The sequence below is a fragment of the Pleuronectes platessa genome, chromosome 10 (assembly GCF_947347685.1).
Source record: "Pleuronectes platessa chromosome 10, fPlePla1.1, whole genome shotgun sequence".
Taxonomy (NCBI): Eukaryota; Metazoa; Chordata; class Actinopteri; order Pleuronectiformes; family Pleuronectidae; genus Pleuronectes; species Pleuronectes platessa.
In genome coordinates, this window is record NC_070635.1 from 13,927,305 (window position 1) to 14,156,449 (window position 229,145).

Genomic DNA, 229,145 nt, shown 5'->3' on the forward strand with positions numbered 1-229,145 from the left:
TGCTGCCTGGCAGACATGCTGTTTTATTTCATCTTGACCTCCATATTTCAACGGTCTCTTAACGACAGTTCGGACAGTGTAAACTTCCAGCCGGAAGCACTTTGATCTCTTTTATAGCCCCCTCTGCTTTGAAGGCTTCAATTAGCTTCATTTTCAGTTCCTCAGTCTGTTGCTCAGAGGTCGTTGAGTTTTACCACCAGGTTTGGAGAGTCACAGACTTTATCATCTCTGCAAATGTGATCAGCTGTGAATTACTAAAGACAACACACGGGTTCTAAAGAGAAGGTTACGGCATCAACACTTGAACTAAAGCCTCATTTTAATGTTGGTTTGCTGCAGGGGGGGGGGGTGTATTAACTTATATCACTTGGAAAATCAACAAAATAGGTTATTTTTAAGTGAAATTTTGAAATAACTGCACATCTTTCAAAGACATTATATCAGATATAAACTGATCAAATTAAACAGAAAACTCTTTCATATATAGGTGATAGACCTTTAATGAAAACTGAACTATGTCTGGCCATATTTTATAAAGGGTTTCTATCCAAGCATTTCCAATCTGAGTATTATTTACCTGTCCACACACACACCAATGATATCAAGCTGCCAACTATTGGAAGCAATTTGGGCTTCCGTGTGGGATTTGCTCCGAGCACACGGTGACAGGTGGAGGTGGGTGTTGAACGGCCATCACTGTGATTGGTAGACAACCCACTCCTGAGCCACAGCTGCACTTACCAGGCTGGAAGAAAATGTGTTAAAAAGTCCATGTTGGAGCAAAGTTCAGTGTGTGTGTGAGCGGCCGCTGCAGAACACTATGCATTAGTACTGAGGAGAATGGAAAGTGGAGTGTGGGTGGTGGGATTTAGAGGGAATCTGGTATCAGAGCGGGAGGTAAACAGCCCCGGCTCGGCGCTGTCTCAGAGCAGACCTGTCTGCACGGTGGCGCGCTCCAGTTCGGAGGGAACAACATGCACACTCCACGCTATGTGGGGAGAATGTGAAAGCGCCTGCTGCCATGGCAACAAGGCAGCTCCACAGCTCCAGTCCCCATTAAGAAAGATGGGTGGCAACGTGGCTGTAGCTCAATGGTGGTGTAGCATGACACACTGAAAGAGCCTATTGAAAGCCAGTGAATTCAGCGGCTCGTGAAAAGAGCAGGGGGGACAGCGAATCCAGAAGGCAGGTGATACTGACCTCACCTCTCCGGGTGCACGCGCATCAATAAATATTCTGTGTTTATGTTATCAACTCAATCTGACTGTTTTCATCTGTAAATATAATGCACATGAGCCTTACAATCTTGAAGGGATTGGCAGTGAACTTGAAGCTTAATTCCAACGGAGGGATTGTTGAATGGAGTCAAAAGTTCAAAGTGACCTTGAGCAGAGTCCTTGGATTAAATGTCTAAAGATTGAAACAGCAACTCAGGGGCCTGAATATTTTTCCTACAAGACCTTTAAGAGTGTAATGTGATTCATGGTTGATTCCGTGGCTGCTCGGTGTGGAGGAGCAGACTGAAAATCACTCCATCAACCTGTTCAATTAAAATGATTAATGCACAAGAGAGATTTTTTCTATCCCTGTTGCTATGGAAAACCGATTACTTATGATAGACAGCAACCAGATGAGTCAAGAAACCATGCGTCTCAGCCAAATGGTCGTGGTGTTAACCACAGGACACCATTAAGATGAATTCGGTAACTCTGTCTCATACCGTGCATTCGGTGAAAGCCAAATTTACCAGAACAAAACAGATTTCATCCGAGTCCAAGTGCCAAGACTTTTTTCATTCTGCTGAAAATAGCAGGCCACTGCTTACGCACATCTCCGGAACATACTATCGGCAACTGAAGGATTGGGTGGGAGTGATCTGTGGAGGAGGAATTCAGGCACAGAAGGAACTGGGTAGAACACATGAACCAAATGAATCAAAAAGACACCAAACAGTGGAGAGAAAAAACTACCACGAGCACAGTATGCAGACAGGAAACAAAGTAGGTGTTGGTTTTTAATCATAGTTTCCAAAGACGTTCACTAGGGTTTGACAGGAAAGACAAATGAGGAAAAACTTCCTGTGTAATATGATCGGTTACATTTATTAATAGAACATCAGTCATTATGGGGCAAAAGTTAAAAGTTCTCAACACAGACACATGCTTTTTTATCAGCTGTACATGGAGCAAGAAACCGGAACATTTCTGAAATGACCTCACTGACCTCAGTGAAAGCCACAAACATGTAGGTTCAGTACCAGGTTCACACAACAGAGGGCAGTAGACTGGCCTCTGTCACACTCAAGCTACAGTTCAGAGGTGGATAAAAGAAATATCTCATTTTATTAATTTTGGACACAAAAAAGTCCTTTTCTCTTGTTTTTAATGATATTTGTTGATTAAGAAATTATAGTACAATGATAAAGAGAGAGCAATACATGAGGAATTAAGGCACTCAGTAGAGCGTGTATCTCCAAGAAGGTCCTTAAAGTCAATCAAGCAGAAACTAACTGTGCACGATGTTACATCTCATTCCCCTGAATATGCCTGAATGGGTTTTTTCATCAAGGTCCATTAATTATCATGTGGAAAATTCAAATGAAATTCAATCTTACAATGTTAATAACATTTAAAAAAAAAAAAAAATCGAATCATCCTTACAAGCAATCAAATGGACCAGGTGAAAACATAACGTCCTTGGTGAAGGTAATGAAAACAGTGCGTTATGTTCCCTCCAGCTTGGATATTCGGTGATATTACTATATTCGAACAAAAATGTAATGTGATACTTCAATAAATTAATAATACAGCTGATTCAAGGGAAATATTACATGTCCCAAGTTAAAATCGGTGAAGTTCAACCATTCATTCAGTCTCTTAAGATTATAGTGACTAAGCAGAAAGTTTTTTTTTTCTTGATGAAATCAGGAGACAGACATATGCTGGTCCACGTATTTCCCACTAAACAAACTGAAACTGTTTAACTGTTTGACTGTAGAGCTGTTTGACTGTAGAACTGTTTGACTGTAGAGCTGTTTGACTCTATAACTGTTTGACTGTAGAACTGTTTGACTGTATAACTGTTTGACTGTAGAACTGTTTGACTGTAGAGCTGTTTGACTCTATAACTGTTTGACTGTAGAACTGTTTGACTGTAGAACTGTTTGACTGTTTAACTGTTTCACTGTATAACTGTTTGACTGTAGAACTGTTTGACTGTTTAACTGTTTGACTGTAGAACTGTTTGACTGTAGAACTGTTTGACTGTTTAACTGTTTGACTGTAGAACTGTTTGACTGTAGAGCTGTTTGACTGTAGAACTGTTTGACTGTATAACTGTTTGACTGTAGAGCTGTTTGACTGTTTAACTGTTTGACTGTTTAACTGTTTGACTGTAGAACTGTTTGATTGTTTGACTGTTTGACTGTTTGACTGTTTGACTGTATAACTGTTTGACTGTAGAACTGTTTGACTGTAGAACTGTTTGACTGTATAACTGTACACAGAAAGCAAGAGTCAGGATTTGTCTATAGTAACCAAAGCTACCACCATGGTTGTCTTGACAACTCAAGCTTCTTGCTGCCTTAAGCAAAACAGTATTCAAAAACCCGAGAACACCCAGAGACCTAATGTTATATCATGATAGAATGATATGAATTTTTTTCAGTGAGTTTGTGCCCACCTGATGGTCATGTCTATTTTTAGATCATTGAAATGAAGGGATACAGGTAATTGTTCTATTCTGTCAAAGAGTTGTTTTTACTTATCAGACACACTCATGTGTCCACTCTGTTAGAAATGAGTGTACTCATTATAGAAACATGATAAAAGGCTGTAAATCCATCAAGCTGTTAAAATGCCCACATCCAAGAGCTACTTAAGAGGACAGATACCATCTCGGAGAAAAATTATTCAACTAGTACTCTGACTTTTTAGTTTGGTCCATGTCCTATCTACTAACCCGGAGGAGGCTGGGTTTATGACCTGTACTGCAGCCAGCCACAAGGAGGCGATCACTTTTTGAAGCTGTAATGTTGTCCATCTGTACATTCTATGATTATTACTGTCCATATGGCACGTTGTGTCCTAGAAGTCCTTGAAAAATGACAAAAAAGGAAAGTATGTGTTCAAATTAATGTATATATATATATATATAAATATGTGCTGCCCACATGTGGCATTCCTGGTGTCAGAGAGGGCATTCGTCTGCTCTTCATCAGCAGCCCTTTTCTCCATTCAGCCAGAACCCAGCAGCCTGTAATTACTGACTCCACTTGAGAGGAAAACCAACAGGCACAGACACAGTGGGAGAAACGACAACAACAGTGAGCAGCTTTTCACCCCACGCCACCTTTCCATGACTTCCAAACACCTGGAGCCTGCTGTGTGTGTCTGTGCATGTACGTGTGAGTGTGTCTGTGTGTGTGTGGGTTGCCATCAGCTGTCTTTTTGGAATCTCATTTAACATTTATTGAATTTGAGGCCACACGCTTTGTTGTTAACAGAGAATATTTTTTGTCCAGACTGTGTAGGTCGTTCCTCTGAACTGTACGTAGCTCTTCACACACACACACACACACACACACACACACACACACACACACACACACATACACACACGTCAGAGAGAGCTGTGAGTCCTCCATGCTGCCTGCTGGACTCTTCACCAGCTCCATAGCGTATGGCGCGCCATGTGTCAGCATAGGAACACGATTTATCAAGCTTGCCATCAAACCACGGACAGTGTGAATTGAAGAGTAGACTAATGTCATTGTAAGTCTTGGATAATATTAGATTTTTGTAAAGTCATTACGGCAGGAATCAATTCTAGCCCTGCCATTATCAGAGCCACATTGGGACTCTTATTTATAGCTAAATGAATTTACTTTCTTTAATTGTATTAAATAGTTTGATTAATAACTGACTGGCATTGATTTATTCCCTAAAGGGGCTGAGCATTTGTAGTAAGATAAAGTAGTTTAATACAGTTTTGTCATAAATTCTGGTAAAAGGTTTCTCTTATTTCTTCCTCGTGCACGTTGTCTTTGGAAGCGATCCAGAGTCTATTGATACAAAAACACATTACGAACATGCCTCAACTCTAAATGAGGCTTTGCCAATAGACTGTGTTGTATATGAGCCACACTCATCACTAAACAGTACAGTTATGCTGGCGGGTAGTGTGTGCCTACATTTTTTTCTGGTCCCCGGTAAAGCTCTTCACGTCAATGAGATATATTATTCCATTACCTACAGTAATGGCATGGTGCATGGCAGCAGCATGTGGGGGGAGGTCACTGTAATCTGCTAGCACCATCTGTGGCTGTCAGCTGAAGCTGCCACTTAGTGGGTCTAACACAATCACCGCGTCAACACTCGCCAACAACTGGAGCTTCCACAGTCCCAAAGTACATGGGACCTGACAGAAAACTGGAGAGAGAGAAAAAAAAAAAAAAAAAAAAAAGAGTAGACCTGCTTAAAAACCAGTGGAACAGTTTGAGCTTTTCTTATATTTAGTAAAGAATTATTCATGTCCACGAAGGATTACGTGGTTGATTTTCTGTGATGATAAAGGAGGATATATAACAATGCAGTGGACTTATCCTCCTTGGTACATCATCTGACAATGTGTATTTGATCAACTTGTATACACTAGGTGGAGCCAAACTCAAGCAAGCAAGAAGACAATGATTACTTTTATGTTTTTTTTTTAGAATTTCCTTTTCTCTGAAAAGATCAAATAGATAAATCAGAAGAATGGGTTCATAGAAAGATTCCTCCAGAGTGCAACAACCTGAGACTGTGGCTGATTCACCCTCCGAACAATAACAATCCAAAGCGTAAACCCAAGACAACACTGTACTGGCTCTGGGGACAAGTCTGTGTCTGTCCTTGAGTGGCCCAGATGAAGCCGAAACCTAAACATGAGGACGGCACTTCAGACACTTCTCATCCACTCAGACGGAGCCTGAGAGGATCTGCAGGTAGGAATGAAACTAGCTTTACAAATCTAGACGAGACAAGTTTGTAGAGTTACCCAAGAAGACTTGAGGCTGTAATTGCTGCCAGAGGGACCAAGTATCTTGGAACGGACTTTGACTTCAGTGTTTCACGTTTTCATCATGGATTACTGAGTGTAGAGATATGGAAGGAAAGCCACATACAACTGGATAGACACTGAGTAGAGTTCATAGTCCTGCCAAGGCCCAACGGTGCCCTTATGAAACCACATATAAATTCACTAGATGCTTTGTATATGGATCTGAACCAAATTGTGAACAGTCATAAATATCTGTCCTAGAAATGGCTGCTTTTTACTTTATCGAATTTAATGAATTTTTCTTAGAGAAATGAACGAAGATTATAAAAAACACAATGTTAAAGAAAGGGGAAATCCTGTATCCGCCCTCTGATCCGAATCAAAATTCAATGGGTTTCTCCTGAGGTGATGATCCACCCACCCCCTCGCAAAATAACAAGCAAACAAACAAAAACAAGCATTGATTAAAACCTCCTTGGACTAAAAGTGTGCAAAAGGTGCAGGAGTCTGAATTCTCTTTGATGCCAGTATGCCCTCATACATAAAGCAAACTGTATTGAAACATTAATGAGTCAATGCATTTTGAGTTCAGAAAACACTGTGGCCTCTGAATTAGTATCAAAACCTAAGAATTACCAAACATCCAACAAACAGCTGAAAGACATCTCATCATGCAGGTAATTAGTGGTGGTTTCATTTAATCTTGTTAAATGCAAAACAAAAAAAAAGGTTAATCACATAAAATATATAATACATATTTATTCTTTCAGTCGCACACATGCGTGTGAATGAAAAGTATTTGTGCTCAGGTTTTCCTTTCAATTAATTTAAATGTCCCTTTAAACCAGAGTTTAACAGCAGCTGAGCATGAGGCATCAACTCCAGAAGTCTGAGTACACAACTCTTGTGTCAGTTTTCAAAGCAAAGTTATACTGCAGGAATAATCTCATGTTTGCACTGTTATTAACTCAAATCTTGAGTTATTGAAGAGCGTCTCCTTGTCTTCGGTGGAGACATACTTTGGCACAGGAACAAATTCTGAAAGTGGCATGTAGACATAAATACAGTGTGTGTCAAAGACAGACCTAACCAATGTTGTAGGAAAGTAAAATAGTTCATATTGATGAGCATCAATATCTCTGCCAGCTCCTCGATGCTGCTGCGTGGTCAGACCTGGACAGTGCCGCGTCTGAGGAGTTCTGCTGGCTTTTCTCAAAGACCTTCACACAGTGCCTGCTCAGCATCACAGTACCGCTCTCATGTGGGCTCTTCAGCGTCATCTGGCCCTGGAGCGCTTGACAACTATTGTACCAGCTACCATATCATACACAGTCCGGTTGTGCTGAAAGAACAGAAGTGTGATGAAGGCCGGGAAAAAGAAGGCGATAGAAAAGTTCTTGTTCAAGGCTCTGACGGTTGATCTGTCGAGGGACACAGAGACGGTGGTTACAGTACAAGATGTGAGGCTGGTTTTATTTATTATTAAACTGCTGTAGGACAATATTAAAAATGAACTACTCACGCAGTCAGAGAGACGTTAGTTGCTGGCACTACGTGCACCCTGTTAGGCTGAACCAGAACTGATGAGTCACATGTAACGACCCTGAGTCCAACGAGAAACTTCCCTGGAGTGGCTCCTCCTGCTCCCCAGATACACACGACCTGGAGAGGGAAACATGGAGGAGATTGAATACTATTGAACATTATCTAGAGGAAGATTAAATAGTTGAGGCTGTGACCACTGTATTGTCTCACATTACATGCTTTAGAATAGAGTTTATGAGTGCTCACCTCATAGAAACACACTAATATCCGGTACACAAGGGCCACAAGCATCATTTTCTGTAGCTCCTCCATCGATGTGTCCTCATCTATTTCTTCCACGATGAAATGCATTGCAAACTTGGAAACATCCCTGAAGGGAAAAAGACATATGTTGTGAGGTTGAACAACATGAACCGAGGTTGTATTGTCTGTCCTGGTTATATCGTTTACATATGATCCTGTCAGTTTTGATTCCAAATTGAAAGTTCAGGAGCACACTGAAGAGTTTTGGATAACACACTCCTGTCGTCATCACCTACAAATGGTATATACGTGTCGATCTATACTTTACATTGATTGGTTAGTAATCAAGAGTGCATCTGACGGTGTTAAAAGACAAAAAGCAATGCTGTGAGGCACGTCTGCCCCTTTTTCACACTGCAACCAAGTCAGGATTCAGTTTGATCCAGATCAGGATCACTTCTTTTGACCTGTTATTTCAGTTGGGACTAAACCAGGTAGGTGTGAAAGTGCCCTAAGTGAATGATACTTAATCAAAGAGCATCTCGAGTTGCAATACCGTTTTTTTCAAAATGAATTAAAAAGACAGACGTGACTTGAATTTATTGTACTCACGTGATTCCACTGAGGTGCATAATACTAATGATGATGGTTGCTTTGATGAAAAACAAAATGAAGAAATCCACCATCTCAGCCAGGAGTCTCTGAAGAGGCGAAGGAATGTTATACTCTCGACCTGGGGAGAAGAATCAGACAAAGAGAAAGCTCAAGTCAAATGAGTACAAACCCCAACGTGACGGCTCTATACGATTGTTGACACCGTTATTCAAAACGCTCCACTCTTCTAGGAAAAGCTTTCATGAAGACTTTGAATCCAGGCTGCACAGATTCGCTCTCATTCAGTCACGGGAGGGTTCGGGTGATAAACTGTGTCTCACAGTCAAGTGTTCCACTTCATCCCAAAGGTGTCGTAACTACCTTCAGCTACTGAGGTCATAACGTCCTTTGAGTGTTTCTCAGGATATTTGGCAGGGCTTCACCTGGGGGACATTTACACACACTGCACCGTTTGGAATTGTAAGTCAGGAAACAGTTTGTAGTGTATGTGAGAATTAAGATGTTGATATAATTATATCCCTGGCTATGAGCTGGAGGTATTTGGACTCACTTGATTGGAAATAACATTAAACTTGAACTTAACGATAGTCTTTAGGCCTGTGGTCGAGTTTGGGTTCGAGTTCTTTCACACAGGCTCTCTCTCATTTCTTCATTGTGCATGGATGTCTTTTCATGGTGAAACAGGAAAGGCCTTACTCAAACTGTGGCCACAGAGATGTAGCAACACTACTGTTTACAATGTGATTGTATATACCAGACCATTGGCATTTTCCTGTAAAGTTGTTATATCTAACTCAACCCATGAGGCCAAAGGAACAGACAGGGGTGTCCACAGACTTCTGGTAGAATGCTCTGACAACTGGTAGAGAAGTAGCTGTGGTTGTCTGGTCACGTTTCTTTCTAAAGCGCATATCAAGTGATGAGCACAGACTCAACGTGCTTCAAGTTAACACTATGACATGTTGACACTGAGACATGTTGACACTGAGACATGTTGACACTGAAACATGTTGACACTGAGACATGTTGACACTGAGACATGTTGACACTGAGACAACCAGCAGACATCTGTACCCAGCGGTTTATACCTGGTCTCGGTACGTTTCCGTTCTCCTGCGGCTGCTGCAGCGGCTGACCAGCTGCTGCTGCCCCGCCTGCAGCCTCCCCTGCCCGGCCGCTGCTCGGCGAGGCCCCCGCCGCTGGGTAAGGCGACAACGGGAGAGCAAACGGACTGTTGTACCAGTGCGGGGACATTAAATCGAGGGAGGACGTCGCTGTGCCGCCGGATGACTGTAAATACTGAGGGCAGGACATGGCTGACGCTGCCAGCCAGCTCTGCCAGTTCACGTAGCCGGTGTAGTACTGCCACATCCACGCCTGCAGCTGCTCGCAGTACTCCGCCGTGGCGCGGCTCTCCCCCTCCATCTTGCCCCGGTGCTCTGCTCTCCGAGGAGCTTCTTCTCTGAGCGGGTCGGCTCTGCTCAAACCTGGTTTACTCTCTCCTCTGTCGACTCCCATGTTTGTGTTTTTCTCGTCAGCCATGTTTAATGATGGCGCAGCGTCACGTACAACGTCTTCCGGGATAATCTGGGCGAAGACGTGTTAACTGCGAAGTAAACTTTAAGCTTGTTTAAAAAATTGTTAAAAGAAATATGATTGCCTCGGGAAATAATAAACAAAAATAAACCGTATGGTTTTAGGGACAGACAAAGTCCCAGGACACGTATGTCCATTTCAAGACTAAATGTGACTCCCCTACGTATTAGGATATAGTGGTACTGTCCATTCAGTCCCTGCAATTACTTCAATCAGCCACAGGGGGGGCACTTCTGCTGAATGAATGCTGCAGTGAGAATCTGTCAATGGGGTCATCAAGTTCATCTGATCTAATCATTCAAATGAGGAAGTAATACGTTTCATAATGTTGTATTATTTAATATCTGAACGAGTTCACCTCCGGCAGTGGTTATTGTCAATTAGTGATTAGCCCAGTGATTAGACAATTACTGCAGCCTGGAGTGAAAAACAATTATAGCTGGTTTGAGGCCCTCTGATGGCCAGACTTAAACAGATATGATCTGGGGCAATCTTTTGAGTGTTTGCCGTGTTATTAATTAAATGATAACCAATTGGTGTGTTTAATACTAAAACAATAAAATTATTCATACCGTATTTGTACACTGGCTCTTCTCAGAAAAACAAACTCGAACCATTTCTGTGAATCCATCAGCCCACAGTCATGGTGCGATTGTGTTTGAACCAATTTCAAAGGAGACCAGCTTTCTAAAGCCAAGCCAAATCTTTAATGTGTGTATCATTGTCCCCAGCCTAAAGAAATGTCTATCTGCATGGTCTTATATCAAGTGGCGCTCGAGACAATGATTCAGCTTTTCATTAGTCAGTATTCTTTGTTGCCTGAGCACCACCCAGGGTCTAAGCCATTCACTAAATCCTGGAAATCTTTGGAGGATTTGGGCCTAAACCACCTACCCCAAAGGACCCTAATTAAAACAAATTAGGTGCACTTGCTTGAACTCCACGTCTGTGCATCCAAGACAAGGGGCCTTGTACAAATGAGGTCACTGATCTAACCCCAAGCAGGGATTTGGCCTTCCCACCTCCTGGTCATTAGGAGGGCTGCTCTGATATGGGGGACATGCTGCTGTTTCTTATTTGAACAAAAGGCCTTTGTGCAATCCCCCAGTGTCCACTCAGATTAGAGGCAGGACTTGGAAACGGTCAGGGGGTTTCTTTCAAGATGCTGGACATGCTAGTTTTTGCCTGGAGAAGATTTGAAATTGGTATCTTGCATTAGTATTCAAATACATTTTAAAAGATTAGCATGAGATCAACTGTCAGATTGAAGTCTGCACTGGTCAATTTCTAAAGTTAAATATCTAACGAGCCCTCCTCTAATTTGTTTGACCTTTAGTGGCATCATGTCTTTTGCTTTAAAGTCAAATCAGGAATTCTGAAAACAAATAAACTTCATAATAAATTCTCCGAACATTTATTTCAGACTTTAAAGAGTCAGGAGAAGCACCGGTGTAAATTAAAGACCGCCAAATTCCATTAAGCTGCTTTAATCACAGGGTGATGCTGTTTTCCACCCTGGCGTTCAATTTTACTGGGAAACCTAATCCTAACAAAGCAGTCATTATCAGTAGCTGCTTTTCATTCTATGAGAAGTCAAAGTCTGTAGTGAAAAGACCCGAAAGAGTAAAGTGATCCATTGACTATGCAGAAATAGACATGCCAGGCCCTGACCAATGCTTAACCCACACAACCTCACATGCATCCCAACAAAGAAACTCTTATTCATGCAGAAAGTATCACTGATCAGATTTTTTATTTCATAATCTCAGTGCATTTGGTGTTGTGGAAACAGAGGCTCAAATTAAACCTTCTCATAGGTCCTCAGTGCAACAACATCCTCCATGATGCATTTCTGTGGAGACAAGGTTCAAATGTTAGAAATCTTACACTTCAAGGAGAAGATACAAAATGTAAACCGTCAGAAATCCACACAAGGGTCAGAAAACCCTACAAACTATAGGAGCAATACAATGACTCACAGCTGCCAGCTTTCCATCTTGAATCTCCCGCTCCAGTGTCGTGGTCTTTCCATCCCACGTCTGTTTCTGCACCAGTTTGCCGTTGTCAAAACTGAAGGTGGTCTGAAAAGCACGTTTGATTTAGTATCAGAAACGAGATTCTTCTCCTCAAACGAGGCTGATGGAGAGGGAGCACAGAGGAGCAGGACCTACCTTGGTCTGCCGTCCGTCGGCTGTGGTCTCATCGAACTCCTCGTCGAGCTTGAACTTGATCTCTGTGTTCTTGAAAGTACTCTCAGACTTCATTGAAACAACTCCAGCCTCCACGCTGATCACCAGGTTGGGTTTCACCATGTTGCCCATCTGCCGGGTGGCGAAGCCCACACCTTAGATACAATCAGGCTCGTTAACACTGATGCGATTTTGTCAAATTGCAACTGTTCATTAACTCTTCTAGTTTCTTGCTGCGGACCCACAACCATGCAACACATCATCATAACAACATTAACTACGTGACTCGATCTCACCGATGGCCTTCATGTAATCATCGAAGTTCTCGCTGGTGGACAGAGTCCAGGTTCCAACAAACTGATCAACCATGATGGAGGAGTTCAGGCTCAGGTCTGCGGCACGAACACGTTCCAGCGGTGCAGCTCGAGGGAGGAGGCCGACGCGCGCGGAACACGTCACATTTAAAGGCTGGCCGCGCACGCGCCTGATCCGCCTCCTCCAAATCCGCAGCAAGCGCTGCTGCCGTTGCCACGGCAACTGGCTGATTAGGGAAGGGAGGGGGGGGTGCGTCTTGGAAATCTGATTCTGTGATGGGAGCTGAGATGGCGAGTTTAACTCTGCTGACCTCAGCGTGAACTGCAGGGGCGATGGAGCAGAGAGCTGCACTCACATCAGCTGATGGGAGGTGGTGTGAGGCTGTAGGAGGAGCTGCTGCAGGAGGAGCTGCGACAACCACAGCTCCACGTCCCTGCAGCAGCCACGGGGACGGGGCATTGTTGTACACATGCATAGCATTCCTGTTCCGCTTGGATAAGTCCTGATAAATAATCACATCAAACCTTCTGCACACACATTATTTTGTGTATGGTTAGTCTATAGGGTGCATGGTCAATGAATTACTCAGTTAGCTATTAAAAAGAAAATTTCAGATTATTCGGTCGTGAAGTTAAATTCAGTCCTACTCCACTTTACGGGAATCTAAATATAGGTGAAACTCACTCATTAAGACAACTACAACAATAAAACTTGAGCTAATGTTACCAGTCAATGTTCTTGTTTATTTCGCCACAACAGCATTGGAAAGTTTCGTTGAAAATGAGTGACTTTATATTTCTGGAGTATTTATTAAAATGAAACAATAAACACATACTGTGATACCCTCTGCTGCCACACTTCACTCCTGCTTTGGCTGAGTACTTTACTTTAACCAGTAGATGGCGCCAGCGGTAAGCAGATGAACTATTATTCTGTGGGATAAAATGTTGCAGACTTTCGAAACAAAATGTTTTAATGGAAATTCTTTGAAACTTGATTTTTTTTCGAACATGTGTAAAGCATTTTAATGCTTGATAAAATTAGCAAAAGTATAGCGTTAAAAAATTGTTGTGTTACAATTACTTACTTTATTATAATTTCTTATTTTCTTCTTCTTTTCATTGGCAGTGCTGCCTGTCACAAATGTAACAGGATTTCCAAATACAATATACTGCCCCCCAATGGTAACAGCAACACATTACAATAGGACTTGAAATCATGAGCAACTCATAATCCTAAGTATGCCTTTCAGCAACTGAATTAAAGTTGAATTGGATTCAAAACAAAACCAGAAATACCAAATTTAAAAAGATCAAATTTGTGTTGTTCTTTACTCTAGGTTTTATACCAATCAAGCTCAAGGTTTGTATATAATAAGACAATTCGTTCTGGGGTCAACAAGTACAAACTCAGTACACCACTGTATAATACATGAGTTGTCATTAATAAATCAATTCATTATTCATCTAAATCCTCTCTGTAAAAGCCAGAGCAATGAAAACATGCAGTTAGCTTTACAGGTTTGTTCATTAAACAGTAACATTTATAAAACCAGCCTGCAAATTGTGTAGTGGTTGTTGAAGCAAAAAAGCCAGAACACAAAAAGACGTAGTGAGGCTCAATAGAAAATGGTGGAAATACCTGCACCAGGAGACATGCAAGCTGTATATTATGCATTAGATGAATGATGTCTGTAAAGTGAAAATGAACGTATGGCCTGTGATTCCTTCTCTGGATTAACAGGTGGAATAAATAAAAAGCCTTTTGTTGGAGATGATGACGTTTAGCCCCTTACCTCACCAAAACATTCGTATTCTATCACAGAACAGAAACAGCTCAAACAGAAACAGCCGAGCTCTTCTGGTTATATAATGGAGCTGCTGACAGTGTATATAGCTGCAGTGAAATCTCCCCCGAGGTCCCATTTTTATTCTACGATGAGATCACAAAAGAAAACATTCTGTTTGCTTCACGAGTCTCCACGACACCAGGCTTTGTCCCAATACGTCTAACTTTTAAAACATTTCTATTATTATTCAGTAAACTGTCCGTGATATGATTTACTTGACGGCCCTTTAAAAAGGTGGATTCTCCCTTTTGTCCTAGCCGAACTGTGCTTTATGTGTTATGCAAAATCAGCTGTAATCATGAAAAACCATAAAGTGGAATAAGCATCTGCCTCGGAGGAGGATCTTAATGCGACTGTCACATGGCTGCGATATTTGATTTCACAGTCCACAAGCATTCATTATTCATTAACTCCAATGACAGGCTGCGATGATGTGCTGGTCGAAGAGGTCGGGCCGTGATGTATATCTCGGAATGTTGTTTACCGAACCAATAAGCCGATTACGTCTTGTTCTGTCACCCGGGGTTCCTCTGTGTACATACAGGTGCCGTCCAGCAGGCGTGGAGCCCATCTAATGAACATGAACTCTCGCTGGCAGCCACAGAGAGGTTCTTTCCTCCTGGTTTTCATCAACACTTCAGGCCCCATTGATGGGAGAACAGTGGCCGTGGACAAAAGCCGTATATACTGTACAAACACAGCTCTGACCAGCAGCACACTGACTCATTCTTCGGTGTGTGTGAGAACGGAGGGGGACCCCTTTCAGCGCCTTTGTGTTGGTGTCTGTCAACAGTGTAGTTGGAGGCAGAGCCCATTGTGGCGGCCAGTGTTTCGTATTGACACAGGGCCTCGCTCAGCTTGTTCCCAGGGTCCAACCTGAGGACTCATGAATAATGGAGAGAGGATCCTCGGGGGCCAAGGTAGCTCACAAGTCTGACCGCGCTCATTACCGAACCTGAACTTACAGCTTCATCCGTCAGCAGGTAAAACTGGGGTCACCGCATGCTGACGATGAACTTTGCTGCATCCTTCTGCCGCCTTCGAGATTCAGGCAAAGAGATGGTGCTTATACTTCAAGTATGATAAATACAAAAAAGGCCACAAACCCATAAACTCACACCCGTTTCCAGATCATGGGATTCTATTTTTCCGTTTCTTCATCTTGTTTGAGAACGTTTTTATTGTATTCTTTCCTGAACTGCCTGAACTTCCTTTTCTATTCTGAGTAAGCCTTTGCCCGAGGTAGGGGATAAATCTCCACGTAGAGATCTGTTAAAGCCTTTTAGCAGTGCCTTTCATGTGCTGCAGTCCAGACACATCCATAATCTGTGTGAGTGTGAAGCAACCCCACAGATGACTCAAGCTTTTTTTAGATGGTCTCCTGCTTTCTTTTGAAACTGTTTCTTCGATTGAAATGTTTTTTTATTTGTATCTTTCTCATTGCATCAGCTAATACCAATTTAAAACATTCCTGCATTAAAATAAAGAACATTTATAAAACAGGAAGATGCAAATGGTATGTTAAAGTTTGAGAAAGCAAGAGGGACCCGTCAGAACAGAGTGTGCACCGCCCTTTGGCACCAACAGGAGGCATCGCTTCAGGTCTCAGGTTCCAAGCAGGTCCCTAACATCTGCTGAGAGGCTCACACGACCTGAGCAACGTGCCCTCTCCTCTTTGCCTTTCTACATGGCTGCTGGATGAGAGGGAAATGAAGGCCGGGGTGGGCGACGACCATTCTGCTGTTCAGTGTGTGTGTGTGTGTGTGTGTGTGTGAGGCAGAGGTCAGAGAGGTGCCTCTTGCTTGTGTGCTTTGAGCTTTTTCATGCCTCCTGCTTTGATCTTCTCTCTCATCCCTTCATCCCACACGCTCCCTGCGCCTCAGGCTTCTGGTTTGCAGCACACCGACAGTGGGGCTGGGGTGTGTGTGTGGATGAGGGGGGGGGGGCTGCCTCTCACAGAGACACTGCTTGTTCTTTCAGCACAGGGAGAGGTGCATGGAGAGCTGCCCATGGGGTGCAGGGCGCAGTGGGCGGAGGGTTTACCAGGAGCTAAAGTGATGCACACTGTACAGTTCTCTGCTCCTCTTTCATGCTCTCTTAGATCCCCCATCAGTGGGCTGGAATTCTTGTGTGAAACACAACTGTCACAGTGCTTAGAGGGTGGCCTCCTGACCCCTGACAACATGGGAAAGTGCACCCCTCAGCTGGTAGTTATATAAAGCCTGACAGAGTCATGAGAATCCCTGATAAATCACTCGCCATGAGGCCTCTTATGTCTCTCCGCATCTCACAAGGAACGACTCTTTTTCATAGGTCACTATCATGTGTCCCTCTCTGCTGCAGCTATATGCTGTGTTCTAAATGTTACCATGTAATCGGTGTGGCGAGGGCTGATGGTCGCATGAAAGTCATGTGAATACAGTAAGTGTCAGAAAACAGCCCCTTCATCCCTGCCCTGTGTCCGGTACCTTTAATCCTCATGTAGCCCATAACACACACACACACACACACACACACACACACACACACACACACACACACACACACACACACACACACACACGCTGAGTCCCCCCCACCTGCTGAGTTGAGACTGGGAGACAGATGCGAACGCACGGAGCCCGAGCCCCTAATTGGAGATTAATTGGAGGGGGGGCACTTACCTTTATTTAGACATGTGGTAAGTGTTAAGCTGTGACAAGCAACTCAACCATCTCAGCAGATGACTGTACTTAATATTTCATGACGCACTTTCAGAGAGGGGGCAGTTCCAGGGGGGTCGTTCTGCTGTGCAGCCCCGCAGCCAAATTACCAACAAACCCATCCTGTTCAGAGATGACAAGGACCACTAATGCAGATGGAATCTCACTGGCGAACCAGTAAATCCTCTTTCAATCAAAGGGACATGTGACTGTGGAGGGGACTATAGCTGTGGATGCATGAAATACGTTAAATGTGCCGATTCAATGCTGCTAAGAAAATATCAAGATATGGAATTTAATGATACAGTTTTTGTTAGAAAAAATATATTTTGGCAAAGTAAGATTGCCAGAATAATACAGAACGTGCTTTTATTATTGTTTTCACATTCCAGAGATTCTAATGAAAACCACCCAAAGACAACAGATGACAACGAGTCAAACATAATCATCAGACACGAACAGGGGCAGATAGAAATTAATGACGGAGCTAACAATAGGACGTGGTGGGATTCTGATGCATGTTTGTGCGAGTGAGGGTAAGAGAGAGAAAGAGAGAGAAAGAGAGAAGGGGCTGTGCTAACAGGCTTTCTGCAGATCACTGGCAGTTTGACTGCAGTGGAGAGTAATGGGGCTGGCAGGGCGGAATCAATTACTGGCCACAACAGATTTTCCCACAGGTCGGAGCTTGGGAAAGCAGTACTTTACTGCAGCACAGACAGCTGGCACAGAGCATCCACTGGGAAAGGAGCCGGCTCAAAACAAGACTGCCTCTTTTTTTTAATAAACTTGTGACACACCATAAATTGGCCATTTTCTCTCTCTTATGTCTAAACATATTAGTTTTCATAATCACTGATCAGCTTTTACGGCCAAGTGCATCATGGAAATAAAAATCACAAGCCACAAAAACGCTCCTCCTTACAGCATGGTTGATTTTCAGAGACAGACATGCTTGTGTTGCATGCATGCAGTGCAATGCACAGATTTTCTCCGGCAGTGAATGTAATGTCAGTGTAGACATAGAGACAGACAGAAGCGCACACACGCGCGCACACACACACACACACTCGCACACACACACACACACACACACACACACACACACACACACACACACACACACACACACACACACACACACACACACACACACACAGAAACCAGTTATATCTCCATGACTTATGAGGACATTACATTGATTTCGAGGAGACATCCTCCAGCCTTTACTACAGTTACTACCTGCTTTCCGATAGCCTACTTTTAACCTTAACCTAACATCTACTTAACATTAACCTTATCTTATGTCATCATATGTCTTCACCTTAAGATTTAATGATTGAGACACTTTTCGTCCCCATAAGGAAGATGGGTCCCCATAATGTGTCCCTGTAAACAGATTTAGGTCCCCATAACATGAGTTATACTTTGAGCACACACACACGGCAGAAAGAAGACACACATTTTCTTCAGCTTAACGTGACTTGATAATTCATAAGGCCAGTGCCTGTGAGGTCCCCTGTGCGTGATGCAAACCAGGAGATACATTTCAATTAGCGCCCCAGACCTCCCTCCATTTCACCACACACACACATACACACGGGCACACACTCCATTGATATGCAAACAATGTTTTTCCTGTGGAAATACAATGTGTGGTCTTAAAAGTAGCCCGCTCCCTGGTCCTCCTTTCTTTGTGTCAACATCACATGCTGTCTCCTGTTGCGCTTATTTGGGAACCAGTCTTATGATCTGCCTTCCCTCCATTGTGGACTTGCAAGTTAACTGGTAATGGGCAGCATTCTTGTAAACCCCATGAACAATATGATTGTTAGGGGCCATTGTGCAGGAGTGTGTACCATTACGGAAAAAAGGGGTGAAATATGTTTTATTTATTCAGGTGGGACTCGTGTTTTTTTTCTTGTTTTGTTTTGTTTCAAAGCAGCATAAAATTGTCCATATCAGAGTTCAAAGTATCGTTAGAGTCTTCTTGAAATGCTGTCCGTGCCCTATAATTGACTCTAAGCCCTGTAATTGGCAGCCGGTGCTGAAATCCTGGTGTCAGTATTATGACCTGAGGAGGGATCCTCAGAGGAGAAAAAAGATTTGCACAAAAAAAGCTCTTGCTAAACAAAGAAACAAGGAAGTGAACATATCCTCCTTGGCTTTACCTATCCAGAAAGCACAAGGAGAATGCATGCCAACAAAGGCAGGAAAGTAAAGAATGAGACGCTGGGTGTATTACGGTCAAACAGTGGGAATGAGTCTCAGGCCTGGTCTGGTCCCTGCCCAATATAGCGCCTGGGTGCTGACTGGATCCAGAGGGGACAGACAGGAAGCTGTGGCCCATAGGATAACATTGTTGTATGGAAGCTGTGTGGGAGACATTTCCCTCAGTCAGACAAGCTATTCAGGAGCAGCATGGGTGGCATTTTCTTACATAATATGCCATGGCTCATATGCAGCAAAGTTCATATCTTTTTATATGCACCGCCACTCTCCGTGAATAAAACATGGGCAAGGCATGATCTCACACACACTAATGTCCCCCCCGCATGCCTCCAGCTCACCCTAATTCCCTCCTCAACACACACGCACGCAAATGCAAACAACACTGTAGCAGTTGCTGAATGACAGGTATAAGATGTCAGGATGGTGTGCACACAGGATGCAGGCACGGCTGCGACCGTCGCTCCTGCCGACAGCCCCAACGGTTGACATAGTAAATCAATCCTGATGGGAGGGTGGGCAGGACGGAGGTGAGGGGGGGTGTGGGGGGGAGGGGGGCTGCACAGGGGCCCGATGGGACTGAGGCGGCCTCTGTCAGACACACTCAGCCACTCGGCCAGCCAGTGAGAGACTGTCGACGGGTGGGAGAACACTCGCCGGGAAACGCTCACACGGAGATTGAGTTACCACGGAATTAGATCAGGGCTGTGGGAAACAGCACCTCCTAAACACACTTGTACACTCTCGGCCGCACACACATAAACACATGCAGACACACCAGCACACACTCGGGCCGCACTCTCGCACACAAAGAGTCGCCAAGGGAAACCTGAGGGAAGATTGAGGAAGGCAGCTGGGCACACGCCAGTTTCAAACAAATGCTTGCTTATACCTCTTAGCTTCCTGGCACCGCTTTAAGAGCAGTTCCTTCAAACTGGTGCCAACCTAGGCCCAGGGTCAACAGGCAGTGTGGCATGCTGTTATTAAATGTAAAGGTAATGTAGAGAAATGGGGCTAGCAAAGACAAATAAGCTCAAATCAACCAGGGAGATGTGTAGGATTTATATCCGAATTCATCAACACTCAGCCAAGGTGGAGGCTGAGAAAAAGGTTTGACGCCACAGGCGAGAAGTCAAGGTTTTTAGAGGAAGAACCATAATTACGTTTAATTGTCCAAAGGAATGTGGCAAAGGACCTTGACAGTCAGGTGTGAGGAGGGAGGACTTTGCGTCTGCTTAATGGCGACCACATGAACCTGCCTGTCCTGTGGCACGGCAGAGTCCTATTACCATAATGGTATCGTAAACAGCACCGGAGTGATCCCAAATCAAGCTGCCATTCAGCAGGGAGTCATGGAAAGGCTGTGTATGCTTTAGTCTGCGGATGAAGAGGAAGGGGAGGGCTCGTACTGAACCAGATCTGCCCCACTAGCACTAACATTTCTGGATTTACAGCAAGATATATGTGTACCCGAGAAATCCTGTCCAGAAGGAGATCATGCACGCCGCGGGGGTTTATTCAGCACTGGATCATGCACATGTTCAAGTCTATAAATCGATCAAGTGGGAGTGTAGAAATGTGTGAAATGGATGAAGTTTAGGGATGAATTTTAGTGAAAGTGCGTGCTGACAGGGAGCGGAGGGGAGCTGGGTGTGTGTGTGTGTGTGTGTGTAGTGATAGTGCGATCGTTCATCAACAGATTGAGTGACGCTCGCACATTGTATCTGTCACCACTGAGACCCCTCTGACATTCTGGGAACAGCATGTCGGCCTGCAGTTGCTCCCGCTCATCCCCACTTGTCGAGCTCCCACCACGCTAACCTAACAACTGACCTGACGGACGGAGCAGAGGAACAGCTGCTTCTCTACAAGGTACTGGAATGGAAGTGTACCACGGCGTGGGGGATGGGGAGGTTCACGCTCCCACTGATGGACTTTCCAGACATGACCCAGTGCACGCTGCAGGAATTACCCCAGTCTCACGTGCTTCCCGGACAAATCGTCCCATGCAACCCTGACAGACAGAAAAGTGTTTTGACGTTGGACTGCTCTTTTCATAGTAGTAGTGGGTATGATATTCTATGCATTTACCTGCAGAAGATGACGGCAGTGGGAGACACAACATCCAGTTTATTTGCTTCCCTAAAAGTAGCAATTACTGCCAAAAGAGTAAAATGACGTATGCAGAGGCAAAATGTTATCAAAATATCAACCAGAATATCCGTCAATACAGCACATACCTCCGCCAGGGTCTAAATTCCCCTTAAATTCCATCAAGCTGGAACAAATGTTATTTTCATCAAGAACCATGAATAATTCACTGGGAAATTGGTGAAAATGTTGAGAAACGCTTGCGATGTAGATGATAGTGTCTTTCCTGACCCATATGACATCTGTACAGTAAGTTTTGTGTTGATCTGCTGTGTAGTTTTTACACAACTTGCTTACAAGCTAAAACAAGCCAACGATCAAATGGACGGGGATGAAAACATAACCTTCTTGGCACAGGTAAAAATAAAAGTTGATCATTAACACCTTACATTCATTCTATATGTAAGATTTCAACAATAAGTCCTTAAAATAAATGTAGTGTGGAATGGAAGTAGCCTAAAATGGAAATACCAGTGTACAATACAAATAGCTGATAACCTAAATGTGGAAAAATAAAAAAGTACTTGAATGAATAATCTTAGATACTTTCACTCACTGTGTGATGGTTTCACTGATAAAAAACTGAAACTTATCAAAGGCAATCCAAATCTGCTCACTCAGCTCATTCAAACACAATACAACCAAAAATGAAACATGCTTTTTGAATCATTAACTTACGACGACATTTTCCTTGAATTGCATATACAAATATATATATACAAATACATGTGCACACACACTGTAGGCACAAGTATGTCATGTCTCGTTCTCTCTAATGCAAACTAGAAAAACAGGCAGAGGGGATCAGTTACGCAGTGGAACATAAACATCCAAGCTCCCGTGTTTTATATAGTTTGCCCTTTGACCCAAACGCATTAGCGGGGTCAAAATTATCACACCTCTAGCAGACCACCCTTGCTCCCCATCCAGAATGAGACGTGCGTGTTCTGCTGCTTCACTCTCATATACCTGCATATGCTTTTTTTCCAAACATGGCTCACATGGCTCAAACACTTGTGTACGGTTGCACGCAGCTCGAGCCTCTGAAAACATTTCCTCTTCTTCCCGTTCCCACTGCACAGCACGGCGAGCTTCACCGTGGATGAATGATTCCCTGGGAAGGTCTCGCTGTGCCAGTCAGTTGGCGGGAGAAGAGGGGGTGGTGGGGCCGACAGGGGGGTTTCCTAGGAGAGCCTGGCAACACTGACTGACTAATGTCGGGCCTCCGGGCTGATCAGTGCTGTTGTGGAACCACACAGCTGACGGCAGACAATGAACAACACACTCTGCTAATGGGCCGTGTGTCCTCCACAACACCAGGGAGGAAGAGGGCTCCTGCTACAATGGGGCCCGTTGCTCACGGACCACGGTCCCAGCAGGGGGGGACTGGGGAGTTGAGGCCAGGAGTCCACCGGGCAGCCTGAGCTGTCACCGGGGGGAAAGAAGCAGCATCGGTGCTTTTGTACAACATGTATTCAAATCTAAATTCAAATACATTCTATTAAAATTATGCTCTCAGTACAACTTATATCATTTTCAAACCTAAGTGTCAACATCTTCATTGGGGCCCCCTCTTTGAGAGCTGCGCTTGGTCATAGATTTTAATTATTTATTATCATTTCAAAGCACACGTCACTCAAGCCCCAGCTCCATTTTAACTGGCTGCAGTGGTTTCAGGCACCGCCTTCGCCCCTCCTGAGAGCCCACCCCCCCCTGTGTGTGTGTGTGTGTGTGTGGTGTGAAAATGATCCCAGCAGAAGCAGATCTGAGGTTTAGACTTCAGTCTCTCCGAGCCTCTGCTGTCAGAGCAGCACCGGACCTTTGTGTGCAAGCAGCCTCTGATCAACATGAAGAGAAGCCACAACTACAGCTCATCGGACAGCGACCTGGACGACAGTGTCGATGTGGAGAAGGACAGTGGAGATGAAAATGGGTAGGTTATCATAACTTAAAAAAATTAAAAAGCTATCATATCATTCTTTAATCACATATAGAATTGTTTGTTTTGGGTTGATTAACTTGCTGCAAGAGCTTTAGGTCTGTTTCATGTACCTGTGTGTGTTTCTTATCCCCCAAAATTAATTTATCACTTTCTAATCATCCAGACAAATTGATTCTCACGGCTCCATGTCGCCCTCCACCACCACGCAAGTTCAAGCCAGAAAAAGGCGCAGAGGGGTAAGTAAACTCATTATCTCAGCTTTCAACTTGTGCTGTGATAGATGCCATTGATTCCTTCTATCTGTGACCTTAATGACAGAGTTCATTTCTTCTTTTTTTTATACAGATTATTGAGAAAAGGAGACGTGACCGTATCAACAACAGTCTCTCAGAGCTGAGGAGACTGGTGCCAAGTGCCTTTGAGAAACAGGTAGATTGTTTTTTATTTACATTCATGTAACACGAGTCATCCATACCCTCCTTAGATGCTCATTCGATAAGAATAGCTTTAATTTATTTAATTAAAAATTCAGTTTTTTCTCTTTAATGACAGGGTTCAGCTAAACTGGAAAAAGCTGAAATACTGCAAATGACGGTGGACCATTTGAAAATGCTTCATGCATCTGGAGGCAAAGGTAAAAGACCTTTTGTTATAACTACATTAATTCATAGGTAATTCCTTCTAACAAAATGTAGTTTTAAATCACATCACCCCTCTCTAACCCTCTGCCTCTGCTCTCTGCCCTGACAGGTTACTTTGAGGCTCATGCTCTTGCTAAGGATTACCGCAGCCTGGGCTTCAGGGAGTGCCTGGCAGAGACAGCCCGCTACCTGAGCATCATCGAGGGCCGGGACAGTACCGACCCCCTCCGTGTGCGCGTGGTGTCCCACCTCAGCAACTGTGCCTCTCAGAGGGAGGTGCACTCTGGACTGGAACACCTGGCCTGGGGCTCTGCATATGGACCTGCCCCGGCCCACCTCCCCCACCCTCTCCTCCTACAGCACCCCCAGGGCAGGACACCTGCATCCAGGAGCAACAGTAGCCCACCCTCCTCCTCCCCTTCCTCCTCTACATCCTCCTCTTCCTCCGCTGAGGCATCTGGGACATCCAGACTCAGTGTCATGCCCCCCACAGAGTCCCTCAGGGTGTCGCTGCCCCTCACTTTGCCTGTGCCAACATCAAAGCTCTCGCCGCCGCTCCTGTCATCCCTCTCCTCGCTCTCAGTCTTCCCCCTCTCCTTCGGTACTTTCCCTCTCGTCTCCCCGACCGCCCTCAGCACTGTGAGCCCCTCCTCCACCCTGTCGAAGCCTTACAGGCCTTGGGGCACAGAGATTGGGGCCTTCTGAAGCTTACAACTGGACTGAAGGCAACAGCTGAGCTGTTCCCAACACATCAGACTGGGCAGGACGACCTGCCTCGTCTGTTTTTATAGTAATGAAATACAGGGGAACAAAGAAAACTGATTTTATTTTATTAAGTATAAAGTGGGAGACGTTGCCACATGATGTGATTTCAATACTCTTATCAAGAAAGAAATTCTAAATGATTTTATGTTATTAGTTTATATTGATAACTAATTTAGTCGACATGCACTGTCTCCGGGTTGAAGACTGATATGATGATGTAATGTTCGGGCCATGCATAGATTTACTGTCTGCACAAACTGATAGGAAATATGTTGTAGACCAGATCCTTCTACATTTGTCGATGTCTGGATTTAACATCATGTAGAGTTACTTACGTGTGGTCTGCCTCTTTAGCGTGGTGAGAACTTCTGGAAGTCAATATGCATATTTGTATGTGTCTACTTGGTAAACTAACTACTTGAGACTTGGAAAGTTACATTCTTGTATCTATTTGTAATGTTTTTGGACCAATAAATTGAGTTTAAAAGAAGTAAACAAATCAAGTTTGATCTCTTTCATTATAACTCTTCAATCTTGTGTTTTCATAATGTGTGATAGGAGGCTACCTTTCGGAAATGCAAGCAGACTGTCTGCCCCAAAAGCAATTAAGATCATATCTATAATCTGCAGGTGCATTGTATATTTTTTGCCATCTCATCGAAGTTAATCATAAGCTAATGAGGTCTCGGTTATTAACTGAAAGGCAATTCCTTTAGTGTGTGCCAGGTAGGTAACCGAATCCGAGAGCATTGTTGCCCCCATGAATACCCAGGAAATCATTAAGAGCCAGAGGAAATCCTTTACAATGTTACCCTGACCTCACCAGCTCGGGTTGGTCTGAAACGGAGACAATAGTGTGAACAGGATGGGGACACTAGAGGAAAGCGGTGAAAACGTAACAGCAACAAACACAGACAGCTGGAGCAGTAAATCACTCAGAGCTGCTCTGGTTGTTGTTTCAGGTCATAACGTTGGTGTCACTGAGTTTTTTTAGTGGGGTTCACTCTTTTAATGCCTCCATTTTATCTGTACATGCAGCACCTCAGGCTTCCAGGTGGGGCAATAGCTGTCTGTGATTTCTGGTGAAGCCACAATCTATTAATAATAAACGGAGTATATATTTCCCTATGAAAACAACAGTCGGGTGAAATGATAAGAAACAAAAGTATATGAATTCTATGTTTTTTTCTCTCTCAATGGAGCTGTTACATTTTAAATCCTCATGATTAATCCGAATAAACAAAACTATCATTCAATTCAGTGTTTTGTTATTCCCTGTTTCTCCACTTTTGCATTTGGAATATTGTGAACTTGACTTTACTCTACTTTTCAATATCTTCAGGCTCCTGTTCAGTTTCTGTGCCTAAAATCAATCCAACACTGCCACCTGCTGGAGAAACATGGATTCATCTTATGTTGATTCAATTGCATGTTTGTAATAACAAAAAAAACAAAAAAATTCTAAAAAAATTAACAAGCGACTGGAAGGAAAGAGAGGAATAAATGAGAAATAAACTATAGTGGAAGACTGGGATTCTCGGGATGTGTAGATAACTGGTTCTTTTATTTGGCAGTTTACATTTCCCCCTCCTCTAATAGCTCAGAAATTAATTCGATGGTGCATGCTATGTTCACAGAACCCCAAACCTTTATTCAGCAAAGCTTTCACAGAGAAATATACGAAGGAGAAACACAAGCAGCAGAGGATGCAGGCAGATATCAGTGGTACTGTATATTAAAAAGAGACTAGTTCAGTGTGCTGTGTGTAAAGCATCCCGCGTCCATTCTCTAGCTAATCCCCTAAAGAGAGCAGGCGCTAAAGATGCCTCATGGTAAATTCGCATTCTCAAACACCCACACAGACAAACGCTATGTTCCCACTATCAATATCAAGGTGGGAGCACATTCCACTGTCCAAGACACTATGCATGGTACCAGTATGGTGTCGTAACATTCATGAGATTAATCCTAAAAGTACTATGTGTACGTCACAGAGCTTTTTTGATTTAGCCAAAGATGGAGCGATCGAGGAATGGAGTGGGAATCTGCAAGAGTATAAACGGCTGCTCCCATTGGGCAACGACATTCTCAATAACAATAAAGCACCTCTCACGTCCATCGTCGAGCTCATTCCAGAGGAAGTGGGTACTTTATCAATCTGTGGGTTTTGGCGTATTAAGTTCCAAGCGTGCGTGTTGTAAATGAGAGGGTGTGCGTGAGGAAGACACAGGTGGGATTGCGTCAATCTTATCTTGAGGATTGTGTAAGCCTGCGAACACTGACCGCCATTCTTCACACACAAAGAAAAAAGAGACTAAACACTGAAACATCATCATCATCGTTGTCATGACATCGTCAGGAAAAGAACTGCAACTGTCAGTCAACTCACAACACCGAGGGCTTTCACAAGAAAATGGTTGTAGAGTTTTGAAATTTCAAGAACTGAAACAATAATCAATGACAAACTAAATGTTTGAAATTGTACAGTGCAGTACAGTACATTATTTGTACGTACTTCACCTACCATCAGATAGATAGATAGATAGATAGATAGATAGATAGATAGATGGATGGATGGATGGATAGATAGATAGATAGATCTGGAAAAAAATATTTACAAATCAAAAGCCTTATTCTTGCATTTTTCAACGAATCCATTCAATTCTCAAGGTGGGTGTTACAGATGTTTGTATCCACAGATAATACTGATAATAGTGAGTACTGGTGGTGTGTTGTGTTTTGTTGTGATGTAGTGATGAGGTCCTCGAACCTCTCGGCCTCCTGGTTGGGTATCTGTTCAGTGGAGGGTGAGGGCGGGGCGGGGCGGGGGGGGGGGGGGGGGGGGGGGGTTAGGGAGGGGGCGAGGAAGGGGACAAGGACTGGATGGAGAAGACATAGATGAACCGCAGACGTGGGGACTCGTGTGGGGGCCTTATGCCGTCAGCTCCTCCCTCATCTCTTTGTTCCTGCGCACCACGGCTGCGTGTCTCTCCTGCAAACACCACGACAATGGAATGAGTGGGGTTTAGTCATCTGGACCGCGGCCAGCGGACAATCAACAACAATCCTGGGTTTCTCACCTTCTCCTGTAGACGCTCGATCATGGCCATCATAAGCGCTTCGCGGTTCTCCTTGATCTGGTCCATCTTCATCTGGAGCTTCTCCTCGGCCATCTTGCTGAAGTTGCTGTTCTCCTCCATGGCCTTTAGCAGCACGTCCCTCTCGTGCTCGCGCTTCTCCGCCAAGGCCCTCAGCAACTGGGCCTCCTGGTACTGAAAATGCACAACGACACACAGATTGATTGATACATTTTCAGCGATGCCACGTCCCTCTGATTTATTCATTGTTAACAAACAACACTCACCTTCCTCCGGTCCTCAGCAGCCTCCAGTTTCTTCTCAATGTCCTCCAGAGAGATGTCTCTCTTGGGGGGTGAGGGGAGGTTGTGGGCCACTTCTGACACCGGAGAGGGAGGCTTGAGAATCACCTCAAAGGCCTGGCCCGATGCCCGCTTGTTTATGGGTTTCACCTCCATATCTGTAAATAAGACATTTATGATGATAACACCAGAGAAGTCAATATCCAACTATAAAAGTATATTAGTCCAATAACGTGTCGTTATGTCTTCTGTCTGTGTCCATGGGGGAAACTTTGAGTCCCCCTAAAGAGAAATCCATATTTGAGCTGATCCGTACCTTCAAACTCACTCATGAGCTTGTTGCGTGACTCTGGGTAGAAGCAGGAGCAGATGAGGGAGAGCATGGACAGCTCCTTCATCTTCTCTTTGTACGCTGGAGGGACATAAACACACAGAGGTTCATTAAAAAACAGCTATAATCACATGTACAAATAATTCATGAATATGCATGAGGTGTTTCCAAATGAATTTGTTACAAATTGGGAAAGGAGGTGGCTCAATAAACCAATGAGCATCAGATGACCACTGGGTGAAGGATGCAGGGAGCGTGACACTGAGTCTTATGCACATCTAAAAGTGCTGTGCTGCTAAATAATTCATTGGATGTGTTGTGTAAAAGCCGATCAAACTAAGATCAAACAGGCATTATTACTGTTGCTTTATTGGACGCTGTGCTTTCTCCAATATCCCTTTGCAATCTCAATAAAATGGGTTTAGTCAGACCTGTGTCATTCAATTTCCTGTTGAATTCACAGTTTTGTGACGCGTGTTGTGGTCACATAAATTAGAGGCACTTAAATCCGTCTTATCTCTTCCCCATTGTTGAGTGTGGCCGTCTGTCAGTGACAGCTGATGGATGATCTTTATTTTTTTTGTCCACTATGTGATTTCACCAGTTCCTTACACTGTGGTTTTCTTGAATCTCTCTTCAAATCTGTGACCTTTTTGAATGCTGTTGGTGTTAAAGCTGACAAATAGCCCACCTGGCTCTCCATGTGGAGGACTACAGATTGTCAGGGCTGCATGCTAAGCCTTCTGCTGCAAAGGCCAGTGAGTGAACGGCCTCCTTGCTGCAGGGCTGGCCTGCCTCCCACCCTGCCATGCACCTGTCTACTCCACTGCATCTCTGCCAGCACTCACACCGTAATGAAACCAGCCCGCACCCCACACTGTATGTTAGAACACGTCTGCTCCTGTTAAGATACCATAAATGCTGCAGAAGCTTGAAACAGGCCCACGGAAGCAAATATTGCAAACGCTTGGCCTACAACAATAACGGCCCATCAGGGGGGCGGATGACTAATGCAGGATGCAGGGTGGCTATACCCTATTAAAATTTGCTTATTTGAGCTAATTAGTAAAGCAAATAAGATATTTTACATTTGTCTTCATGACGATAGTGTATTTTAGCAGATCAAATTTCAGCAGATCTGTCACAGCTGGTGATGCCCCCCCCCCCCCCCACCCTCTTCTGGCATCTTCTATAGCAAAAGCTATTTATCCAAAATAAATGAACGAAATCAGCACATTAACATAAAATAAACTAGCAGTTGGGGTTTGTTTGGGTTTCATCTTTGTCAGGGTTGTATAAAAGCCAGGGAGGTGAAGCCTCTCTGTGCCTCGCCGCTCGGCAGCACAGCATCTTGGGTGGGGTCCGTCTGCATTATGCTGCATGTCGGGGCCGCTCTCGCCTGCGAAGCAGGTGCAGCGCTGTAAATAAAGCTGAATCTAAAAAAACGTGCTTTTATCCAACCTGTCACAATATGAGCGCAGAGATAAGATGCTGCTGATGATGAGGATGATGATGAGACAGATGATGAAGAAGATAAAGGAGGCATTTCAATAACATAAAGACGGAGGATGCTGTGGTGTGGCAGGATCCCCACAACTCATGTGATCAGACAATAGGCCTACAATCGATGCACGATCATCAGAGAAGCGATATCAATGATCATTATCCATCAAATGATAATATTTCAGATTGGACCCGTTACAGATGGATCGACCACCAGCCCGCCGGTAGACCACACCGGGGCCGACACATGCAGGTGCCGCAGCACCGGGGGCGCATCCATCAGCATTTTTCATCCATCCATGCACCGGTTCGAACGGGACTACTCACCGGTCGCTGTCTTGGCCATGGCTGATGTGGTGATGTCCGCAGGGGGAAGCTGTGGCTCTGCTCAGGTGGACGGAGAAGCTGCTGTAAGGCACTGAGTCAGCGAATAGACCGAGAGCAGCAGCGGACGGATAGACAGGGGGTGGGCACGCACGGGAGCGCGCAGGCAGACCCTCCTCTGTGCCGTGACGCGCGCGGAGCGGTGTTCAGTGTCCACTCGGTAACCTTGTAAAGCTGAGCATCATAGGACAGACAGACACACACACAGCTGATGATATCTATACCTGCATGCGTTTGACTGGATCCACTTTAATGAAATGGAAAAACAATTGATGTACAGTAATCCAGTAAAGCAATGCAGCCAATATTGGTCAATAAATCATCCATATAGGTAATTTCAGGGTCAGGAATCAATGACACATGCAGTTTCTGGTCAAACGAGCTAATCAAAGTTGCTAATCTGCAGTGAGCCGTGACTACTAATGCTTACTTAAAGGTTCAGGGTGTAGAATTTAGTGACATCTAGTGGTGAAGTGTCATGTTGCAGCTGAATCCAACCTGACAATATGAGCGCAGAGATAAGATGCTGCTGATGATGAGGATTATGATGAGACAGATGATGAAGAAGATAAAGGAGGCATTTCAATAACATAAAGACGGAGGATGCTGTGGTGTGGCAGGATCCCCACAACTCATGTGATCAGACAATAGGCCTACCTCTCACCTCACCCTCCAAACATGAAATATAACCTGCTGTAGCCTTCAGTTGTCATAAAATCTAAAAAGGTGTTCAGTTTGTCTGGTCTGGGCTATTGTAAAAAAAAAAACATGGCGGCCTCCGTAGAGAGGACCCACTCCTGATGTAATTATAAAGTATTTAAATATAAAAGTGTGTTCTAGTGCAGAAAAACAATTACATTACATAACATTACATTACATTTAGCTGACGCTTTTATCCAAAGCGACTTACAATAAGTGCATTCAAACCCGAGGGTACATACCAAGGACGACAAGAATCAAGAAAGTACAATTTCTTCAAAATAAAGCAAAACTACAAAGTGCTATAAGTAAGTGCCATTTAAGTGCTACTAAAGTGTTCGTTTCAAAAGTTGTTAGTTTTTTTTTTCTTTTTTTTTTTTTATTCAAGGTAAAGTCGGAAGAGGTGTGTTTTTAGTTTTCGGCGGAAGATGTGTAAACTTTCTGATGTCCGGATGTCAATGGGGAGCTCATTCCAGCATTTAGGAGCCAGGACCGCAAACAGTCGTGTTTTTGATGAGTGTTTAGCTCGCAGTGAGGGAGCAACGAGCCGATTAGCCGAAGCAGAGCGGAGTGAACGAGCTGGGGTGTAACGTTTGACCAGGTCCTGGATGTAGACTGGACCGGATCCGTTCACAGCATGGTACGTAAGTGCTAGTGTTTTGAACCGGATGCGAGCAGCCACTGGTAACCAGTGAAGGGAGCGGAGGAGAGGAGTAGTGTGAGTGAATTTAGGTTGGTTAAAAACCAGTCGAGCTGCTGCATTCTGGATGAGCTGCAAAGGTCGGATGGCAGTAGCAGGTAGACCTGCCAGGAGGGAGTTACAGTAATCTAGACGTGAGATGACCAGAGCCTGGACAAGAACCTGCACCGCCTTCTGAGTGGGAAGGGGGCGTATTCTCCTGATGTTGTACAGCATGAATCTATAGGACCGTGTTGTTGCAGTAATGTTGGCAGAGAGGGAGAGTTGGCTGTCGAGTGTTACGCCCAGGTTCCTAGCCGTCTGAGTGGGAGTTAACACAGAGTTGTCAAAGTTAATAGTCAGGTCGTGGATGGGAGAGTCTTTCCCTGGAAGGAAAAGTAGTTCAGTCTTGTCAAGGTTAATCTTGGTGTTGAGACATCCACTGAGAGATGTCGGTCAGACAGGCAGTGATTCGTGCTGCTACCTGTGTTTCTGATCGGGGAAAAGACAGGATTAGTTGGTAGTCATCGGCATAGCTATGGTAGGAAAAGCCGTGTGAGTGAATGACAGAGCCGAGGGAGTTGGTGTACAAAGAGAAGAGGAGAGGACCAAGGACAGAACCCTGAGGGACCCCAGTAGTGAGAGGACAAGGTTCAGACACAGATCCTCGCCAAGTTACCCTATAAGTGCGCTCATTGAGGTAGGAAGAGAGCAGGGAGACAATGACTCATACAATTTAGATGAAACACGAGTGAACACATCACTAGGTTGATTTTATATTAAATTTCTGCCAATAGATCCTCTACCTGAGTACCCCCCCCCCCCTTTCTTTGGGGGGCTAATCCAACCAAGTAAAGAAATGTAGACAACCCAAGAATTAAAATGAATAGAGTGTCAGTGTTTTTTATGCTGCAAGACATAACAGCAGCATGATGTGAATTTGTGCTACTTTTAAAAACCAAAACACAACAAACAGTTTAGAGGGTATGAGGCTTTATTATAAATAAGACATCCAATGGAATTTCCTCTCTCTCACAATGAATGACAATTTGTTTAAAGGTTCCGATTGATACCTGGACAAACATTACAGAAGAGGAAACTGAAACACTACAACGATTTTTAGAGTTTTAAAACCAATAACAAGCCAAGGACAGAAACTTAGCGACGTCATAGTCAGGTCATTATCGTTCATGAAACAAAGATGATTTCAATAAGTTAAGTGATTCTGGTTCAAGTGTTACAGATAAGGAACTTCATGTGTTCTACTACACACAGGCATGGATGAGCACAGGATTCCATTTTCCATTCAAAGTTCAGTTAAATGTTTCAAAAGAAAAGACAAGTTAAAAAAGTCAGTCAGCGACTGTTTATCGTGAAGGTGAAATCGATAAAAATATAGGAAAGTGTTTTAAAGCTCAGTTATTGCATTGCAAAGTTTTCAGTGTCAAGAGAAGATATACGCAGAGTGGGATGTATGCTGACAAACCAGTGATGGTTATCCTTAGCTACTTCCTGCTTGGGCCATCAGCTGCTGTTTAATGTAGTAACCAACCAGCTTCTGAGGACGCTGCTGGTAGCTGTCGAGAACTTCATGAGAGCAGTTCACCTGATCCCCCTTCAGACGATCCAGTAACGTCACACACACCACGGCCGCTTCACACAGGAACAAAACGTTAGAGACTGAGCCTGACGAAATGATGTGTTTTGAACATGTAGCCAGTTGTGCTGGTTTTTCTTACCACGCAGACCACTCAGCTTGCACATGGCAGCAAAAACGGACGACTCCATTTCTATATTGCAGACTCCTGCTTGGCTGGCTCTCATGAGGTAGTCCTGTTTATCCTCCTCAGTGTAGGAGCAGAAGGCCCCGTCCAAACGAGCTTGGCCTGCACAGATAGTGAAGATGGACGTTACACCTGAACCATGTACACGTCCGTGAACAATGTGATAAACATGTCAGTGCAGAAGAACTCGTACCTTCATAGAAATCCATGGTGCACATGGTGTTGCCCATCACAGTCTCAAACTGGTTCAGCTCTTTGCTGCACCGCAACAGCTCCTCGGCCAGACCTTGGTCCAGATCGATATTACGCACAACAATCTTCCCCAGGATCATCTGCTCAAACCTGGGCAGGAAGGTGCCGTCCACTGATTGGTTGGTGACAACGACGGTGCCAGGCTCAATTCCTGGAAATCAAAAGTGGTAAATGAGAAATTACAGGTACAATAAGCAAAAAATGAAAGGTCTATAGTGTAGGGCTATATTACGTTCACTAAGCATCCCGTTCATTTTGCAGATAACCTATGTTCATAACTTAAAGCATACAATGTTTAGCCATGCTGGGAAAATACATATGATCTAACAATTCAAACCTATAATAGAGGACACCAAATACTGGTTTATAGAATAATCTGAAAAAAGTAATGTTTGGTCTATAACAAAATAGAAATTACTAACTTGATTCAATAAAACAAAGAAATGGAAATTCAGAAAACCAGAGAAATAATAATCAGTGAAAAGCAACAAAAAGTCAAACTGGATTTCACTGCCATAAAAGTCAAAAGGGAACTTGGTCTCCCTCCTGTGATAAAAGTAGGAAAACGTGATCGATGCCCACACTACCCAACACATCTCCTGGCAAGTAAACATGTGACCACATGGGGAGTCGAAGGCCTCTTGCCACAGGGAACCAACAGTATTTATGGTTTAATAATGTAACAATATCAGGTTCTTGGTTAACACAAAATATTTCAAAAATAATTAGCTTACCTATTCCACCTGATGTCCCAATGCGCATAATTGTAACATCTGTGCAATGTGCATGATGGAGGAGCTTTATTAGCTCATGCAGCATTATGGCTATAGAAGGAATGCCCATCCCATGCTGAAAAATACAGCACACACACAGATGTTGAGTTAAAAGGACGCAGAATACTTCCTGTATTTGTTGAGAATCAGTGGAGTAGTATGTTTACAAAAGAAGAACACAAATATCTTGAGGCTTTTACATACGCTGACAGAGAGCACAGGGCCCACTTTGTACATGGCGTAGCGGTCGGTCCCAGCACAGATGTTCGGGTACTCGGATTTGGGGTCTTCCATACCGAGCTCAGTGGCGATGTACTTGGTGAAGGCTTTCATCCTCCAGGGACTGCCACCAACACACACAAACTAAAAACAAGGATTTACAAATGAACACTGTCATGCATGAGACCGTTTTGTCCACACAAATTAACGTAGTATGATAAGTTTACTTTGACGTCACCAAACATAGCTGGTAGGTCGTGAGTTCCTGTTCCCAGACCGAAGTGGTAGAGGACGTCATCTTTCAGTGCATCCAGGTGGGGGTTGTGCACATAAACCGGACTTCAGTTGAAATAAAAACAGATATCACAGGATTACTTTGAGCCTGAAAACCAAACTTCATTCCCCTGGGCAGTGGGTTAAGGGTCTGAAAAGGTCACTTCAACCACATCAAAAAACCAAACTCTCATATTCCTGTGTCAAGTTGTACATTTACTTCCAGGACTATCTTTTCAGTTGTTGAGCCAATTGTCTATTAAGAGTTCTGTAGCCACCAAAGTACAGGTGGAGGAGATGGGAATCTATTTTGTAACAACAGAAAACATTTGAAATCCCATAAAGCTTAAAAGTTTTTATCTTGGCTACTTTCTTTCAGATGCCGCTAAGTAAAAAGGGAGTTCTTCCGAGGGTAAAACAAACACAATCTCAATGTGTGTTTTGGAAGTTTTCTTTCCATTAGACTGAATGAAGACATCATTGAGGCAAAATAGACCGTATTCTCAAAATTGACCAGTACACGTAGGCTCCTCATTTAATATCTTTTCATTTTATTACTGTTGAGTATTTAACAATTGAGTGTGATCGTATTGAAATAAACTGTTAAGCTAGTCAGAGATGTGATTCTATATTAAACTTTTGGGTTAAGAACATTTTTTATATATAAATAATTAATCTGCCCCTCAAAATGTCTTTGCAGGTCCCTGCACCCCTTCATATACAAAGTGCTGAGTAGATAACGAGGGAATTTTCATTTTTAGGTGAACTATCCCCTGAATTATTTTTTAGTCTGGTCTTAAATTGCTTTTACAATTTGTCCTGATGCCTTAAAACACAGTAGAGCACTTTGAATTGCCTTGCTGTTGAAATGTGCTGTAACTTGCCCAACATGTATTCATCTTCTACTTATTACTTATTATCATTATGGACTTTGCTTTAAAGTGAATCACTCACACACATCCAGCCCGTTCTTGTCGATGACCTCTTATCCAGACACACCCGCTAGTTTCCTCATGAACCAGAGGACGTAACTTTATTTGAATATATGGACAGACACTCACCTGCAGTCCAACCCGTGTCCCTGCTCGTCTTTTGAATCCATCTCCTGGAACAGACACAGCTGGTTAATGGCACATTCAACTCTCTGACCAGGAAGAGGAGGACCACACAGAGGACACCTGAACACATGGTCAGTTTACAACTAAACTCAACACGATGAATAAAGACACTTTCCCCCCCCCCCCACCACCGCAGGATGGATCGAGCCCATCGCCGCACACAGGTCATGAAGCTCCCGCAGCAGGGGGTCGACACACCGGTCAGGATCTTCCAACACGAGCCGTTACAGTTAAAAGGCTGCCACCCAGTCCACAGACCCGTGCTTACCTTTGGTTCGATGCCGGTGATCTGTCGTCGACTCCGCTTCCCACTAGTTAATTTCGCTTTCTGCGCATCTGACGTCACCGCCGTAACGTGGGGATCTGACGTCGCTTACGTCACAGCCTCACTGACAGGATGTGGGACTCTTCCTCTGTCACGTACTGATGTGACTAATCCAACATGTCCACATTCTGGAGAGTCCACAGGGGAAATCACACAATACTACCCACACCCTCTGGATTCTTGTATTTTTTTAGACGGCCTTACACATAACTAGTGTATATTACTTATTATTCCTTGCTGATGCCTAATGTTGACTCTTGCTGATGTAATATTGCAAAGTGTTTGAATGTCGCTGAGTTCAGTTAAAACAGACAACACAGACAGGCAGGTCTTTCCTAAAGAGACACAAATGAGCCCAGGGACATGAAAACTGCTGAAAAAACAATCATCTAGAGTTACAAAAACAAAGTTGCAAAATGACCAGAAAGAGGCTGAAAGGGACAACAAAAGAGTCCAAATGACCACAAAGGGACACAAAACAAGCACAGACATGGTTGAAATGGACTACAAACTACTTAGTCTGCGGATCCCATAAGAGGGGCGAGGAGGCTTTTACTTATCTGTGATCTCATAATCTGTATGTGCTTGGATCCAAATAAGCAGCAAAAAACAATTGATTGATTTACCAATTAAAAACCATTTGGAAAAAAAGATATCACTCATATCTGTCGAGAGCTGAAATGCTTCCCCGGTTCTACAACTGCCTTTGACAAGGGAAGAAAAAAAACATACAAGACCTTTATGGAATGCCACCCTATCTAATACCTTATAAAGAATTACAAGTGAATATATTGTGTGTGTATATAGTATGCATATGTAAACTGTATTTTGATGACAGCTGGAACATCCTCATTATACAAACTTCTCAACCCCATAAGAGCAACAGATTAGTGTTTCTATATAAATATATATATATAAATGGGGTAAAATGTCTTGATTGGCCAAGACAGTCACCAAATGTACAGGGGAGGAAGTGACTATGCGTCGGCCATATTATTATCTGCTGTTGGTGTTCTACTTTGTGTGTGTGTGAATTGAAACAGGGAGCTGGGATGTGTGGTACAAAGTGTTGACTGTTCTACAGAGTGTAATAAAGAGGTCAAAGGAATGTATGTGGTGTATGTCAATAAATGTATGTGTAATGTATGTGGTATATGTCAATAACAGTCTATGGTTTTAAGTGCCAGAAGGAAAATGTCCACGCAGCAAACTGTTGAGTCAAACCATCTTTTATGAGAGAAGAAGAAATTAACATGTTTAGTTAGACATGTTAAATCACAATGCTGATGAAAAACATCATTTTGATCACTTCACTTTTTTTTTATGACTCCATTGTAGTGGCAGACTAATCCCATCGTTTCTTGAAAAGCATCCATTTATATATTTTAAACAGTTTTACACATTGTTAATACTTTGTCAAAAACATGCGCAGCAGAAAATGTAAGCAAAAATGCTATTCTCATACTTATAGCAAATAAAGTGGGGTTTAGTATTAACACTTCATCTCAAATAGTTAAATAATAAACATGCAATGCAAAATTTCACAAGTTAAATAAAGAGTTAAATAAGGTTCAACAAGAAAATACAGAAACACTCTTTGGGGGAAACACCTGCGCAAAGTCTTTAAGGTGAGAGAAGCCTTTCTGCAGCCCTGAAAACAAAAAACATATATCGGTGAATTATTTTTATACTTATCATGTCTTTAAAGTAAAAGATAAAAAACCTAAATGTATACTGCAAGACAATAGAAATGTATCTAATGTGGGTAAAAATGAAACTGCTTTAATATTAGTGTGAAATATGTGTTCAAACATAGTCTGCATCGAATTCAAGTTATAACTTATTTTCTACTTCTACAAAACTCACATTTCCTCTTTTCCACGGGCCCATCTCAGTTCATGAAGCCTCAGGTTGCCGAGCTCTCTCTGTTGAGATGTTATAAAAACATGTTTCAATCCAAACAGCACACTTCTAATGCGATGTTGAGCATTTAGAGAGGATACTTCATTAAAAACGGATTATAAACAGCCAACTTACTGCCTCAGTTAAGACTATGGGGTGCTCTGGCAAGAACTCTGGTTTCTCCCTGGAATGAGGAGAACTCGCCAGCGCAATTAAAAAGTCTCTTGTGTAAGATATTCTGCCTGTAAATGTTTATACAGACATAAAGGAGAACCGACATTATGAACAACAAGAGTTCAGAGTTCAAAGTTCAGGCCAAGCAGAATAAAAAGAACAAGGAAAAACAAGGTTTCTACAAAGACAGTACCATACCACTACTGTGGAAAAGACCCACCTCCCAACCATAACAATAGTTGTCATTACATTTTGCCTTACCTTGTTTCGGTTTTTGGAGGTTGACTATCTGGAGGAACTGCTCTATGCCTATGTTTTTCTTTAAGCACAAAATCAGAAAAATTTTAGAAAATCAGAAAAATACTTAATCTTGTGTAAATCAAAAGGCACATTTCTTATTAAATATCATTTTGGTGAAAAGAAAAACCTTCAAAAAGAATTAACGAGACAGAAAAATGACTCATCAACCTTTGTGATAATTAAGTTATCTGACAAGACAAAAATGGCAAAACATTGTCTCGTTTTAAGTTCTCATTGTCATGATTGGATATTCTAGACTGCATCCTTGTAAACTGATTATATTTTGGTTTTGGACAGTTAAAGGCAACAAATAATCAATTTGAATACCTCAAATTGAGTTGACTTCATATCTATGATCGATTGAAGAATTAAATGTTTGCTGCAACCCTTTGGTATTCTTACCGGTGGATCCACTTCCTCCATCAGCGCCTGAGCACATGTAGCAGCATTTCTGTTGGGCTCTGTATGAAATGATAAGAATTCTCACAAGAGTTAAAAAGAAGAGAAAAATTATAATAAGTGAAACCACTGATCCTGCAGGTGAGAACAACTGGTGCAGACTTGGAGCCTACCGATGTCGATGGTGTAGCAGCGACGCAGGGGTCTCGCAGGTTCCAGATGCTTTTGGAAAACTCTTCTCCTTGATACCTCCATCCTGGTCCCCCGAAGGTTCAAACTGGTTTTAAACCTACCACACTCAACAAGGCATCACATCTATACTGGAGCAATACATGCTGACAGTACTTAAGTAGTTCAACATTTTTATTCTGTGCTTCCTAGAGGTTACAGATCATAAGGAGACACAGGTTGTATATCAGGAGTATTACAATTTTTAAAAACTGTTTGATAAAAGTAAAATGCTAATATTTACATGTCAAGCTCCACTAAGCTTTTACCACTTCATAAACTGGTTCACTAAAAACCTTCAGTCTACTTTATAATTTGAGCGTAACGTCCAGTTACTCAGTTAGAGTTCAATCAAAATACATATTCCTACAATGGATAAAGCTAATAATGATAATTATGATGATATTTAATAATAATGAGGATACAGATGTGGCTGATTTGGGATGTGCTGAGCTGAATGTAGCATGACAGCTAACCTGAGCAGGGATGTTCATGGTACAGAACCCACTCAGCATTAGCTCATCTTTAGCTTAACTGTCTGCTAACTTCACTTCAATAAATAAAATTGGTTGATTAGGAAACTCTTTACTTCTAACGTAACTTATTAACTGTGTCTCATCTCTGCGTGAACTTCACGGGAGCCGTTGGCTAATATTAGCTGCTTTGTTAAATGTTTGTGCCCGATCCCTGCCGGCGGCCACATTCAACCTCATCATCACCGACACGATGATGAAGCAGCTAACGATCACAAGTGCAGCGCCATCACGATGCAAAAGTTTGAACAACGTGAAATCACCGGTGTAGCTCGGCACATTAGTCTCATTGCTCACACGACTTCTCATCAGTTTGAGTTCTGCTTTATAAAAAGTTCCATCGTGTTTAATTATTCACCTGCAGATCAATAAAACTCCTGCTGCGTGGTTGTCCGGCTGCTCCCCTCACCGGCGTCAAGTTGCACACAGCGATCCCACTTCTGGTGCAGGCATTTCAAAATAAGATGTATGCTTGTAAAATCGTGTCCGTAAAATCATTTAAATATTCGCCATATGACTTGTTGTGACTGATATCAACTACTTTAAATAATAAATACCAGTCTTCAAATTGCATCACTTTGTATGTGAAAAGAACATTACAAAATATTCACAATTCACTTTTTTTGTGAATTACATTCACCACTAAGATAATAATAATGAATACATCTCTTGATTGGGACACTGACCTCCTCGTCTCAACCATACTTGAATGACACTTTAGTAAATTTAGTTTTTAATCCAATTGAAGGATGAGGAACAACTGTAGGATCTGAGGTTACGCCTATTTCCTGTGTCATTAATAACCCAAGAGACTCCTACACCTGTTATTGGTGTATAACAGTTTTCATATCTGAGGATTAAGTCATATTTAGGACAAACACATTGAAAATACACAGTATGGTTCCTCAAAGTGGACAGTCATCCTCTTTTTGATTTGATTTTAAGATTTTTGCTCTAAGAATGATTTTTTTTATAAAATGCAAACCCTGAAGTCCAAACTTAATCATAACAGAAACACTTTATTTACAGGTTGAAGTCAGCAAGCAATATTACATATCTGACAATATCTCAAAGATTTTTTTATACATAAAAAAACACTACAAAAGATAACCACTAAAGTAGAATTAAATTCTCACATTTAACAAAGTGTTGAAAATAATATTGAAACAAAAAATGTTCCATATAAAATAACTAAAGATAAATCAATATTTAGTCAACAGTCGACTACATTGCCCAAACACAAGAAAACTAAATGCTGTTGGAAAATAAAGCCACGTTATATTTGGTTCTATTAACCCATGCTATCGATCAAAAAGAGAAAACAATGGCAACAGCTTATTTTACTTCTACTATGTTGAAATCCACTTTGGGCCTGTGTCCAAACGACACTTCCAGGGCCCGTCCGTGTCCTAACAAGCAATATCACTTTCAAACAAACAGAAGCTTTATTTTTCTTGGACCTATTGGTCTTCCAGTCAGTTCCTCCACTGCTGTTACGGCCTCCGGACGAGATTGGAATACTACAGTCGCGGTGCCTGTAGGTCTTCCACTCTGCTCATACTGCAGTGACACAGATCCAGGTATGATGCTGTATCCATAACAGAAGTCATAGATTTCTTCAGTTCTTATTTGGAATGGTAAGTTGACTAACTTTACACAGGTTGGACCATCAATTGGCTGCATTGAGGGGCCAAAGTCACCACGAAAGCCATTACCCCTGTCCTGTGGACCACAAGAGCCCCCGGAAAAGGGTTCATAATTACGGCCTCCCTGGACCTGTACATTATTCATTGATATATTGCTGTCATTAGACATCCTTAGGTCAGGGAACTTGTCAACGGAGTAGTAGGGGGCCTCGTTGCTCCTGCCCACGGGCCGCTCCGGTCTTGGCCCCTGCCCCATTGCTGGGTCAACACCTAACTGCTTCATCTGGGAGCGTGAAATGCATTTCAGTATAACTTCTGACCCAAGGAAGCGCTGTCCATTGAGAGAAAGTGCCCTTGTGGTCTCTGCCTCAGAACGGAAAAGAACCAAAGCCTTCCCGACCCCAGCACCTTCATGGTCAAGCAGCAAGAACACCTTATCCTCCGTGATATTAAACCCAAAAAAGAAGTCGATTATCTCAACTTTCCTTACATCTAGTGGCATGTTCCGAACAAACAGACATTGTTTCTCAGACCCATAATGATCACTGGGGGAAGAGGGAGGCCTTTCCTGTACCCGCTCAGAATTTCCAGGGGGGCGGACATCCGTGCTGTGAGATTCCAGAAGGTTGATCATGCTCTCTCTAGAGATTGGGCGGGTATAAACCCATCGATTGAAAAATAGTCTCTTTTCTTGAGATAAGGCCTCGCAGTAGTCGCGCTGATTCTTGAACAGCACAAACGATGATCTAGTTCTTCTTTCTTCATTGTCCATCAAGTGCAGGATCTGGTCATCCTCAAGCTTTGTATGATGAAAGAGCCTTTTTATGTCTTCTTTTTCCACAGTAAATGACAGATTGTCCAACAACACACAGTACTCGTCGTCTGGAGCGATGAGCATCTGGGCCATGGGCGATTGTGCCCGGGCATGGATTTGTGGATTCCTCTGATTACGAATGGGTGATCTCTCCCTTTCAAAGTTGTTCCTATTGACAACCATTGGAGCTCGGCCAGTAGTGCGATGCCAATCATCTGCTGTTGTCATGGTAATCTCAATATACCTCGACCCAATGTAATTCCTGTCCCTCTTCAGGCCTTCATTGGCATCCTCGCTTGATGCAAATTTGACGAGCCCTCTCCCATTGTTTGAGCCATTATCATTTTTTAACAAGACTATGTCATCAACAAGTAAATCGCTGAAAAATTCGCGTACTTCATTTTCAGTCACAGTGTAAGGCAATCCTTTAAGAAAGACACACGAGAAGTCATCATTACTGTTTGAAGGCCTCTGATTCTTTGGAGAAGGGGAATGACCTGATTGGCTACCTGATCTCCTGCCCGCCTCAGGGCCAAAAGGTCTTTTAGCAGGTCTTGCATTCTCCTCAAATCGCCTCCTCTGATCCAGCTCCGCATTTTCTGCACTTCTTTCAAGCATGCTCTGCATCTCTGCTTTACTACTTAGTAGTAGTGCAACAGGGGCATCCTTAATGCAGTTCCCCGACCGTATCATGGCTCTTCTTGCATCTTCGTCCGAAGCAAAGATAATGAAAGCTTCCCCTCGCTCCCCACCAATTATATGCACCCCTCCATCCGGAATTTTGAGGCCAGTGAAGAACTTGCGAATATCCTCAGTACCTGCTGTGACTCTCAGGCCTCGTAAACGGATGACGACTGCCATGCTGATGCACAAATAACAGCACCTGCAGACAAAAGGGTATAAAATAGCATTATTGCCAACTACTGGGCATCTTTAGCTCAGCCTTTTTTTCCTGGGATTCCAACAGAGGACCAAAGAATCTTGAAAGCAATGTGAGGTAAAAGTCATCAGAGACATGGTGACAAAATTCATACCCATGTCCACAATAGCCACCGCAAAACATAAAACTGCTTAATTAAGATAGGTAAAGTTAACTATTACAGTTGAATGTACCGCAACTCACACTCAAGAGTAAATGTTATGCTCAACATCTACTATCTGCCCTTAGCTCGAAATAATTAGGTGAAATATGATTAACACATCCAATTCCAAACAAATTATATTTACTCTACGTAGAAATCAAGTCCCCCACAACATCATTGCTGAGCCATTAAAAAAAAAAGCAGCTCAGCTTCAACACTATTTAAACATGCAGTCCAACTCTGACCGTGACCTCTGAACATAAACCATTAAAAGTCTTTAAGTTATCTTTATGCCAAAAACCATTTTAATCAATCAACCACTGGAAAACAAAACGTCATCTAAAATAAGCAAAAACTCATGAAATCCATCCTACAAAATCCAACTTAATATATAAAGGAAACATTTCAACGGCCATTTCTTTAATAAAACACAGCTGATAGTTTTTCTTCAGAAGACTAAATGACAAAACACGCCACCTTCCAGAACACAACAATCTGAAGATCACCCAACATAATCATCATTTTAAGTTTGTGACCCATCTCTCCCTGGCCAGTATTAATCCTTCATCCAGGTAAGGCACATCACAATGACAGTTCAAAAAGAACCACCAAGTACTTCCACTCATTCAGCCAATTAGAGACTGGCGAAACCAGGGTGGAACGGGTAGTTCTCCATTGCATCCACTTCAGAATGGGACAGCCTTGTTGATCCGATATGAATTAGGTCTTGAAATGCAGGCTCGGTAGACGATGGTCCTTCCATCTGGTGCAAAGCTACCTACATCAAGGACAATACCACTGTTCTCCTCACATAATACAAGCTGTTGCATCAGCAACATTAGCACCTGCTTTAATTCAGCCAATACACCACCATATTCACTAGCCAGAAATACAAGTCAAAAAGAACCAAATTTCACCATTTAAAATATGTTTCATATAAAATTTCTATCCATTTTCAACAAAGCCTGGATAGTTTTGAATTCACAGCAGTACCACAATCTGGTCATTCAAGAAACTGTGAATCCAATAGCAGCAGTTTTCCCTTTTCTAGCTTTTTCCCTGTCTGTCTTTTTGCGTCAGCACCAATTTCTGGCACACTGGACCAAACTGATACACTTTATAAGTCTATGTAGTCAGACTTTTCCTTTAAATACAACAACCAGTGCGTTTCAGCTATGATGTGATTAGATTTCAGTTTGAGTTGATTCCATATTGAAACCATAAATCCGTATAAGACAGGAAAAAGTAGATTTCCTTGATTGAGTGTGTATATCTCATCAATCCCCTTATGAAACCATTTTTAGATTCACTCGATCCAAATATTGATTTGGATCTGCACGAAACGTCACACACTCAAATATCCGTCCCCTAAAGATCCATGAATTATTCTTCAAGAAATCAATCTTGCAACACTGAAGAACGTGGGGGAAAAACAGGATGTTCCCCATGATCCGAATCTGCACCAAAATGAAATGGGTTCTTCCTTGAACCACACCACATCCTCCCACCAAGTTATGGCAATCCGTCCAGTAGTTTTTGAGGAATCGTGCTCGCTAAAATAAACAAATAGATGGAAACTCCCATGTCAGACATTATAGATATAGTGAAAACAAATAGCGATGTAACTTGATATTTCAATATATATAGCATGGCTAGACATTTCCGTCCGATGCAACACCAGTGGTGTGTCTATTGTTCTGTGCCACAAATCCTGGCCTCAGGTGAAGCTAAATAACACCACCTCCTGCTGGCTTGTTGTAACTGCAACGTGAACCTTAACTGAGCACTGGCATGGAATCCTAAGGTGATAGCTAACGGCTGGCAGCTTGTGTACATAAGCTAGTTATAACGCTGTCACTGTGAAAAACAATGAATAGCCAATGAGCATATCAGAAGCACAACACCTAGGCTTCCGGGTTGTCAATCCACGTAGTTAGGACCTCCCAGATTGTCCCCACTTTCCCAGCATGTTCTCACTCCGAAGATATAAATCCCAAACTGGTTATCACCAGTATATGCCCACACCCACGCGTCTCCATTACTCCAGAGGACACCATGACATTCATTTCCCCACGAGGAAAACATGCCCTCACCTTGTGGTCGTAAAAAAAGATTTAGGAACCCAGGACTCTAGTAAAACATAGATAAACAACACAGATGTACCATGTCGACATTATTATCGCAGTTATTCAATCCCCGAAACACGAAGCTAATGGGCAGTAAACAAAAACACACACACCCTCCGAGTTAACCATGAGCGCTACTTCTCCTATCAAATGCAACCGTTTCACTAAAGAGGCCACACACACACTGTAACCCGCTTATTCATACGAATCTCCGCAAAATGTCGAGCTCGGCTAACGTTAGCTTCGTAGCCCGCAAGGCCCCTCGCTCGTCCGAGGCGACACTGGAATGCGTCAGCGGGATTATATCTCTGCATGAATACAACCACAACTTATCCACCTGACCAACGACTTCACTTACACAATTGACACCCGCGGATTCTCGTGCAAAAAAAAAAAATCGAGAATATTAAAAACAACCAGGACAAGAAAAGTTCAGCTTCGGGTCGACCTCGTCTGTGCAGCACTAGAGCAAGAAGCGTGCAGCTACAGAGTGACGCGAGACATGAGTACCGCCACCTATCGGGCCGGAGTATATGTGTGGCTAATAGCTTAGTACAAGAACAAGTCTGAACTAGCAAATAAAACACTTCATGACCCACATTCACAGGATTTCTGAGTCTGACGGAATAATGGATTATGTCATAATATCCACTCACAGTCCAAGTCCTACACACCGAACACAAGAGCTGGTTACACTGGGCTCGGGCTGCTAACAACAATGCTACTAAGTCTAATAACCATAGATATCTATGCTAATAACTGTGCTGATGTTTGTGTTTTATCCGCATGCTTTTTAACGTAGTAGTCCGGGGGTTCGCGCCAGCTGTGCTCCCTTATCATGTGATGTTGTTGAACCCAGCAGCCACAGCCAGAGACACACCGACAGGATGCATGTGGAATAAAAGGTTTCCCAAAACGACATGTCCACGCTCCCTGCAGCGGATCGCATTACCGGGCTTATTTTAATTTATAGGTCGGTCAAGCTGGGATACTTTCCGGGGCTTGGTTGTCGTGATCCATCTCTCATCCAACTCTTAGCTAGCTATGTGAGCTCATGCTAGCGCTGTAGCACCAACACTGACCCAGGCGGAGGAGGCTGAGGCTGCAGCAGCGACCGTGGAGCTACTGAGCGGACGATCATTTCCGACAGCCCCGTATGGATTTGACGTCGGCACACATCGTCGCTTGATGTTTTTCCGGAGGGTCGGTTACCTGCGGTTTCGGAGATGGGGGAACCGTGCGACCTCAAGCACTTCGTAAAGTGAGTATCCCTGGAATCGATTGTATTTTACCCGGGTTCACGCTGATTCAGTTGGGAGCATTTTACTACACACAAGACAAAACATCACCAGCTAGCATGCTAGTAATGCCGGGTGAACACAGACTCGAGTGTACGGGTCCATTCTTTCCCCCAAAACGGAAACGCAAAACAAACTGCTCCTGTTTATTCGCAAATCAGAAAAGTGACCAACCGACGGCTCAAAACACTGACACACATCCAATGTGGATCGATAAGCAACACATAAGTTACAAGTACCACAGTTAGCCCTGTCGCTGGTAGTTCCTACACTTAGCTAGCCTAATTAGCGTTAGCTTCAGATGCTAGTGGAGCTCTCGGCTAGCCATCTTTGTTTTAGTGTTTGCAGCTGAATAACTCGTTTACTCACTGTTACTGTAATACCCTTGACATTTAAAATTGTGAAATAGTTTCCTAGTCAACACAAACAACAATTATATAAAGCTCAACAACAGCTGTGGCTATATGTAAAGATGGCCCACGGAAGCTCGCTGATAGTGCTAGCTTGCCCAAGTTAGCGTAGCTGGTTAATCTGATATATGTCTGTTAATAGGTCAACGGGACAGTCGCGTGGCTGCTTGTCCTCTTACTCCCTACACGTGTTATGTAGTGGGAAGAGTTAGCATGTCCTGGTGACATATGTAAGCACGTCCTTGGGTTTCCTTTACATCCTCTGCTCGTTTTCCCAGTGGGTAGTAACATTCATTTAAAGGCCATGTTTTGGCTGCATCCACTCCTCCCGCACGGGCCATGCTTTAGTCACTTTCCCAATTTGCTTCAAAATACTCGCATCTTGTTTTCACACGAGTGTCGACTTGTTCTGTCACTCAAGTCCTCATTCTGCAGACACCCCTGTTGTGTCCTCTTGACCGTTTGCTTTCGATTTACATTCATCACAATGGGATGCATGTCTCCTTTTCTCGCTGGGCAACTTCTGTTTGCATCTATCTTGGCCCCCGTTCGAACAATATGTAAACCGTGGATGCATGCAGCATTTCTTATTCGATGTTGCAGCCAACGTCACTGCAGTCGAGATAAACAGCCCGCCAAGACGAGGATAGTGGAAATCTTTGTGTCATAGCAGACCCGGTGCAAAAGCCTCTCTGCCACATTGCAACGATAGATAACAGGAGTCTCAGGAAGAGACGCCTGCACAAGTTCAAATACCCAACGACTGAGAGCATGTGATCCCACATACTCACTGACATTCATTCATTCATTTTTCTCAAGTCCAGTGTGTGCCGTGTTAAATACATTTAGTCTATTCAACAAACACATTTCTGCATTTGTTGGACATCCCTAAGATGCTGGTGATGTAAAAAACAAAGGCTCCCTGAGAGACTAGGTGTAAGCTGTCATTGCAACCCTATCTTTCTCTTTGTCAGGTGTGCCGTCACTTTGGAGGGCTCACTTCTCTGAATCGGATTATTCTTGGCCAGCTGCCTCTTCAGGCCTACTAATCCTAGACGAGTTTCTCAATGGACACTCTGCTCAGGTCAGAGATCAGGTATTAGACTGCACAAAATGCACCTCACCGTGTATTCACCTTGTTAAGTGTAGTTTGACATGCATTTGGAGATCATTTTAACATGGTTACCACATAGTGTCTTGTTTTTGGATGCAGTATGTTCACATCTTTCTGGTTGCAATCTCACAGTAAATGGCTGCAAGGTCATCCCAAGCCTCGGGCGCTCTTATTATTTAATAATTTTGTATACACAGTCGTTATTTGACGATCAGGAGTACTAGTGTCATCTGCAAAAAGAAGGGGTTCTTTTTTTCAATTAGCCATAATTCAACATGTCTTCTCAAGCCTTTATCTGTTTATCTACTCTTGTCTGCCCAGCGCAGAGAAAGGTTGTGTTACATGTTGTGTAGCAACAGATACAGTTTTGCATATGGGAGAAATGCACTGTGGGTTCTTTATGTAGCAGGTTCAGTCCATCCGTAGCTTGATTGTAGGCTGCTTGTTATAGCCGTTACTATATAAGTGAGTTTCCCTGCAGTAGTGTCCCGTTTTGAAGGTCACACGGAAGGAGGAAGAAAAAATTGAATCCTTAAGGATCAGATGACCCAGTTGTTGCCTAGCACCCAAATTGAGTCAACCCTAAGGACTTCATGTCAACTATAATAAGACAAAAAGAGGAGAAAAATATATCAGGCTCTTGCATATTTAAATCTGCGTATCTTTGTTTTATTTTCATGATTGGTTACTTTCCACGTTTATTTAGAACAATATAGACACTGTTTTTTGTTTCTTAGTTTGTGTGCACTTATTTTTGTTTGTTTACTTTGTGTTTTAAATTCTGCTTGCTCAAGTTAAGTAATCAATAGTTTTGATAATAATAATGGATTTTTCATAGAATTACCAAACTATTTTTTTGTCACAAACTTGTTCTTATCAATAGAAATAATCCAGTCTGTAAACATATCATTTGATCTTACGCAGCAGAAAAATAGAATAGGTAAACAACACATATATTCAGGATCAGTTTTAAAGGTGTTGGTACCAGGGTAAAAAAAACACCTAAATTTCTGCTTGTGCAGGTATTACAGCTTTTATTCAGATGACACTGGTGGATTAGATCTACTCTTTGTGGATGTGGCTGTGCCCCAAGTTTCCAGCAGATCAGCGATTTTTAGTGTGTGTGATCATCGGGGGGAAAAAAGGCATCAGAACTAAATTAAATAGTCAGGTATCAATTTTTTAATTCTAAGCCATGTGTATTCTAAATGTGTAAAAAATCCTGGCTACACTAATTCTCAAAGGGGGCAGTGCATGGAAAGATATTTGTTTGTGGTCGAAAGTGCATGTTGGAAAACCATGATAATTGTTCATTCATATTATATGTAAGGCAAACTTGCATGCAAATTTATTTTATGTCTTTACTCTTTTTCATGTTCCCATTGTGTCTTTATTTCCTTACAACAGAGAGGAGGGGAGTGGGGCCTCGGTAAGTTTTGACACAGCAATAATGAGCATTTTAGTAACCTTTGTATTTATACACTTTCTAAATTCATCTTTTTGTATAACTCATTCCAGAGATTTATTTGTTTTTTTCCTATTATTGCAGGTAAAGGTTGAGGGTCTATCCAAGGCAGCTCTAATCAAAAGCCTGTCTCCCAGAGTGATGCTGTCCAACCATTTCTTGCCTAAGGGGACCAAGACAAAGGTCAACCTAGAGGATCAGAGTCGCCAGAAAGTGTCCTTCAGCTTCGCGCAGATCAAGAAGCCACTGAACAGCCTGTTCTTCATTCCTACCAGCCCTGAAAAGTTGGCCGCCGAACTCCCGACTGCTTCAGACAAAGGAGAGCAGAGTACAGACAGCACAACTGAACAAAAGCAGATACCCATGGAGCCAACATCAATAGAAGAGATGCCTCAAACACCAGTCTCTCCAGCCCCTAAACCGGACTTAGCAAAGATGCATTTCAAGAAGCAAATTCTCAGTGTCACTGTGAACGAAGAGAATTCGGAACCGGTTATGCCAGAGGAGCAGCACTTACCAGAAACACAGGTTTTGGAAAAGTTAGCAAGTGAGACTGAATTCCCACCACCCCAGCCTCAGAATATCGTCAATGTGTGCCCGTCTGAGAATCCTCACATTGAAGCTTCTGAGACACGGGCAACCTTGAGCCCCAAGAAGCCTTCTGCTTCCTCAGGAAAAGATGCAGAGACTTCTAGCAGTACTGAGCAGGATAATAAGGTAAACAAAAGGAAAACCAGGTCCCAGTCCGACAATGCTCCCCCTGGCTCAGAATCTGATGGAGATTCAGTTCAGATGTCTTCCAGTCGCATTTCTGTTGACTCCAAAAGTAAAACAAACTGTGACAGCAGAAGCAAAGAGGTAAAAAAGTCTTCCTCTGGTTCATACGTTGAGGAAAAGGAAAGAAGTTCTTTGAAGCGCCCAGAGAATCATGAAAGGTCCTCAAGTTACTCCAAATCAGACCGTGATTCGAGACATACATCATCACGATCAGCTCGATCGGACAAAGATCGCAGGAGGTCTAGGTCACGGTCTCGATCACGAGGATCTCGAACTAGTTCATCTCACTCAAGATCAGAGAGGTCCAGAGGAGACAGAGGATCGCGCCCTGAGAGATCATACTATCACGATTCGGACCGGCGATCACACAGGAGTTCTCCCCGCAGAGACAGAAGAAGCCCTCGTTCTCGCACTGACAGAACTCAAGAAAGCTCTGACTCCGAGGACGACCACAGGAAGATGAGGACAAGGACTAGTGACTCGAGTAGATCGTCTGGTCATTCAAGCTCACAGAAAGATTTAAAATCATCTTCCTACTCAAAATTGGAGAAAGTCTACAAAGCTGTCGATTCTCCTCACTCTTCAGAGATGGATAAAAGAACACAATCCTCAAGGTCTGAAAGGACTTCAAAGCGCTTATCCGACTCTGATTCCCAGCGCAGGTGCTCTCCTGATCCGGACTCCAGTTACCGTAAATCTAGCAGCCATCACAAGGCAGAGACCAACAGCAAGTCTTCATCTAACAGTCTGCATACCAACTCTCAAAATTACGAAAAATGTCAAAAAAGCAGCTCCAGTGACTCTGATGCGGATCATAAGGGAAAATCACAAGCCTCTGACAAAAGCTCCAGTTCTGATGAGAAAAGTAAGAACTCCCTAAAGAAAACTAGTTGGCCAGATTCCAAACAAATAACACCCTCTAGATCGTCCGTGAAAACCCCTGGACATGATAGACAATCAGAAGACATCCTTCAGAGCTCTGGCAAAGCACCGTCATGTGCAGCCACCACAGACATTTGTTCTCAAGTTAAAAAAGAAAATTCTTCCCATATGGAAGGAAGTGAACACACTAGTCAGGACGTCAAGGAGAGGGTTTCATGTACTGAAAAGCATTTACAAGATTCATCACCCAAAAGCGCAAAAGAAACTAAACCAGATCTTGAAGTGGAGAATAATAATATCTCAGCTATAAACTCATGTGAAAGCCTGAAGTATCTAAATGCTGCCCTGGAAAACTTGACCCCCGTGAATGATAGCCTTTCTTCTAACAATGGACCACAGGTGGACTCTGCTGCAGCGTTCTTAGGGTCAAGCTGTGGTAATGGCAGTGTAGTGTGCAGCCAGGACACAGAAGTAATGGACTGTTCATCAGGGCCACAGTCCTTACCCTGTACAGCGGATATACCTATTGCACATGATGTCCAGCCTGAAGCAGAGGCTGTTGAGTTTAATAAGGTCGATGAGCAGTCTGACTCGAGCGTCCTCCTCAAACAGGAGTTGTCATGTCTAGAATCTGAGAACCAGATGACGTGTGGACAGCAAAGTATGGACACTGTTAAAAAGAACAGCGCAACTAAAAAGTCCCGGTGGGATATTGTGGGGCAGGACACCTCAGAGAGTGATAACTTTCAGAGGACCGTCGGTGCAGAGAGTAAACCAACTGTGAAAAAAGTCATCTCTGTCAAAAATATTGAGTTTTCTAAAGACGGTAACCAACAAGACCTTGGGGTTAAAGATAATATTCAACAGGAAGCTGAAACACATTCCACATCGGTAAAGCAGACTAAGATCTCTAAGCAGGAGGTTGGCTCAGGCAACGCATCAGTGACCGGTAAAAACAAAGACCAAAGTGAGCCTTCACAAGCCAGCACCAGCATTGACCACTGTGACTTAAAACTGAGAGACGAGCGTCTGCGGGGAAATGATACATCCCAGGTTGATGCAGCTGCGAAGATAAAGAGCTGGAACGGAAACGATCCTGATGAGCAGTCGAAGGATAGTGATCCAAAATGCAAAATGACTAAGAGAACATCACTTCATCAGGATGCACCGGGAGGACTGAGTGAGGCCAGTGACAGCGACAACTCGGAGTATGACTCCGATTGTGGCGAGGCCATAAAACGATTGCACTCAGTGGTGGTCGTGCCAAAGAACTCTTCCCTAACAATGGATGCACAGGACGCAGGAGCATCTGGCAGTCCTATGAATATTTCAGACCTGCACAATGATCATATAGCACCTGATGTGAATATGCACGAAGTCCCAAACCAAGTCCGCTTACAACAAAGCCAGGGGAGTCTTCCTTCTCTGTTTGGTGAAAACAGCGGTCCATCTGCTGGTGCAAATGATTCAACCAGCAGCCGTGTGTGGTGCCTGTCCCAGAGCAATATGATTGACAGCACCAGTCAGTCTGAGGGGTCCAGCACCGTCAGCGCCCTGCCTTACACTGCTGGTCATATCAGTGCCCATGGAAGTGCCACAGATTCTGCCCACAGCCTTGATACTTCCAGACATTGCGAGCCAGTGCAGATACAGCCTGTTGTAGGCGATCATATGTACGCCCATATAAATGAAAAGAGTGGACTCGTATGTTGGGGTTCTTCGCAATCAGAGCAGCCAAGTAGTACATACCAGCAACCTGATAGCAGTCATGAGCCACAGCTACTGAACACTAAATTGACAGGAAGCTTTCCTATGGAACAGGAACACAGGCAGAGCGCTGTCGCCTGGAACCATCAGTCTCCAAACATGCAAACTTGCAGAAAACTCTACCTCGGTGCACATGAACATTATCACGATCCTGCAGGTGAAATCCATCCCGATTCCCTAACTTATGACCCCGACGAGTACAGCGGGGATAAATCATCCAATCTTAGAATACCAGTTGTTGAATGGAGTGGACCCAACGCCACAGGGTCATCAAGCTTTGTACAGGGTCATGAAATAAGTAGCAATAGCAGAGGCTCTGTTGTGCCCGATCCCCCGAGAGAAGACAACTTCAGGCCCCACAGGAGTCGAGGGCCTCCCAAGAAAAGGCGTCCGGAGATTGAGTCCGATTCGGACAACGAGGCAGAGGCGGGGCCTGCAGGCAAAAGGGAGCGTCATGGAGACGAAGACCCCCCGAAGGAAACTCCCTTGAAAGCTGAGGTGCTCCGTCCATCATTCATGCTGCAGGACTTTCGAGATTCCAATAAATGGAGAGATCAATCCAGGTCTAAAAAGATGCCCCCATACTTTGACTTGATTGAGGAGAACATGTACTTGACTGAGAGGTAAGATGGTGTCCAGCCTGAGAGACACAATATCCAACTTTCTCCAAGAAATGACTAACATTTTTAGAGATTTAAGGTTCAAGATTTAAAATCTGGTAAATGTTATTTGCAGAAAGAAGAGCAAATCTCATCGCGATATCAAGAGGATGCAGTGTGAGTGCCCAATTTTGCCGAGAGAGGAGCGCTCGAGGGGAGCCATGGCATGTGGGGAAGACTGTTTGAACCGGCTGCTGATGATTGAGTGGTAAGTTGATTATTACTGATAAAGCTGTACCACAACATGCAAGAGAGGTTAGAAAACCCTGGAAATTCAAAGAACACTCACTTAGTTCTTAGTACTTAAGGGATTTTCAAATCATTGTGAGACCCTGACAAGTTGTTATTGCTTACGCAAGTGTACAGAATGATTTTATGTATTTGTATGTTTATATATTCGGCTTATTATGCTCTTTTCTCTTGTTTATGTTTGATACTCTTGTTTGTTTTTTTTTACATTCTTTCTTATCTTTAAGGGTTAGACTATTTATTTTCATTCTTATGTTCCCCTTTTGTATTCCTTTGTGCTGCTTTACTTTCTCAACTACTGGATGCCTAAATTGCCCTTGGGGATTAAAACAGTATCTATTTTTATATCTATCTAGCTTAAGCAATCTACATGGTGCTCTTATTAAGACTAGACAGGTCTGTCTAAATCATGTGGTTTACCATCTAAATTCTGTCAACAGCTAAGCCAAATGTGTTAAAAATCGTCAGGCTCCGGACATTTTTTAAAACTTTCTTTTCTTTTCAGCTCATCTCGGTGCCTGAATGGAGGCTACTGCTCTAATCGACGCTTTCAGAAGAGACAACATGCAGACTTTGAGGTTATCCTCACTGAAGACAAAGGCTGGGGACTGCGGGCAGCCAAAGATTTGATTCCGTGAGCCAATTACACTTCAATGCAGAAATTTGTTTATGAATAGTTTTCTACCATTTAATTTAAATAGTGTTCAGAAACAGTTTACATACTTTAGGCCTTATCATTAAGGTGCTGTTTACTGATTTCACTTTTTGTGTTTTAAAGTCATAATTGCATTCCAATACAAAACATGCACCATTTGAGCAAGTTGCTCAAATGGTGCAAAAATTGGTTGAAAAACAGATGATTGATAAAACCTTTTTTTTATTTTTATTGCTATCTCAGAAACACCTTTGTACTGGAATACTGTGGTGAGGTGTTGGACCACAAGGAGTTTAAAACAAGAGTGAAAGAATACGCTCGCATGAAGAACATCCATTACTACTTCATGTCTCTAAAAAATAACGAGGTAAGAGATTATTTGACATATTGCAAATAATGTTACTATTTAAACTGTCGTCTGGTATAAGGATTCCGGTAGAGGGCCTGGCAGAAGTACTCGACATTGTATTTTGTCTCTCCAGATCATTGATGCAACATTGAAGGGTAACTGCTCTCGGTTTATGAACCATAGCTGCGAACCGAACTGTGAGACCCAAAAGGTACAGTGGTCAAATGAAAACTATCTGACTGCACAGGTTCAGGTTACCATGCTGAAAGCTGAATTCCTCTTGATGATATGTTTCTTTTTGCTCCATCTTAGTGGACTGTTAATGGTCAACTTAGAGTCGGGTTCTTCACCACCAAGGCTGTCCCTGCAGGAACTGAGCTGACATTTGATTATCAGTTCCAGAGATACGGGTACTGTTGTTATTCCCCCCCCCCACGCTTGTATTTTGTACACTGCATTTGTTGCATGTGTGGAAAAAAAACTTATTGGATCATGTCATGAAGAGTTGTTATTCAACCCGTTAAACTGGTGATTTTATCTTTTAATTTCATGTAACAATTCTCACATTTTATTTAACCCTTCAGCAAAGAGGCACAGAAATGCTTCTGTGGAGCACCCAGCTGCAGAGGCTTCCTGGGCGGAGAGAACAGAGTTAGCGTTCGAGCAGCTGGCGGGAAGATGAAGAAAGACCGCAGTCGAAAGAGTGCGCTCACCACGGTCAGTTCTCCCTTTCAGTTCTGAGAGTTTCTCTGGTCATTATCTGTTTGAGAGGCCTCTGATAGTAATACTTGTTTTTGATTGGAAAGAAATGCTCCACTCGCTTGTAAACTGACAAGGGTGTTCTTTTATTCTGTTAGTTTGTGTGGGAGTTGGACTAAGCCATGTTATACAAAATAAGTATAGTTAAAAAACAAAATAATTGATATTCAGGATTAAAAATTGTTTACTAATGGACTTTACTAGCTACTAAAGCCTAGTAACATTTTAGATTTTAGATTTTTTTCCTTTAATGACAGACTTTCTTGCAATATGATGACATATTGACTGGTTAATTGTGTAAAATAATGGACATGTAGTTAAACCTGGCTAATAACAATGACAATAACTTGTGAATCGGCTTATAATACCATCCCATTACCATTACTTGTTTGCCCTAATGATATTAGTAGTAAATTGTATTATTACACACCTCAATGTCTCCTCAGGCAAATATGTTAACAATATTCCTAATAATAACCAGATATTCTCCTTCCACAGGTGGATGAGGAGCTGGAGGCGTTACTGGAGAACGGAGAAGGCCTGTATGATGAGAAACAGGTGGTGTCTCTCTGCAGACTAATGGTCCGAGTGGAAACCATGGAGCAGAAACTCATCTGTCTCAAGCTCATCCAAGTAGGACTTCAGTCATTAATGATTAGCTTCCTCAAAACACATTCAATTTATTTATCTTTTTGAGATATTAGTTATTATCATTTGCTGTGGTTAATATGTTTGTGTTGTACAGGATACTCAAAACCCATCATGCCTGAAGCAGTTCTTGGACCATCATGGATTGTCTTTGCTGTGGATCTTCATGGTGGAGCTTTCTGAAGCTAAAGGCAACAGTGCCAATAACATCAAGCTGCAGTTAGAGGTGAGGTGTTTTAATTGATTTAGCATTAAGAGCGATCAAGTTGTATATACAGAGATCCCCCGTTTGATTACTGATAATTCATTTTGTTGACAGATTATGAAGACCCTTGGTGTGCTTCCCATCTCAACTAAAAACATGTTAGAGGAGAGCAGAGTCCTGACCTTCATTCAGCGATGGGCCCAGACAAAAAGTCTCCTTCACCCTGCGGAGATGGATGGCTACTCCAGTGAGAACACCTCCCGTGCTCAAACACCCCTCAACACTCCCGATGGGTCCTCCACCAAAACGGGACCAGAGTTGGACGCTGACGCCACCAAACCTGCTGTGTTCCGCCGCCTTAAAATCATCAGTGAAAACAGTCTGGACAGTGCACTCTCTGACGCCAGCAAAGCTTCTGATGGGAAGGAGGAGGATGACGATGACGACGATGAGGAAGAAGATGAATCCTCGCAAGCAGGACTTCCTGAAAGGAAACAGTTAAAGGCAGACCCAGTGTTTGAAGCTGCAGATCCAACAAAAGATGCAACGGAGGAGACAGAGACGGAGGTCAAAGAGGAGAAAGAGGAAGAGGCAGCAATGAGTTCAAGCAGCCAGGACCAATCTCAAATTGAGGAGGTAAATGAAGATGGAGAAGAGTTGGATTTGGAGAAGCAGGACATTGAGATGAAAGAGGACACAAGTGAGATTCAGAAGGAGGAACTTCAGACAGAGTCAAAGGAGACTAGTGAGGAACAGGAACATGTGGTGGAGCAGACAAGTCTGGCAGTGACAGAAAAGGCTGAACTTGAAAGTGACCAGTCCGCCGTAAAAATTCCTGAGCCAGAAAGTCCTCCCATCACAACAGAAGTTACTGATCTCCCATCTGAGCAGCCTTTAGAGCAGATGGAACCTCAGACAGAGACACAAGAGGCTGACAAACCTCTTAGCAATGACGCTCAACCTGGTGAATCTACCACTGATGCTCTCCCAAGCGCTGAGCTCCCAGAAGCCACGATACCCTCTGAGGTCACAGCAGCCCCCGTGGACCCATCAGTGATAGGAACTCCTTCTCAGGATGAAGAGGAAGGTGTCTCGGATGTAGAGAGTGAGCGAAGTCAAGAACCACCCCTCACTGCTGTGGATATTTGCGGCATGGCTACCAGGCTTCTGGAGAGCTGGAAGGATCTAAAGGTAAGACGATGTTAAACATGCAGTAAAATGTGAGGTATTACACCTTTTCTGTAAGTTTCTGTTTGTATGCTGTTGTAGTTTGATGGTTGATGTCAAAGTTGTGCTTGTTCTTTCAGGAGGTGTACAGAATACCAAAGAAGAGTCAGGTGGAAAAGGAGGCAAATGGTAAGTTAGTCCAATGCTGATTTCTGGTATAGAATTCCCTACATATATTTTTTGGCTAAATCCGATTTCTCACAGATCGTAGCCGGGATCGAGACACAGCGTTGACACCGCGCACCCCCTCTGCTAGCCGAGAACGTGAAAGGGAGCGGGAGAAGGAGAGAGAACGCGACAGAGAGAGAGATTATGACCGAGACAGAGATCGAGACAGAGATCGAGACCGTGACAGAGATCGAGATCGAGATTGGGACAGGGATCGTGATCGTGAGCGTGATCGAGAGCGTGATCGGGACCGTGATCGAGCCTCTGACAAAACTCCCCGAAGCTCTGAGAGACGGAGGAGACGCTCGGCATCTCCACCCCCCCCATCCTACGAAAGAAGCAGCAGGCGCACTGAGGAACGGTACGAATTCTCGTCCCTGAGGGAACACTGAATTTGACCTTTTGTATAACTGCATCCTGTTATAACTTTCGTCATTCAACTGTCTTTGTTCTAATTTCTTAAAGGTTTGATCCATCAAACGTTAACAAGACACCCAGGGGAGTTGGTGGCAAGGAGCGCAACAAGTTGTCCACAGAGGAACGTAGAAAACTGTTTGAGCAGGAGGTTGCTCAGCGGGAAGCCCAGAAACAACAACAACAACAACAACAACAACAACAGCAGCAGCAGCAGTTGCAGCAGCAGCAGCTGCAGCAGCAGCAGCAGTTGCAGCAGCAGCAGTTGCAGCAGCAGCAGCAGCAGCTGCAGGTGCAGCAGCAGCAGCCGCTTCAGACTATGGCTTATGACCCTACTCTGGTTTATGCCTCTAGCCCTGGCTTCATTCACTACCCTCCTGGATATCCCATCCAGACCTTTGTGGATCCCACCAACCCCAACGCAGGCAAGGTACTGCTCCCTACCCCTCCAGTCGAACCCGGCCTGAACTATGAAGAGGACCCTCCTCAGCTTCTTGTCTCAGAGCTGGGTCTTACCTCTCCATCCTCCACCTCCCAAGCCACTCCAGTCTCAAATCTCACTCAGCACATCACCACCGCCAACCTCACCACTGGAACCCCCCAGCAGTATGCCCTGCCAACTGTAGCAACCCAGGATGGAGGTGTAGCTGTCCTCTCTCTACCAGTCCCGGCACCCCCTCAAGTGCAGAGCCAGCAGAGCTACACTACTCTTTGGGACCCCACCACTCAGCAAGCAGTGACCGTGCAGACCCAGCCAGCACAGCAGTATGCCACAGCTCCTGCACAGGCCCAGACACAGACAGCTATCTATTACCAGGGCCAGCCATGCCAAACCATCTACAGCATCCCCAGCGCCTACCCACAGGCTAACACTCCAGTCATACAGGTAGGGCCCCTCATACTAAAAAAAGATATAGTTCCCAAGGTATCTCTCTTTGTGTATCTCTAATTTTGCATCAATGATGCAAAAGTTAAATCTTCGTTCTGTATTTCATTTGGATTAACTCCTACAACCTAGTGCACTTGACTCTTCTTAAAATATTTTTGGAACATCTGCAGGACCTGTGTGATCTGATTGTACTTTGTGTTTGTGAAGGCGTACACTGAACCCACAACCAGCTACCTTCATGGCCAGTCCGTGTATCCTGCCCATCCACAGGGAGTGGTGGTGCAGCAGGGAGGCACCGTCACCACCATCGTTACATCCCAAACTGTGCAGCAGGTAATACATACCTAGTCCTTAAAGGTCCTTAAAAACTGTTTATCCATTATTGCACATGAAAACATTATAATTTTTTCCCCAGTTGAAACATGATAATTGGGTTAAAACACAATAAGAGATATTTCAAAATTGTTTTCTGAAATGGTTATACCTGGGTTTATAGCAGCATGATGTATCGTTAAAAAAAATTATAATTGTTTTAAATCTGAATCAATTTTGTAGGAAGTTTCAATGGGTCTTTGGAAATTCATTACTTTTAACATACACTGCCATGGTAAACTTCTGTCTCAGTGTGGCCACAAGGGGGTAGTACACATCTAGATTATCTCTCAACAAGTCCTGTCTCACACAATGACAAAGCACCTTTTTATGATGGATAGATGAAGGAAAAGCTCAGTGGGCCCTGTTTGTAGATAGAAATCCAAATAATATTCACATTTGTATTTAATCTAAAATGATCAAATATGAAAGTTATAATCTGTGTATTTTTTTTTAACCCCTGCAAAACCTTGCAGGTACAATGGAAACCACTTATAGTGATCACGTTTGTCTTGGGCAAAAATTATCTCTTAAAAGGTTGGACTGGAGGAAAAGAGAACAGTGGATTTTAAGACAAGGACGATGTCAGATCGCGTACCAGCATATCAACACTGATCACCACATAATGATCGATACTTTTCCTCAGTGTCAAATCTTTCTTCCTAGCTGTGCGTGCATTCATTGTGCGACACTCGCACTCTCACACACAAACAGTGTTATCAGACACATGTGTAAACCAGGACTGGGGTAACAGCAACAGCATGAGTAAACGTAAACCATGTTTGGAGAGAAGGAGGAGATGGTGGGGCGCGGAGAGGGCACAGAGAGGAGCAGTAAATTACTGACAGAGCCGGTAATAACTGTAAAACAAACTTTTTATGGTCCAAACATGTATGAAAAAAAAACAAAGGAACACTGTAAGCCAATATCTTGATCACTACAACCAAAGTATTTAAAAAGCATTTGTATAGGAATGATTCTCTCCCAAGCTTCTTGATTCATATAAACAGTTGATCACTGCACTTGTAAGTGAAGCTTTGTGGATTCACTTCTGATGCATCTTTTTTGCACATCTTCCTCTCCATAGGAAATGATTGTACCCAACAATGTGATAGATCTTCCTCCACCCTCTCCCCCCAAACCCAAAACTATCGTCCTACCTCCCACCTGGAAAGTGGCCCGGGACCCTGAAGGAAAGATCTACTACTACCACATTGCCACAAGGTTGGTACGGCATGATGTCAATCAAGTGCGTGTTCGAAAGGCCCTTCATGTATTTCTATCTCTTCCTTGGGCGCATCAGGCAAACACAGTGGGACCCTCCGACCTGGGACGGCAGTAGCGACAACACTAGCGTGGACCATGAATCTGAGATGGACCTGGGAACTCCGACCTACGACGAGAATCCTTCCAAGGTGAGATTTCTTCTTTAAATCAACCACAATGGTGAAAAACTACATTCCTTCATTGGACGATGGTGAAGAATCATCTTTTTCTTGTTTGGTTCTCGGAACGTTTGCACTTGAATGCAAAACATAATTATAGTGTTTGTTCCTGGAGGTAATTGAAGATGCTGCACCAGTGATTACTTTCAGCTGTGTCTCGAGGGATGAAAAAAGAAAACCCAACAGCACAACATGTTCAGAGAGTGTTACATTCTCGCCTGTGACTCCTCCTCGTCCTCCTCGCAAAATGGCTCATCAGAATCTGGGCTTGAGATTTGAAGCGAGAATGCACCCACCCCTCCCCCCGCTTGACTGTCTGTCCCTTTGCCTGTAGGCTGTGCAGGGAGATGGGGGGGGGGGGTCTGCTCATCTCCTCTTCCGCTGCCTCGTTTGTTTTTCCCGCTTCATATTTAGCCCAACTTTGAGTTTAACGAAAGCCATCTGGAGGACCTAGCATTCATTTATATGTGGTTTCTTAACTACGCAAGTGTCCCTTTTCACATGTGCCTTAAAAAGATGTTGGAAAAAAAAACTTCAAAACTGAAATGGAAATATCCATCTATCTAGGCAAAGTTTCTTGCCAGTGACAAGGTCATGGACCATTTGTGTGGGTGTGTGTGTGTGTGTGTGTGTGTGTGTGTGGGTGAAAATTCTTTGTGCTTTTGATCCTGACCACTTTGTTGTGGGTGTAGCCATTCAGCTGTTGCCTGCCTGCCTTTGTTGTTGGAGGCCGGAGAGGGAGCATCCTGGCAGGATATCCCTGCTTTCTGTCAAGTGGCTGGTGAGCAGGTGCCTTCGATACCCCACTGACCTTGATAGCTCCTGTTCTGCAGCCAGCCGCCATGTTTGAGTGAGCTGGTACACGGGTGCAGCCTCACATGCTGGTGTAATGGTTAAAGAAGATGACTGCTGGGTTGCATGTGTGACACATTAAGGCTGTCGTCCACTTTCTCTAAAACGAAATAAACGAAAGTGGAATCTGATGGGATTTTCTTTGCGACAAGTTACAATTTCAAAGCCGAGCCCCAAAAAAAACATATTTCGTAAAACAGGCATTTTAATCAAATGATTTCTCTCTGCTTCTATGTTGCCACAGTTCTCCACAAAGACGGCTGAAGCTGACACTTCGAGTGAACTGGCTAAAAAGAGTAAAGAGACATTTCGCAAAGAGGTGAGCCAGATCCTATGCCAACAGTTTCCCAAGTGATGTTATTAGACTCCAGATGTTTCGACTTTCTAGACCTCTACACCTTTGCCTATCATGCAGTGACTGTCTACTATCCATCAAACAAGTTATAATCTGTTTTGACATCTTGTTCTCTGTCTGTCTGTGTCTCTCTGTGTGTGTGTGTGTTATATTCAGATGTCCATGTTCATCGTGCAGTGTTTAAATCCCTTTCGGAAGCCGGACTGCAAATTGGGACGCATCGTTAACACGGAAGACTTCAAACACCTGGCGAGAAAGGTACGATGAAACGCTGAAGATGTTTATACAAGTGGTTAGCATTTCCATTAATCCCAGAAAAGCTCTCAACCTTCTGTTGGCCTCTACGTGGCCAGAGCACAATGGAAGTATTGGTCAGCTTTTCACTTAAAAGGAAAAGTTTTCAAAGTTTCCCTCAAACCAGAACTAAATAGTTGAGCTCCCACGATTTATTTTCTCCTGCCAAAAGTCTTTGTGCTCTGCCTCCGCAAGAGACTAGAAACATATTGTACATGTTAACTATTATCTGCCTCTCTTTTGTTTTACTCATTCCTTTATAAAAGCTCCTTGCAACAGACTTCATCTCTTCAAAGGGATTTTTTTTTCTATGGTTCCCTGTGGGTCCATGGATTGTGTATATGAGGAGTAGTCTCCGAGGACTCGGGCACAATAAACAGAAAGACGATCTGTGTTAGAGATTATCTTTTATTGTGTCAAATATTAAAGGGCCTAGTCAATAATAGAGAGTTAACAATCCAACCACTTTTACATTTATAGGAGGTTATGCTTTTGTTTTGTTTGTCGTTCTTCAAGTTAGCAGAATTACAAAAAGCTATTGGACAGACTACAACGAAACTTGGTGGAAGGATGCGATATGGGTCAGGAACAAACCTATCAAATGTTTGTGTGGATCCGAATAAATGGACAGATCCAGGAATATTTCTCACTTTCTCTGCAGGGTTTCCTACAGAACTCCTCCAATTCACTGGTCTTTTAATAAGAAACTTGTCTAAGTCTTTCTTTGTTTCCGATCTTCCAGCTAACTCACGGAGTTATGAATAAAGAGCTGAAAGCTTGCACCAACCCTGAGGACCTTGAGTGTAACGAGAATGTGAAGCACAAGACCAAGGAGTACATCAAGAAGTACATGCAGAGGTTCGGCCCTGTGTACAGGCCCAAGGAGGACACAGAGGTGTGCTAGCCTCAGAGGAGCTGCTACACTAATGCTCTGCGTTAACACAGGAGAAGCACAGATTTGCCTTTCCACTCACTCCTTCCTGTAAGACCTGGCCAGCCTGAATGGTGAAGTAGTTTCTTAGCTGTATTTATGACTAAGAATTGCACCTGCTGTCCGTGGAGCTGTCCAGGGCCCCATGGATCAGGGGGCGGGGGCCCCCCCAATAAGGGAGACTGTCAGAGACTCGAGTGCTGCCAAACGGGCCGAGACTCGAGGTGCAGTGTTCTCAAAGGACAACACTGAGGGGTGCTACAGAGACTCATGTTCTCACTGACTGTTTGGTTTTAAGCATTTTTTTTTTTTCTCCATGTGTGGCTCTTAAATGTTCTCGAGATGATCACCTCAATTCCACGTTTTAAACTCTTCCAGCCCTGAATGAGGATGACTCAATGGAATCAGCTTTGTTATCGTGTATATCAAATTTCTTTGTTACTTTCCGCGGTTTCCAAAATGGTTTCGATGACAGAACTGTCCAGTTCTCGCCCACCCACCCCCAGCCTCCTGTTTCATTGTGCACAACACGGCCCCCTTCCCTGCCACTGGCTCTGTATCTGGTGCTGCTTTTAACTGGGCTGTGGAGGTCCAAGCCTCCACTCCTCCAACCTTGCCTTCTTAACCGTAAGATTCTGGAGCCTGTGTTGTTACATGAATGCATGATGTCGGCTGAGGTCATAGCGGTGTCCTTACGGAAATTCCTCCATTTTCCATGTCTCCTGCTTCGAGTACTGTGCCCTTACCAGGATGAGCTTTTACTTTCAAAGATCAGACCGTGACCAGCAGGTTGTTTAAAGAGTTAGAGATTCATATTTCAAAGTCTTTTATCAATTTATGCATAAAAATGGGAGCAGGGTTTGAATGCGATGTGTGGTGTGCTGTTTAACTGTCTGTCATTTTCCCCTCATTTCCTGTCCAACTCCTTTCCCGACTTGTTTCCTCTTCTCATAGGAGTAATGCCGAAGGTTGAGTCATTGCAGTTTTAACATTTTTCTAAACATCTTACGTGTGCCGGTTCTTTTTTATCACTGTTGGTCCGAGTTTGACACTGATTAATTTCCAAGCATTTTACAGTGCTCAAGTCTAGCCTCACTAGCATTAGGTTACCAGTTTGTTGGAGCCTATTCAAATGCATTAAACAAGGTTTCAACATATGTACATTGCTTTATATGTGAATATATTGAATAATAGTTTTGGGAATGTTTAAATAAGCCGACACTTTGTAAAAGGACTATCATTTCATGGTTGAAAGTGTAAATAATGTGTAAAATTACCAAAGCTGTACACAGGAGAGTAGGGTCAGGGAGCGCAATGAGCCCACCCATCCTCACCAGCTCAGCCCTCCTGATGCAGTGACCACATCACTCTGTCAAACTTTGGACCCCACTGACTCACAGCCCTTTATTTTATTTCAGTGGTGGGGGGGGGGGTGATTCCCCGTGTTTTCTTTCTATTATTTTTCTATGTACAAAGTAAGTTTCACCCTACTCTACTGTAAGTACTGTGTAAGCACATTGTCATACTGAGTGTACAAACATTTTAAAAGATAATAAACTCTTTTTGTAAAATTATAGCCCCATTCCCTGTCGGGTTTCTTTCTCTTGGGTGTCAGTTTAACAGACTCCAACAGATCTAAGCAAATGTGACGAACCGTTCTCACGTGATTAACTGCAGAGTGCACACCCAGTCCCATTTTTAGATGGGTTAGCTCCTCTAATGAAGGGTGCACATGGCACGAGGGCCACTGCAGCACATATCTGCAGCGTCGAGCCAGATGTGTGACCCCAGTGAGGGGAAATCAAAGTGATCGACTGCCTTCATTAGAGACGTTATGTGCACTCTAAATATGGAAACGCCATGACAAGTGGAGGGAGGCGCTGCTGAGCTTCCCCCTTTCTCCTCGGTCTCAGCTCCCCCCACCCCCTTCCCAGCGTATGCACATTCCGCAGCCCTGTGCCTGTGTGCTCCAGACCGCAGTTAAGCAGTCCCGTCTGGAGAGTGTGACGGCATGTAACGCTGCCCCAGGCCTTGCGAGATGCCTGCTCCCACTTAAAACTGAAGGCAAAGAGATCATTAACAGATCTGAGTGCAGAGCAAAGTGGGAGCGGGGAATCAGATTGTACCTCAACAGAGAAAGGGGAAACTTCTCCTCCGGAATATTTTGGATCAGGTTTTTATTTTCATTTCACTCCGAAATTATTAAATCCCTCTTAACTGATTTCCCTCAGGGTTCTGAATAGGAAATGTTGTTATGCACCAAATCCCACGATAAGGGTTGGTATATTTCGAATATGTCTAAATTTCCACATTGTGCAGTCCATCAAGTGGATTTTATACTAAACTGTTAGTGTCAGACATGCCCGTAGGCCTCTGGTGAAAGTTCAGCTCAGCAATTATATTCATATTTCTTAGAATGATTAATTAAAACTTGCCACGGCATGAGAATACTTAATGTTCTTGTTGCTACAACTAAAACTGCGTAAAACACAGTATCTGAATGATATAAGCAATGTTAGCTTTTTAATAAATCAAATTAATCTAACTATTGACACACACTGAATTGTTTGTGAGTTGTTCCTTTTCACATGAACTCGGATGCCCCATTTATTTTATTCATTGTTTCGCTTAGATTCCTCCACTTTTACTAATCTTTTATAAACTAGATAAACCGGTAACTGTTTAAAAATATAAATCCTGTTTTCTTGAATTGAGCAACTCCAAAATCACAAACCCCCAAGACACTACACTAACTGTGCGGATCTGGAATCCTGTTAGAACCACAGTGCACTGACTTATCAAAGTTATTTATTACATGAATAAAACTCTTACAAAAACACAGAGGCATAACATCAGGAAATATATACAGAAAACCTTACACGAATATTATTTTAAAGAAATTAAACCATCTGAGGTGAACTACCATGTCCCAGATGTCTATCACTTTCAAAGATTTTTTATTTGGATCTAGACTTGAAATGGTGAAATAAATACAGAAGAGGGATTGACGCAAGCAATGATGGTAAACATTTAGTTTTGGGATTTTTTTCTGTCAAATTTCAAAAATAAAGTTGGCAGAAAAGGAGCTGTGTATTTTCAATGTAGGGAAAATGGATTCATTTTCATTCCTTTTCTCACGTGTTCACAATTCATTCGTGATCTCACACAACAAATCAACACGTGGGACATTTACAATCATAGACAAACATAAGAAAGAGCTAAGAAATGTGTTTTCATATTTATGCTTCATTTTCACTTCTTCTGTCGATATGTGAAACATCACTGGTGCACAATATAACCTCAGTGTAAATAAATACCAAGGCTTCTTAGTGGCTGCAGCAAAAAAAAAAAAGGAGTGAGAAGTTTCTATCTACAAATATTTAAAGTGTTCTTATAAAGAAAATAACAATTGTGTCGAAGTTGGGTTGGTTGGGAAGATTCAACCCTCAATTTCTACTGGAGAAGTCACTCGGCCACATTAAAGCTTTGTTTGTTTTCTCGGAGTTGTCTTCTTTTTTCCCCCGAGCGAACTCGTGCGCAGAAATGAGGCCAGACGGGGAAAATCACATCGTACTGGAAAGCACTGCTGTTGGAAGAAACCATCTTTTTTTTTGGAGAAATATCAACAGCGACACCAAAGTGGTTGCTGAAGTTGTGATTCATAAAACGAGGCTTTCCGGGCTAGAAACATAATGATCTGAGCGTATTTGTTTACAATAGAACATGGAGGGAAGCTTTCTTTTGACGGAGAAGGGGACTAATCTGACTTCTTTCCAAATAACAAATTAACAGTGGTTTTTTAAAATAAAGAAGAACGCATGCAGCACATGTATTGTGTTTCCTGCCACTTGTGGACCATTGTATTGTACTTGGACGTCAACGTGGAGTCTTGACCATGATGCGTGTAAATGGGGATGTAACAGATACATGGAGATCCTTTCATGCAGTGGGATCCTTTGAAAATCAAACGGCGGCATAAGCTGGGGTAAAGTGTCATTAGAATACATTTGGGTTTTATGTAAAAAAAACTAAAACAAAAAAAACTGAATAATAAGTGTCCAACAAGGTGATGAAACTGTCAGTGGCAGTGTGTTGATATCAAAGAGTGCCTCCCTTGTCACTTCAGTCAGAGTTCTTGACTCGAGTCTGTGACTGTCCCGCGTCTGTGGCTGACACGAGGTCAGACCACAGAGACGCCCTGCGCGGGACAGGTGAGGCCTGTCACCACATCGGGCCGCTCGATGCGGACCAGCGCCGAACACAGCAGGCCCAGAGTGGAGCCTTCTTTCTGGGCCCAGTTAGAGAGGAGCGTATGAGCGGGGGCCTCTCCGCGCCCAAACAGGTCCAGCTGTTCTGGCTCATAGCCCAGTGCTGCGCCCAGCTGCCTCCAGCCCCGACCCCCTCCCTCCTGCAGGAGGCGCTCCACTTCTTCCTGTCTGCTGGGAGGCAGATTGTTGTACAAACGAGTGTCCTGCTTGCCGTCAATCTTAGTTCCTGCTGAAACAAAAAGAATGTTAGCTTTATCAAACAAAACTAACCAGATGGAATCATAACACTAATAATAAGATTCATAATCATAATTATTATTTTATTTATTAATAATAAAACATTATTTTAAGAAATACCAAGTTCCACAAGTAATGGGTTTAAAACTGGAAAGTTTCCCTGTCATTTCTCTTGTGGGAAACTTTGGGAACTGAAAGAGGCCCCATGGCGTTTTCTTGTAAACAAACAAATGTATGTTTACATCCACTGTTTCTTGCCAAAACCCACTGAGTCTATCCCACAGGCCTAACGAACATGATGAATCCATTTTCTTATTTATAAATAAACTACAGCGCCAAATTTTTAAGTATTTCGAAACCAGTTTCAGTAACAATCGTATTCGCTGGCTAGTTACTGTCAATCAGTGGAATAGACTGAAACTGGCAGAATTTGCATAAGAAGCAAGACAATCCTTTCATAGTGACACTGCTCAGTAGCACTACTAGTGGTCAAATACATCACAGGGTTCCTTTAAAACAGTAGAGTTCTCTGTGCCATTAAATGAAATTCACCTTTCCTGATATAATCTAATAATCTCCAATAACAATACCCAAAGTCAATAGAAGTAATACGAATAAGGTCTTGATAAAAATCCTGAAAGGTCAGTTCAAATTCTGAATTGCCTTTAATCCTCTTTTCTGTAAAGCGGGAGGGGTTTACGTAACCTTGGTAAAAATACTTTCTGAGGTCTCAGAAACCTTAATTTGATTTAGATTGAAAGAGCCTTTGTGTAACACACCTTTGCTGAGCTGGTTGTCCTGTAGGCTGTGAGAGTCCAGAAACACCCCGCTGTCACTTTGGAGCTTTTCCCCCTCTGGAGATGATCCCAGCTCAGCCGCACGGGCCTTAGAGAGAGCCTTCTTCTGTTTACACGATCTCCAGCTGAGGAGACCACAGGAGAACAGTGTCAGTTACGCTATTTGTCTTCCCAGGGCCAATCTTAACATCATTATTACATCTATTTAAGGGCTAGCACCCAACCCCCGGGGAGTACTCACCATTTATAAGCCACGTAAATGATCAGACCCAGCACCACGGCAGCCAGGACAGACACGTAAGCCACAATGTTGTCCTGTGGAGTAAACTTCGGTGTTCCCGGAGAAGGACTGGCCCCCTGTCCCTCTGTCACCTCCTCTTCTGGAGCTTCCCGGGTCCCGTCAGCCTCAGCGGGTCGGGATAAAATGTGCAGCTTCTTATCTATTAAGAATGAAGAAGAGAGACGTGTCAGCAGGTACAGTATCATTGCATGTGCACGAATACACATCAGAAACACATTTGTGCGGCGTAAATTAGTGCCAGAAATAAATAGACGGAGGCCCGTGTGCTGGAGGTAATGATAGCCTCAGTCAAAACGCTCCCCTGTGGTTTTGAAACCGTTTCCAGCCTCGTCTTCCCTCCCGCGGTCGGCCTTTTTTGGGATCAAACACTACAAGGTACAGTACTGATCTCCCAGGGTTCAAAGGGTCATGACATGTGCACCGAGAGCGTGTGCGTATGACCTTACTCCTGGAGAGTGAATGTAGCCTTTTGGGAACAGGCGGTCGAGTGGTCAGGGTCAGTAGCCTCCCTGGTGCTTCAGGTTCTCGGGGTCAGTAAACCTACAGACCCGTCAAGCTCCTACCAAGTGGACTACGGCACATAAGTGCTTCTTTTTCTCCTGCGCTCATGTTTCCAGGCTTAAAGTGTTCCAGAGTGTCCGGACGAGGTGTGGATGCAGGTGCTAACCACATGTCCTCGTGGGCTCACAGGCACTCCCCCTCCCTGCCCCCCCATCCCCCTCCCCTTGAGCTCATTCTTTTATCTTTTTATCTTTCACTTTTACTGCCTTGTCCTCCTTTAGATCTTTAAACGCTGGCGGCGGCGCTATTCTATATTTTTTCCCGTTGACGGCAAATCCCATTAAAACTCCCAGATCATCATTCTTCCAGGGCTCTCTGATTTACCTGCCCTCTCTGTGGCACTCAACCCCAAATCATTGGAAATATATCACGTTTACGGCTAAAAGTTAAGCAGTTAATGTTTTATTAGTTTCACCAAGGAGGTTATGTTTTTACCCCTGTCCGTTTGTTGGTTGGTTGGTTTTTAAAGTAAGATTACACAAATCTACAGGACAGATTACCACAAAACGTGGTGGAAGGATGTGGAATGGGTCAAGAAAGAAACCGTTAAATTTTGGTGTGGATCTGGATCTGCGGGACATTACAGGATTTTTTCTTTTTCAGTTTCTTTACGATTGTGAGATAGGATGTTTTTCAACAAATCTGGCATGTTTTGGGGAGTTATCTATGACTGTGTGCAATCTGGTGCAGTTCCACATAAAGATCCGGGTCTAGTATATTTAAACGTGGTTTCATAAGAAGACTGAGGAGTCGGTCGGTTTGCACTCAACGAGAATGTTTTTTGAAAAAGCAAAGCACTATTTTAATTTGAACTTTATTTCAAAACGTTTGATTAAATTATGTATTTGTACTGTGTGTAGGACTTTGTGTCGTGCCCTTGTTCATCACAATAAAGGAGCATGTCACCCAGAGCAGTGGTAATACTCGGTAGCATCACTTCATTTTGCTTTTGGTCTGATCCACATTGTCTCACTCTCACCCCCCCTTCGCAACTCACCCATGCAGAGTGTGTCAGAGTTGGGCATACAGGATCGGATCTCCACCTCGCTGTCAGAGCACTGGGTGCAGGCCTGGCAGGGTTTGGTGCTGATGCGCTCCTCAGAAAACGTCCCTGTGCCACACACCTGGCACACATTGTCTCCCTGAAGGCCACACTGCCGGACGGCCCCCTCGCCTCGGGTGCATTTGGAGCAGGGCGCGCACAGGCTGCGCTCTCTCAGAAAGAAGTAGCCACTGTCACATTCACATTGCGCGTCTTGGACGGCAGAGCAAGAGGCCACCGTGGGGACGCTGCGTGGACACTTGCTGCAGGGAAGGCAGCGGCCGAGGCCTTCGGAGGAGGAAAACGTCCCTGGGAAACAAATTACAGAATCAGCCAGTGTCTCTGAGCAGACATAGTGCTGAGTACATTTTTCCAGCCGTTTGGACAGATGACAGTGATAACGAAAGGGCAGGTGAAACACATAGATATTGGTGCTGTAACATTAGATCATAATTGCTCACCTTTCGGGCACGGTGCGCACTTGGTATCCTCTTTCCCACATTGTGTCTCCACCTCGAAGCCGGCGGGACACAGGCTGCAGCACTGCCCCGACTCAGCAAACTGGTTACTGGCACAGGCATCTCCCAGGCCGACCTGCAGTGAAGAAATGACATTGTGAGAAATGTGTTTTATTTCAGAGAACAAAAGACACACGCTATCATGTGTTCTGGATCCCCGCTCTTCCCACAGCAGTTACATGATTGATATTCAACTATTCAGGCAGCAGTTAACAAAAAGAGACGACAAGAGAGGAGGTTTTTCTGGCTCCCACCATGTGTGGGAAGGAGATCGCACACGTCCCACTCCTGTGCAAATAAAGACGCAGGGAACTGGGTGAACTGTTTTTTTAAGAATCCTTCTATCTGCCTCAGTTTTCACCCTTTAAAGTGCTCCGAGTGCTTATCTGCAAGTGGGTAATGGAGAGCCCAGCTTGAGTTGGGACATGAGGGATAGATCAGACATTCCTAACGGCTTGTGCAGCGGGGCTGGTGCCTGACAGGAGGGGCTGGCTTTAATCAGATAGCTTTAGACCAGTGGAAAGAATAAGACAAAACGGGGTGAAGGAAAACACACGGGCAAGGAGGAAGGAAGAAGTAAAAAGAGCATCCGCCCTCCCACTCATTCCGAGTCAGTGTGAATGGGGCAATGTAACTGTGTGTGTGTGTGTGTGTGTGTGTGTGTGTGAATACGGCGTATATGTGTTTACTTCACGACAACTGAAAAGAAAAAAAAGGGGGGGGGGGGGGGTATATAAAGGAGACAGTTCCAGCCCCAGGCGAGGGTGTCAGTTAACCAAGGCTGCCCAGCATGTGAGTGTCTGTTTGGGTGAGAGAGGGGGGGGGGGGGCCTTTGAAGTCGCCAAGCCCTACAGGTGTGTCTATGAAGGTCAGTATTTCATGAAACCTCCCCCCCCCGCCTCCTTCTGCAGGCTCTGAACAACGGCATCTTAAACATGCACACGTTTGAGGGAGATTGGCCCTCTCTGCCCCGGGGGCTGACAAGAGCAAACAGATGTCCTGACAACTAACCTCCTGCAAAGGGGAGAAGTAACAGCTAAACAACCCACTGGTGTCTCGGAATCAGCCAAGGAACACCGTGAACCCCCCAACACACACAGACAGTGGCATGGTCCCAGTCGTGAAACACTGAAATGATCCATGCTGATACGACGGGGGGGGGGGGACAAGCTTCAAAACGTGGCTCGCCTCGTTCCAAAAACACCACCCAGTTCACTGTCGAGCAGCCTGATGATTTCTGAACGCCTGTCACAGAGCCCAGATCAGAGGGTATTAGCGTTTGTCGGGGGTGGCAGGGTCCGGCAGGCAGGAAGTGGCTGGATGTCTGGAGTTGGCAGACTGGGACCCAGCATGGATCATTACAACCTGGGGCAGAGAGGCATTGTGGTAACTCTGATCTGCCAACACCAGCTCAGCTCTCAATCTACACTTGGATAAATATTTGGCGACAGCGGCTCTGCTTTATTTTCACCTCCACCTTGGACTCCAGTGGGTTTACTGGTGCAGCTGTGTGTAAGCCTGCCTGCAGGGCTCGGAGCTCTGCAGCTCAGAGTGGGAGCTCATGGTTTGGCACTTTACCCGCTGCCCAGCGCACGGTGAGATGTTTAGTCAGTGCCCACTGGAGAACGAGAGGAAACAGGGATCTAGTCAGTGGGGGAATGACTGAGGCCTTATCTGCTGTATACATTGAAATAGCACGTTGTATATGGGTGCCACTATGTGTTTATCAGCATGATGGATATTTATTCAAATATTTAGATTCATCTTTAATCAAAGTGATAGTCACAATAAAAGGGTTTATTTCTCACTATGAGAAATAAACCCTTTTTCATTTCATGCAAAGGAAACAGTATCAACGCAACAAATTCCCTCAGGTTGGATTTAACATTGAACTTAACAATACACTCACTTTCTATCTGTGCATGTTACTTGAACATCTTATACGTGTGATCCTGTTTATACTGTACACATTCTGTTTACAGTCTATATAATATAGTGACATTATATAATGATTACTTATGTAATACTATTATTACTATTGCTTCTTACTAATGTTTCTTATTTTTTAAATCCCCCTTATTGCTGTAATATGGCAAATTTCTCAGTGGTAGGACAGATAAAATGTATCTGATCTGATCTTATCTTACGTATGTGTATTTTAAAGAAAGGTAGCTAGCAAGGTGTTTATGTATCTACAAGTTTCCACATGTTTTTTTGCCAGAGCACCACTTAATATTAAATCACTGACATTTCTTTGTTTTTCAGTTTTTTTAACACCAAAAGGTCAAATCTACAAATTTGACTTTATCAATTTAACATCCATGGCCCCTAAAATAGAAATTCATTATTACTTTTAAATTGGTTTAGTATCATCTTGAACACTGTGAGGCCTCTTTTATTACATTTGATGCGGGTGCCTACGATCTGACACTTTTTATTTTCAAGCTAGAATCAATTATCTGCACAAACTCCAGATAGCATTCAGATGCATCAGACCTCTGTCCCCCCCGGGGGCATAAAGTCTGAAGAGCAGGAGGCTGCAGTTGCTTTGAGATCTGAAGAGATTCCCCAGTGAGAACAGACGGACCACCGAGGAGCACTGCTTTCAATGGGGCTCTCAACTCCACGGCTGCCTGAGTCACTCAGTCATCGCGTATCTCACACAGACACACACTCACACACACTCGCAAAACTCACACACATTTCAGCCTTCTCCATGCCTGAGACATTTCCTGTGCCCTTCTGAAGTGAGACCACATTTGAAGCGCCTCGGCCGGAGTTTCCAGAGTTAATCTAATCTGCGTGAAAATAAACGCACAAAAGGAAGCTCTCTCTCCCAGTGTCTCTGTGACGACACCGACCCGTGAGGCTTCACAATGTGACTGGGACAGCAGCAGACAGGGGCCCTTCAGCAGACAAGGCCCGAGATGTGGGGAAAGTTGCGTGGATTGCATCTGCACTGATCACTGTCATTAGGACACAGGAGGGATAAGAGAAAAATCAAAGGGCCTGTGTTTCTCTTTTTTCTTTTCTCTTTCAAGCAGAAAGCTCAACCAGCACTATAATCCTGAATCCTAAATCGTCCCTAAACAGCGACTTCTTTAAATCTACCGATGTTTAACTTTAACTAAAGAGCTGAGATTTCATAAAATGACTTTTAAATCTGCCCTCTAGAGTAAAGAAAGCTGCTTAACTGCTGTATGGAAATCCAAATGACTGTGGTAACAAACTAAACCATTGCCTCGCCACTGTCACCCCCAACCCCCTTCTCACACACACACACACACACACACACCACAAACTGGAAGAAAATGATGATAATTGCTTTGCTCCGGATATCCAGACCCCAGCAACACTGCGAGCTATAAGGCCACTTTTTCACATGAAGCTGCCGTATAAGCAACTAATGTGACAACTCTGGAGGCAATACCACCCTTAGGAGCATATTAACCAGTAAAACCATTAGGTGAGTGCTCAGATACTGTAACACTCAGTCTACATCTGCTCTAAATCCTCTAGAGAGGAATGAGGAGGAACCATTTGACAGCAGAAATGAACTTTTCTGAGGGAAAAAGGAACATTTTCTGCTGAAAATCAGATAAGAACCAGCATGTTAGGTTTTCCCATGCATATCTTTTTGTCTTAGTGGGCCTTCTTTGATCTAACAAAAGTGCTCTGAGAGTGATGAGCGTGTCCGGACAGGTCTACAAGCCCCAATGGGATTTTTGAGGCTGATGAGTGTCAAATTATTGTCTGCAACTGTGAAGTCAAGGGGGCTTTCTTCTCCACTGATCCTGCCCTAATGATACGCTATCAAACACCAGAAGTATCATTTCTCCGTAATAAAACACTTATCACACCGGGCTGGTTGCTTAATGGTAAAAGTGTGCGCTCCTTGGTGTTTTAATTCTTGTCTTGATGTTCCAAGATGTCTGGCTCACTCTGGCTGTGGCGTCTGCTGAATGGAAGTATGTCATGTGAGTAGGGGGGGTGGGGGGTAAAATGAACACTGACTTCACAGTTTGAGTTGTAAACACAAAACAAAGAATCTCCACATATTTTTCCAGGATGTTTTACGGCCACAGAGCCTGACAGGAGCCTGTGTGGAGGAGGTCAGCTAGGCCCCACTCCAGAATGTAAGGTTGAGAGACACAAGTCACAGTGAGGGACTGTCTGGTATCACTTTTGTTTAGTAATCAAAAACAGAACCAGACACACAGAATGAGACTCAAGCAGACCTCTTTCCCCGGATGGATATAAACTGGCCACATATTCGCCAACAGGAACCAGAGGGGGCACGACACTGATCAAATATGGCTCTGTGGTGAGAAAACACACTTCCTGGGATATCTAAACGTTTGGAAAGTTTAAAACAAGTGTTGCGTTAGGTCGATAAAAGGTTATAAAGGCGTTAGAGTGATAAAAGGTGCATGTTTAACTGAATCAGAAAATATCTGTAGCTTACTTTGAACAGCAGCAGCGCGCACACAGCAAAGAGTCTCATGTCCTCGGTCTCCAAAAAACCCTCCTGGACAGATCGGTGCGTCTCAGAACTACTTTTCCCTCTTCAGTCTGCAGTCCTCAGGGGAAAACTGCGTAAAAATCACGATATGATCCAAACTTCTGTCGTTTCTCCAAATCAAAACCGCGAGCAAAAGCTTCTCGCGTTAGTTACGCACGCTGGAGAGTTGGTTCATTTTTACGCACGGGAGAGCGCGTTGTAAAATGCAGGCTTTGTAATCCCTGGATTCCTCCAGTGATCACACTCGTTCGCTTCTTTCAGCCCGGTCCCTGCTGCGGCTGAGGTTTTAACACAAGGTTTCTAGTGTGTGAGCTCTCGAGATGAACGCGCTGCCTCGTCTCCCGCAGCTTCACATCAGATGAGACAGGAAAAGCTCCCGCGAGCTCTCCTGCCCCTTTTCTCCTCCTCCTCCTCCTCCTCCTCGACCTCCTCCTCCCATCTTCTCAGCTTTCATTGCAGCCGGGCGATTGGCTGCATCCCTGCCAGGGGGAAACGACAATGTAATGGAAGGCGAAGGACTCATATGTTTGTGGTTTGTAGTCAAGTGATTGACAAGTCTTCACCAAGCTGATGGAAACTAATGTTGTGTTTTATGAGGAACAGAAGTTTGCAGACAAGGCAGATTTAATGAAAGCATCTAAAAAAGTAGATTTAGTGCACACATGAAGAATGTTACTGAGCCAAATTCTATGGAGACCTTCAGTGTTAAAAATGTAATATATAATATATGTATAATAATATGTTAATGACATAATATAACAACTTGGCTACATTCACTCTAGTACTATTGAGTACAAATCTGAGGAACTTTTTACTGAAGTGAGTCCATCCAACTTTATATTGCACCTTTGCATTTACTCACTACATTTATTTTGAAAACATATAAATACCAGCTACTCAACAAAATAACACAATACTAATGTTTAGTAAATATGTTTCACTTTCATGGTAAATAACAATAAGTTGATATGGCTTCAACAAAACCGACTGCAACAATGAAACTCTATAAGCCCGTGAATGCAACAGTAATAATACTAATGCATTGATATATAAGGATACACTGAGGCCCCTTTCTGCACAAAGTCCTTTAAGTTATCTAAATATCATGGTACTTGTATGTTTTGAATATGGAGTTTATTTATCATGGTGTATTTTTAACTGTTGTAATTATTATTTTATTTATGCCGCATATAAAATAAAATAAATTAAATCGTAATAAAATTAATCCTTTTGATTTATTGTGATATTTCTATTCTTCCTGTTTTTTTTCATTTGTTTTTTTATTTATTTATAGGGTTTACAATTTGTATAGGGTTTTGATTTATATCTATTTAGTTCCCTTTTATATGTTTACTTAATACTTGACATTTGTAGTATGTAGCATGATGGTTACTGGCAGGGCTGTGCTCTGCTTTTATACTACTGTCACACTTTTACACTACTTTACTTCATAGAGGAATAAATAAGGAATCAGTTAATTTTTTTAAGACTGAACTTCACAGCAATATACCAGAAGTTTAAATAAGCCTAAATCTTTACTAACTTTAAATTAATATGTATACAAATATGCTTAAATTGGTAATTGTCATACTTTTGTCACTATCACTAAGTACAACTTGATGCCACCCCACAGATAAATTGAATGCACAATTTCTACACTGTGTTGTTGCTTCTTTAAAGTCAGAAGATGTGATCTGTTGTTCTAACACCACAATTAGTGGGAATTTTGAAATTTCTCGATAATGATACAAATGATTATGGGATGCACCTTCAACTCCAGTTTTATTCTCACAACATGTATTATAAATGAATAGTGGGCAGGAAAAAAAACATGGATCCTGGTATAAAACCTTATTAAGTGTAAGTATGTGAGGTGACACCAGTTTACAACCCTAGTACATAGAGCTGTGATCAGTTGTTATCAGAAACAAAAGAGAGCATGTGATCCCAACAAGACGCTCTGAAGCAGGAGAACAAGAAGCACGTTTGATCTCAGCCATTCAAAAGATTAGAAAACCAACGCAGGCTAAATGACACACCTTGTAAATTCTAGTGAATGCACGGCAGGGGGGCCGGGAGACTTCAGAGGAAAACAAATGGAGAGCTCTCTCCAGACACAATACTACTTACACTTCAAAGCCTGCAGAGAGATGAGAGGAGACGGAGAGAATATTCCTGCTCTGATAAAACTTCAAGGTGTAATTCAGACATAAACACACAAACAAAACGTCTCCTTGATTTGAATATATATGTGTAATCCACATCACACTTGTTTTTTAATTGTTGATGCCCTAAAACCTCGAGCTGTGTGGTGATTTATTTTGTTATTTCATTTAGATTTTAGTGTGCTTTAAGTTTTTATTTTTATATGATGTTACTTACCTTCACTGCCCTGCAAAATCAATATGTTTTTGTTTATTTCTTGTCTCAACCTTTTCCCAGTGCATATACCTTTGCTGGAGACTTTTTAAGGATCAGAATAAATGTAAATCTGCCTCATTCTGATACTCTCATCAGTAAGAAAACATCCTAATAAACATATGATCGTTTTGTAAACCTTTTAAATACTTCAAAACAGTTTAGTAAAGAAATAAATAAACATAAGTTTATCACAAATAACAGCTCCCGTTACTTCTTTATTCTTTCCTTATCTACATCAATCTATCTGCACAAGCCCAGACTTAAAAAAACTAAGGGGCCAAGTTCCTCTGTGGTCATACACGGGTGGGAATGATAAGGCAGCTATGAAAAAGCAAAACAAAACCCTGATCTTGTCGTTCGGCGGCTGAGGAGAAATGGTGCGGAGAGTGGGGGGAGGAGAGGGGGAGGTGGAGGCTGTTGACAGAGGCCTGTTCGAGGGTTGTTGCGGTTCCTGGCAGGAACGACTTCAACGTCAAGATTGCAGCGTTTCACGACAGCCGTCCCCTCAGCCTGCCCTCGGGTCTGCGGAGGTCAGAGCCGGGAGATCCTGCCAATAACTAGGAGTGAGGCGTCAACCCCGCCCACCATTGTCCGAGGGCCCACATCAGAGCCGCGGCATCCCTCTTCGCCCTCCTACTCCACTTCCCTCACTCACTGTTCTGTGGTCTTTCTATTTGACCGGGGGTCTGCAGGTCAGTTTTATCACCCCACTCCCCACCCCTCTGAATTGTACCCCTGGAGGTGTTTATGGGCAGGCCCGACAGGATGTTCGGCCCACCAGGAGATCAAAGTCTCCTCGAGTAAATGTGCCATTGCTGGCTGTGACCTTTTCAACTCTAATAGGGTTAACATCGCAGGCGCATGTAAGGCCGGGATTACAGTAGAGGAGCTGGATGATCGTCGTTGGGGCGGCGGATCAGTTTCCTTCCTGCTGTGGTTCACACACACAAGAGCCAGAGCTCGTTTTTCACTAACGGCCGGTCATAAAAGAGCATTCCTGAATTTAAGTCTGCAGTCATGACATAGCCATATTAGGGCAGTTAAACTAATCATTTTACAAACTGATGAGGCTTAGAGGGAAAACAAAGACAAAGAGATGATCAAACTCCCAGGGCAATGATTCAAGTTACAAGGAACACAGGCAAACTTCTATCTTCAGCTTCGTCCAAGAACAGAGACGATAAATAACAGTGGAGAACTGCATAAAGTCCAAAATTCAAGGCAGTGCTCTTAAGGCTTTTTACACAATCAACATATTTATGGGCACAGTTGAACAACAAATGTCATCAAATACATTATATACAGCACGATTTAAAACCCCTTTCTGAAAGTGATGTGAATCTGATGACTGTAAAGACCCAACCCGACTGCAAAACTGATTCAGTGTTACTGCATAGTTACGCGAGAAAAAACAATTACATTCATAACACTAAGAGAAAACCAGTGCAGTGTTATTATAAACCGTTATCAGTGTGCACAACAGCAAACTGGAGTATTCCACAGCTGCAAATGCAAACAACCCTTTATATTCAGTAGTCATAGTTGTATAATCTGATTAAAATGTGATTTTCTGTACAGTTTCTGTGACAACCTCTCAAATAGAGCTTTTTTTTTTTTTTCTCCTCGCTTGTGGTCATTCTGAGCATCAGTTACAAAGACATGGTAATTTGTGTGTGTGCTCCATGTTGTGGGTGTTGTATTCTCCCAAATAGTTTCCTCTGTCTCACTCCTGTCATGACACGGCATAACAACCACTCTGTTCCGACCGCAGTAAAAGACGCTGGCAGGAAGTGAATTCCTCTGAAGCTGGCTCACAGACGCTCCGCTCACGTGTTTCGCAGTCATCTTGTCTTCAGAAGTTTTTAGGCGCTCGCAGGGACACTGTTCACAACCAGCTGTCCATTAGTTCACTGAGTTCATGGACATCTCATCCACGTCGGAGTCAAGGCCGAGTGCTGGGGTGTGATTTGGGAAAGAAATCGGACATATCTGCGTTTGGATTTCAGTGTTTACACATGGCTCAAGCTTTAGAAAGGCACTTTTCCGATCAAATCAAACAGGGACAGAGTCGTGTGTGTGTACCAGACTTCCACGCTGTTGTGTGTGTGAGGCCACAGTCGGCCAAGCTCAACAATCGAGATCCAAAAAAAAAAAAGAGAGAATATATTCAACATACATAAACCATTAAAGCAGTTATTGCTTTAATTGTAACAGTTGTACATTGCTCAGAGCCACAGGAATGCAGAGTTATACACTGTGAAGCTGTGGCGCACTTCGGGTGTAAAGCCTCAGCTAGTCTTGACGTCAACCGCTAAAAATGATAACACAGCAAAGGCTCACTTGTGATCGCTTGTCTCCCCTCCCCCCCCCCCCCCCACCCTGCCACATGTGTCTCTCTCTTGTGGTGCCCACAGGTATTGCAATGTGGAAATCTCAAGCAACGTCTGCAGTGGATTTTCAAGTTTTCGAGGAGTCTTTTTTACGAAGGCACCATGGCCAAAGGCGTTCAGCAGCCCGGAGATGGCGGCTGTGCCTCTTGACAGGAAAAACGAGCCGAGAACATGAAGTTCACAGCACTTTTCTGTCTGTGTGTCTGAGGCCGAGTGTGCATCAGTGAGTCACTTCCTTGAAACACGACTCAGTGTAAATAGTCTGACAATCCGCAAACACCGAGCTCTTAGCTCTCCATTAAACAAGGCCACTCTTTGGAATGATGCTGATACACAACTGGAAAAAAGAAATACGCAATAAGAAATACGCAATAAAATATCAAATCATTGCAGAATTTTAAAAAAGTGCTCAGTGTATAGTTGCTCTCTCAGAGAGATCAGTGGCTGAGGAGGACAGTCGCCCAGCTTGTAGAGGAAGAAAGGCCTCGTTGAGTCCACAGAGGTCCTCCACCATTGCTCCTCTCATTTCCCAGCATTCTCAGTGGGATTGTATTCAGTTTCACCTGACGACACCTGAGAGATGCGGCGAGTGGAGCCCCACAGGCGACGGGGGAATTGTCCCGAGCGAACCTGAGACGAGGAGGGGAAATATGTTAATCTTCACTTCGGGGCTAAAACAGAGACGTTACACTAAAGACGCTCAATTATCATCTGAAAAAACCTGGTCTTCAACTTGTAGTTAGCATATGATTACCACCAACCCCCCTTCTCTCACACACACACACACACACAACCCCCCCCCCCCCCCCCCCCCACCACACCACCACCCCTCTCCTGCATGTCCTGGTTCTCACCTCCTCGGGCTTCCCTGCCCCCACAACAATCAGCTTTCCATCCTCCAGTCCCACAAGGATGTGGCTGCACTCCTTTGTCACGGACACACTCCTCACAGGAACCTTCAATGCCAGGGGCGTCACCGGAGCGTCCAGACTGTCAATCAAAGAGGAGTCCGAGTTGAGCTTTTTAGTCGTATTTTCAACACAAGATTCCGACGCAGATGTTTTCAACAAATGAGGCGAATTCCTTCAAAACGTCAAACCCAGTTCCCAGTGTCTTTACCTGTATAAGTCCAGTATATGGAGGCTGCCCTGCATGGTGCCCAGGATGACGTATTCAGACACCAGGTGCAGAGCAGTCACCTGCTCCTCCATGTTGAGGGAGGCCAGCAGGCAGCCATTTACTGAGTAAACATGAATGGAGTACTTGCCCTGTGGAAGCAAGTAAATTGCAGATAATGGCATAAGCAGGCTGAGGAGTTTGTTTCTAGTATCACTGTGTTTGTGTATGCGCTGTACTCTGGAGTTTGTGTGTGCATGTACCTTCTTGTGGGAGTTTTCCTCTGGCGTCGTCTGCACCACAATGTGACCTTCACTGCCGACCTGGAGCTCAGAGATCTGGGCGGGCACACAGCTGCTGCTGGGGGGTCGCAGGGTTCGCAGGAACTGGCCTCGTCGGACAGTGTGCACGATCACAGTCCCGTCCTGATTCACAGTAAATAGAGAGCGGGGGGGGGGTCAGTTTCGATTCAGATCAATTGCGAACCCTGATTTGGTTCACCACAACAAATCGGGGTTCTTAAAATCAAATCAGAACCACAGAGAGAGGGATTCAGTATAAATCCAATCAAAGATCCTATAACTACAGTTTAAATGACAAATTGTATGTTTCCTGCATCTTCTCCGATTTGATACCAGTAAGGATGGAAAATAAAAGCTCGACTTTAGCGTCAGCCCGAACTGTGGTTGTGCCTTTGTTCATTTAGTTAATTACACATTCCAGGTATGAACGACTGCTGGCTGTGAGATGCCGACATCTGTCTGCTCATACCCATAAACTCGGTGTTTTGTGGTTGTTTCCTGTGACTGGTTCACATTACATTCTCACTTGTAATGAGCCACATCACATTTTGCTCAGTGTGATTTTCCAGGTTATTCAGGTTGACCACCATTTTTTCATGCCCAAACAAACATTAGTTGTTTTCATACATAAACGTCCAGAAAATTGGATGCAGATATTTTTATGGAGTTTGGACGCAACAACGGGAAAACTTCCAGAACATTTCGGGTGAAGGGTGACATCTGATGTGAGCATGCAGGAGACCCGTCATGATGTATAAATTGCATTGTGGGAATCACATGCTTACAGCACAATAACCCTAATCACCTAAAGCTCTTCAGAAATGTCATCAACCCTTCGCTCGCTGTGAATTATCCTGACTATCCTCACTCTGATATTTTCTAGAGATTTTATTAGGGGTGGTAAGAAAAAAGTTCCCCCCGAAAATATCTTGAGCAACTGACTTGAGACTTGACTTTTCACATAAGTGGGATTATTGTTTCGGAAGCAAGCGTTGAAGTGTCACACTGATACACAAACATCCATCAAACTCAGCAAATGTTGTTTGTGAGTGCTTTTTGAGTGTAGCCTCTCTGACCTTTGACCCTGAGACAGCCATGTCCACTTCAGTGCTGATGGCCACACAGGTGACCTCCTGGTCGTGTCCGCAGAGAACCTGCACCGGCCGAGGAGACAAGCCGCTGGAGAAACCACCCTGAAGGATAAGAGGAGGTGAAGAATCCGTACGTGAATCCCTAACTCTAATATTATTCAGCACATGCGCACACACACAGGGACACACGCCGAGGTTTACCTGCTGCAGGACCTGCCACACGATACAGGAGGTGTCTCTTGAACCTGAGATGAGGTAGATGCCACAGAGGTCGAGAGCCAAGCAAGTCACTACGTCTTTGTGGAAGAAACAAAAAGCACACAGATTTATAGACAAACCTGACATAAAGTTTTGCGCATTTTAATTTAGAGATATACAAAATAAGAGCTCACCGACGTGCCGGCAGATCCTGCCCACCAGCTTGCCCTTGGCCAGTTGGGTGACGCGGAGACTACAGTCCCAGTGTCCTCCGCTGAACAGCAGGCGTCCATCGTTGGACACCACCAGCACCTGAGCACTGATCTCCACCCCGGGAGAGAAAGGTCCACTCAGGAAACGCTGCGTCCTGCACCACAGGGCAGCGGCAGAAAGAAAAAAAATCAAAGCGAGTTAGAAAGTAGAGGCGAGCGGGAGATGTGGCCTTAATGTGGAGGAGATTTATAATCAGCACATTAAACTGTCGCGACATCGGCAAATTACAACCTCTGTGAATCCCCAGTGTTCACATGCTTTGTATCCTGGTTTATTATCTGTTTATGTGAGCCACGTCGGCCTCAGCATAAAACAAGATCCTTTCAAGTTAATTTCAGTTAATTAAAAAGACTTTGAAGCTTCACAGAAAGAAGAACAAGACAGTTCAGACAGATGTTGTGTTTCCAGCCAACTGTCAGGCAGATTTACACAAAATGCTTTAAGAGTTGAGTGGGTTCGTAACTCCAAAGGTCTTTGAAACAAAACCAAAAAAGTACAGTGCAACAAAAAATTCTTAGGGGGCTGCCGCAGACAGGAAATTCATGACTATTTCATTAAGTGATTTTTAACGGTTAATATTTTGCTCTGTCAGGACACTCACTTGGGGTTAGTCATCGTTGGGTCCTTAGTGAAGGTGAAGTAGTTGACAATGTTTTTGTCGTACGGCAGCCAGCTGTGTGTTCCTATCAACCCGTTTGAACTCACAGTCACCTGGAGAGAAATCACGACATTGTATGAAAAACCTTTAACATTTAAAAATATAATTCTTTTAAGCTTTAAATTTGTCCCATCTGAAAGTGACCGTACCAGTATGTCTGAGCCCTGAATGATGAAGGAACGATTCTGGTTCTTTGGCACCACTGCCTGCACCAGAGGAAGCCCGTCACACACCACCTGCAGCACACACAAACACACACATGTTAATACACAGTTACAACATGATGTGATTCATTCTTTCAGGGGATAATAATGAGATCATGACAGAACTCACCTCCACAAAGGGTCTGAGTTTCTTGAGCTCCTCAAAGATATTCGGGGGCACGGTGTCCAGGCGGGCCAGCCGCCTAGCTGCGTTCTCAGCCGACATACGAGTAGGATGAGGCTCCTGGGTAGAAACAGGAACATTGTATCACACTGCTGCAGATTATTTAAACAAAATATCCCATAATGCTGAGAACTGGGTCTCAAGAAATAGCTGTGCATCAGAGTGGGAGTGGTACCTTCAGGAGCTGACAGGGCGTTTGACCAAAGTTGCTGATGATGCCTTCCAGGGCCTTTCGCTCATTCTCGTTGGCTATTGCATCCAAATCCACTGCACCTGCAAGGAGAGGAAGAAACAAGGAAGAGTGAGTTTCTATGGGACACGAGGAGAAGAAGAAGAAACCTCTTTTCCACTAAGAACTCCTGCCTTACCTTCGTAGGTGCAGTAGTAGAAGACATTGAGTGCCTTCACTGCCTCTTCACCTCTCTGCTTGTAACCAAAGATCAGGTCAATCCACTCGTGAAGGTGATTGGACACGTGCTCACATTCCTGGGGTCAAACACACAAGACGCTCTCTTATTAACACATGTTTGGAAGCCACAGTGCGCTTTAAGGCTGTAGCTGGTTGTGTGGACTCACCAGAGCTTTCCTGTGTTGCTTGATGAAGTCCTCTTTCGACGAGGCCCAGCGAGGCAGCAGCACATCCGCCACAGGGTCCTGAGATATCTGCAGATGTCCCAGGTCGAATCCTACAGGGAACAGGAAGCAAACACTCATTAGGCTCTACATATCAGCCATATATCAGATAGTTTGAGTGACCACAGGTATCATGCTCCTCACCGTTGATGTTCTGCAGGAATTCTGGGAAGTAGAAGAACTCAGGGATGAGCTCCTTGACGTCAGCGGGACTCTCCATGCGAGCTTGCCAGGCGGCTGGCACTGCGTGAAACTGTCGGTCAGCACAGTCAAACCTAAACAAAGACAAGATATATTACTTTTATTACCTCTGTATTACTTGTTACTTTGCATATTTAGTCCTGCACAAGCTCAATGGGGAAATATTGCACATATATTCATATAGCTCTTTTACTAACTTTACCTTTCTCCTACCTTTCTTATTATTATGTTCAATGTTGTGCACTAAAACACCAACATGAAAACCTTCTTGGAAACAAACTTGATTCTGAGAATAGCATGCATTACTATGATAAGTCATGCACTAGTGAGTATTCCCACCTGCCACTCTGCAGCTGGATATGCAGGGTGGTGAACGGCTCCATGCGGATCATGTAGTGCATGACCCCTGCTGCATTTGAGTAGTGTGTGCCATAGTGGAATTTATCCGTGGTGCCCGTGGGGTCCTCGAAGCTCTCATACCTAGTGACAGAGAGACAAATGTACAAATGAAGCATTCTTTAAATTGTAGAGAGGACACGTTTGGTGCTTTACACAACTGACAGGTGTGCAACTAAATTCACATTCTTGTAAAACCCACTTACTTCTCTCTGACATTCTGTGCGTGGCGTGCGTTGACCACACCGATGGGTTTTGACAGATCTCTGAAAACGGCCGGGTTCTCCAGATCCAGAATAGGCGAGGTGTAGTCACACAGAATCCAGGGGAACTAAAAGCAACAGAACACAAACTGCCACATGACGCCTCCTCACACTCACAGGGCATCACATAAAGGGATCCTGAATATAACGGAACACTGCCGGGGGAGAGGTGGTGTGTATTTACCACAGGATACTGCGACAGGTCGTTGTAAGTGCGTCCAGCGATGGTGTTCAGCTGCATCAAATACTCAAAGTTGGAGATTTCCCTGCACACCCATTTCTGTTGGACACATCGACATCAGATTGGTCAAAACACAGTTATCGCAACTCAAATCCAATAACATATTTTTGTAGAAAAGTGTTCTTTAAATAAACACCTGTGTGAGCCCAGATGCCTTCAGGAGCTCTTGAGGGGAGCGGGAGCCAAAGTAAAACAGGTTGGGAGGCCGCAGCCCCAGGATCCTGGAATATACTTTGTTTCGTACCTGAAGACACAAACAAAAGTTAAAAACACATATTATTTAATACTAAACAAGGAGCAAAGTATGTAAAGTTGCACTGAGCCTCACCTTCTTTTTGAAGTTGAGGAAGTAGTGAGACTGATCTATGAAGAACAGCTCCAGCGCAGAGCGTCGCAGGTTGTAGCGCCTCAGATGAACTTCTCTGAGCTGAGACAGAGGCCTCTTGAAATCAAACCCGATTCCTAAAGGCAGAGGTAGAATCATTTATCAAAGAACCTTTTGAAGATCGATGGATAAAAAAAAAAAAAAGCAACATATTTCTGTATCACGTACCCTCTTCCGTCTCTTCTTTCTCACTGTTGCCATCATAGAAGTAGAGATGGTGCGTGGTAACCTCCAGACGACCGGGAACGACCGCCACGATGGTGATGAGCTCACAGTCCTCAGACAGAACCAGTTTCTCTTTCTGGCTCTCGTCTTCTCCCTCCACCCTGACAACACAAGACAACAGGGATCCTTTACTTTTTCTGCAGTGCATTTAGCAAATATAAGGACTTTCAGAGGTTTTCAGAATGTCCACTCAAATTTAAAATCTTAATATGTAAAAATGTAACGCCTGTTTGGTTTCAAAACATGTCGAGTGGCTTTTTTGTGTGAAATATAAAAATCTGGCATGAGGCCGAAAGTGCTGACTCACTTATCGTCCAAAAAGACGAGGTCCTCTTCTCCTAACTGATCATCCTCCATGTCGCTCACTTTTGCTTCCTTGGCAACAGCCAATGGGAGAGGTTCAGAGCTGCGAGGGCTGTCAGCTCCTGAAAATCACAAAAAAGCACACAACACATCGTCAGGGCAAAATTTTTGGTGGAAATGACAAAGAACTCAGTAAGTCAGTAAGAATGTCCTCTGTGACGTACCCATGTTGTCCCTCAGGGCACTGGCCTCGATGTGAGGATCATAGTTGTAGTTGGGAACAAGTTTGAGGCGCATCTTCGAATATGTCTCTGCGTTGGACAGTTTCCACTTCACCTCCGGTGGAACTCTATCAGAAACACGTCAAAAGAAAAATACAGTTGAGCACAATCTGGTCAGGAAGGGACCGCCACAAGACGACATAAGCAAATATTCTTATTTAATCTTAACGCAACATCTTCAAGCGGAATAGATTTGATAGCCTATTGTTCCCTCGTAAGTTAATTTGAATGTGAGTGTTCACACGTCATTATACCTGTGGGCCCATGCTCCTCTCTCACTGGTCAACAGCCTGCGGAGAGCTCTCCAGTGCTGCAACACCACCCCCTGCTGGCTGGAGATAAGCTTCTGCGAACTGGAGTACCTGTTTTTCTCAATTCTGACTCGCTTCTCTTGAGGGTCCACGATCACTTCCTGTTTTTCAGCAGAAATTAAAAGTCAAATCAATAATCTGAACTGTTAAGGCTTGGTTTCAGCATGAAGCCTGCAAGCTCTGGTAACCTGAAACTTTGATTTGCTGTCAGATCTGTCTTTGTCCCGTTTGAAGACCGTGCTCATCAGGTCGTCGAAGCACGAGTTCCAGAAGTTAGACATGATGTCGTGGCAACGGCCGAATGTGTCCAGCTCATACTGCTCCATGGTGGGTTGAACCTGGAGCACGGTGATCACAGAGACATAAAGAGAGAGAGAGAGGACATTCAGTGTTACACACAGTTACAACAATGTCAGGAATGACACAATCTAGTAAATAACTAAAGTTAAACCGATTAGGAAAGATTGTACATCAACCAATAAAACACAGCACTGCAAATCGCACATTTAAGACAGAAAACAACATTCAAATTATAATAAATAAAAGCTTTAACTTAAAAAGCTTGTAATTCTTAATGAATAAAAAATATCCCCTGTCGCCACTAAAGGACGAGTAAGTTAGATGCATGAAAACAGGAGACAGGAAGACAACAAACCTATCATTATTACCTCTGCCAAGAAGGTTGTGTTTTCATCTGCATTTGTTTCTGTGCTAGTCAGCAGGATTATGCCATAAACTGGACCCATTACTACTACTACTGTTAATGTGCAAGAAATATTATAACTCCCTTAAACGTAACGGTTGAGTCAGTTAGAAACAGGAGACAGGAAGGGCATTACAACTTCCCCATGAAACTACCAGCTTCCCTTTATTTATTTATGGTTTGACAGGAGTATTATAAGAGTCCTTCAATTTGACACAAGCTGCATTGTTGTTTGTTTTTCCTCTTACTATCGCACATTGTATGCTAAAATCATGAGGCATCATAAAAATAAATAAAATAACAAAATCCAATACATAGACTAAACAAAATACACAGAAAACACATACACAATAATACACACATACATACACACACAGACACAGATACACACACATACACATACACACACGAACATGTGATAAATCAGCCTGGTCCAAAGTTTAAACCACAGGCAGCCAAAGTTATGCCACACTGGATAATGTATTGCAGGATCCGGGTATAGAAGCAATCTAAACACAACAGATTTATGTACATGCAGTGTCACACAGAGGAGAGATAAATCTCCGGCCAGCGAGTCGTGAGTGTGTCTGTTTGGCATCAGTTCACAAAAATATCTCAACTTCAACTTCAGCATAAACTGATCTCTGCCTCAAATACCCTGAGGGTCAGCTCGAAAACATCGGGGGGCCTCTGGCCGCTTCTCTTCCTCTCTAAACTCGTGATATTATTTTGAAAACTTTGCATTAGATTGTTCAGCCACCCACTGGGAGGTAAGGGATCAGGCTCAGAAGGGAGATTGCAGAAATTCTGTTTGTACGCTGAAGCGACAAAGAGCAGTGCCAGCTGTTTCTGTGGATGGTTGATTCTACTTTTACTTTCATAACATAAACAGAGGAGGAGGCTCTCTCGACTCCCTAAACAAAAGATAAAAGAGGTATCATTTCATATCAATAACGTGAGCTGCCACACTGACCTCCTGCTGGTAAAAGCCCTGCCACTCCACCGTGTGACAGTAAACCTTCAGGTCCTGGGCGAACGTGGGGCTGCCGTTGGTGATGGGCAGGTTGGGCAGCAGCTTCTGGAGGGTGACGGGGTCAGCGTGCTGATCGAGCAGGGTTCGCACCACGGGCACCAGCTGGGAGAAGGTCTCCGGGTGTGCGCAGTTGCTGCCGTCCATTACACCTCCTGGCCACAGCGGGGCGCCCAGCTGTCCCAGCAGGAAGCACACCTCCTCCCAGCTCAGGCACAGCACAGTCTGCAGGAGGCTGTGGAGCTTCACACAGGCCATCACACACACCTGAGGAGGCAGGGGGTTGACATATTAGAAAGTGGATAGGCTGTGGATAGGGAATCATTAATTATATGAATATATTTTATTTACTTGTGTTTTTTGTTTGAGATAAAAACACATTTCCAGTGATTTAATCTATGAGATCTCACTTTGAAGTGTAGTAGAATAAAGGTCATGTTTTTATTCTATCTGAATCTGGTATCGGGCTTGTTTTACTTGTAAAGTACGCCTGAGTATCTACAACTCTGATCTACAGCTGTGAGCTCACGGAGCAATTAAGTGAATTTATTTCCGACCTGACATTTGGAAAAACAAATGGCTTTGGGCGGACTTTTACCACTTTGAACACAACCGTCAGCCTGGAGCTGCAGCTGCAGCAGCGCTCATATGTCTGAGAGGAGCTGGCCTTTCAAACTGAACACTCCCTCTCTCTGGGAGGAATGATTGCAATGTCTTTAAAAAGAAAAATCCATAGAAGGATCGTTTTTTTGGTTGCGATGGCTTTATCTGAGTGAACTTATCAAGTTAAATAAATTCCATAACCTATTTAAATTTATTATCAGCAAAGTTCAGTCTTGGGTTGTGAGCGAACTGTGCAGTGAGATTTTCTTTTTTACATATATGGTTGGTGAACAGGACGAGTTGCTGGTGCTGCTGACCTGTGAGTGCTGCTGCTGAATGTATCCGGTGATGATGCGCAGGCCGATTTGGGCCATCTCCTTCAGCTCGGCGTGGCCGGGGCTGCCAGGGGTGCTATGCCAGGCCTGTAACTTGTCCAGCAGGTTCACCACCCCTTCAAATATCTGCAACACAACAACCACGGCTGTCAACAAAGATTGAATGGAAAGGCCGGACCTGTTTCCACACCTTAGTGTCTCTGACAACCTAAAGGCATTCAGTACATTAAATAAAGCTTAACCTGCTTTTAAAAGGTGATTCAGATGCTACTTACAACCGAATGTAACACTCCACCCAACATTAACTCAAGCGAAGAAAAATTTCTTCTCACGTTAGACATAGAACACAACCTCAACTGCACCCGGCTGTTCCTGCTTTCATTTACCGTCTAAGGATGGAGTCACCGCGGCCTTCAACAGCAAAATAACTGTAATATCTTCAATTCAATTACAGCATCACATCCCAATAATGTTATCAGCCCTTTGTTCTGACTTTGAAGATTTGCTGTGTTATAAAAATAATTGGATTAGAAACAGTTTTCTCAAAGATTGAATTTTCAATCATTTAACATGATTAAACCCATAATAGAGACGATCCTACAGTCAGAGGAAAGACATCTGTTCTGTATCATCATTTCACAATGTGGGCCTCCAGTTTATTCAATGCAGAAATCGGCTGCAAAAGATTTGATCAAAGGAAAACTCAAGTGAACTGTTGACCTGAGGATCAAGCATTAGTAATTCATCAGTGGTTCAAATTCCACTGGTGTTGATGATCATTTATAAAGAGTGAGTGTGTAGCTCTGAAACATCTCATTTGTTTAATCCCTATAAAAGCTGAAGTTTAAAGACAACAACCAGTTGCGGTTGTAAAGTGTTTCGTGTGCCAAACTATTTCTCTGCTGGGCGAAGACACATATTTCCATAAATGTTCCATATGAAGCTCAAAGCCCCTCAGAATCACCCGGTCACACACACACACTCAGATTCATAGAATGTTCTTTTCACTTTTTCTATCACACTCAGGTGTCAGGTGCAAGTTGGTACACTTCAACAAGTGGGAATAGAAGAGCCGGTGATTGAACCACCGACTCTCAAGTTAGCAGAGGACCCGCTCTACCACCTGCGCAACAGTCGCCACCGAATAATAATATATATAATATCACTTAGTCTTAAAATATTGCTTTTATTTTGAAATTCATGTGGAACTTATGTGAGTTCATGTGGAACTCATCTCAATCTATATTTATGTGATATCTTCAGATGACTTCTTTAATTTTAGGAGTGATGAAGTCCTGCACATATTTCCATAATCTCCCCTGGTGCTTTAAAGTCAACCGACCTTTATAAATAAAGTTGTGGGATTTTAGCAGCAGAGTAGAATGTGTTGGTGATGTACACACGTGTGTACCAGGTGATCGATGTGTTCTACCTTTTCACTCCACAGTGCACGGTTGTCTGTACCCTCAGCAAACAGGAAGTCCTGCAGCAGCCTGAGTAGTCGGACCAGACTTGGACAGAAAGGCAGGGACACTCCCTGGGCGTCTCTCAGGTCCGACAGAGACGACTCCAGCATCATCTCCAACAAACTGGCACACAAACAAAGTCTGAGCACACACCGCAGTAGTATTTCCGGATATCTTGACAAAAGGGGTGCTGCAGCCGAAGGTGCGGTTTAACTAGTTTTTCCATTGTGACACAGGCTCAGTGTGGTTTGGATAAATGTTGGTTAACTGCGGGGTAATTACAGTTTAAATGATGTCACTAACCTGCGTTTGATGTCATCGGGAGGGCGGACCAGTTGGCAGGATGAGCCCAGTTTGGTGAGAACAGAAAAGACCTGTCCCCTCTCCCTCCACACCACGTCCCCCGCCCCCTCTGCCCCGCTGCCGCTCCACAGGACGTTGAAGACGATGTTGGTGAGGATGTTGCACAGCTCCTCTTCAGGGGTCTGCTGTAATATAAAAACCAGCAACATTTCATACAGGAAACCAGTAAAACAATACAAACATGAGCTACAGCTACATCACTGTGGTTGTATGCTTCTGCCAACCAGTGCATTTTCAATCTACACTTTTTTCAGATTCATATGAGGGCTTGTGACCTTTTAACTTTCACCATTTAAATCAAATCAATTAATAACTGAGTCTAAGGAACAACTGATCCAAATTTGAAGATAGAGGTCAAAAACACACAACAAGGGGTCCCTGTGACCTTTGACCCAAATCAAATCAATTCATCCGTGAGTCTCAGTGACCATTTCTTGGATTAAAGGTAATAATAAATAAAGATTTTTTTTGAGGCGCTAGCAAAAAATAGTTTTGTAATGTAATAGTGACCTTTGACCTCCAAATTCTAATCAGCTAATCTGTGAGTCCAAGTCTCCAACATGGTTACCATATTTGAAAGGATTCCGCCGAGGTGTACCTGAGATAGGAAAAAATATAATTTTAGGTCACAGCAATCTTGGTATTTGACCTTTGACCACCAGAGTCCAATCAGCTCATTTGTTAGTCTAACTGAACGTTTGTACCAAATTTGAAGAAATGCCCTGAAGGTGTTCTTGAGTGATCTGGCTTACAAGAAGTGGATGGACAGACTCCTGTCAGGGTGGAGGGACTGAATGAGAGATCAAAGATAAAAAGGGAGACCTACCTGGGGGTTGGACGTGTTGGAGATTGTGTCTCCAGTGGGAGGGTCCGTCCCATAGCTCGTTTCATCCAGCACATTGGACAGACTGGAGCTCTTCCTGGGTCTGAGTGGAGGAAACGGTTTGCAGTGCTCTAGAGGAGACGGTGTGTTATTCAGACTCCCTGCAGGAGTGTGTGCTCCCATGTCTCCCAGTCCCCCGAGGTCCAAATCCAAAGGTGATGTACCAAAGGGCGAGAGCGGCTGGTACTCCCTCCCCTCTTCATTGGGGCAAGACGAGGTGATATCCACTGCATTGAAGATGGAGGATGACTGGCTGCCCTGGTCGGCTGAATCAAACGACTTGAAGTGGTGGGAGCTTAACTTTTTACGGGGGCCTCCACCTCCACTCGGAGGCGACTGGGATAAATCGGATCCCTCGGAAATGTCCCGCTGGCCACCGTCGTCTTCCTCCTCCTCGTCCTCCATGTCCTGCGAGGGGTAGCTGAGGAACATGTCGCTGCGGGTGTCCTCTATGACCAGAGACTGCTCTCGCTGCAGCTTTGGCCGGTGATTCGGTTCAAAGGAGCCGTCTGTGCCCGGGTCTCCAATGATGTCAGTGTGGACCTCGTAGCACTCTTTCACATAGAGTTTGGTGAGAACGTCCTGCCAGCCGGGCTGCTTCGCGAGCTGCTTCACATAATCCTCGTTGGAGTAGATCAGGTGAAAGAGCTGCAGTGATATCACACAGGAACAGAGAGCCAGAGGTTGTTTTCATTACTGTGATGATCAATATGAAACGATGAGTGGCAGCTTCATCGGACGAGGGGGGGCACACTGACCTTGCGACAGACGTCCAGACGCACGTTGAGCTCGGCTCGGTGGGACAGACAGACCACAGCCAGGAGGTCCCTGAAGTTAGGGCTGGGATCTGTGAGGCAGCAGCACATCTAATGTCATTTGAAATTGCTGGAAATCCTATTTTATAATCAGCTTTCTGTTACATTAAACACAATGGAAACTTTATTTAACCAATCAATTATTTTCTGAAATAAGAATAACACTCTCAAAATATAATTGTATTTGTGATTTTTCCACGGTTTGTCTCTCATCCGTTTGAAAGGGGATAACAGGCACTTTCACCATAAACCGGATCCAAGTTAGGAAAGCTATCCAAACATTTCTTTAAAGTTTTTAAACGTTTTTTTTAATAAATAAAGTTAGTTTTCCTAAGTTTTATAAGCCGATGCAGTGGAATTTCAATGAAGAGCTTCTCCTTTAATTTTTCTGGGATATGATACTTGAGCATTATATGGAAGTAACCTAGTGTCAGTGTTACATTAAAATATAATTTTCTATTTTACAAAAAATTACTGTTATTTTCAGGAAATCTACTTCCAGTTACTGTTATCCTTGAGTTTAAGATGAATAAACAGTAATTCATACCTAAGGATATATTTTTTTCTAACTTACAATTTGATTGTCGCTTTTTTCATATTTAAAGAGAAAAACCTTATATTTAAAACCTACGTTCCAGGTGCTTTAACATCTGTTCAGGTCTTTTTTTTAACATATGTTTTAAAGCTCATTCAACCAGAGGACAGACGTTGTCTCATCGTTACCTGTAGCGAGAACCTGCTCGTACAGACAGCGCACAGTGATCATGCTGACGGGAACATCTTCGAGGACACACACCAGGCCGAGGTAGCCGAAATCCTTCAGCTTGATGCGCTGCTTGTTCCGCTCGGACACCCGCTCGCTCTTGAGGATTTTGTATAGAACCTGAAAACATCATGTGGAAATTATGATTTTCTGTTTTGACAGGGGAGTTTAACATCGGAGGTTGGGCGGGCAGACGTCATTCCTCACCCTGAACACCCTCTCTCTGGCCTCGTCTCCGAAGCTGGGAGTGAGCAGGAGGCAGTACAGCTGCTCCACGCCCCACTCCAGCAGCACGGCCTGCACCTGCTCCCGCGGAGGGCTGCTCCTCAACAGCCCATACAGCAAATCCAGAGCCATCACGACCTGGTGGGGAAGAGAGTCAGTCATCAGGTCAGAGCGGAGAGAGGATGATGGAATACAAAAATAATGTTTTAGGGAGGTTCAAGTTTAAAGTCAAAAATTTCAAAAAAGTGAAGGAACGAAGGAAGTGTTATAAAAATAATTGGATTAGAAACAGTTTTCTCAAAGATTGAATTTTCAATCATTTAACATGAATAAACCCATAATAGAGACGATCCTACAGTCAGAGGAAAGACATCTGTTCTGTATCATCATTTCACAATGTGGGCCTCCAGTTTATTCAATGCAGAAATCGGCTGCAAAAGATTTGATCGTAGGAAAACTCAAGTGAACGTTGACCTGAGGATCAAGCATTAGTAATTCATCAGTGGTTAAAATTCCACTGGTGTTGATGATTATTTATAAAGAGTGAATTTTAATTTCGGGGATTGCAAGTGAAATATGATGCTGAGAAGGTCAAATTATCACAAAATTCGACTCCCTGAACAAACAGAGATAAAGTTTATTAGTTGTACCTGCTTCTCCTCTCCTACAGTCAGAATGTAGGCGAGGACGCTGTGGAGCTCCTCTGGTGTCGGAGACTTGAGGAAGTCCTTCAGCAAGGAGAACAGGGAGGTCTGGATCGTTTGCTTCTCATCGGACAGAGAGCTGCCATCTTTCTCCACACTGGGACCAGAGACACAGTACAGATATAAATGATTCTGCCATGATTCACGAGTAAAACGCTCAGAAACGACTATAAATCGATGAGATACCCAAACTTTGATAAGCAATCTCTAAATCTACACAATGTGCTGTTAGTTTAAAACCATAAAGGGAAGCGAGAGGCTCACCTGTAGAACGTCCGGATGGTATCCAGGATGTACTGCACTCCATACTTCCTCTTCATGCGCTGCTTGCCTTTGTTTATCACAGATGAGAGGTACTGCACATGGGCTTAGAAAAGAAAGAATTATATTTTGTTAATGTACCAGAGAAGAAAAGTGCATTAATTTACAAAGCACGGAGCTGTGGTGCAAGCTCCGGGCACATATTCACTTTGAACCCTTCGCCACGGGTCGAACTCGAAACAATAACGTATTCCATCTCTGCCTCACGCTGCTTTCAGCCGCCTCTTACTCCTTTCAGTCTTTGTGCGATTTTACAAATGAAAGAATGGGACGGGAACAGCTTCGGCAGAAATGAAAAAGGTTCACAGGTGCATTTACTCGACTTGCTCGGGCCTTACCCAGACAAACAGCAAAATGGCTTTTGGTCCAGATGCGGAAATCAAAGAGCAGGTGCTGGTAGAGCTGCTGCAGTAGTGGACTGTTGCCGTCTTTGAAAACCTGCTCCAGCAGCAGCTGACAGGCCATCAACACGTTCATGTCGATCAAACTGCCGGGAACCTGCACAGGAGCACACACACAGGAGGATGTTCACGTGTGTTTCCACATTTTAGGGTTCATCTGTGAAACACGACTGGTGCAGTGATGGATTCAGTTCAGTTTGTAATACACCAAAGGTATTGGTGTATTATACAACTTCACTGATTACAGCTATTATCGATTAATTCATTATTGACAAAAGTAACTATTTTAATCCTTATTTTCACCTCTGAAGATTACGCAACAATTAGAGGACAAATTACCATGAAACTTGGTAGAAGGATGTGTTGTAACGCAGCGGGCGGACAAAGGATTTCTTTACTATTGCGAGATAAGGTGTTTTTCAACATCCTCTTTGATTTCCTCAAGAAAAGTTCATGGATCTTGTGTGTGTGTGTGTGTGTGTGTGTGTGTGTGTGTGTGTGTGTGTTTGTGGGGGAATCCGGTGTGTTGAAGGCACTGATATTTGTTTATTTTATACCTGTGAGCATCCAGATAAAAAAGCCAGATCCAGTGAATATAAATATGGTTTCATAAAGGGGACTGTTGGACCTTGGCGATGTCTGCCCTCCACTGAGTGCCCTTCTAGTTTCATTCATTATTTAAGCAAAAATAAAACTTTTTTCTTAGAGATTATTAAACGAGTTTTGTTTTACAGCATGTTGGACAAAACTTGACTTTTGAAGATGTCACCTTGGACTGTGCAATTGTGGGAGATGGACATTTTTCTGAGTTTCCGACTTGTTAAGAATAATAAGCAGCAGATTAATACTTTCAGGCTTTAGGGTTAATGTATGTGCTTTGTGCATTTTTCTGTCTTTAGCTCCACCAAACCTGGCAACCCTGTGTCTTCATTAGGACTGTTCCCTTACAGGAAGCTCCACCTTAACATCGTATATTTCACCATATCCTGTCAGACAGCCAGCAAGTGCAACCATTAATGTGTTAATAGATTCACATCTTACAGTTTAAACTTCCTAGAAATCGTGTCTTCTACAGATTTTGAAGACGGCACCTTTACAGGGGTCAACACTGATCTTTATTCTAAGATCCTGCAGCTTTAAAAAAAAAGAAAAAGAAAACTGAACTGTTCATCATAAGACAGAATAAGTTTAAAGTTGATGTGACTCAGAATCTCTTGCTGTTAAGATTGCAGCAATTTTGTACAAGACTTAGTGGAGGAATAGGACAAGGGCCAAACATGGTGCAAGAATGGATCCAAGAATTTGATCACTTTCTTTAACATTATGAAATGGAGGGTTCTTTTTTACATGTTTTTACAACTTCCCAGGGGATAATTCATGGATCTTTTATGAACACAATCCGGCACACTTAGAGAACTGATATCAATGAGTGTGTAGTACTGCTGGACCTTGGAGCCGGTTTGCTCCATTTCAATTTGTGTTAATCTCTCCAGTTTTATTTATGGATTTCAACACATTTTAAAGCAGCCGATTTTAACCATGGTATGCTTTGTTCTCATTCAGAGGGAGACAATGCAATACATACCCCCCCCCCACACTACTTGACCATGTGATACCACTGTGAAAGAACCATCTCTGTTTTCATCCACAGTTTACCCATTCATTACGCAACAATTACAGTGCATTAATACAACAGAAAAGGTCAACTATTCCCTTTCAGATGATGCTCGCAATTAGCGCCCACTTGCCGCGGCGCGATGACACACAATGACACTTACTTTGCTGAGCATGGCTCCTATGACGCTCGGCCCGTGGCAGAGCAACAGGCTCTCTTGATTTACAGGGTGATGACGAATCAGGTTCTTCACCATCAGCAGGAAAGCAGCAATGCTGTTTGTCTCTAGTCGGCCCTCTGAGAGAAAGAAATGATGCACAACAGACTTTAAAGATTTCCTGTGCTACCCAAAGCTGTATTTATGCATTACAAAGCCCCACAGTGACGTTATCGTCTCTGTATGGACGTATCTTAGGGTAGCAGGTCTCACTCCTGACTAATTCTATTCATGCCTGTATTCCCACAGACTGATGCTATGAGCCGCTCAACAGCAATTTTGCAGATATGATATGACTCAGTGTTTCCACGCTGACTCTGCAACCTATGGGCAATGATTTCTCAACCGCTACTATATTATGTTGTGAGCCTCCTGCTTGAGCGTCTAGCGTTTCCTGTTTATCCTTGCATCATGCACATTGTGTGCACGCTGACTCTCTGTGATCAAAACATGTTCAGAGTCTGACCTCAAATGAAAATCTTACATACAATTGAAGCAAAACAACATTCCCTAAACTCAGAAAAAAATGGAGTTGAATTTAAAGGATCGTTTACAAAATTTATAAAAGCATTATCTGACCTACATCTAAACATGCAGGTAGTTTTGTTTGATTTGCTCAGGTTTCCTCCAAACAAAAGGGTTTTTGACAAAAGGTATAATATTACATTAAATTTCATTTCATCAAAGCGATTTAAAAATAAGTGTATTGATCCATGAGGGTACAAACCGAGAACAGCAAGAATCGTGTTAAGTAAAATTAATCTTCAAATAAGCCAAACTAAAAGTGCTTCATGTACGTTTTCTTTTATAATCACCAGCATTGATGATGGTTATTAGATATCATCTTCTTCAACAAGGTGAAGTCAGAAGAGATTTTTCTTTAGCCGGCGGCGGAAGATGTGTAAACTTTCTGCTCTCCTGATTTTGTTGAGTGGCAATCTGTCCCTCGCAGTAAGAATACTATTTCCTGCTTACAGCATTCTTCCCTGTTTAGGTGACCCGCCCTCTTTCATTAAGACACTATCACTACCATCAACACAGCCAATATCTGAACTAGACGCGAACTGACCTGCGGACATGTTCAGCGGCAGCAGCATGGCAGCGGGGCCTCTGGAGGAGGTGAGCTCCGGTCCGAGCAGGTCTGAGATCTCCTGACCACTGTTGTAAAACTGCTCGGCCTCGCACACCTGCTCGATCAGCGGCAACAGAACACCTACGCCTCCCATCACATTGACGACATCCTGCAGGAATTCCAGTCCTTTATTACCTGTATTGAACTGCGTGAATTATAAATAATGTTAAAAATGTTATCATGAAACCCTTCTCACCTTGATGTCCCAGTTGACGACCCTGTGTCCCGTCAGCCTGCCATCATACTGGTGATTGGGAGACAGGTCCAGACATATCTGGCTCTTAAAGGCCTGAAAAAACACAACACGCTTATAAACAAGAATCATTTGCTGGTATTATTTATAATTTACACAGCAACAGCAGAGTAAGAGAATGTGCACGTTTCAGTGGGTCACCTGTGGAGTGTAGTAGAGCAGAAGTTTGCTGTTGAGATCAGATAATTCTCCATCTGCTTTGAATAAGGACACGTGATTGGGGCCTGTGACGGAGAAAAGAAAGCAGTGACGGTTTAAACATGCAAACACCAAGTGGATATGTATTTATTCAAATGTTTGGACACTGGGATTTTGCTACACGCTTATCATGCATTCTATCAGAGTGTGACCCACCTGCAGCGTAAAGAGCTCGAGTCTGGGTCAGCTGCAGAGCCTCGTGGCAGATGAAGGCGGTGCCCAGGAGACCGTCCAGAGACGAGGGTGTCCCCCACTCGGTGTCCTGCAGTCCTGCGGGGATGGTGTGCGCAGCGTTGTCGCACGTAGAGCCCCAGTGGCCCCCAGCAAAGGAGGCCGGGAAAGACTGGGAACGGATTAGGGAGGGGCCGTGGACAGGGAAAGCAAACTCGGGTGATGGGGGGGTGGTTGGGTTCGTGGCCAGGTTGGGGGAGGTGGTGGTGGTAGTGGTCCGGTGGCCTGCAGAGCCGATGCAGCAGGAGGTGAAAGGCTGCAGGATCCGGTGCAAGTCGGGGGGGAGACAGAGGACGTTAGACTGATAGAGCGGAACTACGCAACATGTGACATGACAAGTTGAAGCCCAGAATATGTTAGAGACTATTTTTCAGTTACCTCACTGAGAGATGGAAAACGAAGCTGAGAGTTTTTGCATTGCTCTCCATCGATGTAGATGGTCACCAGGTTTTGACCGAATGGACGACGGCCCGGGAGGTGGACTATAGCCACTGAGTGCTGTGGTGAGGACGACATGAAAGGGCACACAAATGTTCATGTTCGAAGCTAGATCCTTACAAAAAAAACATTCTGAATTGAATAACCGTCACAGTTCACAGCTTATCAACAATTTTGATAAACTTGTCTAGCTACAGTATTTCATGAACTTCTCCTTGATTTAATCTATTTTCATTTGGAACTGGCTACATAAGGATAAATGTTGGTCAAACACTCACCCAGCGTGAGTCATTTAGTGGGTGCTCTTGCAGAGCGACAGCCATGTAGTCTTTCTTAGTGCAAACAGCCACAACCAGAACACCCTCCATGGTGAAGAAGGCCTCCAGTCCAGTCCCACTCGCTGTGAAGAAACTTTAGACACAGAAAAAAGGATTCCATCAAAACATGTACAATGCTTCCAATTCAATGAAATGATCATCTGCCCTGCGTTTTTCTACCTGTAGAGCTGCTTCCTGCGAGGCCCTTTAACCACATCCCCACTGCGAGAGTTGGCCCGAGGTCTGTTGTTGTTGGGGAACTCTGATTGAGAGAAGGGGAACTCCTTGTTTAGGCAGAGCCAAGCGTGAAAGGCAAACCCGCTGCCTGGCCAGCGTTGGACTGTGGGCACCATGATGCCTGCCATGGGGGGCGTCAGATCAAAGTACTGCAAGGCACTGTCCTGGCCTTCTCTGGCTGCCATGGCCGAGAGCACTCGGATGACGCGGGTGCAGTAGGGGTGCACCCTCCCCAGTGCTGCGCCACTGTCCTGATCCAACCTGAGCAGTCTGAGGAGACTCTTCAGCTCCTCTGGTTTTAGACACAGGGAGCCCAAGTCCTGCAGGAGACCCAGGAGAGCGTCGGCACACTGCCTGTCCAGACTCTGTGGCTGGGAGAGCACCTGCAGCAGAGCCCCCACCATGCCTGCCTCCACCGCCACGGTGCGGCAGGCAAAGGAGCCGCGGCAGACGGTGGCCAGCCACTGCGCCACCAGCAGCTGAAGGTCCCTCTGACCCGACAGGTCAGGTAGCCACTGCAGGAGCAGCAGCAAGGGCTGGTCGTTACTAATGCCGAGGTGATGAGCGTGCATATGCTCGCCCTCCACTGCCTGGAGACAAGGAAGGCGAAAACAGAGAAGGGAGAGAAATGTAAATAAGATCATCATTAATATGAATAAATTGGCTGTCACTGCACTCAGTGGTTATAATGAGGGAGTGTGTGTCACCATGTTCATCAGCTCCTGCAGCAGCCTTTTGGTGGGTTGACCTTGACTCTTCAGCACATCAAACAGCTGGGAGTAACCAATCCTCTCCTTAAAAACCTCCTGGGGGGAAACGAGACAGAAATAGGCTGGAGAAAGCTGCTCCACATGGGACGACTACTTGGCATACTTCCATACATGGGGAGGGAATACACTATGAATTCCTAAACGAACGGGAAATCAGCTTTTCTCATCAGGCACTAACTTATTGCAGCCATTATAAGGGGTCTGATTGTTGTATTATCATGCTTTATGATGTGCGCACAGAGATATGACCATATACAGTATGATCGTACAGGGCCTTACCTTTGCAGAGGGCGAGTTACTCATGATAGAAGTGAGGACTCCTAAGGCATGAACCGTAATACTGTCCGATCCTTTCTCCCAAACCTGCATTAAGATAAGGTGATTGATTGTAGAAACAGGAGTTGACACATTAGCCTGAAAAAGGTGAAGGTTTAAACTGCACACGGTCAAGAAAAGGAAAAACAAATCAGGATCGTCCTTCGTGTTATCTGTAAATTGGAGAGGATCTTCAGGTCATTTCTCTTTTTCCCCCCCACGCCGCAATTAATAAAGCCGACTGAGCCAAAGTAAGTGAACTGCAGCACCAGCCCCCAAACAATCACCTCTTTGTTAATTAATGATAGGGCCCACCATGCAATAACCAAAGCCAACCACCGAAAAAATTAAAAGATTGAGGCAATCCCTAAATGGAAATAAGGGGAAACATCAAACATCAGGACACGAGCCAGGTCTTTCATCCGAGCTCCAGCAGTCACACAGCAGAGCAGCTAGAGTACAAGGAAAATAAGAGAAGGCATGCACTGAAAAACCACCATTTCATGCAGCATGATAAAAACAGAGCATGCTCCTCTCGCCCAGTGTTGTCAACAGGGAATTCAGCCTCTTATTGTGAATGTGATAAAAATAAACACTCCCACGCAAGCAACGATTAATCCTGATAATCTGATTTTTTTATAATTTTCAATGTGCACAAAGCAAACCGCAGCTTGTCCCTAGGTTTATCTGAAGTTGGATTCACGTGGAACAAACAGCGGAAATAACATTAAGTGACATAGGCTGCTTGTGGACCTGCATTCCAGATGGACGGATACAACAGATAAAACAGGGAACTCCAACTACGATCACATAAAGGCGTGCTACCTGCTTTATTTACAAATGAGTGCAAGCCAGACTTCCTGCCTAACGCTTCCTGTTTAAACAGCTCGGAGCAGTTAACGAGCGGAGAGTAGGCTGAGTTTCCTGCCGACAGACCAATATCGACACCAAGCGCAGCGGGTAGGCGGGGACGGGAGTACCTGGTCCACTTCGACCTCTGTGAGCAACTGTGTGGCGAGGTCGCACACACCGTCAGGCTCCGGCCTGCGGCTGTTGCTCTGAAAGAGCTACAGGACAGACAAGCACCCACACAGAAAGATGATTAGACAACAATCATCTGCGAGCGGTCACGCAGACAGGTTTGATCCTGGTGTCTCTGCAGCTGCGGCATGCACATGAGCAAAACATCGGCTGGAAGTTTGACCAAAAGGACCGAGACCTGTGAGCAGACGCCACACTTTGGGGCAAATGGAGGAGGAAAGGGACATGACAGAAATGACACTGAAAAGGTGACGGACAGACAGGGCAGCTGACAGAGGGGCAGATAGAAAGAGCTGACAGACACAGTTTGGATGGACAGGGGTCGGGGGTCTGACCTTGCTGTTTTGAATTAGCCTGAGGATGTGTTCGAAGCAGTTGTTGTTCAGGAAGACAGCCTGCAGGACTGGTCTGTCAGGGCACTCCAGGATCTCCGGAACAGCAGCTAGAAATGACAACAAGGAGGATGTTGACTCATCCTATTTATCCCACACTGGGGAAATTGGTTCTTTGGCCTCCACGCTGATTGAGACATATGAGGAAAAAGGGAGAATGCTATTGCTCACGCAGCCAGAACTGAGACCTGGTGGACATGGTCTTACTTAGCATTTGGCTCTGGAGCGAGAGCTGACTGTCTTCCCAGCTCTGTCGGTCCTGCTGCTCGCTGCTCAGTGGACGGTTCCAGTTGAGGAGCTGGAAGTAGCCCTCCAGTATCGTCCTGATCTCCACCTGCCGCTCTGCAGGGCTGCTGGAATGCAGGAGGTGGATCATCGCTGTCAGGCACTGCAAGGTCATGCGTGGGAGCCCCGTGTCCTTGGGTTCAGAGGAGGCCCGGCAGCACCATGCACGCAAAACGGAGAGCAGGTCCTCAACTGAGTGAGGGGTGATGGAGAGAAGGCCATTCTTCTGAAAAATAAAAATAAACAAAGTAATCAGTTGTAGTGTTTGCGGCAGAGCAATCCACGGTGAAGAGGATGAACAGACCTTTCCTCCGCTGATGACCGCTCCCTGGAGATGGACCAGTTTGAGCAAGAGAATCTCTGGGATCTGCTCGCTTTCCTGTAGACTTTCTGTGAACATGGTGGTCAAGCCCAGAAACACAGTTACACAACATCAGTCACCACTTAACCACAACATAGAAAAACATTAACACAGTGCAAAGTCAAAATCCCCCCTTTCCTATGCTGGGCCGGAATCCAGCTCCCTGACACTAGGAACAGAATAAACTTGAACAGAAAATTATTAACAAAACAAGGCTCAACAGTCCCTTAAATTCAATCAAGCTGGATCACATTTCACACATTTGAATAGATATAATATTGATAAAGATATCAATCAATCCTTTTTCATTAAGAGCCATTAAGTATTCCCTATGAAACCTTGCTTACAAACAAACCACCAAACAAACAAGCAACAGGGGTGAAAACATAAACTCTTTGGTGGAGGTGGAAAAAAAAAGTGGCTCAACAAAATGTCCTTGAGTGCCACTGACGTCTCTCAGAGTTATATCACATAGAAAACTTAAGCCTTACTAATTAGTAATGTATTGCACAATTAGCTCTTAGCATTTCCAATTACAGCATGCTATCCCAGTATAATCCTCCTACAGTGTGGAGTCTGTGAACCTACTGCAACTTGCCCAAGCAGAGGTTGTACGCCTCATGTTTGAATGTGTCAAACCTGATAATTAGACACTTAATGAATAATTAGGTTTTTAACCACAACCAGGCAGATACCGACTGAGTGGAACTACCGGTTATCTTTCATTATAGGAAACATGTTGATCACATTTTAAGCCGAGCATGACAGATGTTGGCTGTGTCTGGGCAGCGGGAACAGAGTGATTCTTGTGGTATTAGAGGTCTGACAGAGATCAGAGTGGTAGACTGGACGAAAAGGGAGTGTCTCACCATGGAAGAGAGCAGGCAGCTCCTCTGGCAAGGCCAGCGGGGAGAACTTATATTTGTTCCTCTCCAGCAAGCTCACCTCCTCCCTGCAACACACAAAGCCTAAAGTCAGCGAGGAACTCTGTACTTACTTCACCTCACGCCCAGTCACTGTGCGATTGCCACTAATAGTCCTGGCACCGATGAGACGTGACTTAAAGGCTTTGAGGAAACAAGACGAGGTGTTGCACACCACAAGAGGTTGGGCAACATCTTTTGGTCTTTGTGTGAGTAAAATTCCACCTCCCACACACTCACGCAGGTGATCGCCGGGGTAAAGCAACACGTACTCACCCTGCTAGGCGTCTCCTCCACGTCTGATAAGGGTCAAACAGACTCTCACAAAGCACCAGTCCATGCTCCACAACCAGCTGCAGAGAGGACTGCTCGCCTAGTCCATGTTTTAGCTGCAGAGAAAATAAGTTTGGACAGACAATTAGCGGCGTCAGGCAGATACAGGTTTCAAGAATCTTATTGACATTGCAACCCTGTTGAATGAAAAGGTCAACTACACACACCCTCTTGTTTTGATGGTGTGAACTAGTTTTTTTTCTTTCTCTACCAGGATGTCAAATACTATCAACAGGCAGGGGAGCTTTGCAATTGCCAGGGGCCCCGAACTGATTTCATTGGTTCACAGCAACAACATATATGTGAAATCCCCCTTAAATTCCATGATCGGCTATGTACAGGAGACTATAACGACACCATGGGTCAGAAACCCCCTGACGAGGCATCATGCCACTCTCTGTCAAAAGCTGAATTTTAGAGATTTAGTTGAAGCTTTACTACTTGACCATTAGTTATGTGTCCGCCCTTTGTTTGTAATTTTGATGCTAAAAGAATCATTTGAAGATTGCAATGATGTGATATGGTATCATGTGTTTCTTTGGAGGTGGTGCCCAGGGGTCCCTCAAGGTCTCTTAAAACACTCCTGCATCGACAGGATCAATTCTGTGTCGGCCTCTCTGCTATATATCACATTTCTGCATAGTCTGGCTAAAGTGGCACTTTATAATCTTATCATGCATGATATACTGTGGATGCTGTGGAGCCAAGTCGCATCATTAATCACTGAACAGTGCATCCTGTTTGAAATACCGTTCATAATGTTTTTACCTGGTCCAAGCAGAAATTTAAAAGCCTGATAGATTCAAAAACAAAGCCGGGGGTCTTCTCTTGGTCGATGTTCTCCATATTCCTGGAAGTAGAGAGAAGTTCATCCAATAAATCCATCTGATGTTTTCCTAAATTGGCCATTTTAGTTTTTTTTTTAAATACGGTGCATTTACAGAAAGTTAAGGACAAGTTCTGACCCTGAGCTGCAGCTGATTAAAACATCTGTACTCTCCTACTTCCCTATGTCTCCATCACTCATTTTAACTGAATATATAATGTTTTATCACTAAAAACAACATCTGCATATTGTTTGTTTTATTATGATTTCTTCTATGTTACATGTTTACAGGTTCACTGGCCCCTCACCTGCAGACAATGATGAAGAACTTGATGAGGAGCAGTGGGTGCGGGGCGCTGCTGTTTTGCTCGGTGGCGCTGGAGAGGTGCAGGAAGCTGTGCCAAAGCTGGGTGCTGAGGAACACCAGGACCTCCCGGGGGAGCAGGGGCACCTCAGAGCTGCACTCCTCCGGCCTGGGAGCGATGGAGATGTGTGAACGGAGGGGAGGAGAAGGGAGGGGAGGCAGTAGCAAACAGGCTGTGTTTACACATAACATAAACATGTCAAAAACGCTATCTCTAGAGAAGGTCACAGTTCATCCTGCTCTCGGGAGCCCAAACTGATGGAGGCCTTTTGATAGTTAGTTTGCGTACATTAGATCAGTGATACCACTCACCTCCGAGGCTCCAGTGAATGCACATCGATGAGCCTCTCGAAGGACGCCACAAAAGCCTCGAGCCACTGCTGCAGGTGGCCCACGTCTTTCTGCAGGAGGGAGGCAAGGACATGCAACACTGTTAAGTCCCCTGCACACCTCTGCTCAGTAGTAAATAACACAGCAGGTGTAAAATATGCAGTAACAATATAATATGCTCTTTGGTAGGTTTGCTTTGCTACCATCCGAAATAATGCACTTTGACTGAAAACACGGCGTTGACTAAATCTGTTGAGCTGCTTTTGTAACAGGATGTTGAACCTCAAACAGGAACGCATGAGCCAAGTCTTTCCTTTTTCAAAACAGGTTAAAAGAAGCAAAATGAAGTTTCTATCAGTCACAAGTTCCATACATACAGTGAACCCTTTATAGAGCAGTGAGCATTAACAACCTTTCACTGTAACATGTTATTGTCTTAAAGCAAGTGTTCCTTTTTGACGTCATCCTCTGTGGTGCAGCGTATCTTCTCTTTGCTCCTCATATCAGCCTCTCAATCTCACCCCAGTTCAAACAGCCCAAAGACAAACAGCTCACCAGATAAACCAAGTGAACTCTACAATTGACTCTGAATTATTTCTTGTATTTTTTAAACACAGACTGTTTTGCAATCCTTAAATGATCATCACTCCACGCTGATGATCCAGACCAGTGGTGCTACAGGAACCCAGTCATCATCAAACGACACAACACAGGACATTTAGGAATGTAGCCAAACGTACTGGGTGATGGAACAACCAGAACATTCTCATTAGCACGCACGTAAAAAAGCGCTGTTGCACATTAGTGATGAAGCAGCTTCCTCCAGAGCGGAGGGAAGATGTGAGTTGTTTCAGACAGACTGAGTCACTGTACCCAAATAACACATCGTAAAGAGCGCATGGTACAACACATTCATACTTCCCTTTAAGTCAACAAATAAATGATGCGGGTTCCTTCTATATGCTAGAGCTCAGTGCACGTCTCATTTAAGAGTCACACTTCCTCTAATAAATCTAACATGGAATAGAACAACTCTGAAAACACGTGTCTTCTCGAATTACTTTGAAATGTACATTACCAACTGGCAGTGACTTATGAGCCAGTCCATCTCTCATTGTACGCAGTGGAGCAAGGTGCCAGGTTCTTGTGAACCCGGTCTCAGACGAGCCCTCGGCGTGGTCCACAGCTCAGCAGCTGCACATCACTCCCAACGCCACAAGCACCAGCGTCCGACTCGCTCGCTCGCTTCGAGTCTCCCAGAGTCAACCGAGCAACCAGGAAATGACATTAAACTCACTCCTTCCTCTTCTGGTTCTGATGTGAGCAGATATGAAAGCAGCAGCTCCATAAAAAACAACAACAATGTGTAAGTGTCATGCAGGAGGACGATGGGACTGATAGGGGATGAGCTGAAGCAGTGAATGTCATAATATAAGCAATGTATTATTTCTAGATAGACTCAATTAATTCCATAAGCTTTTCCCCTATTATGGTAGATTCATGACTAAATCAAATTAGTAAGTAAGAAAATAATGGTGTTAAAGTAACATTAAGCTCACTCATACTTTATATAAATAATCTCTGTGTGTCCTCGGAGAAAACAGGAAACTGTGAACAACCTCCATCATCTGGACAATCTGGTATTTGAGTTTGGAGTGGGAGAGGCACTGGGAAATATCTGCGACACTCCCTCAGCTTTGTTTAATTGTCTATTAAACATATAGAGGAGCTAAATGCATGACTCCTCCTTAATAACACTTTTTTTTAATAATAACACTTAATGATAGTAGTTGTCTTTGATTACACCCAAGCATATCTCATTAATTAGAACTCTATCACCTAGACTCACAATGTACAAGGACACGTAGTAATAGTTCAGTGTTTGGAATAATTACTGCCTATGACTGACTGGGAATCGATCATCTGTTCTGTGTGGAGCTCAGATGCTTGACGTGTTTCACTAAAGCTGAGTGGTGATGCAGCATGTAGGTTTTTAGGCCACAGTTGGTCAATGAGGTTCAAATAGGTGGCGAAATTGGAACAAAAAAAACCTGTGTAGCACCTGCCTTATGTCTCCATTGACACATCATACAAATAAATAATTCCTCACAAAATTACTGTTGATCAACCCCTCCTGCACAAAGACTCTTATTAAAAACACTATTAGAGCAGATGTCACAAACCAACCACGAGGAGCCGAGCCCTACAAACAGTGTCATTTATCCCTCCTCTCCCTGCACATGGCCGAGCAGCTGTGTCGCTCTCTGCTGCTTGGCATTCTGCTTCGCTCCGGCTTCCCGCACAAGTGAAAGCAAAGAGCACTTTGATTTTTTTTTCCCGGTTGGCACCTCTGTTGGTAAACAGGGGAGGCCGAGGCACACGAGGGGATTCGACCGCCGGGCTCGTTGAGACAGCGACAGTGAGCAGCAAAGGGATGGTTGTTTTTGTTATTATGGGATCTCTACAGTTCATCGATTGTGCATCAGCAAGGGAGATAAATGCACAGAAACGTGACTTAAGTGAGGAGATATTATGACTTGTTGTCTCGGGCAGAGGAGGTGGTTTCACAGCTGGGTTCTTGGGCATTTGTTGGCTTGTCACTGTGGTCTGTCTCCGCCACTGCAGGCTCTAATTACTCTCTTCCACAGTCTCTCGACCTAATGATCACAAAGCTAATCACAGACTGTTTCTCTGCTGGTCTGACATCTAACTGCAGCCACGCTGATCTCGAGCGGCTGGAAAAGATGCTTCTTTGTTCTTCACTTCCATGCAGTGTTAAAAACATACAGGATCATATGTAGATTTATTTGTGTGAGTGAACAAGTGAAGATAAAACTCTGGACTGTGGTAAATCTTTCCCAGCACCCATTACAGTTTGAAAAAAAATTAGCTATTCTTCAATTGAGGAATAAATCCTCAAAGTAATCAGTGGAGAAAATGACCATGAGCTGGAATGTAATTAAACATATAACCAGCTGATTAAAACTAATTAAACTGATGTTAAAGTACAGTGCAACAATACGACTGTGTTAGGGAAGAGGCCCATCCAAAAATAATACCTCTCTGGGTGTAGTCGCACATGATCTGATGAGTTATGTTACTCCCTCAGTGATTAGATCAGACTCTGTTTATGTCCATACCTGTCAGGCACGAGCGTTTTATGTTGGTCTGTAAAGCATTCTAAGGCGTGGGGTGCAGAGCCCTTAAATAGTTCCAGTAAAGCTGGTTTTAAGTCCAGGAGACGAAAGACACAATGTATGATGGTCTGCATGTGAACTGAGCTTGGCCTGACTAACCAATTCAACAATACAGCATATTATAGACTCTCCGGGTTGTTGTTTCTCTCATTGCCTGCCTGTTCTTTGGGTTATTTGTGCTGAAAATGTCTCATTCTTGTACCAGTGTTACTACAAGACAGATACTCCAATACACACACACAAAGGCTTGTCAGTATTTCACATCAGTCCGTGCTGAACCTCAGCTCAACTTAAAAGTATTGCGAGGGGTGTGTGTGTGATTTCTTGCACAATCAGAGGAAGCAGAGTTCCTTTATCACTAGCAAGCCTGAGCACGCTTTGCTATGTTTTCGGCCGAGATGTGCCTCCTCAAAAATGATGGAATCACAGGTTGGTTGGACTCACCGCAGCTTTATTGTAGATTATTATGAATAGAGGCACAGAAGCCTAAAAATAATTTAAGACTTGAATTCAGATCTGTTACAGTGTGTGAAACAGCTGCATGGGTGTGTTTGATGTGACTCATAAAAGAGAGCGTCAGGCCACTGCCACTATAAGTAAAAGATTTGTTGGCAGACAAAAAGCCTATGAAATGTAATTAATGCCTCTTCTCCAGTTGAGCTGATTTGCAACAGTTTCCTGGATGTGTGGTGAAAGAGAAAATAAAGTCCATCAGGTGAGGATGGGATGTGTCCAGTGGAAAAAAAAAAGAGGAAGAGATATTGTCTTTGCTAACATGACTAACATGAGAACAAAAACCTAAGGTGGTGATTGGAAGAGCCAGGTGATTGTTCTCTGAAGTGGTTCTGCAGCCTTTCCGAAGCCTGTTGTTTTACTCTGAGTCACAGAAGGTGGTGGCGGTTAGTACCAAGCTCAGCTGAATCACTTAGCTCTGCCAACCTTCACCTTATTCGCTGCCGGGCAATGAGGGTAGAACATTTGCACACATGCAAACCCTACTTACAGGAAAGCTCGGAAATCTGTGCATCCCTTTCTGCTGAGAAGCGTTTAAACCAAGACAGAGAGAGAGAGTATTTTGTACTCTCAGCCTTGATGGCAACTGAAGGGACGTAGCAGTGAGCCGAGAGGCAGCTTAATAAGGAAGTGGTCTCGCACTTGGAGATGCTAGACAGCTGTCAGAGCACACACTCACCCACACATGCACCGGTGACTCTTTGTAGCTGTAATTTATTTGTGTTGGTACCTACAGCTTGTGTGTTTTCCTTTCAGACGAGTTGTATTTGCAGCAGCAGCCCAGAGGAGAAGTAACAGGGTAGATTAGAAACACTTCTGCCCAAGTAACCACAATGTCCACTTTGACGGTAAAAGCTGCGGCAAGAGGGGATACACTTCTCGTTCACTTGCATCACTGCTGCATTTAGAGCATTTTTTGCAGTTATTGCAGCCCTGATCTCTGCCCTCCCTTTTTTTTTTAAAGCCTCTGGCTCTTTTCCCAGACTCGGGATTAAGCCCAGTACTAAATTAAAACCAAAATTCAATGAGATATATATAGAGTAAAATGTACAAGTCCTTGTCAAGACAGCAACTCTCTAGGATGGGCTGTGATGATGGGAGGAGAGGAGTCTTCATGCCTCACAGGGAAAATACAGTACATGCAAACTTGGAGTGGAGTCTCTTCTTGTTTGACTGTCCTCAGGCATGGAAGCAGATTGCAAACACATTAAATAGTAATACTTCATTTATTCACAGCCTCTCTCTCTCTCTCTCTCTCTCTCTCTCTCTCTCTCTCTCTCTCTCTCTCTCTCTCTCTCTCTCTCTCTCTCTCTCTCATGACATGAAAGCATGTGCCCCAAAAAACTCTTGGTATGAATTTGTTTCATCCTTATTAACAAGACATTGCACTTTGATGAGCAACCAGGGCATTGAGCTGCAGCTCGACCCACAGTTGGCAATGTTTGAGACCACAAACCCAAAAAACAGACAGTTTAGGATGTCAAATTGGGTCGGGTTTGCTCACCGGAGAGAAAAGCTAAATTGTTTATGATTCAGTATTTGCGAGACATAGATTAAGACTACAGACACAATAGTGCGTTTACATTGGAAAACCAAAACATCCCTGTCAACACTGGCGTTTTGGCTCCAAATCTGTTTAAAACCCGTCCATGTTAACACACCTGAAAACATTTGTCCACGTGAGCATTCACCTACACTGGACATGCGCCTGCTGATGTTAACATGAAGCAAAGGCTACGTCATGACCGAAACAACCCAATCAGCAAGCGGGTGTGTCTGTGTCATTGTTTTCAAATATCTCTGTTTCTGCCCGTCTAGACTAAAACACAGTCCTGGAGTTTTCAACCTAAAATGGGGGCGGCAACATTTCCAAACTTCTCTGTTTTGGCAGCTCTAAAACATGGTTGGCCCCCTCTGTAACTTGTGGCCCCCTTTCATGGCCCTATGATGTAGAAAAACCCTTGATCCGCCACTGAAGCAAAACAAAAACCATGTGTTCGAAGTGAGAATGTAGGATCTTCCTGAACAATAACATAGACTCCATGACGTTAGACAAACTGTGACATGCTTCAACTACAAGGAAGACAGACGGGGAAGAAGAACAGGAACAGGAAGTGGTGTAAAATAACGCCCACCTGTATGATCGCAGGTACCTGATCGATCATACGTCATTATTTGTGATCGATCAACTTCAGATACCCTCATACTTTCAGCTTTCAACAGGTGAAATGGCTCAATTACCCATGATCGGACATGATATCCTCCTGTGGTCGGCACAGGGCAGCCTCCACCTCTGGGTAAACACACAGCTGCTGAGTAAACAGGCGACGTCCTCAGAATATCGTCGTGAATAAACGATCAGAGACAGAACACACAACATGACCGTGTCTGCGATCACGTGTGCAGGGGATCGTGTTCGAAACTTCAGACAGAGGAGCTGCTGCGACAACAGGTGTCAGCGGCAGGTCTTCCGCACTCACCTTCGTGTTGTACAACATCCACAGCTCGTGCAGCCTCTCTTTCGAGTCCATCCCGCCGCCCTTGTGGTTGCTCATCGGTCTCCCTTCGGTTCTCTCTCTTCTATTAAAAGCCAGTCAAAGTGTAAAGCACCGAAGGAGCCGCGGCTGTGTGAACTTCTTCCTTCCTGCACGCAGGAGCAGGACGCGGCGCGCTCCTCGAAACCATTCCTGCCCAAATTCAGCCAAGCGCCGATCCGCGCGACAAGAAAAGTGCTCCCCGTGTGTCGACGCAGCGCAAACTTCCCCTCAGAGCGGCGTGAAACGACCGAACATGACCGCGGCTGTCGATCCAAGTCGAGACTGTGAGACCAGGAACAAAAACGCGTGGAAGTCGTGCGTGTTTGGAGGAGGAGGAACACCCATGTCCGCCTTCAGGGAGAGCTGCTGCCACTGCTGCTGCTGTGTGACTCCTATTGGAGAGAGAGTTCCCACGGAAGCGACTGATGCCATCCTACACCTAACATGACCGCACAGTGCACAGTCCGTCAGTATGTGTATGTGCACGGGGCTGTGTGGTGGGGATGATGAGGAGGATCAGTAGCAAATCATCACCAACTGGTGTCTCAGGTATCATAGGTGCACACAGACATATTGACAGGTTTCCTTTGAGTGACAAGAAGACCGTGTGAATATGTAATCAAATATCAAAATCAATAAAATCCAATTTCATCTATTTGTATTCACAAATAGTAATGTTGCTTCATAGAGCTTCAGAACCTATGCAAGGTCCTGCATCCTCTGTCCTAGAACCCTCTACTGTAAGGTGAGGGACAAAACCTTCAACAGGGGGAGAAGTAAAAGTAAAGTCAACCCACTAAAAGAAGAAAACAAAGCATATGAGGCCGTGGAGGAAACCTATATGCAAATCATTACTTTGAAAATGTTCCTTATAGGGATAGTTCACCCCAAAATTGTAATTCATTCATTATCTACTCACACTTATGGCGATGGAGGGGTGGGTGAAGTGTTCGAGTCCACAAATCTTGAAACAAGTACATTTACACCACATTTTTTGCATAAATGTCCGCTGTGATCCATGTACGAACGTGGCTCCGTAGGGGGTTATCAAAGGACATTTAGTCTAAAAACATGGTGTAAACGACGCTGATAAGAGTTGAATTTGAATGTCGTGGCTTTCAGACGATTAGACTACACCACAGGAGCATTATGGAGACGTTTTCTGTAGTTTTATTACGTTTGAAGAAGGAGTCACAGTTTACTTAAATTGTATTGGATATTTGGACCCCTGAGACTCCAAAACTGTTTTTTGGACTCAAACCCTTCCACCCAACCCTTCCTCGGCTGGTTGGTGAATAGATAATGAGTGGATTTTCATTTTTTAGGGGAACTGTGCCTTTAAAACTTGTTTTTTGCAATGTCTGCAGGTTGAAAGTGTTACAGTGCAGAGCAGGCAACTGAACTTCAGACTCTAACACCTGCTTATAATGATTCCATTGTGCCTTTGTAAAGGCTAATTATTGCACACTGTTTTATTATAGGCCTGATGGAGACTGTTGTCAATAAACATGAATTAAGAAACTCATGCTGATAAAATGTGGTGGTACACAGATGGATATTGAACATAAAAACTTGTAAATAACTGATTATGAGATGTATCATTCGTCTAGATGAAATACAATACAATCACATTGAATTAAATACATACAAAGCACAAAAAATAGACAACTATAGGCCTTGATAGCTGGGATTGGTAGTGTATAGTGCTAAACCTAATATTTGAAATTTAACTGGATGATAAACGTGCATTTAAAGTATTACTCCAGGAAAATGTATCACTGCAGATAATGATGTTGAATCCTGTTGGCTCATTCTCTGACACCAATGCAATATATATTTTCATTATACTATTTATTTGTTTACCATGTTTTTGCATGTAAACTATCGGTGGTGTAATTTGTTCAATATTGCAATGCACATCATCTCTGGACAGACAGGTTGTCTGTTGCACGGCATGGACAGTTTACAACCTGTTCCTATCTGCTAAAAAAGGCTGTGTTGTAGAGTTCTAATCTACAGCCACATTCATTTAGTCTCTTCCACTCCCATGTATTAAAATGTGATTTATTGATTTATCGGTGCTATCTTTGTAGTGTTATGATATTTAATCTTTATAGCATGTTTGTGACAAACACTCGTTAGGATGATGGACACAGCAAAGATTGCATTATTACCATGGCGATGGCCTACATTCCTAACCAGGATGTGACATACCCGACAGTGAGCCAGTCTATCCAATATCTGACCTTTTATACATTTTTAATGAAGGACTTGTTCAAAGTCTATAAGTAGGTTTGAATAGGCTTGTACAAATTTGCATATTAGCTGCTAAAAGGTAAATTAAGCATTACTCTAAATGCTAATACATCCACAGTGGCCCGAACATCAATTAATCTGTGTTAGAATTTTGCTAAACCTAATTTACTTAAATAATGATTTATTTATTTTTTCAAATAACAGCTGTTTATTTTTTCTTTAAAAAAATCTATGATTTTGAAGAAATTAGCCAAAAACAATATGTCCTGATCAGGCCACTGGAATCGATGTGCTCTACGCTCAATACTTGTCGAGTCAGGATTACTAATGGACTTCAGAGAGAAGTGTGTGAGAAGGAGTGTGGAGATAAACATGGGAGAGACAGCAAGTTCAAATCGTGGCAGCGGCAGCTCGTAGAGGCACTTCCGGTGGCAACAGAAACTACAACTTACAGGTAAAGTTATCTGCAATAACCCAGTGATAAAACACAGGCAGCTGGTTTGAAATAGTGTCAAAACGCTTGCAGCTGCATTTAAACAGTCTGGCATCAGAGGCAGCTGTATTTACATATCAGTGGCAGGTTCGGTCGACACCGGAAGTGCCTCTACGAGCTCCCGCTGCCACGATCTGAGCTTGCCCGTACTGGAGACTTAAACATGGAGAAGCATGTGGGTTCACTGCAGGAACAGGCCCTTAAGAGGAAAGAGAGACTCAAAGCTCTCAGAAACAAACAGAGTCATGTAAGTCGCGTGTGTGCTGAGTTGTTGGTTTTGTTAAATGCCCAGTTATCCTGTAGAAAACGCGTCTGTGTTACGTTAACGTTAGCCGACTTAGCTTGTAGCTAGCATTAGCATATCGATGTAGCTCATCGATTTTAATTCTGGTTTGTAGATTTGTTGAAGTGCTCTGTGAACACGTGTGATTCAATAACGGTTAAGTTCATTATTTACTCTTTGACGTTTGTTTTGTAGTTGTTTTTCCTTGTTTTCTCACGAGGCTATTAACTTGTATTGCCTGTGTCTCAGACAGCAACAAAGCAGTTCAGTAACAAGTCATGCACCGAAGTATATCTCTGAGTTATAATAATTTAGGATCTGTTTTATTCATGTACACGTTTCTTGTTTCAATATGTTTATTATTACATTTGAAACCGCCATGACAATGAACAACTTCTGTGGTTGGTCCAGCATCACTCATAGTGTCTCCTTATCATTCTCTAAGCCAAGAACTAGCTGTAGATGTGTTTCCCTTTATTGTTAATGTCTGTTTGAATTTCAGCAAACTCACTTATTCACACAATGCTTCAATATCATGCTGAATATCAGAGGTGTAGCGATCCTACAGGGACAAGAGCATATGAAGCATTAAACTGATAGTGTGAGTTCATTCTTCACAGAAAAAATGGTTTCTGATTGGTTGCCCATGTTCTTAAGGTTATTGGATCATTACAGAGCAAAGAGATGTTTTTTCAAATGGGAATATCATCTGATGTTAACAGGGAGTTAAATCCAATCAGATTACTTGGAAGGGTAAAACATTTTACTTGGACTTGGCCCACTAAACGGGGCTGTGTGAGATTTCTTACACAAGCCCATCCACAGCGGGATGTTTGCAAACATCTCAACCAGCTTCAACACTTTCTGAAAATACGAATAGCAGCACTCACACTTGACTAATCATATAAAGGGGGATAAAAGTAGCAGTGAGTGAACCAAGTCGTATTCAAGCAATTGATTTCAGCTCTTTGAAAGGCGATAAGTGTCATTTTTGAGATTAATTGATATTGTTGTATGACATTTTAAGTGTCTCTGCAACCAACAGATCATCCTGTGCCACACGTGTTAACTGATCTGTGAGGCATGTAAGCAAAAACATTAATATTCTTTAGGCAGTTTGTAGGGGGGGTCATCTCTTTTAAACCAAAATGAAAAAAAAGCTTTGTGTGCAGATGGAGAATTTTTGTGAGCAGGTGAAGATTCCTGTATTTAGTAACTGAACATTGTTCGGCAGACAGGCGGGATTCAACCTAACTCAGTAGATGCTGCTCTCGCTGTGCAACAGGTATCCATAAATAAAAGTGAATCATCAAAACAGTCCTCTAGCAACAACAACAACCACACACAGCAACCCACAGAAATAAAGGGCTCCCTGTGGCTACCACCACATACTGGACAGTCAAATTTAAGGAAAGAGAGATTTATCTTATCAGTTGTTTTCATGATGACATTGTATGCAGAGCTACATTTGGCCATGATGATAGTACAATATCAAACTTTCACATCAACGCACACCCTGGGACTTCACCCTCATATTCTGAGAGCAGAGAGTTCCAGTAGTTCTTCAGAGGGGTTGATCCTGTCCTTGTGACTTATTATATACAACACACTGTTATTCCGCTCCAATATTATCCTTCCGTTCTGAATAAGAATCAATCTTGCAACAGGAAGGCCTGCTCAGTGAGTTTCACTAAGCAGATCAGAAGCATACGAACTTGGCAAGCAATGTTTGATAAATGACCGCTGGCATTCCTGAAGCCTGAGCTCCCCCCCCCCCCCCCCCTTTTTGTACTATACTTCAAGAACGAGTCAGTCGCTTGAATTGTTCTTGCAGGTGGAGAGGAAGTCTCTTCAGGAAAGTGTTAGATGGGAGGGGACCAATAGCCTTTGTTACAGCTTTTCACTGAGGGCCAATGGTGTATTTGTCTGGATTTATGGAAGCCCATTTCATCATTTGTTATCTGTTTACATATGTATAGTTTCGTGAAGGCCACAGTATGGAGTGCTGTCATAGCACTGGGAGCATGTTAGCTGCTTTGTTTACTGTGTGTGTCCTGGAATTGTTTGTTGCTAATTCACCTCATCTTAGTGTCTTAAATTCATTCATAATTAAACCACACCTCCTTAAGTCAGACATAATCAAGCTCAAATTATAAATGTGTTTTTTTAATTCTGTATGACAGTTCACCCCCTGTATCTTTAGTGTGCCAAATTTAAAATAGTCTTTTGCAGTCATACATTCACTTTAAAAAGGAAGCTTGTTTTGGTGTCATCTCAGAGACCTATATCAAACTATCACACTTCATTTGTCACATGTGGTGTAAACTCCTTAATATGAACAAAGGCACATTAAACGTAATGCTTTTTTGTTTGTTGAACCATTTATTATTGAATATGCTGTTTATACAGTTAAAATACCATGTCATTATTTTGATGTTTTTATGATGATCTTCAAACAGGGCCAGGAGCCGGAGGACGGGGAGCCAGTGGAGAAAAAACCATTGTTCCTCACTTCTTCATCAGAGGAGGCTGTGGAGGAGAAACACAGGTTGGTTCATCACATTCTTTGTGCTTTTTTCATATGTGACATGTTCTTCAAACATTTCACACTATTTACCTCTTTGGCTGAAGCTTTTTTTAAGCTGCACAAACGGAACTGAAACTGATCATCAGAGCGTTGTCTGCTCTATATCTGATCACCATTTTCTGTGTTAACACCGGGGCCCAGGCACAACCTTCTGCTTTTAGATGCTCAAATATCCTGCAGCTCACTCAACTTTGTGTAATAGGCGACAGGAAGAGCAGCCATCTTTCCTGTCCTACAGGAGCTGTTTTCCATTGTTTATATTTAATGACTCCGCACAAAAGGGAGTGCCACTGTGTTTCCTCCAGTTTAACAGGACAGATCTCCTCCACGAGAATGAAAATGGCTGTGTGCTTTCGGAGCCTAATTTAGAAATTTCTCTTAAAAAAGAAAATATATCTTAGGTGAGCTGAACGTGTTAGTTTTTTATTTAGCCATGCTTTGCTAAGTCAAGACTCACATCTGTTGCCCAGTACAAGTGTAATGTATCTCGGGATTGTTATTAAAATTTCATGGGAGATCAAATTCCCAAACCAAGGCATGAAATAACAAAGTGTAAGATGTGAAAATTGATCTATAGGGCTTATTCAGACTTGTAGGCAATTATTAAAAATTCTTGAAAGTAGCTAAATAGTAATGACATGTCGGTACCTACAGTTTCAGGTACTCGTGTAAATGAAGAGGCTGGAGTTTGGGTTCGGTAGCTTGATATCAGTGAAAACATAGGAACATGCTGCGGCAGTTCACTCTAAATATTTTGAGAGGGCCACACTTGTGTCAGTGCTCTGAATTTATCACTAGCTCTCATTGATGCCACAGCGTGTCGGAAGTGTAAACACACTCCTTAGATTCAGAGATAGTCTGTTTCTTTGAAGCAGCTCTAAAGACGGCCATGTTATTTATTATCTGTGTGCCCGTCTGTGCCTTACTCTATAACAGAGCATCTTGACTGTTACTGAGCGAAACATTGTACATTTTAATTTGAATATCAATGGTCCCAGAAGGTTGACTCCTAATGATGTCTTTGACTTTTAAACAATCCGGTTAGATTTTATTTTTGTCCGAAACAAGTGATCTTTAAAAGCATTTCTTGATGTTTCCATTTGCTGTGATATCCCTGGTCCTCAGGGGATGTATCTTCATGTTTATATAGAACACTCAAGTTTTCACTTGTGTCTCAGCTGCACAAGAAATATCTGAAGAAAATTATCACTTTGTAATAATGTTTGCACTACAGGTTACTCGCCGAAGGACCAAGATTGTCCATTTGGCTTATCTGCTCTTTTCTATCGTAACATCTTTGGGCTAAATTAAGAATGTGCACTAATGATAGTTGATGGCAAGATTGCAGATAAATGCATGACTTCAAATAGATTGACTGTCTGACCCCTGCACAAGCACTGTCCTTACACTAAACTATCCATGCTTTACATTGCAAAATAAAGCCAAGGAATTGAAACAAGTCCATGCTTCCTAGAGGAATAACAAATTGTTTTGGGAGACTTTATTAGAGCATTGACCTTTCTGCTGCTCTCAGACATGCACTAAACTCCAGACATTCTCCTCAAATAGTCCAGAGGGACAGTATGTGATAACATGCTTGTAGAAGACGCCAATGAAGATGTTGACAAGGAAACAGAATGAGATTAGAAAGCCTCTGGTGAAAACCACATTGCGGTGTCGATGTGCTGTAAACAAAAACACTTTTCCTCTAGCATGCTCTACCCAGACACCAGCCCTCACCTGACATTTCCTGTAGTTTTGAGTTTGTTTGACAATCCGTATCGGCGTTCATATCTGAAAGGTAAAGTCCATAGAAGGTCCAGATCCAAATGTACGCACATTTCCTGGAGTTTATGTCTGAACATGGTTCTGGAAGGATGAGAAAATGAGGAGAGACAAAGAAGGAGGATGTCATACAACCGTGGTCCCTGGGTAGACTTATAAGGCTTAGGTTGGCAAACTCATTTAAATCTTCTTACTCAAATTTGACACTTCAATATAATTTAGCTCTTTTCACTACGTTAGTTTCAGTAGCAGCACTGGGACACATTCCGCAGGCTAGGATGGAGATGGCTGAACTAAGAGTGGACCTCAGTCAGCCACGGGCAGAACATGACCAGCATTCCTGCCCATACCCATACAAGGCATTGGTCTGTCCTTAAGCAGCAGGAGTTTAATGAATGTATGGAGGATGTAACCTCTCTATCAAATCTATGTTAAGCTCAGAACAGCTGATAGCCCTCCTGGTTGATGCTGTGTCAGACAACAGTTTGCCTCTGCAGAGATGTCAGCTGAGGGTTGCCAAGAATTCCTCTGTGTAGAGATGTGATGAAAGACTGTGTAATTCAACATCAAGGAAAGCATTCCTCAGCTGTGAGCTGCTCTCATTGAGGTCTGAGCCCAGGAGCAGGTGGAAAATCCAAACGTGTTCATACGAATAAAGAGGCACATTATGCCCAACCCCGTGCAGACATTAGATGTGCAGCTGTGCAGGGTTTTCAGATGGTCTTTTTATGCCCCTTAAATCTCTGGAGGAATATACTTGTCTACACTGCCACCTCCTGGAATGAGGGAGCTGATCATGTTCATGTTAACCACTGAAAGTAGACTCACCTCACTGTATTCCTGTTCTCAGAGAGCTGAAGCTGAGGAATTACACCCCAGAGGACGAAGAGCTGAAGGAGAGACAGGTGCCAAAAGCCAAACCAGCGTCAGGTAGGAACTCCATTGTCACGAAGAAGCTTTAAAAACCATTAACTCAGAGTGCTAGTTAGAGTTGTTAATGTCCTACTTTATGACATGGCCTTAAGGAAGGTCATAGCACACGATCAGCTACAGACTCCTAATGCTGCTCCCACACATGTTTTAAAACTGATGACAACCTCTTTTTGTTTACAGTGGAGGATAAAGTTAAAGACCAGTTGGAGGCAGCTAATCCAGAACCCATCATTGAAGAAGTGGTGAGTAAATCTTTCAGGGAAAATGTGATTTCATTCATTGTTGCATCAGTGGCTCCTGTACTCAGCTGTTTTCTTTCCTCAGGATTTGGCAAACCTCGCCCCGAGAAAACCAGACTGGTAAGACATTTGTGAGAATTATCATTCATGAAATCTTGGCATAATCAAAGATAATTTGGAATAATTTGTGATGATGTCTTGTCATTGATTCTGAATCTAGGGATCTGAAACGTGATGTGGCGAAGAAACTGGGGAGGCTGTCGAGGAGAACACAGAGAACCATCGCTGAGCTCATCCGTTAGTATTTCTTATTTTTCACAGGTTTGATGGCGTGAATTATTAGGACAATTGCTCTGTGGTTTGCGGACTCCACAGAGACTTGCAGCCGTCTGGTGACATCAACAGTGTGATTCCTCCAGTGATGTGTGATCCACATTCTAAAAATAGACTTGCATCACTAAACAGGTTTAACTGTCAGAGGAGGTTTTCCCTGTGGGACATTCTTTATTCGAGGAAGCCATTTTCTGTTCAGGTGTAGTCATAGTAAACCATTTAACTGAAGCAGTTGTTTGTTAAAATGTTGTAATTTATTATGACTATTCAGACATCACAGCTACTTTTTGAACAAATTTAATTAGCATCAGAAGTATCTTTGTACCTTTCATTGGGACATCACCAGAATATTCTGCTGGGACCAGTGATAGTCGGTTTCAAGGTGCTAATGGTGCACATTATCAATTCTTCATAGAATGATGGGCTGAATTAATGAATCAGGTTGACTTACATTGATTGTTTATGTTTGCATTTGATCTTTTGTGTGTCCAGGGGATCGTCTGCGAGGCAGTGAGGATGAGTTGGCTGGAGCAGTTGGAGCAGTGGAGCTGGGACCGATGGAGGAGGGAGACTTGGACTGAATCCAAGATGTTAAAAAACAAAAAGACGACCTGGTGAATGAGTGGAACTCCACAGTGATGGTCTGACTTTACATGGACTGCACCATCACATCTGGGTTGTGCTCAGAAAGATGGCTGCTGTCATAGCTGCAGGAATAAACCGTTGTCAGGTCTTCATTGTGTTACTGCATTTGAATATGTTGTAGCACATTCGGTATATGTTGTACATTGATGTGCATTGTTAATGTAATCATCAATATTTTTGTCAGATTTTTTTAAATGTTAAGTAAAATGATGTGATTTTTCAAATGCCCGATTCTTATTTCTTTGTATTAAATCCTATCATTTATTTTTATGACTGTTACACTGATACTTGCATATTTGGAGTCTAGTCCCACCTATACATAAACTCGATAGAGCATGAGTCTATCTCAGCTGTCGATCTTGAGGTTTCAACCCCATTTTTATACCATCAAATAACTTAAATGAAAACAGACTTCACTTTGAGGGAGCTGTCATGTCGTCCATCCTTATATAGGATCTATGTAACAGTATGAGACGGTGCATTTTGAAACATATTTCCCAACAAACAGACTGTTAAAAAAAAGACACTTTTCTTTTTAAATACATTGTGTTTATTCTGAAAATGTACTCTCTAGTTATGATGTGACCTCTATGATAGTTACAGCAACATGAATGTCTTGCTACACTTGAATCAATTTAGTTTTGATTCAATGGGTGACCGAGGAACAATGATAACAGATAATAGGCTTTTTCTGATATGACATTCACTAGTGAGATCTACTGCAAGCACCTGTTATATACCTGGTCTGAACTGAACCACTCCTTTCACAATAAAGTGCATCTTCTGTCCACATAGGCCCAAACAGCCTCCTAAATGAAGAGGATATTGCACAGGTCATTATATTATCACTCTGGTTCAAGGCCGCCCGTCTCCTTCAGTGGCTTCCCTCTTTTTCTAAAAGGCAAATGATCAAGGCTCTAAAGAGAAACAGAATCCTACCACTGCTTCTCTGAAGTTCACAGAACAACTACACAAATGTGATTAAAGTGTCACTGAAATTATTAATAGCTTGTACCTTTGCTACGCAAACAAATTCTCCTACACAACTACACCCTATCCAAAATATACAACGCTGGATGTAGCTCACAAACTACAGAGATTTATAGCGAGATGATTAAGACAACAAAAAAAAAACGGAGGTGCTGGTATCGTGGCACTGGAAGCCTTCTAAACCTGTTTGGTCATGATGCTGCTCTGAACACTGATGATCGTTGAATATATGCTTATTTCCTGGATTTTGGTATTAAATACAAAGGAACTGAGACACTGTAGTTCAAGGAAGCATCATATCTTGACGAAGCTGGGGAATCTGAGGTTGTTTTGGCACTGCATGCAGATGATCTAAAGATAAAGGGTTATATTGTGTCAGGAGCAGGCAAAGAGGAGGCCAATGTCCTCAATACCTATCCTCAGTGGCAGGTTGGTGTTTGGTGCCACGTAGACCTCCCACAGATTTAGCCCTTGAGCAGCGTTGCTGTTGATCTTGTAGAAACTGTAGCTTTATGAATCATCCGAAGGAAGGGGGATAATCTGATTGATGCGTTCGTGGCTCCCTGGTTTTTCTCGACTGTCAGTCACAGTGACCTCCACTAGACTCAATCTTCCTGGCTGCAGGGCCCAGCTCCACCTTGCAGACCTTCTGGGCAAACTTCAGTGAGCACAGGGTCTCTCCCACATTACTCTCCAGAGCGGACACCTGCAGCAGAGAAACAAAAAGAAGTCTCACAGCAACAAGTGCTGCAAATGTGTCAAACTTCTAAGACAGGAAATCCATAAACACAGAGTCGAGATCTTACCTGCACCACCATGACTGTCTTGCTGCCTTTACCCAGGGAGTCTTGTAATAAATACGTAAGGCGGGAGTTCCTGAAGGGGATGTGAGTCTGCCGAGCCCTCAGAGCCTGAATTACATCCCCCAGCGACAGCAGAGAGCGGTTGATGTTCTGAGCCTCCTTCAGCCTGTCTCCCTCCGCACCAGACTTCCACACCCTCTCCGAGCCAGCCAGGTCCACCAGGTTCAACTTACCTAAGGGGGGAAATGCAAATTTGAAGTGATGGATGAAATGAAAGAGTCATCTCACATGCACATGTGCCTGACTGACTCCTGATCAGGAGCTCTCTTTTTTTTTTTTACTTTAATAAAACAGACATTCGATAAAGAATTATTTTAGGTTTACAGTTAAAAAACAATGCAAGTGTGACTGACCGGTGCTTTTGGACCCCGTGGCGAGGTCAGTGCCCTGAACCGTGATACAGAGCAAAGCATGGGAGCGTGAGCTGTGCTGGTTCATCTGCGTGCCAAAGGTGATCCTGTTCCTCCTGGCTGTGGCTAAAATCTGGTTTAACACAAGAATATTGAGCATCAGAGTTATAATTAGTTGCAAACAGTGATTCATTAAATCAGTGACAGTTTAAAACACAGTTTGCAAACATCTGTCACCTTCTTAATGTGCTGAATGCTCTTCACTTCTTTGACCCTGAGGCCCGGCACATGCAGCTGTCCTGTTCCGTCCGGGTTGATCTTAATGTCCAGTTTCTCTCCATCCTTACTCAGCAGGTCTCTGACAAACAGAATAAAACACAGGCAGTAAAACATCAACTGTCTTCTGCCTCTAAATTAGCCATCCAGCCATCCATCATCTAAGTGGGGGAGCTGGAGCCGATCCTCAATCATTCACGCTCGCAATTTAAAGTCTCCAGTTCACCTCACCCTCGTCTGTCTTTGGACTGTGGGAGGAAAGGCCCCGGCTGGACCAGGATTCAAACCAGGGACCCTCTTGCTGTGAGGCGACAGTGTGTAGCTCACCTTAGCACCTCGTTGTAGATCTCCACAGAGCTGACAGTGACGTCGTAAGACCACATGTCCTTCCGCTCCTCGATCTCACTGAAGAGATGTTTCAGGGCTCGCTGGTTGATGCCTGGGTTCTCCACACTGCCCTGGAAATCAAACGTTACTTAGCTTGCAACCCCGAATATAGACCATCACTCTGAGACATCAACAGTTAACAGGAGGGCATACCTCCATAGTGTGGGTCTTTCCAGAGCCGGTCTGTCCGTACGCAAATATACAAACTTGGTATCCATCGATGCAGGACGTTACCAGAGGTTCGATTTCCTGAAAGACCTGGAGGAGGTAAATGAAGGGTTTGAGTTTGTGTTGTGATTACATTTCCTTCATACCCACAAATGATCCTCTTCTGTACCTCTTCCTGTGTGGCCTGCGGGTTGAAGACCTTGTCCAGTTCAAAGATGCGACCCTTCCCTTTGTTCAGCACGGTGAGGGAGGACTCGTTGTGAGGGTCTGTGGTCACCACCGCGGACTGGCCCTCCTCGTGCTGGTCCTCCTTCAGCACAGGCTTCACTCGGCACAGCACGCGGATGTTGCCTGAAAACAGAGGGGCCCATTCAGTGACCCATTTAACGTTTCCTGCAGAGAATTTCCATTTCCACTTGCATTCATACCTTTAAGCTCCACCAGCTGCTCGTGGTACTTCCTGCGCAGCGCCACTTCCTTTCTGTACTTCTCCAGGAGGTCTTGGTTGGCTTCGGACATCTCATGGAGAGCTGCCGAAATCTGACACAGAAATGAAGCAGAAATAAACTCAACAGTGTTTCCCTGAATTACAGCGGACAAACTCATGACGTGACCTCGCGGTGTGTACCTGTTTTTTTGCATCATTTATGGCTGATCCATAAAAATCTGAGAAGTTACGAACTTGGCTCCTCAGACTGGTGTAGTCTGTCTTCATGGAGCGTAAAGTCGGCGTGAGGGAGGTCAGACGCTTCTGCAAGCCTGGGACAAAAGAATAAACTATGTTAAACATGCTCAAAGAGTTTTTCTTGTGTTTAGAAACCAGGATCTCTTTCTTTAGGGATTTAATCACGTGTTGCTCACTGAAGAATTGGTCCTGCAGGTTCTGAAAGTGTTCTGCTGAGCAGTGGGCCGCAGCCTTCACAGCTTCCTCCTTTTTCTCCTCCAAGTGGCCGATCTCCTTCAGCAGCTCTTCTCTCAGTTTACTGATTTCACGCTCATACGCCGCAATCTGTGAAAAGAGTGTCACATCGCTTTATCAATCTGTCAGCCCGATGGGTCCAATCTGTGCTGGTTCAGCTCTGTAATGAGTTGGTCTATCGATGACATTGATCCAGTTGGTAAATTTACTCTTCCTGTCTCTTTCTTAGGGCCCGAGCACTGACAGGCACTGACAGACAGTGAGGCCCTATTGAAATTGTAAGGATTATTATTATTATTGTTCAGGCAAATGATTTGGCTTTTTGAGGGCTTTAACATGCTCAAATTCTTACCAAAATTTGCAGAAGTTTTGAGAGGGGTGAAAATTTACTTTTCGTTTAATTTCTGTTATTTATTTAGAGGTAGCAGGAGCGCTTTGCGCACCTCCGGCGCATTATAGGCAGCCACACGCCTATAAATTAAGGATTGGATTACCTGCTCATTCCCATGAGAAACTAAGCACAGGAAGAAGATGGACACATTATTTTGTGTGTGTGTGTGTGTGTGTCTGTGTCATTCTATGCTTTCTTTGATTTACATTTCAGAGAAAACCATTGTATTTTCTACTTTACTACATATATTTCACAGCCTTACTTAAAAGCTACTTTTATATTTTTGAATTTTAGATAATGGATGATTTAACATGCTTTAAAAACCTATTGTTAGAGAATAACCCAGCAGTTTACAACCTTGGCTTCTGACGCCTTAAAATAATCACAGTGTGGGACACCTTTAATTTAATATAATTCTGAAAATTCATGCAAAACCTACTAGATTATATTCGGTGATCCAATAAATGACATATTGTTCCCATCAACTAGTTTAATTTAATCCCCGTTGATGGCATCTGTGTTTCACTGGCTCTCAGTGGACAACAGCCAACAGTAATGATTTTGTGCACGGGTCGATATTTGGCATTATTATGGAGCATTATTGTCAAAACCCCTGTAAAGATTTATGTCCATCTCTCTGCTGATGTGTCACTTATAAAAACACAGGTTGTATAACAGATTTATTCATTCTGTCTAGGTGAGCGTGAATGCTGTGATGGTTACCTTGTGCTGAAGATTACAGCTGTATTCGTCAGATTTCCTGATGTGCTCCTCCAGCTGTTTGCACCGCTCATTCTGACTCGACAGCTTCTCCGACAGCAGCTCGTTCCTCTGCCTGGCTTTACTCAGCTGCTTCAGTGTGGCAGGAGATTCCACCTCCACCGTCTGGGTGACATACTGGGAATGAAAAGAAAACATCTGATTAGGTGCAGCTACTGTAAAAAGACTATATCTGATATTCCAACCAATAAAAAAACACTTTGATCTGGAATGGCACAAGAGTGTATACATGAGTCACACTCCGATATCAGTTCCCTAAATATACCAGAGTGTTTTCATGGTGATCTAAATGTCAATTTTTTTGCATCCTTCCACTAAGTTTCGTAGAAATCCATTTCGTGGTTATAGAGTGAAAACGGTAATTACCTTCACCGCTGGCTCCTTGCCTCTCTCTCTGTCCAACTCCAGCTGCAGCTCCCTCACTCTGTCCTCTCGTTTCCTCAGCTCCTCTCCTCTCGTCCACTCGCTCTGCTCGCTCTTTCGCTCCAGGTGGGACAGCTGCTCGGCGCGCTGTTGCAGGGAGATCTCCAGCTGCTGCACTCGGCTGCGGAGGTTCTCGTTCTCCTATAGCAGGGCGTAGGAAACAGAGTCAGGTGTTTGTTTTCGCTGTCACCAATGGCTGCACAGCGGTGAGTGGGCTCTCAGTCGGGCCGTTTGCGTCTCACCTTGACGAGCATGGTGCTGGACTGGGACGGGATGGCCGACAGCTGCTGCAGGAGGCCTTGGGTGACGCTCAGGTTTTGTTTCAGGCTCTCGTTCTCAGCCGACAGACACAGCACTCGCTTCTCTGAGTCTGTGGCCCCCTGAGGAATGTCAACATAGAGTTAAATTCCAGCATAACAAAAATGCTTTGTCATGTGTATTCATCACATATACAGTTTATCCCTTCAGATTAATATTCAAGTGTTGTATAAGACATGTAGACCCATGGTTGGCACCTCCACAGAACTATCTTTTATTAAGTAGGAGCTATTCTGATGATGCGGAAAGTGACAAAGACGTGTTAAGCTAATAAATCAATAGTTCACGACACTTACGGTAGCTGTTCTCAGTCTTGACATCTCCTCCTCACGCTCCTCTATGCAACTCTTCAGCTCATCTATCTGTGAGAGAAATTAGTGAAAAGGTTTCCTTAAAACAGATTGAATTTGAGAATGACGACAAGTTGAACTCTGAATTACATTTTAACATTTGTAGCATAATGTGAAGTTTTATATAAGTCTGCTATTGTTAGGATTTCAATATTTTAGCTATAGTCTGTGTCTAACTCAACTCTAAATGAATAAAGATAGAAGTAGTTTGAGCCAGATAAGGCCTTCACGCAAATGATTAATAATAACCCTTTCCTTCCAAGTGTTTAATCTTGAAAATTAGAATGTGTCTGCGTCACAATGCTGTTTCGTTGTTTTGGTTAAATTGTTTTAAATGTCTGTACAAACAGAACTTTGTTTTGATATAGCAAGAACACAATAATCTTCTCTTCAATTGTCAACACCGTTGGCCCACATGCCATCAGCTGTGTCAAGGCTGGTCAAGAGATGAACATTTTGAGACTTGTCACTTCCTTATTCCAAAGCCAAGAAGGAGGGGCTACGCCTGCGCACTTTCGAGGAGGAAGAACCAAGATCTACTGTTATAAAATAGACAGGCGCCGGCTTTTTGATGCGTTCTGATGGGTCTCGTGTTCTGATGCGACTTGTTGGATGCCCATTGCTTTGCTGATTGTTACCTTTCATTGCTTTCTAAATAAATACTTGATTGAACAAACCGAGTTTGGCTCATCTTCTCATATTTAGGATAAACGAACACGCTTAACACTATCCTTTTCACATCTAAGCAGAAAGTCTCTTAAGATATATATGACTGTCTGCAGGAGAGACCTGGTTAAAATGGCAAGGCACATACAAAATGTACAACATTCACATATGTGCACAGTGTCACAGCACTTGATGGTATGATACATTTCTGAATGTATGCTGGGAGGGTAACTGTGTATGTGTATATGTATAAGCTGAAAATGATGTCAACTTATATTCCTCAATACTAAAAAACATAGATAAAGAATAATCAAATTCTACTAATAGTTTTAAGTCATTTATGGAGATGTTGTAGCAGATAATTCACAACTGATTATTAATGTGAGTTAAAGTAGCGTATTGTCCACACTACTAAGCAGCCGCCTACCTGCTGCTGAAAGGCCTGGACGCGAGAGTGTCGGTCCCGCTCCTTCTGCTCCAGCTGTGAGTGCAGCTGACGGAGTTCACCTCTCAGCTGACTCCTCTCACCCTGCAGGCCGTACAGAGACTCCACCAGCCGGTGAACCCCGGCCTGTGTCCCTGCATCTGTGCTCGACTCACCTGGAGGACACAAATAGCCACTACTGTCAGCATCATCATCATCATCATCCTCATCCTCATCCTCATCCTCATCCTCATCATCATCCTCATCATCATCAGCATAAACACTGGCTGCCTCAATATCAGCAAAATAAATAACTCCTTATTCATCCATTATCCTCTGAGCTCTCTCTGACCTGTTTTCTATATGTCGGCTCCTTCAAACTGATTTCCACAGTCATTTCGAATGCTTGTGTGTGTGTTATATTAATTGACATTAAGTATGCACTGACACACACCCTCTACTCACAGTCCATTGCAGTCAAGTAAGCATTATCACAGGCGTGTTTCCACCTTAAGTCTCCAGGGCAACTTCACAGGCCTTACATGCTTCGTTCGCAGACCAAAGATTAAAATCTATAAACGCTGCAGCGTGCTAACCCTCCTCTGTTGTTCCACAGGTACCTCAGCACCGGCAGCAGCACGCCCCGTAGCATTTTAATCACTCTCCTCCTCCTCAATGATTCATCAGTCTCTGTCACCTTTCATTTTCATGGCAGTGCTTTAGGCTAATTTGAATATCACGGCATGTCAGGTCTGCTGTGTCTCAGTGGTGCAGAGAGAGGTGGTGATGCCAGGATGGGGGGGGGGGGGGGGGGGGGACAAAACATGGAGGCGAGGCTGCAGCTGTGCATCCACAGGGGGTGATTGGAGCACCAGCCAGTCATTCAAAAGATCATATACCTCAACCTGCATGTTACATCACAGTAAACAAACAAGGCCTTGTAACACTGGGACATGGACCCAAGGCTATTTATAGTTTGACACGAGAGCACGTGGAGCCGAGCATGTGCCAGGGCTTGCAAGTGCATTTGCAGGGAATGAAACAGCACTAACCGCCATGTTTTATTTACGACACGGCGCCACAGAGTCCCTGTCCGCGTGCGACGCACTCATGTGTCACACGGGCGTTTATGTTTGTCCTGTAACTAATGAGGGTGCCGGGCCTGAGGTCCTCCACTTAAACACACCCACACACTGAGATGTATATGACCCGCTCTGGCTATCGTACCTGCTATCATGCATACTGACTCTGGGGCTGCACCAGTCAGCCTGAGGACAGGAGTCTGATCTGGAGTCATGCATATGTTCACGTGCTGAGCAGATGGACCTGTTGGGGTTTCTCTTCCGCTATGAGGACAAACAACCACCTGGTCAAGTCTGACATGCAGCAGACACCAACTTTAAAAGCTGTGAGTTCGGCCGCAGCTGAACAGTGTCGGCCCGGTGACATCACTGACGTCAACTTGATTTGATCCCAGACAAATCGAATCAGTCTGCTCCCCTGCTGGTGACTGTATTCTTTGAAAAGGTGTGCAGTGTGTCCCCAGTTGAAAAATCTAATCTTACTGAGAGAAGATTGGAAAAAACACCTCACAGCACACTGAGATACATCTTTTACCCTGATCACCCCCCTGATAATAGAAGAAGAAATCACTCCCTTCTTGAATCCTGTTCACATTTTCAAACAGTAATGGAAAATTACTTGAGTGTGCATACGGCCAATGAGAGCACAGTATATATTCATCCTCCTCTTAATGCATCTTCCTCCATCCATCACATGATCTCATTCAATCTCAGGTCTCACATCATAAATCGACCTCTTAACACTTTTCTATCCCTTTATTTCACACCAACCCATCTTCCCAGTTATTAAACAACCCCACGACCTCCCACATCTCTGTTGCACCTTTATTTCACCCTCCCACCTCCTTTCTTCCCTCTCTCCTCACCCTCGCTCAGTGGGCTGGGGGACTGCTGCTGGCTGATGGCGTCCTCCAGGCTGCTGATGATGCTGCTCTTGTCCCTGAGGCGCTGGCGGTAGGAGGCTCGCAGGGCCTTCATCTGCCGGCGGTGCTGGACGCGGTGTCTCTTCAGCTGAACGCGGTACTGGTCGGCCTGCTGCTGCAGCTGCTGGAAGTGGGAGTACTGCTCCAGAAAAGTCAGCAAGTGGGACATCACCGCCACCAGAGGAGACTCCGCCAACTGCGCAGGGCATGCACACACACACAGGCACACAACGTTTAGTATGACTACAGAAGCTCCTCTCTGGGGAACTGTGGATTGATGTTCCTGCATCAGGTGAGCAGCTCAGTCAGAGTGATGCCACAGTTTCGATACCTTTCCTGTCGTTTCCAGCTGAACCTGTGAGACCCGTCTCTTCTCAGCCTCCTGCTTGAAGGACAAAAAGGCAGCCAGAGGAGTGCATGCTGGGAGGTCAGGGCCAACTTCTTCATCTTCTTCATTTGGGGACAGTTCATCACTGTCACTGCTGCTGCCTGGATGACAACAAACCCCAGTGATGTGAAATTAATCAATTAACAGAAAATATCAATAACCTGTATCAACACACCAGCATTTGTTGAGCTCTATACAAACCGAGCACTCACTTGATTCACTAAAGCGAGCACAAGCTTTTTTCCTTATTTTGGGGGTGTGGCCATCTCTCCTCTTTCTGCCTGTTTCCATGGAAACAGGTCCTGGCTCCTGAGTACAGCATCATGCATGAGGGTCAGACAAGCTCAAAATATTTACATTTTGCATACTTAGAAACGCACACAATTACATGCAATGAGCCTGCCAACATGGAAACCCTTAACCTTTTTTTTCTTCTTTTTTTTTTACTCTCTTATAAGTAACGCATCCAAGTCCCTTCTAAAAAATGCTTTCCTGACAGACAACCCCCGAGAATGGACATGATGTGACTAGACATACGTCTGAGGAAGCTCCACACGCCCCCTCCAAGGAGTCATCGTCCTCCTCCTTCTTAAAGACAGTGTAGAAGATGTAGACTAAGAGGGAGTAGAAGGCGTACATCTCCACGCCACCCAAGTCCCTGTAAATGACAACATTCACATTCAAGGCTTGTCATGCTGCAGAAAAGCTAGAAATACTGTTATCTTCATATTATATTATGAACACTCATGTTTTACAGATAATCAGGTGATGCATTATGGTAATACTGATCTCAATACACCAGGGCATCGTTTTTTCTTAATTAACTGTCATTCAACTCCTATCATGCATTATGCTTCGTCTTTACCTTATTACATATCGTCCCCTCTTAGGTGATCATAATTTAACATTCCCATCGTCTGCATTCCTCTTTCTTCTCCATCCGTGTCGACAATGACAAATCTTCCCGTGCAGCCCTTGTTCTCAGAGCTGCAACAGCATCCTGGTGCTGTGTGCAGCTCCTTTGTGGCTCCCTCTCAACTGTTCTCCCTCCTCCCCTCTCTCCTCCTCCTCCTCTTCCTCTCCACTTTGCTCCATCCACAGGCTGCAGCTGCAGCGAGCATGCCCACTGCAGTTTGCTGATCTGCTGCAGCGGCTGAGTGAAGGTGTTAGTGTGGAGCATTTTTTTAAATACAACGTTCTAGAGACTGATTGAGCTGTTGGTGCTGACACCAGCAGCTTGAGACCATCCATCCATTATCTACAGCCCTTGTCCTTTAAGGGGTCGCGGGGGGGCTGGAGTCAATCCCAGCTGACATTGGGCGAGAAGGAGGGAACAACACATCCCTGACAAATAGAGAATAGCAACTATTCTCACTCGCATTCATCCTGAGACAGAGGGTTGAAATGTGCCAGGTTCTGGGTTCTCGTTTGGGATACTGTACTTGGAAAATACTGGGATTTTGGATGAAGATGAAGGATTATAAATGGCACAATAGGGGGACAGTTGAACTTAAAAAAAGAAATTGCAATGTAACGTTACATACAGTGACTGGGAATAACATTTGGATTATTTATTCATGACATGTCTTCTTAGTTTGCATTGACATTTGCTGTTCACCCAAAGAAAATGAATAAAATAAAAAATATATATATTTGACATTACAACAAAAAAAAGGCTGCACAATTATAATCATTATATTGTCACTCCAAACTCACAAATGTGCACATAAAGGAATGATCACATTGAAAATAGCACTAGTGACCTCAGTGTCTTGAATTCTGACAAAGACTCACACAGCAGCTGTCCCACAGACAAGGCACAGACACGTGCACATATGATGCAGTAAAACTGCTGAGGCAGCGGCTCACAACAAAGCCTGAGAGAGAATCTGCAGTGTCCGTTGCAAAACTCTGTAAAAAAAATATAAATACCCTGCAAGGGCGAGACTGTGGCCAAACTAATTTATACAGAAACAATTTATGTACAGGTGAAATAAACAGATGCTGTCGTTTCAGAAAACATTACAGTAGCTATACACTAAGGAAATGGAGATGATGAGGTAAGATCAGGGCCCAGAGCTCAAAGCACTGCAGGTACTCTAACTGCTGAGGCTGCAGTACAAACAGAACCTGAGGCAGCTGGATGCCGTTAGAAACACTAAAGCTGTTAGAAGAGAGATATGTGCAGCCTGACATTAAGTGCACCTACACTAAAATGATCATAGAGGACAATGTAAATGTCCCCTTCAGGCACTTCCAGTCAGTGTTGTGCAAGTTTTTTTTTTTTTTATATTTTTGTTTATTGGAAGTAGTTTCACGAGATACAACAATATAACAGGGAATACTTCCATCTTACATTTTTTCCCATCTTTTTATCCCTCCCACATTCCCATCCCCAGCACCCATAACAAACCCATAAACACGAAAAAACAACCAAATATAAAAATAAATAAATAAATAAATAAAATAAAATAAATAATTAAAGGGGAAGGGTGAATTGTTATTAAAAATAAAAATAAATGGGGGGGAGGGGGGGCTCAGTCATCACCATAACGCAGAGATGTCAAAGACTCAATATGACTTAAGAGAGGTCTCCAAGTCTTTTCAAATGAATTTAAGGAACCATTCAGGGAAAATCTAAGCTTTTCAAGACTCATGAACAGTAAAACTTCTTCAACCCACCTACTGTGAGATGGGGGTTGAGGGTGTTTCCATTTAAAGAGTATAAGGCGTCTGGCTAACAGGGTGGTAAAGGCAAGGACATTCTGTATAACTCTAGAGGCAAAAGGCTGTAGGGGAGCCCCAAACAAAGCCAAGAGAGGTTGAGGAGAGATGGTAGTGTTATATGCTGTGCTAAGAGTTTTAAAGATTTCAGACCAGAATGTGGCAAGCCCGGGACAAGACCAGAACATATGAGAATGATCTGCTGGGGATTGTTTGCACCTGTTACAGGAGTCAGTTACATTGGGATAAATTCAAGATAGCCTCAAGTTAGTGTAGTGAACTTTGTGCACTACTTTACATTGTAGGAGGCCATGCCTCGCACAGATTGAAGAGGAATGAACCAACCGTAATACTTGTTCCCAATAATCATCAGGTAGTGTGACTCCAAGCTCTTGCTCCCAAGAATACTTGGGGCCTGATGCTGGGCTATCGAGAGAAGAGTTGATAAGGCTGTAAATGCTAGAAATTAGCCGCTTTTGTCCGGGATCAAGAGCCAGTATTGAATCAATCAATGTTTCTGGGGGACGACTGGGGAATTTGGGGTTCTGATTCTGAACAAAATGCCTTGTCTGAAAAAAACGAAATAGATGGGAATTAGGCAGGTCAAATTTTCTTGAGAGCTCTAAAAACGAAATAAAAGTCCCTTGGTTGTAAAGGTCCTTAAATTTTGTTATCCCTTTGTTGAACCACGTCCGAAAGGTCAAGTCAGTGCAAGAGGGCGGAAATAGGTGATTGTTAGTAATAGGAGAGAGGTCTGAGCCCCTATGAAGGCCTAGGTTCTTCCTCATTTGAATCCAGATTCTGTTGTGCAAGTTTACACCTCTCATGAACTAGTTCAAAGTTCAGTTCATACAAGTAAACATGAATAGTTAACGTTCATAGTTCACCATTTAAATTCTGAACTAGTTCATAGTTCAGTTTATTTCATAGTTTTAAGGTGGAAAGTGAGAATAGAAGACTTAACTTGTTAAAGAAAACCGTATCCATCACTACCCCTTGCCTTTCTTTCAATCTTTATCAGAGTGTGTGTAAAAATCCCTCAGATAATAATAAGGTGCACCGGATCTCGGATGTAGTTGCTGAGTCTGCGTCTCTGCTTTCTCTTGCCATCTGTATATGAGACCGAGAGCTGAGGTGTTGCAGGTATGGCCTGCCCCTTTAAGGAAAGTTTTTAGTGTGTGACGTGGTGCAGCTGGGTATTGTGGGTAAAGACGCTCAAAGTGTGTGTATAACGAGAAGAGACGGACCACCTGGAGGTGATGTGAGTGTTGCTCCTGCTGTATATCCGAGAAATAAAGTGGCCGCATTCCAAGTAAAGAAACATCTCCTGTGTCCGGACGACTGGTTACCGGCCAGACAGCGAGCCAAGATAACCAGTGACAGGGCGGCTCCTGGTACAGACGACATAGGAGACGGATTTATCATGAGGTGACACATGCAATGTAAAACAACACATTAAGTCACACCATCAAGCATCAAGCGGTCCGCTTCCTTTCCTCGCCCATGTTAAATACTTGGGCTGTTCGCACCAGCAGCGTAGTGCTGGGAAGAACCAGGAAGCTCCGCAGCCACACACACAAGCGAACCAGCGCGGAGAAATGATGACGATGAAAAATTAAATATAAAAAAGTTTAATATAAAATGTAATATAAAAAAATTAAATTAAAAATTAAATTAACAATTAAATGACAATTAAATAAAAAATGTAATTAAAAATGTAATTAAATTTAAAATAAAATTTAAAAAAAAAGAGGAAACTGCGCGCGCACATTCTGCGCAGAAGCCCATTGCGCACATGCTGCACATCTGCAGAAGCCCATTGCGCACATGCTGCACAGAAGCCTACTGCGCACATCTGCGCAGAATCCCACTGCACACATCTGCGCAGAAGCCCATTGCGCACATCCTGCGCAGAAGCCTACTGCGCACGCAATTTTTTTTTTTATCACGTGTGTGTGTCATTTTATGCTGCTTTTTAACACTTCAGAGAAAATATTTTCTACTTTACTACATATATTTGACAGCCTTACTTAAAAGTTACTTTTATATTTTTGGCTTTTAGATACTGGATGATTTAACATACTTTAAAAACCTATTGTTAGAGAATAACCCAGTACTTTTCAAACCTTGTCTTCGGATGCCTTACAAGAATCACAGTCTGCTGTGATGTCCTGAGGCTGCCCCCTGCTGGCTGCTGGGTTAATCACCATCTGGTTTGTGCAGCTTGTGATTAACTCAAGTTGTCCATAAAAGAAAATCTTTAATATCCTTCAAGGGCAATTTGATGTACAACCATAAATCAGTGCACGACTAAAATGAACCAATAAATACAATGTAAATAAAACATAATATAAAAACCCTATAGACTAAGTAGCAGGGGAAAATTAGCTTTTAATAAATGAATTGATGTCGACCAACAGAAAATTACCCGTCAACTATTTAGATATTCTCGAAACATTCTCCTTTTAATTTCCTGTTGTGTTTCTAATAATTATTAATGCTGGTGACATTTCCTTGATGAATGTGTGGAGGTTTTATTACCTCTGCTAAGGAGGTTATGTTTTCATCTCAGATTTTTCGGTCAACAGTATTAATAAACTACTGGACCAATAACCACACAACTTGGTAGAAGGAAGCTGCACGGATCAGAGATGAACCTAGCTCTGTTGAGCTCTACTGAGTGCCAGTCTAGTGAATGAATCTGGAATCCCCCCCCCATAGAATTTGTAGTGTGAAGGTGTTTTATAAAGATGTGATCGAAAACGTCAGACCAAGTGAATCCACTTTATTTAAGCATGAACAGAAAAAAAAGAAGGGAGATTCATTTCATTCACAACAATTCCTCATAGAAGAGATGTATAAAAACCTACTCATTTTGGCAGCATAGTAGGGACATTTGCTGATGTCACCACCCCGTGGCTCCGTGGACAGGCAAGCCAGCATCTAAAACATCCTCCTGGATGGCTCCCTGTGTGAACAGTAGGCGGCGGCTCGCACAGAATTTGCGCTTCCACCTCAGGTGTGTCCCTGACGTACACGCTGCGGTGATAGACTGCGGTTAGAGTCAAAGATGAATCAAAAAAAGATTAATTTATCAGGTGCACAATTCAGAAAGCAAATGAAGAGACTCATTCTACAGATATTCCCTTCACTCTCTAAGCAGTACCCAAGGTCAGGTTATAGATAAACGGCCAACAAGTAGTACATTGTAATATCTACGCTCATGGACTTTCATATCTGATTCAGATGCCCAGACAGAGAGGCACCAACTCCTATTCTTTTGAGTATTACATCAGTGGCTAGACGTAAAGGTTAGGTATGCATGCTTTCGTGGAGGGACATAAATTGGGATGCTGTGGGAGACATCTTCAGACTTGGGGGTGACAATTGCAATTGTTAGCGTTTGTATATTGTTTCACCTTCTTGATGCATCAAGTCTACATTAAAATCTTCTGCATAAGACATCAGCAGTTGCCAGAGTTCTCCTTTCACCAGCTTCCAGTAAACACACGCAAATTAGGGTTTTCAGTGGTATCTGTCTTCTGTTTATTCAGATCAGTTCATACAGAGTTCAGACAAGGTCTCAGTGCAGCAGCTGCTGTATGAACCAATAAATTGTAAGATACTAAGATGAATTTTTAAATATAATATTTTTCCCTTAGTCCCTGAGATCTGCAGTGTGGTGCTGCAGCCAATCATTATTTGTACTACTTATCAAAGAACCTGTCTCAATTTTCCAAAGCTCTTCAAATTTTTCATTTTATCCCAATAATGGTTTAACCTCTGACTACCTCTGACATACATTATATAAAAAGTCAAATCAAAATGCTTATAAGTTAGACATGTTATAATTTAGTATCTGGTATCTGTCTTTTCAGCACTTGACAATGTAGATGTGTAACCAGATTCTGACTTAACACACAGAACTCTACTCTTTTACTAAATGCTGATGTTACATTGGTCGGTCACATCCAGGAGAAACTTGCAGAGGGCCCTGGTTGAGGCCCAGCAGCCTATCGACAAGGCCCCTTTCAAAACCCACTTCATCAGTCCCTCAGAGGCAGCCGGGGACATGAGCAGAGCCAGCGTGTTTGTCCCAACCTGGGGAGTCACAAGTAAAGGTAGAGTGAGGGCCACACCACCCAGGGCCCCTAACGCATTCCCAGCAAACAGACACACCATGAGGCAGCAGGAGAGGGAGGACAGGCCCAGGCAGCAGGTCATCACAGAGAAGGCGTCTGCCGAGAGCCAGTCGCACAGTCCCAGCAGCAGACAGGAGCCACACAGGAGAATATGTGCCGTGTTGTGGTCTTGACTGAGCCACAGGAAGTCAAAGGAGACTAGCGCCGGAGCCAGAAGCTCACCGGCCCACTCGGCTTCCCTCTGGAGGGCGGTCAGCTGGGAGCTGGAGGGCTGCAGGACGCACGCTGCTGCAGAGAGTCCCAGCAGGAAAAGGCCGACTGATGGAGCTCTGTGGTCCTGCAGAGACAGGAGCAAAAGTAAAGAGTGAGACTGAGGCTGGGCCGAGATAAAACTTTTCAAGTCAGTCAATATCATTAATTATCACATTAAATGTTGCATTATTCATTCTTATAAGTTTAAAGATTGATTTTTGCTTCTGAGTGAAGGTTGTGGTCTTAACATCTATGTATGAGCAGGGAATGGCACACACTTTAAAATGTGTTAGAAATCCGAGGTGAATCAGTTCATTTTATACCTTCTCATTATACCCAGTGCACATTTTATCAATATGCATTGATCCTTTGCTAAATTGGTATCGATGAAAGTCCCACCGCAATAACTATTGATGTTGTTTTATCATCCAACACTAACTGAGACATGCAACACTTGACTGGATCTATTGATGAACCAACCTCTAATCAGTCAGTCCAATTAGCATATGCTATATTAGCAATGACTATTTGAATTTAGCTTCAGAACAGCAAAGTCTAAACGAGCAGTGAGGGTAGCAGAGTAAAAACAAAGTCACAGAGGCTGTAACTAACCCATTATTTTCATTATTGATTAATCTAATGATTGTTTCTGGATTTACCAATAATCATTTGGTCTATAAAATGTCTATGAGAAGGAAAAGCAGCATGTTTTGCTTGAACAATTACAGCTAAATATATAAATAACACATGAATAATGCATATGTTATAAAATAGAGTGAAGGACACGAACCTTAAAGAGTGTATACGAGGAGCGCAGAGCAGTGACAGACAGCACGATGTTAGTACATGAAGTGACCCACTGTGTCACACTGGACGCCATTGGTCAGGATCTTGGAGCTGAACTTGTGCAAACATCCACGAAGTCACCGACGTTTCCGTCACTACTGGTAACGGAGGAGGTCGGTTAGCTTCTGACGAATGTGTCTGACGTCATTTAATATTAATGTGGAGTGTATATGCAGCTCAGGTTGTGACGTACGAGCCAAGTCGAAGCGAAACACCGAGAACCAAACTTCAGGTTTGCTTGTTTGGACATGTGACCGAGAGGAACTGGACACTGCGCATGCGCCAAAGAGATGCGTTCATGTTGTGTTTGGGAACTATGTCACTATTCCAGCAGAATTGTTACAAGTAGTGTTTCTGGCCCAAAAATATGAATGGAAAAGCTGGCTTTAAATGGCTTTTTTAAATTCCTTATAAATAATAACATTTTACTCTTTTTTGCAAAGCACTTTCAACTGAGAATGTGTATAAATTCAAGATTTTTTTATTGTCAATTGAGTCTCAGGCTCTCTTCTAGCAATGCTCAAGTAATTACAACCTATAAAATAAAATAAAATAGAAATAGTATCAAATCGAATAAAATAGAATATCAAAATTTAAAATAGAAAATAAAGTATATATATCTAAATATATATATAAACAGATGAGGAGAAAATAAAACAACAATAGTGCAAATATGCAAATATGTCACAGAGAGGAGTTTAAAAGTCTTATGGCCTGGGGGATGAAACTGTCTCTGAGCCAGGTGGTGCGGGCCCGGATGCTGCGGTACAAAATGTTTATGGCTGGGGTGAAAGGGGTCTTTAATAATCCGGCTGGGTCTAGAGGTCCTCAATGGATGGTAGCGCCGTCCTGGTGATGTGCTGGGCAGACTTCACCACCCTCTGTTAAGCCTTACGGTTCAGGGCGGTGCAGTTGCCATACCAGGCGGTGATGCAGCCAGTCAGGATGCTCTCTATGGTGCACCTGTAGAAGTTGCAGAGAATCCTGGAGTCCATGTGGAGCTTCCGTGGCCTGCGGAGGAAGAAGAGCCGCTGTCTGGCCGTCTTCCTGATGGAGTCTGTGTGATGGGTCCAGGTCAGGTCATCAGTGATGTGGACCCCGAGGAACTTGAAGCTGCTGACTCGCTCCACCGTGGTCCCTTTGATGGAGAGGGGGGGGTGTTCCACTCTTTGTCTCTTCCTGTAGTCCACGATCAGCTCCCTCGTTTTGCTGAGGTTGAGATGGAGGTTGTTGTCCTGGCACCAAGATGTCAGGGCTCTGACCTCCTCTCTGTAGGCCTTCTCATCGTCGCCGGTGATCAGGCCTAAGCCAGTGTCATCAGCAAACTTGACGAGGGTGTTGGAGCTGTGGGTGGCCACGCAGTCATGCGTGAACAGGGAGTACAGAAGAGGACTGAGCACGCAGCCCTGGGGGGCACCGGTGTTGGGAGTCAGGGTGGAGGATGATCCGCACCGCCTGTGGTCTGCCAGTCAGAAAGTCCAGTATAAAAAAAAATGTTCGTCCCTGGGTGGACTTGAACCACCAACCTTTCGATTAACAGTCGAACGCGCTAACCGATTGCGCCACAGAGACGGATACCATTCAAACGAAAGCTCTAAATATTTGTATTTACAATAAATATATATTTGTTAAATTGACAATATTTTGTTGTTGTTTACCGACAATGACAATTTAATATCGAATTTTTAGTCAGATAAACAGATAAAATATATTTGGATCAAATATAGCTAAATCAGAATTTTATTGATTTATTTTAAGACTTTTGGTATGAAACAAAAACCGTGATTTGATATAAATCTGAACTATAAATGTTTAGGCTGAACTCAGGACTCTTGTGATCCATGATTGAACTCTATGAAACAGCAGGATGCGCTAATGTTCGTGGCAAATTGGAAAGTGTGGTTTTCCCGGCAGCACGTGAAGGCAGCGAAAGTTCGAAAAGTATGGCGGCGGAGGGTTTGACAACAGTAACAGAGCAGTGGATACGGGACAAACTACGATTGAAACATCCGTGTCTGAGTAATATTATCTCCTTTCAGTAAAATGTCTATTTATGTGTGAGTTCTAACAACTATTCAAAGTGAAGCCACGATGTTCTATCTCCTGTAACTTAAAATAATTGCAGTTTGTTGTCGGTAGCTAAGCTAACGGCAGCTAACGTAGCAGCAGTTATCTTTCCCATGATGCAGAGCAAACCATTTATACATATATATTGAACATGTGTTTGAACAGGTGATGTCCGCTCGCTGAGCCTCCCGGGGACATATGAGGAGAAGATCAGTCATCTGGGAAATGCTCTGCACAACTTCGTCCTTCTCAAGTCTCTGGATCTGTCCTGCAATGCTCTCGTTTCTGTTGAGGTGGGTTTTAAAAACCGATAATATACTATATACACCTTATTAAAACCTTATTGTTAGAGTTAACCTTTATAAAACTGTGCAACAGTGTTAAACTGTATTTGTTGCACTATAAAGATGAGCATCCCCCTTTTACTTTCCCTAAGGCATCTTTGTTTAGTGGTAATAGGGATGGGCATTAAACCTATTTCAATATTCGTCGTAATATAATTATCATCAAAAGTGATAAAACTAAATTGATATTGAGCATAACACATAACTGATCTACCTCAGATTTGTAAAATGTTTATCAATTGTATGCCATTCTCTGTCCATAAAGAGGAGTTAAAAAACACAGTCTTTAAACTTAAAAGAAATAATAAAATGACATTTAATGTGACATAATTTTTTGTTATAGGAGTAAGTCTCCATCTACTTGTTCTAAAAAAGGCTGGAGATATATAAGTTCCAGATACACAAGTATTCTTTCTCAAATTTGTATTATAAATATTGCATTGTCATTAATGAATTGGATTAAATCGTTTTACCTAACCTCTGTTTAAACATTATCGGCTTCTTTCCAGGGGGTTCAACACTTGAAATCACTGGAGAGGCTGATCCTGTACTATAACTGCATACCCTCCCTTGAAGAGGTGAAAGTGCTGTATGAGCTGACATCTTTGAGAGAGCTGGACCTCCGACTCAACCCTCTGACCAAGCGTTACCCAAACTTCCGCCCTTACGTTGTACATGCCATGCCCAATCTACGCAAGCTCGGTAAGATGTGCCAGTTTAACTCTGACTGTGTTCTTCTCAGACATGTTTTACTAATAAGTGTCCTCCATTGCTTTCCAGATAGCTGTTCAGTCAGTGACACCGAGCGAAAAGCTGCCATAATGCAGTTCTCCTCTGACGTTTTACCTAACCCTAACCCGAAGAGCTCCCGTCAAAGTCAGTGTGAAGACAAAAGGTAATTTTATGTATCATGTGACAACACAAACTATGCAGAGGTTTTAAATGAACAAAGCTATGTAACCCCGACTGATCTTTATTGTGGTTTCCAGAAGCAGCGATGTAAGATTGGCTCAAGTTAACCGCTTGACCAAGAGGCTCTCTCTCCTAACTGAACCTAATGATATTGTATTAAACTTTGTGGAGATGAATCCTGGAGACCAAAGGGAAACCATCTCGGATACTGTTCACAAGAAGGCAGGAAGTAAGATGTCAAAGTCCAACAGTTAATTCTCATTTGAATTTCATGTTTTGTTTTCAAAATGTTATTAATTTCAAACAATCTTCTGTCTCAGAACCTGCAGAGGAAGAACCAACAGATTTTACAGCACAGAGGAGCTCAACTCCTAAACAGGTGACTTCATTTTGCTGTATGTGAAACCATATCATCATATCGTCATATATTTACATTATCGCACTTACTGTATGTTCTCATATTTATCTAAGGAAACGGCTAAATCCATCCTGAGGTATCCCCCCACAAAATATGGTAAGCTTTTTCTTATAGATTGTTGACAATGTGCAAAACCACCACTTGGGGGAGACACAATTCTTCCTTTTAATTTCGAATCATGAATACAGCCCCTCGATTGAAAACCAATTAATATATACCACACTTCTATTGTGATATTTGTAATTTACCAGATAACACCAGGTCGAAAATGCCTCACGTGAAAGATCTGTCTCATAAAAAAAGTTCTACCTCATCAAAAGTGACTGAGAGACCAAAGGTGTCCTTCGGCCCCTATGTAGAGAGACGACCTGCACCCAGAAAACCGGAGGATTTCCCCAAACAAACCAGACACGTGGCCAAAGGACATTTCACCCCCAATCCTGGTAAAGAGCTGAATATCTACATTTAACCTGATCCACGGAGAGAAATCACACACATCCACAAATACCAAATGTTATTTTCTATTTATGTTGATGAATTGTGTATTTTTTTTAATATTCTTTCCAGATCAAAGTCAGCGTCTTTGTTCTTCATTCGTTAACATCCGACCTCCCAGTCCTCATCGTCCTGGTTTGAATCTGTCTGACCCCTCAAACCCCATCTTACATCCTCCAAGACTGACCTACTCCAGCTTCAACAAGACAGAAGGGGGCTCCAGCTCCCTGCAGCAAGAGGAAATGAAGAAAAAGGTTCCTTCTCCCTTCAAGAACAAATCATACTTGATGTTATTTTGCTCCACTTACAGTATCTCTGAATTCATCTCGCAGGGTAGTTACAGGAAACCCCTGGAGATGCTTCTTAATCTCGTGGACAAACACTGGAAAGGAGAGAGGTCCCTGCATCAAAACAACAACTTCCTGTGTGAGTTTGAGTTTGGTTCCTGGAATGTAGCCTCCACGCACTGATAATGAATATCTTCTCATCATTTCTATTTTTGGCTCTAGCTCAGGCAGTCAAGATCCTCTCTATGATGGAAAACGATATTTCCCTCCGGGAGGCTGAGGTCAGGACCTTAAGACGGGAAGCCGGCGCGCTGAGTGTCCAAGCGGCTGCACAAGAGCAGGAGCACAAAACTGAAGTCCGTAACCTCTCTGCTCAGCTGGAGGAAACTCGCTCTGCAGTTGTGAGTGGATTCAGCTCTCGGAAAACAATCTGGAGCTACAGGAATCCTTCCTAGTTTTGAAAAGCACACAGTGTTTATTGTCTTTACTTCATCCTAGGGCAAACAAAACAATCAACTGAGGATTGTCTTGGAGGAAAACGTCGCTCTGCAGAAACAGCTCATCAAGTTAGAGCGACAGTATCTCAAGTCAATGATGAAAAGTTCACCTGTGACTCAGATTAAAGGTGGGTGTAAATCCCAGTGGGAGATACATCTGAACATTTGGCAGTTTTCCTTACACTGAACTAACACCTGCACATCCTTAGAGGCTCAGACAGAAGTGGAGGAGCTGAGGAAAGAGATTGAGGGGCTGAGGGAGAAAGTGCGCGAGGCTGAGACAGTCAAGGAATCGTCAGATATACTGCAAGAAAGCCAGGTGAGAAGATTCCCCCATGTGAACTAAATCATTTCCGCTCTGTTGGTTGTTTATGTGATGTGGATGTGGTTGTGTACGTGCTGCAGGTCCCTGGTAGCTACCAATGAAGGTTTGCTGGCTGAGCTGAAGGGGAAAGGGGAACGTAAAAGAAGCATTTGAATGAGGAGACACACACCGGTATGAAAATATGTGTCATATTAGCATTGCAGTAATTGCATGAGGCCCGGCAGCTAAAGAGTGTTTTTAATTCATTATAATTTATTTACAGTCCTTGCAGTGTACACTTCATTTTTGATCGTTGTAATTTCCCAGCCGATTCTATTAATCTTTATTATTTCCCCCCCAAAAAATTTACAGATTGTGTTTTCTCGATGGAAACAGTGACGAGAGAAAGGCAATTCATTCAAGCATGGTTGTGTATAATTGTGTGACAAGGCCGTTATGCTAACAAATGATTCTAGAGGAAAAAATGTTAGAGAGAAGGTCACAACGTATTTCCTGGATCTGTAGCAAGATTAGGGCTCTCTTGGCTGTTTTTATTTTTTTTTAATGTTTTTAGGTCAGTTGTGTCTCCATCTGCTTTGTACACTGCAGTGGAATGAATGCATCTAGATTCCAGCTGCACTGTGACTTTATTTATACCTCTGCCTTGGGGCTGGAGAGCTTCGCACACATGCACTTTTCTCTAGCAGACGCTAATGCCGGACCTGGCAAACCAGGTTAGACTGTGGACTCTGCATAAACTCAGCTGAATGTAGCTTTGACTCTCACGTGAATGGTACACGTTCCTGGAAAAAGCCATAATAAAAAATAACACCTCATATTTTGACAGATTTTTTTATTTTCAATAAAGCACTACAAATCATGAACACACATTAAGAGGTCTAAAGAACAAGAACAAAACCACGCTGCATGCACCAGGGCACAACAGTACATTAAAAGTTATTTGAAAAATAAGACAGTATCGTTCCTCCACATTAAAGGTGCACAGTATTTGGCATTAAGCACAGAAAACAGATCATACCCAAGCTACTGCAGCAGACAAAAACTAACACACCGACCCATAGCTGCTGGTTTTCCACTTGGTGCCTGATTCTTCATCAGCTGAGGCTACAGGTAGTGTGTGACGAGTGCGGCAGAAACACTGTCACTATGCTGGAAAAATATTATTCTATAAAAGTTTATTACCTGTGCAATTTTCCCTTTTTCTCATAGAGTATGCAGTACGTCAGGAGACATCAGTAAAAAAACAAGCTTTTGTTTTTAGTTGCGATCTGGATGACAGAACCGCACATGAAATGTCTTCTAAATTTGTATCATTAGACAAATCCAATAGCATTAGTGTGTGGCTGACTTTGTACATGTACAAGTTTACACATATTGATTTCAAGCAGTACGATATTTTATCACGATCTAGGACAGAGTGTTAGGGCCGTACTGAAGAAAAAAACACGAGATTTCAAGAATAAAGTTATAATTGGGAAAAAAGTCATAATATTACAAGAATAAAGTCAAATTATTCTAAGTATTCTATTTTATTTTATTACGAAGATAAAGTCGCACTAAGTTCCACTTAATCTGGTTTCAAGATCTTGAACCAATATCATTGTTTCCTGAGAAACTACGCAACCTATTTGAATCTCACACAGATGTAAACAACCTCACATTCGACCACGACCGAACATTTCCTCCTCCACTAAAGAGGCCACTTCCTCCAAGGTTCATCAGAATAGACACGGTTTGTTACACAATCTTTTCAAAGTCCTGATACTTACAACGATGTGGTGCTGATTTGAAAAATGATTTAATATTTTGTTATTTGTGAAATATTCCTCATTTTTGGATATTTCCTGCCTGAGATTATGACTTTTTTCTCTAACAATTACAACTTCTTTCTCATACAATGATGACTTTATATACAATGAATGTATTCTTAAAACTTGTTCCCTTTTATTTCCCTTTTAATTGGCCCTAATACTCCATCATAATGACTCCACAATGTCATCACTTATGAAAATAATAATTAAGTCTGTCCAGTAGTCTGTCTTCACAGCAGGCACAGCAGTTAAGATAAGTTAAGACAAACTCCTAATGTCATCTTTATGCTTCTGAATCATATGCAATATACATAACATGCACAAAGTACAGCAATACAAGAAAAAAAGGTACAAAGCCAGTGTCATAAATTAAGCCTTGTGGCTCTAATGTTTTAGAATATACACAATCTTACCACAAATATATTAGAACTACTGTATATAAATCTAATCGAGGGACTAACAATATAAGAGCAAATACAATCTTGTACAACCGAGCTCATCTACTGTGGTTGGAGCTTCCTTCAGCTGGATTCACCAATTTAATACTTGAAATGCATGTTAGCAAAACAATTTGTCACGAGAATGAACTCAGAATAAAGACAAAGATATAAAACTGGAAATACTTTTTGTTTTAACAGTTGAAAACAGGCCTTCTTAGTTTTTTGTGCTTTTGTGGTATTCACAGTAGAAAACAAATATGCCATAATCTTAATTTACGACTGGTTTGAGAAAGCTTTTATAATAATGTATCTGTCTTGGTCTGAGCTCAATGCAAATTATTCAAATGACAATGCGAGCTTGTGTAATGACATTAAATGAACAGTAGATTTTTGACGGTTGACAAGAGGGGAAGGCAGACGATTAGGAGGGGATGGAATCAACAATTTGAAGTAATAACAAAACGACAAATATGATAATATTTGTCAAAAGCGTGCCAATTATCGAAACTCTGCAAAATGAATGATGCTTCTCTTCAGGTAGATCTGGGAATAGACACATTTCCATTAAAAAGTGCAATGTTGTTGATTCATCAAAACCGTCGCCCGACTTTATTCAGTTTTTCTTGGCATGTTGTTGTTTTTGTGCTCAATAAATATAATAAGGCCCTATCATAACAACAAAGCTTCAAAGTTCATAGAATGGTTTGTTCTCTTCAGTGTTTGGCAGTAACTCGCTCTCTGACAGGAATGTACCAGCTGGTGATGACTTTGTAAAAATAGATGTAAACAATTTTCCAGTTCTCACACTTGACAAAGAGAGGAACTAAAAAAAACATCTCTCTCTTGCACACACACAGACACACACAGACACACTCACGCACGCACTAAATAAATGGGCGGGAAAATGTATGAAATCATTTTTCTTTTGTGCTTTCTTTGAGTACTCTTCTTTATTTTTTTTAATAAAAACATGTTTATATCCTCGTCTTTAATCGGTTGGTTTAGTGATTTTCTTTTCATACGACCCTCGATGTTTGTATCCTGAGACGTACCCGGAAGTGTCGACTATGTCTACCCGTCCCGCCTTACCCTTCCCACGGCCGGTGCCGTCGAAGCGCTCCTTGTGTGACCCTGTGAACTTGGTGGGGTCCGTGAGGCGGCTCACTGTAGGGGAAGCCACGGCTCTCTGTGGGGAAACATTTAGGTTAATACTGTGATCGCTGGTACAAATGGATGAGATGCACCGACATCAGTATTAGTCCCGTTGTGAGACTTACCGTGACTCCTGCAATGACCGGTGCCTTCCCTTCGATCTGCTTGAACACCTCGGCCTCGGCCTCCTCTGCTGTCTTCTCCTTGTATTTCTTCCGGGCCAGCTCTCCGAGTGCAACTTTGAACTCGTCAAAAGTGATGGTGCGGCAGGATTTCTTCCTGTAATGTGGGTGGAAAAGGAGCTTAAGAAGGAGATAACACTTGTCACAATGCAGCGCACAAAACCCCATAAGACGTATGGAGATTTCTCCGTGGACAAAGGAAAGGCTGTGTTTGGGATCGCCTTGTCGGCAGCTCTTCTCTACATCCTCTCAATCTGAAAGTATAAAACGAGAGCAGGCGGTGGTGTGCACGCAGCCATGTGTGAGCACTTCAGCGTGGCAGATGTAAGACAGCATAGAGATGGTATCCTACTGAGATAAACACTGAGAAAACTTTGACTGTTTGGATCTCGTCTCCCAGTGTTTCTCTGTACTTCACTGTCGTCTGAGCAACTCGGCAGACCTACACACACACACAGCTGTAGGCTGTATATGTGAATGTCTCTTCATATTATTTATCATATTGCATTGAAGTGTATAACTCAGGGCCCAGAGCCCTGATGTTTCTCATTCCAGCTGTCTAATAAGGACCTTTGGAGCTGCTGACGGGTGTTGTGAGGCCCTGCCTTTTCATTTAGAAGCTCAATCTGTTGGAGCCACTAACCAATACCAATCCACAGATCATAATCCATCATTCTCCTTCTGAGAGAACTCCACTCGTCTAACTGGCCATTTGCCGGATTCACTTCCATGTTAGAAGTGCATAGTAACACAAACACAAACAGCCATTGCTGTGGTGACAGGTTGCCTAAACAACAGCCAATAAATCCAGCAGTCTCTCCGGGCAACCTGCTGTCATAGCAACAAGCTACAATAAACAGGGTTGTTTGGGTTCATTATTAATTTGACTCATCCAGTGAACGGTTTAGTTTGGGCGATCCATCAGTGCTGAACACATGAGAGCTCCATTCCTCTGCGCCTGTTCCATGCTGTGTATTGTCAGAGGGAGAACTGGACTTCCAGCTGCCGTCTCTGTCCGAGGAAGATGAGTGTGACTCCTCGGCAGACCTCTCCATACTGAGCATTAGATCCTCCAGAGTATACAAATAGTTAAACAGTGTAAGTGTGCTGTAAAAATAGCAAATCCGAGGAGGCTGTGATGGCGGTTAGAAAGGACAAGTGTTCAGTGGGTGAGAGGAGCTTTATTTTAGTTTGGGATACGGATGACCTGCTGTTTATATAAGGAGTTTAACCATCTGCAGCATATGATCCACATGGTAAATGGATTGTATTGATATTATGCTTTTCGAGTCTAGACCACTTGGAAGAGCTACACTATGGTGGCTCTGAAGAGCAAATCACAACAGTTAATGTCAAACTCAACAGCAAATCAAAAAACACAACAATAAATCAGAAAGCAAAGATAAACTGGTTAGTCACTGTTTTTTTTATTTATCTGTTGTTGTGTTTTCCCATTTTGCATTGTGATTGGCACCTCAGGGCCACCGTACTTCACACTAAAAATCACATTCACTCATTCACACAATGCTACGCAGCTATTTCTATTTCATGGCAGTTTGTGTTTTAGTGTCTTGCCCAAGAACACATCGACATGCTGATTGGAAAAGCCGGGATCGAACCGCCGACCATCTTGAAACCCCCTGGACTGCAGCTGCTCCTGTATGGATCTGACATAATAGCTGGTTGAATCTGCACAATGCTGGTGCACAGCCTTCGCTCATGTTCAGCGATGAGGAAAAACAAGCAAAGCCTGGAAAATGAAGCCACCAACAGATCGTGCCAGGAGTTAATTAGTCCATTCCAGATTTCTACCTCATCCATTGTTTATGCTGTGGTGTTCTTTGGCTCCGAGCACGGCAAAGCCTCAATGTGGTGCAGCTGCCCTCCACTATGAATCAGGGTTAGTTCAGCCATGCTGTGATTAGCCAGTGCTCATTAAGATGTTTCATTTTTTCATGTGTAAGCAAAGAGCTTTGACACTGATTAAAAGGAGAGTGGAGATCTGCTCCTCTGACATGGCAGCGCTCCCTGACTCAGTTGTGCCTGGAGTCAAAAACTACATGAAAATGAGCCCCTCCCCCAGTTTGTCCTGCTTTCTATCCTGTGGCTGCCTCTGAAGCCTACACACACAAACACGCACACATAGACACACACATTCAGAAATGACTTTACTATCTCGCTCAACACTCTGCAGAGCTTAGTGAAGCTGGTTAAAATTGCATGCTGGGATATCGAAGGACCCTGATTAGGACCCGTAGGCCTCAACAAACCCAAACACACATCCAAGGACACAATGTTTACAACGCTGCACAGATTCATCACAAAACAAAGTCTGTGTGGAAAGATGTGGAACACATTTTTCTACTTAAATGTCTATTACACCTTATTGCAGTTGCTCACCAACAGAACTGGATGTAAACAAGCTTAAATCCCACAGTCAACGTAAAGGTTCCTCCTCTAGTCCGGCCAAGAAAATGCTCAGAGCAGTAAACATGAGCTGTTACCATGCCAACAGGGAAGGTTTTGATGTGGAGGAGTCGGGAACACAAGGATACTTCCAGAACATGTGTCCAGTTTCCTGTAGAGAACTGTACACAGGTTCTGGAGGTATCAGTGGCGTGTGAAATCATGAAGGGATGTTTATTTAAAACCTGCAGGATCTCTAAGGGCACTTTTTTCTTCCAAGTTGATTATCATCTCTCAGCAGAAACTTCCCATCTAAGGCACAAAAATATAGGCAATCATGAGAGAAACAGGGGTGAATCCAGGGGAGGGGCCAGGGGGGCTCTGGCCCCATCTGAAATCAGACTGGCCCCTGGAGTGCCCCTGTCCTGTCAGTGATCTTTAAAAAAACAATGCAAAGAAGAAGAACTAAATGAGCTTCAACGAGGAACAATTTTCAAAACATTTTCAATGATGTGTGTCTTTGATCAAAACAAACAGGGGTTGGCTTACATGTGCACCTTACTGAATCACTATATGTGCATGGATGTTGGACATATAATGGTGTCAATTGTTGCCCCCTGTCTTGCCCCTGATTTTGAAAAATCTGAGATATGCCGCTAATTTGTATGCTTCAGTCTGCATATTTCATTCTCCATTGTTATATCCTGCAGCCAAATTCTACTTATCTGTCAGCATCTTGTCGTGAAAGAGCATTGTTAGGGTGTCAACCTTTCATGAGCCGGAAGTTCTATGTGTGAAAGAATGAGGTTTAGAAATGTCACAGTATACATTTGATAATGCCTGAGGAAAGATGAAGGTTCTAACCATCTTAGGCCGCATGTGAGGATTAAATCCAGCCACTGCTTATGGAGGCTTCAAAAACTTTTTTAGTTTCATTAAGGGGAATTGACCTTCTTTGCATGTCTTTGCTTGGTGTGCAAATAAATCTGACATGACAATATAAAGCCACTTTAGTTTACACGGCACTGTTTGTTCGATAGTGATAATAGCCAGTTAGCGGTAGGTCCTAGTTTCCTGGAAATGTATTTAAAATGACTAACAGCCTTTTGAAATGGCCTTTTTATCTTCCTTGATCCCAGGGCAGGAACAAACAGTATCAACAAGAAAAATAACACATGAAACCATTTTGGCATCTCTTTTAAATGAGTGTGTACACAAAGTGACTGAGATCGACCTTTGGTTACACACCAGCAGAAGATGGAAAATCTACTAAATCAGTGTGAGATTCCTAAGCAACCTGTCCTCTCCTGTAGGAATATGTGATGATGAGTGGCCTCCAGCCTTTTTCCTCTATTCCGGCGCCGTGGAGCAGAATCATTAATTCACTTCATTCAACCAAGATACAAAAAAAGCTGCTGCTTTGTGTATGAATGAAAATCTCCAGAATAGCCACACACACACCCCGACAAACCCACAATGTAAAAGCCTTGTCCTTTCTTACACCCTCTTTAGTCTGTGGTGCTTAAGGAACGTTACGATCTAATCTGTGGAACATATCTACACTCATCTGTCAATGTGTTATCAGCACATAATGGTTTACAGACGCTCGGTACACTTGGTAAACATAAGCGCAGCTGTACAGATGAAAAGTTCTCTCCTTTGGTGAAATAACATTGAGGTCACAGCTTATTATTAGAGTCGACACAAATCGAGCAGCAAAGGATGAATCAACGCAGCCGGAGGAAATACAAGTTGAGCCGCCCTGGCCTCCTGCTCTGGCTGCGGTTTTCTGACGGTCACTTTCGCCCAAGCCAACCTCATAGAAGAAAGAATAGTAACGCAGCCTGAAAATGTAGTATTCCATAGCTTAAAGATACTAGGTTGTGTTTTGTTTACGTTTGTTTATCTATTTGTTCATTAGCAGGATTACGCAAATACTACTCGCGATTTCCATGGGATTCTCTGGAGGGATGAGACATTACCAAAGAAAGAACTCATTTAATGAAGCTGTGCTTCAGATCCGGGGGGGGATCCAGGACATTTTGTTTTCACTTTAGGCTTTTTTCATTGATATCCCAGAGAATTATTCATGGATCTTGATGAAGACAAACTCTTTAGGGGAAGGATTTTAATGAGTGTATGAAATTTGTTGCAGATTCAAATAAAAATCAGGATCTAGTGAAATGACTGACTTGTGACAGAGGTATGCACTCTACTGAGTTCCATTCTGGTTTGATAATATGCTGGTTTTCTAGGTTGACAGTCATAATTGAATCATAACAGTGAAACTATGTGACCAGTGCACAGTAAGATCAGCGCTTCTTTCTTTTCTTTCTAAAAAAACACATCCTTCGTCATTCATAACCATAGTTCAGTCCTGGGCCAGATTTCATCTCCAATTATTTTCTACAACAATATTCCACATAAGTGACCTTACAGGCATCGAGATGACTCAACCTGTAGTCATGTCGGCCTCCGCAACAGTAAAGCATGTGATAAAAGGGTACAGTCATGTAGTGGCACGTCAGTCACTTCATCCTAACCGGGCCAGATGTTGGCAGATTAAACTCCAAACAGGCTGGAAAAGATTTCGCAATATTCAGTCTTTACGAGAACAGCACATTTGGTTTCTCTCTTACTTGACTTTGCTGAAGACGATGTCCACGTCAGTCAGGGTGATGTTCTTGCCGTCGATCACGGAGCAGTCCTTGCAGAGTTTGGACCAGTTCTTTCCGTGCAGCTCCTTGCCGGTAGCGCGAGTATCGCCGTGGATGGCGAAGCGCCGAAACGACTCCTCCAAAGCGGTGATCTCCACGGGCGTGGAGGAACCCGCACCTCCGTCACTGGTCCCATTGGACTCGATCGAATGCCTTTTGGACGCTCTGTCTTTGGAGTGTTCACTGTGCGGCCGTAAAGGGGCCGAGCTGATGTTGGCATGTTTGGCTGTCTGGACTTTAAAGTCATCTATGTTGTCTCTGAGAGGGATAAGACATGGCAACATCACCTGACTATTCATACAGTGTACGACTTTAAGTTATGTAAAGGAAAAAGTGAATTATTTAAACCACATATCAGAATATTCAGAATCATGAGGTCTGTAAAACAACACCGATTTGACCAGAGCAGCCACTATAGGGCATGTAGCAACATTAAATGATTCATGTCAAATGTTCAGTAAAATACATTTTATCAGATTGGACACTTCTAAGGAGGAGGACGGCCTTCACCAGGAACATATCAGATCTCCAGCTGCCCTGCCAGATTTACAACAGACAAACTCTGCTGCAGAAAGAAAACATTGCAACACGCCTTAAGGTCAAGACAGAGCTTGCTGCTCTGCCTCTAGTTGTCCCTTCTTGTGCAGTACTTGATTCTACGTTACAGGCTAGATTAGACTCTCCAGAGGTGTGTGTTTGTCACTGTGAAAGAGCAGAGGTCTTGTATCCTGGCAGAGAGGGGAAGGATATTAATAGACCTCTGAGGAATTCAAAGGCACACGAATCAAGATCGGCAGATGGGTATTTGAACTAATGTACAAATAAGAGGTGAAGGCTCTTTTTTCATGCTGGTACTTACTTCTGGTCCGCCATGCTTGTGCCGGAATTCACTTCCCTCCGTGCAGTGCTTGGATTAGTCGACTTCTGATTTCTCTTTGTGCTGTGGGAGAAGATGAGAGAGCAGGTGAGCAATGCAAGAGGAAGACAGCCTCCCAACAAAAGGTGCGATGCTCCTCTTGTCCTCTTTACTTTTTAATCAATGTGAACAAAATGAATAGTGACAACGTGTCTTTTCAAGTCCGACACACAAACACACACTGAGACACATTTAAGGAAAGACTTCAGAGAGAATAATAAGCACAACTCAAAAGCAGCAAGGTCCTCTCAATCATCAAATAACTTCCAGACAGCTTCTTCATATTCGTTACAGTTTGAAGTGACACATCTTTAAACGCTTTGCAACGACCTCTCTTGGTTTGCATGATTTCATTCACTCTGAGTACAGAGATTCCTCTCAGAACACATCATCCTCCAGATCTGCATGAAGAGAGCAACAGGAAAGCAGCTTCCCAATTCAGCCTCTCCCTTCGATCATATCTTACTTCAGTCCGGAAGGAAAACGCTATTTACTTTCAGATAATAGCAATACAAGTATTTCTATCAAGACAATTCAATCCTGCCGTGTTTTTATAGCAAGTGATGGTTCTTTGCTCACCTTTCAGCTGTTCCCATACTCAGCTCAGCATCTTTAGTGGATGTGTGTTGCCATGGCACCGCAACAGAGTCTCTAAAACTATTTGCCAATCGTTGTACTCGTTACTAAACAGACACGAACAGGACGCAGACCGGAGAGAGACGCCGTGTCCCGTGGACTTGAACGTCTGCTCCAGCTCGCTAAAGTTTCGCCCGAGTCCCTCAAGTCACCAATAAAGTTCTCTCACTCCCCCTCACTCACCCCAACCACCACAATGGCACCACCATGGGGTTTTGTTTCCATGACCCTCTGACCAACAATCACACAGAGACCTCGCTAAGGACACTCGCCACTTAAATGGGTACAAAGGTTCCTGGATTGACACTGGGTAAAGCCATTATGATCAGGATGGCAATTCTTAGTAGGGGGGGAAAAAAGAGAAGATTATTAATCTGTATGAATAATGGCATTCAGTGCTGCAGACACTGGGAGCCCATTGTCCAAACCCAGTGGCCTCTGTGTCTGACCTCTGCTCGTGTCTTCACACATACATGGTGACATCGCAGAGTGCCTCTATTGAGTTTCTGTGCTCATATGTCATCGAGGACTCGTGCCAAGACACTCGAGATGGAGTAACTGAAGTTTGCTGAAGCTAGAAATCATTACTGCATTATATTTTATACAGTATTTTTTTAGTGTATCATTGATTATTCATGTATTAAGTGTTTGTATTATTTAATAGAAAATGTAAATCTATCCAGCAATGAAATGCTTTCTTAACTAAATGCACATATGACAAATTTTACACATACAAACAAAATAACTCACAAATACTTTTGGTTTACAATTTGACAACAGTCAAATGTAACCAATAACCATACATTTTTAGGAAAACCTTCTTTTCTTTTAATTAATCTGTTAGATCATAGACAATATTCAGCCTTCCTTAAATATTTGCCACCAGTTTGCTTCTTGTAAACCATTTCAATCGTGACCCTCTCTTTAGGACATCACAAACTTACATTCTTTTTTAATAAAGTAGTCCAAACTATAAGTCTAGTGAGGTGTCTCTGGGTGTCTCAGACTCTGCTCTCTCCCTGATCTCATCCTACCTCAATGGCCACACTCAGGTAACTTGTAGAGGATCTGTGTATGAACCTTGTCCTCTCATTACTGGGATCCCTCAAGGTTCCGTCCTAGGTCCCATCCTCTTCTCTCTGTACACCATCACTCTAGGCTCTGTCATTCACTCACATGGCTTTTCCTACCACAGCTATGCTGATGACACCCAACTAATCCTCTCTTTTCCTCAAACTGAAACACAGGTAGCAGCACGAATCTCAGCCGGTCTGACTGACATCTCTAAGTTGATATCCACACACCACCTGAAAATCAACCTTGACAAGACCAAACTACTTTTCCTTCCAGGGAAAGTCTCTCCCACCCATGACCTGACTAATACCTTTGACAACTCCGTGGTAGCCCCAACCCAGACTGGTAGGAACCTGGGTGTGACACTCAACAGCCAACTCTCCTTTACTGCCAACATTACTGCAACAACACGTTCCTGTAGATACATGCTGCACAACTTCAGGACAATACGTCCCCTTCTGACTCAGAAGGCGGTGCAGGTTCTGCTCCCGGCTCTGGTCATCTCACGCCTAGACTATTACAACTGGCTGGTCCACCTGCTAGTGCCATCCGACCTCTGCAGCTCTCATTTACATATAGAGCTTTGTAGTTTGACTTTCTTGAAGCAAATTGTACTAACTTGATTCCTGTCGTTCTGGGTTGGTACCCTCTTGGTTGAATGCACTTATTGTAAGCTGCTTGGATAAAAGCCTCAGCTAAATGAAAATTAATGTAATGTAATGTAATGACATGGTGATAATTTACATATCCATTGTCAACTGAATTATTCTGTCATACAAGTGGAGTAAAATATAGGTTATTACCCTGGCAAATATTAAAATCTGCTTTGTGTGTTTATGTGATGTAGTTTTCTGATGTTGTTGGGTTCACCTTTATAAAGTCACTGATGTTGGTTATTGATATGGTTTTCAGTGGGTTTCTCGACACCCTCTTATTAGTGTAACGACCCACTGTGTGTTTTCCTCTGTGCGGCAATGACAGCAGTAAAATCCATGTGAGACAAAGGAATCTTTTCATCCTCCTCCTCCAATTTATAGTCAGTAGCTTCAAGTGTCTAAGTCCTCAGCTCAACGAGCCTCCTCAAACACATCAAGTTCAATAAGAGAGGTCATTAAAACTTTGCTGAGTTCCATGGTCTTTTTTATTATTATTATCGACTGATTATTTGATTAAATTCATTTCATAATTAAAAATATATATATATAAAACTGCACTGCAGTCAATACATGCATTACAAACCACAGAGAATAAAAGCACAATAAAGCCTCAAGGCTTTTCTCTTTTGTATTCCATTGATACCATCTATTCTATACATGTATATGGAAAGAATACAATTCTGTACAATATTTGCCTGACCGCAGATTTATTGAGTGATTTATTTGTAATTAAAAGCTGTGTATTTTACACTTTCACAATAATTAGCCAGAAACAGCTATAATTTTTGCGCACATTTGTCCAGTGCCTTTTTTCTGCCCCACTTTGCCACACACACAGAAGACACCATTTGGTTAAGGGCAGATCTCCAGAGACAAATCTGTGACTGGATGACAGCATGCTTACATACACTCGCCTTCTGGCAATACACTGCACAGATGAGTGCTTTAACCATAAATTGACCCATTTTCAACTGCATCTATTCATAGCAACAATACGCTGCAATGACTGGAACATACTTTTCATTCTGGAGGGAGGAGATCAGCCGGTAGACAACATGCATGCTCAAACACACACAAAAAAACAAAATGTTTGTGTTTTAACTGTTGTTTGGGCAGATGGTGTTTAACTCACAAAATGATGACACTGTTGACAGAGTGATGTGTGTGTGTGAGAGAGTTTGTCGGAAAGCCTCCTCCTCTATCATGCCATCACGGTGAGTGCGCCTGCAGAGAGCCCATCTGTTTTCAGTATCCTTTCCAGGCAGCTGCTCCGTGACCGTGTCAGTCAATCATACAAGTACAACCAAGAGCGCCGCCCGCCGCTGCCGTGACACACATCGGTCTGCTCAAGACTGATCTAACTCTTATAGAGCACATCGCGTCTGGCAGCTTACTGCCACGACACATGTCCTAATGAATGAGAAACAAAGCACCATCTTTACAGAATATACTGGCAATATTCAAAAATCCTTCAAATACTCACTGGGAAAGCTGTGAAAGTGTTTAAAAATGCCTATGTCACAATGTTAAAGAAAGGGAAAACTTCCTGTATCTGCATCCACAACAATATTTACCGGGTTCTTCCCTGACCCATATTGCATCCTTCCCCCGGGCTTCATGGAAATTACGTCCAGTAGTTTTTGTGTAATATTGCCCACAACCAAACCAACCAACCAACACACTGATGTTACAAACATGACCTCCTTTTCAGAGGTAACTACAATGGCACTCAGAAGAGCACATTCCTCCGCCAAGGCCATCATGATTGTCTAGTTCTTATAGTAGAAATTAAATATAGACAAGAAATGGTCTGATAACCTAAGTTAAAGAATGTAGAAAAATATTTTAAGGGTTCTTCCAAGGCCAAGGCCCATCCTTGAAATCGGGTTTGAAATGATATTTAAAAAGTTACTTCCACCTGATCCTACCCTCATACTGTTCTACGAGGGATTGTGAGGTTTTAAGAGACAGACCTGTCTGGTTGGATTCCAGCCTGGAGGGGGGTTTACAGCACGCCATGCCTCTCTCTCTTTACCCATGTTTCCTATCTGCATCTCCACTGCTAACAATCTAATGAAGGTTAAATGCCAAAAATAAATAGCACTAATACATACTCTCTAATGTGCCTATGTGTGGATTGCTGTGAACCCAAAAACAGCTCCTAACAAATATTCCGTTTACTCATGTTGGAGAAGAGAGAAAACTACAATCCCCAGTTGTTTAGGAATTCTGTGTACACATTGTGCTGCTTTTGATCTTTTGATGAATGGGCCTATACAAGAAATATAGCTTAAGCTTTAACATGCCTCCACGTTGTTTAAGGAGTGAACCACGTGATCAAACACAACCTCTTAACCCTGCCCCAATTCGGCCCCGGTCCCGACTCTGTCCCCAAAGACATAAGGAACGAGAGGATGACATCAGTGCCGCTGCAGCCCAGGTCTGAGGTCACCGGCTCGCTGTCTCCGTCAGTCCGCGCCTCCCCACACCCTTTAACTGCTCTGTGAGTCAAAGATCTTGGCAAGCGTCGTGCTGAAGAAAAACAAGACGTTTGAAACAAGCAACGGCAGTTATTGTTGGCAGTAGCAGCAGGCCAAATAGAGGTATAACGCAGCGTAAAGAAAGCCTTGGAGTCCTTATGCAACCCCACATTTGAGAGGAAAACGTGATGCCAGAGACAGCACAAGCGTCGGGCCAACTGCAAATTAGCTGCGAGTGGAGCCCTTTTAAAAAGATGTTTGGAAGCCAGACTGCGTTGTATAACGTCTCACTTAATTAATTAAAGGTAACTCGTTTAAAAGTCTTTACAGTGTCATGGAAATGTCATGTAATGCCCAAATAAGAAACCTTCCATTATCCGACACAATGAAGCACAGTGAGACACACAAATACTCCCTTGTGCTGAAGTCAACATGGAAAAATATAAATCTTCTTTTGTTTTTTGAGTACAAACAGAGTCGGACAACATCACTTCATCATTATGCCTGTTAACAATCATTTTAATTTCAAGCCTCACCTGAATTTAACTCATCAAAAACAAACTGGGAAGATTTACACTCTGAGGTTAATCGTTTGTGTCAGAACTGAAGGGCTCTCGGACCGGTGCAATGAACCCTAGAACAGGGAAATCTGGGACAAGCTCGGTGACTGTGTCTTCTCCTCATGCGCATCTAATTCAACCTATGGGGAGAACATGGCTGCACACCCTCACTGACAGAAAATAAACACATTACCTTCATTATCGTGGAGATGCTCTGTCTTTTATTAACATAAAAAAAAAATCAAATACCTTTTCTGCCAGTACTGACCAGTGTCAAAACAGAATCTAGTGTCATTTTCAGCAGTATTTATCTGCAAATAAACCCATTCACACATTCAAATGACATCATTTCCATTTCTGTGCAGAAATAGAACATGTTGAACTCTGTCCACGCACTTGCCTCATTAGTCTACTGCTCAGCTGTCAGCTCTTAAATTCAGACTTCAGCTGCAGAGCATTGAGAAGCTAATAAAACAGGGCACCTTTTTTTTCATGCACAATTATGTAACTATTTCCATGCAACCCACAGAGGCTGCAGCCACAGGCCATACGCATTGTCAATCATCCTTTCTGACAAATAATGGAGCTTATTGGAGAGCTCTCGTTTAGAAGATAAACAGCAAAGGGGGAAAAAAACACCCTGATGTTTATGTTAGTGGTCACTGCTGCAGTCGCTGGTTTCAAACCGCAGTGTCTCAGCTCGGATTCTTTAGAGAAGCGTTACATAAACAAGGAGGAAAAATGTCAGATTCACACACAGACTCCACGTGATCCGTCTGTTATTGTCAGCACCTATATGTGCACGTCTGCCAGTGCAGAAGATCAGAGGTATCACAGGCAGATCCCTGAAGATTTGTGATCGAGCATACAGGCTCAGCATGCAGCCACATGTGTTTACAACTGAAAATGCATCGTATCCTGCCAGATCAATATTAGTGAAGCACGCAGAGACATAAGAACTGAGCCAAAAGAAGCTCCAGGAATCAGGAGAACGTGCAAATCTGGCATTTAGGTATCACATCCTTCATTTATGTTACATGTTATAATATCTACGAGACAGAAAATAGCCCCTATGGTGACAAATGCATGAAGTGAAATTCAGCTTTAATCACCTGGTGAAGAAATCCTCCGCCTGCTTGTTATAATTCACACAACCATAACGTGTCGTCCTGCAAGTGTTGCTCAGACTCTGCTTCCTCCCGCGGCTCCTGAGCTCGACTTTGCCCGATGCCTCCGACCCAGAGATGCTGAAGAGAAACCAGCCCGCTGATTGGCTGCCGCCGAGCGCGACGAGCTGCTCTCTCCTCTCCTCGTCGGAGCGATGTGGAGCCGAGATGGTGTCTCCGTGCTCTGTGGAGATCTGGTAAACAAGAGCTGCGAGCATCTGGAGGTGGCAGGATGTAAACAACGGGACGTGGAGGGTTTTCTGTGCTCGGAGGATCGCAGCTTCATTAATAAACAACCAGTGAAAGGGCACGAGAATCAGAGTCAGAGAAAAACCAATAAAAACTAAATATTTTAAAGATTTGAGTTCATTCTGATCCTGGATATCTTGAGGCGGCTGGTGTATTGTACTATAAGTGACCTGAGATCAATAGAGACTTTATTTTATAATGATAGACTCTGTAAAATAACATTTTTTAAATCCTCTCAGAAATGTACACAATTCTGCCCTATGGACGTGGATGGTATTCATGTGCACGGATCATTGCATCCTCCTCCGTGCACTGGTTGTTAATAAACAACCAGTGCACGAGCATCAGAGTCAGTCACACACACACACACACACACACACACACACACACACACACACACACACACACACACACACACACACACACACACACACACACACACACACACACACACACACACACACACACACACACACACACACGCACACGCACGCACACGCACAGAGAGAGAGAGAACCAATAAAAACAGAATATTTCTATGTTTAAGTCTAATCCTGATCACTATCTAGAGACTTCATATAATAATGAGAAACTTTCCAAGGCAAATATACACTCTAAAATATACACAATTCTGTCCAATGGACCTGACTCCTCTGATGTGCATCACACTCATGTGTTACACAACCAGTGGCAGCCTCATGTCTGGATGTGGATGGACATTATGTAACCCCCCCAAATCCACCCTCATGGTTCAAATAAAAAAAGGTGTAGCACACTCTCACACGTGCAACTCAAAGACAGAGGGACAGTGGTAAATACATGATGCTCGTGAGCGAAGAGAAAAAAGGCTCAGATCTGCGACAGAGCTCATCGTGATGACAGCAGACTGGTGTAAACACTCGATGATATAATACTCTTGAGCAAGAATTCAATTGCGCCACACTGTGGTGAGGAGTAGGTTAAAAAAAGTCACTTTACTATCACAGTCAACAGTTGAACAGTCCCTGTGCCACATTTGTGAAATCAGCTTTTGCAATAAAACCTGTACAGAAAAAAACAAAACGGTTCCTCTATGGCTAACAAACGTTTGAAACACATCCCATATAGGTGTAAGGTCATGAGGCAAATCTTTTCTCTGATCCTTTTCCTTCCTCCTGTTTCTCATGATTTATTTACATAGAGAATAAATAGATAGGGGGAATACTTACTATTTAAACACCTCTTTTAGTTGTGTGATTGCAACGTGGCTTAATAGTCCTATTTTGTTATTTCATACTGATAAAGTCCTCTGTTTGTTTCTGATGTTACTCCCACATAATTTGCCTCTTAGACAAATAATTAATAAGGAGACAGATTATATCTTACAAACAGTAGTATGGATAGACCATGACAAAACAATACAATACAATACAATGCAATGCAGTGGTTATAGCAGGTACAGCACCGGTGTAAATAACACAATCAGAGATGGTGTTTTATTTGCTGATTTGGTTTCAGTGAGCCGGGTGCATGAGGACTCGCTGTTTCACTGTCAGGGCTTCCTCAAACCATGCAACCAGAACAGGGAACCGAACTGAGTCATTCTCAATGTGATATAGGAGCAGCTTTATGATGTGCTATGAAATAAAGGCCTATCAGGCCAAGTAATTCAAGCCATGATAAGAAATGACTGAACAATAGATTTCTCCCCTATAAAGTCTATGAAGGAGGAAGAGGCTGGCTCCATTAGATAAGCACATGACAGGTAGTTCTCTCTGAAACAAACCGATGAAACCTAAACCACCCAGACAGACCCTTGTTTAACAATCAACTTAAAAACACAAGTCTTCCAGTGTCTACAGCCCTCTGGTGGTGCAAATATGTAACGGCTTAAAAACACTAAGAGAACTTAACACTAAAACCTACAATTTGTGTCTCAAAGACTCAAATCCAATTGACAGATAAATAAATGTTTAGTTCATGTACTTTTTGATTTGAATATGACTGCTCCTTTTAGGAAACAAACAGCGATGCTAGGAGCACTCGCTGTGAAGGTTTCTTGACACTGGCTCCAATCACATTAAGGCCACAGGTAAGAAAAAACATTTTAAAAGTAGCTGTGAACACAAAAGCCACCAAGAGCTGCAGAGCTTGATGCTGATTCTCTTGAGAACAGAGCAATTGTTCTTACGGACACAACGAGTAGAAATATACTTTGACAGTCTCCTGGATACCTGATATCTGTTTTAGATTTAGGTTTTGCCAACTGAAACACAGTGGACATGTCTTACAAGATAAGTCTTTCTTGTTTATTTTCTTTGGGTAATTATTGTTAGTCCTGGCTGTGTATTCACCCAATCCTGTTGCCCGGTAACACGTCTGAACTATCCCACTAAAATAACTGTGAATCACTCTGCTCTCAAACTGCTTTAGTTAGTGTGTTATATAAAAACAAATGGTTACATTTTTTCCAGAATAGCATTTTACTTTAAAGTGCATTAGGTTATTGTCAGTTAAAAGTAGTTTAGCAACACACAGAGGCTTTTTTTTTAGCTGAGCATGCTCAGCAGCTACAGGCTAACAAATGTTTTGAGGCAAATTCAACCAGTAAATACCTGTTTATCTTAGAATATATACAGAAACTAGGAATACCCACAATCTGGATATGGTTGGTTGTCAATGTGTGGTAAAGAAGCTAAAGAATACAAATAATATAGAAAATATGGTCTGTTTTTATAGTTGACTATCAAATTCAGCCATAAAATACACAAAGCACTGATGGCTTTGTGATATCAACAGTTAACCGGAAGCTGAACTGCTGCCTCATTTTCAAACTGCTGTCAGATTTACTGCAGGAGTTAGAGGGTGGGTTTTGTCATGTCAGGTTCTCTCTTTGGTCTCCAGAAAAAATGACAGGGTGCAAATGCCTTGATGAAACCCATCTGGCTCAGAGCAATAAACTCAAGTATTATGTTTCAGCTTTTCCGGAAGCTAAATTGTTCCTATGCATTGTTGTATCTATGTGACTCTGAATATAAGTGTATGTGAGCTGAACTATCTGACTATCTGTACAAGTCGGTGAAATAAAAACAATAATTCATCTGACATTAAAACACAGTGTAGATAAAAACACAAGAACAATTGTCCTGCACAAAAAATGTCCACTAGATGAAAATTAAAAAACGGTATCAAACTGTGAGGTGTCGTCCACGATGTCCTCTGTCCATGTCAACAATGTGTCCACGATGCTCAGTTTCGCGATGCAAAGATTCATAATACATGGTCCCTGAAAGCAGCATATCATCGGTCCCTGCTGCTCATCACACGTCAGTTCCTATCACGTATCGTCTGGAGTCATCACTGAGCTGCCCAGAGGGTCCTGCACCACAGGAACACTGTCCACAGACTGCACACTGGGGCTCTGAGCCTCTTCATCAGCACTAGGCCTCCAGCAATTGATGTCATTTATTTCCCCTTTTTAGCACAGGAAACAAGACAGGAATAAGGATTACTTACAAGCTGCGTGAGCTAATTTTCTTTATAAATGTATCTAAATCTAAGCTTCACTCAAATTAATACAGTATAACATGTTTTGTAAATCACAGATTTCCTGTGCTGTAGGACATTTCATTTGTCTTGTAAGACATTTATATTCCTTTCCCTTTATATTTGTAACTAAGATTGACAGAAGACATAATTAGGATGGGGATGACTGTACTCCAGTACCTACTTTCTGTCTTCTCTGTTGGGATTTTTGTTCCATAGTGTAAACGATTCTCCTTCTCCGTTGATTTCTTCAGGTTTTCCAGCTGTTTCAAAGACACATTTAAATGCTATATCGCCCATTTAGTGCATGAAAAACCATTTGAAAGGTCACAAGTCCTTACCTCTGTACATATGGACCCGGGAATTCTGCTGCTAAGTAGGACTCCATCATCAAATTTGCAGGTACTACAGAAAAGAAGAAAAAAAAGTCTTGAGCATTTCTCTCCACAAAATAAGCTTCAACAGTAGTTTCAGGTTAAATTCTTCAAAACGTTTTGTTCCCCAAGAAGAGATGTGTCAAATGCATTGACATGAAAGAGATCTACTAAATGTAGGTATGTTAAATGTGTGAAACAACAACTGTAAGGAATCAGTTTCACCTTGAACTCTGTGATAATGCAGGCTCACAGTCGATTGAGTGATCTTGGTTCTGTAAAAGATGTATAAAAAACATGTTTTTACAGACATTAAGAAATAAACAAGTGATCAACAGTGAGAAGCAAAGAGCAGGCCTCACCTCTGGGGCCTTGTTATGAGTTTTGGCATCGTTGGATTGTCCTGCTTCAATGTCTATGATTCTAGCTTCTTTCTGGCGCTGCATCTTGACATAATCATAGGTGCTTATTCCTTTAGCAACTGTACAGAGAAACAGAGGGAGACTATGAGCTCTAATGAATGGGGAGAAAGAGATTTATCAGATGTGCATTTGAATGATTGTGACTCACAGAGGTAAAAGTGAAAACCCAGCAGATGACAGAGCAGCAGCAGGCAGACGATGCACAGCATCACTGTTATAAAGGCCAATATGAGGAGACCAGCTGAACTAGTCTTTATGGGTGCTAATGGTATAAACGCCAGCCAGGTCCCATTCCCCAGCATACCTGTGGAAACACACACACAATGCTTTTAATGATGCAAATAACAGAGAGAAAATATTCAAATATGTTCCTCTGCCTTAAATCTAGTCAGATAAAGAAAGTCCAAAGGTTGAGGTGACTCACTACCAAACTGTGGAGCAGTTCTTAGAGTGTTTGGGTCCAGGTAATGCTGAATAAAGATGAAGAAGATGACAACAACGAGCAGGAAGGACCCCATCGTAGCAGAGCACAGTGCCACAAAGAAGCACCTGATGGCAGTAAACAAAACCTGGTGTTATATGTATATACAGGAACACGCTACATGTCATAGGGGATGTCAAATTAGTCTTACCAGTAGTTTCTCCCACCCACGCAGTTGTTCAGCCATTTGCAATGGTGATCAAAGTCTTCCACACATTTGTTGCAAACACCGCAGTGTTTCACTTTGGGGCCACTACATGAAGACAGATGAAGATTTACACCCTTTAAACACTTTTCTTTACAATTCATATTCTTACTGACTTTAAAAGTTATATTTCATTATTAAGTGTGCAGCTGTGTGAATACATACACCTTGACATCACATAGATAGCAGTGCAGGTCCTGGATGACATGCTGCTGGTTTTTCCGATCAAAAAGTGGCTTTGGGCTGGAGTAGCTCTGCTTGGCCCTGACGCTGGCATCTGCTGGGTCTATAGTGACTGCAGCAATGTGCGCGAAAAGGTGCACGATAAATGCTATGCCCGTCAGCTATACAAAACTAGAGTCAAGGAAAATAATACTAATAACAGAACAGCAGTAGAATGGCAAACAGTGGAACTCATAACTCTGCCAATGCCCAGCAGTTCCCGCAGAAAACCACGTTTAAATGCACCAAATGGCGCACACTCTTAACTATCAGGCACCTAAACATCAAGATCCATGAATCATTCCCTGGGAGCCCTGTGAAAATGTTGAAAAACACCCTATCTCACAATTTCAAAAAGGATTTTAATTCCTGGATCTGGACCCTGATCCAGATCCAGGCCAGAATTTAGTGGGTTCTTCCCTGACTTATAGTTCAAACTTCCACCAAGGCTCATGGTCATCCAGTATTTTGTGTAAACCCACTTACTAACAAAGAAATGCAGATTAAAACATCACTTCCTTGGAGGAGATAAAAAAAAACACTTATATAAATGTGAAATTAAGTCAAAGTAAAATTGAACCGGAAACTACAAACTATCGCCCACAAGTGGATCTTTTGTGACAGAAATAAAGTCAGATCTGAAGAAGTCAACTGTTTTTATGGCTGAGTAAAGCTTGGCTTAAATAAACCAGTGTTTTGATATCACGCAGCATTCAACATGTGACAAAAGCACCAGTGAGTATGTCTACTGGGCATAATAAAGACCACAGAAACAGAGACAGAGTCATGTCTGGTGTGACTGAAGCCCATACACTGAGCCCACACAACAGCATCCTTGTCTTATGAGGCAGCGGCACAAAGAAAACCACAGCAGGGGATAATGTCTGCTCCATATTCAGCTCTGAAAGAGCCTCTGCTACACACTCAGCTACAGTAACAGCCAGGTCTCAGCTGCATGTTAAAGGATACGGAGTAGAGCACTTGGTTCCACGGTAGAGGAAGAAGAGGGATGTAGATGCCGAATCCGACTATGGCGAAGAAGCTGTACACCAACCAGCCGGCCACTTGGAAGGCCTGAGGGGGCCACGACCACCCGTTCATCCTGGGGAGTTTGGAGGGGACCAGTTCGTTTCGGCTGCTGCCCCCCATGGGAGATGTGCGTCTTCTCCTCTCACTGAAGCAGCTCATCTCTACACAGGTGCCAGAAAACAACAAGACATGAGAGAAGAGACACAGCCTGTAGAGTCTGTCCCTCCAGCCATCGTCCACACCCCCAAAGACACGAGTCAGTGTAGCTGCAGCAAAGCGTCTGAACACATTTGCTGGGGAGATGAGTTAGTAAAATGAGCTGAGTGTTAATGATAGTGTCTCTGAGACACACCTACCTTTAACATATAGAGCAGTTTTGATCTACATTCAAAATGATTGACTACTGTGATTACAGAGTAAACACCAATCTGTTTCAACAAAAGAAGTGATCAAACGACCTTAAAGCAGATAGGATGAATGGCTGGCCTTTTGAGTTATTATTCTTAGAGGAGCGCATACTATAACCTGGCAACTGTGTATACAAAGATAAAGTAGGAGGTTCTCTTATTAATCAAGGCACCAGAACTCGTAAATAAATACGATGATGGTGTCACAAACTGAAAGAAAACAGCTGATTCTCAGTCAAAACAGTGAAACATCCTAGTCTCTGTTAAAATGCTTTGTAATCACATGTTTTGCTTTTGACCTGATGTCTTACACAACCCTTGAGCTGCACTCAAACTCACTTTATATGAGATACAAACCAGTCAAATATATTAATATATAACGTGTATAAATGTTAAATCAATGAATAGTCTAATACACTAGGCCTGAGTGTACTCCAAGTAAAAAGAGGAATAAACCCCTCTGATTGTTTGGCTTTGAGTTTTTACTTTTACAGCTAAAGCTACGAGTTAAATGTGAAATTAAATATGGTCTGTTTGAAAGTGGTTCATCGTCAATAATGAACCTATTGTCATAATAAGGAAAACGAGTTCGCATGAAGTTTTTGTTTTGTACGAGGAACACAGAGGATTTACTCACTTTCTCCGGTGAAAGGACGCGATGATTAGATCAAATAAAAAATGTCCCCTCGCCAAATACAAACGCAGATTTCCACCGCTGGATTCTCCTCGATTAGTTCCTCGGCCGAGCAGGTGCTTTAAAAAAGTGGATTTCCCATAATCGACAAACGCAAACCGTAGGAATAAAGAGAACCGGATAAGAAACGGTCGTAAAAACGGCTGCACTCGCTCATCGTCCTGGTTTCTCCTGAGGACGCGAGTCAGAAGTTGAAGAATCAACTCACTCAGCAGGTCTGAGCAGCGCTATGGAAACCGTGCGGCCGCGCACGCGCACTGCAAGGCTCTTCACTGAGTGAACACACAGCTCGTCTGTCAAACTCTCACGTGTGTCTCCTTCAGCCCAGGAGAATAGAAGCTAGGACCCAAATACCCTGTGCTTTGTTGACACCGGCAACAGGCAGGAGGTGCACACAGAGCGAAGCACCTATCACACTTCTGCTTTCTAACAGCCCCTACTTTAATGATTAACTTTTTCTCTCCAAGTTGATCATGTTACATTATGCAGATTTTTTTCTTTCACTTCCCTATCCCCCCAGACATCCTGCAAATATCTGAAACCTCAGGAGTCAGCAGTGCATCTTGAGTTGCAGCTGGACGACCTTACAACACCGTCTCGCCGTGAGTGTATTCGGGGTCATCAGATTCTACATTCGGTGTTGTCCAAAAAACAAACCAGTAAACTGCACATTTATAAATACAGGTGCAATCGTTTATTTTTCAGATGCAAAAGAAACATACAATTACACTACAAACATTCTGTACAATCATATTCAGTCTGTAAAACAGATTAGAGGCTCCTGCTGTCTCCACGGTGTTTAGACAGTCCAACAGAGCAGAGTGCTGTTAACACCCGGGTAAGAAAATGGCAGTGTGTGTGTGTGGTCAGCTGTTGGCAGAGCTCTCTGGCTCCGGAGATTGAAGGAACTCGTAGGGATCGTGAACCATTTCTGACTGGTCCCCAACACCCAGGTGTGATGGGCTCCCTGTAGATAAAAGAAAACATGGTTCTTAGGCGGCTGATGTTACTGCTTTGTGGAAAGCAATGAAAATGTTTCAGGGAAAGTGGAGGCGTAACATTTAGCTGGCATTCACAGAGGAGCTGGACAACATATGAACCTGGAAGTTTACCTAGGTGGTGCTGGTCCCTCTCAGAGGCATTGGAGAGGGAGGAAAGGTTGGACGAGGGTCTGGAGCCCACTCTGTCCACCTGGGCCTCCTGGAACTCCTGCAGGAGTTTGTCTGCATCGTTAAAATCCTGCTGGCTTTCCTCATTCCCCGGCTCCTTTTTCACCGTTTTACCTGATTCAAAAAGATAAAAGGACGATCACTACAGGAAATTAAATGAATGGAGAACTCAAAAATTCAGGTATACAGGTTTTTACATGTATATCTTTTGCTTATAAATATGTGTTTTTCAATATAGGTTGTTATGACTCCTAAGGCACTAATTAGCTGAATTAATCTTTTAAAAATAGTCAGTAGAGAAATTAGCATTTCTGTTTGACCACTAACTGTAAATAGAGATGGTCGATGCTTCTTCACTTCCTCCCACTGTACAAAAATGAATCAAAATTATCTGGATGAGAGCGATGCCCTTTTGCACTGATGAGGCAATTTAGAGTCCCACTTTTTTTAATCAAATAATATATTAAAAACCAAACTTATCATTGAAATGAACACCTGAAAAGTCACCAGTGATAAAAAAAAAAAAAAAAAACTTAAATGACAGAAGCCCTCTTTGGAAATAATTAAATTGGTATGTATTTTAGCTTTTTAGTTTGGCCCATGTCCCATTTGCTCACATGGAGGGGGGCGGGATTTATGTCTTTTATTACAGCCAACCACTCGGGCACTAACAAGATGACATGGCTTCACTTTTGAATGTGTTTTCAAATTTTACGGTCATTAGTCTTAGGCTGTGACTATTATCCTTACTCCATTACTAGCTTAATTGTGTGACTGGATTAATAATGTGTATGTAAATGCAGCCTAAATGTTGACAGAAGATAATCACCCAATGAGTTAAGCATGGAAATATCCAGGGACATATCAGGATAGCTCTTCATTGACATGAAGTCCAGGACTGAGCCGCTCTCTCCCAAGCCAGGGCCATCTGCCATCTGAAGGAAAACACTCTGAGTTAGTCCGACAGTAAATACTACTTAGTGCAATGTTGTGTTTTATAAGCTACAGCATACCTGAATATCACAAATGTTGGATTTGGTTTCATCAGGTTTAAGCATCATGTTTCTTTTCTGAAACATAAAAGAAGTATAATTTACACAAACAGAAACTACATGTTTCGATGAAATCTTACTGAGAGTGGGCGATGGATGTATCAGATTTTGATAATCTGTGTAAATTGCTTAAATCCAAATCTTATATACCAGCCGGATCTGATTGATAGCTGGAGTGTGATCGTCTGCGGTCATCTTGTCCAAAAGACCATCAACCCAATGCTTAGTGGCACTTCCACAGCCCTTGACAAACTCCTGTATACTTCATAGTCATAAAAAAAAAAAAAAGTGAGTATACTTTTGTCTCTAGAGAAGTTAAGAACCAAGTCTAACCTAAAAAAAAAATCCCTTACCTCAAGGCACATTGTACCCCTGTGTCATCTCCATAGGCTGAATAGAGCATGTCCACCTCATCTGGCAGCAGGTCTGGATAGACAGAGTTTTTCTGAAGGCTCTGGGTGTTGTAGGCACTGCTCAGGAAGGTCACTACACAGAGCAACACCAATTATAAGCCATAGCCTTTGTGCCAATATTTATTGTTGTCACTTGAGAGTTTAAGTGACACACGTGTATCAAATAATAGTGCACTTTCACCTTTATGTCTCCTGTCATCTTTGAAACCTAACGTTGTTAATCCGGGCAGAAGTTTATTTGACAGAGAACTCAGGTCCACTTTATGAGTCTCCTCTTCTGCTAAAAACAAGACAAAATGCTTTTTACTGATTATATTAATATTGTGAAGATCGTGGGACAACATTGTATTTCGAAAGATATTTAAAAGACCAGCAAAATGAGAGCAAACCTTCAGCCTCAGGATCAAGCTGATTTACGACGGTATATATTAGAGAGCCATCTGATTCTTTGCGCAGGTGCCCCATCTGGAAAAACAGACGAGAGGCAATATATCATGCACATAATAATGATAATAAAAACATATATTATTACAGACACACATATTGATGTAATCAAAATTTGGAAAAATCATCCTCATCCAATAAGAGTGTGAATGTCTTGCTACTACTTCGCCATTATCTCATAAATACCCCATAACTGGTAGACACATTTTGAAAGAATTAAAGTGTATACACAATAAGTGAGTTTGAAAACCTTGGAGTTTGGCATGTATCGGTTGATGCGATCCCGGGCTTCATCTGCAGAGTGTTCAACCAGAGCCAGGACATGCTCCTCTGCTGTGCTGTCAGTCAAGCTGCAAGCATTTCCCTCTTGTTCATACAGGTAACTATGAAAAACAAACAATGGTACCAGATCATTACACTGACAGGATGCTGTATCACAAAGCCTCGGTAGCAGAGTATAGAAAAACATTCCCACTTAACTGAGATATTACAAATAACTTATACCTGACTTCCTTCATGTCTTTGACTGGCTGCTTCTTGGACTTCTTTGCTGACTCCACTGCGATGGGGATAATCTCCGGGGGAGTTTCGTCAGCGGTTAGGTCTTCATCTCCCAAAATGGCTGCCTGCAGGGTGAAATCCATGTCTTGCATGAAAGACATGCTGCGTTTCAGAGCTAACAGACGCTCCTGTTCACAGAGCAGAGGAGAAGAGAGGGAAAGAACTTAACTTGAACTGCCAGATAGGAAAAGTAAAGGAAAGGAAAAGGGATTCGATAGGACAGTGGGAAATGGTATAGGGAAAATAAGGTTTCTAATACTACAAATACTCTATAGTAGGGGAAACGTGTTTTGGCCTTTCGTCCATAAATCTCATTACCTTGCTCATCATCTTGAATCCTGTATGGAGCAGTTTCTTGGCAGCCTTATAGTACACAGTCTCTGGTCGGTTGTACACCATTGCATTGTCGCACATCAGTTTAAAGTCCCCCTGAAGGTCCAAAGGTTTGCAAACAGGTATCAGTGAAAACAATGTTTACATACACAGCAATCTTAAAGTCGGTGATGCTCTCAAAATAAATTAAGATATAAATATACTTCACCTTGAATTCTGTTACTGTGTTGTACTCGTTGTTTAAAATCTTGTCTTTAATGCTGCTGAAGTCCATAGGATGTTTGATGATCGTTGAGTAACCAGGAGCAATCGCATCTGTTACAGGAAATGAGAAGAATCCATGGGGGTCTTTCCTGGAAAGACAAGTGATGCACCAGTGATATTCAATAGCACATTCTAGATTTATTGAGACTTTTCGTTTTATACGGAAGTTTTCATTATCTCTCAGGTCACTATGACCAATATGTATAGATTTTGCTCATGCTGTTATTTGGCACACTAGAAGAAGTAATGCAACCCCATTCACATTTTCCTTTTTGCAAAGTATAGTCAATACATCAGCAAAACTTCCCACAGCAGAACTCAACTCTAAAAAGAATAGTGTCCAATAAAAGTTACCATCATGTCACGCCTACTCAAACTGACAGACTGAAGGTCTACAGATAACAAATGCAAATTTTGCTGTTGACTGTTATGAAAATAAATCAGGGTTTTTTCCACATTGGACAATGTACGTGCTCAAATGAAATCATGTCAAACCAAATGAACCATTGGACATGTTGCATGTGAATACGAAATAATGACCTGAAAGTTGTGTAAAAAGAAAACTCAATGTCCAAAGTGGGAGGGTTTTGTGTTCTGAGCAGCATTTGATGGTAATATGAACATTGATTCAAGAAATGTATTATGTATAAGTTCCTGATAGTGTTTGATTAATAGGAAAAGGTATACTCCCAAAATACCAGGATTCATTCTCAGTGACTAGTGTTTGATGGTAATATGAACATTGATTAAAGAAATCTATTATGTATAAGTTCCTGATAGTGTTTGATTAATAGGAAAAGGTATACTCCCAAAATACCAGGATTCATGCTCAGTGACTAGTGTTAGCACATCAGCTTTTTAGATGAACCTCTTTATGAATTTTAACTCTTAGAAACGGTGAAACAGGGCCCACATTACACATGTTTAAATAAATTAAAGTAAATTTGCATTTCTCACCTCTGCAGCTGACGTAAGAAGTGCTCCAGCAGTTGTTGACGTGGTGTGCACTCATTCTCTGTGGTGGAAAAAAGCAAATAGGCAAACATTTTGGAATTACGACCGGAAAATTGCTGAAAACTCAATTGATTGTGAAGTGATTGTAACCTCCCATAGGAATCAGTTAATATGCTAGTGGACAGGTTGTCTTACCTTGTTGTGTCCTGCATGCTCTGACCGGTCTGTCTCCCTGCTGCTCGACGTCCACCTTCACATTGGGGTGAAACTCGTCCACTTCAGACTCTATTTCAAACCTCTCTTTCTTTTTCTTCTTCTCTTCAGGCTGACGAGAAACATATAGGAGGTGAGTGATGAGACAAAAATGTCATTGGAAAGTAACGGTCAAATTCTCAGGCTTAAATAAAGTTTACTCACCTCTAAAGAGATATTTATAGTTTTTGACAATGTAAAAGGCTCAACGGCGACACCAGTGTTGACGGATGCCGCAGCTGCTGCCTCGGATTCGTTGTGCTCTCGCTCCCTCTTCTTCCTCTTTTCATCCTGTGTATCGAAAAGGTTGCTTAAAATACAGCACTGATCTATTTCTCAGCTGGATGAATGTTCTTCCGTTAACAAACCTTTCGCCGTCGTCTCTCCTCGTCGTTCACATACTTGTCTTTATCCTTCTCAGACTTCTTTTTCTTCTTCTTCTTCTTCTCTTTGTGGCGCTCTCGCTCATGGTCCGATCTGTCATCGTAGTAGCTGGAGTCGTGGCCCGAACCGGACTGTTCTGTCACCTCGCTCCCTCCGACTTTTAGCACGAGCTTCAGGGGCTTCTCCAGAGCCTTGTCCTCATAGTCTGCAATCGAAACAAACAAGACGGAAGCTGAGACAGGAATCCATGGAAGGATTTGGAACGCTTATGGTGACAACGTAAATATTGTTATGATAGGAGTAATGTTCAGTGTCATGGTACATGAAAAACTAAATAGACGGCATAATATTGCCCAATCATTTAGGTCTGTATTAAACCGTATACTTCATGCTGTGTGACTAGTTTGTGTTCTACTGTGTTGTTTTGTTGACAAACATCTCGTTGGTGCTTTACTGATTATATGATTAATCACAAGCTAAATCAAATCTAAAATATGATATAAGGTAAATAACTAGTTGTCTTACCCCCATCTCAACATCGCACCCAGAAAACAAACAGAGATATACGTTATAACCGGAAATTTAACTGCAGCACAACATTGTATCGACAGGCTAGGCTGAGCAAGCTAACACAAAGCTAGCTCGAACAAAAGCGTTGTGTCAAAGAGCAGATGGTAAAAGGTGCATTCGGGTACCGTCCACTGTTCTCCACTCGGGCTTGTGTTTCTTGTGTTTTTTCCCCATGTCTCCGTGTAGCTCTCTGGTGGTTTAATCCAGTGATGAGCGACGGTTGCCAACGTCGCACTGAAAACAAATCGTTGCAGGAAAGCCCATGGGAAAGCCAGCTGCAGCCGGAAGTGCTTCATCCAGCCCAGCGATGTGTTTCCGGTGTAGAGAAACAGCGCGGTGAATTCAACAAGCTGTCGGCTGTGTGACCCACCTGACAGCTTCCACCCGGGCTCATTCAACACGACCGCGGTTCCCGTCACTAACCAGCCGGATAACGTAAAGCTCGTAAGTTATAGTTTCCATTTCGTTCACGAGGAAAAGGTGTCCGGGAGAGGCGTTGACGTTAGCTTGCTATGTTAGCTAGCTGTAACTTCACCCACTCACTCAGCTACGGAACATAATAAAAGTTCGTTTTGGTTCAGCAGATGTTTTTAAGCTGAAGTTTTAGAGTCTGAACTTTCTGCTGCTGCTACTGCTGCTGTTAAAGCTCTGGATGTTGTGTCTGCAGTTTTACAGGGATGGAGGCGGACAGGATGGAGGTGGGGAACCAGAAACAAGACATCCATGTGGAGGTCCATGTCAGATCTGACAGGTGGGTGAGCTCAGGGGTTCGAAACAAGTCTGTGATCCCATTTTAACCTGGATCCTGAACCAGGAGCCCCTGGACTGTACCATTTGATGGATTCTTAGAAATGTACTATTTTGTTTAACAGTATCTGCTATACCTAAGGTTGGACGCTATAGCTAAAATATTATATCGAGATAAACATTTTCACATCAGTCAATGTCATTTTCACGATAACTGTCACGTTATTATACGAGTGAATCATATTATTAAAGAAGTCTGATTATTGCTCAGATAATGCCAACCACTTTAAAGGTTCAGTGTGTAAGATTTAGGTGAAAGGGACCTATAGGCAGAAATTGAATATAAAATACATACTAGTGATGTTTTCACTAGTATTTATTGTGTTTCAACTAAATTGTACGAATTGTTGTTTTCTTTAACCTAGAATGGCCCCTTTGTATCTCAATACTTTATATTTACATATGGAGCAGGTCCTCTCTACGGAGGCTGCCATGTTCTTTTTACAGTAGTGCAGACTGGACAAACTAAACACATTTTGAGTTTTTACTACAACTTAATACTTAACATCTTAGTTTATGCTTACAGCAGACATTTCCATCTAGGGTACAGCTCGACATAAACTTTATGGTGCACCCACTTTCTAGCATGTGAGCCCATTGTTTATTCATGTCTTGCAGAAGTAAATCCTGAGGTCACCTGCATTCTATAGTGACCTTTGCTCTGTGGTTGGACTGTGTTTGTCCTTTGTTCAAAGACTCAGCTGACTGATACAACACCATCACAATACATGATACTATTTCCTCTCCAAAAAATGTTGGATGCATCCTATACAACACGACTTTACAGACGATGTATTCTAGACACAGAACAATACATTCAAACCCCCCCCCCCCCATGTTTTTTGGTAACACAGAGACACTTAAATATGAGCACAGACACTTCACTTCTCATCTCGCTTGCAACCTCCACCTTGCCAGTGTGATCCTTTCTGCAGAAAGCTTTTACAAATAAACAGCTTCACCACTAAATTCTACACACTGAGCCTTTAAATCCCTTTAAAAACTTGAGGTAGATAAATGTTGTGTTATACCTCTTCACTCTGTTTGCACAAGGCAAAATCATTATAATGATTGTTTGATCTAGTTTAAGATCTCAGTTGTTTTGGTGTCTATCGTGGTCATTGGATTTAAAGTTAGTGATTCACAAATAAACTTCAGACAAGGTTTTAATAATCTGCCACAGGAAAACTGTCTTTTCTTGTTAATAAAAAGGTCTGATTATTATTTATTTTTATAACTCTTTTAATGATTGATTATTCGGCAAATAAAGGTCACAATGTTGTGTCCTGAAAGTTAAACAGTGAAACTTAAATTTAGCTTTATTTTTTATTTATAGTCAAAGGGGTCGTCGTTATATAAATTGTTTCCGTTAAATTTAGTTTCAAACAACTGATCGATTGGTCAACCAATCATGTTGTTCGATGAAACTTTGAACCTGCTATTTAAACTTCAATCAGGATCCCCTCAGGAGGGGAACCCTGTCCTCATCAAACCACAGATCCTACCACTGCAGAAAAGATATACTTGCTGTTAGTCCGGTAGAATGAGATGCACTGATATACTGTATATAATGTAGTAAAAAAATGCCCTGTTCTTACACAGAAGATCTGTGTTGCATGTTGTCATTTGTTTCTGTTGTTGTTCATATTTCAGCACAGCTAAACTCGCTGAGGTGAAGATGCATGTTCTGGCTCTACTGAATCGCCACAGCATGGTTTTTGGAAACTACAGATGGAAAGAGTTTGATGAAGACTTTCTCAGGAAACATGTGGAGTCTGTGTCTATAGTTGATATCGAGGAGATGGCAACACAGGTCTGTTGTTTGGGTTCTCTTGTCAGTATTTTTTTTTAATTTAGAACTTTTTTAATAGAAATAATAAATAACAAAGAAATACTTTGCACTTCTTAATTTATTCTTTTATTCTCAGCCCCTTGATTTGAAAAGCTGCTCTGTCTCTGTTCACGTCTTCATTCTGAATGAGGATGGACCCAGCACGCTCAGTTTGGAAGAAGATGAAGAGCTTTCAGCAGCAAATCACTGGCTGTTGCCTGCAGGTAACGATAAACACTGAAGCATCGTGTATGGAGTGGAACGGCATGCTGGGAAAATCTTGCTTAACAGATTGTTAACAGCAAAATATTTTGAAACCAAATGCTTCTGTCTCAAGCACAACCATGTGAAGCTTGAGCAGGAGCCTGAAGTAAAACCTGACCACAGCCCTGCTACTGTGTCATGGAAACCCGTGATATATATATATATATATTTATATATATAAAAGGGGAGTAACGCACAAGTGTAACAGCAAAGATATGATAATAATGATAAACCAGGCCTATATTCACTTTCATTATTGTAATTTGCATATTATATTCATCTCATTTTGGTGTTGCTTAATAGACCCCATCTACCTTTGGCTGATTTAAATGCAATAGTATCGGACCATTTATCTGGATATTCCCTTGAATAACTGTTTTTGTTACAGCTGAATTCCATGGGATTTGGGAGAGCCTGGTGTATGACAGTGGAGTCAAAACCCAGGTAATTAGATGTATACTCAACTGTGTATTGTACGAGCTGAGAGACAAAGTAAACGATTGCATGATTTTCTAATACATACAAACTGTACCGACACTTTCTCACACACTTCTTTCAGCTCCTGGATTATGTCACAACAACGATTTACTTCTCAGACAAAAATGTCAATAGCAACCTGATTTCATGGAACCGCGTTGTTCTGCTTCACGGTAAACAACTTGTAACAGTTTTTATTGAGGTCTTTTCAAAGATGCGGCGTCTAAATTAATAGATTTTTCCCTTTGTGTTTGGTGATATCCAGGACCCCCGGGCACAGGGAAAACTTCACTTTGCAAAGCTCTTGCCCAGAAGCTGTCAATCAGACTGTCAAGTCGGTAAGGTCGTCATTTTAATAAAAACAGCTTCAGCCGTTAATACACCTGTTCTTTACAGTTTAACATGCACTCCTCTCCCCTGCAGGTATTCTTACGGCCAATTTGTCGAGATAAACAGCCACAGTTTATTCTCAAAGTGGTTCTCAGAGGTACACCTGGCCTTTTATTAGTGTTTAAATATGATATAATAATCAAAAGATCTTCGAGAGTAAACTGATAATATTTTGGTTGTTTATCATGCGTCTTTGTTGCAGAGCGGCAAGCTGGTCACAAAGATGTTTCAAAAGATCCAACAACTGATCGATGACAAAGACGCTCTCGTGTTTGTGCTGATTGATGAGGTAAACATCCAATTGTTTGAACCATCTTAAAACAAACTGGTTTAATCTGAACCTCAGATATTAATGTTTTTATAGCATGACAAAAAAAATGTCCTCCCGTATTCATTAGAAAAGATGATTAGTCTTACAATGTTAGTTATTTCTTGTCCAGGGATGTATTTCCTGTGACTGATGCTGATCCTCTATTGAACCTACTTGACTGAGAATAGGTGGAGAGTTTGACGGCAGCAAGGAACGCCAGCCAGGCTGGAACTGAGCCCTCTGACGCCATTCGAGTGGTCAACTCTGTCCTCACTCAGCTGGACCAGATCAAGCGGTAAGAAAGCAAAGCATATGCATGATATTCAAATCTCTTTCCTATTCATTTTTTTTTTTTTAATTGATTATTTTGTGCTGACCTTTGGGCTCATATTTCAGACATTCCAACGTTGTGATCTTGACGACCTCCAACGTGACAGAAAAGATTGACTTGGCGTTTGTGGACAGAGCTGACATCAAGCAGTACATTGGCCCCCCGTCCGAGAAGGGCATCTACAACATCTACCTCTCCTGCCTCGAAGAGCTGATGAAGGTAATACGTTTACATCATTGGTCTTTTTGTCATGTTGTGCTCCTATCAAGTTACGTACATCTTGATAGGATGAACGTAACTTGAGGTTCAGGTTTCCAAGTTAAAAACAAGACATCAAGATGACTCAGATTTAGAAGACATCAAATACAAAATACATTAAAATGAGTATCACCAAAATACTATCCAGGTATAAAAATAGAAAAAATCCTGAGAAAGTTGTAACAAAGTGCATTCTGCTAACACACTCAACCTCATTCAAAGTTTAAGGTGCCGTGCATGTGTGAAGTGTAATTGCTTCAGGTACAAACATTGAGTTAAATAAACACATCACAACAACTCAGCGCCGTTAAGCTTTATTTTTATCAGGCTGCAGAAAACAGTCACAAACAACAACAATGCAGAAGCAAAACGTTTGATTAAATAGTGTGAGTTTGTGTCTGTGACTCATGATGTGAATATATGCAGTGCCAGATCATCTACCCCCGGCAGCAGCTGTTTACCATGTTTGAGCTGGAGACGATGGGGTTTGCTAAGAGCGAGGTGTCTGAACACAGCCTGAACCTGAGGAACCTGGCTCTGTGAGTACAACTTCACTTAATGCAATAGCACCCAGATCTCGGCCCTTTGCTCAGTACATCAAGTGACAGTGAGAAGTGAACCAGCCAGAGTTTACTGTTTTGTTTTTCTTTTAATTTCCAGAAAAAGCAAAGGTTTGAGCGGAAGAGCTCTCAGGAAGTTACCATTTCTGGCCCATGCACTGTTTGTGAGGGTAAGTATTTGATGTTCTCCCACAGAGTGATCGTATGAAACAGTCGTATCGTTTTTTAATGCAGTTTTATTTGCCCGCAGTCACCGACAGTAACTCTCGAGAGGTTTCTAGAGGCTATGGACCAAGCGGTGGATAAACAGATGGAGGAAAAAGCTAATCTGGTCAATGGTTTCTGAAACTCATTTCATCGCCTAAAGGCTGGCACATGATTGTTCATGAGCTCAGGATCCCATGCCCTGTTTGTCTGTAGTTCAGAAAAACTAGAACCTTTGTATCTGTATATTGAGTTGCATTCATTCATTTGGCATCACTGTGTTAAATATACTAAAGACTAACATTATTTAACAAATGATATACGTAACAAGTCTTTATCCGGGTAATTTTGTTGGTGCTAGTACTTTAGAAGATTGATATGAAGTGTTTCATGTCAGTTTCGGTAAAGGCGGTTTGACAGTTTGGTTCAACATGGAGCACCTGATCCCTGGATTTTCTATGTGACAATAATTGTTAAATGTTTTCTCAATTTCCAAATTGTTTGATGTTTTTATGCTTTAACTGTAACGGTGCCTGTAGCAGTGAGTTTCTCAGTAACGTTGGTGATTTGGCATTGGCTCAGTCTGCAGAGGGTTTGTTGGAGAAATCCCAATGAAAAAGCAGCTTGTCAGACAGAAGTGAATAGTTCCATGGTGGGTCAGAGGCCTCAGTGGACAGTAAAACATCAGAAATACAGAAAGTAAAAGATGAAGTTCCTTTGAGTTTTTTCATGTGGATAAAAGTTTCTGTGCAGGACACCATTGTCTGTTTAATAATGTTAACTCTCTGTTCGCCATGTTTTGTCTTTCCTATACTGTTCATGTCTTTTTAAAAAGATCTGTTTCTCTTTGTCCAAAGTTCAAAGAAAGTGTTGATTGTTTTTTCGTTTCACTTCCATATTTATGTTAACAACAAATCCTCTTGAAACTCCAGCCTCATAGGCATATTAAAACTTTATTTTGTATATAACATTGTAATAAACGACACTGTTTATACTTTGTGTGTGTGTGCCTCTTTTGAAGTGCATGCAAATTTGAGATTTTAACAAAGCCCTTGGGCCACCACCTGGGGGCGCACAGATGCTTTTTTAGTTTCACACATGGAAAGTCAGTTTTTTTTTTAATAAAGTATATTTTATGAGACACATGACGATCACATTATGAGCAGGGCCCTACAATGCTCATGGAAAAAAATTGATTGAAGATGCGCTTGAGCTCGTCTCACGTAATAAGAGGATTATTTGATCTCAATCTTGCCCAGTAAAACCAAAAGTCCTCCACAAATGAAGAATGAAAGTGTACAAATTGAGAACTTTTTTTTTTTTTTTAAACATATATTTATTGGTTTTATACATTTACATCAATTTACATACATACAAGAACCTTCCCCAACCTAAATATATGGCAGTAAATCATACAAATATCACAAAAATTATGACTAAAACATAAATTCAAGGACAAAAACTTACAATGAAAGTCCTAATGAAGTTTAAATTAAAACAAAGTTAAATAAATATATACATAAGTAACAAAAAGTACAGTCACAAACCTGGATCAGAGTACAGCACACCTTCCTCAAAACAGATCAGTCACCTTGCATTTCCAATGCCTCTTCAATGTCACCATTCTTAATAAAGTCCAGAAACATCTCCCATATAAGGTAAAATTGAGAAGCTTTCTTCCTAACTATATAGGTTAACTTTTCAAGAGCCAAACTCGTTAAGTTGTTTAACCAGTTGCCTAGAGAGGGGCAATGTACATTCTTCCACGATAGAGCGATTGAACGCCTGGCCTGTAGAAGACAACAAATTGAGAACTTTTGCATCAAACACCATGTTGTTCCTTTATCAGGCAGATACCTGCATGGAGACTGAAAGAGTTTCAAGTTTATTATGTCTGCAAGTGTGTGTTTGGGGATTATTGCCACCTATTTTCGCCTAAAGACAAATATTGCAGTTGGATGATCCAGTTTTGAAATGTATGGGTCATATGCAGAGTTTACATGAGCAGATCAGTGGCTCCATTGTTCGTATGAACATGTTTTGCATTCTGTGAATGCTCTGCTGCTTTGCATGTCAGCTGTCGGCTCCAGACAATGTGCCCTTTGTTTGTTGTTGGGCAACAGCTTTTCTTTTTGCACTCCACCACTTCAAAGGTGGATTCCGTCGGCTGTTCCCTGAATGTGAAAGAAAAGCAAACATTAAGTTCATCTATATTCTCACACTTTATTTTCCGGCGTAATCACCTCTCTGTCGCTGGTAAAACCACCTCTGCTTGGTGGTTCGTTGAGCACATTTCACATGAAAATCTTTTCGAGAATGGTTTGCCTGGCATCAGGCTATCATTAAGATCAAATAAAAGATTCATACTCATCAATTTTAAAGTGCTGGGTTTTACAGAAACCCCAGAAGGGATATCCCCTTCCACATAAATCCATGATTTAATTGTTGTGTTTGTGAATTATCCCTTTAATGCCACAGTATCTTTTACGTCTAATTGTTTGGCGCCCACAATTACCATTAGGCAATGAAGTTTTCAGTGCGAGATGCGTCACACAAGGAAGTTCTCCTCTAATCTGATCGATGATCACAAAGTGGAGAGAAAGAGAGGAAGAAAAATGGCAGATGGAAAAAAGACAAGTTGTAGAAACGGGGATTGTAAATAAAACCATAATTGCTCTGTCTGGAGGCCTTTTTTTTCTTTTCGACTGTAGTGGCTCCAAAAGCAGGCAGCTGTGAAGAGGCAATCAAGAGGGAGAGAGGAGAGAAGTCAAAAGCCTTATTGTTACAGGGAGTTTTATCATCGTTTCAAGCTGTTTGAAAATGTCAGAAATATCCAAACAAAACAAAAGCCTGATGTTTATCCTCACAACTGTTGTTCAGGTACATGGCTGAAAGCAATGGAATATGACTGCATGTGCCAACGGTGATTCACATGGGGAGGGCGTTCATTTACACACAGACCTACAGGTACTTTAAGAGGAAACTTAACAGAGCTGTCCACAAAGACCATGGAAACTACCACTCGTTTACCTGAGTATAGAAGTTGCTATGATTTCTAAGTGAGATACAGCCATGATTGACACAAGTATTACAAACACCCTGCATTTTTGTTGCAGGTGTGTTGATGCTGTATGCTCTGCAGAAATAAGATTGAAATAATTAACGTTAAGCTGTCGGGGCTTCTCAGTTCTACATCTGCGTGACGGCCTTTGATGATAAACCAGGACTTTTATCCAAGTGCACATCTTCCTTTTTGAAGGCAGCTCTCCGCTCCCCAGTCTAAACTATCCTGTCAGAAACTGCATGAAAAGTCGTTTCTGCTTTGAGTTCAGACGTTTTCTGCGTCCCATATGTTTGTCATCCAGTTTAAAGCTGGATGTTGGAGAGAGCAGGAGAGAGAGAGAGAGAGAGAGTTAGGGCCGTACCTAGTGAAGAGGAGGCAGAATCCTGGGAGCCAGGGCCACATAGAGAACGTGTATTAATTAGGCACGGTGAGAGGGATCAAAAGCAACTGCCATCAGCGAGCAATGCAAATGTGGGGCTCGCTGTCAGCCGTGGAGCGTGATCTGAGACTCCTGTGTCTGCTTGGATTCAAATGGCAGACAAATTGACAGGAAGAGTTATAAACCTGCTCTCCGCATTCATCAGGATACGGTTGTGAAACTGGGACAGTGACACGTACAGTAGGCCCACCACTCTCAAGGAAAATAAGATGTTCTTCCAGGGGCCCGGAGAATACATTTCTCTCATGTTGTTCCAGGCAGAGCTCCACTATTAGAGGTAATAAAGAATAAAGATGGGCTGTAATTTCTAACATGACAGCAGCGAGTGACTGAGCGAGTGAGCGATTGGCACCAGGCGAATAATAACAGTTTGGGCCTCGATAAAATGCAGAGATCAAAGTAGCATCTGTTCTGGTTTCCAGTACAGTCTGCAGGAGCCGTGTGTTTACAAAACAGCAACATCACATTCATATTTTCACACTAAGCTAACGGTTGTGTAAGTAGATGAATATTCATAGGAGTTAGCCTGGGTCCTGCAGCCAGGTTCTGTTGTTAGACGCTGCCAAAGGAAACAAACTATAAAACTGCTGAAGAGCTTGTGATCGCCGGTGGGTTCAAGTACACGCTGTTCTTCCCAGTTCTGTTTTATAAACACATGCTTTATCTCCAGTATCTGTGATTCTGTGTGTAACATTCACACAGTCAGTTACTTAATGTTGTCACCTACTTGCTCCTGGTGTGTTTAGCGGTACACACACACAAGAAATGATGCGGAAACTAATTTCTTTAAATCAACAGCATCCGGCATGAGTGATGTTGCTTTTATTCTGTTTCTATTATTAGTATATGTGGAGATAGATTTATTAGCCATCTAACAATTCAATAACTAATAAGCCTTTACTTGTTGGTTAGTTTTAATGAGAGAAACTTGAGCGAAAAAGGTGTATGACAACTAATGATTCATAAAAATAATAAACGTGTCTTAAGGGTAAATTTGCATCTGCTGGAGTTGACAGTTGCACCGACAGAGGACGCGGTTTTACATTCAACTACACCCGAGCTGCCAAACCAGTATTCATTGTTAAATACAACCTCAATGGAACCGGAACACAAATGGATGTGATTTTCAAAATAATGGTACATTTAAAAAAAAGCATGAAATGAAAACTTCAGCTATACAGGAAGTCGAAAATATACTGGTTCCATTGGACTAGGTTTAAATAAAATACAGACTAAAGGAGGATTAAATAACTATTGACCAACCAAATAAGCATTTAAACATATGAATATTGTTTTATTTGATAAGTTTAATCTTTAATTAGCAATTTGTAACTGTATTACTATTATGTTTGCATTATAAAATTAGAGGACAAATAGTTGCAGGATACAAATCAGTCATGTTAAGCTGTTTTTTCTATTATAACAATTATATATCATTTGCTTAAGTAATTTTTAAATGTTATATTGGTTATTGTCAAATGTAATAGGAATGAATCATATTTTATATTATTAGAAGATCACAGAAATAATTAATTTTTAAAAACAATGGATGTGCCTCGATTAATGAGCAGGAATATATTTCTGTGGTCCTCATAGGGAGAAGACAATAATCCAAAAATGTATCACTATGGTTAAGTAGATTAATGATGAAATGGATCTCATACATTGTAATTATAGTAACATAAATAGTTACGTAGGAACTAACCATAGTCATGAAAGATAATTAGTTTAACCTACAATATGGGCATACATTCCCTGTTTCAAACTGAACCTGTACTGGAGTGCACTTAAATCCAACTATTTCATTTATAATCACTTTATTATTCCACAAATTCTTCCATCTCATCTCTCCCCACATTCTGACAGGTTTTATTGCTCATTAGCTGCTTGCAGAAGTGTCATAAATCAGGTGTTTTATTTTTCTTCATAAGAACTGAACCGGAAGTTCCCTCCATGTTTTGCGCGTCTTTACGCACGACTCCTCCGTGTGCCGCTGATCGGAGCGCGTCAATGTTCAGTTGGACAGAAGTGAAGTCCGGGTTCACACACACACGCACGCACACGCTCACACACAGATCCTGTGTCCTGTGTCCTGTTTCACACACGTATCTCTTCTCTGCACGGAGACAACTGATGCTTCGATGAAGAGGAGATTTAACGACCCGCCTCTGGATGAAGTTGGAGATTTTTTCGTGCCAAACAAACACAATGTGACCATGTTGAGCCAGTGACTGCTTCATCCGCGTCCGATTTCGGAGTTTACCTTCATCGAGCCCGGGAAGAGAGACTTCAACATGGGCAAACTTCAGTCCAAACACGGTAAGAGAGGATGCGGCTGGAATCACTCAACGATGCACATCTAAAATATTTTATTATGATCTCTAACATTCACATTTGTCGTTTCTGCATCTGTTCCCTGACGGTTTGGATCTGAAGCGTGTAAGCGCAGAGAAAACCCTGAAGGTGAGGATCGATCATTCTCTGTGATGAAGGTCAATAGATGATGATAAAGTAACTGATTCGATTTGAGGCTGATGGATGCGGTTTTATTTCTCTTCATATCTCAGGAGACAGTTTTGTCGTGAACGCATTCCTGCGCAAGGGGATGGAGGAGTGTGAGAGGTACAACGCGACGGATCACAAGCTGAAGAACATGCAGGTATCAGGCCATTTCTTCATATTTGTTTTTCTTCTTCATACAGATTAACACAACAAGCAAAAAAGGGAAATGAAATGACACAGTTCCTCTACCGATTTTGGAGACTTTGTGGGAACTAATTATAACACAAAGAAAAACATGTAATCTAGTAAATTATTTTAGATGATTTTGAAAGCCTGTGCTTCTTAAATGATCGAATCTAGACTTGTTAAAGTGCCTGTAAATGATGATGCTCATGCATGTTTGTTTATGAGTAAGAAAACTCATCATGTGTTTGTGTCTGTGTGTGGTTGTGGTGGGACAAAAAGAAAGTCCCCCAAGGTTAAAGTAACGATTAGGCAAGTAGTAACTATGATTAAGATAGAGTAAGTCTCCAGGAAATCAATGTGATGTCCTCTGAAGTCATGAAGACATGGCTGTGTGTGTGCGTGTGTGTGTGTGCACGTGTGTGTTTATTTGCTGATAGGACGAATCTGTCAAGCACTTCAAAGTTGTCTTGCTGAGGCTGTTACGTTCCCTTTACCTTTTTCCTGAAAGCCGAGCCGCAGAGCTTCTGGACTCGAAGGGGAAACAAACTGTATTCACGCTCATGTGTGACGACACGCTGGTGTCTCTGCTCGGTTGTAGGCTGAGGTTCTTTCTGTCATGTCTGGCTCCGGCACAACACTGCAGCGGTTATTCCCCTGCCAGCCTCACTGGATGGGTTATGACAGCCATGAGCCCTGTGTGTGTAGTGGCTTGGCCAACAACACACACACACACACACACACACACACACACACACACACACACACACACACACACACACACACACACACACATACACATACACACACACTCAGAGGCAGGGTGGAAAGGTAGTCATGTCTCAGACTGAGGGGATAAAAAGTTTGCTCTTGTGGCTGCTGGCATCATGGCTCAGGGCTGTGTCTTTTTCCTCAATGCCTCCCATTCTAGTGCGGCTCCCAGTGGGCAGGCCTCTGTGGCATAACATTACATCACTTCAATTAGCGTGTCGTTTTTGAGGGGTACGAGAGTGGCAGGGCTCTCAGACAGAGACGTGCGAGAAGTTCACACCGAGGCACTGACGACCGGTGAGGGTGGGTGGCTGTGATGCTGGAGGAGTTATGGATTATATCAGGATTGTAAACCGCCCACTTGTGGCAAATTAAAAGACTTGAGAGAGAACTCTGCTCCGCTTCAGAGGAGTCTGAGTTCACACTCCCCTGCAGGGAAACCACCAAAGGCACAAGCTTGGCACTTATTAGTAGCTGGGTCCCACCCTCACCGCTATCAAAGTCATGCCCCCTGATTTATACGGTGCCATTAGAGGCTCATTCTATCAGCATCAAACTAAGCAGCTCCTTCCAACCAGCTTTAACTCAAGATTGGTCGAGCAAAAGCTGGAAAGAACAGAATGCGGTCACATGTGTTATTGCACATGTTGGTCTCTATGTGTCTTTTTGGTTAATTGTGACAGAAAATCATATTTTTGTGTAAGAAAGTAACATGGAAACTGGTTTTTTTCTGCATTTCCATGACCTCCATTGGCATTATTTTCACCATCATTCATGCTGCTCTGGTACTGAGTTCAATGTTTGTCATCTATACATTTGATAGATGACTTTTTCCTGCTTGATGTGACAGTAAACTGAATATATCTTGGTTTAAGGCTCTTGTTTGGACAAAATTTGAAATTTGAACATGTCACTTGGGACATGAGGAAAGTTTGAGTTTTTTTATAACTACTTTTGGATTCTGGATTGGAGCCAGACTGATTTATCGCCCGGTTTTATATTTCTTTTTAGTATTTGAAATACAGTTATTCATTAGAGAGGGATATAGTCAAACTGTAAAATATCAACCCTCAGTTACATTTCTTTGTCATAAGGGTTTGATAACAACCTCAATATATATTTTTTTGATATATCAGTATAGGAAATGTTCTTCTCCCAAATATGTTGATAAGTGTTGTCTGCCCAAAATCTGTATCGTCCGGGCTCTAGTCTTAATGGACCACACGATTAATCTTAATAGTACATTCCATGTAGATGAATTGACAATGGAAGTATTGGTTAGCTTTTTAGTGTGAAATTCCACAAACCCCAGTGTTATTACATTGTAGCGTGTAAACTCAGTATGTGTCTGGCTGCTTCTAGACAGTGACAGCTCTATTGCTGCTGTTTGAAATGAATCTATACTTACATTATTATAAGGACGCATTATGTCCCCAGGGATGTTGAGTTTCCCATCTTACAGACGTAATTAATTCGTCTGTTAAACCAGATATACCATTTCCCCTGTTTGATCCCATCTACTGTTAATTCATTCTTCGCTATAGGATTGGATTACATTGACACTTTTCCAGATATAATTATTCTCTGGGGTTTAGACCATGATGAAACAAGTCCGAGTCAAACAGAAAACAGTAGCAATATCCTTTTATTTAGGGGATTTTAAGTTATTAGATCAACATTTACTCTTCCCCCCCCCCCAGAGAATTTCAGCATGTGGCTCTCACCAGACAGCGGTTCCACATCTCAGTCCGGGCTGCAGGGACAGTTGAAATTTCTTATAATTTCATATAGGAGCAGATTGGCCAAACACACTGTTTGGCTCTGACCATCCCCCTCCTCATTGTCAAACGGGGGAGTAGGATTCCTGAGCTGTCTGGCTGCGACTTCAAAGCGCGGAGCTGTGAGTTATAAAAGGGCTCTGATATCAGTGGAGCCTCCGAATCCTCACCCCTCGATCCCCCCCTGCCCTGTCCTGGGGGATGGGCCGAGGGATGGAGCACAACCGGGAAGAAAAAAAAACACAAACAAGCGCTGACAGACCCCATGCCCAACATGGTTCTAAATCTAAATCGTGAGTCTCCTCGACAAAGTAGCTGTTTCCATCCAGCAAGCGTCCAATGCTTCGCTGCATTTTAGCAACAAAAGATCAAAAGATTGCAAAAGGCCTGTTTAATTATTGATATTGCTGCAAACCATGATCCAGGGTTTCAGCTGGCAGGTTGCCCTCAGTGTGTAATCCTATAGCCTCCTTTAAGTGTAGCATGAGTGGACAAAGAGAGCGTGATGTAGCAGGACACGTCTCATCCTGGCTGCAGTCATCAGGGTTTTGACACCTCTGTGCAGGTGTTCAAGACAAGACGTACCCATCCAGACACCTGGTGTAATGTAGGGATATTACAGGTGAGATCAAAGTGCTGGTCCAAGGTGTAGTTGACCATCTCGTGCGAAAAAAACGGATCTGTGTAGTTGTTGAATATGTCAAATGCAGAAACAAAAACCAAACCTTGTACTTATCCAAACCCGTGTTCATTAGTGGAAGAGCTCTGTGAAGGTTCACTGTGTTTCACCTCTGGAAATGTCAACACATCAACAGTCCAGACCCTCTCACACACACACACGCACACGACTACAGTGCTTCGTTTCAGAGCTTCAAACAGACATGCTCGGATGCCCAGATAGTGACAGCCTAATTCAGCCTTTCAGCACCATCTTTTGTCTCAAAACTTCCCACCGACTTGGCCTGAGCGGGGCGAGTGTGCCAAAAAGCTCCAAGACGCAAATTTATTTTGACTTACGAAGAGTTACATAGCACTCACCCCCGCAATAATAAATTAGGTTTAAGAGCAGAGTTCCCGAGCAGCTCACTAAACTAATTGTAAGCTAATGTTTTTTTTTTACTTTCATTTGGAATCTGTGAATAAGAGTTTCCCCTTATATAAAAGTCCTCATTTGGCAAAGCCGGCTCAAAATGGATGTTTTGTTTGGACACTTTCGCCACTGGGCATTCGGGCACATCTTCTCGTCACCGTGTTAATTTTGAATTGGCAGTATTTGATTTGGAGCTGACGACGGGATATCTGTGTAATCTGAAGGCCGTGGCCCTGAATGACATTTTATTTTTCAGTACACAGCCGCAAGTTGAGAACTGAGGTAATTGCTTTTTTGGGTTTTTGAGCTGCGGGTATGGTGGGACGTAATCGTGCAGCGCTTCAAGACATATTCTCGTCAACAGCATCTCATGACTTTTCTCCAGCGCCTCCGCCACAACCACCAGGGACAATAAAGGCCTGTCGCCGCTGCAGCACCACCCCGGCGGCGATACACACGGTGGAGAGGACACAGAAAGGTGTGCTCACGCTGTATACGTCTTGCTTTTTGAAGGGGACTTGAAGGCATTCGGAGAGTTTGTTTTTTTCCACCCCTCCTTCTTTTTTTTGAATTTGGCTTCACAAGAAGGCGAGCTGTGAGCCTTCATCTCTGAATGAAAAGCATGTGGCTGGCATCCAGAACAGCGGGGTCTTTCAGCACGGCCCCGGCAGACATCTGTTCCTGGTTTGTACAGCAAAATCCTGGAGCACGGAGAGGGGCTGTGGTGGGAAGGGGGTGAGAGAGGGTGGCGGGGAGTAGGAAAAGAGGGGGGGAGGACGGGGGAGGAGTGGTGGGTTTAAGTGTGTGTGTGTGTGTGTGTGTTTTTTCTTTTTTCTTGGGAGAGATATTTAAGGGGCTTTAAAGGTAGTGGGGGGAAGGGGAGTAATGGAGGGGGCCTCATCCGCCTCGTCCACTGCATTGTTTGGTCAGGAGCTGACCATTGATCTCACCTTTCCTTCCACGCAAACTTCTAACACGTGTGAAACCAGCGAGTCGCACCACTTTTCCTGAACCCTTTTCCCCTCCATGTTGGTTTTCCAGTTTGTCCACAGCCGTGTAAACATCATCACCTGATCGCCGTCAACACACGTCACTTGTGTGAGGGGCTTGTTTGATCCTTTCTCTCATGTTGGAGTGTCGAAGTGTGTGTCACCACATGGCTTCGCTTGTGAGTCAGAGGCCGAGTCCCTCTCTCTCTCTCTCTCTCTCTCTCCCTGTGTTTGTGAGTGAGTGAGTGAGTGAGTGAGTGAGTGAGAGGTGGTTTGTGTGGCCTCGGCCTAATGGAGAAAGACATTAGAACACTGCAGGCGGATTGGATGTTTATTTTTCTGAGGATATTTATACTGTGTGAAGGGACTTTGAAGCCGTATGCTGTGTTGGTGAAGAGAGCAGAGGGCCCTCTCTGGCCGTCAGGAGGAATCAGAGAGCCATCACACAGGGGTTCACTAGGCTTTGGCACAAATCACGCACTGCATTAACCTTGGGCAACATTAACTAGCCTGCGGGCCTGTGTGAACCCCCCGACATCTTTAATTTCAAAGTCAAAGCTCGAATTTTACTCACGGCCCCCCTTAAAGATAACTTCTATAGGTAAATATTAAAGCCACCTTATGAAATATAATAATTTGGTTTATGTTGTGCAGCTATTGTATATTTTACTAAACAAATTTGCAGTTATAGTCATCAGATACATACACACTGGTCACACAGAGAAACTGAGGCTGTTGCCCATTTCACACTTTGTAACCTAAACATTGTCTTTAAAGAAATAGTTTTCTTGCTGTGAATTAAATTAGAAGACCGATACCTCTGTCATATCTTTACAGTCTATATGACGGCACAGTCAGCAGCTCACCACAGGAAAAGCCTGGAAACATGGAAACAGCCTGATGGTGTCCAAAAATAAGAAACAGTCTATGTGAACCTCTAAGGCCAAATTCAGACAGATGGTGGCAAGAGACAAATCTACTCTCATTGATTTCAGTGGATCCAATGGTGAATGTAATGTATTTTTATGTAGCGCTGTTTCAGTCATATCGACCACACAAAGCACTTGACAATACCCGTCACATAATCCATTCCCTCAGTGTTACTACATGCTGTGCCTTTCCTATCTCACACACTGGCATCACAGCCATCAGGGTGAGAAGCCTGGCCTCGAACCTCCAACCTTCTGGCTAGTGGATGACCCGCTCTACCTCCTGACCCGCTCCAAGCAATGCTGTGCAGGAGAGGTGCCAAAACAGTTGGCTCTGTTAAAAAACATAAACACTGCACAATCTTTTACGCTATGCAACAAAATGCCTTAATAGATATACACAACTAGTGCTTGTTGAGAGGCTCTCAGGTTGTAGAGACAACGTTTTGACAACTGCTGTCTTGCTAGAAAAGCAGATATGCCATGCTGTCGGTTATACTGCCCTTGAGGGCATATATGATCATTTCAATTTCTCCAACAGTTCAAAGTAGAAGAGGAATGACAGTCGCTCCCCTTCCTTCATTAACGGATCTCTCATCTGCAGACACGTGGAAAGAAGCTCTTCCTCCTTCAGAGATATCTCAGCTCCATGATTGCCACTTTGAAGTCGCTCACTCCTTGTCACTGCTTTTTATGATATTTATGAGATATCTGCTCTGGAGCTTCACAGAGATCTGTTTATAGCTTCACTGAACCGGTTGGCAGCGAGTCATCACAAATGCAAATATTTGAAAGTATGTGAACTTCCCTGAACGTAGCCAATGCCAGGTTTTCAGTGACACTGCATGACCCAGACGTGCATGGTCACCGATGACAGCAGGGAGACCTCACTTCCTCTGCTGGTGGCTGTTCGGGGGCAGCCCCGTTGAGGGTTAACCCTGGTCTATGTCTTCTCCCTCGCTCCTTGCCAGGGGAAAGAAAATACCTGAAGCTGGAGCCCAGTGCTTAGCGCTGACATTTTTGGCAAAGGCTGCTGGATCCAAGTCTGTGTTTGATCTTGTGCCTCTTCCAGCCAAGTAAAACACCGGGAGACTCAAAGGTTATTACATTTTAGTGTGTAAGGTATGTTTCCACATAAACCCCTGTTCCCCTTAGAAAGCTTTAGCTCTTTTCCAAGTGGACTTCATTTCGCAAACCTTAGAGCAGCCAAGGGAATATTATATTTTTTCAGTTATGGTTGTTGGTGGTGTTATTATACACTGTCATTCCGGCCGGTGTAAATTGATTACATTGTCTTAATTAGAGCCGAGTTGAGTATTCAAATCCTGAGTCCTTCCTGGAGAGGACAGAGGATGCTTTAGATTCCAAGTGGAACTAAAACATTATCAGACGAGACATTGCAGGTCTATTTTTGTTCAATATTTTGTTTCTTTAAATATTTGCAGATTGAAAGGGAGACTGAGGTTTTGCTTGTTTGCCTAAAGAGGACAGGGGATTCCTCTTTTGGACACAAGTTTGTTATCCCATAAATTCAGCCAGTGGAAACTTGAGATGGACTCCACAGAGGTCAGATGGTGACCCACTGTATATTCCACAATACACATTCGGGGGGGGAGAAACTGAAATCGCTCTCAGCACAATAGCTATAAATCTTAGACATGAGTACCTATACTTTTTGTGTTTGCGTGAGAAAACCCGGGATACCAAAGCACAGAGAAGAGTGAGGACAGCAACAACAGAGCAAAGTGATGTGATGTTTTTGAGATCCTCGTATACGCTGCTCATATTGTGATGCACTTTCATCCACTTTCTCTCGATAAACAGCCTTCAGAGTCACCCGTGAAGGCTTCGAAACTTCATCCTTGCTCTACATTCCTGAACCTGACGCCCGGTTAGGTTTGAGGCTGGGGAGTGGAACACCGCACACACCACAAACCCTGGCTTCCCCCTAAAAAAAAAGTGTAGGGTACCCAGAGCTGCTGGCGATCCTCATTGTTGTGATGCTGCTGTTTTGAGGCAAAAAGCTCTGCTCCTTTTCAAAGGGTTTCAAAAAAGAGCGGGGAAGTGTTTTTTTGCCGAACAAGGATCCGATACCTGAAATTCATTTGATGTTCACGCTCACCTTGGAAGAAAGTTGGGAATTTATTGCAGAGCTGTGTTCAAAGGTGATCAGACTTTACACACTATCCGTCTTCTTGTCGTACAATTTCATACACAGCCTGGCATATAGCACAAGATTTATCAAACACACCCAAACCCAGACCCCAGAGGAAACTAGGCATCTTTTCTCTCCGCTGTGAGCTGAGCCTCCCCCTCTTTGGGACCCCAAGCCTGCACATGTGTAGGTATCGCTATTACTCAGCTCATAAAACGCCACAGTCCCATCTGAAAGTGGTTAGCTGTTGAAACACACTGGCGGCTTCAAAGCTCGGATCCGGGCTCTGCAGACAGCCGAGGCCCGGCCCTCCTTCTGCACATCACATTCCACTCCGCCGGGGAATGGCTGCAAACTCGCTTTTGTTACACAAACCTGTTCCCGTCATCAAAACCCTCAATGGGTCTCCATTAAAAGGAAGTGGTTTATTTTTGTCATGGGTGGTAATTTTTCAGGGGGAATTTAATTTGGGATATAAATGGTTTCAGAAGGGTTCTTCGCGTGTGTTTGGATGAAATAGGAAACTGGCGGTTCTCACAGTCTGCATTGGTTTATATACCCAAACACCTTTTGTGCTCCTTCTATATGTAACAGACAGGGAGGAAGAGGATGAAATAGTGCTGAAAGAGGCCACTGTTCTCATTTCCTCTGAAGGCAGCCTTCTTTTCTTCCCCCCACCCATTTCTTTTCCTGAGCCCGTCCACTTCAAAAGCTGACCTGGCCCTGTGTGCCATGTAACATGTTTACCTAAAGACTCATTCAAATAAACAGCAGTTTCTCTCCGCGACGCCTGCCCCCGCTTCACCGAGAACCTTTCAGAGACACCATCTGCTCACATGGGACTTCACAAAGACAACGCACTCTTATAAAGGATTTATTTAATGGTATCTCTGTGGAGGGACTTCACAGCTTATAGTTTCATTAAAAAAAAAGAAGTCTTGGTTTACAGGGGACCAAATTGTGTTGAAAAGTGAGACAGAAGGATCACAGAAAACCGGCTTTTGAGAGTTGGTGGTAAAACGTTAGTACCTCTGCGATGTCTTCATCTATCACCAGCACCTACTTCTTGGTGTTGATAGGGGCTGACTGATCCTATCACTTCAAGAATGCCAGTGTATCAGAATATCTGAACTCTTACCCCCATGACCATGTGCTCAGCTTTGAGAACCGCTCCATCCTGTTTGCGCCCGATTATCTCGTCGCTTTTAGTGTTAGTGCATCTCAGCACCCTCTGCTTTTTGAAGCATAAATCCGCCTTTCAAGAACTTTTATCAAACATTAAGTGTCACACTTTGTGCTTTCAAGTGGACTACCCCCAGACCTGTGTGTGTGATAGAGAGCAAGGCTCCTTCAGGCTTGCAGCTTTATACCTGAGATAAGATAAGAATATACAAGCAGCCAGGCTAGGCTAACTGCAGCTCGTGTTTAAGTGCAAACTCTTTCATGGCCTCCCAGCACCGGTTTGCAGTAATTATGGCCGTGAAAGCAGCAGCTCTCTTAGCGCTCTGGAGCTGTGGAAGGAGGTGGAGCTGAGCTGAGCTGCCCTCTGTACCATAGCCTTTTGATCTCTGCTTGTGCCATGGATGAATTACGTTCCAGAATTTCACACTGGGGAACTGTGCTTGAGAAACACGCAGGCAGTCTGTCAGGTCACTAAAGTGCACACATGGCAGCCTCAGTCCAAAAGGGAAAAAAGGGGCAGATGTTATGGTTTCGACAACCGTGGCCTCAAAAATCTTCTGCTTGGTATCGTTCTGTGATGTGTCACAAATAAAAATTATAATTCATGGGTTTGCATCATGCGGCCTTTAAAATTCTTGTCTTGTTGCCATGATTTCAAAAGTAATTCATCGTATCCTTTTTATTTTTTCGCCCTGTAATTTTCTTTGAGAATTATTCAACAGCGTTATGAATGAGCTTTGCATGATTTTGATGAATCAGTAATTGGACCTCATCTGTTCATCCTCAGCTTTTAACTTTGTCCTCTTTTTCGATGGGACGTTGTGTCTCATATGCCACAGCATTACAGCCAGTGGCCCTTTGGCCATGGTCCATTTTACGTATCCAGTCTTCTTTCTCTTCGTCTGAAGATCGCAGAGGCTCCTCTGCTTCCTGTGCCCAGCAGGAGGGTATTTTTAGGAATCCTCAGGAAAACACACGGTGTTGACCCTGGGATGACCCCCTGTCCAGTTCCAGGTCTGTGAGGAACTTCACAGCTTGGAATTAAGTCGGTTCTTGCAGTGTCAAGAATTCTTGTGGTCTTTGAGACTGGCAATCCCGACCAGATGGAGGAGACGGGTGCACGGTCAGCCAGAGATAGTTACCCAACAGCATTGAGGAAAGAGACGGCAGATAAAAGAAGTGCAGACACTTTGAAAATACAGCATCTCTTTTTTTTTTTGTTGGATAGATTGAAAATATGTTGGCAGGATGGATTCAAGCCTTAAATATTTCATTGTTAGGGGGAACAGTACCAATTATGCAAACAAGTGGTGTCTCCTAGGACCTGAGGTTTGGCAGGTGTTGAGGAGAATGGTAAGCCTATAGCAGACGAGTTCTTTGAGGCCCTGTCTGTGTGCTCGCCTGTCTACCTTGGTTATTTGTTGCATCCTGCTGCACTGAATTCTGTATTTGGCCGTCTCTAACCAGTGAGCCTGGTTCCCCCTGAGGACTGAAGGCAACAAAGGTACAGTACAACAGCCATTCATCACTGTTTGCTCAATATGCCTCCCAGATGGATGTGCTGAGAGTCCACGCTACATTACTGGCGTATTAGTCACGGCCACATAAGCTCCTCTTATCGTGGTCAGTCATATGGATCTGCACCTCTCCGTTACCCAAAGGAGCAGTAACTAGTGGGCTGTAGAGGCTTTATCCCTGAACCTGCTCTTATCCTGATGTATGACAGGTTCAGGAAGCCGGGGTGCCGCTCATCCACCAACTCACAAGCTTTTTAAGAGCCGCAGCATCTCAGGTTTAAGTGAGCAGCCGAAGAGTCACTGTGGATTAGAGAGACAGACAGAGGCAAGTACTTGTGCACCGCAGGAGGCTTGCTTTTGCCTGAGGGGTATGTGGTTTAACTCAGCTAACTTGAGTAACAAATGGAAGTCACAATTGGATTGAAAAATATATCCATGTGAAAGGGGGCAGGTAAAAAGCCAACTAGCATTAATAATGTGTGTAAGTCTGAGCCAGTCTCCGTGTGTTGCAATTGAAAGCAGGGGACAGGAAGGGACCAGAGAAGTGGAAAAAAGGTTGATGAGGCACAAATGGCTGACACGCTGATATGGATTAACTATTGAAATTGTGAAAATGAATGGAAAAACAGTGGCCATAGTTAGATAAGTGTATGTTGCTGTAGTTAACATTAGCTTGTTTGCTTAAAGAGAACAGGCGGATTTGGTAATAAAGTAATGTATTGAAAGTTAAGAAGTAATGTCAAATGAAGATTATTAAATTTTTAATCGTTAGTTTTTCAAAGTAATCAGATCAGAAACATCCAGATCCCTATCTGGATCCACGTTTATTCTGAATCTACACATCCCTGATATAAAAAAAATAAAGATCTCTGCATTATTTCTTGAAAAATTCCCCAAAAGGTAGAAAATATGTTCCATCCCCTCTAAAGGTGAATGAGCTCTTACTTGGCCCATACCCCATTCTTCCAACAAATTTAAATAAAATCTCTCCTGTATTCTTTGAGTAATCCTGAACACATTCGCCTAGCATGTAGTAAAGTAATGAAGAGATGGAAGAATGAGTTGGTAAACTGAACAGATAATTGCATCTACAAACACAAACTGGCAAAAGCTATGAGACAATTCAATCTGAACAAAGAACAATATCTCTAACAATATCCACTGACTCGGGCGTGTTCAGAACATGACAGGTAGCGGTGACACGCGGTCACATCAGACCAGGATGGCCGGGGACCGCTCGTGTTAAGTCCACGCGTGTGTTGCCGCTCCTCCACACTGGGACACAGCTGTCCCACCCCAGCATGGTTTGTTTACATTTCTCAGTCACCCACAGGAGCCCTGTAATGCCTGCAGCTCCAAAAGCCTCCAACCACAGAGCCGCGCCCCTATGAACTGCCAGGCCGGCTTTTCAAACCTGTGACTCAAATCCCTCGCAGCTTAACAAAACGGGCAGTGAAAACAGCGGTGTCTGTGGTTATCTCACAGGTGAGAGCAATTATAACTGACATGTCCCTAATAGAGCGACGACTGGAAACCCGACTCTGAACTCCGGCGGGCGGCACAAAGGGAGCGCCCTCGCAGATTACAGGGAGACAGTTGTCATCCGACAGGACCGGACAAGGTGGAGTGGTGACTGTAACTGACACACGACCAGTTTGAAGAGAAGGTTTTTATACTGAACCATGTGAGATCACTGCAGGTGATGAGCTGATGATGAACTGCTCCGCCGGATGTTCGGCGTCACCCACAACCTGGCAGTCTAAGGTCCTCCGTGTTGTATCAAGGGCCTGTGGAATGTGGAACAAATCCCCTCAGCTTTATCAGCCTGGACGCGCTCCCCATTGGCCCGGCTTAGGAGTCAGGGGCCTGCGCGGGAGCTTACAGAATTTCACATGGAGGCCAGAAACAGAGGAACATCCTGTTTGAGTCGGACCGCCTGTCCCACACTGGCTTTGATATGCCGTGGCCTTGCGCGCTCGCCTCTTTGTTGTTTGCAGGGTGTGAGTGAGTGTTCAAAATGTGTTCTGTGTGTCTCCTGCCTCCCGATCCGGTTGAAAATTTAAACAGCAAGAATTTTTACAATCTAATATAAGGTCCATGTTTTCCCTGCCCGGCAGCCATTTAATAAAATATACCAATGAACTAAAGTGTGGCACAATTTCCAAATCATGAGGCCATAATTCATATTTTCTCCAAGCCAAGGAACATGCAGGAAGGGCAGATATGAATTAGGCCACTGTCTATATGATGTGCCATTTTTACACAGGTCATAGGTCCCACAGTTTATTTTAATGCATAAACTATTTTTGTTATCGCTCTTGACTTCTTGTGCTCTGGGAGATTGTGCAGTTTTCTATATTTTATGGGCTAACAGGTTTGTCAACTGACTTAAAAGACAATAGACTTGAGTTTATTTGTCTCCTTTATTAAACCCAGTTACTCACCTTGTTGCCTTAGCGTGAGGCTGTGAGACCTGACATACTGGAGGCTTCACCTTTTGAAAACACTGCTCGACTTCAGATTTAAATATGTGTTTAAATACGTGTTTCCAGTTTTAAAACTTTAAAACTGAATAAAAGGAACAGACAGTGTCACTTGTGACTGTTAAAAGAACCAGTTTTATTATACTTTTGAGCGCGTATAACATAGCGTAGTCATATAAAAATCCACAGAGAGACTATTGCATTACACCACCAGGCTCGGTTACGTCTGAATTAAAGCAGCATGCTCTCTGTGGAGCTGTCATAATGTGTGTGGCATCAGGTTTTAAAACCTACTTCAGTTTTTTGGGGTGTTTCAGACGTACTGAACCATGGCAACCACTTTGTTTTTTTTTCTCTTTCCAGTAACCGATCAAATACATGAACTGTGTTATGATCTGCTACGTCTATAATTTAATACATTTGCCTAACCCAGATTCGGGAGTGTGAATCCACCCGCTGGTATGAAACACATGGTTTCCAAGTCCCCACAGTAGCTGCCTGTGTGACAGCTGAGAGGAGGGCGCTCATTACATCAGACTCCTATCAAAGCCTGCTTTAATGAAGGCGAGCTGATTACAGCACCGGTGACAGATGCAGGGTGGTCAGCCAGCGATGCTAATCTTTGTTTATGCCGTCCAGCAGGTCGCGAGCAAAGTGAAAGAGCGGTGATGCTGCGAGGAGGGGTTTGCAGGGGCGTGTGGAGTTTAGCAGCTAGTCTTTCCCTGATTGAAGAGGGAGCGGGTGACTTTCGGTGGTTTACATGCTGCTCTTACACAGACAGGCAGGCACGCTCATCTCTCCTCACAGCTGTTGTTACACTGGTACCAAAGAGGCTTCGCCCCGCTGATTCATGTCCTGCCAAGGGGAGAGGTTCTGCCTCCTGTTTGACCTCAGTGAGAATCCCACCACCCTGTGAGCGCCATATCTGGGCCATCTCGGCCACACGGGGCCAGTCCCGATAACGGGATGGCATTCTGCTCTGATCTCCTTTCCATTCACAGGGAGACATGTTGTGGCCCACTGATACATAGATAAAATACCCTGATTAGTGGACAAAGGAATATTTGAGCCGCCCTCTTATGACAAGCATTCAACATTTTGAGATTTTTGAGGCGGAACTTGAAACAGCTCCAAACCTTTACCGAGGGTCCTTGGCTCAGTCATGTTAGCAACGCATGGCTGTAAAGTGACTAGTAAAAACATGGTCTAAGCTTGTGTTTTTACTGTAATTACAATGAACTTTAATACGCAGAGTAACTCAGATCCAGCAGTATGTGCAGGGCTGTTTGTTTTAATACTGCTGCTCACTGCTAGGTGAGGCCAGTGCGCTCTGTTGACTCCTGAGCACCATAATTACCCCGACCTGGAATGAAAGCCGAGGCCTGACTGGCCCTAAGAAGAGGGGGCTTTCTGTTCCGCCGTCAAGAGACCAACATATTGTTCTTTTACTGTCTTGCAGGAGAAGAGACGAGTTGTGCAACAGGCCTCCTTCTCCCTCTGTAGCTCCCCATATTTTCAGCCCCTTCCCCCAGCCTCCACCCCTCGTCTCCCTCTGCCTCTCCTCAGTATATGACCGCTCACATCTGGTTTTGAGTCAAGGCCAAGTTGGTTTCTCTCGGAATGGAGGGCTTTTATTTCTCAATGGCCCCGCTGCCTCTCCGGTTTCATTCTGCGGCGAGGAGTATGTAGATTGTTTACGTACTGGTGTTCCTTTCTTTAGAGTGATACTTCTCGATCCTCGTTTTCATCAGCGTCGCCCACAACCATTCCCAATTAATGGCCCGTGGGAGGAGGGATGCTGGTTGGCTGCTGGTCATTAAGGCTTTCCTGCATGGGGCGTCCCTTAAGTGTCAGTTCCAGGTGCCTTTTTATTTCTAGAAACTGTACATCCTGGAGAACTTCCACTGTTTGGCCACGATTTGTCTCCCAAGGCCCCCTCTGCATCAAATAAAGGAAATAACTGAAATTGTTGGCCTGGTTTGAACAATGGACTGCACACTACATTTTAAGGAAAACAGATTTTTTGGGGGGGGGACAAAATAAATAATTAAACCACCAGCTTAAGTTATTTTTATTCTAACTACAGCTTTATCCCAAAACAAAAATAAGCTATTTGAAGTTTTTCAGAAACCCACAACGCTTTGATATGACACGAGGAAGCTTCCAGACAGTATCCTGTTTTTGTGTTTTTTCCCCAGCACATATTTGCAATCGGATACGCATCCACACTTCTGATCAAGTTGCCATATTTCATACCCTGAGGCCAGAGGAGCTGTGTACACAATCTTAATGTTAGCCTCCCTTGTTTTTGAAGATGCAGTTTTCCCCAAAAACTGTTGTGCGGCACATGATTTGAAGAATGGACTAAAAAGAAGTCTTTATTAGGGGCCGGAGCTTGAGAGAGAAGGGTGGTGGTGGTGGTGGGGGGGTGTTAAAACAAAGATGTGCAGTGTTTTCCAGTGGGAGGATGGGTGGTAAGCAGGCAGAGAGAGAGAGAGAGAGAGAGAGAGAGAGAGAGAGAGAGAGAGAGAGAGAGAGAGAGAGAGACTGCTGGGGGATGTCTGATGTCACCTGGTAGGGAGCAATGAAAGCTGCTGGTTACCCTATCCCACATAAAAGTCTGGCAGTAGGCTGAGGCTTTAGGGAAGCTTGGCAGAACTGCCGCATTAAACAGGAACAAACATCACACACCGTCTCTGTCTGTCTCTTATGTCAAGACGTCTGGGAGACGGAGCCTGTTTACATGGAACGCTGTCAGCGCTTGTTTCCAATGCACTGCAAAGACAACCGAGATCTAATGCCTTATCACTTCCCCTGTCAGCCTGCTTGAAGTGTTGGTCCCACACATGCAGTGTTTTCGTCTACCTCCCTCCCCCCATAGCCAACATCACACACTGCCGTGGATGTGGATGCACGACAGGTTTCAGGTGTATACGCCACTGGTGGAAAGCAAGGAACGCTTCCCCCCCCAAAGTGCTAACACATTCGGGCGGCCTCCGGAGCCGTTTGTGATCTGATAGTGAAAGAATGAGAGCTGCTAGATGCCAGAGCTAAGTTAATTACACATGTGGTGGGCAGATTTGAGCCCGACACCGTGGGCGATGGGGATGGAGATGCCATGTGTTTCGACATTAAACTTGCAGACTGTGGTCAGACCCAGCTTTGCTCTCTCTCATTAGCTCTCCCAAATGGATGTAATGGAGGTGTGTGTGTGGAGCGGGGGGGGGGGGGGGGGGGGGGGGGGGGGGGGGGAGCCATGTGTTCACCATAAGCGCTGGTTCTCTCTTCGTGCAGTCAGCAAGACGTCTCCTGATATCTGAATTTTAATTAGAGACGGGGCTGTCTTTTGGCAGTCGGTTTATTGGCTTCATTTCATTACAGTGGAGGCTGAATCCCGTCTTTCATTTGGAGGTGCCTCTACCTTGCTCTGCAGCCTCATGGGAACGGGGATGAGAAGAATCAATGGTTGCTTTTGATGTTCCTCGGAGCTGCGTAACAGTGTCTGTGTGAACTCCCTCATCCTTACATACTGCCCTTCATTAGGGGACTGCGCTACAAAGCGGGGGAGATGAAAGCATCCAGCGCAGGAGGGAAACAACAACTTGGCTACACGAACCAAAAAAAGAAGGATGCATGGGGACGCACGAACGCTCCTGTCGTCTCTAGATTTCTGTGATTTAAGGTTGCTGCCTGTTTGGGGCCCGGGGAGTGGTACCAGTTTTCTGCACCTCTCCCAGCAGCCTTCCGGCAAACCCACCTCCATCCCACCAGGAACTGAAGTCAGCAATAGATAGGCCCTATCTCCTTTCAAACACATCGCATCCTCCTCTGCCTCCTCTCTTATCTGCATTTCTCCCCTTCCATCTTTGTTCCTCTTATGTTTCCTTCCCTCCGTTCCCCCTTTGTGCTCCCTTTCCTCCGCTTTATTATTTATTCTTTATTCCTCCCGTTTTACTTCCTGCCCCTCTTCTGTGTCGCTCCCCTCCTCCTCCTCCTCCTCTTCCTCTTCCTCCTCTCCCAGAGGCTCGATTCCCATTCTTTCGCTGTGTTCTCTCTGTGTCTCCGGTGGCCAATTTGCAGTGGGAGGTGTCCGAGCCTTGACCCTGAGACCCAAGCGGCTCCCCCCTTCAGCAGTGAAGGTCAATGCCTAGATTACAGGCTGGAGGTATCATCCTCAGAAGTGAGGAATAATCACGGGGTATAAGATTGTTAAATAGAACCACAGGCCCTGGCGCTGTCATTACTCTGAGAAAGAGGGGAAGAGGGAAGGAAGGGGGGGGGTTCACCTAAACGCATGCAGATGTTCCGACTCTCGCTTGAGCCTCCGCTCTGTTGAAGGTACATGGAGTTCTTTTGTTTTCGAGCATCTATCTGTTTTTTATTTGTCTCGTTTCAGTGGGCCCCCTTGATTCAGTCTGGTGAGATTTTATTTCAAAGTGTGTGTGGAGCAGCTTAGAGGAAAGAGAATGACGTAAACAACTTGAATCATTTGTTGTTTAAATACTTGTGGTTTATACTTTTTTTATACTGTGCTGCACTTAATTTTCATTGTTTCCACAATCCAGTTGTAAGAATGGCTGTGTGTGTGTGTGTGTGTGTGTGTGTGTGTGTGTGTATGTGTGTGTGCATGGAGACCCTCTGTATTAGCACATGTGCTGGATGGTTATGAATGCATTGTGGTTCTGTTTTATGCAGGATATAGATTATTCACATATGACGGTGGAGCCTTTTTCCCCTTCCTCCCCCTCTGCCCCACTTTTGTTTTATGGCATTGGAATTGTGTATTTAATCAGTCCCATCCTATCTGCATGGAAATTTCCATCTGGCAATTATTCTCCATTCAAAATAAATACACACATGTTGCTGAGAGCTCATTGTGAGGTTTGTTTTACATAAACCATAAACTCCGAGTCAAGTTTTCAATGAGAAACACAACAAAACTTTTTTTTCTTTTTTCCTAAACCCTGGACCTCTTCCATCAAACACTTCTCAGTGGGTTCCATGTCAGGCAGGATGAGAATAAACAGCTCGGGAGAGCAAGAGAGAGAAAGAGCTCAGATGATGAAGTGCATTAAGGTTTTTTTTTTTTGATGGATGCGAGAGGTCCATTTGAAGGGCTTGGAGGAATCTTGAAAGCTTGGCTGCGGCTGCGCCCGCTGTATCCCAGACAGTGAAACACAATAAGCGTGCAGATGTTCAAAGTGTTTGGCGGCGCTGGAGCCTCCAGCCCGCTCCCTCTCATCTGAGTAGGAAATGCTTCAGCTGGAACTGTTTGTTTTCTCTGTGTCTGTGGTCTGAACTGTAGATTCACTTACATCTCTGACCCCCCCCCCCTCCCCTCTCCTCCTCCTCCTCTCTTCCCTTGTCCCAGGAGTTCTCAAATGGTGGGCTGAAGCAAGGACGATTCACAGATCAACACTGTCCCCTAGAGGGTAGGTGGAGAACGATGTCTTTTCACTCATTGATAAGCTTTGTGCGGAAAAACAATCCTTGAATATTTTATGGCGCAGGGAAGAGATTCGACGTTGTATGAAAGATTAGTATGTATGAGTAATTGGTATGGATGACTCCATAAATAACACAGCATGAAACATGGTAAATATAGATCTGTATACCATTCACAAAGTGCATGTTATTTCAGGATACTTGAGTAATTTTGCATGATGAAAAAAGCAGTTTTGTCATCTGCCTAAGTTTTCATTACAACTAAAGAAGCTTCATGGACCATAGAAAGTACTGCTCTGTGCACTTATTATTTACATGAGGCTAACCTCAGAAATGCAATCACATGATACCCAATACTAAACAAAAGACTGTAAAGGATTTCCTAGGCAACACAAGCACATTTTAAAAATCCTTCTATAATCTCATCTGTAATCAGAGTTTGAACAGTTAAAAGTACGAAATCAAGATGTTACAGTTACATTTTGTGGTCTAGTATATATAGAGCCAAAAAGAGACACTAATGCACATGTATTATGGAAACAAAAAGAGAAATGGATTTATTTATTTATAGTCTTTCGTATGTACCACATTTATAAGCAAAGGAACAATGGGGATCTAAGTGAAATTTTTGATGTGGTGAGGCCTTTAGTTTTTCTCCGTAAGAGAAGCACACAAACTTTTGCCTAATTTCCTGGTGAGAAAACACTACTTTTGTTCAGAACTTGAATGTTTCCTCTTGCGTCGACAGTGGTTCTTCCTCCGGAGAAAGCTGAGGGTTGCGAGAGCTACCTGCAGTACCTGCACGCGGAGGACAGAGAGAGAGAGGTACTCAGAGATGCCTCCAAAGCCAACGGGAAGAAACGCATCAGTCTGGATGTAAGCAGTGACTGATTGTGATTTGCATGAGCTGTGTGTCGAGTTAAATTAACCTTCCAGGCCTGTTCTGCAAGAGGTTCCATATTGACCTAACGTGGAGATTCCTTTACTTGCTTCTAATTACACCTCAGTTGCATTAGTTGCATTAATAATTATTAAGGGGGAGCGTTTATTCCTATTTATCTAGTCATGAAGACCTGGACATGGTTTTACAGCACCAAATGAGCCACAGGCAATGTGGAACAAGACATAAGCTAGAGACCATTTTTTTAACTCACTCACTCACTCCAGCCGCTTAACCTTAGTAGTTAGAGCTTGCATTCATTTCTTAGAGACCTACCATAACCCTCAGTGTAACCACCACTTGCCTAACCCTACTCCTAGCCTAAAATTGGATTTTCTCCAATTTGAGAACACAGATTTTGTCCCCAGTTGGACGTAGCCATCCCGAATTTATTGACCTCAAGTCTACAACAATACCATTCATGCCGTCTTGGCTGGGGCAGATCAGTTGTTTCAACAGCGAACCGGTCTTGCTTCACATGACAGGACTTTTCAAGTCAGGAAAAGGTCTCTCCTAGGTCATGCGCTCAGAGCTGGGAGTGTTGAAACTGTTGTGTGTTTCGGTGAGTGAAAGTTATTTAAACATGGGTTAGAAAATAAATGCATGGTGGGTAACCTCTATCCAAGCCACCGCTGGGTGCCCCTCACCCGCGCGCACAGAACATCTGTCTGTATGTTGATACTGCTCCACACCATATCCTGATTGAATTTCGGGGGCCAATAAATAGAAAAAATAGATTGTAATGTTTAGACTTGGATGTTTTGGAGAAGTGCTTAGATCTGTCCTTGGTGATCACTGCTGGATATGTGAGCTGGGGAGATGTTATAGAACCGTAAAGCGCTGGTTCTCTCTCTGGGGTCTCCTCCCTTGTAAATGTATACTGGCTTTCGAAACAGTGTCAGCGCTGCACCGTGCCTGCAGCAGGGCCTATATTCCAGATGTTTATTTTTCCAATTATGGCCATGTTACTGGATACATCTGAATCAATGTTACTGCCAAAAAGTTGTAACTGAGAGTGGTTGCGCTCACTTTTCCTGGAAGAAGTCATAGTGGACAGGATTTTATTGATAAATTCAGCACCATCCTGTCAGCTCTCCGTACATCTTTCTTTGGATATATAAGTAAACACAAAAATTTGATTTCTAGGTTGTTGATCTTGCTTATTTTTGCTTTGTAAGGACGTCTTTAAAATCACCTGAAGATAAATCTCAAACATTCAGAATAAGTATGGGAGTGAATCTTGTGTACTTTGCTGCCCCCTGCTGTAGAAAATAGTGCTTAGTTTAGTCTTCAGCTCAATGTTTGCAAAAATGTACATTTATAGTATGTTAGTATATAAAAGATATTCAGCTCATGTGTTTGTGTCTACAGGACTTGGAGTGTGATGTGTCTGTGGAGGACGACAATCGTCAGGAATGGATCTTCACCCTCTATGACTTCGACAACAGTGGGAAAGTCACAAAGGAGGTGAATATGTTGTAGCTGTCTTTACTCCCCTTGTCATTCTCTATCTGAGCTCCTTGGTGTATACTACAGAGTACTTCTCGTCATATTGATGATATTGATCGAATACCAACAGTGTGCTCTTCCTGTCGCTATAGGACATGTCCAGTCTGATGCACACCATCTATGATGTAGTGGACGCCTCAGTGAATCACTCCTGCCACAACAAGAGCAAGACCCTGCGGGTCAAGCTGACCGTCACTCCAGAGCCAAGGTGCCACCGAAGAGAAACAGGAGCAGGTAAAGGAGATTGAAAACGGAAATTTACGACTAAAAGTAATTTTTGTTTCAAATATACAGTGTGACATCTCAGGATGTCGCATAGATTTGTAGATTTAGGGGGGATAGTTTTAATTCTGAAACCCAAATCTTACCACTCAGTACAGTGTAGTGGGGGTTAACGTTGTTTTTGTACTCGCAAACAGTCTCTGTTCTTATGTTCGTGCAGTGCACTAAACAATTAGCAGGAGTGGCCTGTACCGTCACACATTTTTCTGTAAATGTTTAGATTTGTTCTCCCTTGTCAATGGTCTGCATGTATGTTTGGACCTATCAGCTACTCACTGAAATAAGTGAGTGATTATGTGAATTAGCAAATGTAACAAATAATTATGGTCAAAGTGGATTTTATGTAAAAACCCAATCTCTTTGTCAGTAAATTTGGATGTTGCTAAACCCTTTGTGCTGTTCTGATTTTCTGTGTTCTCTTTTTAGATCGCAGTCACCAGGACGAGGGGGGGCGCGCAGCTGACAAACGACTGTCTGCATACATCAGGTCAGTTCCTGCCCAGGATAAATGCTTTTGTGTGTTTAATCAGCTCATACAGATAAGATGGGTAAAAGTGTTGGCCACTTATATATATTTATATATGTATATTTCTTTTCCATTTTCAGCAGCAAAGGGCAGAGCAATGAGGCGCCGGCCACTGAGGGTCAGCATTACTGTGTGGATGAGAACACAGAGAGGAGGAATCACTACCTGGACCTGGCTGGTATAGAGAACTACACCTCCAGATTTGATGGTAAGTGTCTGTCCATCGTGTGTTGTACCCTGCTGGTTGTTGTGAATGTACTTAATGTACAATATTAAGTCTTCATGATTATATTACAATGACAAACTGACCTTCTGTCTCTGCCTGCAGGCATCACCCCTGTCTACCCTCCCCAGGAGCCTCAGGGACGGGGCTCCCAGAGCCAGAGCCAAAGCCAGAGCCAGAGCCGCTCCCGCTCCCAGGAACCAGAGCCACAAGTTGTTCACCAGCGCCGCTCACAAGTCATCAGCGATAGCTACAACCCCACCGAGTCTCGAAGCAGGGGCACGCAGTACCTCAAATCTCCCAAAGGAAACTACAAGGGAAGCGGAGGAAATAACGGGCTCAGCGGAGGCGGCAAATCCACTAAATGTCATGGCTACCACCCCGCTATGCAAACTACAGCAGGCCACGGAGGTCAGGATGTGTACCACTTACCGCACCAAGCCCAACCCTCCAGCCACCATCAGCACCCTTTGCAATACAGCCACAGTAAGCGCCTGAGGGCCAGAACCAGGGAGACCCTGTCCCCGACCAAAAACCCTCAGTCGCAGCCGCAGCAGCAACCTCCTGTGCTGCCCAGCATGGAGAGAGAGCAGGCGTCTGGCCCCCCTGGGAGCCCGGGGTTTGTGGTGCCCATGGTCCAACGCCACGAGCACCACCATCACCACGAACACCACCACCACCACCACTACCACCATTACCACCAGACATGACCGCCCTCAGTGTGCAGTGACTCAAACTGTACAGGACCAACCACAAGCGACCACACCAGTCTAAAGGACTTGACGTCATCCCACGGGAGAGTCTCACTTTCTGTCCAGGATCTTTATATTCTCTTGCAAGCTATACAGATATATCCTGAGATTAGATGTACTGAGGAACGGTGCCTGTGTGATGCCAGATGATAAAGGACCAGAAGGATGTATTCAGAAGTTATTGTGTAATAACAAAATACGTGTGGCACAGCTTTGAAGTTTTTTGTGGATATTCCCGCTGGGACTGCTGCGATCAGTACCTGTTTTCAGTAAGGGCACAAATACCAGGAAGAAACGGATCGAAGGACGCCCTTTTCCCTCTTGTTGCTGTTGGTTGAAGTCCCAGGAAGCTTTACTGTATATCAGAGTAGTTGTGTTGTTCTGTGTGAGACCTTTCCAAAACACGGATCTCAGGTGTAAAAGGTGCTGCTGCTCTCAAGCTTTTCACAGAGGCGTCCTCCTCTGGGGGGCCGGATGTGGACTGAGGGGCTTCCTGTTTGGGGAGGGAGGGAGTATAAAATCACCACTGCCAGTTTTAATGCAAAAATATCTTGCTATATGTATAAAAAAAATCTATATATGTAAACACATTTTTATTGTATAATTATTATACTGTATATGCATATTTCATCATGGATATATTATGCATATATGTATTTTTTGTCTTTTATATATTTTAATAAACATTATATAGTTCATTCATGTTGTTGCAGCTACAGTTTATTTCTGCTAAATTGATTGAGTGTGTGTCTGCCTCCTCTGTGCAGGTAAAAATATATCGACAGCTAAATTTTATATTATTAGTTGAGATTTAAATATGAATTCAATCTAATACTTTGTTGTGGATCCAGAGCAAATAATAGCCTGTTTGAAAAGTGTTTGACATTTTAAATTCATGGGAATAAATTAGGCTTATACTTTGCACACAATAGATTCAATAAGAACAATGTTGTGGTCGTTTGATCACGTTCATATTGTAGCGTCCTCGCGTATAGACGACAGGAAACTCCGACACTCCTATCAGCCACCACTGTATTCTTCACTCCCCTTCCTCATTCACCCTTGCTACGCCAACTCATCAGCCAATGAGAGCCTGCCATCCCACAAAACCCTACAGCCCTTGGCCTAGAACTGTCACGTGGCCCACCCCTACCTGTTCACTGACCCTCAGGACATTTCAATACTTTCTCCTCAGGAGAGACGCTGTCTAAATCGAATGCTTTCACCATGTCGTTGCTCAGTGCCCGTAAAATGTCCGCGATGTAGCCTAACCTAAACCAACTAAATCGACTTCGCACTACGTTACCCATCACTCATGGCACACATATGCAGACCAAACAAGCAACGTATTCCAGGTGTTTTCTTCTCTGGCCAGTGTCTCGGCTCCGAACCGTAGTTGGGAGCTCAGCTCACTGGTCAGGGCCGGCCCTGGCAATGTTGGCGCCCTAGGCAAGATTTCAAATTGGCACCCCCCAACATACACACGCAAACTGTCATTCATCCCCAAGAAGTTTTGGACTGTAAACAGGTGCACACACAGGCAGACAAATTTGTAAGCTATAAAAAACTATAAAAAGATATAATAAAAAATATCAAAAGAGTCCTGTACTGATAGCATATCATGTCATGTCGACACATATAAACATTAATGATGTCCACAATCGGGGTGATTCTTACCTCTATATTGTTCTTTCTTCTCCTCCTCTACTTTGCGGTGCTTTCTGAATTGTGCACCTGTTAATTTAATCTTTTTTTGATTCATCTTTGACTCTAACCGCAGTCTATCAGCGTGTACATCAGGGACACACCTGAGGCGGAAGCGCAACTTCTGTGCGAGCCGCCGCCTGACTGTTCACACAGGGAGCCATCCTGGAGGATGTTTTAGATGCTGGCTTGCCTGTCCACGGAGCCACGGGTGGTGAAATCAGCAAATGTCCCTACTATGCTGCCAAAAGGAGTAGGTTTTCATACTTTGTATGCATCATGCTGCTATGAGGAACATAGGAACATAGGAATTCCAGATTCATTCACTAGACTGGCACTCAGTAGAGCTCAACAGAGCTATGTTCATCTCTGATCCATGCAGCTTCCTTCTACCAAGTTGTGTGGTTATTGGTCCAGTAGTTTATTACATAAACCTGTTGACTGACAAATCAGAGATGAAAACATAACCTCCTTAGCAGAGGTAATAAAACCTCCACACATTCATCAAGGAAATGTGACCAACATTAATAATTATTAGAAACACAACAGGAAATCTGTTGTATATATTTAATATTTTCGAGAATATCTAAATAGTTGACGTTAAAGATTCTTGATATTAAAGATTTTATTTTATGGACAACCTTAGTTAATCACAAGCTGCACAAACCAAGCTAGAGCAGCAGAGGAACCCAGCAGCCAGCAGGGGGCAGGCTCAGGACATCACAACAGACTGTGATTCTTGTAAGGCGTCCGAAGTCAAGGTTAGAAAGTACTGGGTTATTCTCTAACAATAGGTTTTTAAAGTATGTTAAATCATCCAGTATCTAAAAGCCAATAATATAAAAGTAACTTTTAAGTAAGGCTGTCAAATATATGTAGTAAAGTAGAAATAGTTTTCTCTGAAGAAAATGACACGGACACACACACACGATAATTTGTACATCCTCTTAGCATGCTTGGTTCCTTCTAGCAATCATCAGGCGGTGTGGCCTAGTCGGTAGAGCGTCCGTTCTCGAACAAGAAAGACACAGGTTTGAATCCCACTCTTTCCCATCTTCAAGCTGGCAGTATACTGATCTCCCAAATGTGGGAGGATTTCTCCTATTAATTGCTAAATATCTTACACTATGTAAAATTAAATATGAAAACAGGAATAAAAAAATAAAAATTCCTGCGCATTGGTCTTCTGCGCAGGATGTGCGCAATAGGCTTCTGCGCAGGATGTACGCGCGCAGTTTTTCCCCCCCATTTAATTAATTTAATTCTTTTATATTTAATTTTTTCATCTGCATCATTTCTCCTATGGAGGACCATCCATTACTTAAGTAAAAATAAATAAATAAATAAATGTATAAATAAATACAGAAATAAATAAAAAAGGAAATGAATTAATTAATACAGAAATAAGTGAATAAATATGTTAATAACAAAAGAAATGTCAAAAGAAATGTCTTAAATATATTTGCACATTTATTTATTGCCTGATACATTTCCTTTTCATTTGCAGTGTCCTTATGCTAAAGAGAAAGGCGGGCCTAACTAGAGACTGAGGTTAGGCCCTCCTTTCTCATTAGCATAAGGACACTGAAATCGAAAAATAAAAGTTGGAATAAATGTGGAAATAAATAAATAAATGTTGAAATAAATGCAGAATTATATAAATCAATGTCTTAAACTTATTTCCACATTATTTATTTATTTCCACATTTATTCCAACTTTTATTTATTCCGTGATATATTTCCTTTTCATTTTCAGTGTCCTTATGCTAACGAGAAAGGAGGGCCTAACCTCAGTCTCGAGCAGGATTGGTCAACTGAGCTACACACACACAGCCCCTGCGCTGCTCCACACACTCGCTCAGAGACACGGGCAGTGACTGAGACTTGAGCTCTTCACCGTGAAACAGTCGGTTAGTGACTTTGTAGAACAGTGGAAACACAGAGTTTCTCTGGTCACATCTGCTCAGAGATCAGCGGCTTCATGATCAGAGCAGAAGCTGCAGGTGGTTTGTACCGAGCTGGAGTTTCTGTTTCCTCCTCCTCCTCTCGGCTCGCTCCTTGTGCTCAGTACAACACGTGACGCTCACAGTCAGGACTACCGACACCTAAATCATCCCAATAAAAAATAACCTGAACTAACCTGTGAACTTGAACTAGTTCATTTTAAGTGTGAACTGGCTCAACGCTGCAAACAGCTACTGGACACCAGCATTGAGAGGCAGAAGTAGTAGGGCTGGATCATTACACTCCTGTGACCAATCCTGCATGAGACTACGGTTAGGCCCGCCTTTCTCATTAGCATAAGGACACTGCAAATGAAAAGGAAATGTATCAGGCAATAAATAAATGTGCAAATATATTTAAGACATTTCTTTTGACATTTCTTTTGTTATTAACATATTTATTCACTTCTTCTGTATTAATTTATTTATTTCCTTATTTATTTATTTCTGTATTTATTTATACATTTATTTATTTATTTATTTTTACTTAAGTCATGTATGGTCCTCCATAGGTAAGAGAAAGCAGAGAGGCAGACTCAGCAACTACATCCGAGATCCGGTGCACCTTATTATTATCTGAGGGATTTTTACACACACTCTGATAAAGATTCCGACAGTAAAGGCAAGGGGTAGTGATGGATACGGTTTCTTTAACAAGTTAAGTCTTTCATTCTCACTTTCCACCTTAAAACTATGAAATGAACTGAACTATGAACTAGTTCAGAATTTAAATGGCTAGTTCATGAGAGGTGTGAACTTACACAACACTGCAGGGTGGTTCCTCCAACCTGCTATAACTCTGGAGCAAGCAGCGTTTTGCTCCTTGTGTGTTTATTTGTTTCTTATTTTATTACAGACAAATCTATTGAGCTGCATGCACCCAGTTAGCACAATACAAAGTAAACAGACTCCTCGGAGACTGACGAATTCAGACGTTATGTATTTCCTTATTTGGTACCTGTGTCTTCAGTTAAGGGCTGAACGACTGTTTGACACTGATCAGTCTAAATCAGCCACTAGATGTCAGTAAATAGCCACCAATGAGGTGAAAAGTGAATGATACAAATACATCTGTGAGATCAGTGCTGCTGACCAGCTGTTTTACAAACACATGTATATAAACATGTATATCACTATTGTTCATATTGGATTTCCCTCATAGTGTTGAATTTGAAACTGCTTCATAACACATTGAACAAATTATTGAGATACTTTAAGATTCAACAGGATCACTGCCAGGGCCGGGTCTAGGCAGGGGCAAGAGGGGGCCTGGCCCCCTCAAATAAATGTTGTGCCCCCTCAAACTAAATAGGGTTAGGGTTAGGGTTAGGGTTAGGCACAATGCCCCCTCAAGATTTGTGGCTGCCCCCTCATACATGCCTGTCTAGACCCGGCCCTGATCACTGCCCAGTCTCAGAAATGTTGAAAAATGAGTATTCTACACCCATCAAGTCTGTTAACACAAGGAAAATAAAACACAAGATAAAATCCAACATTAAATAAAAAATATATAGTTAAAAATTTAATGTGAAAAAAATAAAATTATAAAATAAAATAAAAAATAAAAAATAAAATAATTCCCAGAGCAAAGCACCACACCAGCCCCACAATACAAGACATGTTCTGCAGGCTGTTGATGGAATTGTGACGCAGGGGGAAACATATATATATATATATCAACCGGTCTTAGGCAAGTATAGCAAGAGCGCACGACTCTAGAGTCCCAAAAGCATAGTAGAAAAACATGAACCAAGCACAAGTTAAAGGGAATGACATTTTCCTTCACCAGAAATATCTTTATCATGCTGGGAATCCTGCACATGCTCAGGATCATGTCGATCACTGCCAGGTTGACCACAGCCAGAAAACTTTGGCGTGTGCAAACAGTGGTTAAAGACAATGACGTAGATCACCAAACTGTTAAATACAACCGTGACCACATAAACAAAAACGCCAGGAAGATGAAGTAAACGCTGATGGAGGGATACATCTGAAATCCAATGATGTAGAAGCCCGGAGGATGAACGATGATAGAGTCGTTTAAAACAGTCCTGGGAAAAGACATAGTTGAGTTCACAGCTTTTTCAGTCTGAGAAAGAGAGAAATTCACAACATAGTACAAACAAGGATCACAAAGGTTTTACATCATATTAAGTCCAGTTCAAAAAACTCAGTCATAGAATCTCACCTGATTTCCAGGTTGACTTCAACCCTGCGTGACTCCGACTCCTGCAGCAGAAGTGGCTGCAGCAGCTGTTGGACTCTTTGACAGCAGAAAATATACCTTCCTCATCAGCCTCCAGAGATTTCTACGTCCGACTGATACAGAGGAAGTCAAAGCCGATTAGTTGAACCATGGAGAGCCGCACCAGAGGTCAGATTTGGATTTAACTGGATACGCACTCAAAACAAACTCCTAATTGTTCTAATCTAAATGATTTGATGAATTCGATCATCTCACCGTTCTTTGATAGAACTGTTTAACTGAGTGTTTTATAAAGGGCTATACAACATGATTGTTGTTAGAACTCTTCTTCTTCTTCTTCTTCTTCTTCTTCTTCTTCTTCTTCTTCTTCTTCTTCTTCTTCTTCTTCAAATACCAATAGTAAAAATAATACTGATAATAAATTAAATCCGCTGCAACCATCATTCGGTTCAAGTATTAAAGACTTGATTTCATATATTTTATTTATATTATGTGAACCACTTTCTTTGGCAACTCTGGTCTTTATCTTTTTATATAATGATTGAGTTGATTGGCTCATTTTCCCTTCATCACCACCTTATAACATTAAGTCATTTAATATCCCTGAAGTGAATAATGGACAAAAACTGCAAATGTGCAGGTTTAATTCACAAGTTTTTGAATGATTTGATAAATTCAGTATTAGGTCTGAGTCTCGCCTGATCAAGCAGCTGAGATCCTGTCCACTTTTACCATGAGCAAATAAAGCTGTCTGACCTGCTGAGGACGACCTCTGACCTTCTGTGAAGAGGGGAAGAAGTCAGAATCTTGTTAATTTATTTATTTATATACATATTCCACTTAACATATGCACATACTCTGCACTTTTACTGCTTTTTTTTGCACCTCTTGCTTTATTTTAAATTTTTTATCCGAGGGTTTTCAAATTGTCGTTAATACTCCTTTAAAGCAGACCAGGTAAAAACAACTTCCGCTGGGATTAGAATATTGTACCTACGACTGCACTGACAAGTTAAACCATCACAGCATGTTCTGGTCTTTCCCTCTGCAGGGGTCAAACCTGGGCCTGTCACCTTACTGGGCATGCCTGCATCACGTGACCATGTGTGCAGACCTACCTGTCATTTTTCAAATAAACTTAGTGCACAACCACAGCCACAGTGTGCGAGCCAATCCTGCTTCTCTGCACATGCTGGATTTACTGTGTTGCACATGGATAGAAGTGTCGGTGTAATAGTTTCTGTGTTGTTAATTGGCTGCTGAGTTGTAAAAGGAGAAGGAGGAGAAAGCAGCAGCAGCAGCATTCCCTGCTCCGGTCGTCAGGGATTTAGGGAAGGACTGAATCCGAGCCCCGACTGAGACAAACAATAGCAGCTATGAAAGGCGAGGGGAGGGGTCGGCCTAATGCAAATATCCACTTTGTGCGCCCCCGGAGAAAACTGCTCTAAACAACTGACAACCACCAACTTCCACACGAAGTGCTAGAGTTAGTGCCGCAGACTCCAGGCCAGGAAGCAGGGTCGGTTTTGCGGGGGATTTACGTCTGTGCGCCTTTTACGCACAAACTTGCTAAGTAAGTTCAGCCATGGAGGCGTCCCTGGAGAACTTCCTCGGTGTCAACAGGCGCAGAGGAAACGTTTTGTGGACACAGGAACCCGCAGCATCACCGAAATGTCCCGAGTGCACCTGCTGCTGAAGGAGCAAACACAGAGGTAAGGAGTCCAAACACAGCTTTGGCTCTCCCTCCTTTTTACGCATCAGCTAAACAATCCATTCCCTTCTTCTTCCCTCGGTACTTTTCAGTTCTGCGTGCGGAACTCTCTGGGGAAACTGCAGCTTTTTCACAACAGTTTGTGCCCCAGCCACCATTTCTTTCTCTCCTTCCCCCTGTGCGGCTTATTTAGTGCAGCTCCAAAGCCTGTCTCGGGAAAACGTGATTATCCTCAGACCATCGATACGCTGGCTTTCATTCAACACATGCATGAGAAAGGCCCTGCAACATAATAGGTCAGTGGGAGCCTGTCTGCTGCTTGTATAGGCGTGGGGCAAACAGAGGGGAATCCCACCGGAATATTGAAACGATTGTTGTGTCCATGTGAGTGAAGCAGACAGAATATTAAATCACCAAAGACGTGACACTGGACCTCTGGTGTTTTGATGTTATTCCCTTTATATATTGAGTTAAAAACAAGAAAACTCAATGTTATTATTATTTTAACATTCCTAACAAAAAACAAAACAAAAAAAGCACTGATAAGTCAAGTTTGAGCCTTGCTTTATTCGATTCTGCACTTTTTTATATCCAGTTGTCTTGTGCAAAAGTACTGGTGTGAAGTGCTACTGTAAAACCCCAGCATATCCCCCCAGAGCACACATCAAAGTGGGCTCAACATGAGGCCTTTATCTGAACAATTGCTCCATTCTACCCTGCACCCCAACCCCGGCCACCCCCACAGCCCCCTATTCCCGATTTCCACTTGATTAAGCCCTAAGCTGAGCAGAGTTGAATCTGGAGGGAAAATGGCTCACTAATTCTGACTCTCTCCAGTCTGACACAAAAGAGGAAAACTGTTCTCTCCGCTCTCATTTGAGTCGTGGTTCAATAAGTTGACAGGAGTCCTCCTCTCTGACGTGTTGGAGCCCGTATTGTTGGACAAATATAGGCAGGACCAAATCGACCGCATGATAAATGAGAGGCGGGAGGAAGGAAAGCAGACAATTGTTATATACTCAATCAATTAATGGTAATTCTTTCTATCTGGAATCTGCTCGGACTGTTGAGCCAATTCTTCCTCTGCGAAGACCTCAGTATGCCCAGATGTTTGGCTGCTGGATGTAATTCCACGCTTCTAAAGCACCTTGCGTCCAAGTCAAATTCATCTATTTTTCCCCCCTCAGTAAATCATTTGGTTTATAAATCTTAAAAGAAATATATGAAGATATTTTTCATAACTAGAATGTAAAGTTTCTTTTTTCAAATAGTTGCAGATTAAGTTCAAAGTAGGTTTTGTCAACATGCAAGAATTGCTTTTTTTTTTGGTGCATAACAAACTTATACATGAGTAAGAACGATGAAGCAAATTAAGATGCAAGTACTTAAGCACAAAACTATACAATGACATTCAATCAAGCCTCATCAAATTACACACTCATAGGTATCAATACTAAACATGCTAGATTTAGTTTAAGTCAAGATCATTATTATTTGAGAATCAATGAAAATTTTCAAAATGGCCCTATCTTGGAACGTTATAGAAAGTGGATTGGTGAGAACATAAGCTCCTTGGATGAGGAAAAAACATCTAGAAAATACCTTCAATATGAAAATATGTGCAATTTGTTACAGATGGTGCAGAAGATGTGCACGTGGTCACTGGTGTGAACATTATGTTCATGTTCATGGGGTCAGTGTCATGTGCAGAGGGAAAGAAAGTAATGATGACAATATCAGTATGTAAACACAATGTGTTTTACACCAAAATCAGAAAGTAATTGACTATGTTAGTGTTTATCATCAATCCTACATTCTCATGCTTGTGTAACCATCAATAAAATGCGAAACAACTATTTGAAAAGATCCTTTCGTTTCAAGGTGGACACTCAGGTAGAGGTGTAAAGGCCGATAATGTGATTTATGAAGACTCTTTAGAAACCGTCCTGTGCTTGTTCGAGCTCCAACGTCCTCCAGATCTAACGAGTGCAGTTGAAAGTGTTGTAATCTACAACGTCCTTTAGGTTTTTACACTGTTTGTAAATCATTATCTGAATTGGTGAGAGTAAGCAGAGGCAGCCTGCAGAATGCACTGTACACATTCTCTGTCTGGTGTCGGGGTTGCCTGGCAATGGGAGAGGTGCCGCTGGATGAAGGCTGCCCCGATCGCTCTTCTTTTCTCCCTCTCTCCCTCTCTCCATCCCTTTCTGTCTCCAACACCCCCCTCTACCACCACACAGCTTGTTCTCCTCTCTGCATACTAATGAATGAAGCAAAGGCTGATTACAAACCAGGCCTGTCAAAGTGATTATTAATATTCCTCTCTGTGGCCTCCGTTTACAGGCACATAAACTTTATGGGAACTTACTCTACTATTGTTGTGTGTAGCATTTAGCTGTTTTCCCTAATGCAGTGTGAAATACAGCAGACAGACAGTCTCCCAGCCTCCTGTTAATGTCTGCTGGGTGGATTAGATCTCTTGTGTTCGGCAGGACAGTTAGGTTTTTATATGTCTGTGCGTCGGCCACTAGAGGAGGGCAGTGTGCAGCCTGTGTCGAGACGCAGTCAACACAGTTTTTTTTCAGACGAGTGGACGTCCCACTTCTAACTGTATTTGTGTTCAGGAAGTGTCTCGGTGAGCTACAAACTTTTTTTTCGCCCCTCGACTCAACGTCTTTCAAAAGCCACATCATTTCAAGGGTCTATCTCCACTGCATCTCTAAACAGGAAGCAATCATGACCCTGACAGTGGCTCACAGACACAGCGAGTGTTTCGTTTATATGAAAGCAGAAGGAAACAGGAGACAAATACAGCAACAGTTGGTGCAATACCACACCAGTGCAATAAACATAGACATGCACTGTTTCTTTAATATAATAAAGCGGCTCAATACATTTATGTAGCAACCAGACTAGCTGTTACTTTGCTGTATGAGAAACTTCACGCAAGGAGATTAGGTTTTTGTTGCCATTTGTCTTTTAGCAGGATTATGATAAAATGAACAGATTTGATTGAAACTTGGAAGGGAGCCGTATGAGCCAAGAAGGAACCCATTAACTTTTCGAGCAGATTCGATTAAGGGAGCAGATCCAGGAATTTTATTTTTCTCTTTCTTCAACATGGCAATGGTTGTTTTTTGAATATTTGCCCCAATGTCCAAGTAGATAATTCAAGGACATTGATTTAAGAACAAACAGACATTGCTCACGGACTGATATCTATGTGTCTGTAATTTGATGCAGCTTGAGTGAATTTTAGGGGACTGATGGCAGAAGTGAGGGCCAGTCTAGTATTATTTAAGTTCATTAGCTTATCTCCTCTGATAAAAGTGAAAAATCTGACAATGCAACGAGAAGAAAGCAAAGTTAAATTTTTCCTTATTTTAATACAGCAACATGTTTCATTTCTTGTTCCTAGTTTTGAGCTGCAGGCTTTTCTTCCTCTGGCATTTTAAAATATATTTAGTTAAAATAAAACTACTTGAATATGGTCTCATCACTGCACTCTGTCCGATTCTAGTTAGTTTAACAGTAGAGTAATTACCATTTGATCTCAACCTCAACCAACTGAAGTCGAAAATACATTAGCAAGTAATGGTGTAGTAGATGTTTAACACTCCTCCATCAAGGCACATTTACTTTTGGTACTTCAAGCATATTTTGCTGATATCACTGTATCATACTTGTGTAAGGTTTTGAATACACATTTTTGTCTTGGAAAGAAGTTTATGTTTAAATCGTTGCATGACCACTTTTACTTTTCTTCCGCCACTCAACAAAAAACAGAAACCTACGTATATAGGAAGTTTCAGAAACTCTGCATTTTGCCATTGAGGAGTTCCTCTTCCCGATAGGCCCTATCCTCCAGAGAGAGGGTATAATTAGAGCTATGGAAACAGGAAACACCTCGCCCTCCCTATCGTTCTCTCCCCCTTTCTCTACCTCCTTCTCTCTCTCTCTCTCTCTCTCTCTCTCTCTCTCTCTCTCTCTCTCTTATACTTAGTTATGCATTTTTTCATCAAATTATGACGTGCAGGGACAGAGAGTAGAGTCTGTAATGAGTTCCGCGATGTTTATCACTGTGTCTCAGGTCCATAGGTTTACTGGAAATTAGGCTGTGGCATGTTCTTTGAATTTTGTTTTCTTTGGAAAGAAATCAGCAACCTATTAGTCGGCCTAGCTGCCTGTTATTAAAGAAGAGTCACGGTTATTTTCACTCTATTTCAAATAGCTTATTTCCTTTATTTCATATATTCTCGAAAGAAAATGACAATTGCTAAACACTAGGTGTCAAAGAATCCAAAGGTGCTCAGTTCCCAGGGATATGAAAAAATAGAGTTTCACCTCAGTTATAGGAGTTTTTACCACTCAGTGTTTGGTTTTATGATCTGAAAAAGAATTGTACCACTAAATAATTGTATCATGTACATGAGTTGTCTTCCTGCGGCAAAAAGAACAAATATCAGAGAGGTAAGCAGACATGTTTACTTCTATTCATCCTCTCGTCCCTCGTGAATCATGATGTCAGACAGTCACTAATGCTGTATGTCATTTCGCGCTGTCTATACCGTAATCCTCCCGAACTCTTCAGCCCGCCTTGTGTCACAATGCTCCAGCTGTGACCGCCTGTGATTCATTTTCTGGTGAATGTTTATACGCCCAGGGTAGTTCAGTGCAAAGTGAGGGACATGGGAGACTGAGGGGCCTCTAATTTCTGCTCCTTCCTCCAAAGATTAAAGACCTGGAGGAGACCAGGTGTACAGTTCAGACCAGAGATTAGCCTCCCGTCGCACTTGCCTTCTCCTTAGACCCCATAAACTGCCACTCGCTGCTCGTGTGCTACACTCCGCCTCTGTGAAGGTGAGCACATTACGCTCTACTTGTTGTTTTCTTTCAGAGCACGCAAGTTCCTCTTGGCTCACTCCAGCAGTGTTTCCCTCTGCTCGGGCACGCTCAGTTCATGAGAGAGAGAGAAAAGTTTTTTTTTTACTCCTTTATTGATTCAGAGGAGTGGCTGCCACCTTTTCCCCTTCCTGGTGTGGAATGCACACCTGGAGGTGTTTGCCGAGTGGCTGGAGTAATCCATATAACAATGCAGGCTGACATCTGGGGCCGTCAGCGCTGCTAGAGACCGTTTGCACTCCAACAGCCCCTGCATTGTCTCTAGATCAATATGTGAGCTGCGCTTGATGTCTTTATTGCCACATTTATCATTAATCCTTTGTTTTTTAGCTCTGACTGAAGAATAGAAGGCTAACGGTGATTAGAGTCGTTTTAATTAGCAAGAAACTTTTGAAGTTCTGAGAATTAATTAAATTCAACCAAAAACCGGGAATCAGAAAGCTCAGGTAAAGTGCAGTTGTCTAGACTGAGTTGACATGACAGGTCAGTTGAGTTGCACTGCTCTTGGTTTCCCCTAACAGTGCTCACACACACACACACACACACACACACACACACACACACACACACACACACACACACACACTCTGGAGGGAGATGGGTGCAGATAAAACGACTGGGTTACGCCCCGCCGAGGAATTGGGATGCCTGGGGGGGCTGGGATACTTTCTGCCTGGCTAGCCTTAATATTGTGATTCTCCCCCAGTCAACAAAGCAGTGTGTTTGATGGAACATGTCAGGTTCCTGCAGGACCTATAGGGGCCGGTCCTCTCCTCTGGTTAGACAGCTGTCAGCACCTCAGACACTAGAGAGCCAGCGACTCCTCCATGTGTTGTTGGAGACTCTAAAGCAGCACAGCAGAGCGAGGTGAGTGCTGATCTTCAAATTTGAACACAGGGTTGGGCCGTTGAGTCAAATTTGCATACGATATATATTAAGTCAGGCTTCTGTTTGAAGTCAATGTACAGTTTAAGATCTTGTTGAAACAGATTTATAGGCGCATGGGTACCCAGGCATGTCTGTGCAGGAATACCAAAATCCAGCATCAGTGCGTTCAGTATTTTTTCATGCCCTATTTCTTCTCCCCTGCAGCACAGCTCAAGTTTGATTACTTTAGACTGTAATGGGAGAAAGCCCCATTACTATACAGGGATTACTTATTAAAATCATTATTTCTAAACCCTTTATCGCAAAGTCTTACAATGTATTGACTGAACGTTAGCTGTTCATTCTGTGGTCTAATATGCGTTCCCGGTCAGACTGAGCGTGTCCTCTCCCTGACTCCTTGATGATCTGAGCTGTGAGAGCCAGCGCGGTAACTCGACCTTGCCTCCTCCAGCCACCTGTGCTCGTGTGCCCAGAGAAAACAGTGGCTTTTGTGTTGGAGTGAGACGTCCACACGGCAGGGGGCTAAGGTGCATTAGGGGGCTATGACAGGTGGCGCCCTCTTCCTGGGCCTTCCCCTGCAGTAAAGAGCATGGACACCGAGGGGCTGTTGGTCGGAACAGCTGCACCCCCCTGCATATGTAGTCCGGGGGTAAAATGTCATTCCTGACATCACAGGAGGAGTGGGACTGTGCTGAACTTTTGATTTAAGATGCGTGGTTCTTTTTGAAACGTGTCGGTGCAGCGTTTGCATATCTCCATACAGAGTCAGTGCTCGGTCTAAGTGCAGCGGCGGTGGGAGACTCGGGGGGGGGGGGGGGGGGGGATCGGGGTGCCTGGTACAGTATGAGTGGTTAGCTGTGTGCGTTTGTGTTGCGAGGTAATCAATCAAAATCCCAGAGTCTGTCTGTGAGAGGAGGAACGCTTCGGTCAGACCATTTTTATCTGCTGGGACTGTTTGGGAAGGGGCAGAGGGGGCAGAGGGGGCAGAGGGGGCCGTGGCTCAGGCTGCCTGTGTGAGTCCGGAATGGTGATGTGATGTGAACTCTCAGGTCCGTGTGAGGTGGACAGACCGAGGGCGATGACTCACTTCACTCTGTCCTCTTCAGGGACTCAGTCTCCCTGTCCATAACATCCAAGACTGAACTGTGAGTATAAAATCTGTAATGCTGATTCATGCTTACCGTCCTTTGGGATTGTCCCCACTAACGCACTGAGAGTTGGTGGAGACTCTTGTTAGTCAAAGACGTGTGTGTCTCAAATGGTGAAGTGGAGTGAGGATCTCTACCCCAACAGCTCATCGATTGAAAGAAAAATGAGTAGCAACTAACAGAACAGCCTTTTTACAAGCAAAACGTTTGATTGTGTCTAGTTTTCACATTTGAAATTTGCCTTTATTGGTCTTACATCACAGTAAATGGAATCTTCTTGGGGTTTCTGGCTTTGGTGAGATAAAATTTGTCGTATGAAAATGTCACTTTGTCCAAAAAAAAAAACTATTCATTTTAATTTGTGATTTAGATGATGGCACCTTGCAGCCCTAGTTAGTATGGGTTTCATGAGTTGCAGTAATGCTCCTGCAACATTAGATTTTTTTTTTATGTACAAGGATCTAGCAAACATTTTTCTGCTGGGAAGATGTGTTTATATTCAAATGACTGGGCAATGCTGTGATTATAGACAGTGTGTTACTGTTGTAAAGGGGTGAAATTTAAAGTTTTCATAACAACTGCTGCTGGGTGGCCTGTGTGGCACTGTGAGGTTGGTACGAAGTGAGGTTGTACCAAGGTGTCACATTCCTCAGTTTGGTGTGTGTGTGTGTGTGTGTGAGTGTGTGTGTTTGTTTCAGTTCCTCACAAATGACCACCCATCTATATAACAACAGCGACTGTGCTTCAAAGTACAGTTGATGCACCTTCCAGTTAATGAGGGAGTTCTTTCTCTCCAGTCGCCAAAGTGCTTGCTCATTGTGGGAACTGTTGGGTTTCTCTATAAACAATAAGGTCTTGACTCTATTATGTTATAATATGGTGTTTAAAATTCAACTGAATTGAATCCCTGTTATTTTAGGTCTTTCATTTTGTTGCCATGTATTTTGTGAAGCACTTTGTAACCTTATTTAGATAAGTGCTATACAAGTATTTGTTTATCATTATTATTAGTTCCTCTGATCATTCCTTCGAGTTCTGAATTAAGTTTGGTTTAACGTGTTTGTGCGTGTGCGAAATACAAATCTAAAAAAATCTGTGTCCTACCTCCCCTCCTAAAGCTGCCTCATATTTTTCATCTGCAGTCAGATGTGACGTTGAAAGATGATGAGAGTGCAGCTCTCCCGTCATCTGACTAATTTGTTCCCTTGATAGATTTATCAGATCGTGTGGCACCCCTGGGACCGGCTATCTGTTTTTTCACATCACATAAATATTGTTTACCAGAAGCCTGCGTAAATGAGGCTATTTTAAACCTCGTGGTTACTCGTGGAAAAACAACAGGAAAGGTTTCATCCTCGCAGTTGTACAAACATATTATTGTAAATGGTGCTGATGTTGTACTGTCCGGAGCTTCACCGCTGTCTTGATCTGAATCGAGACTCGCTGTAGATAACGTGCATGAGGCCCTCTGATGGATTTATTTTGGTCCTCAGCAGAGGGAGGTCAGCAATGTGGGATAAATCACCCTGAATTTAAAACTGTTTGGACCCCAGAACATTTGTTTACTGTGTATCTCAGTGCAGCAGGTTACGCTCCTGATCTAAATCATCAACTCCACAAACACACTGAAGTCACCTCTAGTGGCCACAGAGGAACAGAATGTTTACATTTCTAGATAAGGCCAAATTAGAGAGTGTCTGTGTTTACTATTTGAAAATTTTTCCATTTTTGTTAACATCTTTAAGAGAGTGTAAGTTCTAAAGTATTGTCTTTTGTCAAATAGATTTACAAATAATCCCATCCCTCATTTCCATTATTTAAGATGACATTCTGTATATGGTTTTAACCTTGTTTTCTCTATGTATTACTAGAGCATGGTGGTATACAGTACGTGAGATAATTCTTTAATTTGGTGGATTTACAAAAAAGTTAAAACTGAAATACAAAATAAAAGTCCTATTATAAATACCCACAACTGTATAAAGGCCATTAATGCTGTGGCTACATTGGAAAAACAAGTTTCATACAAGGCAGCTTTTTATTAATTAGACAAGAAGGTACAGTCGTGTTGTTGCACTGCTGAACAAAGTAAAACACTGATACTTTATTCTATATTAAATATAACACAAATTATTTGCAGATTGGTGCAGTACCATAGCTCTGATGTGCCTGGAAAATTTACCAGAACTGCTGCAGCTATTTGCTTTTTGATGATGCATCAATGAAAACATATAATATGTTTTATTATAGTCTTAACAATACTGGATTAGCTGAACGCTCCAATACAATACTGCTTATTGCTTGATAATCTCACACAGATTTGAACAGTTTAAGATTTTAGAGAGTGGTTTAATTTAGTCCACGATCCGGCTGCCCCGGCGGTTAAGGGGTTAAGCCGCCGACCACAATGTTCCCAGTATGAGAGCTTCTCTGCTGCCTGTCTTTCCCCCTCATATCCTGTCATCTCTCTACTATCAACTTGGGAATTAATAAATAAAGTGACCCCACGATTCTTAAAAAAACATCTTCTTAAAGTTTAAAAATATAACTAGTCACCATGTGGCCTTGAGGGTCCTGGCTGCAGTCTCACTTCACTGGTCAAATTTACACAGGAAGGACTAAACAGCCGGCATCCTGCTCTCTCACTTTGGCCGCCGCATCTGCATCTTGGACGTGTGCCGACTGGGATCATTGTTGACCGCGGTGCCCCAACATGACCCGCTCTGATTCTCATGTGCAGCGATCTCGACCCAATTTGATAAGTAAGAATTAAAAGGAAGAAAAAAAGAAGAAAAAAAAAAAGTGGGGGATGGAAGAGCCATAAAAGAGAACAAAAATCTGCCCTCACAAACAGTGAAACCAGCCTAGTGGAAAAGGGCAGCAGAAATTATAGGGTCAATCCCTGCACAAACATCATGAGCTGCAGGGAAAGGAAGAGGAGGATGAGGAGGAGGAGTGTATATTTGCATTGTGCACATGTGTGGTATGTGTGTCTGTTTATATAGCAGATTATACAGTAGATATATACATAAGACTAAATCTAGATCCACTGTATATATAACAACACACGCAGTCAGTGATTTACCTTGTCACTTCTCAGTTTACAGTAATGCCTCGGCTTCTTTGTGCTGCCCAGAAATGTGCGACATCAAAGTGTGTATCTCCCCCAGTGCCTTCTGTCAACATATCGCTAACTACAGTGCGTTTGAGTTGCGTGAGCCACTGTGTGTTGTGTGACTGCAGCCGGTGACAGTGTGTCTTCTTGTCTCCGTTGTATCATTGTGATGTGCGGCTCTAATGGCGTCCTGTCAAGAGTCCAGTGCCTCTCTCTAAATATAAACCAACCTAATTAACCGCCCTCACTACCTCCTCTGTCTACGGGAGCCGGCTTAACGTGATCTTCACATTCTCACACAAAGCCTGCTTTCTCGCAGAAAACACTGCGTTCCAGCAGTGAAATCACGCTCACCCCTCTTCTGGTGTTTTTGTGTCTCAGTGAGTGTTTTCGTGTGACGCTTCACCAGTTGGGGAGGAAGTACTCAAACCACTCCCTTAAGTAAAAGTACATGTAAATAGACAAAAATGTACTTGAGTAAAAGTACCACATTAACTTTTCTACTTGAGTAAAATGTTGCAGAGGCCTTTTCCAAATAATTGTCAGGTGTTTCTTCACCAGTGATGCTACTGCTGCAGGAGGCGGGGTCTAATGTTACCTGCATGCCCTGATTGGATGTGTGAATCAGTTCCTCTCTCGATATTGATTGCTTTTAGAAATATACAATGTGAATATGTCAAATGTAGTGTAGTAGAAAGTACAGATATTTGCTGGTAGATGTCGTGAAGTAAAAGTGAAGAGAATGTGATAATAAATCAGGTTGAGTTAAGATACAATACATTCAAAATGTATATAAGCATAGTAACTAATTAAATGTGCTTGTGTCATCATCA

General features: G+C 43.1%; 19 protein-coding genes, 1 long non-coding RNA gene, 1 other non-coding gene and 1 pseudogene across 40 annotated transcripts; 7 read left to right on the forward strand and 15 right to left on the reverse strand.

The window, feature by feature from the left end:
- Nucleotides 1–6,720: 6,720 nt before the first annotated feature.
- Nucleotides 6,721–10,069, reverse strand: LOC128449992 (protein FAM8A1). The gene is made up of 5 exons (XM_053433381.1): nt 9,531–10,069; nt 8,440–8,560; nt 7,831–7,954; nt 7,562–7,701; nt 6,721–7,460 (listed from the first exon to the last, which is right to left on the reverse strand). Exons 1-5 carry the CDS (start codon nt 9,982–9,984, stop codon nt 7,316–7,318), a joined length of 984 nt encoding a protein of 327 aa, XP_053289356.1. The 5' UTR covers nt 9,985–10,069; the 3' UTR covers nt 6,721–7,315.
- A 1,703-nt stretch (nt 10,070–11,772) lies between these two features.
- fabp4b (fatty acid binding protein 4b) lies at nt 11,773–12,656 on the reverse strand. The gene is made up of 4 exons (XM_053433384.1): nt 12,524–12,656; nt 12,210–12,382; nt 12,018–12,119; nt 11,773–11,890 (listed from the first exon to the last, which is right to left on the reverse strand). The coding sequence occupies exons 1-4, from the start codon at nt 12,594–12,596 to the stop codon at nt 11,840–11,842; spliced, it is 399 nt and encodes a 132-aa protein (XP_053289359.1). The 5' UTR covers nt 12,597–12,656; the 3' UTR covers nt 11,773–11,839.
- Nucleotides 12,657–23,248: 10,592 nt separating this feature from the next.
- Nucleotides 23,249–25,280, forward strand: LOC128449703 (hairy/enhancer-of-split related with YRPW motif protein 1). Its single transcript, XM_053432995.1, has 5 exons — nt 23,249–23,403; nt 23,576–23,648; nt 23,758–23,841; nt 23,965–24,046; nt 24,163–25,280. Exons 1-5 carry the CDS (start codon nt 23,318–23,320, stop codon nt 24,756–24,758), a joined length of 921 nt encoding a protein of 306 aa, XP_053288970.1. The 5' UTR covers nt 23,249–23,317; the 3' UTR covers nt 24,759–25,280.
- Nucleotides 25,281–27,750: 2,470 nt separating this feature from the next.
- Nucleotides 27,751–30,496, reverse strand: stmn2a (stathmin 2a). 2 transcript variants are annotated; one of them, XM_053433247.1, is made up of 5 exons: nt 30,359–30,496; nt 28,514–28,609; nt 28,183–28,355; nt 27,899–28,090; nt 27,751–27,810 (listed from the first exon to the last, which is right to left on the reverse strand). In XM_053433247.1, exons 1-5 carry the CDS (start codon nt 30,375–30,377, stop codon nt 27,751–27,753), a joined length of 540 nt encoding a protein of 179 aa, XP_053289222.1. In that variant the 5' UTR covers nt 30,378–30,496. The 2 variants fall into 2 exon arrangements, with proteins under 2 accessions (XP_053289222.1, XP_053289221.1); XM_053433246.1 differs by having other exon boundaries at nt 28,183–28,357; nt 28,498–28,609.
- Nucleotides 30,497–32,769: 2,273 nt separating this feature from the next.
- On the reverse strand, nt 32,770–36,597 carry upp1 (uridine phosphorylase 1). The gene is made up of 8 exons (XM_053433245.1): nt 36,481–36,597; nt 36,156–36,199; nt 35,049–35,160; nt 34,807–34,965; nt 34,564–34,678; nt 33,771–33,980; nt 33,533–33,679; nt 32,770–33,446 (listed from the first exon to the last, which is right to left on the reverse strand). Exons 2-8 carry the CDS (start codon nt 36,194–36,196, stop codon nt 33,295–33,297), a joined length of 936 nt encoding a protein of 311 aa, XP_053289220.1. The 5' UTR covers nt 36,197–36,199; nt 36,481–36,597; the 3' UTR covers nt 32,770–33,294.
- Nucleotides 36,598–37,750: 1,153 nt separating this feature from the next.
- On the reverse strand, nt 37,751–40,956 carry gra (granulito). 5 transcript variants are annotated; one of them, XM_053433526.1, is made up of 7 exons: nt 40,432–40,956; nt 39,486–39,568; nt 39,316–39,374; nt 38,875–38,932; nt 38,575–38,681; nt 38,404–38,462; nt 37,751–38,188 (listed from the first exon to the last, which is right to left on the reverse strand). In XM_053433526.1, the coding sequence occupies exons 2-7, from the start codon at nt 39,565–39,567 to the stop codon at nt 38,161–38,163; spliced, it is 393 nt and encodes a 130-aa protein (XP_053289501.1). In that variant the 5' UTR covers nt 39,568; nt 40,432–40,956; the 3' UTR covers nt 37,751–38,160. The 5 variants fall into 5 exon arrangements, with proteins under 5 accessions (XP_053289501.1, XP_053289498.1, XP_053289500.1 ...); XM_053433523.1 differs by having other exon boundaries at nt 39,486–39,601; XM_053433525.1 differs by having other exon boundaries at nt 39,486–39,609.
- A 116-nt stretch (nt 40,957–41,072) lies between these two features.
- Nucleotides 41,073–47,108, reverse strand: rbm12bb (RNA binding motif protein 12Bb). 2 transcript variants are annotated; one of them, XM_053433522.1, is made up of 2 exons: nt 46,954–47,108; nt 41,073–43,416 (listed from the first exon to the last, which is right to left on the reverse strand). In XM_053433522.1, the coding sequence occupies exon 2, from the start codon at nt 43,392–43,394 to the stop codon at nt 41,502–41,504; it is 1,893 nt and encodes a 630-aa protein (XP_053289497.1). In that variant the 5' UTR covers nt 43,395–43,416; nt 46,954–47,108; the 3' UTR covers nt 41,073–41,501. The 2 variants fall into 2 exon arrangements, with proteins under 2 accessions (XP_053289497.1, XP_053289496.1); XM_053433521.1 differs by lacking the exon at nt 46,954–47,108 and adding an exon at nt 46,100–46,258.
- Nucleotides 46,555–65,501, forward strand: setd2 (SET domain containing 2, histone lysine methyltransferase). Of its 3 annotated transcripts, none has more exons than XM_053433519.1 (22): nt 46,555–47,002; nt 48,424–48,545; nt 49,971–49,992; nt 50,113–54,077; nt 54,190–54,321; nt 54,868–54,996; nt 55,261–55,384; nt 55,500–55,577; nt 55,679–55,776; nt 55,951–56,083; nt 56,624–56,758; nt 56,871–56,999; nt 57,093–58,169; nt 58,286–58,334; nt 58,410–58,734; nt 58,839–59,673; nt 59,884–60,009; nt 61,136–61,272; nt 61,352–61,463; nt 62,590–62,664; nt 62,857–62,958; nt 63,737–65,501. In XM_053433519.1, exons 2-22 carry the CDS (start codon nt 48,517–48,519, stop codon nt 63,896–63,898), a joined length of 7,974 nt encoding a protein of 2,657 aa, XP_053289494.1. In that variant the 5' UTR covers nt 46,555–47,002; nt 48,424–48,516; the 3' UTR covers nt 63,899–65,501. The 3 variants fall into 3 exon arrangements, with proteins under 3 accessions (XP_053289494.1, XP_053289495.1, XP_053289493.1); XM_053433520.1 differs by having other exon boundaries at nt 48,424–48,533; XM_053433518.1 differs by lacking the exon at nt 48,424–48,545.
- A 1,215-nt stretch (nt 65,502–66,716) lies between these two features.
- Nucleotides 66,717–76,566, reverse strand: nradd (neurotrophin receptor associated death domain). Of its 2 annotated transcripts, none has more exons than XM_053432370.1 (6): nt 76,115–76,566; nt 71,593–71,725; nt 71,087–71,440; nt 69,469–69,667; nt 69,210–69,352; nt 66,717–68,419 (listed from the first exon to the last, which is right to left on the reverse strand). In XM_053432370.1, the coding sequence occupies exons 1-6, from the start codon at nt 76,151–76,153 to the stop codon at nt 68,106–68,108; spliced, it is 1,182 nt and encodes a 393-aa protein (XP_053288345.1). In that variant the 5' UTR covers nt 76,154–76,566; the 3' UTR covers nt 66,717–68,105. The 2 variants fall into 2 exon arrangements, with proteins under 2 accessions (XP_053288345.1, XP_053288344.1); XM_053432369.1 differs by having other exon boundaries at nt 66,717–68,422.
- A 3,254-nt stretch (nt 76,567–79,820) lies between these two features.
- nbeal2 (neurobeachin-like 2) lies at nt 79,821–114,080 on the reverse strand. 3 transcript variants are annotated; one of them, XM_053431748.1, is made up of 56 exons: nt 113,627–114,079; nt 107,419–107,507; nt 107,051–107,215; nt 106,685–106,766; nt 105,860–105,972; nt 105,530–105,612; nt 104,604–104,689; nt 104,222–104,525; nt 103,958–104,064; nt 103,562–103,648; nt 102,546–102,629; nt 102,204–102,302; nt 101,440–102,086; nt 101,221–101,353; nt 100,883–101,002; nt 100,430–100,760; nt 100,217–100,299; nt 100,019–100,111; nt 99,760–99,931; nt 98,637–98,770; nt 96,796–96,955; nt 96,401–96,503; nt 96,083–96,233; nt 95,415–95,570; nt 95,168–95,327; nt 94,388–94,476; nt 93,573–94,277; nt 93,315–93,344; nt 92,687–92,871; nt 92,350–92,506; nt 90,900–91,043; nt 89,923–90,246; nt 88,435–88,584; nt 88,190–88,347; nt 87,879–88,003; nt 87,659–87,776; nt 87,295–87,452; nt 87,070–87,203; nt 86,878–86,985; nt 86,685–86,780; nt 86,444–86,568; nt 86,181–86,321; nt 85,785–85,915; nt 85,584–85,693; nt 85,376–85,493; nt 85,183–85,280; nt 84,954–85,067; nt 84,770–84,856; nt 84,564–84,673; nt 83,884–84,056; nt 83,693–83,787; nt 83,477–83,593; nt 82,362–82,523; nt 82,102–82,250; nt 81,837–81,972; nt 79,821–81,612 (listed from the first exon to the last, which is right to left on the reverse strand). In XM_053431748.1, the coding sequence occupies exons 1-56, from the start codon at nt 113,699–113,701 to the stop codon at nt 81,505–81,507; spliced, it is 8,472 nt and encodes a 2,823-aa protein (XP_053287723.1). In that variant the 5' UTR covers nt 113,702–114,079; the 3' UTR covers nt 79,821–81,504. The 3 variants fall into 3 exon arrangements, with proteins under 3 accessions (XP_053287723.1, XP_053287725.1, XP_053287724.1); XM_053431750.1 differs by lacking the exon at nt 93,315–93,344 and having other exon boundaries at nt 92,687–92,868; nt 113,627–114,080; XM_053431749.1 differs by lacking the exon at nt 93,315–93,344 and having other exon boundaries at nt 113,627–114,078.
- A 2,435-nt stretch (nt 114,081–116,515) lies between these two features.
- ccdc12 (coiled-coil domain containing 12) lies at nt 116,516–123,507 on the forward strand. Its single transcript, XM_053433235.1, has 7 exons — nt 116,516–116,679; nt 119,175–119,263; nt 121,938–122,017; nt 122,201–122,262; nt 122,345–122,379; nt 122,480–122,556; nt 123,085–123,507. Exons 1-7 carry the CDS (start codon nt 116,596–116,598, stop codon nt 123,171–123,173), a joined length of 516 nt encoding a protein of 171 aa, XP_053289210.1. The 5' UTR covers nt 116,516–116,595; the 3' UTR covers nt 123,174–123,507.
- A 1,169-nt stretch (nt 123,508–124,676) lies between these two features.
- Nucleotides 124,677–133,952, reverse strand: si:ch211-257p13.3 (kinesin-like protein KIFC3). The gene is made up of 20 exons (XM_053433234.1): nt 133,801–133,952; nt 133,473–133,593; nt 133,148–133,244; nt 132,879–133,036; nt 132,491–132,743; nt 130,546–130,718; nt 129,399–129,464; nt 129,027–129,164; nt 128,728–128,925; nt 128,305–128,478; nt 127,133–127,280; nt 126,900–127,030; nt 126,700–126,811; nt 126,441–126,622; nt 126,257–126,361; nt 126,044–126,174; nt 125,678–125,798; nt 125,444–125,573; nt 125,034–125,263; nt 124,677–124,933 (listed from the first exon to the last, which is right to left on the reverse strand). The coding sequence occupies exons 2-20, from the start codon at nt 133,572–133,574 to the stop codon at nt 124,808–124,810; spliced, it is 2,775 nt and encodes a 924-aa protein (XP_053289209.1). The 5' UTR covers nt 133,575–133,593; nt 133,801–133,952; the 3' UTR covers nt 124,677–124,807.
- Nucleotides 133,953–139,175: 5,223 nt separating this feature from the next.
- Nucleotides 139,176–141,149, reverse strand: LOC128449469 (uncharacterized). Its single transcript, XM_053432663.1, has 2 exons — nt 140,844–141,149; nt 139,176–140,138 (listed from the first exon to the last, which is right to left on the reverse strand). The coding sequence occupies exons 1-2, from the start codon at nt 140,931–140,933 to the stop codon at nt 139,599–139,601; spliced, it is 630 nt and encodes a 209-aa protein (XP_053288638.1). The 5' UTR covers nt 140,934–141,149; the 3' UTR covers nt 139,176–139,598.
- A 1,248-nt stretch (nt 141,150–142,397) lies between these two features.
- On the reverse strand, nt 142,398–142,471 carry trnan-guu (transfer RNA asparagine (anticodon GUU)). The gene has a single exon. It is a non-coding gene; the product is annotated as a tRNA-Asn (tRNA).
- A 323-nt stretch (nt 142,472–142,794) lies between these two features.
- On the forward strand, nt 142,795–148,523 carry cep72 (centrosomal protein 72). Of its 5 annotated transcripts, XR_008339859.1 has the most exons (15): nt 142,806–142,918; nt 143,132–143,259; nt 143,820–144,012; nt 144,091–144,205; nt 144,300–144,451; nt 144,543–144,601; nt 144,694–144,736; nt 144,892–145,083; nt 145,208–145,389; nt 145,468–145,561; nt 145,645–145,823; nt 145,921–146,047; nt 146,129–146,238; nt 146,325–146,415; nt 146,596–148,523. XR_008339859.1 is itself a non-coding variant. In XM_053432353.1 (14 exons), exons 1-14 carry the CDS (start codon nt 142,843–142,845, stop codon nt 146,343–146,345), a joined length of 1,671 nt encoding a protein of 556 aa, XP_053288328.1. In that variant the 5' UTR covers nt 142,795–142,842; the 3' UTR covers nt 146,346–148,523. The 5 variants fall into 5 exon arrangements, 4 of the variants coding, with proteins under 4 accessions (XP_053288328.1, XP_053288325.1, XP_053288327.1 ...); XM_053432353.1 differs by having other exon boundaries at nt 142,795–142,918; nt 146,325–148,523; XM_053432350.1 differs by having other exon boundaries at nt 144,961–145,083; nt 146,325–148,523.
- Nucleotides 147,060–162,633, reverse strand: LOC128449277 (tubulin polymerization-promoting protein). Its single transcript, XM_053432354.1, has 5 exons — nt 162,387–162,633; nt 155,812–155,892; nt 154,875–155,210; nt 149,773–149,926; nt 147,060–149,681 (listed from the first exon to the last, which is right to left on the reverse strand). The coding sequence occupies exons 2-5, from the start codon at nt 155,823–155,825 to the stop codon at nt 149,484–149,486; spliced, it is 702 nt and encodes a 233-aa protein (XP_053288329.1). The 5' UTR covers nt 155,826–155,892; nt 162,387–162,633; the 3' UTR covers nt 147,060–149,483.
- On the forward strand, nt 155,516–158,478 carry LOC128449278 (uncharacterized). The gene is made up of 2 exons (XR_008339860.1): nt 155,516–155,954; nt 157,752–158,478. It is a non-coding gene; the product is annotated as an uncharacterized LOC128449278 (long non-coding RNA).
- Nucleotides 162,634–163,644: 1,011 nt separating the features above from the next.
- zdhhc11 (zinc finger DHHC-type containing 11) lies at nt 163,645–170,282 on the reverse strand. The gene is made up of 11 exons (XM_053433028.1): nt 169,992–170,282; nt 168,888–169,108; nt 167,862–168,040; nt 167,643–167,744; nt 167,435–167,559; nt 167,159–167,314; nt 166,951–167,069; nt 166,814–166,863; nt 166,556–166,619; nt 166,399–166,477; nt 163,645–166,142 (listed from the first exon to the last, which is right to left on the reverse strand). Exons 2-11 carry the CDS (start codon nt 169,104–169,106, stop codon nt 166,006–166,008), a joined length of 1,230 nt encoding a protein of 409 aa, XP_053289003.1. The 5' UTR covers nt 169,107–169,108; nt 169,992–170,282; the 3' UTR covers nt 163,645–166,005.
- A 437-nt stretch (nt 170,283–170,719) lies between these two features.
- On the reverse strand, nt 170,720–176,734 carry brd9 (bromodomain containing 9). Of its 4 annotated transcripts, none has more exons than XM_053433026.1 (17): nt 176,570–176,734; nt 175,859–176,079; nt 175,656–175,781; nt 175,434–175,563; nt 175,242–175,299; nt 174,229–174,373; nt 174,006–174,116; nt 173,631–173,752; nt 173,377–173,509; nt 173,072–173,147; nt 172,864–172,959; nt 172,623–172,755; nt 172,420–172,531; nt 172,231–172,287; nt 172,047–172,152; nt 171,161–171,331; nt 170,720–171,015 (listed from the first exon to the last, which is right to left on the reverse strand). In XM_053433026.1, exons 1-17 carry the CDS (start codon nt 176,616–176,618, stop codon nt 170,915–170,917), a joined length of 1,947 nt encoding a protein of 648 aa, XP_053289001.1. In that variant the 5' UTR covers nt 176,619–176,734; the 3' UTR covers nt 170,720–170,914. The 4 variants fall into 4 exon arrangements, with proteins under 4 accessions (XP_053289001.1, XP_053289000.1, XP_053288999.1 ...); XM_053433025.1 differs by having other exon boundaries at nt 172,864–172,962; XM_053433024.1 differs by having other exon boundaries at nt 173,631–173,815.
- On the forward strand, nt 176,719–182,870 carry trip13 (thyroid hormone receptor interactor 13). The gene is made up of 14 exons (XM_053433027.1): nt 176,719–176,888; nt 177,112–177,195; nt 178,905–179,064; nt 179,180–179,306; nt 179,735–179,790; nt 179,906–179,996; nt 180,089–180,161; nt 180,247–180,310; nt 180,416–180,502; nt 180,712–180,818; nt 180,920–181,073; nt 181,539–181,651; nt 181,773–181,842; nt 181,923–182,870. The coding sequence occupies exons 2-14, from the start codon at nt 177,122–177,124 to the stop codon at nt 182,016–182,018; spliced, it is 1,272 nt and encodes a 423-aa protein (XP_053289002.1). The 5' UTR covers nt 176,719–176,888; nt 177,112–177,121; the 3' UTR covers nt 182,019–182,870.
- Nucleotides 182,871–187,358: 4,488 nt separating this feature from the next.
- nkd2b (NKD inhibitor of WNT signaling pathway 2b) lies at nt 187,359–211,333 on the forward strand. 2 transcript variants are annotated; one of them, XM_053433495.1, is made up of 10 exons: nt 187,359–187,698; nt 187,816–187,842; nt 187,947–188,038; nt 206,330–206,390; nt 207,152–207,279; nt 208,715–208,810; nt 208,945–209,086; nt 209,561–209,621; nt 209,744–209,868; nt 209,989–211,333. In XM_053433495.1, the coding sequence occupies exons 1-10, from the start codon at nt 187,674–187,676 to the stop codon at nt 210,591–210,593; spliced, it is 1,362 nt and encodes a 453-aa protein (XP_053289470.1). In that variant the 5' UTR covers nt 187,359–187,673; the 3' UTR covers nt 210,594–211,333. The 2 variants fall into 2 exon arrangements, with proteins under 2 accessions (XP_053289470.1, XP_053289469.1); XM_053433494.1 differs by having other exon boundaries at nt 187,360–187,698; nt 209,741–209,868.
- A 4,587-nt stretch (nt 211,334–215,920) lies between these two features.
- On the reverse strand, nt 215,921–216,407 carry LOC128448812 (olfactory receptor 52R1-like; annotated as a pseudogene).
- Nucleotides 216,408–229,145: the final 12,738 nt, after the last annotated feature.

Coding starts and splice junctions, on each gene's coding strand:
- LOC128449992 (XM_053433381.1), bottom strand. CDS start 9,984: ATGGCTGACGAGAAAAACACAAACATGGGAGTCGACAGAGGAGAGAGT. Junction 8,561..9,530: donor CGGAAACGTACCGAGACCAG/GTATAAACCGCT, acceptor TCTTCTCCCCAG/GTCGAGAGTATAACATTCCT. Junction 7,461..7,561: donor ACTAACGTCTCTCTGACTGC/GTGAGTAGTTCA, acceptor GTCCCTCGACAG/ATCAACCGTCAGAGCCTTGA.
- fabp4b (XM_053433384.1), bottom strand. CDS start 12,596: ATGGTTGATCAGTTTGTTGGAACCTGGACTCTGTCCACCAGCGAGAAC. Junction 12,120..12,209: donor CCGACGGACGGCAGACCAAG/GTAGGTCCTGCT, acceptor CGTGCTTTTCAG/ACCACCTTCAGTTTTGACAA. Junction 11,891..12,017: donor AAGATGGAAAGCTGGCAGCT/GTGAGTCATTGT, acceptor TTGTCTCCACAG/AAATGCATCATGGAGGATGT.
- LOC128449703 (XM_053432995.1), top strand. CDS start 23,318: ATGAAGAGAAGCCACAACTACAGCTCATCGGACAGCGACCTGGACGAC. Junction 23,404..23,575: donor GACAGTGGAGATGAAAATGG/GTAGGTTATCAT, acceptor CTAATCATCCAG/ACAAATTGATTCTCACGGCT. Junction 23,649..23,757: donor CCAGAAAAAGGCGCAGAGGG/GTAAGTAAACTC, acceptor TTTTTTATACAG/ATTATTGAGAAAAGGAGACG.
- stmn2a (XM_053433246.1), bottom strand. Junction 28,358..28,497: donor GAAGGTACGGATCAGCTCAA/ATATGGATTTCT, acceptor TGTCTTATTTAC/AGATATGGAGGTGAAACCCA. Junction 27,811..27,898: donor TCGAGCGTCTACAGGAGAAG/GTGAGAAACCCA, acceptor TGGTGTTTGCAG/GAGAGACACGCAGCCGTGGT.
- upp1 (XM_053433245.1), bottom strand. CDS start 36,196: ATGGATTCAAAAGACGAGCAGGGACACGGGTTGGACTGCAG. Junction 33,981..34,563: donor TGGGACATCAGGTGGAATAG/GTAAGCTAATTA, acceptor TTTGATTTCCAG/GAATTGAGCCTGGCACCGTC. Junction 33,680..33,770: donor CACCATGGATTTCTATGAAG/GTACGAGTTCTT, acceptor CTATCTGTGCAG/GCCAAGCTCGTTTGGACGGG.
- gra (XM_053433526.1), bottom strand. CDS start 39,567: ATGGAGGTATCAAGGAGAAGAGTTTTCCAAAAGCATCTGGAACCTGCG. Junction 39,375..39,485: donor CTGCTACACCATCGACATCG/GTAGGCTCCAAG, acceptor CATTTCATACAG/AGCCCAACAGAAATGCTGCT. Junction 38,463..38,574: donor CCATAGTCTTAACTGAGGCA/GTAAGTTGGCTG, acceptor ACATCTCAACAG/AGAGAGCTCGGCAACCTGAG.
- rbm12bb (XM_053433522.1), bottom strand. CDS start 43,394: ATGGCAGTCGTCATCCGTTTACGAGGCCTGAGAGTCACAGCAGGTACT.
- setd2 (XM_053433518.1), top strand. CDS start 46,968: ATGGGGGAACCGTGCGACCTCAAGCACTTCGTAAA. Junction 56,084..56,623: donor GAAAGAGTGCGCTCACCACG/GTCAGTTCTCCC, acceptor CTCCTTCCACAG/GTGGATGAGGAGCTGGAGGC. Junction 60,010..61,135: donor CATCCCAAACTGTGCAGCAG/GTAATACATACC, acceptor TCCTCTCCATAG/GAAATGATTGTACCCAACAA.
- nradd (XM_053432369.1), bottom strand. CDS start 76,153: ATGAGACTCTTTGCTGTGTGCGCGCTGCTGCTGTTCAAA. Junction 71,726..76,114: donor GCGCGCTGCTGCTGTTCAAA/GTAAGCTACAGA, acceptor TCTTCACTGCAG/GTCGGCCTGGGAGATGCCTG. Junction 68,423..69,209: donor GGACAACCAGCTCAGCAAAG/GTGTGTTACACA, acceptor TTTTTGTTTCAG/CAGGAACTAAGATTGACGGC.
- nbeal2 (XM_053431748.1), bottom strand. CDS start 113,701: ATGAGCAACCACAAGGGCGGCGGGATGGACTCGAAAGAGAGGCTGCAC. Junction 86,322..86,443: donor GCACAGAATGTCAGAGAGAA/GTAAGTGGGTTT, acceptor CTCTGTCACTAG/GTATGAGAGCTTCGAGGACC. Junction 82,251..82,361: donor AGGAAAACTCCCACAAGAAG/GTACATGCACAC, acceptor TTGCTTCCACAG/GGCAAGTACTCCATTCATGT.
- ccdc12 (XM_053433235.1), top strand. CDS start 116,596: ATGGAGAAGCATGTGGGTTCACTGCAGGAACAGGCCCTTAAGAGGAAA. Junction 122,018..122,200: donor AAAAGCCAAACCAGCGTCAG/GTAGGAACTCCA, acceptor TTTTGTTTACAG/TGGAGGATAAAGTTAAAGAC. Junction 122,380..122,479: donor GCCCCGAGAAAACCAGACTG/GTAAGACATTTG, acceptor TTCTGAATCTAG/GGATCTGAAACGTGATGTGG.
- si:ch211-257p13.3 (XM_053433234.1), bottom strand. CDS start 133,574: ATGTACGCCTTCTACTCCCTCTTAGTCTACATCTTCTACACTGTCTTT. Junction 128,479..128,727: donor GCAAGGAGCCAGCGGTGAAG/GTAATTACCGTT, acceptor TTTCATTCCCAG/TATGTCACCCAGACGGTGGA. Junction 125,799..126,043: donor ATCTACAACGAGGTGCTAAG/GTGAGCTACACA, acceptor TCTGTTTGTCAG/AGACCTGCTGAGTAAGGATG.
- LOC128449469 (XM_053432663.1), bottom strand. CDS start 140,933: ATGGCGTCCAGTGTGACACAGTGGGTCACTTCATGTACTAACATCGTG. Junction 140,139..140,843: donor CCTCGTATACACTCTTTAAG/GTTCGTGTCCTT, acceptor CTGTCTCTGCAG/GACCACAGAGCTCCATCAGT.
- cep72 (XM_053432353.1), top strand. CDS start 142,843: ATGGCGGCGGAGGGTTTGACAACAGTAACAGAGCAGTGGATACGGGAC. Junction 144,013..144,090: donor GCCCAATCTACGCAAGCTCG/GTAAGATGTGCC, acceptor ATTGCTTTCCAG/ATAGCTGTTCAGTCAGTGAC. Junction 144,452..144,542: donor TGTTCACAAGAAGGCAGGAA/GTAAGATGTCAA, acceptor CTTCTGTCTCAG/AACCTGCAGAGGAAGAACCA.
- LOC128449277 (XM_053432354.1), bottom strand. Junction 149,927..154,874: donor ATCGTCTTCAGCAAAGTCAA/GTAAGAGAGAAA, acceptor CCCACATTACAG/GAAGAAATCCTGCCGCACCA. Junction 149,682..149,772: donor CGGTCATTGCAGGAGTCACG/GTAAGTCTCACA, acceptor GTTTCCCCACAG/AGAGCCGTGGCTTCCCCTAC.
- zdhhc11 (XM_053433028.1), bottom strand. CDS start 169,106: ATGAGCTGCTTCAGTGAGAGGAGAAGACGCACATCTCCCATGGGGGGC. Junction 167,315..167,434: donor AACTGCTCCACAGTTTGGTA/GTGAGTCACCTC, acceptor GTGTTTCCACAG/GTATGCTGGGGAATGGGACC. Junction 167,070..167,158: donor GGGTTTTCACTTTTACCTCT/GTGAGTCACAAT, acceptor TTCTCTGTACAG/TTGCTAAAGGAATAAGCACC.
- brd9 (XM_053433023.1), bottom strand. CDS start 176,618: ATGGGGAAAAAACACAAGAAACACAAGCCCGAGTGGAGAACAGTGGAC. Junction 172,963..173,071: donor GCTTGATCCTGAGGCTGAAG/GTTTGCTCTCAT, acceptor TCTTGTTTTTAG/CAGAAGAGGAGACTCATAAA. Junction 171,016..171,160: donor GAGGGACCAGCACCACCTAG/GTAAACTTCCAG, acceptor TTTTATCTACAG/GGAGCCCATCACACCTGGGT.
- trip13 (XM_053433027.1), top strand. CDS start 177,122: ATGGAGGCGGACAGGATGGAGGTGGGGAACCAGAAACAAGACATCCAT. Junction 179,065..179,179: donor TCGAGGAGATGGCAACACAG/GTCTGTTGTTTG, acceptor TTTTATTCTCAG/CCCCTTGATTTGAAAAGCTG. Junction 180,503..180,711: donor TGTTTGTGCTGATTGATGAG/GTAAACATCCAA, acceptor GACTGAGAATAG/GTGGAGAGTTTGACGGCAGC.
- nkd2b (XM_053433494.1), top strand. CDS start 187,674: ATGGGCAAACTTCAGTCCAAACACG. Junction 187,843..187,946: donor GCGCAGAGAAAACCCTGAAG/GTGAGGATCGAT, acceptor TTCATATCTCAG/GAGACAGTTTTGTCGTGAAC. Junction 207,280..208,714: donor AGAAACGCATCAGTCTGGAT/GTAAGCAGTGAC, acceptor TTGTGTCTACAG/GACTTGGAGTGTGATGTGTC.